The sequence below is a fragment of the Callithrix jacchus genome, chromosome 11 (genome assembly GCF_049354715.1).
Source record: "Callithrix jacchus isolate 240 chromosome 11, calJac240_pri, whole genome shotgun sequence".
Classification (NCBI taxonomy): Eukaryota; Metazoa; Chordata; class Mammalia; order Primates; family Cebidae; genus Callithrix; species Callithrix jacchus.
Window position 1 is genome coordinate 68,319,728 of NC_133512.1, and position 288,358 is coordinate 68,608,085.

Here is a 288,358-nt window from a genome sequence, read left to right on the forward strand (position 1 = left end):
CGAGCAATGTTCTCTAAATTAACCAAAGTTTATCTTTGGCTTCTTTAAGATGCCAAAGCCTTCCGATGTTATTCCTGGTGACTCATCTACAAAATCCTAGTGCTATATAGCACTGGAGAGCCAGATTCCAGTTAGTATCACTGTATTAGTCCATTCTCTCATTTCTCTAAGTAAATACCTGAGACTGGGTAATTTATAGATCAAGGAGGTTTAATTGGCTTATGCTTCTGCAGGTTGTACAGGAATATGGCAGCATATGTTTGGCTTCTGGGGAGGCCTCAGGAAACTTACAGTCACTGCAGAAGGTGAAGGGGAAGCAGGCGAGTCTTTTCTGGCCAAAGCAGGAGGAAGAGGAAGAGAGCAGGGGGGTGTCACAGAGTTCTTAGGAGATCTGGTTTTTAAGTAACCAGACTCATCTCCTAAGAACTCTATTATGACAATAGTACCGAAGGGAAAAATCAGCCCCCAAATGACCTCCCACCAGGCTCTATCTCCAACATTGGGGATTATAATTTGACATGAAATTTGGATAGGAACACAAATCCAAATTGTATCAATTACATTGTAGAAAATTCATCCTTTGTTAGCCAGGTCCTCCGAATAGGAATCCAGCTGTTTGTGCTGTGCCACAAGTTGTTTCATACATTGTCAGTACTGGTACTGGGACTTTTCTGCCCTTCTATTCTTGACACCAAATATAAGGGGTAAAAAATCTTGCTTGGAAGTGAGGAGAGGCCCAGAGGATTACTCAATCAAGTTTTAGTTCTTTTAATATAGCTGGAGGAAACTTAATAGGAGACATCATAATCAATAACCATTCAGTGGTTGAAGCTATTCTATCCCTCAAACTTTATCCAACATTACATTTTGAGATTGTTTCTTTTACTATTAAGAAGGGATATATAAACTGCACTTCAGTTTGGAAGAAATTTAGCATTGAGTTACTCATTTTGTTATGATCTGATTTTACTTGATTCTTACTTTGTAAGGTTGAAAAAGAAAGTCTACAAAAACGTATAAGAATTTATTTGTTCCAGTGATACTCACATTTTGTCTCTATTAAATACATTAGTTAAGACCAGTTAGTATATATATTCTTATAAAGTATTCCTATGGATAACAGTGGATTTCCCAAAATTAAGAATATTTTTATTCCTCTAATCAGTAGCTTTTGTGACTCAGGACTTTCTAAAAGAATCTCAATGATTACATTATTTTCTTCCCTAAATATTGATATAAGTTCATTAATGAATGCCCAGATTAAATGGACATCTTATGGCTAATAATAACAAAATTTTTAAAAAGTGTCTTAGCGTCTGTATTTTTTTCACCTATACCATACCGCCCTCTGACCCATGGTTTCACTTTCCTCATTTCAGTTACCCACAAACAATCACGTTGGTTATTTATTTATTTTTTTGAGACAGTATCTCACCCTGTCATCCAGACTGGAGTACAGTGGTATAATTTTTTATAGCTCACTGCAGCCTCAAACTCCTGGTTTCAGCAATCCTCCCTCCTCAGCCTCCCAAGTAGCTGGAACTATAGGCACACCCACTATGCCCAGCTAATTTTAAATTTTTCTTGTGTGGAGATAGAGTCACACTATATTACTCAGGCTGGTCTTGAACTCCTGGTCTCAAGCAATCCTTCCACCTCAGCCTTTCAAAATTTTGGTGGTACAGGCATGAGCCACTGTGCCTGGCCTATTTTTGTTAATATAAGGCATTTTCAGTAAGAGAGAGAACATTCTCATAATGTTGAGTAAATGGTTACAATTGTTCTATTTTATTGTTAGTTATTGTTGTTAATCCCTTACCATGCCTAATTTATAAATTAAACTTTATCATAGGTATGTATGTATGTATGTATGTATAGGAAAAAACATAGTATATACAAAATTCTGTACTCCTTGTGGTTTTACAAATCCACTGGGTGGTCTTGAATATATTCTCTATAGATAGTGGAGCACAACCTTACTTACTTTTATTATCATCAATGAAATCAGCTAATTATTTTACACCCAGATCTTAGGGTAGCCTAGTAGAAAATTGATTATTGTTGCAACAAGTAGCATATAAAAGTATCCCTGTTGAGGCAGTATATCACTTTTGACCATAGAGATTTATCAGTGATAAGGTTTATCTAGATGCCAGCAAAAAATAATGTCAGATCTGTTTTATGACTTTGGGATAAGCTCATAATGATTAATGAGATTGAGCAGCAACAAATGACAAAAAGTTTTCCTCTGTTAATAAAAACTAGGCATGTACTGTGATGATAATATGATCTCTTTCACTGATGGTCCCATAATCTTTGGAAATGATTTTCCATAAAAACGTTCAAGATAAAGACATGGTTTACTATTAATAGAAGTCTGAATCATGAAACATTTTGAAAGGAAAATAAGTCAATATTAATATTTTCTATCATTTATATGTTTTAAATCTTGTTCTTGTGAGGCAGTCAAAATATATTTAGAACTATTTCCCTTTTTTTTCCTTTCCTTCAGTTAAAGATTCAGATGATGCATGTTAATTGTGTGACTTTGGGTGGACAACATAATCTCCAATTTAAGTTCTTTTTAAAGGAGTTAAAATCTGTAATGCCAATTTTTTTTTAAGATATGAAAGGTATGTTTCTGTGTGCCTATGGTAATTATAATTTGTATCTCTTCCATAGGTTCTAGTGTAATCACTGCTACCAAAATTTTTAATTATGAAACAGATCCAATAAGGTTTCTTCTGATAGTTGATCCTGGGGGCCTCTATAGATGTGTTTTGACCATTAATATCATTGATGTTCCTGAACCTTTAAACTGTACTGCTGATCTCCAGTTTTCTTCAGGCACAGATATGATGCATTATCTTCCATAGTTTACTTCTAAAATCTATGTATAATGAAAGAGGTTAGGCAAACTCCTTCAGTTAGAGATGATTCAATGATTTGTAGATTATTCATATAATATGTTTATATAAATATCAAAAATATGTACAGACTTTCATGTTTATAGGAAAACAAACTCTCTAAGGAATAATTTTAAAAACATGTTTACCCTATAAAAATTTTCACACTACAATTATGAGGTAGGAGACCAAATATATTGAAAACAGCAATACAGAGACATGAAAAACCCTTCAAAAAAATCAATAAATCCAAGAGCTGATTTTTCGAAAAGATTAACAAAATAGCCAGATTAATAAAAAAGAAAAGAGAGAATAACCAAATAGATGCAATAAAAAACGATAAAGGGGAAATCACCACAGATCCCACAGAAATTCAAAACATCATCAGAGAATATTACAAACAACTCTATGTACATAAACTAGTAAACCTGGAAGAAACAGATAAATTCATGGACACTTGCATCCTCCCAAGCCTAAACCAGGAAGAAGTTGAAACCATGAATAGACCAATAACAAGATCTGAAGTTGAGGCAGCAATTAAGAGCCTACAACACAAAAAAAAGCCCAGGTCCAGATGGGTTCACAGCTGAATTCTACCAGGCGCAGAAAGAGAAACTGTTACCATTCCTTCTGAAACTATTCCAAATAATCCAAAAAGAGGGAATCCTTCCCAAATCATTTTATGAGACCAACATCATCCTGATACCAAAACCCGGCAGAGACTCAACAAGAAAAGAAAACTTCAGGCCAATATCCATGATGAACATAGATGCAAAAATCTTCAATAAAATACTGGCAAGCTGATTGCAGCAGCACATCAAAAAGCTTATCCACCATGATCAAGTAGGATTCATCCCGGGGATGCAAGGCTGGTTCAACAAACGCGAGTCTATAAACGTAATTTACCACATCAACAGAACCAAAAACAAAAACCACATGATTATCTCAATTGACACGGAGAGGGCCTTTGACAAAATTCAACAGCCCTTTATGCTAAAAACCCTCAATAAACTCAGTATTGATGGAATGTATCTCAAAATAATAAAAGCTATTTACAAAAAACCAACAGCCAATATCATACTGAATGGGCAAAAACTGGAAGCATTCCCTTTGAAATCTGGCACTAGAGAAGGATGCGCTGTCTCACCACTCCTATTCAATACAGTATTGGAGGTTCTTGCTAGAGCAATTAGGCAAGAAAAAGAAATAAAGGGTATTCAAATAAAAAAGGAGGAAGCCAAATTGTCTCTATTTGTAGATGACATGATAGTATACCTAGAAGACCCCATTGCCTCAGCCCAAAAACTCCTGAAACTGATAAGCAACTTCAGCAAAGTCTCAGGATACAAAATCAATGTGCAGAAATCACAAGCATTCCTATACACCAATAACAGACTGAAAGAGAGCCAAATCAAGAATTAACTGCCATTCACAATTGCTACAAAGAGAATAAAATACCTAGGAATACAACTAACAAGGAACGTAAAGGACCTCTTCAAGGAGAACTACAAAACACTGCTCAACGAAGTGAGGGAGGACACAAACAGATGAAGAAACATTCCATGTTCATGGTTAGGAAGAATCAATATCATGAAAATGGCCATACTGCCCAAAGTAATTTACATATTCAATACTATCTCCATTAAGCTACCAATGACCTTCTTCACAGAACTGGAGAAAACCACCTTAAACTTCATATGGAACCAAAAGAGAGCCTGCATAGCCAAGTCAATTCTAAGTAAAAAGAACACAGTGGGAGGTATCACACTACCAGACTTCAAACTATACTACAAGGCTGCAGTAATCAAAATAGCATGGTACTTGTACCAAAACAGAGATATAGACCAATGGAACAGAACAGAGGCCTCGGAGGCAACACAACATATCTACAACCATATGATCCTTGATAAACCTGACAAAAACAAGCAATGGGGGAAGGATTCCCTATTTAATAAATGGTGTTGGGAAAACTGGCTAGCTATGTGCAGAAAGTAGAAACTGGACCCCTTCCTGACACCTTACACTAAAATTAACTCCAGATGAATTAAAGACTTAAACATAAGACCTAACACCATAAAAACCTAGAAGAAAATCTAGGCAAAACCATTCAGGACATAGGAGTAGGCAAGGACTTCATGACCAAAACACCAAAAGCATTGGCAACAAAAGCCAAAATAGACAAATGGGACCTAACCAAACTCCACAGCTTCTTCACAGCAAAAGAAACAGTCATTAGAGTGAATTAGCAACCAACAGAATGGGAAAAAATTTTTGCAGTTTATCCATCAGACAAAGGGCTGATGTCCAGAATTTACAAAGGACTAAAACAGATTTATAAGAAAAAAACAAGCCCATTCAAAAGTGGGCAAATGATATGAACAGACACTTTCCAAAAGAAGACATACATGAGGTCAACAAACATATAAAAAAATGCTCATCATTACTGTTCATTAGAGAAATGCAAATCAAAACTACATTGAGATACCATCTCATGCCAGTTAGAATGGCAATGGCAATCATTAAAAAATCTGGAGACAACAGATGCTGGAGAGGATGTGGAGAAATAGGAACACTTTTACACTGTTGGTGGGAGTGTAAATTAGTTCAACCATTGTGGAAGACAGTGTGGTGATTCCTCAAGGACCTAGAAATAGAAATTCCATTTGACCCAGCAATCCCATTACTGGGTATATATCCAAAGGACTATAAATCGTTCTGCTATAAGGACACAAGCACATGAATGTTCATTGCAGCACTGTTTACAATAGCAAAGACCTGGAATCAATCCAAATGCCCATCGAAGATAGACTGAACAGGGAAAATGTGGCACATATACACCATGGAATATTATGCAGCAATCAAAACTGATGAGTTCACGTCCTTTGTAGGGACATAGATGAACCTGGAGAACATCATTCTCAGCATACTGACACAAGAGCAGAAAATGAAATACTGCATGTTCTCACTCATAGGTGGGTGATGAACAATGAGAACACATGGACACAGGGAGGGGAGCACTACACACTAGGGTCTGTTGGGGGGAATAGGGTAGGGACAGCAGGGGATGGGGAGTTGGGGAGAGATAGCATGGGGAGAAATGCCAGATATAGGTGAAGGGGAGGAAGGCAGCAAATCACACTGCCACGTGTGTACCTATGCAACTATCATGCATGTTCTCCACATGTACCCCAAAACCTAAAATGCAATTAAAAAAAAAGAAAACAACAATAAAAATTCTACAAAAGACTTGCTGTAAAAGAAAATGAGTGAAAAAAATATGAATAAAAGGTATTCATAACTTAATATAAATTTAAACTTTCACTTATAGAAATGCTACAGATAATAATTTAGTTTTTAATACCCTAAGGTTCAAATGGTATTTTAGTTTTCCAAAGTAAAGAAGATAGCCATCAATAAAAAATGTGCAAAAATAAATGTTTTAATTATAATATGATCATAGAAATAAAATACACTTGTATTATCAAATCATCTACTGTGTATGATTGTGGCACTGGGAGTTGACCAAGTCAGAGATATAAGAAAAGTTTTCTCTAAAGTATTGACAATTTACTTTAGTTCTGAACTGCGAGAATAGTAAATAAGCAAAAAAGGACAGAGAATAGCATTTCATGCAGAAGGAACTGTAGGTATAAATGCCCTGAGGCAGCATAGGACATGTTGATTAACAATAATTGGAAGTCTATTATAATTGAAATAGAGATAGCGCTAAGTTATATGGTACAAAATGATAATTGATAAATAATTAAGGGCATTTTAAGAATGCCAGTCTTAATTCTAAGGATAGTGGAAATCCTATAAAGTATTCTAAGCTGATAGGTATTTCAAATGTTAAGTATAGAAAAAGATTAGAAGGGAACAAAGTTTGTCTAGTTGTCAGAAAGAATTGTAAAAGGCCAGTTAATAAATAAATATTTTAGGCCTTGCAAGCCAAGAAAAATTGAGTCTATTGTTTAGATACTATTATAATCAAGGAAACAAATATCTACAATTTTTATTGATAATTTTTAAAAATATAGTAACAATTGGGTATAATTTTGTAATACAAAATTATGCTGTGCTAATTATACTGTGCTAATTTTTGTAGCACAAAATTATACCGTGCTAATGAGAAGAGTAAATTTTCATTTGGAAGGGGTTAGAGTTCCTCTTTATTGGGTGGGGCATTGAATAACATCAGTGAATCACTTTTCTTACTTAGCTAACAGATGAGTTGCTCAGAATCTTTTTTTAGGGTAGCTTCATTTTTAATTATTTTTGTGAATATAATCTGTCCTCACGAAATATTTTCAATTTTCTAATTTTTTTGATCATTGTTTTCCTGTCAAGTGGGAATACTGGAAGAGTACATAGTCATGTATTCTTTTATTAATATTGAAGCTATAGTATCATTATATAATAAAACAATCTTTGGCCATAATTTGAAAACAAAATAATCCACATTTCAACAGGCTTTCAAAGTGTGTCCTTCAGTTTGCTTTTCTCTTTTTTTCTTATTTTGCCATAATGGGTAGATATGATAATTGAAAAGAATATGGTACTCAAAATGCTTTTATAACTGGCTTACTGGAATTTATGGTATTTGAGGTAATGAGAACATCATATGTTTCCATCACTCAACTCAGTAGCAAGAATGCAGCAATATATAATCTACAAATATGAGTGTACATGTGTTGTTAAAACTTTATAAATTTTGAAATTTGAACCCTATAAATTTCAAGAATCACAAAATATTAAACTTCTTTTGATTGTTTATACTATTTTAAAATCATTTTTATTTGAAGTACAAAAACTATTCTTAGCTTACAGAACATACAAAACCAGGCAATAGTCTATATTTGGCTCAAGGGCAGTGGTTTGAAAACCTGTAGAGAAAAAAAAAGACATTCATTTCAGTAATCCAGGCAAGGAATGGTATAGTTGGCCTATGAAGGTGATAGAGATGAGATAAAGATAATCTGAGGATATTTAAATAAAATATCTGATGATGAATTTAATAGAATGAAAGAGAGAAAGGACTCTGGGTTTTCAAATTTGTATACTGGCATGGAAATCCTCCAGAAAGATAGAAAAACTTAGAAATATACCAAATTTGGAGGGAAAATCAAGAGTTCACTTTAGCAAAGTTCTTCTTTGATAGGCCTTTGTTATATCGAAGGACAGATTTATATAAGCAGTTGGGCTTGGAGATCTTGCCTAGGGCTATTAATGTTTTGTAATTGAAACCATGGACTTGGACGAGATTACTTAGCCTGAGAGTAGAGAATTAGAAGAAAGGAGGGCAGAGGGCCAACCCTGAGGAACTCCTACACTTAATGACGTGGGGAAGAAACTCAGACTGCCAAAGAGACGAAGAAGAAGCTGCTCAAGTGATGGTAAAAAAAGGAGAATTAAATTATGAATGGGAAAGGAGGAGAATGTTTCAAGAGTGCCAGTGGTTAGCAGTCTTGAATTCCACAACAAGTAAAATGCACTGAGTTAACAATATCGGGAAAGTGACAACTAATGAGTTTGAAAAGTATTTTATGGGTATTATAGGGATGGGAGCCAGAATGAAGCAGATTGATTAGTGAGATTGTAAAAACAGAAAACATTTGTTTTTTTAATGTGCACATAAAGTTGGAGAGAATGTAGTGGCAAAACTATATGGGATTGCAACAGCTGGGTTGGCTATATTTTTATTAAATGGAACTTGAGTAAATTTACAAATGTGGAGAATCCATTTGATGAGGAGGCTGAGGACACATAAATGAGAAAGTAAATGAGAAATGGGAACAAAACACAGGTCAGATCAGTCAGTTAGTCATCTATCAGTTTGATCTGCCCATCCATGTACCTCCTAAACACTTACATGTCTCTATAATTTTAATTTTTTTATATTTAATAAATTTGAAGTGCCTTGAAGCTTTAAGATTATTCAGATTTTTCTTGCAGCTGAATCTCTTGAAAAAGTACTAGTGAGTTGGAAGTCCCAATTTGAGCCTATGCTTTAAATAAATTTTCTTTTCTTTTTCTTTTTTTTTTTGAGACGGAGTTTCGCTCTTGTTACCCAGGCTGGAATGCAATGGCGCGATCTCGGCTCACCGCAACCTCCGCCTCCTGGGTTCAGGCAATTCTCCTGCCTCAGCCTCCTGAGTAGCTGGGATTACAGGCACGCACCACCATGCCCAGCTAATTTTTTGTATTTTTAGTAGAGACGGGGTTTCACCATGTTGACCAGGATGGTCTCAATCTCTTGACCTCCTGATCCACCCTCCTCGGCCTCCCAAAGTGCTGGGATTAAAGGCGTGAGCCCCCGCGCCCGGCCCAAATTTTCTTTATTATTGCAGTTAAAATAAACAATAACTCTGAAAACATGCTTTATTATCTCTTGCTTTGAAAGATTATGAATGTAAACTATCAATTTCTTTTGAAAATATAAATGAATAAAAACTTATCATTTTAAAGTTTGGACCATACTAGCAAAAACCAATTATTTATTTCAGTAAATGAGTCATATTAAGATCCTTTTAAGTTGATTATAAAATAAACTAGGATTCTTGTGAATATATCTCTATTCTGTTGTGCTCAAATATTACGTTTCTCTCCTAAGCTGCAGCAGGAACCTTGATTACATTCAGAAATATAATGTTTACTCCATTATGTTGATACAAAATCATTATGTATTAAATTTTCCCTACTAAAGGCAGTGTTGTCTGATAACCATGTGCAGTTATTTTTCAAAGCTAACATGGACACATACACAGCCACTTTCAATAATATTGTGTATGGATATGAGTAAGTAAATTAAATCTCTTTTATGTTTTTACTTACTCTCTTGGTCAAGAGACTAGACTCCAGGTCATCTCTTCTGAGCTGTCCTGGGTTCCTAGCCCCTTTCTCATGTCAAACCTCAAGGGTCACTGAAGGCCCTTGGGTCTTATAACCACCTGCTTCTACTTCCTGTATTCCATTCTTAATGCTAACTCTGTCCAGTCTATGAAAAGGTAAAAAGTACACTCAAGGATGAGAGAATAGGGCAGTAGCTCGAGGAGGCTGCAGATTATTAAGAAATTGTTGGTTAAGATTTGGAAAGCTGTAATAAGAACTTTGCATGATCTGGGAACTTAATGGCTGTTTGGGAAAATTGCCAACTTTGATTTTCACAGGCAATTTTTCCAAAGGTAGTCAGAAGTTTAGAATTGATTCCTATAGATGTGCAATGCTTTTTTTTTTCCTGCCAAGAGTAGAGGAAGAGTCACCTGTGTAAATGTTGAAGAGAAGTTAAGTAAGGTGGACACTGAGTGTCCACTGGGTCTGGCAGCATGGAGGCCTTTGATGACTTATTGAAAATAGTTTCTGTTTGTAGAAGCAGAACCTCTAATAGTGTGAACTAAAGACTGAACAGGGAGTAAAGAAATGTACAAACTCTGGCCGTGAAGTGTAGAAGAGAGACAGAGACATTGTTAGGGTAAGCTTAGGGTCAAGGGTGGTGCTTTTTAAAAAAATGAAAGAGAGTTGAGCATGTTTAAGTGCTAATGGAAAGTACCCAGAAGTGAGGGAGTGACTGAAGATGTTAGGTAAAGAGACAAGTCCTTGAGAAAGTATAAGGTGTGTCACCACCCAATGAACAGCAATTATCTTTAGTAACAAGTTCTTTCCTTTTACGGTAAAGAAGGTACAAACGTGAGTTAGTAGATCCTATGAGAAAAAGTGAGCTACCACTGATCCGATGGTTTCTGTTTTCTATGTAGTAAGATGAGAGATCCTCTATGAAGAGTGAGATAGAAGGGAAGGGTAAGTTTAAGAGGTTTTGGGCAGATTGAAAATTTTTTTAAAAAATTAAGTTCACTGTTCTGATTGAGTCAAAATCTTTTCTAGATGTCTTTATACCTCTAACACACATTTTAGCTTATTCATTATTTTGTTTTAAATAATTACTATCTTAAAATCAATTTTGTTTTTATTATTTTTCCTTAAGAAAAATATAAATTGGGGTATGAGAAACTTACTTTTATTCATTTATGTATCTCCCCACAGTACTAAGTATGAGTAAGACTTTTAACATAATATAATTTTCTGGTTCGGTTTATTTGTTTTGAGATGGACTTTCACTATTGTCACCTTGGTTTAATGCAATGGCGTGATCTCTGCTCACTGCAACCTCCGCCTCCTGAGTTCAAGTGATTCTCCTGCCTCAGCCTCCCAAGTAGCTGGGACTGTAGTCATGAGCCACCACACCCAGATAATTTTTGTATTTTTTAGTGTAGACAGGGTTTCGCCTTGTTGGCCAGTCTGGTCTTGAACGCCTGACCTGAGGTGATCCACCTGCTTGACCCTCCCAAAGTGCGTGGATTACAGGTGTGAGCCACTGCATCCGGCTTGGTTTTTTACACTTTGAGTAGTCTTACTCTTTCTGGAAAAAATTTTACATCACATAAATCTTAGAAGTGTTGTTAACTTTCTCTTTTTCTCATATCTAGTTTTCTGGGTCATTCTTGGCTTGCCATGGGGCCTCATGGTTGCATGGAAACATGTCACGTTTTAAAATTTACTTAAAGTCATGATGAAGTTTGGTCATATTCTGTCTTCAATTTATGCTGAGGGCATGGCTTTTGTTAATATTATTTCTTCTTTGTTCTGTATTTTTTTTGTTTTTGGAGAAAATTTTGGGAGAAATCATTCTAGGTAACCACAGATATCTTTAGCTACTCAAAAATCACCTAGTCATCAATTTTAAATATAACTACATGTGAAAAAATTAAATCTAGTTGGGAAAGTTGTTAAAATTTATGTTTATAATAACATAGATTTGGTCTACACATTTCTGTGTGTAAGAAATAAGAAATTTTAAAATATCTTATTACTCCATATGGAACAGTTTTACCCAATTCTTTCTTGAAGTCACTGCATCCATGTTATGTTGTAGATTGAGCTTTTCACCCATGGTCAAGGCTGTGGGAATATGGCTGGAGGTGGGTATTAATCAGCTGTTTATAAATGCACTTTTGTAAGAAACAGAGTTCCTCTCCCTTATGACCCAATCAGGTCTAGAAATTATAGTACAGAAAAATTTTATGAAGCCACCCCACTCACTTCCCATGGGACAGTTTGTCAGCACATGTGTCATGCCCTTTCTCATTAAGCTATAGTTGCCTCAAATAGTGCCAGGAAGTAAGTAAAGGGCACTCTGTAAGGGCAGGAAGGATGATAAGGAGCCAGAGGGAAAATCACAAAAGTGAGGAAAATAAAATTACTACCTTAAAATATTATCCCAGACTCACAATCCAATCCAAAACTAATATTGTTCTGTTTTTATTACATAAAGAGATAATGAATGCCTAGTATACTTTAACTTTCTGATACAACTTGTTGATTTCTGCTTCACAGCTATGTTAGAAATTGATGAAGACTATCCATTATTTCATTCCATTTACAGAGTGATGGCCACAGATGAGGACTTCGCAAATGGTGATAGGCTGAATGTAGGTGGCAATCATTGTGCCAGATGCTTTGATCAATTCAGTGTACAGTGCGATCTTTCCTAAAATGTTTCAAGCACAGTTAATATAATTTGATAAAGAGTGTATGATGAAGTTTACAACAACTACGATGCAATATTCATGTTAATGTTGGAAATGGCATTTTTAGAAGAAGCTATTTTCTTGAGGCATACAGGAAAATTACACGACTTCTAATTGAAGTCAGGGACTGGGAGGAAGATGTCAATGCTGAGGCAAAACTGGGGCTTTGCCTTTTGGAAGCTAATCAGAACTACTTCTCCTTCCTAGCTATTTCAATGATACATATGAATGTGATTATATATTTTTTTATGTTTCAGTGTCCTAATTACTAAGAATTTAACCCTAAGACACTTGCTTTTTCTCTTAATTGATTCATGGTTATAAAGTCTCTTAGAGATTTGGCAAAATGAAAAGAACCTATCAAGTTTGTTTTGGAGACGTCAGCAATGCAGTGGACTACAGAGTCAGCAGGCTTGCTCTGCAGCTGTTCTTTTTGAACAAGTATAGAAATAGTTTACTACATCAAATGTAACTCACAGTATAAAGTAATCGAGCAACAAATGGCAGTGGGGTTGTTAGGTGACTTGGCTAAGTTTGGCTTTACCACCAACTAGTGCTGTAATACTGGGGAAGTCACTTAATCCCCCTTGTGTTTGATTTTTGCAATTATAAGATTTTTTTTTTCCTTCCATTAACCTTCAGTGATAGATGTGCTGTTGTCAGTCAAAGTATTCAAAATCCCTGTGGGACACTCCAAAAACATTTTGTTGTGGACCAGTCAATATGAAATTGTTTAGAAACACAAGACCTTTCCCATTACATGATGTCTTTTCAATAAATTTTTAAAACACTGTGGTCCAGCTGAAAGTAATTATTACCACTTCTGTCATTTTCAGAAACATAATAGAAACCAAATAGGTGATTGTTTTTAAATTCAGTGTTTTTAGAAGTACTTCTATTTTTTGAGGCTAGAAATCATATCAGATTACAAAGAAGAACACAGAGGTAATTAAACTTTTCTTCAGTGAAATTTTACCTCCTTCCAAACTAAATGGTCTTCAGATACTTTTGAAGTTATATTTACCTACTTTTACCTGTTCTCAGAAGTGGTGGGAAATAAATAAAAAGGAAAATTAAGTACATAAATTATAAACCGCATTAAAATTTGAAATAATAACACTTGAAATGGGTTATAGCATTATAATTCTTTTGTTTCTTAAAACTGGTGAGTTTTGTATATTTTTAATGATAACGATAGTGAGTTTATTCTGTACATGTTTTCAGTGTTGTATGTGCAGAATTAAATTAATAATAAAACAAATAAAAATCATGCATTTAAAAATTGTTTTAGAAAACTGCAAAGTGTACAGTTCTGTTTAAAATATAGAAAATATTTTGGTTATGTTTGAGGATATACAACTGTATTGTTTTCCCTGTATCCTGAAAACAATGATGTCAGTGGTTCTAATACTAGTAAATCATAAAGAAAAACTGAAATTAATCAGTTTGAAAATAGGGAACTTTCTATATTTATGCCCCATTATTGTGTCTTAATGATCTTCCATGCCTTCTCATTTATTCCGTTTTGAATAATGCATATTTTATTTTTCTAGTACACCACTGAGACACAGTTATCTGGACCAAAGAAAGGAGCAAACTCCTTTGGAATGGATCCTATATGTGGTGTTGTTAGTGTAAGAGGTGCAGATCCTTTGGATTTTGATGCTGGATATCATGTAATTAAAATGTTTATTTATTTTTCCATGCAGAATGAAACAGAATTTTTATCATTTTGAGCTCTTCATGAAGACTCAAACACCTTGTTGTTTTGAAGGGAGATTAATATTTTGTGTGATTCATTTGTGAGGATTTGTGCATGTAACCAAAAGCCTACATCCAATCTTTATGTTACTACAACTGTAGAGATTATGTCTTTTTTTTTTTTGAGACAGAATCTTGCTGGGTCACCCAGGCTGGAGTGCAATGGCCCCAACTTGGCTCACTGCAATCTGTGACTCTTGAGTTCAAGTGATCCTCCTGCCTCAGCCTCCCAAGTAGCTGAGACTATAAGGCACCCACCACCCCACCTGGATAATTTTTGTATTTTTAGTAGAGATGGGGTTTCACTATGTTGGCCAGCCTGGTCTTGAACTCCTGACCTTTTGATCCACCCACCTCAGCCTTCCAAAGGGCCGGGATTATAGGCTCAACACTGCACTCAGCTGAGATTATGTCTTAACATTTTGATTTTACAAAAAAAAGTTTAAGAAAAAGAAATTTAAGTGTCATTTAAATCTGGGAAAACCAAATCAATAAATCATTAAAATGTAAATATTTCCGAACATCAAAGAAAAGAAAGAAACTTAAATCAGTCAAGTTTTCATATGGAAACTATTATACAATTCATACACCCTACCCCAGTAAGAGTGTTAACTCACTTAAATAGCCAAGGTAAGATAGGCCATAAACCTTATAGGTGAATCTGAAAATAACATGGTAAGAAAAAATAGTATATGGTATTTACATGAGAAATATAATTGAAGGAAAGCATTCAAGGATGATTGAGTGGAAAATGAAGAATATATAAATATGAATAACTGACTGGAAAGAAACCAGCTATTGGAGATAGTCTGTCCACATAGAAATGAGGTGTGTATTTTGAGAAATAAAGGCTATTATTACAGTCATAAAATAACATTTTGCAATATTGTAAAAAATTTCTATTTTCAGAAGTGTCTTCAAATTTGTTATTACAATAAGGTGATTAAGAAAATAGGAAGAAGGAGAAAATGCAAGGGATTAGAGTAAAAATAGAGAATTTGCTGCTAAGATAATTAGAGGGAAGAGTTAATAGCTGAAGATCTTAACTTTCTGGCCTGAAAGAACATAAATGGTGGAAGAATGTCAATGAATTCTATTTCAAGTTTAATTTGATGTGTTGCATGATAGAGGATGGTGAAGAAGCCAATGATAAATATTTTTAAAGCAACTTGAGTGTTAGGACTATAATATGAGATAGGTTATATGGAAGATCAATGGACATCACGCATGTAAGCGATTCAGCTCCATATCACTACTCTTCCCAGCCTCTTCACCTCCTGTCTTGACCAACAATCAAACCTAACTTCTACCAAGTCCTTTGAGATCACTTCCATCTTTCCACTGCAAAACTAACCAATTTATTATATGCCATCTGACATGTAGTTACCTATCCAAGGGACTGAAGTTTGATCATTGTCAGCCCTTTCCTCAGCGTGGAGTCTTACACGCTGTAAAGTTTTATTGGATATCTAAACATAGTGGATACCTTACTGCCTCGGTGGTGTTTTGTTTTGGTTTTCAAAAGGGGATTTCCTGATATGAGCAAATGGTTTCTAAGAGGTGAGATGTGTGGCAGGCTGAAGAGAAAAATATTTAATATTTGATTTCATTTTTAACTCTTCAGAAGAAATTACTTGTGTCATGGATCCCAAAGAGGAGCTTATCTTCCTATTTCTAGGGTTGATCATAAAACAGCCTGGTTTGTCAATAGTTTCAGTGCATTGTATTTTGGCTTAAGATTAAATCTAAAAATTGTTCATTTGGGAGGAGTTTCAATTTTATCTGTATTGAGGCATATATCCAGGCTATGCAGACTTTTGAATGAAATTTAATGGTATATGAAATGAAGCAACCTATAATGAATCTAGCTAAATAAGAAAGATAAGTAAATACAAGTAAGAAAGTACTTGGATTTCTTTTAACGAATGAGAAGAGAAATAAGAAGCTATATTTAGTTGGGGAAAACAAAACAAAAATCTAACAGGATGCATATTGTGAAAGTATATATGTATTATAAAACAGTAGTTTGTAAAGTTTTAAAAAACTCTTTTCCAGGTTTTCCAGCTTGCACTGAAAGCAACAGATACAACAGGTCTGATCTGTCAAGGGACACTAATTATCTTGATTAGAACAAATGATGAGAAGCCTCAATTTGAGTAAGCATATTTATTTTAAAGAGTATACATAGGAGAATGCGTAAAATAAAATTTTCACATATACAGCTGGCACTTGGTGTCTGTGGGGCATGTGTTCCCAGAGTCCCTGAATACCAAAAGTTATTGTTGTTCAAGAATCTTTTTTAATGGTGTAATGGTGTATTATTTTCTTTTTCTTTTCTTTTTGAGACTAAGTCTCCCTCTGTCGCCCATGCTGGAGTGCAGTGATGGGATCTCAGATCACTGCAACCTCTGCCTCCCAGAATTCAAGCAATTCTCCTGCCTCAGCCTCCCAAGTAGAGTAGCTGGTACTATAGGTTTGTGCCACCACATCCAGCTAATTTTTGTATTTTTAGTAGAGATGGGGTTTCACCATGTCAGCCAGGCTGGTCTCAAACTCCTGACCTCAAATAATCCTGACCTCAGATAATCCCAGGTCTCCCAAAGTGCTGGGATTATAGGCATGAGCCACTGTGCCCAACTGTATTATTTTCATATAACCTATGCATGTTCTCTTTTATACTTTAAATCATCTCTATATTCCTTATAATACCTAATACAATATAAATGCTATGTAAGTAGCTGTTATACTGTATTTGGGGAATATTTTTGTCCCCATGGTTGGTTGAATTTATGACTATGAAACCCATGGATACCAGGCAAGATTGTGTTACAAATAATGATACTAAAGATTATGTAGCTACACAGAATTGTTTTTGATGTTGCTAAAATATATGACTTTACATCAATTATTAATGTATATACTCATAAAAAATAAAATGTATTAGAAAACACTGGGAAGCAAATTTACAACATTCTAATATGGTAAAAAAGATTTTGGTGTATCTTTTTTTTTCTTTCCTGAAGAATATTCACAGTTGCTAATTGCTTTTTAATAATTGCATCAATTTTAAATAGGAGGAAAGGTAGACCTTAAACTTAGTTTATTTCATACTCTGGAGGTATAGTTGTAGCATTCAAAACTGTTTACAGATTATGAATGCAATCAATGTTAGATGTTTTTCTATACTTTAAAATGTAGTAGTGAAATGTATTACTACAATCTAAGAGGAATCAAATACTTCTTAGATTATGAAAAAGAAGAAGAAAAATAGTAGTCTTCAAGTTACGTTCCTTGTATCACTAAGTTATATCGCTACAGATGACTAAGGAAAGTAATTCATTTTTTGGATCTCCAAATTTATTTTAAGTTATATTATCTGAACAACTTAAGATAATTTGGAGCTTAGTTTATCCTTTATTTGTGGGAATCATTTTCCTAACTGTCCTCCTGTGTTTGTAGTAGAGTTGCCATCAACTTTTTGAAAAAATATTCTGCTGCCTTCATATCTTCCTTATTGATTTTAATATTTAGTAGAAATTAATGCAACATATTATAAGCAATGCAAAAATTATTGAAATATTCCCAACTACTTTTTTCATCTCTCAAGAGATATTGCATGTTAAGTAACAATTAAGAGAAAGATTTAATGTGGTCCAGAATATGAATATTATAGTTTATATTATATTATGGTACAAAGGAGAAAATTCTGTAGAGGAGAAACCACATTAGATTACTGTGATCAAGAGGGTTGCTCAAAGGATGGCATCACTCACTTTTCCTTTGAATTTACATTCCTTTGAGGACTTTCTTGAACCTCTCTTCTATCCCCAGAATTAGTCTTTTTTAAAAATTTGCAGCAAACTTAGAGCATCTATTACCTAGTATTTTAGCTGTTTATACTTGTGTTTCCCATTAGCACTGAGATCTGAACAAATGCTAAGACCCAGTCCTATGTGCATGCACTGGAGTGACACATGGTAGATTATGAATAAATGTCTGATGCCTGAATGAAAGGCTGAATAAGAACAAAATGTAACTTTCAGAAATGTTCTGGAGATTGATCAAGGACTTTTACGTGTGACTTGAAGACGTAAGTGATATATTTACAAGAACAGTCTTGAAACTTGCTCTAGTAAGTGATGACTTTGGAGGGAGTTTCATCATATCAGATAACAAGATGAAAACAAATATGTTTAGTCCTTTATGTTCAGTTGCCAATTATTCCATGCATCGAATATCTGGAATAATGGAGATTCACTGTTCCATTTTGTTTTTCATTTTCCATCTCTTTTATGTCATGTCTTTGATGTGCTTGGTGCTAGAGACTATATGATTAAAAATTAATGTTTTTGCAAAAAGTTAAATAACTTTATGCCACAAATGGATTTGCTCAATATCTGAATAGCTTTGGGACTTGTAAATTCTTGACAAGAGGAAGGTGATATTATAAATCCAAAATATTCTTTCCAGGTTATCATAACTTGGCCATTATGTATGTAAGAATTCTCAAATTTGCAGCCTCAAATTTTTTCATTGTCATTTTTTTCTTAAGGCCATTTCCTTTGGATGCTATTAATGTGACTGAGAAGAAATCTGTTGGAGAAGTTATAGCAAGAGTAAAAGCAACAGATCAAGATGAAGATAGCAGTATTATTTATTCATTTAAAACTCAGCAGAAAATGTTTGGTTTTAACCCTTGTAAGTTTTAAGTAAATACTTTTAGCCTACTTTGGCTAAACATTCACAATCTAATCTCTGCACTTCCATTAAATCTTAGGCTGGCAAAACTATCCTTTCAAAATTAAATTAAATATGAAAAAGGAAATATTCCCTAAACAAGTGGTATTTGACAGTTGCTATTTTCCTATTTCTGAAAATGACATTCTTGCGTAATAATGGATGATATAATACCTTGCTTTTATAACTGGCTATCATATTTCAGAGGCACTCAATACAAATGCTTCTGCACATCCTTATAAATTACAGGATGAAATGTCATATCTATCTCTTCAATTTGATTTGTGAAAAATTGGGAATTTTCCAAAATGACTTGATTTTGGGTATTTGTAATGGACAGATTTCTGCATGTGTGAACAGGATTGCTGTTTTGAAATATTTCTCTCTTATGGTTGCCATACTAGTTGGTGTTATCAACCAGGGTACAACCAGAGAAAAATAACCACTGAGAGTATGCTGTAGCAGTGTGTTAAGTAGTCTCTGTAACGCTTTGTGTCTGATGCTGAAGCTTGAACCCATAAGGCTGGAAGTCAGGGAGAGAAGATGCATACAAAGTGGGAGAGATTAAGGGTAGTCTGGAACACACAAGCATATGCTGGACCCCATAAGAATGAATTGAAACCCATTTTAGTTCTTTTTCCTTCTGACCTTGCTGGTGTGGGTGTTCTGCAAAAGCTAAGCCTTTCATTACAGGGCTGAGTATACAGGCCTGTTCTAGAAGTCAGAGAAGTTGAAAGAAGATCCAGCAGTAGGTCAAGCAGTTTCAAGTTCAGCTGCAGCTAGTTCACACCAACAATAACACAGCAGATCAACAAAAACATGCGTAAGAAACAAAATGGCTGCTGCTACCTTTCTACCTTCCAAGTTGGCTAAGAATCTCCCTTGTGTCTCATGAAACTGAAACACACACAAAATAGAATTCGGAAAAATATCGTTTGGCTTAGCAAATGTGGCATATTACAAAGCCATCACACTAATCATCCAATACTTGAGATAATTTATTTGAATCCTGAAAGTTGTTGACAACTTATGCATTTAACTTCAAGATGCAAATCACAGTGGGAAAAGAACTGCATTAATAAATAATAATGTACCAGCTAAATGAAATTTAGAAGAGATTAAGACCTTGTGGAAATTATGAAGACATTCAGGGTAGGGTCAAAGTAGAGGATTTTTGAACAAGAAAGGAGAGATTCTGGGAGAGAAGATAAGTGATAGCACCAGAAATAAAGAGCCACTTCTGTCATTGCCAGTTTTTATAAGTTTGGCATTTGGCTCATTTTTTGTTTTTGTACACAATAAGATTGAGTTAAGATAGAAGAAAAAAGCAATGAAATGAATGATTAAGATTTTAATATGGTTTGACTAATTTTTCAGGCTCAAAAACAGTAACATTTATTGTTGTAATTAAAGTAAAATATTCTGGTTTGTGTTTGTTATTTTTTAAGTAGGAATCCTATCTATGCTTAGTAAATGAATGCCAATTTAGAAACTTGAAGAAAAATATCATGAAACTATTTACTATTTATAATTTATCTTCTATTTATAATTTACTATTTAATTATATTTATGATGTAACCATAAAGCAAACAGCAGCTTTTAAAAAAATATTTTCCATTGATGTAGAATTGCTAAATATTGCTTTTCTCATGTATAAAAAAAAGTATATTGTTAAGTAACTTAAAACATCATTAATATAAATAAGTTAACATAGGCTTAATTATTTTAGTTTGATCATTTTTCTTCATTGTATTTCTTTTTATTAGTCACAGGAACAATCACTCTTCTTCAGACTTTGAGTCTTGACAACCCAGGTAACTCCAAAACCTACTCTTTGGAAACTGAGGCAACAGATAATGGAAATAATACCAGCAGCTATATGTTTACAGTTTTTGTGGAGAATGTAGATGATCCTATTTCCTGTGATCCAAGTTTTTCAACAGGAGCAGGTATAATACAAGTGAATCTTATTAATAAAATTTATGAGACAATAATAAAATTTCAAAATATAACTTGGAATTATAGTTTAAGCTTTCTGGTTTTATAAATCAGAAGTAAATAAAAGAAAAGCAAATAAAGTGAGAGACATAGCATGTTCCTAAAAAGAAAAAAAAGTTACTATAATTCAAATTTGAATTTAAATTATAATTATTTCTTGTGTGGTGGATGGGGATAGGAGTAATGACAAAATTATTCTGAGTGTATCTGTAACATATGGATTGATATGTAGCCTCACAAGTTATCAAATATATAAAAATCCAAATAAAATACAATATTCACCTACTAAATTGGTCAAAATATTAAAATTATAGGAAAAAATTCAGCATTGGTTAAAGGTATACAGAAATTATCACTTTCATAATGTGAGATTTTTAGAATAACTGCCTAGAATACTATTTCATAAATATTTATTTTAAAAATCATTGTAATCTCTACCTGAGTATTTCTGCCTGAATTCACCTTTACAGAAATATTGGAGATATAATCAAGATTTATGTTCAAAATTTGTAATAGTATAAGGTTTGAAATAACCAAAATGTCTAAGAACAGGAGATTGATTTGAAAGATACTATGTCCATTTGATGAATTGCTATGTAACCATTAAAAATTATCTTTAAAAAATAATAAGCATGAAATGATTCATGATACAAACTATAAACATGATTTCTTTAATTTGGTGTATACAATAACGTATATACCATATATATATAACTAATAGGTATAAATACCTATACCATTTATATATAATCATATTTATTTTTGTGTGATTATAATAAATTTTTTTTCCAAAATTTTAGTAAACATGCTTCACTATTCATTTTTAATGTTTCTTAAATTAAAAATTCTAGCTGTGCTTATAAAATTTCATTCTCTTTAGTGTCATCATTACTCTTAGTAGTATGTAGTTATTTAATCTGCTATTCTTGCCTCCAAAAATACTTGCTTAAAATAAGTTTTCAGTTGTACCAACTATAATAGATTTAAAGTAATATATAGCAGTAATTTTCAGTATGATTACAATAGACATAGTCCTGAAAAGTTTGATAAATTAAGTTTTGTAAATCAAATTTCATTCTTTTACTTAACTCATGAAAGAAAATATGCATTATATATTAGAATCAGTAGGTCTTTATGCATAAAATGATAAAATATGCTATTCTACTTTGTGTCAAACCCATCACAGCCTCATATACAGTTACCTAACCTCACTCTTATGTGAATTTGTGTTTTTCATGAGAACCTAAAAACACAGTCTTTAAAACATTTGAATACTTGAGAACTTGCACATGACTGAATCTCAGGATACATAGGTTGGCTTGACTTAGTTTTGTTAGGGTCAACTGGATCTCAACAATTATATCTGCTCTGTTGGTTAGTCTTTCTTTTTTTCTCTCCATTTATTTCTAACTTGCTCATCTACCATAAAGACTTTATCTACTCCTTCTACCTTCTTTGTTTTACTGCTTTTCTTTATTTCTATTAAAAGAAACTACCCAACTAACTGGGAGGCAATAAGATAAAAAAGAAGTTGAGGTCAAGTGGAACAAGGCAAACTTCCTTAAAATAGTCTCTCTTTTATTTTGTTTTTCCCAGATGCCTGTTCATTGCTGCTCTCTCTATTCATTTCTTACCACCGGCATTATCTCTTCTCAGTCTTCAGAAACATCACCCTTTTAGAAACTCAAAACTTCTAATACGCACAGCACACACATATCTTACTTTGAATCAAAACATATCTTCTGATATACATAATAATAAACTTATCTAAAAATATAAGTTTGTATTAAAGGAATTCCTTCACAGAAACTAAATTTAATCAAGAAAAGTCTCCTAGGTGAGCCTTAGCAATGTACCAATAAATGGGCTTGGTGTTTGTGAAGATATAATCTTTTGGACCACTTTGAAACAATTTAGTTGATGTTATTTGGAATTTCCTTGCAGTCTTCCAAAATTACAGTAAACTTTAAAAAGATACACATGGATCTCAAGAAGGTCATTTTGACCTGATTTCTACCACAAGCTTGGCTGAACCAGCATAAACTGCTAGGGTATCATCGAGATCAGGATGTCTTTCTCTTTTGTCATCTGGGCTATGGGCCTTGGGACATACATAGTAGAAGTGGGGACAAGAAGTCATCTTCTGTTAAAAATAGGGCAACTCTGTGGGTCTCTGTGACCAAGAATTGCCAGAGAAAAGATACTGGCATGATTTTCAAGCTGCTGATTTTACACACACATACTCAATTCATTTACTGGGTTTAATTATCTAGTTCCTGTAATTAACCAGAACAAATCACTAAATTAGAGAATCTGCCTACACATGTTCAGTTTGAAACAAAGATTCAAAATAAGCAAGTGCTAGTCACACAAAAGTGGTTCTATAACATCCTTAGAGTCAAACAATGTTAGACCTTTACAGCACTACCCAGTCTAGATTGTGATACAATACTCACTGGATTTGATACCTAAGATTCAGCTGCACAGTAAACATTAATCCTTTTGTCTTTAAAAAAAACTTTCCTTTGTGGAATAATGTAACAGGTAAAAAAAAAACTATTAGTAATCTAAATATGCATTTATGTCATTTGATTTTGGGATTATGCAGAATCATAGTTGGTAACTGAAAGGAGGATGAGGAGCTGTGGTTGGAAAAAGGCAAGTAGCATTTGGTGAGCATTTGTGAGATGCTATGTATGGTATTTTATTTAATCTCCAGAACTACTCTAGGATCAGAGATGTACTTTATCCTCATTGTGCAGGTGAGAATAGTGATAGAGCAGGAATTCAAGTGGATTTCTTCCTGTCTTCATAGGCTGTGCTCTATTTTTTGTACATGATTGTGAAAGGAAGCAAAAAGTTTTAATATTCAAATAGAATAGAAGTAGAAATCATATCTTAGTGACCATTGACTTCGAGCAATTATATCCCATTCCATACCTGTAGCCCAAAATGTAAATGTAGAAATATAAAACAAAATTATGATGGCTATTTATTTATTTATTATACTTTAAGTTCTGGGGTACATGTGCAGATCATGCAGGTTTGTTACATAGCTATACACGTGCCATGGTAGTGGTTTACTGCATCCATGGCCCCGTCATCTACATTAGATATTTCTCCTAATGCTATATCCCTCCCCAATTCCCCTAAGCCCTGCTATTTGTCCCCTAGTCCCCCACCCCCCAGGCCCCAGTGTGCGATATTCCTCTCCCTGTGTCCATGTGTTCTCATTGTTCAACACCCACTTATGAGTGAAAACATGCAGTGTTTGGTTTTCTGTTCTTGTATCAGTTTGCTGAGAATGATGGTTTCCAGTTTCATCCACGACCCTGCAAAGGACATGAACTCATCCTTTTTATGGCTGCATAGTATTCCATGGTGTATATGTGCCACATTTTCTTTATCTAGTCTATCACTGATGGGCATTTGGGTTGGTTCCAAGTCTTTGCTATTGGGAACAATGCCACAATAAGTGTACATGTGCATGTGTCTTTATAATATGATTTACAATCCTTTGGGTATATACCCGGTAATGGGATTGCTGGGTCAAATGGTATTTCTATTTCTAGATCCTTTAGGAATTGCCATACTGTCTTCCATAATGGTTGAATTAATTTACACTCCTTAAACTAATAAGCAACTTCAGCAAAGTCTCACAATACAAAATCAATGTGCAAAAATCACAAGGATTCCTATACACCAATAACAGACAAATAGTCAAATCATGAGTGACCTCCCAATCACAATTGCTACAAAGAGAATACCTAAGTATACAACTAACAAGGGATGTGATGGCTCTTTTTAAATGTTGATGTTAATGGAAATAAATATTTTTTAGGGATTTATTTTGTTTGTTGCTTTGAAATATAAAGAAGACTACTTTAAGGATAAATACAGTGTAGTAATTTATGGTATCAGCATGATGCAAGAAGTGAAAGAAAGATATTTGAATTTAAATTGTTGTTTGTGATTGTGTAATTGTATAGGTATTTCAGTGTCTGTTCCTGAAAACATTCCTGCATCTGCTTTTATATATAAGATTCTTTCAAGAGATCCAGATCTAGGACAGAAAGCTGAAGTAAGTTTTTTTTTTTATTATCATCCATTTAGTTTTGCCCAACTTGGATGAAAAAAAAAAAACCTCAAAAGAGTGCTCAATTGTTAATGCACAAAAATTATTTTACCAGGCTTTTAATTATTTTACCAGACTTTTAATTAAAGTGTTCTTTAAATGTATGGTAGTCACTGAAGTGAGAGAGGAGACTGAAACCTTTGAATTCTAGTAACATAAAATTAAAATGCTATGGCTTCAAAATGAAAGCAATAGACTTCAAATGGTCTGAAAGTACTGTGAAAAACTAGAGCTTACATCTACTGGCATTTATCTGATGACATTTACATGCATGAATAAAATGTTCTTTCATTGTTCACTGCCTTTTATTCATCCCACTCAGGCATATTTTCTTTATTATATATACAATGTGAATAAAGGATATTTTAGGTCTTCATATTATTTCTAGTTTTAGCAATAATTCATAAAGGGGAGAGAATAAATTTGAGATGTTAAAATGGTTACAGCTTAAGAGGTGGTAAAGAAGAAATCTAAGATAATTCATCACTGTATTTTTTCTCAGAAATTTTTATGGTATACATATGACCTATAATCTAATTCTATTTGTGAGAAAAAATTGTTTTCTTGATGATACAATATATCATAAATCTGATTAATACACTGGAATATTCTGCCCTAAATTTAGTGAGTCAAATTCTCCATAGAAGAGACTAAGTTTTTTTTCTATTTGTTCATGCTTGCTATAACAACACACTTATAAATCTCACTTGAGAATATGTTTGAAAGTAAAGTTTGGGAGAACAGCTCTCTGGAGAATTTAATCTATATTAATTTTTCTGGTGACTTGATTATAATGAGATATTGATTAATACACTTGATTACGTTTTTTGTTCATGTAAATTTCAGACTGAGGACAGAAGACAACACAGGAAAAATATAATTCCTGGTACACCAGGCTCAGCACATCTATTCGTGTGAATGTGTCAGTGTATGTGTGTTGGGAGGACAGAGTTGGAATGTTGGGGTATGTGGGTGTGTGCATTTAAACTAGAATATGTGCATATGTAGAGGATGGGTGTCTACAAAAGTGTCAATTATAATTATGTGTTTACATGCATAGTTTCTATTACTAAAAATTAATGTAATATCTGGATTTTATTGTAAAAGTCATTAGGAAAGAGAAAACAAAGCTTTGAAAAATGATAATTTTTAACAAATCTAAAACCATAGTAATGAGGATAAACAAAGAAATTATTTTCAAGAGGATTTTAATCTAATATAAGCCAACTTTGGTTATTCACTTACAGGCAAATGAAAGATGTTTAATATGATCATCAAATGGGCTATCATGTATTTTTGAGAAATAGCCTTGGGTATTAGATCCTCCCAGGTTTTATTGGGTTATTTTTTTTGAGCTAGGATCTGGATGTAAGTGTTTATAATTTCTTTATGAAATCCTTTTCAAAATCTTTAATATTTATCTTGATAACAATGGAGAGAAACATGCCGATGCCCATAAAATTAATAGTTTTGTCCAAGGCAATATTTTATTTGTGCCATACAGAAAATCAATTCAGAGATGAAATCAAATGGCTTCTTCCAGATAATTCAGTGCATGTGCCTCCTTTAGATACACTTCCTGAGTATCCAAGAGGGAATGACTTTTTTTTAAATATTGGAAAAATCCGTAAATGCAACACTGGAAAGTAAACTATGGAATTATTGAAAGCTATTCACCAAAAATGCTCTAATACTTTAGTATAAAATGCATTGAAAAAAATACAACTACAATGTGAAAGAATATATAATTTTTGAAGTCTGGAACTGAAAGTACATTTAGATTTTAGTTTATGGGCACTGTCTTCAGAAAATTTATTTTGGTTAACTTCTTGCCAAATCATTGCATCAAAGCTGTCAGTTCAGAATTCATGCTTACTCAATAATGTACTAACCAAGTTTATGTGTGTGTTGCAGTTTTTGATATTAAATTCTTCAATTAATGCCACTGCCTACTTCACTTTGGATTCACATAATGGTGTCATTTCTAAAACCACTGAACCTCTTTTGGACTATGAAACAAATCCTAAGGTGAGACAAAATATAAAAATGAATATAAAAGAATGAATACCATTAAATACCCTTCAACAAAATAATTTTTCAAATCTTATCTAAGTTGAAAGAAGTTACCAAATTTATATAATTGCATTTTCACATTCATCCAGATCAAGCAGAAATTCATTTGAAGAGAAAATAAATTTAGAAGCATATGTGATTCATTGTAGTTTTTTATTAGATCTTATTTAAATATTATCTCAATTTTTGTGTGTGTTTCTGTGGATGTATATAAAAGTTGGAGAAGGGATTGTCTCCATATTCAACAGCATGGAACAGAGGCAGTGTTCTGGGTAATTAACTAAAAGTGCACTTCTTTAGCTTAGAATTATCTGAAAAAGTGCCTCTGTCTTTGGCTTTATGTGCTTGTAGACACCTGGTGTGGCCTTTTTTCCCTGCAATGTTCTGGTCAAATTTGAAATTTGCAAATAATTGGAAAGAAGAGTGAGGTATAAGGAGATGAAAACACAAAACAAATCATTTTTTCCTACCAAATCATCCCGGAAAATGAGACCATTTACATTTCAAATGTTTTCCTGTTTCTTTAAGCAATTCTCAACGTTTCCAATAGTAGACTTATCAGGCATTTTTTTTTTTAACATCATCTTATCTAAAACATGACTTTCTAAACCGCAAATGTTTTGGCCAGAACTTTTCTCACTATGTGAGAGTTGAAGAAAAAAAAAACAACAACTATTTTTCCAGGATATTTGTCTAGTTGCTTATAATATTACTTTTCGCCCTCGTATTATAGGATCATTTCTTGTGTAGTCAACTTTGCTGTTTTCCATTAACTCCTAAACAAATTGCCTTTGTTCTTAATGTTTCTTTGTTCTCTCATATAATGTTCGGGATTAACTTTACTTAGAAAGTGGGTGTTAACATTTTTATTTATTTATTTTTATTTTATTTATTTGAGACAGAGTTTCTATTTATTTATTTGTTTGTTTGTTTGAGATGGAATTTCACTCTTGTTGCCCAGGCTGGAGTGCAATGGAACGATCTTGGCTCACTGTAACCTCCACTTCCCAGGTTCAAGTGATTCTCTTGCCTCAGCCTCCCGAGTAGTTGGGATTATAGGTGCCTACCACCATACCCGGCTAATTTTGTAGAAACAGGGTTTGCAATATTGGTGAGGCTTGTCTTGAACTCCTGACCTCAGGTGATCCACCCACTTTGACCTCCCAAAGTTCTGTGATTATAAGCATGTGTCATGGCACCCAGCTGACATTTTGATTTTAATTTCACTTAATTTATAAATTATACTAGAGAGAAATGGTATCTTTATCATCATGAATCCGGCAAATTCATGTATTTATTTAATGATTTCATTTAAATCCTTCAATAACATTTTGCATTTTCTCCATAAAGTTCTTACACATAATATATATAACATTCTTAAGTTTTATAGCTAAATATTTATTTTCTAATTGTTATTTGTGGTTTTATAGAAAATTGTCATCTCTTACTCTTAAAAACAGCACACCTGCTAAAATTTTACATCGATTATAATAATTTTGAAGTGATCTTTTATATTCTATGTGTTAACATTCATAAAGTACGTGTGGAAAAAGACAGCTGTTTCTCTCTAATCTTTACAGATTTTTATTTATAGTATCTACCTTATTTTTCTGCTGAGTACTTCCAGAACAATGTTTATTAGAAATGGTAATAGCAGGCATCCTTATCTTGTCATGATTTTAAAAGACATTGTTTAAATGTTTCAAACAACAATGCTTTTGCTGTAGAATTTTGGTGGGTAATCTTCCTTAAGTAGAGAAAATTTTTTTATTCCTAGTTTGTTTAGAATTTTTATCAAAAATTTGATGCTAACTTTTATAATTTTTTTCTTCATCTACTCAGATGATTATATTGTTTATTTTTCCCTTAATATCAGTGTTTTGATATATTTTTCATTTTGTAGCATCCTTGTATTCTGACCTATAACCAATCCTATATGAGGTTTTTTAAGCACTAAAAAACCCTTTCAATATGTAATACTGAATTCAATTTACTAATAATTTAATTTTGATATTTGAGTCCCATTTTTTTAACCCCTTTGCTGACGAAATTTCATGGTGCTTTTTAAAAATTTATTTGTTTCTTTACTCCTCACCCATGAACTCGCCTTTAGAAGGCATAAAAAAATCTATTTGGATAGTTGAGAAATTGTCTGTCAGGCCTCCCTTCAGCATCACTGGCCTCAGCAAGCTTACATCTTAATTTCATGTCTTGACAATTCTTGCACTGAATATGTATGTATTGATAGTATAATTAGTATAATCTTTAATATGAATTTCTTTCTGACCTCCCTGTGTGTGTGTGTGTGTGTGTGTGTGTGTGTGTGTGTCCATACTATAATTTTATTTCAGTGGTATCCTAGAAATACTGTTGCAAATTTACACTTCCAACAACTTCATCTAAAAGCAAACAAAAGCAAATGCTCACCTTGTAAAAGTTCACCCTTTTTTGGTTTACAGGTCAGTCTTCCCCACTAAAATGTTAACACTATTTCTAATTTAGGTCTTTTCTCTAGAGTCCTATACAGTGCATCAAAAGTGGTCAAGCTGTATTTCTTGAATGAAAGCATGTACTCTAGCTACCAATTTTATGTGTTTTATAAAATGTAAAACACAAGAACCAATAAACTAATTGGTTCAGCCATCTTATTTCATATCTTCTGTATGCCAAATGCTGTGTTTGTCTTCTTATTCCAACTTCTACGCCACCACACATTTTATTTTTCTCCCATAGTTTTTCAAAAGAAGCAATTTATACATTTTTTTCCTACCTTTTTTCTGAACAAATAGTTAATATGTTTTTTTCTGGACAACAGTTTAATTAAATGGTAATATGTCGCTGGTCGTGCCAGATTTTAGTTAAATACTTCTCGTGATCTTCAGGGGATTTTTTTAGCTATTTAAAATATACCCAAATTAGAAGATCTGATTAGGTATAATCTCATAGGATTACATATAATTTGAAGTGGTTTTTCTTTATAAATGTAATCTGCTTATTGACCACAGAATTACATTTAATAAAATAAAAAAATTAAAATCATATTTGACTTCATCAAACTTATTAGTCATTATCTCATTAGACCATATTTCTTCATTATTTGAGGCACTATAATATCAGTTTGTCAAATGAAGTGTTAGGTTTTTTTTTTTTTTTAATTTTTTATTGGATTTTAGGTTTTGGGGTACATGAGCAGAGCATGCAAGACAGTTGCGTAGGTACACACATGGCAGTGTGCTTTGCTTTTCTTCTCCCCTTCACCCACATTTGGCATTTCTCCCCAGGGTATCCCTCCCCACCTCCCCCTCCCACTGGCCCTCCCCTTTTCCCCCCAATAGACCCCAGTGTTTAGTACTCCCCTTTCTGTGTCCATGTGTTCTCATTTTTCATCACCCACCTATGAGTGAGAATATGCGGTGTTTCATTTTCTGTTCTTGTGTCAGTTTGCTGAGGATGATGTTCTCCAGATTCATCCATGTCCCTACAAACGACACGAACTCATCATTTCTGATTGCTGCATAATATTCCATGGTGTATATGTGCCACATTTTTCCAATCCAGTCTATTATCAATGGGCATTTGGGTTGATTCCAGGTCTTTGCTATTGTAAACAGTGCTGCAATGAACATTCGTGTATATGTGTCCTTATAGTAGAACGATTTATAGTCTTTTGGATATATACCCAGTAATGGGATTGCTGGGTCAAATGGAATTTCTATTTCTAAGGCCTTGAGGAATCGCCACACTGTCTTCCACAATGGTTGAACTAATTTACACTCCCACCAACAGTGTAAAAGTGTTCCTTTTTCTCCACATCCTCTCCAGCATCTGTTGTCTCCAGATTTTTTAATGATTGCCATTCTAACTGGCGTGAGATGGTATCTCAATGTGGTTTTGATTTGCATCTCTCTGATGACCAGTGACGATGAGCATCTTTTCATATGATTGTTGGCCTCATGTATGTCTTCTTTCTTAAAATATCTGTTCATATCCTTTGCCCACTTTTGAATGGGTTTGTTTTTTTCCTGTAAATCTGTTTGAGTTCTTTGTAAATTCTGGATATCAGCCCTTTGTCAGATGGGTAGACTGCGAAAATTTTTTCCCATTCTGTTGGTTGCCGATCCACTCTAGTGACTGTTTCTTTTGCCGTGCAGAAGCTGTGGAGTTTCATTAGGTCCCATTTGTCTATTTTGGCTTTTGTTGCCAATGCTTTTGGTGTTTTGTTCATGAAGTCCTTGCCTACTCCTATGTCCTGGATAGTTTTGCCTAGATTTCCTTCTAGGGTTTTTATGGTGCCAGGTCTTATGTTTAAGTCTTTAATCCATATGGAGTTAATTTTAGTGTAAGGTGTCAGGAAGGGGTCCAGTTTCTGCTTTCTGCACATGGCTAGCCAGTTTTCCCAACACCATTTGTTAAACATGGAATCCTTGCCCCATTGCTTGTTTTTGTCAGGTTTATCAAAGATTGTATAGTTGTATGTATGTTGTGTTGCCTCCGGTGCCTCTGTTTTGGTACCAGTACCATGCTGTTTTGATTACTGTAGCTTTGTAGTATAGTTTGAAATCCGGTAGTGTGATGCCCCCCGCTGTGTTCTTTTTGCTTAGAATTGACTTGGCTATGCGGGCTCTCTTTTGGTTCCATATGAAGTTCATGGTGGTTTTTTCCAGTTCTGTGAAGAAAGTCAATGGTAGCTTGATGGGGATAGCATTGATTCTGTAAATTACTTTGGGCAGTATAGCCATTTTCACGATATTAATTCTTCCTAACCATGAACATGGAATGTTTCTCCATCTGTTTGTGTCCTCTCTGATTTTGTTGAGCAGTGGTTTGTAGTTCTCCTTGAAGAGGTCCCTTACGTTCCTTGTGAGTTGTATTCCAAGGTATTTTATTCTTTTTGTAGCAATTGCGAATGGCAATTCGCTCTTGATTTGGCTTTCTTTAAGTCTGTTATTGGTGTAGACAAATGCTTGTGATTTTTGCACATTGATTTTATATCCTGAGACTTTGCTGAACTTGTTTATCAGTTTCAGGAGTTTTTAGGCTGAGGCGATGGGGTCTTCTAGGTATAATATCATGTCGTCTGCAAATAGAGACAATTTGGCTTCCACCGTTCCTATTTGAATACCCTTTATTTCTTTTTCTTGTCTGATTGCTGTGGCTAGAACTTCCAGTACTATATTGAATAGGAGTGGTGAGAGAGGGCATCCTTGTCTAGTGCCGGATTTCAAAGGGAATGCTTCCAGTTTTTGCCCATTCAGTATGATATTGGCTGTTGGTTTGTCATAAATAGCTTTTATTACTTTGAGATACGTTCCATCGATACCGAGTTTATTGAGGGGTTTTAGCATAAAGGGCTGTTGAATTTTGTCAAATGCCTTCTCTGCATCAATTGAGATAATCATGTGGTTTTTGTTTTTGGTTCTGTTTATGTGGTGAATTACGTTGATAGACTTGCGTATGTTGAACCAGCCTTGCATCCCCGGGATGAATCCTACTTGATCATGATGAATAAGTTTTTTGATTTGCTGTTGCAATCGGCTTGCCAATATTTTATTAAAGATTTTTGCATCTATGTTCATCATGGATATTGGCCTGAAGTTTTCTTTTCTCGTTGGGTCTCTGCCGGGTTTTGGTATCAGGATGATGTTGGTCTCATAAAATGATTTGGGAAGGATTCCCTCTTTTTGGATTGTTTGAAATAGTTTTAGAAGGAATGGTACCAGCTCCTCCTTGTGTGTCTGGTAGAATTCGGCTGTGAACCCATCTGGACCTGGGTTTTTTTTGTGAGGTAGGCTCTTAATTGCTGCCTCGACTTCACACCTTGTTATTGGTCTATTCATAGTTTCAGCTTCCTCCTGGTTTAGGCTTGGGAGAACACAGGAGTCCAGGAATTTATCCATTTCTTCCAGGTTTACTAGTTTATGCGCATATAGTTGTTTGTAATATTCCCTGATGATGGTTTGAATTTCTGCGGAATCTGTGGTGATTTCCCCTTTATCATTTTTTTGCATCTATTTGGTGGTTCTCTCTTTTCTTTTTAATCAATCTGGCTAGTGGTCTGTCTATTTTGTTGATCTTTTCAAAAAACCAGCTCTTGGATTTATTAATTTTTTGAAGGGTTTTTCGTGTCTCAATCTCCTTCAGCTCAGCTCTGATCTTAGTAATTTCTTGTCTTCTGCTGGGTTTTGAGTTTTTTTGATCTTGCTCCTCTAGCTCTTTCAATTTTGACAATAGGGTGTCAATTTTGGATCTCTCCATTCTCCTCATATGGGCACTTATTGCTATATACTTTCCTCTAGAGACTGCTTTAAATGTGTCCCAGAGGTTCTGGCACATTGTGTCTTCGTTCTCATTGGTTTCGAAGAACTTCTTTATTTCTGCCTTCATTTCGTTGTTTACCCAGTCAACATTCAAGAGCCAGTTGTTCAGTTTCCATGAAGCTGTGCGGTTCTGGGTGGGTTTCTGAATTCTGAGTTCTAACTTGATTGCACTATGGTCTGAGAGGCTGTTTGTTATGATTTCAGTTGTTTTGTATTTGTTGAGCGGTGCTTTAACTTCCAATTATGTGGTCAATTTTAGAGTAGGTGTGATGTGGTGCTGAGAAGAATGTGTATTCTGTGGATTTGGGGTGGAGAGTTCTGTAAATGTCCACCAGGTTTGCTTGCTCCAGGTCTGAGTTCAAGCCCTGGATATCCTTGTTGATTTTCTGTCTGGTTGATCTGTCTAGTATTGACAGTGGAGTGTTAAAGTCTCCCACTATTATTGTGTGGGAGTCTAAGTCCTTTTGTAAGTCATTAAGAACTTGCCTTATGTATCTGGGTGCTCCTGTGTTGGGTCCATATATGTTTAGGATCATTAGCTCTTCTTGTTGTATCGATCCTTTTACCATTATGTAATGGCCTTCTTTGTCTCTTTTGATCTTTGTTGCTTTAAAGTCTATTTTATCAGAGATGAGAATTGCAACTCCTGCTTTTTTTTGCTTTCCATTAGCTTGGTAAATCTTCCTCCATCCCTTTATTTTGAGCCTTTGTGTATCCTTGCATGTGAGATGGGTTTCCTGGATACAGCACACTGATGGGTTTTGGATTTTTATCCAATTTGCCAGTCTGTGTCTTTTGATTGGTGCATTTAGTCCATTTACATTTAGGGTTAATATTGTTATGTGTGAATTTGATACTGCCATTTTGATGCTAAGTGGCTGTTTTGCCTGTTAGTTGTTGTAGATTCTTCATTATGTTGAAGCTCTTTAGCATTCAGTGTGATTTTGGAATGGCTGGTACTGATTGATCCTTTCTATGTGCAGTGCCTCTTTTAGGAGCTCTTGTAAAGCAGGCCTGGTGGTGACAAAATCTCTGAGTACTTGCTTGTTCGCAAAGGATTTTATTCTTCCTTCACTTCTGAAGCTCAGTTTGGCTGGATATGAAATTCTGGGTTGAAAGTTCTTTTCTTTAAGAATGTTGAATATTGGCCCCCACTCTCTTCTGGCTTGTAGTGTTTCTGCCGAGAGATCTGCTGTGAGTCTGATGGGCTTCCCTTTGTGGATGACCCGACCTTTCTCTCTGGCTGCCCTTAGTATTCTCTCCTTTATTTCAACCCTGTGAATCTGACGATTATGTGCCTTGGAGTTGCTCTTCTTGCGGAATATCTTTGTGGTGTTCTCTGTATTTCCTGCGATTGAGTGTTGGCTTGTCTTGCTAGGTGGGGGAAATTTTCCTGGATGATGTCCTGAAGAGTATTTTCCAGCTTGGATTCATTCTCTTCGTCCCCTTCTGGTACACCTATCAAACGTAGGTTAGGTCTTTTCACATAGTCCCACATTTCTTGGAGACTTTGTTCATTCCTTTTTGCGCTTTTTTCTCTGATCTTGGTTTCTCATTTTATTTCATTGAGTTGGTCTTCGACTTCAGATATTCTTTCTTCTGCTTGGTCCATTCGGCTATTGAAACTTGTGTTTGCTTCGCGAAGTTCTCGTATTGTGTTTTTCAGCTCCTTTAATTCATTCATATTCCTCTCTAAGGTATCCATTCTTGTTATCATTTCCTCGAATCTTTTTTCAAATCTTTTCTCAAGGTTCTTAGTTTCTTTGCATTGATTTAATACATGATCTTTTAGCTCTCAAAAGTTTCTCATTATCCATCTTCTGAAGTCTAATTCCGTCATTTCGTCACAGTCATTCTCCATCCAGCTTTGCTCCCTTGCTGGTGAGGAGTTTTGGTCCTTTCTAGGAGGCGAGGTGTTCTGGTTTCGGGTGTTTTCCTCCTTTTTGCGCTGGTTTCTTCCCATCTTTGTGGATTTGTCCGCTGGTCGTCTGCGTAGTTGCTGACTTTTCGTTTGGGTCTCTGAGTGGACACCCAGAATGTTGATGATGAAGTATTTCTGTTGCTTTGTTTTCCTTCTACCAGTCTAGCCCCTTCACTGTATGACTGCTGAGGTCCGCTCCAGACCCTGCTTGTCTGGGGTGCACCTCTAGTAGCTGTGGCACAGCGAGGGATGCTACCAGTTTCTTTTTCTGCTCTCTTTGTCCCAGGATGATGCCTGCCTAATGTCAGTCTTTTGGATATAGAGGGGTCAGGGAGCTGCTTGAGGAGATAGTTTGTACTTTATAGGGGTTTAATTGGTGAGCTGTGCACTCTGTTGTTCATTCAGGGCTGTTAGGCTGCTATGTTTGATTCTGCTGCAACAGAGATCATTAAAAAACCCTTTTTTTTTTTTTCTCAAATGCTCTGTGTTGAGGGGTTTGGGCTTTATTTTTGGATGTCTGATCAGGTGTCCTGCCCAGCTAGAAGGCAGACTAGCCACTGTTTGTCTGCCGAGGCTCCGCCCTGCTGTTGTGTGATTCTCGCTGTTCCTGCCGGCTCTGCTGTGGTCTCCGCCACACCCTGCGGCGGAGTCTCTTCGTTGTAGCGTGTTGCCTCAGCAACGGCAGGCTGCATCAGCAGTGGGCGTGTATCTCAGTTGGGACGGGTTGCCTCGGCAACGGCTGGCTGCGTCAGCAATGGGCGTGTATCTCAGTTGGGGCGGGTTGCCTCGGCAACGGCTGGCTGCGTCAGCAGTGGGCGTGTATCTCAGTTGGGGCGGGTTGCCTCGATAGTGGTGGACGCCCCTCCCCCACAGAGCGTCTCGGACCGTCTGCTCGGGATAATTTGAAATCGCGGTTTTGTTCGTCCCACTGGGTATCCCAATCCCTGCAATCCCCTGGGCTGGCGTACTGTCCAAGTCTCGTTCAGTCTCAAGTCCAGCCCTCTCAAGTCTCAGGTTGCCGGTTCAACAGGGCACCCGGACAAGCGCGCCCTGTGGGGATTGCTGGGTAGGGCCGGCCGCCGCCGCCCCGGCTGCCGGCTTCGCCAGGCAGACCTACTGCCTGGCGTCCCGTGTCTTTTTTATACTTGGGAGTTTCCCTGTTCTGTGGGCAACAAAGATCAGTCTGGAAATGCCGCTCTGACTCACCGTTTGCGGATTCAACGAGAAGAGCTCTAATCCTGGGTTGTTCTCACAGTGCCATCTTGAGTCCTCTCGGTCGAAGTGTTAGGTTTTTTAAGAGTTCTAAAGTATTTATATTCTTTCAAATCTTTCCAAAAGTAAGATAGTTGTTTACCTTCAATGGTTAGTTTTTCCTGAACAATAAAACTTAACTTACTCTTTTATTTTGGTACTTCTACAAATTTAAATATGATATGTATGTCCAAAACCAACATTAGAAAATATGATCTAGGCCGGGCGCGGTGGCTCAAGCCTGTAATCCCAGCACTTTGGGAGGCCGAGGCGGGTGGATCACGTGGTCAAGAGATTGAGACCATCCTGGTCAACATGGTAAAACCCCGTCTCTACTAAAAAAAAAAAATACAAAAAATTAGCTGGGCATAGTGGTGCGTTCCTGTAATCCCAGCTACTCAGGAGGCTGAGGCAGGAGAATTGCCTGAACCCAGGAGGCGGAGGTTGGGGTGAGCCAAGATCACACCATTGCACTCCAGCCTGGGTAACAAGAGCGAAACTCCTTCTCAAAAGAAAAAAAAAAGAAAGAAAATATGATCTAAGTTCCATGAAAATGGGAAGCAATTGCAGAAATCTGTACAAAAGCACAAAAGATACTGTTTTTGACAAATGACCCTACAGTGTTTGGGTAGTGGTTCTACATTCTTATGCTTTCAGTTTTCTAAAGTGGTTTTTAATTTTATTTTTAAAGTATTTTTTATGTAAAGGGCAATTGTTTTTCTTATTTCTTTTTTGTTTTTTTTTTGTTTTTTGAGAGAGATTTTCATTCTTTGTTGCCCAGACTGGGGGGATGCAATGGCATGATCTCAGCTCACTGCAACTTCTGCCTCCCAGGTTCAAACAATTCTCCTGTCTCTGCCTCCCTAGTAGCTGGGATTAGGGGTGTGCGCCACCATGCCCGGCTAATTTTTTTTAATTTTTACTAGAGTTGGGGTTTCACCACATTGTCAAGGCTGGTCTTGAACTCCTGATCCTAGGTGATCTGCGAACCTCTCGGCCTCCCAAAGTGCTGGGATTATAGGTGCGAGCCACCATGCCTGGCCAAAATCGCATATTTTAAGCACTAAAAAAACCCTCACATTCTATCTTCTCTTATTTCAGCATTTCCATTTAGTGATTGCTGTGAGAAACAGACAAAACCTGTCTCTGGAGTTATGTGTTGGCACCATCAATATCAACATCCAGAATGTCAATGATGAGAGTCCTGTTCTTAAGTAAGCAATGAGTAATCTAAATATTTAAATGATAAGATTTAGCCACAGTAACTTTTCTCACAGCAAGATAAAGACCAGTGTTTGACTATTGTTTCCACTGTTAATTTTTAAAAATGTTTTAAGCAATCTAGAAAGAAAACCTCAATGAGCTGTATTTTATTGCTATTTTTACATGCACTGGGAGTAAACTCATTTATATTTTGTCCTTGAAACTACAGAAGAGAGCCAATATTTTTTGGTGGATTATGAATTGAAAGCTTCCTATTTTTCTGGTATTTATTTTTAATAATCAAAATATCATAAAAAATGTACATTGATATGTTCTACTATGAAGTCAATGTAGATATTCCAGAGAATTTTAGTAATAAGCACTTGCTGATATGGGCAAATTCCCAAACACAAAGATAATGAAAATAATTGCAGAAATATTTGTAGTATTTTGTAATCTGGAGTAAGGTACAATTTACCAATCAGTAGAAGGAATTGGAAAAGGATACAGTTAAAAGAAAAATTTTAAGTTTATTTTATAATATATAAACATTCTCTACTACATTTAATAATGTAAAACATAAAAACATTAAGAAGGCCAGACTTGAAACTGTTACACCGTTTGTGTACAAACTGTTACACAATATGTATTATATGAAATTTAAAATATTTGCTGTGTGACATAGATGAAAAGAGACATTTGTTTATACTGATTGATTAAAAAAACTCTTTGTCCCACAGATATATACCAGATGCACCTATAAATATTTATGAAAATCTGCCTGTTGGAACAAAGTTGATCAAGTTGACAGCAATTGATAGAGACATAGGGGACTTGGTACATTATGAAGTTATAGGGACACAAAAAGAATATTCTATAAATGAAGGTATAACAAAATTTTATGGTGAATCATTTTATAAAATATAATAAACAGTGTTTTTACTACTTAAATATAAGCCTGATTGTCATTCTATTAAGATGAAACAATCTTTAAAATATTTATTGGCATATTTAGTGTATTTTCATGAGGTAGAAATTATTATTCCTTTTCAGAAGTATGCAAATGGTCTATAATCTGGCTGCTCCAGGAAGCTCCCAAATAATTCCAATTCAGAATATTTTATTGTATGATATTTTTCTCTGAGAAGTAAATTTTCCTATGGAAACCAGAGCAGTAGTAAACATAAATTGAATATTTATTATATATCACATATTCTTTTGAGCATTTTGCATACGGTTTTTACCATCCTAATTCTAATGTAACATATGATGCCTGGAAAATAATTTTAATTTATCCAAGCTTGTGCAGCTGATTTCTGTGGCAGAACCTTCACTTGAATTCAATCTGCTTGATTTTGACACTTGTAACTCTACCTACCTTCCACATGGTCAAAAGTGTGGAGTTTCTAACCCTAATGACATAAATAGAAAACAAGAAGAGGAAGACAAGAAAGATGTGTTCTCTTTTTAAGAGGTGATATACATTTTTGCACATGAAAAGAGCTGGGTTAAATACACACCATCTATTACATCAGTTAAAAGAGCTCCTGGTAGAGAATCAAACTGAGAGAGGTAGGGAAGGTGACTTGTGAAGAGAAAGCTTGGTATGGCCAGTCAGAAGTTAAGGAGAGAGAGGGGAAGAGGGAGATCGGACAGAAAGAGAGTGAAAGGTGCCAGAGCTGGCAGTGAGGAGGGGATTGTAGCAGAGATGGGAGATTAGTTATATACTGGGAGATTGATAAAAAGCTAAAGATAAATGAAGGATGGTTTCTCCCGTCAGAGATGTGAGTAACAATTGTGGAAAATGAGAAACTGTAATGAACCATGTGAGGATAAATTAAAATTGAAGGTATCAGAATGAACATATATTTTTCCATATATATATGTGTGTGTGTGTGTATATACATATATATATTTGTACATGTATATTTATGTGTTTGTGCATGTCTATGCAGTTAACATAAACATTGAGGTAATTGTATGTGTACATATATAGAGAGACACAAACATAAAAACATACATTTTGTGTCTAACCCTACTTAAAGAGTGAAAGAGCTTAGGAGCATGATATCCAAATAGCCATGGGTACACCTATTTCTCAGATACTGAGTTCTAAATACCATTTTCCCTATAGAAGCTTTTTAGAGGAATGACTCTTCTTGAGACCACAGCAGTTAAAATGTAGAATGAGTGAGAAAGTAGGAACGAGCTGGAAGAATGATGAGGGTATGTCAATCACAAACAAAAATGCCAGAAATCAGCTTGAATTGTTCCCACTTGCCAATTCTAGAGCAATCTGAACATCAAAATAAATAATAGTTACAGATTATAAATTGTAAAATGAGACTGCATGAGTCCAGCAGATATAAATACCAAAATAAATGGACAGTTTGGTGAAAAACAAGATGTTTACATAGTTTCAAAGTTTCTCTTCACAAAATACTTTTTTTTTTGGAGACCATCTCGCTGTGTCACCCAGACTAGAGAGCAGTGGCGTGATCTCGGGTCATGCAACCTCCGCCTCTGGGTTCAAGCGATTCTCTTGCCTCAACCTCCCAAGTAGCTGTACTACAGGCATGTATCACCATGCCCAGCTACTTATTTGTATTTTTTAGTAGAGACAGAGTTTCACTATGTTGGCCAGGCTGGTCTTGAACTCTTAACATCATGCTAAGCCTGCTTTGGCCTCCTAAAGTGCTGAGATTACAGGCATGACCCCCCACGCCCAGCCCACAAAATATTTATAATTTGCAAAAGTCAAAATAGCCACTTTGGAGTAGAGAAAACTGACAGATACTCACTGAGTCAAATGATGAAAGTGGATTTCATCAGTAATGAGGCAAACTGATAACATTCAATAAGAATACAGTATAGTTTGTATGATATTTAATTAAAAGCTGCCTAACCTGAATCTTATCATGAGCTCAGATTAGGCAAACCCAACTTGAGAGACGTTCTCCAAAATTACTAGTCTGTAATCTTCAAAAAGTTCAAGGTCATAAAACTCAAGGGAAGATTGGAGACTTTTTCCAGATTTAAGGAGGCTAAAGAGACATGACAACATGCAATTCTTAACTGGATCTTTTGCTATAAAATACATTGAGACAATTACTGAAATTTAAGTGGAAGTCTCGGTGTTAGATGTATTGAGGCTAACTTTCTGATTTTGATGTGTCATGGCTGTTTGGAGAATACCCTTTCTCTTAGGAAATGTATATTGAGGCATCAGGTCAGTTACTTACTCTCAAATTGTTCTAAGAAAAAAAAAAGCTCTTTTATAAACTTGTAATTACTTTTAAAATTTAATAATTGTACTAAAATAGAAATAAGGAGAAAATAATGACAGCTATAGAACATAGAGAAAAGCCAACACTTTAAATCATATTCTAAAAATTCCTGAAGAAGTAAACAAAAAGCAATGAAATACAACAAATACTCAGAGGTATCATTCAAAAAATATTCATAAAATAAAGGATTTGAAAGGCAAACTAGGTTCTTGGAAAAACTAATCTATAATGGCTGAATCTGAGCCATATTTTAATAAAGTATTAGATGTTAATTTTTTACCAAAGTATTTGAGCCTCTAGGCAAAAAGAGTAGGTGACTTACAAGGGAGTAATATTAATGCATTGTTAGCAGACTTGTCTACAAATCTGTTCTGTAAGTTAATGGAGTAACATATTTAGGAAACCTGAAGGACACATAATGTGATTTCACAAATTTACATTTTGCAAAATGACCTCATATATTAAAAAAACAGCATATAAAAATTTGAGAACATAGGAAACAGTATTTCCTTTTAGTTCTTCCTGATGCATCCACCAGAGAATGCACTCTAGACAACCAAAATAACGAGAGATGTAAGAACATAAGAAATGAGAATGAGCACCAATTATATTTTTACCTGTAGATTAAAAATCAAGATTATAAAGGAGAGAACACATTTCACATAAGGGTTACAAGCTCTGCAAATATAGATGAAATAAAATTATTTAAAAAGCAATTCCCTATTAAAATATTATCAGTTTTTCTTTCTGTTGATTTCTGTTGTTGTTTTTCTGTTTGCCTACTGGCCCCCACTCCACCTACACTCTCTTTACCACCCCCACTCCACCTCAATCTTCTCTGCCTAGATTTCCCGTACTAATTTTTCAACACTCAGCCGAGCCTGTACTGTGTGCTCCTAACCCCAGCCACCATGACCCTCCCGTGAAATATTTTCTGAAATATGTGGTTACGGAGGCTTCTCTCTTTCCGTCACTTACCCAACCACCATTCCTTACAGATCCACAACTGTGACTAGCGTGTGAGTTTCATCAGAGCAGTAACTGACCTTTATTTATCCTTAGAACTATTTTATACATGCAACTATTTTTTAATTCATAACTTATTCATTTTATGAGTACTGAGCAAATTTGCATCTGCCTGCCTTTTAGATTCAGGAGAGGTCACACTTGCTTATCTTTTGGATTATGAAGACAAAGCCACCCCCAAGTCTTGGATATTATATTTTAGAGCTTATGACAATGAACGAATACATTCAACAACTGGGACAGTCACAGTGTTTCTACAAGATGTAAATGACAACCCACCTCAATGCTCACAGGATATTTACATGGAAGTTTTGATAGTAATTGTTTGGTCTTCAGATTTTGGCACAGAAAGAAGCAGGAGAAAATAAATGGGTAGGCATTGTACCACCCCTGGAATGAAGCTGAAGCCTTTTGTTCTTTCCTTTATTTTCAGGCAATATGCATTTCCGCCCTGGTACAAGTGGAACTGCTTTACTAATTCTTTAAAAAGTTTAAAAATTAAAGCTAGGATTATTTTGTTTAGCTTCATGCTTTCAGGGAGATAAAAGAACTATTATATTAGATATCATATATTTGTATAAATACAAAGTTATAATTCATTTTATATTTTACTAACATTAACTTAATGATAGCCCTAAAGCCGCATACAAATTTACCTTCTTTGTTCTGGCTTTTAAATTACACAGAAATTTAAAATGCAAGTATGATATGTTATTTCCATTATTAAAATGGAGTTCAGTTACCAAGTTTACACAGTTAATACATAGTAGGTTGGATCCTGAAACCTCGATTTTCTGATCCTTAGTGTATTTCTTTCTGCAGAATACTAGAGTGCTCAAAAAGACTTAACTTAGTCTAGGAGTAATCTGGTAACATATTCTTCTTTGATATTCTAGTAACATATCTCATTCCAACAGTGTGTGATTACATAATTAATAATAGATTACATGATAATCTGTTATTAATAATTAATGATCATCCATTATAAGTAATATTGTTGATATAACATAATATTATATATCATATAAAAAATCTGAGGAAAACCACAGTAATCCATGCTTTCTGCAACTAAAGACTATCTAGATGGACCTAAAATAAACTATATGCAGAATTTTGATAGTCCTGCAAGTTGAGCAATAAAAGCTCTTGCTTAATTAAAAATCTGACTCTCACAGCAGAAATGCTATTTTAAAATACACTATCAAAGGTTTTTGGTGGTCTGATCTTGAATAACTTTCTCCCACGAAAACAACGTTTTATGAATACAAATGCAGGGATATATTTGATCACTTTATAGTAAAAAAGTCCAAAATCCACATACAAAAATGGTGCCATTGCTGTTACATTCAAAAATCAACTTTCAGTTTGTGAACTTTTTGCCAGAGATGTTCTGCTAAAAACCAAAAGGCCAAAGAAGAATTCTGTAGCCACTCCAATAGTTGTTTGCTTCTCCTTTCTATTCCAGCTAGCAGTCTACAGATTCATTTTGGAGGGTATTAGAATTTTTTGTTTCTGAAACATTTTCCATGTTAACAAATTAGACAACTCACCTTTTATTCCTCGATTATTTTAATTGTGAGGTATTTTAAATGCTTGATGGTAGAAATATTCTTTTAAAACTGACAAAAATACAATTATAATTGTGTGTACTATTTAAGATACCACTGATTGCTGTTAAAAAAATAACATATGTATATATCACTGGCTAAACCAATAAGCATTTCTTTGCCCCTCATGCAAAGAGTGGTGCAGGTTGGTGGGCTCTACTGTGTGGCACTCCTCTATGCTGTGACTCAGGGGTCCTAGACTACTCAGTTGTTTGGCTTTTCTGTGTGTTGCCTTGTGCTCCCAACCACATGGAGAGAAGTGAGAAAGACAGCATGTGGAAGGCACCCCCAAGTAACCATCATTGATAGAACTGATATATAGCATTTCCACTTGCATTTCATTTGCCAGCACACCTCACATAGCCTACTACTGCAGTAGTTGTAGGAAAACTGGGATATAGAGAGGGACATATGAATATTGGTAAGAATAAACAGTCCCTGCTAACTAGCACAGTTAATAGTCAATAGCTCTCAGTTTTCTTGGTTTTAAGTGAGAGAGAAGTATATATTATCTGCCTGAAAAAATGGAACATTTAACTTCAAGAGATCACATAGACATCTAGGATTTAGAAATATAAAATTGTTAATCTGTAATACAAATTTCCATTTTGTTCAATGATCATATGTGTGCATAATACTAAAGTTGTTGCTTATTAATCCAGCATAATAGCAATTCAATTCCCTTAGTCTCAGCAAGGATGCCAAATAATTTCTTATCTTATACAATTTTTCATTAACACTGTAATTTTCTTATTGGCTAAAGTGGTTATTTAAAATATCAGCACATTTTAAAACTTTTTATTAAATATTATCATCTACATAAATCTAGATTAACATGTTACACTACATTTTTCTCATATTCTACTCATTACAGAATTAAACTTCCTGAAAACATCCCAGTTAAAACTCTTTTAGTCTCTCTAACTTGTACAGATAAGGATGGAACTGCTCCCAATAACAATATAACATATCATTTGATTATGGTTGCTTTTTCAAATGAAACATTTACCCTCACAAACAATGAACTAAGAGTAAGTATTTTTAAGTTGCTCTTTGATTGTGTCCCTGTGATTAACCTTAGATAGAAAAATATTTTATTTTCATTATTATAAAATTCTTAATGAACTACAGTAATTCAAATAGCTGATGGCAGAATTTGTTCCTGGATATTTAATTGAACCTTAAATTGCCAACAACATATCTTAGTTTGAGATGAATGCTGGAATGCAAATTTGATCTTTGGAACTGAACTAGGAAAGTTATAAATTTCCCAGGACACATGGCTTTATAATAAAATACTCTCTATTTCTTTGGAATGTGTCAAACTACAGAAACGGGATACACCAGCCTTGAGGGTATGGCCTTCACCAGGGACCACCTCTTCAACCCAGTATTTCCCTGTCTCCTGTCCATATCACTACCACAATTACTTTTAATAAATATATTCAATAACTATCAAACATAGTGTATGAAGAGAATTAATGTGGATACTTTACTACTGTATTCTGTGATGTGCCATAGCTCAAATATTTTATTAATTAAAGAAATCTAGAACTTTATTTCCAATAAATTTTGAGACCTAGGTCAGGCTAAGTGGTGTTATATTTGCATAGTTTTAAAAGAATAGGTGGGGTTAGATTAGATATTGTGTTCAACAAAGATTTCTGGGTAATGGCTGAACATTGCTATAATAAAAGTTGTTCAAACCCATAATGAGTTTATCATTAACTGATAAGAAACCGAACATGGGCTGGATGAGTAGACACAGGTAGCAAACACTTCTTTTTCACCTTATTTTAATACTGAATTCATTGCAATTGGACTTCTTTCCAAATTGCACTTCATATAAACCCCTGGTTTTATCATTTTCTGTCTTATATTTTGTGGCCGAGATGCACGGAACCACTTTCACAATCTTAAAACAATGGATGTCTTTCACCTCTGCCTTTTAGTCCTGGGGTTCATGCTACTCATACTGCTAGAAATTTCTCCTCAGTTATGTTGTGTCCCCAGTACCCACACACTTTTGCATAACCTTCATGGCTTTGTTTAGAGATTGTTTCTTTTAAGAGCTATCCCTGATATTTCTTCTCCCTCTTGTCTGGATTAGGCATGTCTCATTGGGTTCTTGCAGAATTTTGTATCTCTCTCACCATAGCAGTAATCACACATTCCATCTGTTTCAGCCATTAGATGGTTAAAAAAAAAATCTGTTGTAAACTAGTTTCTGACATATATTCAGTGTTTTTGGATATATATACTCATTAATGACCAGTTAATGGGTACAAATCTTGCACTTGCATTTGATAGAAGAAATAAGACCTAGTGTTTGATCAGCAGGGTGACAGTAGTTTACAGTAATCCATTGTATAATTCAAAATAGCTAGAAAAAAATAATATAGGTATTTTTAGCATAAAGAAAAGATAAATATTTAAGGTAGAGGATATCCCAATTACACTGATTTTGATCTTCACAAATTATACAAATGTGTTACATTGTTGCATGTACCCCAAAATATGTACATTATGTATCAATAAAAAATAAACTAAAAATAGTGAATAAATTAGTAAATAAAATGAACAGAATTAGACTGTAAAAATCATATTTGTAAGGCAGTGAGAGCAGTTAGAAACATATTATTGCCAGATGCATCAATGCCACATTTTCATAACTCCTTGCAACTGGAAGACATTGTTGATATGACTAGAATGTCAGAACAGATACTTGTAAACTATATATATGACATTTGTATCCTGATAATGCTGGAAAATAATACAATATCAAAAATATCCTCAAATAGGAATATGAAGAACATGGCACTGAGTAACATGCAATTCTAACAAAAATAAAACAAATAAAGCAAGCACACAAAATACATGAGCAAACAACAAAATTTTTAGTGAACCTGTCCTAATTTGACAAAAACCATAAAACCAGCCACATAAATTTCCTGGAAGCCAAACCATTGAACCAGAGTATTTTATGATCGCTTTTTCTAATTTTGCCTGAGAATTATGAAATACCAATTTTCATTAAATTCACTGGCATATGGTATACCTCTTTTTTTTCCAGTTATTATATTATTGGAATGAGAACAATAGTATTTTTCTCAAAGGGTGATTAAGTTCAGAAAGAATCATACTGTCACCATCCTTATCTTAATAAAGCAGCCAGAGAAAAGAAGCTAGTGTGTAGAAAAAGAAACTGACATAATTTTAAATGCTTAGGGAATAAAACATTTACTAGAAGAACATAGAAAAAATGTGTGTTTGGCTTTCAAATGATGTTTGAAATTTAAACTCATAAAAGGGCATAATTAAAATACCAATTTTTTAAATTAAAAATAAAACTGATTTGTTCTTAGATGCCATACATTGGCATGTGTATTATATTAATGAGATAAAAAGAATTTAGCAGTCACTCAAAACTATGATTTACAATAAGCACCAAGAGTTTTATGTTAAAATAATGATTACAGCTCTAGTAGACTAGTAGATATTAACTTTAAATTTACCTTTACTCATTGGGGAATGATATTCACCAGGGTACCAGTGATAGCCATGTAATTGTAACGTTTAAGAATGAATTACTATTTAATGAATCCAGATGATTTCATATGCAATATATTGAATTTATTAATAAAATAATAAAAAAGGAATATTTCTTTAAGTCAGTATTACTAATCATGTATTCTATGAGGTTATTTCTCATTAATGAGCACTGACCTGAAAAATCACCCCAATATATTTTTACTAGTCAATTCATTTTTTAATTATTATTTTATGATGTAATATTTGATATTAGATAATGTAAGTAACATATCTGCAAATAATAAAGCATAGCAATAAAATGAACCCCTGAACCCATCATCTCACCTCAGAATTAGAATATTACTAACAGCTATACTGCTACCCTTTTCCATCCCTCTGCTTCTCTTCTAGAAGCAACCAATATCCCGAATTTTGTGTTTGTCATTGACTTGGGGATTTTGCTATCAATGTACATATTACTAGATAACATTGTTATATTTGTTTAGTTCTTGAGCTTTAAAAAAAGTAGCATCATTTCTATGTAGTTTTCTGTGACTTGACATTTAATTCATCATGTGTTTAAGACTCATTATTGTTTAGGGAGTACTTGTTTATCATATCTGTGATCTATCTGTCTATCATCTATCTGTATCTATGTATCTATCTCTCTACCTCAGTCACTCAGTTGCTGTAATGTTTCATTGTATTCCTTAACAATCCATTGTGTGACTATAACCGTTCTCCCATTGGTAGAGATTTGAATTTCCTCCTGGTTTTTGCATGTTATGCATATCATTGTAGTGAACATTTTTGTGTATTTCTCTTAGTGCTCCCAGAACAGAACTGCCATCTTATAATGTATTTAAATGTTCAACTATATGCGTTAGTGCCACATTGCTTTCCAAAGAGGTTGTACCAGCTTGTACTTTCACGTGACATGTTTAAGCATTGCTCTTGAGCAATATTTTTATCATAAAAACTGTTACTGTCACATAGTTTAACATGCTTTTGCCCGATTGATAATGTGATTGTACATCTTTTCATATATTCACCAGTTCTGTGGATATTCTTGTTTCCTTTGTGTGAAATGCATAATCATCTATTTACTCATTCTTGTTTTGTTATTTTTATTGTTGGTGTGATACACTCTGATATTTTGGAAAATATCCTATATTTTCTTGTAAATATTTTAATAAGTGGCCTTTCATATTTAAGTTTTTCTAAATGTAAAAGAACTTATTTTGTGGTCGGCAGTAAAGTAGAAATTCAATTAATTATTTTTCAGTATTTGGAGCACCTACTCTCACAGTGATATTTCTGCAAAGACCTCTAATGCTATCTCTGACATTGATAGAATTTCCATAGATGCTGTGTCTGCCTCTGGCTATTTCCTTGTTGTAGTTGTAGTTCTTTTCATTGTTAAATTTATTTCTATATTTTCAGATTACCTTACTATCAATAGATAAGAAAAGGCATACAATAAATTTACAAAATCATTACTGACTTGAATTATCAACTTCCTGACTGATATCTGGTTCAATGCCATTTTTTTCTATGTTACTTTTCTTTATCCATTTGGAATATAGACTGCAAAAATCAAATATTGGAAAGTACCTTAGAGATCACTTAATATGCTACTTCATTCACGAAGAAAATATTTTCTCCCATTTAATTCATTTATAGTCTCTGATTTCTATTATTCTGGGAACATTGTAGAATTTTTAAGAAAACAATTTTATTCACCTATTTTTTTGCACCAACTCAGCATCTAGTTGTTATGCATAACTTCCCTCTCTAATAGGTATTGAAGAGAAAAATAGTTTGTTGAGAAAAATAGTTCATGTGAATGTGGGTGAGGCACAAAAAAGACTTCAGAAGAACTGAATACACAGCACGCAATCACATTCTTTCCACTCCTTCCCTTGAATGGCCTCAGACCTACTCTAGGCTACAACCACCCTGAGGATTGTGTGATTATGAATTAGTTGGAAAGCGGAAGACTCTTACCAATGCCTTTTGTATTTAACATTATTAAAGATCCTGAAAGCATCATGCCTGCCCTGCACATTCTTCCCAGGAGAATAAAGTAAAAGAGCAAAACTATGAGATGCTTTGACCTCTCCCAGCAGAATGGATCTCAAGTTTTGTTTTCGCATAAGTTTGAAGCTTGCAATTCAAAGCTTACTGCCAACAGATTATTTCCACTAATACTAACCCAGATCTAACTCATTTTGAAAGAACACAAATTCATGAAAGCTACTTTTTAAACATTATAGTAACTATTTACAAGGATAACCTATGGAATAAGAAAACAGCAATCGATGACAAATGAATCAGTGTGAACAAAGGAACATGCAATATGTCACCCTACTTTTGCTCTTACAGTGTATGGTAATAATTACAAGATGCCAGAATATACAGTAATATCATCTTAGGTGTATAATCAATTTATAGTTGTATACTATATAAAACTTTGCTCTGCAGAACAGTATGGAATACACTAGCTACATGTGCCTTTGAGCTTATGAGCTATGTTTTGTCCAAATTAAGATATGCTACAGTTTTCAATGAAACAATGAATTTCATAGAATTAGTATGAACAAACAAATGTAAATATCACATTAATATTTTTATATTGATTGTAGTTTAAAATGATAGTATTTTGGATATGTTTGATTAATAAAGTAATTCATTAAAATTAATTTTACCTGTTTGTATTTTTTAAAATATGGCTACTAGAAAAGTTAAATTTCATATATGGCACATATTTACAGCTCATGTTATATTCCTATTGGATAGTCCCATTATGGAATATCACTTTCACTAATTTGTTACCTATATAAGTTTCACATGTCTTCATTTTGGATTCAAGTAAATGACAAAATAGATGTTTAACCAAAGAAAACAAAATGAATCATTGATATACTGTTTTTAATCTGCAGATTGGACCTACATATCTGGATTTTGATAATGCTGTTTTTGCAGGAATGCATTTCAAATATACATTGTTTGTGAAAGTGTCTGATGAGGGAAGTCCTGCACTATCAAGTAGGAAGTAACTAATTTGAAATATTCAAATAGTTTGACATAGAAAACACACAGTGCATTTAAAAATTTGAGTTTATCATATTTATAAGTATTCTAATAATCTGTTAGAATAAACTATGCAATATATTATTCTTATAATAACTTATTCAGTACTTATGCACAGCTATTTAAAAACTGAAAGTCTACATAAAAACAAACTAGAGGAGAGAATGACACCCAAATGTTTAATATAGTACATTACAGTTATTTAGAGACAATGTCAAAAATAAACATTTCTAGAGTGCTTGTGTATTTAAAATATTTCTCAAGGAATTATTTGTTCTGCTTTAGGGAATATATTAATATTCAGATTCTCATAGTAAATTTCATTCTTTCATTATTATGCTGAAGTATTTTAATTATATTTCAATTGGTGAATACTGTGGTTAGCTTTTGGAAACTATGGTTTTTGATTCAGAATAGTAGCATTTATATATAAACACACCATAAAAGACAAATTGCTTTGACAGGTGTTCAAAAAACTCAATAGAATGTTCTAATCCTAAACTTATTTTCAAGTGCTCTGTAATTGAAAAGGTAATAATTTAATATTAAAACATATCAATATATATGTACTTATAAAATTTATGCCATGAGATTTTAGAATATAAAATAATATGATAATATGAGGTGTTAATTAAAAAGGAAAAGAAAAAGGAAGGATTATGAAGAAGACACATTACTGCCTTAGCCACATATTTTATGTGCTTTTTTCTCCTTAGCAATCATTACAGTCATTGTAAGTGTGAATCGCATAAATGAACTGAATCCAATTGGAACCGCGTCGGCATTTACTTTCAGTGTATTTGAAAATAGTTCAGTTGATACACTAGTTGGGAAAGTTACATTTACTGATGCAGACTGGCCATTTAATAATATGAAATATACCATTGTTGGAGGCAATTTGGGAACACCTCCCAAATTTTACATTGAACCAGATACAGGTATCATAAAATGCTGATATCAATTAATCATGAAAGTAGAGAGTTCATTCATATACACTCAGTGAAAATTTATTTAGAAACTGTGATCATGTGAATATCTTTCTCTTGAACTATTTAATGTTCATCTGGATTTCTTAGCTGTATCCATAATTTTTTTTTTATTGTACTTTAGGTTCTGCAGTACATGTGCAGATCGTGCAGGATTAGGTACACACATGGCAATGTGGTTTGCTGCCTCCATCCCTACTTCACCTACATCTGGCATTTCTCCCCATGTTATCCCTCCCCAACCTCCCCACTCCTCCTGCTGTCCCTCCCTTGCCCCACCCCAACAGACCCAGTGTGTGATGCTCCCCTCCTTGTGTCCATGTGTTCTCATTGTTCATCACCCGCCTATGAGTGAGAAAATGTGGTGTTTGATTTTCTGGTCTTGTGTCAGTTTGCTGAGAAATATGGTTTCCAGATTCATCCATGTCCCTACAAAGGACACAAACTCATCATTTTTTATGGCTACATAGTATTCCATGGTGTATATATGCCACATTTTCCTTGTCCAGTCTATTGTCAATGGGTATTTGGCTTGGTTCCAGGTCTTTGCTATGGTAAACAGTGCTGCTATGAACATCCGTGTGCATGTGTCCTTATAATAGAATGATTTATAATCCTTTGGGTATATGCCCAGTAATGGGATTGCTAGGTCAAATGGAATTTCTATTTTTAGGTCCTTAAAGAAGTGCCACACTGTCTTTCATAATGTTTGAACTAGTTTACACTCCCACCAACAGTGTAAAAGTATTCCTATTTCTCCACATCCTCTCCAGCATCTGTTGTCTCCAGATTTTTTAATGATCTTACCTAAGGCAAAGTGCTGAAGCTTTGATCTTTGCTATATTCAACTTCAGAAAGCCTATGCATATGTGCTCTTCCATGTATCCAAGAATATAACTAACAAGTGACTAAAATAGTGTATACGTTAATACCTGTTATAATTTTGCTGCTGAATTACACTTTAGGGGTATGAATATATAATGAATTCACTTGTATTAGTTAATTTCTATTAATTATTATAATGATTTCATTTATAGAATTAATAATATAGAATAAATTGAAAATATTTATTAATCCTGGGATAACTGGTCTCCCTTTATTTTTGTGTCAGGAGTGATAAAGCTATTAGATTCACTAGACAGAGAAATTGAACCACATTACAAAATATCTGTGAGAGTAACAGACTTGGACAACGATGCTATCCCTGACCCTCTCAGGCAGAGAAGTGGTATGGCTCACGTGACCGTCAACGTTCTGATAAGAATGAGTCACTGCTTGTGACATTGTTATCTCTTTGGAAGCACATTCTTGAGAAATATAAATGAGGAAAAGTTGTAAATCATTACATTTCAGAGCCCTCAGTATGGATCTAAATTCAGAGAGTAGTATGTTTGTCCAAAAATATTCTGACTGTAAAATACATTGACAGAATTGTCATTATATACAAATTAACCCGTGTGACTTCTAAATTAATTTGATTGTCTTACAAATCTGAACTTAGATGTAGAGTGAGGATACCTCGTTGTAATTCAGAACTTACTGGAAGGATTATTTTGTGGTTAAACATATTTCCATAAGCAAGCAAACATACGATCTAGAGTTCTAAGAAGTTACTTTGATATATTTTAATCTGTTTCTTGATTTGTCTGCTTTTTCTCACCCTCCCTAGTTTTCACAGAGGAAATATCTTAATATTTTTTACTAACAAAGATTCTAAGAGATCAGCCTCAGAGCCTCACAAACATGATGACATGAAGTATAGAGGCAAGAAATTCTAAGTTTTAAAAAAAAATTCATACAAGAATATATTTTACTTGGCTTGTCCAAGACTTACGTCAATAAAATTATGTACATTACTTTCATTGGCAGAAGTATATAGAAGGAAAAATTTGCCTTTATAGATAGTGCCAATTTTTTTTTATCTTATAATTTTGTTTACACTCTTTTTTTTGGTGCTTGAGAACAGTGAAAATTCTAACACTGGATATTATGGAAATATTTAAAACCAAAAACATTGTTTAGAGCCTGTGCATACTCTTGCATGGTGAACACTTTCATAGGTGTTCTTAGTGAGCTAAAATAGTTAGCGGTGGTCATGACTCAGTGTTACAATCCCTACTCTAGGCTTATTATGTCTGGAAAACACAATAAGCCAGGCCAAAAGTCTTTGCAGGGGGAAGTTTAACAAACTGACTTGAATGGCTTCAATCATGACTCAGAGGATGTCATAAGCTAATAAACTTACTCTCCTTATGCCAGCTTTCAATAATACATCCCAAGACACTCTAAGTTACAGTTTCTCAGTAGATGTTCTTCATATTTGCATTTCTGCAAAGTTGTGTCACTTTCATTTTGTGTGTGAATCCCTATGTTCCAATAGGTAAGAGAACAAACAATCTCTGTTCTTCATCTATAGAAGCATTCACATTTTTTCTCTAACGTGACTAGAAGGATTGGTTTAGGAAAGAATACTTGATTTCTCGAGACCAGGCAAAAGACTATATATTTCCCACTGTCAGATGGGTAAGCTTAACTTTGCCAAAGACACTGTTACTAGATTTAAATACCTTTTCTCTGAAAATACTTCCAACCAAACTGGGTGGAAGGTATCAAAATGCTTCACTTAGGAAAAAATAGGTGAAAGACAAAATTCTCTAGCACAATGGAATTTTTTATACTACATTTTGTTCAAAAAAAGATTGATGCTGACATATGAAAGTAAACACAATAGAGTAATATTACATAAAGCCAGGGCAATGGATAAATTTTATCTGTAAGAATAAACAAATAACAAAAATTTATGTTATTTATAAATAAAAGTTCAATACTGATGATTATCCTTCCTCTCTCAATTCACATATTGAAGCCATAACTCCCGGTGTGATTGCATTTAGAAACTATTCATATTTGTATTTGGAGGTAATTAGGATTAGATGAAGAAATGAAGGTGAGAACATGGTCTGATGGTATTAGTGTCCGTATAAGAAAAGATTCCAGAGAACTTGCTCTCCCTCTCTGCCATGTGAGGACCCAATGAGAAGGTGGCTGCTTGCAAACCAGAAAGAGAGCTTTCACCAGACACTGAACATTAGCTTGGACTTTCCAACCTCTAGAACCATGAGAAAGTAATTTCTCTTGTTTAAGCCATGCTGTATATGGTATTTTGTAATGGCTGTTCAAAGTATCCTAAGAGAAATAGCAATTTTGGTTCAGCAAACATAAAAATATTAGAAAGTTGTAGCATTAAAATATGTATTTCTAGTAAATAATAGATACACACACACACACACACACACACACATATATATATATATATAAAATAATAGTAAGTCTAGGATCCAATATATAAAATAGTAGGTTAATGATAAATGAGGTTAGAATAAGAACCCATTTTGGAAAACATTGAACATTATTTCCTACTTTTGGAAGATAAATAATTAATATGTAAAATAATAAACTTTAATATGAAGAAATGTACAAGAATAATTATAAAATGTTAATTTAGGGAGGGCCATTATCACAAGACAAGCATCAATTGTCATTATATGCAACTTAACCTGCTGTGGCACCTAAGTGAGGTCCACCTACAAAGATAGTTAACCTGTCTTCAGTCCAAAAATAGCATAAGGCAAATTAAAAAGGAAATAAAAAATTAGCAAAAATGTATTTGAAGCATTTATAAAAGAATTTCAAATATTAATATTTTTAGTCAATAAAGAACTTTTTAAAATCAGAAAAAATCTCAACAGGAATTGAAAGTTAATATATAAAAAAATCACTAATTTTACTAGCAAGTTAAGAAAGAAAAATGAAACAATCAAATTTATTTTTCTGTATTGAATTACAAAATAAAGCAGATGACATTTTTTGTTGGAATTGGTATGGGGAATCAACAACTCATTTCTCCAGGAATTCAAATTGAAGTGGTACAAGGTTTTTCTGAAGGTTTTTGGCAACACATGCACATTAGTATTCACGTTTTATGTGTGAAGAAGCACTTTGTTCAAAAGAAGATTGACACTGACATATGAAGGTAAACATAAGAGTGTAACATTACATAAAGCCAGGGCAATGGATGAATTTTATCTGTAAGAATAAACAAATAACAAAAATTTTTGTTATTTATAAATGAAAGTTCAATACTGTTATGGACTGAATGATTATCTCCCCCCTCTCAATTCACACGTGGAAGTCATAACTCCCAGTGTGACTGTATTTGGAAATATTTTTATTTGTATATGGAGGTAATTAGTATTAGATGAAGAAATGAAGATGAGAACATGGTCTGGGGAATTAGTTAAATAACTAACCTAGCATGGTTATTGAGAGTAGAGCCAATCCTTAGTCCTAGCCCTTTAGTCACAATACTCTTCTATTATTTGAAAACAACATAACCACAAAGACTACTCTCAATGATTCCTATGGTGGAAAATTATCTCAAATCATAGCAATCATTATTTTCTAAACATTTGAACATGTGTCATAGATGATTTTCCATGTGATTAAGTTTTTTTCTCCGCATGATCTCTATGTCTTTTGAATATTTTAATTGAAGCAATTCTGGTATAGAGTATCTACCTTTCATTTCTAAAATAACAAACAACAACAAAAGACTCCTAATATAGCACCCAAAAAAGTGTATACAAGATTCTGCTATATCCTCCCAGATAAACTAATTCCAAAATGTATGTTAGCATGTCTTAAGGAGATAAATTTTACAGATGCCATTAGCTATTGCCAACTTCAAATTTGTTATTACTAATTGATTTATTTATCTGAAGCTCATGTTTCTAAGAAAACTCTTAGGTCATGATAATAACTGCATCATGCTGATAAACTGATTGCTAGAAAATGCATACTCCACAGAAACAGGAATTGTGGGGGGATACGGCTTTGTTTTGACAAAATCAGGCACCACATTTTCAAGGAATATTTTAAAAGGAAGGGAAGTTCAGAACACATCCCACTTTCACCATATAGATAATTATCACCTTTTTTTTTTTTTTTGAGATGGAGTTTCACTCTTGTTACCAGGCTGGAGTGCAATGGCATGATCTCGGCTCACCACAACCTCTGCCTCCTGGGCTCAGGCAATTCTCCTGCCTCAGCCTCCCGAGTAGCTGGGATTACAGGCACGTGCCACCGTGCCCAGCTAATTTTTTGTATTTTTAGTAGAGACGGGGTTTCACCATGTTGACCAGGATGATCTCGATCTCTTGACCTCGTGATCCACCCACCTCGGCCTCCCAAAGTGCTGGAATTACAGGCGTGAGCCACCGCGCCCGGCCATTATCACCTGTTTTAAATAAAAAGGTGATTCCTAACCACTATGACTTCCAAGAATATTTGAAATCTCTCTTGGCTACTGTAATTTCCTAATGACATCTACTCATCTGCTGTCATCCTTGGATCATAGCATCAGCTTTAAGAACTCTGGATTTTTAATTCAATTTAATTCATCCTTACTCTATTCTGTACCTATTAGTATTCTACTTATGCGTCAAAGCCCAATACATTCCTTTTACATGAAGCCTTACCTTTTAAATCCAGTGTAAACATGGGGCCAAACTGTATCATAGTGCCTGTATTCATTCTGAAAACTAACATCTCTGCTTTCAAAAAGCTTGCAGCCTGGTATAGTCATTCTTATCCAGGGTACATGTCACCCACTAAGATACTGGAATGAAAGATGCTCCATATGGGGTTGTAGGATGTACAAATTTGTTTCAAATATAAATAATAGGTAACTCAAGTTACAAAAGAACAAATTTCTGCTGCCTCCTGCTGCTCCTGATCCTAGTGTTAACAGTGGGGAGGGTGTCCAGGTCCTTGGCATCTTGAACAAAGCACTGGACAAAAAACACACAAACAAAGCAAGGAAGGAATGATGGGTTATAGTAAAAATGAAAGTACATTCCACAGGGTGGGTCTGAGCGCAGGGGCTCAAAGACCCTGTTACAGAATTTCGGGAAGTTTAAATACCCTCTATGTAAATGAAGAGGATGAAGTAAAGCTACAAAGTCATTTACTTGGCCTACCGACCTATGAAAAGGATATTTCCTGTTATAACTGAAATGTGAATAGGCTTATGTTCCCTGCCTCCAGACCTTATTTTCCTGCCTTATCTCCCTGCGGAGAGATGTGAACCCATAAATCTTAATGGGAGGCAGAGGGACCAATAATCTTTTTTCTGTAACTGCTTCATGCTGGCTTGGGCCATAGTCCCTACATGTTGGGGATCACAGAACTCACCCTCCTCTGTCTAGTGGAGACAAGGTAGCTTCTTGATGGTGAGGTGTGGTGTCTTCACCTGGAACTTGCTGGAATCTTTGTTGCATGATCATCTGAAGGTGGATGGTCTCTAGGTGAGAGGAAATGAATTTGGTTAAACGATTTAATAGGCGCCGGGCACGGTGGCTCATGTCTGTAATCCCAGCATTTTGGAAGGCAGAGATGGGAAAATCACCTGAGGTCAGGAGTTCAAGACCAGCCAGGGCAACATGGTGAAACTCTGTCTCTACTAAAATACAAAAAAATTAGCCAGGTGTGGTGGCATGCGCTTATAGTTCCAGCTACCTAGGAGGCTGGGGTAGGGAAATTGCTTGAACCCAGGAAGCGGAGGTTGCAGTGAGTCGAGATCACACCACTACACTCCAGCATGGCTACAGAGCAAGACTCCGTCTAAAAAAAAAGAGAAGAATGGAAAGGAAAGCATAATAATGTAGCATAATAATGTGTTATGACATCAGCCCTCTTGCATGGGAAAATTTATACAACCAGAAAACATGCATTGAAGATAACAGTTGAATAAAATCTGTTTATAAAATGTTTAAATGGCCCACCAGGTGACCAAAGGTACATTAAGCTTTAATTATCTGCCCAGGAATAAGGGACCAAGCACTGGTTATAAACTAAACAATTTCAGTATTGGCTGGTTTAACATGAAAGTCTGACAAAGTATTCTCTTGGTATTTAATTAATTTTTGTTTTATTTGGGTTAGTAGCATTATACAAGGAAATTTGGTTATTTATGTAGTTTACAGTAACTTAACATAATAACCATAACTATAATCAATAGCATATACTATTTTAGAAATCCATACCATTTTGGAATATGTATTATTCACAAAAATATAACCTAAAGAAGGCTGAACATCATTTCAGAAATTCCATGTACCTAAACCTGTCAAATAATTCTGTTTACCTCTTTTCTGAATGTTTTTAGGTGCCCTCTGATCCATCCAGAAAACCAGGCATTAAGAAAAATAATTTTGAAACTGAAGTTTGATTTTGGAATTTCATATTATCATAAATTATTTATTTTGTCAAAATGATGACTCAGAAATTTTAAAAATTCTGAGTCAGAATTTTTAAAAACCTTTTATAACTTTTTACAAAAAAATAAACACATTCTAATGTGTTTACACACCTTGCATGTAAAACTGTTTCTAGTAGTATTAACTGTGTATTACAATGGTGACTCTTAGTAATTTTAACTTTAATGTAAAACCTAGTAAGTTGTGTTCTCAGGTTTGACTATTTCCAGCATAGCTTGGGGTGTGCCCAACTCCACATTTCTCCTGGCCTTACCTAGCTGGAAAGCAGGCAAGTTAAACAATTTTCAGAAGCCAAAGAAGCAGTTTATGGCCTTAAAACATTTAGCAAACCTAATATTTGAATATAATTTAAACCACATGCTTATATTCTGAAGACATTGTATTTTACCAATAATCTGTAAAATCATCTTTATTTCCGAAAGACTACTAAAGTCACGTGAACTAAGAGGCATTACGTTTTCTACTTTTCTGGCAAAATACTTGATTTAAGCTCTTGTTTTATTAAACCAATTAATTTGAAACTATACAGAGCAGATTAACCAATTTGCACAGAGAAGTAAGAGGCATTACGGTTTCAGCTTTTCTGGCAAGATATTTGACTTAAACTCTTATTATCATTAAACCAATTAATTTAAAACTTTACAGAGGAGATTAACCAGATTGCACAGAGAGAAAGAGGCCAGAGATTGGTAAGAAATTTTTACCCTTTTGCTGGCATGCCAGTTTCTGGGTTCTCTTTCCCCGAGCAGCTCCAGTGACCCTGCTTGACAGTATGCAAACAAACATATTGCCATGAATTAAGAATATTCACAAATAGTTTATAAATTTGGAGAAATTAGGCAGAGAAAGAAAAATATGACTCCAATTCTATTTATGAAAGTATATTCAACATGTTTAAAGTATTAGAAAGCCTAAAATCCAAAAAGTTAGCTTATAAGGATAAAAAGTTTGTGTGCTCCATTAATTCCTGTGGCCCAACAAAAGTAGCTTAGGAATGATGACTTGCTAGAAATGCATAGGAAACAAAATGACTATTCACAGAACCAAATAAAAGCCTTCCACTAGAAATTAAAAAGCATTATGCTTTTGTATATATGGATACACAACTAATGTCAGAGGAGAATAAACAGCAAATGAATGAAAACTAGAAGCAAAAACAAATAAACAGGAAACCAACCAACCCTAAATTTTCCTACTCAATTTACCCTTGAGGCTACAGTGTTACCTAGGGTCCCCCAAACCCACATAATGAATATTTCATTCCTGACACACAATTCATTCCTTAAGTTCCTCAATATCATTATACATTCTGTGCAATCAAGAAATTTACTTTAGGCACATGACCAGTAAGTACTCTAGCACTATCCATGCAAAACAGTAACATAGTGTGAAGCAAAGCAAGCATGTACATGAAATTTGGCTCCATGCTAAATCCAGCTTCATGCTTAACTATCTTAAAAAAAGAATTGCCAAACTGCTGATGAATTTTATTTACAATACTTCTTATTTGACTTTAATTAAGACTAAGAGCTTTTACTATGAAAATGTTAATTAGCAAAATGTCCCCAATTCTTTATCAGGTTTTTAAGAATATTTTATTATTCAAACTTTTTCCACATCTTTCTCCCCTACTTAATGATTCCTTACTATGTGGTTTCATAAATAACATTTTCAAATCTGTAATTTAAACTAACTTTTAGGTAACTTTTGAATTGACAAAATTATTCTTTTTCCACTGATAACATAACTCTTTCTGGTACATTTTGTATATAGAAGTAGGTGTTAACCAGAATTTTATCCTTAGTAAACTAAAACTTTAGTGAAACCCTAAAAAGCAAGTAATCCTGAACTATTAGATATGGGCATTTATAGATAAGAACAACTCCACAGTTTTAGTAGCATATTTCCCCATATTACAACACTTTTTTAATTGGAAATACCCACATATTAAATGACCATTAAAAATAACTTTGAGATTTTAATTTACATAAAAAGTTTACTGCAAACATTTATCCCATTCACTGCACTTCATTTTTTGCTTTTAACAAGGAATACATGATACATCAATCCAAATATGTAAAATGAACATTGATTCGGTCTGGTCAGGCCTGGAAAGGTGGGACAACTTGAAGTGGGGAAGGTGGTTGGGACATCCAGGTCACAGGTAGGTGTGAGAGGAATGGTTGCATTCTGCTGAGTTTCTGATTAGCCTTTCCAAAGGAAGCAATCAGATATGCATTTTTCTCAGTGAGACTTTGAATTTAATAGGAGGCAGGCTTGTCCCAAGCAGCTCCAAGCTTGAATTAATACTGACATTTAAAAATATCTAGCAAAAACAAACATAAAATTCAGACAAAATGTATGCTGACAATTCTGATGGCCTTTCTATTTTCATTCCAGCAATCATTTTAAAGCTAGCTTGTTTAGTAAAGTTACACTTTAAGTCATGTGAACTTGAAAATTGCTTAGACTTTACTTAATTTGTCCGTGTTCTTTTACTTATAAGCCAATTTTGGTACAACATGTAACAATAAGTTAACATACAAAAAAATACATCTAGACATGTATACACATACACACAAAGGTCCAATAGCGTGGAACCCTAGCCATGAGATAGCAACACAAGCTTGCTGGTTTTACTTTGCTCCAACAGATAATCCAATAAAGGCTATGAACCAAACTTTCAAGTAAAACCGTCTCCATGGCAGTTTGATTTTTAAAAGATAAACCTCCCCAGACTTCAAAGAGCTCTGATGCCAAACAGGACCAAAGGAGGGCATCACACATTAATCAGTCCCCTACTTAGAACCACAGAACAAAAGTCTGGATACATGCAATGCCATTTTTTTTTTCCCATTCAACAATGAACTCCAGATTCCAAACAATGTTGGGGCCAAACAGCATTGCAACTGTGAGAAAATTCAAAGGAGGGCTTAGTAGTATACCTCAGAACCTCTTCCGAGAGTAGAGAACATCTTCGTTTGGCAGGTTGAGGTCTGCAGGAACCCTGGCATGTCCTCCTGTGGGGTCCAATCTGACCTTAGGTGGGTACCAGTGGCACATGCAGTTTTCCCCTTCAGAACATGCAATGAACTTCATAAGAATAGCCATGAACTATAATGAGAACTGGATGCCAGGTGGCCCTTTTTCCCCTTAGCCAGTTGAGTATAATAAGGGAAGAATTTAGCATAAGAAAAGAAGGTTTAAGTCCCCTGCAACATGTGAGTTTGCTCTGAGCTGCACCACATGTAAGGACCAGGTAACATGCACAGAAAAGATTTTTTACAAAGCCCCTCCTCCTTTGTGGCAGAGAAATTATAAACAGCCACTGAAAGACTGAAAAAGAAAGAATGGAAACAAAAATAAAAAAGACCCAGGTTCCTTAAGCAAACCTGGTAGTGGCAGTTACGTGTCTCCGCATGGAAACACCTTAGTTTCACTGGCCATGGCCAGAAACCTGCAGTTGCTTCCATGTTTAGGTGCTGCCCACCAACGGTCCCAGGTTGTAAAGGAAACGAGAGAGAGAGAGAGAGAGAGAGAGAGAGAGAGAGAGAGAGAGAGAGAGAGGAGAGAGAGAGCCCAAACTTTGGGTTTTCCTCTTCTTCCTGGCTGGCTCACCAAAATATGTTAACAGTGGAGGGTGTCCAGGTTCTTGTGTCTTAAACAAAGAATTGCACAAAACACACAAACAGAGCAAGGAAGGAATAATGGGTTTTATTGAAAATGAAAGTACACTCCACAGTGGGGGAGTGGGGCTCAAAGGCCCCACTGCAGAATCTTGGGGAGTTTAAGTATTCACTACTTGAGTATGCCCTATGTAAATGAAAAGGATGAAGTAAAGTTACAAAGTCATTTACTTGGTCTATGACCTATGATGAGAATATTTCCTGTCCTAACTGAAGTGTGAATTGGCCTTATGTTCCCTGCCTCCAGACCCTATTTTCCTGCCTCACCAAGAGTACCCTAAACAGCAGAATTACAATTTACACAATTTACAATTCATTTTCATTTTCACCTAGAAGGTAAATATTCCAAAGAATTTTCTGGCCCAAAACACCTGGAAATATATGATAAAATACAACTAGTCTTTAAAGTGGAAAATTGACCTCAAAAAAAAAAAAAAAAAAAAAGGGGACATTTTAGTAGCCAAAAACAGAGGCTCCTCAAGGCCGCCAAGTGCCCTGAGATCATATTTTATTCTCTGTAAAGAAGAGGCTTGGGTTTTCACCGCCACTTGGAATCAGGAAGTGAAACTTTGGAAGCAATAAGGGCAGGAAGTTGGAGCCTCATAAGATAAGAGGGCCTTCAGGATGAAAACCTGGGAAGGATAGCTTCACAGGCTAACCTGGGAAGACAATAAGAAATTTTGCTCATCTAGGCCTAGGCTCTGAATTAAGGGGAAAGAGCATCCTCCAAAATGTAAAGGAAATATATTGGGTTTGAATTATACACAATGCAAACTATTGGAAAACCCAGATAAGACATTAGAAAAAAAAGGGGTCTTGGTGTTTTATTTTGAGGAATTCCCGGCAGAAACCAAAGCAAAACTTCCCTAGAGAGGCCTAACTTTTACCTAAGCTGCAGAAAATTCCTAAGGAAAAAAAATTGGCTGACTATGGATTCAGAATCTAAAATTATGAACTCTTAGAAAACAGCCATAACTTGCAGATGAACACATAACTCTATCATGCCCATTTCACTGACTATAAACTGAAATGACTGGGGAGAAGTGGCTTTGAACCTGGGTGCAATGCACAGGCTGGTCTATTTTTCTAAGTTGACTTGGTGAGCAGGAATTGTTGGCCTCCTCCTGTTGTCGGGTTTATTTCTGACTTCAGCATGGACAATAATAAGACAGTGTTGTGGCTTTGTTTTATATTAGTGAGATGTTATTTGTTATATCATTGAGGTGCTATTTATTAACATAAGCTATAGTGTTTACTTCACAATAAATCTGCACACAAGTCTAAGTAGTATTAGCATATTTGAGTATACCTTTTGTAAAATAAATATGGAAAAATAACTTTCTAACAGATCATTTTTGCAATGGCAATGGTTAGAAATTAGTGACTATCATTATTTTTGTAGTTATACCTAGATTCAAATCAAGGCATTCTAAATATTACAGCAAAGTGCTCATTAATGAAAATTAGATATGGTCCTGATATTTAGAAGGGCACTATTTTATTGTAATAAAATAAGCTGGAGGTCATGTAGTATTTTGTTGGTTGAGAAGTTGTTACTAGAAGCATCCAACCAAGTTGCATTGTTAAAAGACAAGGGGCCTCATTGGTAAAAAGTGAGAAAAACAATTCACTGGAAAACTGAAAAATATTTCTGAGACCAGATGAGCTAAAGAAGTTTCAACATATTTTATTATCAAATCATAATTTGTGAGTTGAGTCCTGATATCTGAAACGTGTTTTTAAAAAGTTCCAAAAATTTCCTTTTAAATGGGTAGGTCCTTGATGGCTCCTGTTGGCTACTATTGTTCTATTTTATGTAAATTAGGAAAAGGGCATAGAAGGAGGCCTTTCCTGTGAAACAGAGCAAATAAGTACAAGGAAATGTACATTTATCTAGTCAGAGACAAAATTTTTGTATCTGTAATGCACAAGGTAAGCAAATTAATATTCACCAATAATGCTCCTGCCTAGATCTGAAGAAAAATTAAGAATATCTCTACTGATATATAAAAAAATATGTAGCATGATTATATATTGTTTATTACCCCATCATGTACTTGCTGACAAGAATTTGCATTAAAAAATTGAAGGCTATTTTGTCTCCTACAAAGAGCATGATAAATTTCATTAGAGCATAGTTTCTAAATAATCACTGTCTCTTCGGTGATTCTTTTAAAGAAATTGTTACCAAATGTATGCCCTTTATTTGTAAACTGGAGTACCATGCTTTAAACTGGACATGTAACAATATGAGCTATTTCTTTTACCTCTAAAAATAGTAATAGAGTCAATGATATAAACTAATGTTTGTCTTTCTTTATGTTTATGAATAGTCAAACTCTTAAAACTTACTACTGTTTTAAGGAACTAGTCCAAAAGTTCATGGTAACATTTACATTAAATTTGTCTAGTTGGTAAGAAAATTGCCTCTTTGGAAAAGAAATTTTTAAAAGTTTGTTTTCTAACAGAGAGATGTTAGAGAATTTAGAAATGACCATATGAAGCATGAAGGTATTACAAAAAGCTGAACATCTGTCTGTGGCTATTTTCCTCTTGGAAATCTTTTTATGCCAAAAAAAATACTGAATCTATTTATCTTTAACCTGGATGCCTACTCACCACAAGAGCTATTAACTACATCCACATGTATTTAGTGACAATGACGTTGCCAAATTTATTTTATACCATTGCATGATGTTTAGTGTACAGATGCTTTAGCCAGAATGCTTGGCTAAGAATCCCAGGTTAAACACTTACTATTTTTGTGAAAATGGGCAAGTTATTGAACCTTTCTTGACTTGATTCCTTGTTGTAAAATGGTGATAATAATAGTGTCTACCCCTGAAGGTAGACATGAGGTTTTGAAAGCAAATTATTTGTAAAGTACCGAGTGGCTTATAGTAACAAGCACTATGTAAGTGTTCTATAAATGAATAAACTAGAAACATTTCCATAACTGGAGAAGAAAGTGATGAAAATTGTTGTTCTTTTGTGTGTACATAGTTGATTAAGATTAGATTTTCATCATTTTCTCATCAAAATAAACACTAGAAACCACTTAAGTGTGACTAATAAACACTTCAAAAATGTTCTAAGTTTTTGCAGATTATGGAATAAAACCTCAGCATAAAAATCACTAAGCTTGGATATTTTTAAACAGCATAATGTTTCTTGTTTATATTAATATAAAACTGAAACTATAAATCAATTTATTGCATGTACTAAATATGGCATAACTTAAAAATTTTTTAAATATAGCATAAAATACTAACGTACTGCAGATTTTATTTATAAGATGTGAGATCACACTTTGAGAAAAAGATTTTTGAAAAGGCAAGCTGAAGGAAACAAAAGAAGAAGAAGGAAAAAACCCTCACAGTTCTAGTAGATATTTAAATTGGAAATTAATTGTGCTTTTCCTAGTGTCCCAGTGATTTTTTTAATATTTTGTCACATAAATCTTTCTGGTTTACAATAAACATTCTTTTATGAGGTAGTTAAGCCCATTATTACCTTTTATCTCTATGTAATAAGCATAGAATTTCTTTTATATATACATATGTATATATTCAGCAAATAATTAAGTACATAATTACTGTCTGTATATCTATCTATCTAGCTAGCTAGCTATCATTTCTTAGGGACTCTGAGTAGAAAAAAAATGCATTATAGCCTAAGTACTTATTGTCAATGAGTATAAGAATTTTAGAGCTGGAGAAAACCTAAGAGAAACTTACATTTCTCTCTATATAATTTTACACAAAAGAAACTTAGACTCACCTCACTGATATTCAAAAGCAATGTGACTATTGATGGTTTTTCAAACGTGCAGTTTTGGACTCCTGTAGTTAAAGTCATGACAGATACATTATTTTGTGCAGGGCAGATCCTGTTTTATAAGTACAGAGGAATATTACATTTTCTAACTTATTTTCAGTGAGATTGAGGCCACATGACTGGGATATAGGCAGAAGCACTTTCCCAAGCCCGCCATAAGAACCAAGTGTAATGTCCACTTTGCCTTTGTAAGGTGATTTCAGAAGACTGTCCTTTAAAGACAGAAAAATTATAGATGAAAGGAACTTGGATCTCTAAGTCACTGCTTGAGAAAAATCTTCCAAGGAGAGCTTCTTAACAAGTCTGATTGTGATAGGGAAGAATTAACTTTGTTCCAAGTTTAGTGAATCAGATTTCATGTTTGATTTATTACTGTAACATGGTATAGTCTATTTTGCCTAATGCAGAATTTCCTGGATGATAGTCAGATTTTCCCTAACAGTTGGAACTTTCACAAGTTTCTTCCCATCTTTATGTTGCAAGCTTATATAGCAAACAGCAGTCTTTTCCTAGCATCAAGACACAATTCTTTTATGCTCTCTCATGGTTTTATTTAGCTCATAAGATTATCTAAAAAATTATATAAGCAACTGGTTTGGGAGGAAATTATAGGTTTTCATTTTACCAGCTAATAATCTTTGAAACTATGTGTCTTTCTAGTTGTTTGATATTTTTTGAAGTATTGGTAAATGATAAAATATAAGAAAACCCAGAGGCTTCTTGGCAAAGTTTAATACCTACTTAAACAAACATTTATTTCAGCTTCAACAATAATGCAAGATAATATTGTGTTTTGAAAAATCACAAAAGTATTGAAATATCTGTGCAATCTAAAATGTATCTGTATTGGCATTTTTATTCCAGTATTAAGTGATTCATTAAATCAACTACTATAGATGAACATTGTTTCTGATTTGTCCTCATCTTTTATTTTTTCTGGAATACATTGTCCTGGGGCTAATAACTAAATGCTATATACGACGATATTATATGTCATTACAAGAAACCAGTGTATATCTTGAAAAGCATATACTCATGTATAGATATATAAAATATATATGCACACATGCAGATATAAACACATATCTATACATGAGTATATATTTGTGTGTTTTCCATATATATACATGTGTGCATATATATATATAAAAAATATATATGGAGGACTCAAGATGGCGCTGTGAGAACAACCCAGGATTGGAGCTCTTCTCGTTGAATCTGCAAACGGTGAGTCAGAGCGGCATTTCCAGACTGATCTTTGTTGCCCACAGAACGGGGAAACTCCCAAGTATAAAAAAGACACGGGACGCCAGGCAGTAGGTCTGCCTGGCGAAGCCGGCAGCCGGGGCGGCGGCGGCCGGCCCTACCCAGCAATCCCCACAGGGTGCACTTGTCCGGGTGCCCTGTTGAACCGGCAACCTGAGACTTGAGAGGGCTGGACTTGAGACTGAATGAGACTTGGACAGTAGCCCAGACCAGGGGATTGCAGGAATTGGGATACCCAGTGGGACGAACAAAACCGCAATTTCAAACTATCCCGAGCAGACGGTCCGAGATGCTCTGTGGGGGAGGGGCGTCCACCACTACCGAGGCAACCCACCCCAACTAAGATACACGCCCACTGCTGACGCAGCCAGCCGTTGCCGAGGCAACCCGCCCCAACTGAGATACACGCCCATTGCTGACGCAGCCAGCCGTTGCCGAGGCAACCCTTCCCTACTGAGATACACGCCCACTGCTGACGCAGCCTGCCGTTGCTGAGGCAACACGCTACAACAAAGAGATTCCGCCGCAGGGCGTGGCGGAGACCACAGCAGAGCCGGCAGGAACAGCATGAATCACACAACAGCAGGGTGGAGCCTCGGCAGACAAACAGTGGCTAGTCTGCCTTCTAGCTGGGCAGGACACCTGATCGGACATCCAAAAATAAAGCCCAAACCCCTCAACACAGAGCATTTGAGAAAAAAAAAAAAAAAAAAGGGGGGTTTTTTAATGAGCTCTGTTGCAGCAGAATCAAACATAGCAGCCTAACAGCCCTGAATGAACAACAGAGTGCACAGCTCACCAATTAAACCCCTATAAAGTACAAACTGTCTCCTCAAGCAGCTCCCTGACCCCTCTATATCCAAAAGACTGACATTAGGCAGGCATCATCCTGGGACAAAGAGAGCAGAAAAAGAAACTGGTAGCATCCCTTGCTGTGCCACAGCTACTAGAGGTGCACCCCAGACAAGCAGGGTCTGGAGCGGACCTCAGCAGTCATACAGCGAAGGGGCTAGACTGGTAGAAGGAAAACAAAGCAACAGAAATACTTCATCATCAACATTCTGGGTGTCCACTCAGAGACCCAAACGAAAAGTCAGCAACTACGCAGACGACCAGCGGACAAATCCACAAAGATGGGAAGAAACCAGCGCAAAAAGGAGGAAAACACCCGAAACCAGAACACCTCGCCTCCTAGAAAGGACCAAAACTCCTCACCAGCAAGGGAGCAAAGCTGGACGGAGAATGACTGTGACAAAATGACGGAATTAGACTTCAGAAGATGGATAATGAGAAACTTTTGTGAGCTAAAAGATCATGTATTAAATCAATGCAAAGAAACTAAGAACCTTGAGAAAAGATTTGAAAAAAGATTCGAGGAAATGATAACAAGAATGGATACCTTAGAGAGGAATATGAATGAATTAAAGGAGCTGAAAAACACAATACGAGAACTTCGCGAAGCAAACACAAGTTTCAATAGCCGAATTGACCAAGCAGAAGAAAGAATATCTGAAGTCGAAGACCAACTCAATGAAATAAAATGAGAAACCAAGATCAGAGAAAAAAGCGCAAAAAGGAATGAACAAAGTCTCCAAGAAATGTGGGACTATGTGAAAAGACCTAACCTACGTTTGATAGGTGTACCAGAAGGGGACGAAGAGAATGAATCCAAGCTGGAAAATACTCTTCAGGACATCATCCAGGAAAATTTCCCCCACCTAGCAAGACAAGCCAACACTCAATCGCAGGAAATACAGAGAACACCACAAAGATATTCCGCAAGAAGAGCAACCCCAAGGCACATAATCGTCAGATTCAACAGGGTTGAAATAAAGGAGAGAATACTAAGGGCAGCCAGAGAGAAAGGTCGGGTCACCCACAAAGGGAAGCCCATCAGACTCACAGCAGATCTCTCGGCAGAAACACTACAAGCCAGAAGAGAGTGGGGGCCAATATTCAACATTCTTAAAGAAAAGAACTTTCAACCCAGAATTTCATATCCAGCCAAACTGAGCTTCAGAAGTGAAGGAAGAATAAAATCCTTTGCGAACAAGCAAGTACTCAGAGATTTTGTCACCACCAGGCCTGCTTTACAAGAGCTCCTAAAAGAGGCACTACACATAGAAAGGATCAACCAGTACCAGCCATTCCAAAATCACACTGAATGCTAAAGAGCTTCAAAATAATGAAGAATCTACAACAACTAACAGGCAAAACAGCCACTTAGCATCAAAATGGCAGTATCAAATTCACACATAACAATATTAACCCTAAATGTAAATGGACTAAATGCACCAATTAAAAGACACAGACTGGAAAATTGGATAAAAATCCAAAACCCATCAGTGTGCTGTATACAGGAAACCCATCTCACATGCAAGGATACACAAAGGCTCAAAATAAAGGGATGGAGGAAGATTTACCAAGCTAATGGAAAGCAAAAAAAAGCAGGAGTTGCAATTCTCATCTCTGATAAAATAGACTTTAAAGTAACAAAGATCAAAAGAGACAAAGAAGGCCATTACATAATGGTAAAAGGATCGATACAACAAGAAGAGCTAATGATCCTAAACATATATGGACCCAACACAGGAGCACCCAGATACATAAGGCAAGTTCTTAATGACTTACAAAAGGACTTAGACTCCCACACAATAATAGTGGGAGACTTTAACACTCCACTGTCAATACTAGACAGATCAACCAGACAGAAAATCAACAAGGATATCCAGGGCTTGAACTCAGACCTGGAGCAAGCAAACCTGGTGGACATTTACAGAACTCTCCACCCCAAATCCACAGAATACACATTCTTCTCAGCACCACATCACACCTACTCTAAAATTGACCACATAATTGGAAGTAAAGCACTGCTCAACAAATGCAAAACAACTGAAATCATAACAAACAGCTTCTCAGACCATAGTGCAATCAAGTTAGAACTCAGAATTCAGAAACTAACCCAGAAACACACAGCTTCATGGAAACTGAACAACTGGCTCTTGAATGTTGACTGGGTAAACAACGAAATGAAGGCAGAAATAAAGAAGTTCTTCGAAACCAATGAGAACGAAGACACAACGTGCCAGAACCTCTGGGACACATTGAAAGCAGTCTCTAGAGGAAAGTATATAGCAATAAGTGCTCATATGAGGAGAATGGAGAGATCCAAAATTGACACCCTATCATCAAAATTGAAAGAGCTAGAGGAGCAAGATCAAAAAAACTCAAAACCCAGCAGAAGACAAGAAATTACTAAGATCAGAACTGAGCTGAAGGAGATTGAGACACGAAAAACCCTTCAAAAAATCAATAAATCCAAGAGCTGGTTTTTTGAAAAGATCAACAAAATAGACAGACCACTAGCCAGATTGATTAAAAATAAAAGAGAGAACAACCAAATAGATGCAATAAAAAATGATAAAGGGGAAATCACCACAGATTCCACAGAAATTCAAACCATCATCAGAGAATATTACAAACAACTATATGCACATAAACTAGTAAACCTAGAATAAATGGATAAATTCCTGGACTCCTGTGTCCTCCCAAGCCTAAACCAGGAGGAAGCTGAAACTATGAATAGACCAATAACAAGGTCTGAAGTTGAGGCAGCAATTAAGAGCCTACCACACAAAAAAAGCCCAGGTCCAGATGGGTTCACAGCCGAATTCTACCAGACACACAAGGAGGAGCTGGTACTATTCCTTCTAAAACTATTTCAAACAATCCAAAAAGAGGGAATCCTTCCCAAATCATTTTATGAGACCAACATCATCCTGATACCAAAAGCCGGCAAAGACCCAACAAGAAAAGAAAACTTCAGGCCAATATCCATGATGAACATAGATGCAAAAATCTTCAATAAAATATTGGCAAGCCGATTGCAACAGCAAATCAAAAATCTTATTCATCATGATCAAGTAGGATTCATCCCGGGGATGCAAGGCTGGTTCAACATACGCAAGTCTATCAACGTAATTCACCACATAAACAGAACCAAAAACAAAAACCATATGATTCTCTCAATTGACGCAGAGAAGGCATTTGACAAAATTCAACAGCCCTTTATGCTAAAACCCCTCAATAAACTCGGTATCGATGGAACGTATCTCAAAGTAATAAAAGCTATTTATGACAAACCAACAGCCAATATCATACTGAATGGGCAAAAACTGGAAGCATTCCCTTTGAAATCTGGCACTAGACAAGGATGCCCTCTCTCACCACTCCTATTCAATATAGTACTGGAAGTTCTAGCCAGAGCAATCAGGCAAGAAAAAGAAATAAAGGGTATTCAAATAGGAAAGGTGGAAGCCAAATTGTCTCTATTTGCAGACGACATGATAGTATACCTAGAAGACCCCATCGCCTCAGCCCAAAAACTCCTGAAACTGATAAACAACTTCAGCAAAGTCTCAGGATATAAAATCAATGTGCAAAAATCACAAGCATTCGTCTACACCAATAACAGACTTAAAGAAAGCCAAATCAAGAGCGAACTGCCATTCGCAATTGCTACAAAAAGAATAAAATACCTTGGAATACAACTCACAAGGAACGTAAGGGACCTCTTCAAGGAGAACTACAAACCACTGCTCAACGAAATCAGAGAGGACACAAACAGATGGAGAAACATTCCATGTTAATGGTTAGGAAGAATTAATATCGTGAAAATGGCTATACTGCCCAAAGTAATTTACAGAATCAACGCTATCCCCATCAAGCTACCATTGACTTTCTTCACAGAACTGGAAAAAACCACCATGAACTTCATATGGAACCAAAAGAGAGCCCGCATAGCCAAGTCAATTCTAAGCAAAAAGAACACAGCGGGGGGCATCACACTACCGGATTTCAAACTATACTACAAGGCTACAGTAATCAAAACAGCATGGTACTGGTACCAAAACAGAGATATAGACCAATGGAACAAAACAGAGGCACCGGAGGCAACACAACATACATACAACTATACAATCTTTGATAAACCTGACAAAAACAAGCAAGGGGGCAAGGATTCCATGTTTAACAAATGGTGTTGTGAAAACTGGCTAGCCATGTGCAGAAAGCAGAAACTGGACCCCTTCCTGACACCTTACACTAAAATTAACTCTAGATGGATTAAAGACTTAAACATAAGACCTGGCACCATAAAAACCCTAGAAGGAAATCTAGGCAAAACTATTCAGGACATAGGAGTAGGCAAGGACTTCATGAACAAAACACCAAAAGCATTGGCAACAAAAGCCAAAATAGACAAATGGGACCTAATGAAACTCCACAGCTTCTGCACGGCAAAAGAAACAGTCACTAGAGTGGATTGGCAACCAACAGAATGGGAAACAATGTTCGCAGTCTACCCATCTGACAAAGGGCTGATACCCAGAATTTACAAAGAACTCAAACAGATTTACAGGAAAAAAACAAACAAGCCCATTCAAAAGTGGGCAAAGGATATGAACAGATACTTTACGAAAGAAGACATATATGAGGCCAACAATCATATGAAAAAATGCTCATCGTCACTGGTCATCAGAGAGATGCAAATCAAAACCACATTGAGATACCATCTCACGCCAGTTAGAATGGCGATCATTAAATGATGAGTTCGTGTCGTTTGTAGGGACATGGATGAATCTGGAAAACATCATCCTCAGCAAACTGACACAAGAACAGAAAATGAAACACCGCATATTCTCACTCATAGGTGGGTGATGAAAAATGAGAACACATGGACACAGAAAGGGGAGTACTAAACACTGGGGTCTATTGGGGGGAAAAGGGGAGGGCCAGTGGGAGGGGGAGGTGGGGAGGGATAGCCTGGGGAGAAATGCCAAATGTGGGTGAAGGGGAGAAGAAAAGCAAAGCACACTGCCATGTGTGTACCTACGCAACTGTCTTGCATGCTCTGCTCATGTAACCCAAAACCTATAATCCAATAAAAAATTAAAAAAAAAAAAAAAAAAAAAAAAAGAATGGCGATCATTAAAAAATCTGGAGACAACAGATGCTGGAGAGGATGTGGAGAAAAAGGAACACTTTTACACTGTTGGTGGGAGTGTAAATTAGTTCAACCATTGTGGAAGACAGTGTGGCGATTCCTCAAGGCCTTAGAAATAGAAATTCCATTTGACCCAGCAATCCCATTACTGGGTATATATCCAAAAGACTATAAATCGTTCTACTATAAGGACACATGTACACGAATGTTCATTGCAGCACTGTTTACAATAGCAAAGACCTGGAATCAACCCAAATGCCCATTGATAATAGACTGGATTGGAAAAATGTGGCACATATACACCATGGAATATTATGCAGCAATCAGAAATGATGAGTTCGTGTCATTTGTAGGGACATGGATGAATCTGGAGAACATCATCCTCAGCAAACTGACACAAGAACAGAAAATGAAACACCGCATATTCTCACTCATAGGTGGGTGATGAAAAATGAGAACACATGGACACAGAAAGGGGAGTACTAAACACTGGGGTCTATTGGGGGGAAAAGGGGAGGGCCAGTGGGAGGGGGAGGTGGGGAGGGATAGCCTGGGGAGAAATGCCAAATGTGGGTGAAGGGGAGAAGAAAAGCAAAGCACACTGCCATGTGTGTACCTACGCAACTGTCTTGCATGCTCTGCTCATGTACCCCAAAACCTATAATCCAATAAAAAATAAAAAAAAATAAAAAAAAAAATATATATATATACACACACACACACAGAGAATTTGATAATCAAAAACGAAAAGACAAAAATGAATATAAAATGACATTTCTTTGTCTTGACAATTTCAAATTCTCCCATAAATTAGTCCATTGTTAAGTGGGGGAAAAATAAATCACAAGACTTATTCCCCATAATACATTATTAACCGGAAATATAGAATCTTTTATTTAATTTAAATTTTAGCAAGATTAATAAAAAGTAAGTATATTTAACACATCTTTCAATAAAACCATGTATATTTAATTCCTAGACAATAATTCACATAGTATTATTATTTTAGATGCATGAACTTGAAAATAATTTTAATTATTTACATGGCATTATAATCTTGGGGATGGACTTATATTCCATAACAATACTTTCCTAATGATCTGTAAACATTTCTGAAAATATGAGAAATATGTACATCTTATTAGTTTTAAGTGCTGAGTATAATTGATCATTGTTATTTGTTTTCTAGGGTTGCCGTAACAAAGTAACAAACTGGGGGTGGCTTACAACAGCAGAAATGTATTTCCTTCTAGTTCTGGAGGCTAGAAGTCAAAATCAAGGTGTCAGCAGAGCTATGTTCTCTTTGAACACACAGCCATGTTCTCTCTGAACACTCTTGGGAGTAATCTGTTCCATGCCTCTCTCTTAGCATCTGCTGTTGCTAGAAGCCCTTGGCATTCCTTAGCTTGCAGATGTATTGCTCCAATCTCTGCCTTTGTTGTCATATGATGCCCTCCCTGTGTGTCTCTGTCTCTGTGTTTATTCTCCCCTTCTTATAAGGATACTATGTTGGGTTAAGAACATACACCACTCTAATGTGATTCATCTTAACTTGATTACATACACAAAGAATCTATTTCCAAAAAATATTAAATTCATAGGCATCAGGGGATAAAACTCAAACATATATTTTTGAAGGGTTCAATTCAAATTATAGCAGTCACATATGTCACCTTAATCAATTTCTGTTTTGGAAATCGAGTTTAAAATAATGGTTAGAAGCATGGATTCTGGCATTAGGTAAACCTGGCCGACATTACCATTTTTCCTTTATGCACTGGATATCTTAAGAAAATTATTTAACTCTGTGGGCCTCAGTTTACTCACAGGTGACATCTGCTAACAATACTTACTCAAAAAGTTTGAAGATGATTAAATAAAAATGTGAATCCCTCCAAGTGCCAGGGACATAGTGAACATATTTTCATGTGATTATTGTTTTAGCTGTTACTATCACTACTTTTTATTCGACTTTAAACGGTTTCATACAGGGACTGAAATCTAATTTATACACCATCATGTGCATTTACCTACTTAATATGAAAAGTATACATTTTTGTAAAGTTTATTTGGGAAATTTGGCCAGAATTCAATAACATTAATCAAAGTAGAACTAGATTATAATGTAGACAGGCAGACAGGTAGGCAGGTAGATAGGTAAGTGGGTGTGTGGGTCGGGAGGTAGACAGAGAGACAGACAGACAGACAGATACAGCAAAGTATTGAGGGAATGTATTCTCTTCTTGGGTCCACAAGGGGGCATAGTTTCAAAGGCAAGAACTTCTCAGTGCCATACCTTCACCCATGTTTCCATCTGGGATCTTAGAGGTCTTTAACTTTTGCAAGCACGGGAAAATAATCAAGTCAATCACTCCAGCGGAAGTTTAAAGGAATTCCTATCATTGGCCAGGAAAATTGAATGGGGCGAGAATTACTCCCAGGTTAAAAGTCCCCACCCCCACATCAGTTTGGACTCCATTATCTGGATTCCCCTCTCGCAACACGTGAGAGCTGCTCTCTCTCTATTTTCTTTCTCGTTTTACTCTTTCTCTGCCTAAATAAATCACTCTCTGCAAAACTCTTTGGGGAAATAATATACAAAATAATATACAAAACTCTTTGGAGAAATAATATACAAAAATTAGATAATTGAGATTAAAAATAAAAGCAAGAACTGTCAGCATAATAACATGGCTTAAATTATCCAAGTATTAATGTGCAATCTAACCACTTAGACATATACTTTTACAGATAAAACATTTTGAAAAAATTATATGTTGCAGTGTTCTGGATGGCAGCTATAGGAATTAGTTTTAGGGATTTTTTTACATTGACATTAACTCCCAATTAGTCTTTTTCAAGACAAAAATTATTTACTTTCAAAAGAACATGTATCTGTTTTATATGTCATATTTTAGTTCAACAATTAAAGAGGAAAAATACAATGGCTAGAATTTAATAGATACAACATCCCCAAATTATGTGCTCTCAAAGTACAATCTATCAGAGAAATTAATATTCACATACATATAACTGTAATACAGAGAAAATGGGTCATAAAGGAGTGACAAGCAAAATGCTCTGGATGATAGAAACATTTATTTTAAAGAGGCAAGGTTTATAGAACTTGTAACTATATAAATGCTGACATCAAAAAAAAAGAACAGTTAAAATTGATATGAGGTTTTGAACTTGATTATGTAAATATAGAATAGGACCTAGGTGAAATTATGAATCAGGCTTCAAGTGCTGAAAGGGAACCCATTTGAAGATAGATAAAAGAAAATAGAAATAGGTTGGATCTTCATGAATTAGGTACCAAAATCAGGATGAATGTCTTGTTAATACAGGACTAGCATTAAGATCCTTTAAAGTAAGGAACACGGTCTTTTAAGACCCTAAATTTTAATTCCCCCCAAAAAAGAAAAAAGAAAACAGACAAATGATTGCATTTCTTTGTTTTCTACCCAAAACATTATTATGAAGCATTTGGAATTTATGTATTGATAAAATAAATGAAAAAGATTTTTTTCTTTCTTTTTATTTATTATACTTTAAGTTCTGGGGTACATGTGCAGAACATGTAGGATTGTTACATAGGTATACATGTGTGATGGTGGAGGTTTGCTGCATCGATTGCCTCATCATCTACATTAGGTATTTCTCCTAATGCTATCCCTCCCCAATCCCCTTACCTCCTGCTATTCTTTCCCTAGCCCCCTGCCCCCAGGCCCTGGTGTGTGATGTTCCCCTCCCTGTGTCCATGTGTTCTCATTGTTCAACACCCACTTATGAGTGAGAACATGCAGTGTTTGGTGTTCTGTTCTTCTGTCAGTTTGCTGAGAATGATGGTTTCCAGTTTCATCCATGTCCTTGCAAAATACATGAACTCATCCTTTTTATGGCTCCATAGTATTCCATGGTGTATGTGTGCCACATTTTCTTTATCCAGTCTGTCATTGATTAGCATTTAGGTTGGTTCCAAGTCTTTGCTATTGTGAACAGTGGTGCTTTAAACATATGTTTGCATGTGCCTTTATAACAGAATGATTTATAATCCTTGGGGTATATAACCAGTAATGGGATTGCTAGGTCAAATGGTGTTTCTAGTTCTAGATCCTTGAGGAATCACCACACTGTCTTCCACAATGGTTGAACTAATTTACACTCCCACCAACAGTGTAAAAACATTCCTACTTTTCCACATTCTCTCCAGCACCTGTTGTCTCCTGATTTTTTAATGATTGCCATTCTCACTGGCATGAGATGGTATCTCAATGTGGTTTTAGTTTGCATTTCTCTAATGACCAGTGATGATGAGCTTTTTTTTCATATGTTTGTTGGCTGCATAAATGTCTTCTTTTGAAAAGTGTCTGTTCATATCCTTTGCCCACGTTTTGATAGGGTTGTTTTCTTGCAAATTTGTTTAAGTTCTCTGTAGATTCTGGATATTAGCCTTTTGTCAAATGCGTAGATTGCAAAATTTGTTCCCATTCTGTTGGTTGCCAGTTCACTCTAATGATAGTTTCTTTTGCTGTGCAGAAGCTCTTTAGTTTAATTAGATCCCATTTGTCTATTTTGGCTTTTGTTACCATTGCTTTTGTGCTTTAGTCATGAAGTCCTTGCCCATGCCTATGTCCTGAATGGTATTGCCTAGGTTTTCTTCTAGAGTTTTTATGGTGTTAGACTTCATGTTTAAATCTTTAATCCATCTAGAGTTCATTTTTGTATAAGGTGTCAGGAAGTGGTCCAGGTTCAGCTTTCTGCACATGGCTAGCCAGTTTTCCCAGCACCATGTATTAAACAGGGAATTCTTTCCCCATTGCTTGTTTTTGTCAGGTTTGTCAAAGATCAGATGGTTGTAGTTGTGTGGTGGTCATTCTGAGGCCTCTGTTCTGTTCCATTGGTCCATATCTCTTGTTGGTACTGGTACCAACAAGCTTCAGCTTTTTTTTTTTTCTCTTAGGATTGTCTTGGCTTTGCAAACTCTTTTTTGGTTCCATATGAAGTTTAAGATGATTTCTTCTCCAATTCTGTGAAGAAAGTCATTGGTAGCTTGATGGGAATAGCATTGAACTATAAATTACTTTGGGCAATATGGCAATATTCATAATATTGATTCTTCCTAACCATGAACATGGAATGTTTTTCCATCTGGTTGTGTCCTCTTGGTAAGAACCAAATTTTGTCAAATTTTGAAGATATAGCCCCAAAGTATTGTACCCACAATGATATGTCTTCTTGTAAATAAAAGACTTTTGACCCTTGATGTAACCTTACTGGAGCAAAAATAATTGGCAGTAATTCCATAAAACCATAAACTTATTGCTTGAGTCAAGTTAATATGCAGGCCCCTCTCTTGTTTTTAACTAAAAAGAGTGCAACTGATTCCATTTCTGGACAAAGCTATCAGAAGTGCTTTGTAAGGATTTTGTGTTGTATTTGTGAAAAGGTACAACTTATCTTTTTATTTTAAAAGGGTGTCATGTGGTCAGAATTCGTTTTGTATCAAAATTAGACTAAGACATTATAAGAAAACTATAGACCAATGTGTCTCATGAACATAGATGCAAATATCCTCAACAAAATATTCACAAATTAAATCCAAAAATCTATAGAAATAATTATGTATCATGACCTGGGATTTATCCAAAGTATCCAAGGCTTGTTCAAAATATATAAATCAATGAATGTAATCCATCATATCCACAAGCTGAAGTAGAAATATACCAGGAGAATATCAATAAATGCAGTAAAAGTGTTTGATAAAATCTACCTCATTCATGATAAAATCTTTAAACCAAGAATAGATAAGTGCTTCTTTGATTTGATTTTTAAGATCTACAAAAAACTACAAATAACATAATGTTTAATGGTGGAAAACTGGGATGTCCTGCTAAGATTAGGAATAAAGCAAGGATTTCTTTTTATACTACTGCTTTCAACATCATTGATAATGCAAGAGGACAAGAAAGGGAATTAAAAACTATACTAATTGGAAAATGAGAAATAAAACTTTGTAGATGACATATTTTTCTATGTAAAAAACGTAAAAGAATAGACAAAAAACTGGAACTAATAAAGCATTATAGCAATATTGCAGGATGCTAGTTTAATATATCGAAGTCAATTCTTTTCTTATGTATAAGCAATGAACAGGTAGAAATTTACATTAAAACCACAATACCATTTACATTAGCACCATAAAAAATGAAATACTTAGATATAAATCTAACAAAATATGTATAAGGCGTATATGAGGAAAACTACAACATCGACTCTAAAAATCAAAGAAAAACTAAATAAATGGAGAGTTACTCTATGTTCATTGATAGTAGTCCCAATATTTTTAAGATACCAGTTCATCTCAACTTGTTCCACAGATTCAATGCTATCTCAGTCAAAAGCCCAGAAATTTGTCTTGTAGATATTGACAAGCTGATTCTGAAGTTTAGAGGAAAGGAGAGGAAAAAGGCCCAGAATTGTCAGCATACTATTGGAGGAGAAAAAGAAAGAAGACTGACACTACTATGGGACTTCAAAATTTACTGTAAATCTGCATTAATCAAGACAGTGTGGTACTGCTGAAACAATATAAAATAAATAACAGAACATAATAGAGAGTCCAGAAATAGACCCACAAAATATAGTCAACTGATATTTGACAAAAGCAATACAAAGATAGTCTTTTTTAACAAATGATGCTGGAAGAACCAGAAATTCACATGCAAAGGAATGAACCTAGACAATGATCTTATGTCTTTCTTCAAAAAATTAATTCATAATGGGTCATAGATCTAAATATATAATGCAAAACTACAAAGCTCCTAGAAGATAACATAGAAGTAAACCTAGAGGACTTTGGGATGGGAATGACTTTTTAGATATTATACAACATGACAGGCATGATACATGAAAATAAAGAATAGATCATCTGGACTTCATTGAAATAAAATTTTCCTTTACTGTGAATGAAAATATCAAGAGTATGCAAAGAAAAGTCACACTGAGAGAAAATATTTGTAAAAGGCATATTGCTATTCAAAATACATAAAGAACTTTAAAAACTCAACAATAAGAAAACAAGCAACCAGATTGAAAAATGAGGAAAGGACTGAACAGATAATTCACCGAAGAAGATAGACAGATGGCAAGTAACCATGTGCAAAGATGTTCAACATTATACATCTTTAGGGAATTACAAATTGAAGCAACAATAAAATATCATTACAAACATATTAGAATGATGAAAAGTATTCTAACACACGGACAACACCAAATGCTGGTGAGTATGTGGAACAGCAGGAACCCTTATTTATTGCTCTGGGAATGCAAAATGATGCAGCCACTTTAGAAGAGTGCAGTAGTTTCTCACATACTCTTACTGTCTAATCTAGCAATCATGCTCCTTGGTATTTATCCAAATGACTTAAAAATATATGTCAGTATAATACCTGTATACAAATGTTTGCTGCAGCTTTATTCATAACTGCCAACATGAGGAATCAACCAAGATGTCATTCAGTAGGTGATTATATAAATATACTGTGGTACATCTAGACACTGGAATTTTGTTCAGAGCTGAAAGGAAATGAGTTGTCAAGCCCTGAAAAGACAAGAGGAAACCTAAAAGCATATTATTAAGTGAAAAGAGCCCATCTGAAAAGGCCACACACTATATGATTCCAATTATATAATGTTCTGAAAAAGTCAAAACTAGAAAGATAGTAAAAATATCAGTGGTTCCTGGGGTTTGAAAGAAGGAACGATTTAGCTTGCGCGAACACAAGAGTTTTAGGCAGTGGAATCAGGATGATACTACGATGGTAGATACATGTAGTCATAATTTTGCCCAAAACCATACAACATACAACACCAAGAGTAAAGCCTAATGTAAATTGTAAACTTTAGTTGGTAATGATGTGTCAATATAGTTCACTGGTAACAACAAATGTACTATTGTGGTGGAGTATATCCATAGTGGGGAGTTTGTGCATGTATGGGAAGAGGAAGTAAATGGTAACTCTCTACTTTCTGCTCAATGAACCCAAAATTGCTCTAAAGAATAAAGTTTAATAAATTTTTAAAGGTGCACTCAGATCAAAGAATAGCTTCTTTTCAATAACATCTGTAGTAACACTATTAGTTTTTTTTTCTGCAAAGGGAAAAAACAAATGAATGTTGTGAGGATTTGGAGGTCTGTAATGGGAAAATTAACCTAGATCCTTTGCAAATACTTGTGACAGAAGTTAAAGTTAGACACAGCATTTATGAAGTTTATATGTTTATTTGGATTTTTACATTTAATATTCACGGGTTCACTTGCATATTGGAATGAGCTTATGCTGGATTGCAAGTGTTTATTATTAGTGTCTCTTCCCAACTTTTCATTTAGTAACAATATTTAATAGCTTAAATATCTTTAAAATATTTACATCATGGAATTGGGGAAACTCTATAAATTAGAGATTTCATTTTCTGTGGAGAAGGGTTTGAGTCAGTTGTTAAGTATCAGCACACCAGTGAATCAGTCCCATTAGTGTGTAAAGTTTCTGTTGTGACATAGGGTCTCACAGTTGGAGTTCAAAACATATATGTTACATTGATCAATCCGTTTTATAAAATGATTTACAGTGATGTTATGATTGAAGCCAAATGAGAGAACTCAATTACCAGAGGTGGAAGTGCAGTTGAGAAAAGAAGGTGAAATGAGAGTTTGTTAGAGCATTTCTAGTACATAAGATAAGAATTTAAAAATTGGTATATTTTAACAGAAGAACTGAAATCAGAGAGTTCCCTAATGCCTCACAGGACTCGTGACAGTGGTGTGGCTTATTTGTTCTCTTGCTTCAAGCTCAATCCCCTTATGGGTGGGAGAACACACAGGTAAGCAGGTGCAGGAGCCTGGGCAAGCACTTTAGGGCTCCAGCCCCATGGCAGTGTCTAGGGGTGATACAATGCTCTTTTAGCAGTTGCGATCCATGTGTAGCAAAGTGTTAACCAGCTCAGTGGAGAGTCAGGAAGACAACCTTTTTCACACTACCCTCTTGGTACCTAGGTCCTTTTCCAGGTTCCAGGAAAAATCAGGTCACTCGGACTTGAAGGTAGTGAATGCTGAGGTTTTATTGAGTGATGAAAGTGGCTCTCAGTGGGATGGGGAGCTGGAGAGGGGACAGAGTGGGAAGATACTCCTACCCTGAAGCCTGGTTGCCTCCACCAGGCTCCTCTCCAAAATTTTGCTGTCTGAAGTTAAACCACATCTATCTGTAGTCTCTGATGCTCAGTTGCCTCATCTCCTCTCGATCTTCAGTTGTCTTTTCTTTCCTTCTCTGCTGTACTGCTCTGCTGCTCTGCCAGTGGAGCCTGGGGTTTATTTGGATACAGAATAGGGGTGTGATTGGCCAGAGTGGTCTTGGAAAAGGCAACATTTAGACATGAAAACAGGGATGCCTATTCTTATTTAGGGCCATGGGTTTCCAAGCTTGAGGATGGAGCCCTCACCAGGGACCCCACCCTCCTGTTTCCTGTGCATATCAGAACTAAAATGTAAATTCAATTTTCTGCATTCTATTGCAAACTGGAATTGTAAAAGGAGGTCAAGAGTTTTATATTCTGAAGTGAGTGAGCCAAAGTTATTATTTTTTTTAGAAGAGTAGTGGAGCTAAAATCCAAAAGGCAAAAATTGATGGATAATTGGGTTGTTTAAGTGGAGGCAGAATGAGTGTGAGAGTATGAAAGAGCACACTCTTCCATCCCATCAGGGGACCCAAGTAGGTTTCAAGGCTTCATTCTACTTCTTAGGTGGTGCCATTTATCTTGTACAAAGAAAAGAGGTAACTTCTTTGAGGTCTGTGTGCCTAATTAGTGAAACAATGGTAATGAATTGGGTCATTTCCAGCTGGAAAGTTAAATGATTCATGCATAGTGCTTTCAGAGAAAACACTGAGTAAGTGGGAGATGAAAAAAGATGATACTTAGAGTAACAATGATCATTTTTGCACATATAATTAAGGATCCTGAAAATGTTGGTAGACAGAACAGATCTGAAGTAGAGAATGAGATAGAATATTTAAAGGAGGGAGGATATTTATGTACTATAATGAGAAAAAGAATACAAGTAGGGGTACTAAGTTTACAAAGGGGTGAAAAATATTTCTTAGAAAAAAATGAAAACAATTACATTTATTAACAATACACCATATAGTTGCTATTCTAAAAAGTTTGTTTACAACATATCCTTTAATTCTTACAAAAATATAAAAGATAAAAAGGTTTTATTTCTATTTTGCAAGAAAGTAACTGGGAGGTTCACTGTCTAGGAACCTGCCCTAGAGACAAAATTTGAACCCAAAATTCTGTTTTAAGAATGTGTAGGCTGGTAGGCAGAAGCCTGGGGCTGGCACCTGTTTGCTCGTTCACCAGGCTGGTGACTTAGACAAGCTATTTACTACTCAGTGCCTTTGTTTTCTTACTCATCAAATAGGAACAATGTTCTGTTTTCCATCTAACTTCTAGAGCTGTTGTGAGGCTTACTTGAGAAATTGTGCCTTGTAAAAGGTAAAGTATGATAGATATGTGTTGTATTTTTGTTAAAAATGGAAAAATAGTCATTGAATTTTTATTTTAGGGAATAAAAATTAAGGGATTTAATCTTGAATGCCCTGTATTAATTCATTAAAGTAGACAAGGCCATGTGCTGAATATAAAGAAATAGTATTGGATGCTTAAGGGACATGGAAAAGATTTGGACAAATTAATACTGCATAATCCCCAGTAGTATTATATTTTTACTCCAGTTTGATAATGGAAAATTTGCCAGACCATAACAAAGGAAATTCCAGATTATGATTTAGCAGAGACTTTTATGTTGGCTTCAGTGCCATTTGCTTTCTGTCAACATTCATACCATCTTAATACATTAGTGCTGTGTGTGAGACATACAATTGCACTTGCAATGGAAATATATTTCTCATGAGATTCTGAACATTAGGATGACAACAACATTGGATACATGTACACACGGGAGTTTTCTTTCTAAGTTTTCTCTTTTTCTTTTTTTGGCCCAAACAAGAAAATGCAGAAATAAAGCCAGAGGGATGTTAGATTTATTTTGTTATTTGCTTGAACCTGAATATGAATTTGCTTCAATTTTTAAGAATATTGTTTAATCCTTACTACTTTGTCTTATTCCAAAGCAGTAAATCTTAGAAGCCAGGATGAAAGCAATGGTGGGAAGCATTATTATTACTTTTTTTGTTATTTTGTTTAAGAAGAAGAGTCTGTAAGAAGGGAAAAGAAAGACAAAGGGAAGTTATGTCTATGCCCACCCACAACTCCTCAACTGGAAAGCCCTCCTAAGTTAAAGTAATTAAAGTCCAGCCTCTGGCTGGAGGCTGTGTATGTATAAACCCTAGAGATAGTGTAACAACAGCCTTTGGGCATCCTCTGAGACAGAGGATGTTCAATCAGATTCCAAGAACTCAAGAACATGTGTTTTACAGGAGAGAAAGCCAAATTACAAACTTTCCTGTAAGTACTTCAAATACCATATGGAAAATTTATCCCATAAACTAAGAAGAAAAACATAATAAAGGAATGATTTTTGAATCCCATTATGCCAGTTAAGGGATGTATTCCAGTCTTTTATCCTAGTTTCCAAAAAGTATAACCGAATTAAAGGGGAGGATTTGACTTTTAATTTAAGTTCCCCTTTCTGTTTTTTTTAGCAAACCTTTGTAACAATGGCTACCTTGACTTGTTACTTGCAAACTAAATCAGTTTTTAAAAGAGAGGGAAAGAAATCATTACCTTCATTGGTTTCCTGTATTACATGGTAGTTCAGATTAGTGTTTGTTTTCCTTGAAATAAAGTTGTTGAATGGTAGCAAGTTTATCTTGCCTAAGTTGTAAAGAGCCTCCCACTATGTAGGGATACTTGAGAGACCATATTGTCTGTATTTGGGAAACTACTTATAGCATTTGTTTATAATTATTAAGACAGAGTAGAGTTCAATAGTGAGGTCATAAACTATAATTAACATAAATTTTGTGCTTATATACAAATATTTGTTACATGGCTTTTACTATAATTTATAAGTTATGAGGCAGGAATAATGACATTTGATCAAATCTCATATTTTTCATATGACCTTATGCTTTGCTTGTGGTTTAGAATATTTAAAAATTTTATTTAATATAAAATAAGTATAATTGAAATGTACTTATTTGTTTCAGGTTTAATCCTTACTACTTTACTTGTCTTTTTCCAATGCAGTAAATCTTAGAAGCCAGGATGAAAGCAAGGGTGGGAAGCATTATTATTACTTCGTTGTTATTTGTTTAAAAAGAAGAATCTGCATGGCGGGGGGAAAGACAATGGGAAATTATGTCTATGTCTTATTTTTATTGTCTATTTTAGATAGTCCTATTATTTACTGGAAGACTATTTGTGTTTTACCATTTTGTGCACCTACCTTTGCAGGGATTTTAAAAAATAAAAAGCCCATTGTTTAGCTCATAAAATTATCCATCTAGAACAAATCTGCCTTTATTTCTGTCTTGCACTCTGTGAATACCAGGTACTCTGAATCCAATTTTATTTTAATCTTTTCATCAGGAATCCCACAGTATGAAAACAAGGTAAATTTGAACTGTGTACCAGAACAAAAACAGAGTTGTGGTTTTAGTTTATTTAAATAAACTTTTAATTTTTCTTACCAGATCCCTGGGCTGAGAAATCCTTCTTGTTGTGGAATATATGTAGTTCTAGTCCCAGTGAGAGTACCAATTTTCATGAGTTCTGACTCTGCACAGACTTTGCAGTTTTAACTCCTTTTCACACAGTCTCAATGCCTAGTGTCCCATGATCCCTGAGCAAATCACTAATGCCAAGCCTTTGCCCTGTTTGGGCCATGTGCAAAGCTCCCCAGATTGAGCCTCCAATGTCCACGCAAAGTGAGTTTGCACTCTTGTTGTTCTGGCTTTCAGTTTCTTCTCCACTGGTGACATCTACAAACTTCCCCTTCTATCCTGTAAATTCCATTCCATATGCTCAGATTTATCATTTCAGGTATTTTGTAATAGAAGATTGTGATAATTAATTTTATCTGTCAACTTGACTGGTCTAAGAGATGCCCAGAAAGCTGGTAAAACATTATTTCTGGGTATGTTTGTGAAGGTGTTTCTAGAATAGACTAGCATTTGAATCCATAGGTTGATGTGGGTGAGTGTCATCTAATTAATTGAGGGCCTGAGCAGAAAAAAAGGTAGGGAAAAGCCAAATCTTGCTCTGTTCTTGAGCTGGGACATCCATCTTCTCCTGATCTTGGACATCAGATCTCCTGTTTCTCAGACTCTGAGACTTAAACCAGCAGATTTTCACCCCACTGCCCTCAACCCTGCTTCTCCTGCCATTGGTCGGGGACTGACTTATACCACTAGTTTTCCTAGTTCTCCAGCTTACTGGCAGCAGACGGTGGAACTTCTCAGCCTCTCATAATTATGTAAGCCAATTCTCATCCTATCTATCTACCTACCTATCTTCTATTGGTTCTTTTTCTCTGTAAAATTCTGAATAATACAAAGAGGCTTCCATCAGTTTTTTGGAAAGGAAAGCCTGAAAGGACATTTTCATTTAATTCATGAAGTTGACTTCAAATACACAAAATTGGACATTCGTGATCACTGTCATCATTGTTCCTTTATGGCCTGCTTTCACTAGGTAAGTCATTTTAAACAATATAATTAGCAGCTACCACAAAAAATAACACCCAAGATCTTGAACCTGAGTTAAAACAATGGTAAACAGCAATGCACTTGTCAAAATGAAGAAATTACAGTGAAATGACCGATAGTAACACCCAGAAATATGCATGGGATCCAGCAACATGCTATTCAGTGTTGTTAATGTCTGTTTTTCTTTTTCTTTTTTTTTTTTTAAGACGGAGTGTCCCTCACCTGCCCAGGCTGGAGTGCAGTGGCACCATCTTGGCTCACTGCAACCACCACCTCCTGGGTTCATGCGATTCTCTCGTCTCAGCCTCCCTGAGTAGCTGGGATTACATGCACCCACCATCATGCTGGACTAATTTTTGTATTTTTAGTAGAGACAGGGTTTTACCATGTTGGTGAGGCTGGTCTTAAACTCCTGGCCTCCCAAAGTGCTAGGATTACAGGCATGAACTACTGTGCCTGGTTTCAGTGTTATTTTTTTTTAATGACTTAATTAAAGGGGAAGATTAGGCTAATAATTTGAGTACCAAAAGATCACAAACATCATTATATCCACTTTGTAAAGTTATGAAAATAAAACAAAGCAAGAGAATATTGAATACTAGTTTCAGGATGGTTATCTTGAATGATGGCATCATCGTTAAATTTGTACAAATGTATGCAGTATATGTGCAATTTTGTTACATGCACACATTGCATACTAGTCAAGTCAAGGATTTTAGGGAATAATAATGATATCTTGGAGGCAGGTGAAGAATGGAACAATGGGGGCAGGGAAAACCTCATAATTAGGCATACATTATTTTTAAACTTCTTTCTTTTTTTGTTTTTTACCTTTTAGGTTCAGGGTGTATGAGCAAATTTGTTACAATAGGTAAACTGTGTCATGGGGGTTTGGTGTGCAGATAATTTTGTCACCTAGGTATATAAGCAGAGTACCTGTTAGCTATTTTTTGTCTGACCTTCTCCCTCCTCCTACACTCCATCCTGAAATAAGCCCCAGTGTCTGTTCTTCTAGTATTCTTGTATACTCATTGTTCAGTTTCCACTCATAAGTGATGACATGTATTACTTGGTTTTCTGTTCCTGTGTTAGTTTGCTTAGCATGATGGTCTCCAGCTCTATCTATGGTGCTGCAAAGGATATAATCTCATTCTTTTTATAGCTGCATAGTATTCTATGGTATATATGTACCACATTTATTTATCCAGTCTGCCACTGAAGGTCATTTAGGTTGATTCCATTGTCTTTGTTATTGTGATTAGTGCAGCAATTAACCTATGTGTGTATGTGTCTTTATGGTGGAATAATTTATATTATTTTGGATATTTACCTAGTAATGGGATTGCTGGGTCAAATGGTAATTCTATTTTAACTTCTTGGAGAAATTGTACCACTTCTTTCTGTAATGGCTGAACTAATTTACACTCCTACCAGCAGTATATGTGTTCCCTTTTCTCAGCAACCTCCTCAGCATCTGTTTTTATTTGACTTTTAATAAGAGCCATTCTGACTGGTGTGATATGATATCTCATTGTGGTTTTCATTTGCATTCCTCTAATAATCAGTGATGTTGAGCATTTTTTCAGTGTTTGTTGGCTGCTTGTATGTCTTCTTTTGAGAAGTGTTTATCCATGTCCTTTGTGCACGTTGTTATTTTTTTTATTGCATTTTAGGTTTTGGGGTACATGTGCAGAACATGCAAGATAGTTGCATAGGTACACACATGGCAGTGTGATTTGCTGCCTTCCTCCCCTTCACACTCATCTGGCATTTCTCCCCATGCTATCCCTCCCCAGCTCCCTCCTCCGCTGTCTCTCCCCTATTCCCCCCGATAGACCCCAGTGTGTGGTGCTCCCCTCCCTGTGTCCATGTGTTCTCATTGCTCATCACCCACCTATGAGTGAGAACATGCAGTATTTCATTTTCTGTTCTTGTGTCAGTTTGCTGAGAATGATGTTCTCCAGGTTCATCCATGTCCCTACAAATGACACAAACTCATCGTTTTTGATTGCTGCATAATATTCCATGGTGTATATGTGCCACATTTTCCCAATCCAGTCTATCATTGATGGGCATTTGGGTTGGTTTCAGGTCTTTGCTATTGTAAGGAGTGCTGCAATGAACATTCGTTTGCATGTGTCCTTACAGTAGAATGATTTATAGTCCTTTGGATATATACCCAGTAATGGGATTGCTGGGTCAAATGGAATTTCTATTTCTAGGTCCTTGAGGAATCGCCACACTGTCTTCCACAGTGGTTGAACTAATTTATACTCCCACCAGCAGTATAAAAGTGTTCCTATTTCTCCACATCCTCTGCAGCAACTGTTGTCTCCAGATCTTTTAATGATCGCCATTCTAACTGGTGTGAGATGGTATCTCAATGTGGTTTTGATTTGCATTTCTCTAATGGCCAGTGATGATGAGCCATTTTTCATATGTTTGTTGGCCTCATGTATGTCTTCTTTTGTAAAGTGTCTGTTCATATCCTTTGCCCATTTTTGAATGGGCTTGTTTTTTTCTTGTAAATCTGTTTTAGTCCTTTGTAAATTCTGGATATCAGCCCTTCGTCAGATGGGTAAACTGCAAAAATTTTTTCCCATTCTGTTGGTTGCCGATTCTCTCTAGTGACTGTTTCTTTTGCTGTGCAGAAGCTGTGGAGTTTGATTAGGTCCCATTTGTCTATTTTGGCTTTTGTTGCCAATGCTTTTGGTGTTTTGGTCATGAAGTCCTTGCCTACTCCTATGTCCTGAATGGTTTTGCCTAGATTTTCTTCTAGGGTTTTTATGGTGCCAGGTCTTATGTTTAAGTCTTTAATTCATCTCGAGTCAATCTTAGTGTAAGAAGTGTCAGGAAGGGGTCTAGTGTCTGCTTTCTGCACATGGCTAGCCAGTTTTCCCAACACCATTTATTAAACAGGGAATCCTTTCCCCATTGCTTTTGTCAGGTTTATCAAAGATTGTATGGTAGTAGATATGTTGTGTTGCCTCCAGTGCCTCTGTTCTGTTCCATTGGTCTATAGCTCTGTTTTGGTACCAGTACCATGCTGTTTTGATTACTGTAGCCTTGTAGTATAGTTTGAAGTCTGGTAGTGTGATGCCTCCTGCTGTGTTCTTTTTGCTTAGAATTGACTTGGCTATGCGGACTCTCTTTTAGATCCATATAAAGTTTAAGGTAGTTTTTTCCAGTTCTGTGAAGAAGGTCATTCATTACTTGATGGGGATAGTGTTGAGTCTTTAAATTACTTTGGGCAGTATGGCCATTTTCACAATATTGATTCTTCCTAACCATGAACATGGAATGTTTCTCCATCTGTTTGTGTCCTCTCTTATTTCATTGAGCAGTGGTTTGTAGTTCTCATTGAAGAGGTCCTTTACATTCCTTGTTAGTTGTATTCCTAGGTATTTTATTCTCTTTGTAGCAGTTGTGAATGGCAGTTCATTCTTGATTTGGTTCTCTTTAAGTCTGTTATTGGTGTATAGGAATGCTTGTGATTTTTGCACATTGATTTTTGTATCCTAAGATTTTGCTGAAGTTGCTTACCAGTTTCAGGAGTTTTTGGGCTGAGACGATGGGGGTCTTCTAGATATACTATCATGTCATCTGCAAATAGAGACAATTTGGCTTCCTCCTTTCCTATTTGAATACCCTTTATTTCTTTTTCTTGCCTGATTGCTCTGGCTAGAACTCCCAGTACTATATTGAATAGGAGTGGTGAGAGAGGGCATTCTTGTCTAGTGCCAGATTTCAAAGGGAATGTTTCCAGTTTTTGCCCATTCAGTATGATATTGGCTGTTGGTTTTGATAAATAGCTTTTATTATTTTGTGATACGTTCCATCAATACCGAGTTTATTGAGGGTTTTTAGCATAAAGGTCTGTAGAATTTTGTCAAATGCTTTCTCTGCGTCAATTGAGATAATCATGTGGTTTTTGTTTTTGGTTCTGTTTATGTGGTGAATTATGTTTATAGACTTGTGTATGTTGAACCAGCCTTGCATCCCCAGGATGAATCCTACTTGATCATGGTGGATAAGCTTTTTGATGTGCTGTTGCAATCGGCTTGCCAGTATTTTATTGAAGATTTTTGCATCTATGTTCATCATGGATATTGGCCTGAAGTTTTCTTGTTGGGTCTCTGCCGGGTTTTGGTATCAGGATGATATTGGTCTCATAAAATGATTTGGGAAGGATTTCCTCTTTTTGGATTATTTGGAATAGTTTCAGAAGGAATGATAACAGTTCCTCTTTGTGTGTCTGGTAGAATTTGGCTGTGAACCCATCTGGACCAGGGCTTTTTTTGTGTTGTAGGCTCTTAATTGCTTCCTCAACTTCAGACCTTGTTATTGGTCTATTCGTAGTTTCAGCTTCCTCTTGGTTTAGGCTTGAGAGGACACAAGTGTCCAGGAATTTATCCATTTCTTCCAGGTTTACTAGTTTATGTGCATAGAGTTGTTTGTAATATTCTCTGATGGTGGTTTGAATTTCTGTGGAATCTGTGGTGATTTCCCCTTTATTGTTTTTTAATTGCATCTATTTGGTTATTCACTCTTTTCTTTTTTATCAGTCTGGCTAGGGATCTGTCTATTTTGTTGATTTTTTCAAAAAACCAGCTCTTGGATTCATTGATTTTTTTGAAGGTTTTTTGTGTCTCTATCTCCTTCAGTTCTGCTCTGATCTTAGTTATTTCCTGTCTTCTGCTAGGTTTTGAGTTTTGTTGATCTCGCTCCTCTAGCTCTTACAATTTTGACAATAGGGTGTCAATTTTGGATCTCTCCACTCTTCTCATGTTGGTGCTTATTGCTATATATTTTCCTCTAGAGACTGCTTTAAATGTGTCCCAGAGATTTGGTATGTTGTGTCTTCATTCTCATTGGTTTCAAAGAACTTCTTTATTTCTGCCTTCATTTCATTGTTTATCCAGTCAACATTCAAGAGCCAGTTGTTGAGTTTCCATGAAGCGGTGCGGTTCTGAGTTAGTTTCTGAATTCTGAGTTCTAACTTGATTGTACTATGGTCTGGAGACTGTTTATTATGATTTCCTTTCTTTCACATTTGCTGAGGAGTGCTTTACTTCCAATTATGTGGTCAATTTTAGAGTAGGTGTGATGTGGTGCTCAGAAGAATGTATATTCTGTGGATTTGGGTTGGAGAGTTCTGTAAATGTCTATCAGGTGTGCTTGTTCCAGGTTTGAGTTCAAGCCCTGGACATCCTTGTTAATTTTCTGTCTGGTTGATCTGTCTAATATTGACAGTGGAGTGTTAAAGTCTCCCACTATTATTGTGTGGGAGTCTTAAGTCTCTTTGTAATTCAATAAGAACTTGCCTTATATATCTGGGTGCTCCTGTATTGGGTCCATATATATTTAAGATCATGAGCTCTTTTTGTTGTATCGATCCTTTTACCATTATGTAATGTCCTTCTTTGTCTCTTTTGATCTGTGTTGCTTTTAAGTCTATTTTATCAGAGATGACAATTGCAACTCCATTTTTTTACTCTCCATTTGCTTGGAAAATCTTCCTCCATCTGTTTATTTTGAGCCTTTGTGTATCCTTGCATGTGAGATGGATTTCCTGGATACAGCACACCGATGGGTTTTGGCTTTTCATCCAATTTGCCAGTCTGTGTCTTTTGATTGGTTCATTTAGCCCATTTACATTTAGGGTTAATATTGTTATGTGTGAATTTGATCCTGCCATTTTGATGCTAGATGGCTGTTTTGCCCATTAGTTGATGCAGATTCTTCATTTTGTTGATGCTCTCTAGCATTTTGGTTTTTTTTTTTTTGGAATGGCTGGTACTGGTTGTTCCTTTCTATGTGTAGTGTCTCTTTCAGGAGCTCTTGTAAAGCAGGCCTAGTGGTGACAAAATCTCTGAGTCCTTGAGTGTTCATAAAGTATTTTATTTTTCCTTCACTTATGAAGCTCAGTTTGGCTGGATATGAAATTCTGGGTTGAAAGTTCTGTTCTTTAAGGATGTTTAATACTGGTCCCCACTCTCTTCTGGCTTGTAGGGTTTCTGCTGTGCGTCCGATGGGCTTCCCTTTGTGGGTGACCCGACTTTTCTCTCTGGCTGCCCTTAGCATTTTCTCCTTCATTTCAACTCTGGCGAATCTGACGATTATGTGCCTTGGTGTTGCTCTTCTTGTGGAATATCTTTGTGGTGTTCTCAGTATTTCCTGGACTTGAATATTGGCCTGCCTTGCTAGGTTGGGGAAATTTTCCTGGATAATATCCTGAAGAGTATTTCCCAGCTTGGATTCATTCTCTTCGTCACATTCAGGTACACCTATCAAATATAGATTAGGTCCCTTCACATAGTCCCACATTTCTTGGAGACTTTGTTCATTTCTTTTTGTGTTTTTCTCTAATCTTGCCTTCTCATTTTATTTCATTGAGTTGATCTTCGACCTCTGATATCCTTTCTTCTGCTTGGTCAATTCGGCTGTTGAGACTTGTGCATGCTTCGTGAAGTTCTCGTGTTGTGTTTTTCAACTCCATCAATTCACTCATATTCCTCTCTAAGTTGTCCATTCTTGTTATCATTTCCTCAAATCTTTTTTCAAGGTTCATAGTTTCTTTGCATTGAGTTAGAATGTGTTCTTTTGGCTCATGGAAGTTTCTCATTACCCACCTTCTGAAATCTGATTCTGTCATTTCATCACACTCATTGTCCGTCCAGCTTTGTACCCTTGCTGGTGAGGGGTTATGGTCTCTTGTAGGAGGCGAGGTGTTCCAGTTTTGGGTGTTTTCCTCCTTTTTGTGCTGGTTTCTTCCCATCTTTGCGGATTTATCTACCTGTCGTTTGAGTAGTTGCTGATTTTTCGATTGTGTCTCTGAGTGGGCATCCAGATTGTTGATGATGAAGTATTTCTGTTTCTTAGTTTTCCTTCTAACAGTCTAGCCTCTCTGCTGTAGGACTGCTGAGGTCCACTCCAGGCCCTGCTTGCTTGGGGAACACCTGTAGCAGCTGCAGAACAGTGAGGGTTGCTACTAGTTTCTTCTTCTGCTATCTTTGTCCCAGAATGATGCCTGCCAAATGTCAGTCTGATCAGTCCTTTGTGAGGTGACTCTTTGGATATACAGGGGTCAGGGGGCTGCTTGAGGAGGCAGTCTGTAATTTATAGGAGCTCAAGTGCTGAGCTGTGAGCTCCGTTGTTCATTCAGGGCTGCTAGGCAGGTACGTTTAAGTCTGCTGCAGCAGAACTCATAAAGCCCCATTTTTTCCTCAGGTGCTCTGTCCTGGGGAGTTAGGGCTTTATTTATGAGTGTCCATTGCACTGTCCCGCCCAGCAAGGAGGCAGTCTAGTCACTGACTGCTTGCAGAGGCTATGCTGAGCTGCTCTGGGCTCTGCCCTACTGCTGTGGGTTCCGCGCTGTTGCCATGGGCTCTGCCCTGCTGCCGTGGGCTCTGCCCTGCTGCCATGTATAATTCCCTGTAGTCCTGTGTATATGGGTGTGGTTAGAACTGCTGTGGCAATGGTGGCCCACCTCTGTAATGGCAGACTGTCTCTGTTATGGTGGGTTGCCTCGGCAATGGTGGGTTGCCTCAGCAATGGCAGGCTGCATCAGCAATGGCAGAGTACCTCTGTAGGGGTGGAGTGTCTCAGTAATGGCGGACAACCCTCCCCCACTGAGCTGCACTGTCCTGGGTTCAGCTGTGCTTGCCATGAAACTCTCAACCCCGAGCATTTCCAATTGCTGTTTTGTTTGTTTTTTGTGGGGGTGGGACCCACCAAGCCTGACACCTGGTTCCCTGCCTCAGAGCCCTTCTTTTTTTTTTTAAGTTGAAGGGTTGACTCTCTCCCCAGTGTTCCAGTTGCCTGCTGAAAGGGCACCGGTATCTGTGTGATTTCCCGTTAGGCAACCCACTGTGCCGGCTGCAACATTGTTACCCAGGACTCTCCTGGCCTGGCTTACTGTTTAAGTCCCATTTAATCAGATGAATGTGCTAATCTGCCCTCCCAAATCTCAAATTGCCAGTTTAACAGGGCAACTAGACCAGTGTATTTTGTACTAAGTGCTGCTGTGGTGCAGCACCGGCCCAAACAGCCATGCCAGCCCAAACAGCCATGCTGGCAGCCCATAGGGCTCCTACACCTGGGAATCTCCTGGTCTGTGGGCAATAAAGATTCATCTGGAAATGTGGCGTCCACTCACCCTCTGCGCTTTCACTGGGAGCTGCAGTCCTGAGTTGCTCCTATAGTGCCATCTTCTCCTCTCTCTCCCGTTAATTTTTTTTGAGACAGAGTCTTGCACTCTTGACCAGGCTTGAGTGCAATGGCACGATCTTGGCTCATGGCAACCTCCACCTCCTGATTTCAAGGGATTCCCCTGCTTCAGCCTCCCAAGTACCTGGGATTATAGGCATCTGCCACCAAGCCCAGCTAATTTTTTATATTTTTAGTAGAGACATAGTTTTGCCATGTTGGCCAGGCTGAGTCACCTGCCTGGCCCCCCAAAGTGCTGGGATTATAGGCATGAACCACTGTGCCCAGCCCTTTGTGTACTTCTTAATAGAGTTGTTTGTCTTTTGCTTATAAATTGATTTAAGTTCCTTACAGGGGCTGGATATTAGACTTTTGTCAGATGCATATTTTGCAAATCTTTTCTCCCATTCTTCAGGCTGCTGTTTACTCTGTTGATAGTTTACTTTGCTATATAGATGATTTTTGGTCTAATTAGATCCCATTAGTCAATTTTTGCTTTTGTTGCAATTGCTTTTGGTGTCTTTGTCGTGAAATATTTGTTCTTTCCTATGTTTACAATAGTATTGCTTAGGTTGTCTTCCAGGGTTTTTATAATAACAGCTTTTACATTTAAGTCTTTAATCCTTCTTGTGTTGATTTTTGATTCAGTCTTCTGCATACGGCTGGCTAGCCAGTTATCCCAGCACCATTTATTCATTACATTAGGGAATCCCCCTGCTTGTTTTTGCTTTCCCAATTGCTTGTTTTTGCCACCTTTATGGAAGCTCAGATGGTTATATGTGTATGTCTTTATTTATGAGCTCTCTATTTTGTTCCATTTGTCTGTGTGTCTATTTTTATATCAGTATCATGCTGTTTTTGTTACTATAGCCCTACAGTATAGTTTCAAGTCAGGTAGTGTGATGCCTCCAACTTTTTTCTTTTGCTTGCAATTGCCTTAGCTATTTGGGCTCTTTTTGGTCCCATATGAATTTTAAAATAGTTATTTTCTAGTTTTGTGAATAATGTCATTGGTAGTTTAATAGGAATGGCACTGAATCTTTAAATATCCTTGGGCAGTATGGACATTTTAATAATATTGATTTTTCCTATCCACGAGCATGGAATGTTTTTTCATTTTTATATCATCTCTGATTTCTTTGAGCAGTGTTTTGTAACCTCTTTATTTTCAACTCAAACAACATTATCTAAAATTTAAATATTACCACACTGCATTCAGCCCTCTGTGGAATTTCTTTTTACTTCGCAGCTCCAAGCAGTTCGGGAGTATAGACATACCATTTATGGGACTGCACACAAAAGTGTCTGCTTCAAACTAGGGAGGTATTAATGTCCCTTTTATAGCCTCTTGATGACAGAAATAACCAGTAATGATGAGATTAATTCATAGCTCCATTATTTCATTTGAGACAGATTGACTGGTTAGAGCAGACATTTTACGGTACCATAGAAGAGTAAACTGCCAATATTTAGATAAAGATTCTCACAAAAATTTGGTAAGCACAGCATATGCCATTTGCCACAATAATATGTAATTAAACTTTCTGAAGGAAAATCTTATTGTGACTTTAAAGAAAAATATAATTAACAAAGATTTTTTTATTCCCACCTTTTCTTTCCAGAGAAAGAAAAGATTATTGAATATTTGATGGATGTCTGTAAAAGTTAAGATTGTTAAATGGATAAGAAGAACCCTGGAACTGATTGCAAATTAATATTCTCTCCCTAAGGTCCAGAATGTTCTATGATCTCTTCCCTCTCCTTGATCTTGGAGTTTTTAGGATTAGACTAATTATTAAATGTCTTTTCAATAAAGCAGGTTAACATTCAGTCAAGATCACATAGTCTGTTTTCTACCTGTTCTTTCCTGCTAAACGAAACCGTGAACCCTGGAAATAACACAGGAAGCAAGCTAGAAAGAGCTATGAAAGATAGTAGAATACATTCTTGTTTGGAACCCCAGGATCTGAGGAACAATATATTGGTATGGCACCTTAATGTCTTCCCACCCAACAGGAGAAGGTAAACCAGACTTTATTTCCTGATCCCCAACCTAGGAACAGAAGGCAGCCCACCTACTCATTTCTCCTCAGGAGAGAACAGGAATCCTGACAATGTCAAGGAAGCCCAACAAAATGGAGGATGAATCAGGATTCTCACCAACAATAAGTAGCTGTTAGAAGTGTTCTCTGAGACTAGATCTTTTACAGGGCGACACCAAGGCAGGTAAAGCTGAACCAGCAAAAGACACCCAACCACTGTAAGTGGCCAGGCCTGGGATAACTTTCAACCTTATAGATCTGAGACTCTCCTCCCCTGCCGAGAGACATTCAGACAGCAGAAGACACTGCAAGGGGAAATTCTCAGTACAACAAGGACATGGCCCAGAAAGTGGTCTATGTCCCCTAAAGGCAAAAGCAATGCTTTTCAACATAAAAAGTGCCTAGTCGAAGAAGCATCTGTATCTATGAAGGCTTGTGACTCTTCTCTTCCACCAGCAAACACTGGGGCAAGTGTGAGTAAGTGGAAAGTCAGATGCAAACAGAGGCATTAGGTTTGGGAGACACTTTGTCCCTGTGGGCTTTAGATCTGCCTCTTTGGGGGCGACACCCAGTGGACTGGTTTGGGAAAATCCTTTTTACCAGGTCAGACAGGATCAAAAGTGAACAGCTGAACTCCCAGTGGCACCAAATATACAAACTAGACTGAAATAACACTGCAAAGCCTCTGGTAATGTAACTAGTCACTAAGAACACAGCTCACAAAAGTGAGCAAAACCCTGTGTTTTAAACCTAAACATGATAGCTGTTGCTGTCAATTTAACTAGGACCCAGAATCTTTTTTTTTTGAAATATAGTCTTGCTCTGTCACCCAGGATGCAGTACAGTGGCACAAGCTCAGCTCACTGCAACCTTTGTCTCCCATGTTCAAATGATTCTCCTGTTTCAGCCTTCTGAGTAGCTAGGACTACAGGTGCCCACACCATGCCCAGCTAATTTTTGTAGTTTTAGTAGAGACAGAGTTTCACCATATTGGTCAGGCTAGACTTGAACTCCTAACCTCAGGTGAGCCCGCCTCATCCTCCCAACGTTCTGGGATTATACGTGTGAGCCATTGTGCCCAGCCCAGAATCTTTTAATATAAGAGACAAAATATTCAAGATACAATAGAAAATCACTGATAATACAAAGAAGTAAGAAAATCACAAATGGAATGAGAAAAAGCAATTAATTGACTTCAGCAATGTGTTGACTCAGATGTTGGAATTGTTTCAGGAGCACTTGAAAACATATCATTAATATACTTCAATGTGTAAATATACATTAAACATCAGAGTATGGGATGCAACTAAAACAGTACATAAAAATAAATTTACATCAGTAAAAGCTATAAATGAGAAAAAGTTTCAAATTAAGAATCTAAATTACTATCTTAAGAAACTAGAAAAACAAAAACAAAATAAAGTAAAAAAAGAAGACTGTCAAGGTTGGTCCCATAGCTAGACCATGTTATGTGCTCATCAACAAAGTATGAGTGATTCAGTTTCACCACATCCTCACCTGCATTTTGTATTTTTATTCTAGCCATTCTGATAAATATGTAGTGATATCTCATTACGGTTTTAATTGGCATCTCCTTAGTGACTAATAAAATGTTGAACATTTCTTCCTATGCTTATTTGCTTAAATGACCACATTTCTTTTATTCTTTAATATATAAATGCTATTTATAGCTAATACTGGCCTGCCATTTGTATTTATCAACCTATTTATCCTTCTTCATTTTACTTTCAACCTGTGTCCTCACATTTTTGCTAGGTAAACAACTTTTTATGTAACTCTTTAGTCTAATTTTTAAACTCAACATTGTGGTCTGTATTTTTTTCATTGGCAGCTGTGTACATTTACATTTATTGTAGTTGTTGATATATCTGAATTTGACTGTTACGATCTTAGCTGTACTTTGTTGATATATCTGAATTTGACTGTTACGATCTTAGCTGTACTTTCTAAAAACATTGTCTATCGTTCCTTTTCTTATTATTTTTTCTTTTTTTGGTACACTAAATTCTTTTCTGCTTTTTGCCTCCACTGGTTTGAAAAAAATGCATTGCATTATTTTCAGTTAGTGGCTACCCTGAAAATTTTTCTTGAACCAGTCAAAATGAATCCATTAAACAGATGAAAACCTTACTCATTTGAACAGGCAAAATTTAATATAAATAATTATACTAAAAAGTACAAGTTAAGATTATATAAGTCAATTCAAATATATCGACAATCACAATGAATGTAAATGAATGCCACTTCCTTAAAAATGCAGACCATAAAATAATATACAGTTAAAAATTCAATATAAAGATGTTTTAACTAATAAATGGTAGTTAATTAAAAAGGTGCTAAAAGAAAACACTAAGTGTTCCAAAAATAGCAATTATAAAAGAATGGCTACTAACTCTAGGATCAGGAAGAAAGGATAATGAAAGTACTAAGGTATTAAAAGAGGACCTCCCTTTCTAAGGCTGAGAATATTACCTCTGGAGGAGGGTGTGGCTACTACAAGAACATGTAGCCTGTATATGGTAAAGAAAACTACCAGCAGGCTCTGGCCCAAACTGGTCTTTAGAAACAGAGAGAGTATCCTGAAGGTACAGCTGGCATTGCCAGGAAAGTAGTTCCCTGATGGGAAAGCAGTCCACCAATGCTGCCCTGAGAATAGGCCCAAGGTGTAGGTGGAATTACCAGTGGAAGTCATTTCCTAGAGTTACTTGGAAGCTGCTAGGTGGGGAATGTGAACTGATAGTGGGTAGAACACCGTCTGAGGTTTACTGGAATCCCATAACAAAAAATATATCTATATTATAATTATAATAAATGGAGGATTGAAACTTGGAAGACAGGCATTCTTCTGAGGGTATTGCTTGGCACTGTAACTCCAGAACTCGCTATTCACAAAGCCTAGAACTATATCAGTTAGCAAAGGGAAATGTTCAAAAGTTAGAGTGCTCCAACTTCACAAGCAGGACAAAAAGAGTGGTTTGAAGCTGAAAGACAATAATTGGAAAACTGGCATAAAAGGTAACAAACACTACTATTAACTATTGAACGCTTTTCCCAGTCAACTTCAAAATCTTATTAATACTTAAATTACCTTTGTCTCTTTGATATACATATGATTAATATGTATTTCAGTGTTTGTATTTTTAATAACACTATTTACTTATTTTTATTATCATTGATTTTAAATAGAAATGGAAAATTGTATGTTTAGGTGTACCAACACATTGCCCCATTTCTTTGCTTTTCAGTCTTTCTTCAAGTTCAGACATTCCTTCTGTCATGATTTTTTCTTTTCTTCAAATAAATATTTATAAATGTCTTTAGAATGTAGGAATAGTAATGATAAACTCTTTCTTCATTTAATATTTTATTTTAAATATTCTTGGAAGATAATTAATGAAAATTAATAGCAGTGATCATTGAGAAGTCTGTAAATACTACTTCTGTTAATATCTTTTATTCTTTAGTTTTAGTTGTATGATGTGTCCTGATATAGATTCCATGTTAGATATACTGCTTAAACTACATTCTGCTTTCTATATCTATGGATTTATCTGTTCTTGAAACTATATGGTCACCATGCTCTCAAATGGTGCATATTTCCCTTCCTTTTTATTCTCAAGAACTTGGATACCAGTTAGATATGAGACACTCTCATTTTATTCTCCATTTCTCTTCATCATCCCTCTTTTTAGTTGTATTTCCTTTGTACTGCATTCTGTACAGTTTCTTTACATTTACATCCAATGTCCTGATTATTTCATTGACTATGTTTTGTTTACTGTTAACTTATTCATTGTTTTAAACCATATTTTTAATTTCTATAAGTTACATTTAATTCTTTTTATATATGCTTGGATCATTTTTTATAGTCTCTCCTTTTTCCTGATAGTCTGTTTTGTTTTTTAATCATTTTATATTTGTCTCCTAATAATTTAAATATATGGGCCGGGCATGGTGGCTGACGCCTGTAATCCCAGCACTTTGGGAGCCTGAGGCGGGCGGATCACTAGGTCAGGAGATGGAGACGACCCTGGCCAACATGATGTCTCTACAAAAATACAAAAAAAAAAAAAAAAAAAAAAATTATCGGGCTTGGTGGCATGTGCCTGTAGTTCCAGCTACTCAGGAGGCTGCGGCAAGGGATTCGCTTGAACCCAGCAGGCAGAGGTTGCAGCGAGCCGAAATTCCACCACTACACTCCAGCCTGGTGACAGAGACTCCGTCTCCAAAAAAAAAAAAAAAAAAAAGAAAGAAAGAAAGAAAGAAACCGGGTGAGTTGGCTCACTACTATAATCCCAACACTTTGGGAGGCCAAGGAAAGTGGACCACGAGGTCAGGGTATCGACACCATCCTGGCCTACATGATGAAACTCCGTCTGTAATAAAATACAAAAATTAGCCAGGTTGGTGGCACATGCCTATAATTTCAGATACTCGGGAGGCTGAGGCAGGAGAATCCTTTGAACCAGGGAGTCAGAGGTTGCATGAGCTGAGATCATGCCACTGCACTCCAGCCTGGTGACAGAGGGAGATTCCAGAGGAGGAGGAGGGAGAAGAGGAAAAGGAGGAGGAGGAGGAAGAGGTGGAGGAGGAGGAGGAGGAAGAGGTGGAGGAGGAGGAGGAGGAAGAGGTGGAGGAGGAGGAGGAGGAAGAGGTGGAGGAGGAGGAGGAGGAGGAGGAGGAGGAGGAGGAGGAGGAGGAGGAGGAAAAAATTCAAACATATGAAGCACCAGAGGCCTAAATTCCTATTGATTGTATTAGCAAATGCTCATTTAATGGGTCAGTTTCCTCTATGAGATCTCTGGTTTTGTTTCATATATGAGAGATCTAAATTTAATTAATCCTGGAGTGAAAGTTGAGGATGGCTTCTTCCAAAAAGAATTTACTTTTTGCTTGTGTTTTGAGACAGGGCTAGCTACCCATTAAAAACTACTGTAATCTTGAAGCAGCCTTCTGTACCTCGATTTCAGCTCCCTTATCTCCTGCTATTTCAAATATGAACCTCAGGATCAAAGTGCTGATAAAGGCACTGACCAGCTTTATCATTTGCTTTCAAATTTTAGTTGCAATTTCTCTCTCTCTCTTTTTTTAAAAAATTTCTCCTGACCATCAAATATCAATTCTATAGATCAGATGGTATGCATTAATCCATAATATTGTATCTAAACCTCTTTATGTATATCAGTATAGCCCTTCAGAGCTACTGATCTGATTACTATTAAAGCCAAATTTTCAGACTTTTTGATTACTTTAACTCGGTATATGCTGTTGATAGTACTACAGCCTGCTGTTTGGAAATCACTGGTGCACACAGTTAATGCACCTAAGAATATTTTAGAGTAAAAGTTATGTAATTTGATCACAAATTTTAAGGAATTATCCCTCGCTTTTCTTAACATTTTATCTGATGAACATCATCATTTTTTTCTGATTTTCCATTTGAGATTTTATAAGATTGTTTAAAAATATTGATATATAAAATTTAAGGAGATGTTTCAGTGCATGTTCCAGATGATTTGTTTTAATTGCTACCTAAACATTTTCTCCATGTAGATAAAAAATTTAGTTCTCATTAACTTAGTAAAAATGAGAACCTGAGTCCAAGAGCTACATTTATGGGGACAATAAATCATTGACATTAGAGCTCTACTGAAATTTCATGTAAACTAAATGAAATGTATCATATGAATAGTAGTACTGCTAGTATAGCTCTTGTTGATTTAGATTAGTCCAAAAAATTGAATCATGAATTGTATCATATAATGTATCATAAATAATCCATCATAATCATGTTAGAAAAATTAAGCCATTAAGCACTCACAAAATATAGTTTACACCGAAAAATCTGTCACTTTACACAAGGCAAATACAAAGTTTATATAAAAAATAGAAATACCTGAACCTAAACCTAATTGGGGAATTGGAACATTTTAGGAATCTATAACTATCATTTTGCATCTTGAACTCTACAGCAAAGACTTGGAATTTTCCATCAAATCCTCAAACATATTTTCTAGTATGTATCCAACAATTCATTGAAGCAGTGATCTTACACATCCTGCACATCACAGTCAGATGAGTGGCTTGCTCAAAATAGAAATTCTTGGAACCCATCATAGGCCTACAAAATTAGAATCCTTGGAAAACTGGGTACTTTTAATTTTTAAGACTTTAAGATAATTCCAGAACAAACAATTCAAAAACAGTAGGCTAGATAATCTCTGACTTAATTCCTATACTCAAATTATGTGAAAAAAAATTGAATCTTACATTAACCAACAAATGGACACACATTTATTTAGTAAAATTAAAATGGAAACCTAATTACTGAAAGGATTTGAGAGTTTCTCATCTGGCCATTTATAATGGCAAAAGAGAAAAGAATGATCAATCATAATTTTTTTCTGGCTTAAGATGAATTTCCATACTGTATTTATCCCCTACTTCCTGTAAGAATTCTTTTTTAACTGCTATCTCTTTCTGTGTTCTAAAAACCTGTAACAGTCTCAGGTGATTGATTTAGCATACAGAATTTTTAAAAGATTTAATATATAAATGTTTTATCTCACAACAATAACGTTCGTTTTTTTGGAGTTAGGCATATTGCCATATGGTATAGTTTTCCCACAATTTCTAGAACAGTATTTAAAAAGTACACAAACTCATTATTAATGTACAATAGTTTTATATTATGGATTATATGTACAATTACTTCCAAATGTAATACTGAAAATATATTTAAATACGATTCTTTTTTTTAGCAGACAGCATGCTGCATTTACAAACAAAAACTATCACACTACTATTGGCCCAGTTTAGGAACTTGGGAATCCACTGGTTTGATTGATTGTGCACCACTGTACCAGAAATGCCTTCTGGGATCTCCTTTCTTTCCAAGTCACAGCTTGTGTTCTTTTCCAGAAATCATAGCTATTCTCATTTATAGGTATAAAAAATGTACTATATTGTTCCCCATTTGTTTTGAAAAAAGAAAAGGTACTTTTCTTACCTTTACACAAAGGCATCTCCCTCACTCATCTGTCCATGTCTTAAAAATACATAATTAGGTTTTTTAAATTAGCATTTTATGTACTTGAATCCTTAAGTATCCCCCCATGTGCATGTGTGTCTATACCCACAAACACACACAAGTATAAATATATACATTTATATGTGTGCAAATATATATTTGTATAGGTATAAATGAGCATATAAATATAGCTATACAAATATATATCTAAATATAACAGGTATAATATATATACATAAATATATATATAAATATAAATGTTTATACAAACCAAAAAATAGAGACATCTACAGGTACAAGAGCATAGATGCCAGTGGAAAAAGAAACACCTTTTAGTGTTTAACACATTTACTTGAATTGTGTTTTGAAGTGATGAGGCTTTAGTTCCATATATAGTTCCATATAAATTTAATAGGGAAGGAGACATGAGTAGTTAGAAAAGATAGCTACATTTTAGAAGCCCTGCAAATTTTGTTGTGCAGACCAGTTGATGACTTCTAATCTAGATAATCCCTAATTTTTTTCCAACTTTCAAAGTCAATAAAATAATTTGAGTTTACATTAATGAATAATTTCATATGCACTTATATTTAAATATGACATATAATAAAATCCTAAATTTGAGAATTTTTGTCTGATTATTCAAAATGTCATCAAGCTAAAAATATTTCTAAGAGATTATAGTAAATTTCTCAACTTTACTGCCTGCTATTCTTCTATAAACTGTTTCCTTTTTTTTTCAGTTTCAAATTTTATTTCATTAACTTAAAAGGCGGACAAAATGTTTATTTCAAATCTAATTGAAATTCATCTGAAACAAGTAACTTATTGTACAGTCCATTGTTGGTTTAAAAATATTCTTTCTTCCATAAAAAACTGCATTGAAAGACACAAAAAATGTTTTATACTTCCTAAAAGTGAGATGCAAACTTCTGATGTGAATTTTTTTCACTGTCAATTCCGATGATAAAGATGAGAGGCACAAGGGTTCACAGTTGAGTTAAATGATGCAAACAAAAAGCTTCTGTTTCCTCTGATACAAATTAGAAGCCACCATGTCTCTTACAGTAGTACCACATACTTGATGTTGATACTAGGTTACTTCTTTTTCTTTCCTTTCCCTTTTTTACTTCCCTCTTTTTGTTGAAGACTTTGGTCACCACCTCCTGTTCTTTTGTGTCCTTGTTTTTAATTTAGTTATCATTTCTGCTGCATACAACATTACTGACTTACATGATGGGAACTGTACAAGGCAGAGGCTGCCATCTTCCTGTTTGAGCTGTATCTGGAATCTGCCTCTGTATTGAACATCACGATTCCATTCTCTAGAGTACATTTTACTTTTCTCAAGAAATAGGATAAGTCCAACTGCTGAACATACATCTTGAATCTCCATAGCTGTAGAATTTTCAAAAGCCTTACTTATGGGGATTCGCCTTCCCTCTGTGATGGTCTTCTTATTGTTTAAATCAGTAGGATAGATACACATAAACCTGTCCTTGTTGGCTGGGGACCACGTGGCAACGCAAGCCGTCTTCATGAGACTCCAAACTGTGACAGCCCAGGAGCCGCAGGCAGAAACCTGGGAGGAACGCATCTCTGAGTTTTTATATGAACTGTTTCTTAATTGCTATCACTATGTCTTCTGGACTTTAACAGTAACATTGGGGTTAGCACATCTTTTTTTTTGTTTGTTTTCCATGTTTCCAGTTCTATCTTATTAAATAGAGACAAGATCCTTGAGTTTAACCACTCTGGCATACACTAATGTTGGTTATTAAAGTTCTAGTTAAAACTAAAACATTGTATCACTGTAAATAATAGAAGTTGCCGGGTTTAAGTACTAATCTCAACCAGATTGTAAGCAAACTAGCTTACATTAACCAAAATGTAAAGAATCATTTTATCTTAAATTAGTAGTGTATAAATTTAAAAGTGATGGTGTTTATAATTTTAATAATGTATAATAAATATACTTTACATTTGAAGATGTGTTTGTTCTTGAGAGATTTTTTGTCAAACATAGCTAAAAATACCATAAAATAACATGGGATTCATTGAGTTATTTTATGAACTGAAAAATTTACTGATCATTTTGCCCGATTTGGGAAATTTAGAATTCCATTTTGTTTTTTATAGTTGGTAAATATATAGGTAGAGACCAAAATAAAAACTTCAGGAACTTGTCACAAACTTACATGTGATATAATTTTAGAATATTACATTTGAAGAGTTTTGCCAAAAAATTTCACAAGTTAGTCTATTGATCTATGAGAACCAAGATTTTTAAAACACTAAGGGTAATATAAACCTGTTTGTCTGTCCATGAATTCCCAGTATGCAATGAATATTCATGCAAACAATTGGCCATCATTTTAAAAAAGATATTAAAATTTCACACATTCTCTAAATACTTATACAGGAGAATGCCTTCTTTACAGGTACTCAAGCTCCTAATTTCCTCTTATAGAGTGAGTTCTCAGCTTTAATAATTTTATAAATGTAACTCCTCTAGGTAATAGGAAACAATATATAGTGCCCATGTTTGCATAGCATGTTATTATTTAAAAATTTGTTTGAATTAAGTGTTCATATAAAATAATTCATTTAACTGAAATTTATATTAAGAAAATGGCTCTTAGCTGTCCAACTTGTCCAGAAGTTTATGTTATTTGTGTTCTACTAACTGACACACATTTTACACTTTAAAAATGTATCCAATCTTCAGAATACAAGAAGAAAATTAAAAATAATATTAAAATTTTTAATTTCTATATTGATATTTTAAAATAAGAAAATATAGATAGCTTTGGTTTCTTTAATATATTAAAAGTTATAAATATACTAGCTAAGTATATAACAATACAGAAATGAAAATGTCTTTTTCTTAAAGATAATTCCAACTTAATTTATTTCTCTTTAATTGGGAACAGGTTCAAAGAACTTCCCAGATAAATTGGCTGTTTTAGTTATTGAAATTTATTTAATAAATATATGTAACAAAATTTTAGAATATGAGCATGCAGAAGTTTTATAATTCCAATTATTTGAAGCTTATGAATAGCTAAAAACTTAGTTTTTCTCTCTCTTGTAGATTATGTATCAAACAATTTTCCATAGACCAATAGTTCTAATTTTTTAATTGTGAACATTTAGAAATGTGGATGTGCTATATTGTGTTGTAACTGAAGAATCAGTTAGAGAAATCATGGTCTCTTGCCAAGATTAATTCTGGCAAGAACATTGGCATAATATATTAAAGCCCATGTCATAGAAACAGCACCTCAGAAATGGGAACTGGTGATTCAAGATTGGCAGAGTCCCCTAGTGCTTAATGTTAAGAACTAGCTTAAAGGCTGGTCATAATGATACTGGAGAAGGAATAATTCCTCCTTCCAACATGTTCTTAGAGTCCAAAAATATAGTGGAGATGGCAAAAAATTGTTGAAATATTACAGCTCTAGAAAGTTAGGTCAAGAGATGAACTTGGAAGCCGCCAATAAATAAAAGCCATAAATAATCATATAAATATTTTTGAAAGCTTTTGACAATTTCTATATAACATATATTATCACACTCCCTAAGGATATTGTTCTTATTTTTTATTCTTTTCAGTAATGCTTTTCCTCTCTTTAAACTTGTTAATTCCTCATTAATGATATGGATTCCTTTTTTTTTTTCTTTTACTTTAAGTTCATGTGCAGAATGTGCAGGTTAGTTACACATGTATACACATGCCATGGTGGTTTGCTGCGCCTACCAACTCATCATCTAGGTTTTAGGCCCTGCATGCATTAGGTTTCTGACCTAATGCTCTCCCTCCTCTTGCCTACCAACCCTTGATAGACCTGGGTGTGTGATGTTCCCCTCCCTGTGTCTATGTGTTCTCATTGTCCAACTCCCACTTGTGAGTGAGAAGATGCAGTGTTTGGTTTTCTGTTCCTGTATTAGTTTGCTGAGAATGACAGCTTTCAGGTTCATCCAGTCCCTGCAAAGGTCATGAACTCATTCTTTTTTATGGCTGCATAGTATTGATATGGATTCATTTTTAAAGGTAACACATTTCATAGGAAAATCTGTGAATAATTTCAGTTCAATTAACTAACTCATGCTCTTACCATTTAAAAATTTTTGTTCTTATAACCATAAAGTGCTTGTTCTTAAATAATTCTCATTGCTTTTTTATAAATTGACACTGCTTACAGTGATGGTACTATGCTAGAACCTCCATAATAAAGCCGTTAGAGGTAATAAGTGCTATTCTACGTCTTTTTAGAGTGAGACAATTGAAATTTAAATAATATATTATATATTGTTTACAGAAGACCTGTTGCATATTTTAATCAGTAATATTACTAGTTCAGTATATCTGCTTTATTTCACAAATGAATACTTAAGGAGAGAGGAAAAGGTGAAGGAATGAATAAGTTCAGTGGGCAAATAAGTGGTAAGATGAATTTTCTGTGAAGAGACGCATTATGCGAAGTTGTAGAGGCAAGGAACCCTCCCAATGTCCAGTTTTGAAGATTTAAAACAGTTTGATTATTCTGTAATCATAGGATCTGAGCCATTGGATATAGGGTGTGTGTGTGTGTGTGTGTGTGTGTAATATATCTGTGGTTTGTATGAACATATCTATAGCATAAAACTCTACAACTTAGCACTCTAACTCTCTAAAGCAAGAGAGCCATGTAGATCAGATCAATAGGTCTAGAAAATATAGTTCCCTGAATAACTCTCTCAGATTACTTCTAAAAAGGTGACTAAGCATTCCTTACATGGAAGAAATATCATTTTTATAAAGGGGCGGGGCATCTTAAGGATAATATAAAATTAATAACAGTATTATAAGAAATTAGAGTTATTTGAGTAATGGAGTGGATTTCAGTGTGTGTTCATATTAATATTATATTCTCTGTAACTCAAAGGAAAGCAGTTTTTCTGAAATTTTTATTTTACTCCAGGGAAAATCAGAATATAAGAGCATACTATAAACAAATGTATTTTAACAATAACTTCCACCTCCATCTTATTATAGCCATTGGTTATTGATTTCTGCAATGTTTTCCTGTTTGTACGTTCAATATCTCTTCTATATCTGGTTTTATACAGGCATTTTCTTGAAATATATATGTACATATTTTTTATTTCATATAAAATGGAAAGAAACAATAGGAAGAAATGAAAGTTTAGTTTAAGTACTGGGCAATGATTTTTCTTTTCATAGACAAATCTAGATACCTGTGTTTGATTTGAAAGTGTTTTATAACCAGTATTTCAGTTTAAAACATTATAAGTATGCCAGGTTAATTTAAGAAATATTTAATCAGCAAGGGGAAAGTGCTTAGAATTTTATTTAAAATTTAAGCTTATGGCCTGGCATGACGACTTACACCTGTAATCCTAGGACTTTGGAAGATCGAGGCAGGAGGATCACTTGAGCCTAGGAGTTCAAGACCAGCCTGGGCAATATAGACCTCATCTCTACAAATTTTATTTTTTTTAATTGATTGGGTATACTGCATGCTGCCAGCTACTTGAGAGGCTGAGGTGGGAGGATGGCTTGAGCCCAGAAGGTCCAGATTGCAATAAGCCTGGTTCACACCACTGCACTCCAGCCTGGATGAGAGAGTGAGACCCTGTGTCAAAAAACAACAAAACCAAAAACTAAAAATAAAGAAATTATAAAACAGAAAAACCATAGTTTGTTAGATGTGAAACAGTTTTGAGGACATGGGAACTGAACTACCATTCTGAAAAATGCCCTCTTTCAATGAATTGACACTATTCAGAATATTCAGAATATCGTCTTTTAAGGAGTAAGGAGTAAAAGAGACTTTTTCTGAGGACACATACAGAAGCAGGACATTTAGCAACAGTGTAAACTCTGATAATGGTGAAGTAGAAAGCAGTATTAAGTAGAGAGGCAGTATAGCATACCAGCTAAAATTTGGACTTACAGTTATGTGTTTTGAGTTCAGGTTCTCTCACTTTATTTATGTTTGAGCTTAAACATTCTATTTTGTCTGTTTTCACTTTCTATTACAGGATATTGTTCACAGGGTTATTGTGTGGTATATGTATTAATGTAAGTGAATATTCCATAAATATTAGTTGTTTTTATTATTATGTACTATTAATAAAGCAGCTATGAAAAATACTGTGAACAAACAAACAGATGCTATCTTTCCTTTTTCTAAGCTATACTTGGAGGGAGAGAGGGAGACTAATGACGTGTCATTTTCTGGGAAATATGGTTAAGAATGCTTTAATTTGAAAAGAATCCGTACTTAAATAGTGAAATTGAGTTTAAATATTAGCAAGTGTCCTTTATGGCCTCCAGCAGACAATCCATCAAACCAAGCTGCATCTGCAATAGACAGAAAGGGATAGTGGAATTTGCTCTGCACTCTCAGGTGGGCTTCTAAGAAACTGTTCAAAGAGGAGGGGCCTAAGGATGCTCAAGTATTATTAAGGAAAGTAAGGAAAATATAAGGTGAAGTAGGCATTTTGTTTTCTTAAATCAAGGACATAAAGTGGATTCCTTTTATGTTTCATTCTGAAAAATTAGTAGTGTTTTCATTGAGTATTACTTTGAAAATAACTCTGAGATGGTGTATATTCTTCAGGAGCTAACTACAGCAAGAACTTAGGAATGAAACATAATTCTAGATAGTCTGAATTAGTTGTAAACATAAAAAATGCTTGGGAACTCTCACAGTTATCCATATGTTTGGGCAATGACAGATACCAATGAAACAGTTATTTTAATAGACAAGCAATGTTCATTACTGGGAAGAAGAAAGATGATTGCAAGTCACTTATTAGACAGTTTGTATCAAAGTAAAAGCTTAGGTTATAATCTAGAGTCAAAGAATTTAAACATTCTCAAAGATAATATAGTCGCCTTGTCAATCTAATTGCTGAAATCATCAGCATATTTGAAACAAGTCACACAGTCTAATAGATTAAGAATTTCTTTAGAACAAAATCTAGGCTGAGTTTACACGCAAAAAAAAATACTTAAAATTATTAAAAGTGAATGTTTCTAACAAACAAGATTGTCTAATAGTGAAATATGCTTTCCTTTAGGTGGTAAGTGCTCCTCAAGTATTTTTTAAGAGACTTGATGTTATATATCTTCTGAAATAAAGGAAAAATTATTAACATTTCCTATAATAATTAAAAGATTAACAATGTCTGTACCATTGAGCTTCCAAACTAACTTTAAAATTAAATAATTTCATATATGTCATGATTATCTGTCTTAGCCTTATTACATAGGAAATAGGCATCTATTAAATAAAAATTAATTCCTCATTAATAAAATTAAAAATAAGATGTGTACTTTACTTCTGAATAACCTCAGACTAGAAAGTATCTGTGATGAAACACTAAAATATATTCTTCAAGATGAATGGTAAGTGATGATCAGTAATGATAAGCAGTTACTAAAGCTGAAAATAATGCATCTAAAAATTAGACAAATAATGTATGAAATACAGCAAGATCTTTAAGACACAACCTGAAATAAAAAATATTCATGTTTTACAGAATATGAATGATGAGCCTCCTGTATGCAATCCACCACGTTTGGAAACTCAGATTTATTCCATTGTGAAGTGTCCTTTCATTCAGCTCAACTGTTCAGACATAGATCCTCCACAGGAACATCTGAGCTATTCAATTGTAGGAGGTAAGGCATACAATTTCAAAAACATTATTTCTCTGCTATTTTACAAGATTCATGTGAGATATTTTGTAACTGCTGGAAATATATCATCATGAAACATTTTAAAATAAAAATGTAAGACAATAGAAATCACAATACATAATGTAATTTTATTTCCTTTTTGTTACCTAATCATTCTCAGGAAATACAAATAATCAATTCACACTTCAGAGACTAGGTGTTGATCCTCCTTCTCTGGCCATCATGCAGAATTTCCAGTATGATGTATTTCAAGGGCTTCAGAGCCCTATGACTTTCCAGCTACTTACTGAAGTCACTGATGAATTAGGTGGGAATAAGGCTAGTCAGCTGTCAGCCACTACCACAGTCATAATTCATATACTTTCCTGGACCACAACACAGCCAACTTCTTCCACAAAAACAACTACAACTATAGTAAGTACTTAGTGATGAAATATAATTCTAAAGTCATCTGAATTAGTCATAAACATAGAAAGTGCCTGGAACATCTCACGGGAGTTATCCTTGTGTTTTGGCAATGAAAGACATCAATAAAACAGTTATTTTAATACATTTGGATTCTCATCCTCAATGTAAGGAGAAATTATTGTAGCCATTAAAAATTAATTTTGAATCAAAGTAAATATAGCAATGTTAATCATTTTTATAGGCCCTTTTAACATTTAATTTAGAATTCTCAGTACATCTGTCAATTATCATTACAGTATACTTGTCTCTATTTACATTAGAACTTATAAAGGTTTATTATGTAAATAGCACTATATTGAGCTCATAAAATATTTAACAAGCTTGTTTTTTTGAAAAATATTCAGTCTTACTGGAAGACAAAATATACACTTTGAGTCAATTCAAGCTGCTTTAAGAAAATGCCACAGACTACATGATGTAAACAACAGACGCTTATTTCTCATAGTTCTGGAAGCTGGGAATTCCAATGTTAAGGTATCAGCACATGTAGAGTGTGGTAAATACCCTTTTCTCTGGTTCCTAGATGGCTATCTTCTCACTATGTTCCCACATGGTGAAAAGAGGGATAGACAACTCTCTGGGGTCTTTTTTATAAGGACTCTAATATCAATCATGAGGGCCCCACCCTCATGATCTAATTACCTCAGAAATGTCCCAGTTCCTAATACCATCACACTGAGGGGTTAGGATTTTAACACGTGAATTTTGAGGGAATGCAAACATTTAGTCCATAAGACATTTATTTAAAAAGTTAAAGAAAGCTCCTCCCATTGCTTGATTTAATAGTCAAGAAGTTTTGTGTTAGTTATACAAAATCAGTATAATACAAATTTGAATATTCCTGATCCAAGGGAAAAGAGTTGATTGGGGTTGTATAGGACTGGTCATTCTCCCAAGTGTCTCAAATAAGCAAATTAAAATTTTCTCTGTAACACAGTAACAGTATTCTAGGCTTCCAATTAGTCTGATAATTTTTCAATCCAATTAACATACCACATGATTAAATATAGCCAGGCACGTGAGAAGATAAGATACTATGACCAACTGAGAAGCAGCAGAACCACAAAAAGTAGAAACAGAAACACAGTGGCTGTAAGTAATGGATTATCAAACATAAACTCAATTATTATTAAGTACATGAAATGTAAATCAAGTATGAAACTTGGTTAGGGTGTTGAAGACTATAAAGGTAATAAAATATGTTAAACTATTTTAAATATATCTAGAAATTGAAAATAATAAAGAACTGAAGATATGTCAGAAGAAACTATCTAGAATAAGATATGGAAAGATAAAAATGATGGGAATTACTAAGGGAAAGGGAGGACATAAAAATGAGAAAGAGAAGAGCTCATTTATTTTAATTTGAGAGATGAGACAGCAAGAGGAAAAGAAGCAGTGTCTGAATATTTTCAAAATTGATTAAAGATATCAAAGCGTAAATTGAAGAAGTCTCAATATTTCCTAGAGGAAAAAATGAAAAGAAATTTATAATTAAACACAACACAGAAAATCTACATAAAATCCAACTATAACAAGTATTAAAATCAATTGTTAAAAAAAGAGAAAGATTTCCTTCAAATGAGTGTTCACAAGACAGCTGACTTTATAATGAAAAGAATGGAAGCTAGAAAAATTGAAATGTTCCAGTAACTGAAAGAAAACTCCACCTAGAATTCTATACTCCGCAAAAAATACATTTAGGGGCAAATATATAAGCTTTCAATTCTGCTTTAACTGCATCTCACAGTATTTTTATTCATCCATTCCAAAATATTCTCTATTCCCTTAACTTCTAAAGATATGGAGAATGTTTTAGTTATCTGTTTTAATTTTTAGTCTAATTATTTAGGATCAGAGATCATAACCTTTGTGACTTCAGTCAACTGAAATAGGTGGGGAATTGGTCTGATATATGAACCAATTTTGTAAATGTTTAAGTGGACATATGATGTCTGTCAAAATGACGCTACAAAACAGTGGTAAAAGGATAAGAGTCAATAAATTATACTGGGCAATTGATATGCATATAGACATAGTAGAAACATACCCCTATAAATCATGTCTAAATGAATTATTAACATAAAATTGCAATAATAAAAAATAAAATTATTTTAGAAAGAATATGAGACTACCTAATTAATTTTGTAATAGGGAAAGCCTTCATAAATAAGAAAAAATACAACTAGCCATAAGAAAAAAATCTGAGGAAACTAAACACTTTAGAATTAAGAACTTCTTATGGATGAAAGGACAGGATGTCTAACTTTTGTTTTAAAATAATTTGGGCTAGAGAGGAGTAAGAAAGAATAAAGATTAAATAAAACAGTATACATTGACAGTTATTGGTATTGTATGATGGGTATCTGGTGGACTATTGTAATATTTTTACACCTTTGTAAAAAAAGTGTTAGGTTTCATAAGAAAAAAGTTGTAAAATAATTGAAAGGAAAATAAGCTGAGATTTCCATGAATTTTGTTAAACTATTAGTATTTAATATGGTAAATTGCTCCTCAACCCTCACAGATGAAATACTCTCACTTATTTAGTGCTTCACTAAAACTTTGTTATCTGCTTTAGAGCTTTTAGTCATATATTTTATATAGTTAAACTCTGTAATTTATAATTTAAATTGTGAATATTCTCCTGGTCATCAGCAAATTGCTTCTGAGTCCCTCTCCTTACTCCACAGCATAGGACAATAGAACTTTTTTTTTATATTCCCCAAATACGTAATAAAATCATTTTATAAGTCAGGTAAATATTGCTTAAGACTAAGTTACATTGTCAGTAATATTGTAAGATATTATGGTAGAATTTCAAACAGTTAAAAAGTGTCATTTTTCATTTCTGGCTCAACATGAACCTCACCTCCGTAATTCTGAGTCAGTTTTCTCTGCTATAATTGATCTTGCTCCTTTGCGAGTGGTATTTAGCCTGAATCATCAAGGGAAAAAAAACTCCTAATTTATGTTAACGCATGGATTTTCTTCATTCAATTTCCCTATTATTAAAGCAAAATCTAGCAAAGCAGAAGACATTGTAATAAAATATAATAGACAATCAAATTTTGAAGCAAGATGTGAAAAGGACTTTAAAATTTGTAGTTGAGCTAAGGGGTATTCAAATCTATATACTTCCTTTGGTAATCTACATTAGGCTTGCTAAGAGAGGCAGACCAATTAATACTGTCTTGAGATGATTAACCACCTGTGACTTACGAATTTATTCCTTAAGACTGTAGCAAATGATCCATCTTTTCTCCATAAGCAATATCAGTTTTTATAATTATACAAGTACTAATATAATATACGCATCTCTGCAGGGAGACATATGTGTAAAAAGTATAACCAAACCAGAAGTAACCTTAGAAATTTTGTGTTTTAACCCATTCATTGCGTAAGAAGGGAAAATAATATACAGATAGGTTATCACTTATATTTACTTGAGAGTGAGTACATAAACATACAAATACACCTATATATTTTATGATTTCCTTTTAAGAACTATTATTTCTAAATGTTTATCGAACATGCCACTGACTAGCCATTATTTATATTTGGGTATATGTATTAGTCCATTTGTCACACTGCTGATAAAGACATATCCAAGACTGGGAAGAAAAAGAGGTTTAAGTGGACTTAAGAGTTCCACAGGGCCGTGGAAGTCTCAGAATCATGGCGAGAGGTGAAAGGCACACGTAGTGGCAGCGAGAGAAAATGAGGAAGAAGCAAAAGCAGAAGCCCCTGATAAACCCATCAGAAATTGTGAGACTTATTCACTATCATAAGAATAGCACTGGATGAGAATAGCATGAGAGAAGCCCCCATGATTCAATTATCTCCCCCTGGGTCCCTCCCACAACACGTGGAAAGTCTGAGAAATACAAAACATATTAAGTTGAGATTTTAGTGGGGACACAGCCAAACCATATCAGTACGTTTTAAAGGTCTTTTGTATTTCTAGCTATCTGTCTATTTCCTGACTGTATGGTCAAACCTTGTGCTAGGTATTGGTGAACAAAGTTAAGAAAGAGAAAATCTTTTTATTATAAATGGTGGAATATCCAACTGTACCTGGTTTAAAGAATAAACATTCATATTCAGAAAGTGGAGGATTATTACAGCATAGATTTAACGATACCTGTACAACATTCTAAGGAAGATGGACTTTGTCTTCCAATCAGAGAGGATCTAAAGAAAGATCACAAGAGAGGGTGACAGTATCAGATATTTCTAAGTATGAATGATTTTAGAATAATGATGTAACAATATGAAGGGAAGATTGGTGGATGAAAATAAAGTGCTTACAAAACCAGTTAGGAGCTTGTATTAATAATCCAGATGAAAGACATAGGCTCTAAACCAAAGCAATAGTACTTTATGTGAAGATGAACTGCTATAGCTAAAATATACATAATTAATAGAATTTAACATCTATTTTATTTAAAATTTGTCCATTATTATACATATATATAATATGTCATAAGAAAGAGAATTTCTGTTAGGACCTAGCCATTATTATTATAGACTGTACATTTTATTATTAATACAAAGCAGATCTTTCTATTTAGAAAATTGAATGTGATATGAAAAATTAAAAACATTTCTAAATGGTTAGAATATACTGCCAGAATTTTATCTGCTTCTAAAATAGAACTATAAAAGCCTATTTCAGAAATAGAACATTCTTAAAGCCAGATTGCTAACAATGTCTATAAGTTTTAGAGGAAAAAAGGCCTAATGATAAAAAGTTCAAAGTAATTAAAAACAAATTCAATTACATTACAAATATTGCAGGAGATATCTTTAACATGAAATTCACTATAAATGCAGATTTTTTAAGGAAAATTTCATTCTAGTTTCTTGAGAAAAAAATTAGAGCATCCCATAAACTGTAATCTACTGAAGACATTCAATAAAGATCTTTGCATCTTTTACAATGCCATATATGGTACTTGCTAAATCAAAGACCAAATGCCAGACATTATAAGAAATGTATGTGATCGTTCATAATTGGGAGGAGGGGAGGTTCATGAACTATATCAGGATCTGATGTGAGCTATGGCTCCTCTCTTCAGAACCATGCATACATATATGCACATGTGTATATAATTTTATATTCAATTTTAGAGCCCGTAAAACCCATCCATGGAATCCAGGTTACAAAATATGAACTAAAAATAAGAGTTTATCAGTGTTTTTCAATTTGTAAAAAAAAGTTTTCATGAGCAAAATATGTTTCTATTAGTATACAGATAAAGTCACTAACACATAGCTACAGGGAAAATCTTACATAATATATGCCTTAAACATGTCATGCCTTTGGCATGCACTTATAGACATTAGAATAAGTAAAATAATACCTTGAAACTTAGGAAGAAGAATAGAAAAAAAATTCTTTTATCTTAAGTGTAATAACTTAGTTAAGCTAATAATAAATAAGCCCAACCCTAAAGTAAATAAAATAAGATAAACAAAACTGTTATAAATTATCTGCTGATTAACCTGAGTCTTTGAACCCATACCTGATTATTTGGAGGTCTCTTTCAGGGCAGGTAGAGAAGACATTAAACCATGTTTCATGAACTGAATTAAACCCTTCCAATTTGAGTCCAGATTGGCTAAAGAGACAATGAGGTAACTGGCTAGACACCATTTCCTGCAAATGTGATCCCCAAGGAATTATGAATCAAAATTCCTGAAACTATCTGTATGTAGCAAATTGAGCCCATAATAAAAATTCCAGAACTAATGTCCACTTTGACAAAATGAGAGAAAGGTAGATTTAAATCATCAAAATTTATAACTGTTTTTTACTCTGATTTCAACATAAACAGTATGTGAGAAGAAGACTAGGAAGGAGAAAATCTATAAATAACTTTGCCCAATTTTTTCATCATTTCAACCATCTACATTTCGTGATGCAAATCACTAATGAAAAGGTTTTAAACCATCAGCAAAGAGCTAAAAAAAATTGTAAGAGCTGCATAGAGTGACAAAGCTGGAATTTTCAGTGCTTTTCACTTAATTTGGACATTAAAGATGAATCTGAGGATTTTATGGCTGCTGCTTAGACACACCAGAGGCTTATATCTTTGTAACCTGATGTGTTTTTTCTACTATTGTGCTCATTTCACAGGCACGTTACTTTTCCAAGGCTGATTTGACTTATCAAAGACCAAATCCTTGCTACATATACCTCATGAGATAATTTACAACTGAATACTCTTGGAACTTTGTTTTCAGCTGATAATTTGAAACAGTGGTATGTTGGAGCTGGCTTATCCCAGCTGAGAGAGCCTATTGTTAAGCATGCAGACATTTTGTAGTCTTGCTGCTAAGCATTTGGTAGCTTGAAATAGGTCATGATGGAAATATTTATACCACAAAAATTGGCAAATACTCACTCTTGTTGCCCAGGCTGGAGTGCAGTGGCACAATCTGGGCTCACTGCAACATCTGCCTCCCAGGTTCAAGCAACTCTCCTGCCTCAGCTTCCCAAGTAGCTGGGATTATAGGCATGAGCCACCATGCCGGTCTAATTATTTGTATTTTTAGTAAAGATGGGGTTTCTCCATGAGGGTCAGGCTGGTCTTGAACTCCCAACCTCAGGTGATCCACCTGCCTTGGCCTCCCAAAGTGCTGGAATTACAAGCGTGAGCCACCATGCCTGGCTTGTTTTACCTTCTAAGAGTTGGTTTACCAGCACATTATTGTGCTGGTAAAGTATAGAAAATATTTATATTTTATTCTCTAATAGACATAGAAAGGTAAAAAAAATATATAGTGAATTGGAAGAAAATTTAAGAGAAATTAGCAAATGTTTATGTATGATATTGATATTTTTTTGAAGTCAGAGTCCCCATGGAAGCCAACAGCACTGCCTGCTAACCTGAGTCTAATATTCACTAGATTCTATCCAAAACACCAGCAGAGATTAGAGAAATATATTACTTGCTGTCAACTATGCTTTAATATCCACCCTACCTTGTCAACCTAGGAAGTGGAGCTAATAGAGACATTTCAATGATCACCTGACGTCTCAAACCCAGGAACTAAGTTTCTCTTGATTTTTGTCTTCCCCTAATATGAAGACTGAATTTGCAAAGTAATAGTAGTGGTAATAGTGTTCACAAATTGTTTGTCTACTGAATGCTATAAACTTCCATAAGATATTTTCTTCCTCATGGAAACCCTAGAAATCAGGCAATATTGCCCCATATAAAAAAATTAATTTGCTCAAATTAAGTGAAAGTCATAATTTTAACCCAGATACGTCTAGTTCCAGAGAACATTTGTTTTATTATACTAGTATATATTTCTCAAACTTGATTAACTCATGCATGCATTTTTAAAGAAAAATGAATCCCCCAGACATCCAATATTGATTTATATTATTTTTGTAAGAGGAACACAAATATATGTATTAAATTGTATCTCTTTAAATGTAGTAGCATAATTATAAAAAATCTACCTCTCTTACCTCAAATTGCTTCTAAGAATAAATTAATAAAGAATCATTGATGTAATTGGTTGATGATGATGACCATCATCATTATGGTATGCCAGCAATTGGAAACGCTGTGACAAAACACATTAAAAGAAAGCATGCCCATTTTTATCTGGTCTGGCCAAGCACACAGGACAGATGCATGAAGACATATGATGTATGTGTTTACCCCTGTGTGAAACAACAATAAAAGATCCCTTAGACCTATTGGGGGACAATGGAAATTTTTGCTGCTTATCTTGGGACATTCTGATACTCAACCTCTACTTATAAACTATGTAATTATTCTTCTTAAGTTGTAAATATGGGAACTAAGGGGCTAAGTCACCCTTCTATTTGTGGATTGGGAGCAAAGTCTCTTGGTGACCCTCAAAACATTTCACTTTCTACTATTTGATAAGGGACATAAGGTATGCAACTGTTTGACTACTTCTATGTGTATTACTTCACATTTAACCATGCTATTTAAAAAAGCTACATAAATAAATAGTGAGAATAACATTTTACATTATTTATTGGTCTTTGTGCCCATTTGACTCCTAGAAGGAAACAGACACAGAAAAAATGAGAAAAGTTGTGGAAGGAGCTATTTAAAAGTGTGTAGACAAAGTTAAGGAAAACCAGCATGATATACATCTGCCTGTCATTTCACAAGCAAATTATATCCTATACAATTGATATAAATTTCCATTTCTGATTCCACTTTATTACTCTGCTGCCTAAAATGCATGGTGAAGTCTTCCTAGGCCATTCAATATAAGAGCTAGAGTTTATTTTTAAGGAAAATAATGTCTTACTTTATTAAAAAGAGAACACTAGTTACACTAGTTTTTATTAGCATAGTTGACTTATTTTTAAAGATTACCTATAAGCTAGAAACTAACAGTGTACTTAATATTTTATACAATATAAAGGAAGCCCCATTGCATTCCAGTTTAGTGATATAGATAGTCAAAGTGAGATAAATCACTGATTTAAAAGATTTAAGCAGTTTTTAACTTTGGATCATTTTGTTTTGATCTCCTAAATAGTGATCTACCTTTCATTCAATAAAAATAATTGTTTTATAATTAATATCTTTAAGTTTCTGTACTTATATTTATAATTTTTTTCATTTTTTTCTTTTCATGCATTTATTATAATTTGTATGACATATATTAATTGAATTAGTACCTAAGATTAAGAATGAATAAGAAACTCTAAGAATAATATTATAGTAAAAGAAAAAAGCAGTTAACTTTTTTATATTAACAATGTTCAGAAATAATTTTGACATTGGTTTTTAAATTTTAATAATATTCAGTCATTTATAATATGACAAGGCCTTGTAATCAAAGGGAAGTAAAGTTTTCAAGTAAAATTTTGAAATGAAAGAAATGTAAACAACATAATTTCACATAGATTGTGTCAAAACAGATTTTACATGTATAGTAAGCAATCTTAAGGTCCAAGTAGTGCAATAAAAAGAGTGTGGCCGTAGGAATAAGACAGGTCTTGGTTTGAATATCAGCTCTTTCAGTAGCTCATCCTGTAAATCTGGGTTGACTTATTTACCACCTTTGAACCTTAGTTTCCAATTTTCAATAGGAATTATTAAAAGCCATTTTAGAAGCTTCTCCTGGTGCAGTGCCCAGAATATAGAAAGTGATTAATAGCTAGTAGCATTATATTAATGTTTATTAATTGCTATTTTATTTTATGCTTATTAATTGATTACAAACCCAGAAAGACTGTTTGGAAACATCAAGTATAAGAGATTGCTGATATAGTTACCAAACTTCCAGTTCTCATTTATAGTTCTCTTTAAGGAAAAAAATGTTATGTTTTATTTGTAATACTGATATTTTACAAAGTATTTTCTAATATTCATTCATTTTTAGAATAATCTTCTTAGCAAATGGGCAAGAGCAGCATTTCTTCTTAAATTAGAAGTTTTACCACTATTTGAAACAGAGCATGAGAAGCATCCATTAGACAAACTTAACAAGAATTTCTTAATTGCAACCTTTTAAATAATCTTCTTTTAGTAAGAATTAAATAAAATAATTTGAAAGCCAGTAGAAACAGTATAAATTGTACTCTTCTAGGTCATAGCCTTACACATCTGCTGAGACTATAATACCTACTGACGAAAGATTTCATGACAGGGAAGATTATTATTATTGTCTTTTCTGTAAAATATAACAAGTTAAGTAATTAAGGTTATGAATCAAACCAAATTAACTGTGCACAGCTGTAAGAAGCTTAGTGCACGACCACATGACAGATGAGAAATTCTTTTGTTTTCACTCGTGATTTACCTAATGGTGAGATAAATGTCTGATGACATACAAAAACCAGGGTCCTGTCAATCCTTAGCCATTTATTTCATCACTCCTCATGTTCCTGACAGGGAGGAGTAACTGCTCAATTGTCCAAGTATAAGTATCTTCATATTTTCTGCTTAGTCAAACTTGTAAGCTATGGAAAAAAAGTTTTAAGTTACATTTTAAAAGTAAATTTAAATGGTACACTTTGCACAATTACATTTATCTAAAATAATTTTCAGAAACTTTAAGATGCAATAATCAATTAAATTTTAGTATTTTAATATCTGACAAAAACTTCCTAGTCATGGAAATGATCTTTAGAAATCTATTTACATGTAAAATTTCCATTAAAAATTGATTAAATCAGATTTAATGTCAACTGTTTTTGTTCATGTTAAAAAGGGGAAAATGAAAACATGAGAAGTTTAGATAACTTTATCAAGGTAACAGACATGATAAGTGATAGAATCAGAAAGACCGGCAGAGACAGGGAAATTGTTGAGATCTGAGGAATCTCCTAACTTGTATGGCAAGTGAGTTGGAAAAAAGATAATGAAATAAGGTGAACAAATTGGCAGGGGTCATATTATGCAAAGACTTAGAAGCTGTAGTAAGTAAGAAATTGGTTTCCAGTGAAACAAATTACAAGTCGTTTTGACAAGTGCTGTAAATAAAGTATAAATAAATGTAGGAGAGATAACATGGCAAATTCTGAGTTGAAGAATATTGAGAAACTCCCAGAAGAGATATTTGAATTTTATGTGGGCCTCTGATGGATAGAACAAGAAGCAAAGGCATTTCAAAATGGCAGAATTGAGGAACGTGGATATGGGAGTGCATAGTTTATTCTCGAAGGGAGAGAAAGCAAGCATGTCTAGAGCATGTGAGGAGGACTGGCCAGAGGCACAGCCAGAAAGGTAGATAACAGGTAGACTGTCAAAGGCCTAGAGTCAATGCTATGGGTTTTAGACTTTGTTCTGTAGTCTATACAAAGCCATGTTAGATTCCTAGTGTAAATGAATAGTTGAAACTAAACCAGTCGAGTGAAAGAATGCAGAGGAGAAGACTGGAGGTAACAGGTTCAGGAAGGAGACAATTGAAAGAGATAAGGCCAGGCATTTGCCTTTACTCTTACAGTTACTAGCTACTGGGGCCTCCAAAGAGTTTACAAACAATTAAAACATAATGGGATAATGGAATAAGCTATGACAGCGCTGAGAGGATCAAATGCTAATCCCCAAATTTGGGTCTTTAAAAATATTTTGACTCACCAATTGGAAAAAGATATTGCTGACAGAGTCCAGCTTGCACTTAATGTGCACTTCAATATTTACTCTGCATACATGGATTACTAAGGAGATTAGATTAGAGTGGCTATATGTATTGTACAAAGAATGTTGTAAGGATTAAATGAAACAAGAGATATGAAAGCTCTTGTAATAAATGTTAGGTAAATATAAACCTTTAATACTATATTTAATCCCTATAGAAAGATTTTGCTTTTACATTAATAGTGAAAAAAGTAATATTCCTACTTATCTTAGATTTTGAAATATGAAAAAATGTGAATTATTTAAGATAAAAGCTTTAGTTGTTTCTTTGTGTGTGTATATGAGAGAGAGAGAGAGGGAAATAAATGAGAAAACAGAAATAAGGAAATCTACCCTTTTTGTCGGGCAAGGAAAGTACAGGAAATTAGGATGATACCTTCAACTAGCCTCTAAGCAATTTTCAAATGCCTCAAATTGGCTCTATAAAGTTAAATTCTCATGGATGAAAATTGATAATTACTTTTATATGAATATAATAGTGATTTACAAAATGAGGGCTACATGCCTTGATATAGGAATTAAATTTTTTTCTCAAAACTCGGGAGAGCTTGTATAGTCCCCTGAAAAGAAAATGGTATTGGAGATACATGAATTTTTAACTGAATACCAATTCTGCCACTTAGTGGCTGTGAAACTTTTGTTAATATACAGAGCTTCAGTTCCTCCTTCATAAATTGGTGGTATCGAACACATCTCTTTTGGAATGGGCAAGTAATAGAGCTAAAAGTCTATGTTAATAATATAGCTAAATAATATAGCTAAAAGGGTCAGCACTAATCATGACAAACAGTTGCTTTAATAAAAGCAACCTACCCTTTTGGTTTTAACCTGTCATGCTGTCACCAAATGTGTTCAATGAAGAAAGAAACATGTTCTAAGAATATGTTCTTAGTGTTTTCTAACAAACAAATGTATTTGTCTATATTTCCTTCATATGGTGGTTATTGAAATGTAGTAACAACTCAATAAATATTTGTTGAAAAAAAGAGAAAGAAAAAAGAAGGAAGGAAGAAAGGAGGGAGATAAGGAAGGATGGATGAATGAATGAGAAAGCAAGTTTAACAGGTGTAGGCTGTGGTCTCTTTCCTTACATTAATAGTGACATTCTTCCCCACGCCTGTGCTTAGTGCAAGTATTATTTCTTAATGAGCTCTAAATAGAGCTAGGTGATTAAGTGTGGTAACCAAATTGTCTGTCATTCTTTTAGTCTATGATCTGGAAATACAGCATAGTATTTGTTTAAGAAAACAAAGCCACAGTACTTCAACTGACACTGCTGGAGCCTTTCTTGATTTTTCTTTGTCCAGACATGCCCCTATTGTTGTAGTGTAAAATAGAATGTTCAGTCCTTTAATATTTGGTCTCTGCAACTATTGAAATTCAACAAAGTAATCAGGAGTCCTCTCACTCAATTGTATAAGTAGTGTTATTTTTGTTACCACCATTGTTGACTGATCCTTTTTGTAGAGGTCTGTGTTCTCCTTTTATTATTTCTATGACATCAGCTTCATGAATTATGTTGCCTTAAGAAATGACACATCCTTTGGGAGGCTGAGGGAGGTGAATCACCTGAGGTCAGGAGTTCCAATCCAGCCTGACCAACATGTGAAACCCCGTATCTGCTAAAAATGCAAAAAAATTAGCCAGGCATGGTAGCATAATCCTGTAATCCAAGAGACTTGGGAGACTGAGGCAGGAGAATGGCCTGGACCTGGAAGTGGAGAGATTGCACTACTGCACTCCATCCTGGGAGACAGAGCAAGACTCTGGCTCAAAAAAAAAAAAAAGACACCTAATACTTGAGTGTTCACAAAACTTATCCTATCGTATGCTGCCATCTGCTGGGATGGTAAAGTTGCTTGGTCATGGGTTTTACATTAAAATCTATGTTGAACTTCATATTGCTAGCTTCTTAAATGGGCACACTTTAGATAGTAATGGAAAATTCTCTGGGTAAAAAACTTTTTTGTGCGTTTATGATAGGAAGCAGGAAAGGGCAACAGTGTTCTGACCTATTTTTGAAATAAAGCTTTGCTCTATAAAAAAAAACTTGCTGATTCATTCTATCTGTCACTTAGCCAAGACTAATTATTGTCTTCTGTGTGCCAAGAACTACAGAGAATCCACAGAGATGAGCAAGAAATGGTTCTTCTTTAATAGGAGTTTATTTCCTAGTAAGAAGAATCACAAAGGAAGTAAATGTGACAAAGTATTCTAGATGTTACAGTAGAAATATAAACTAAGAAGGTATGGGTATGGTTAATTTCTACCCCAAAGTCAAGCTTCTTGCAAAAGCAATGGTAGTGGATAACTATGATAATGAACACATTTTCACCAAGAAGGTAAGATAGGAGAAGGAATTCTGGCCATAAGAAATATTATAAACTAAGACATTTGTTTCTTAAAAAAAAAATGCTTGTTTTTGGTGGCATTAAGAGATGTTAGTTATTATGCCTTGTAACTTGCTGTATTTGTTTTTAATCATTCAGAAAGAAGAAATAAAGTGAAATGTGCAAGATATTCTACACAGCACATACACCTTTATAGTTCTGTTCATTGTACTGCTATTAATACATCATATTTATTATATTTCTCAGATTACTACTTCTGTCTTAATAAAGATGTCATATTATTGGATCCCTGATAACTGGATTCCTGCATTATCAACTCTAACAGGAGCTCTTTTTGTGCTGTGCCTCTATGCCGTTGCATGGTGCCTCTTCAAAGAGTAAGTTTTAATTGTTTCTCCTTAAATTTGTTCATTGCTCATAAAGTCCATCAATAATGCCTTAAAAAGAGCAGGATGAAAGTAGAAAGAAGAGATTGGAGAAAATGTTATTGAAAATCTATGACTTTAAGTGCTTTGCTGATGTTATCCTTGCTGATAATCACAGTAATGATGAGAGATAGGTAATAGCATCCGTGTTTCAATTTAGATAAATAATTTTAACCAAGATCTTCTAGTTCTAAAGCTAATGTTCTTTTGTTAAGTGATCAAGTGATTCAAGCTAAAAACCATTTGTTTGATTTAAAAATATGAAAGAAATGAGATTTTTAAATTTCCCATAGAAAAGGAAGAGATGAAATTTAGTTGGTACATATTTAAATAATATCAAGACCTCTGCATATATTTTCTGTAAAAGGATAGACAGAAGTTTCAAAAAGGCAAGATGAAAGAATTTCAACAGTAATTATAGAAGGATTGAATTAATTCCGTAAATATCTCCCTCCTGAGCTTCCACAGCTCAGATTGTGCCAGGTGATTACAGAATACAGAGATGAAAACAACCAGTACCCACCCTCCAAGAGCAAGGCCTTCAGTAGAAAGGGCTCAGGAGAATGAATTGTTATAATAGATTAGAAGAGAAAGTAAAAAGAGGCAGTAATTGAAATTTAAATATCTTTCTATGGCACATTTAACTCATGCTCAGAGATTTTGGGCAGGGAATGTTTCACAGAGAACATGCCACTAAAACTGGCAGAAGAATGAATGGAAGAAAATACAAAGGAAAGACAAAATATTACCTGGTTTATATTTAAGGGTGTTTTTATTTTAGAGGCATAAAAATGGAAACAGAATCATATGAATCCTACTAAATTTACTTACTAACCAAAGGTTGGCTTTTATTCTGGAATATGGAGTATAGATTCTCCAAGATAAAGTAATAAAACCAAAAGATAATAGTTGTATTAGCATGAAAGTAAAAATTTATTAAGGACAACTGAGAAGCTCCCACATTAATGTAAAATGTAGATAGTATAGTAAATTTGAATTTTTGCTTTAAAGGTGATGTATATACCTTAGCACAATATTTGGGTTTGTAATGGTGATATCAAATACCTGAATAAGTAAGCAATGTATTATTTAATTAAAAAAAAATCTGTCCAAAAACTATAGTGAATTAAGAAAGTGTAATAAGTAGTTTTAAAAGTCAATGTTGCACCCATTTCCTACTCTACCCTATAACTAACTCCTATAAGAACCTAGTTCAGATGTGTTCTGGAAGGAGATCTGTGGCTGTGCAATAGACAAGAGGAATATAACAGAATTATAGCGCTACAATAAGCACTAGAAACCTCTCCTCAGATATTCCAGTATCATCTACCATGTTTGTATTTTTTTTCTGAATGGAGAAATGGTAGAATTGGCTGGGTGCAGTGGCTCACATCTGTAATCCTAGCACTTTGGGAAGTTAAGGCGGGTGGATCATGAGGTCAGGAGTTCAAGACTAGCCTGACCAACATGGTGAAACCTCGTCTCTCCTAAAAAATACAAAAATTAGCCAGGCGTGGTGGCACGCACCTGTAATCGCAGTTACTCAGGAGGCTGAGGCAGGAGAATCACTTGAACCCAGGAGCGGAGGTTGCAGTGAGCCGAGATTGCCAATTTACTCCAGCCTGGGTAACAAAGCCAGATTCCATCTCAAAAAAAAGAAACGGCAGAGTAATCTGAAATATTTTTATATCTAAGGAGCTAATGTTTCCTTATTGAATTTTATTAAAGTAGTTTAAGGACATTGTTTTTAGTTTTATATTCAAAAGAAATAATTACTAATTGGCATTATGTACAATTGTTTTATTTTTTGCATGTGGAGGGTTAACTAGATGTGTAAGGCTATTTGATTAAGATCAAAGCAGGGAGTTGATTTTGATACATTTTGACAATTTTGATTAAAAATAATAAGCATTCAGTTTCTTTTTTCAAACATACTGTACTCCTGTTTTTTATGCCTTTACCTATAGTTCTCCTGTTTGTTCAAGATTATTTCCCCACTGCCACAAACATCACCAGAGCCAACCAAGTCTCACAACCAAAGGACCTGGTGTAGTACCAAGGTAAAAGCAGAGCTGATGCTTTAAAGAAAGGAATTTTAGGCAATAAGATTTGTTCCTAATGCTTTATTAATTTTCAAATATAGAGCCATAAAATAGTGATTGGTATCTTAGTCCATTCTGGCTGCCATAACAAAAATACCATAAAATGGGTGGTTTATAAGCAGCAAATATTTTTGTATAGTTCCATAGGCTGGGAAGTCCAACATCAAGGCAGGAGCAGATCTGGTGTCTGGTGAGGGCCTGCTTCCTCATAGACAGAGCCTTCTCACAACATCCTCACATGCTGAAGGGGTGAGAGGTTTCTCAGGCACCTCTTTTATAAGGGACACTAATTCCATTAATAAGGCCTCTGTCCTCAGGACATTTCATCTCTCAGAAAGCCCCAGTTCCTAATGCCATCACCTAAGGGGTCGACTTAAACATATCAATTTTGGAAGACACAGACATTCAGATCACAGCAAATAGCATTTTAAAAGTTTAAATTTTGCTCCTAAATTCTTTATCAGAAGAATTTTCAAAAGTGATTCTTTGTTCATTCAACAATATCTATTGACTACATGGTATTCTTCTAGGCATGGGGAAATAGCAGAGAGCAAAATCAGATTTATTGATGAACACTGGGATCTGCTACTGGTATTCTGCTGCCAATTCTACAGGGTTGTTACTATTTTCAAGTAAAGTTATATATTTAATTATTAGGGATCACAAATGCCACAGGAGAACAAATACAACTTGTTTTTCCAGAATCTAAGATAAAATATATAAGTTTGTTACTTGGAGCAGCATCAAGATACATTATCTCTATCTGGAAGAGATATTAACTGGAATTATTGATATTAATAGAAAAATTTGAACCTAAGAACACAAATGATTGATTTATTATATAGAGGAGTTTATCAACAGTTAATGTAAGGGCTATTTAAATATAGCATTATGTAGCATTTGTTTACCTATTTATAAAATACTAAACGAATTATTTAGTACTTATGCAGAAAATCACTAAAATATATTATTTTCATTAAAAGATAAAATAAATACTGCCATTATACCTTTAATTTTTTTATGGAATGGAAACTTATTGAATAGTGATTCCAAACAACACATGAGACTAAACTTGTTGCCTGGAAACCGTCAGGTAAGGACAAAGAGAAAAAACACGTCATAGCTAGTACAATCGCTATTCTTATTTTTCACAGTGTCAGCCAATAAAAAGCACTTGTAAATATGTCATACTGAATGATAACCCATAAATAAAAATGAGAGAATTTAGACATTTCAGTTGAGGTGGAAATTAAAAGAGAAAGAGCTAATTCAATTTTAAGTGATTGACACTGGTGACATCAGTGATGAGGAAAATAATATAGTAATGTTGATATATCTGCAGGAGACTAAATTGATGGTGTGTATTAGTGAGATGGCATTCAATTTTCTATCGTTTCATGTTTTCTCCCTGCCCTGTCTGAAAAATATTAGGTGAAATTAAATTATATAGATAATCTAGTGGAGGATAGCTAAGGATACCTATGATGCCCATTCATCCTTATAAGACTCAGATGTTTAACAAATATTTACAGTATGCCAAATTGTCTTATAGTTCTTTCACTGAACCATCCATTTAATTTCTTTTCAATTAACTCCAAACCACACAGTTTTGCTCAATTACAGAATTTTTACATAAAATTGTATTTGACTCAGTGTCTGTATGAGTAAAATATTTTCCAGTTAATATCAAAATAATTTGTACCCAGTTTGATCTATAAGATTAATTCAACAGATATTTACATAACACTTAATGGTAGAGCTCTGCAGAGTTATCTATGAATTACTTAAGAAATTTAGAGAAGTATAAAATATGGTTTTTACTCATTAAGAACCCATGTTTTAGTTAGTAAAAGATATGAAAAATATTGTAGGAAATGATGTGTGATAGTTTATTAATTCCTGACAACTGTGCATGCCAGCATATAATACACTCCCCCATAGGAATTCAGAGAACAAGTAAGCTAGGCCAGTAAGAGGAAACTTTGTACAAGAATCAGTATGGAGGGTCACATGAAGAATATATGTCTTTTTCTAGATGGAGAACAGTGGGAAAGAGGTTGCACAGTACTGTCATTAAGCACATTGTATAAACTTCCAGACATTTTACAAGCAAGCTGCCCTTCCACCTGACCCAGCTTTCTCTTCTCACCACTGTCATACTTTGGAACTGAACTCAGGTATCTATACTGCCACCCTCTCCAATCCCACACCTGTCCCAAGTTAGATATATCTATAGAAACCTACACATGCTTCATAATTGCATTTATCATACCATGTTAATATATGTTATGCACATGCATATTATATGTACATACAGATGTGTGTATATGTGTTTTCCACCATACTATTCCTTTCACATCTTGTACTAATAATTTTTTTTAACCTTGAAGAACACTGCTGTGGAGGTGTTCACACTTTCTCACACATCCCAGTATCATAGAGTCTAAAGATGGAATAAGTGACTTGCTGGTTTCCCATTTCATCTTCTTCCGAAATGCCTCTTTCTTCCTTCACAAATTGCTGCCTTTTGAAGTATCTATTATCAGACTTTAACAGTCATTAATTGCTGTTACTGTTATCCTCAAAATCATCAATGGCTTTAATTTCTGGCCCACAAGGTTTCTTCCCTACCACTTTTCCTGGCATGGTTTTGGCACGTTGAACCTCCACAAAAGTGACCAGCCAGTATCATGGCTGATCAGATCTTTTAACTCCTTTGTTCCTACTCTTTGGTCCTTCTCCCTGTTCCAAACATCCATTTCCATGGTCTCACTCAAGACTTTGTCATCATCAGTAATTGCAACACCTTCAAAAAATCTAGATTAGAAATAGTCCATTCCCTGATGATTACCCAACTTAATCCAACATATTTATATGCTTAGTTAAGGCTCCAAGCTGATGACCCTATTAGTTTTTCTTTATCCATTACTTACTTCTTTCACGTTTCATGTATGGTTGGGATTACATTGTTTAGCACTATTACACTCTTTGCAAACACTTAACTCCTTTGTCCCACAGCCTCCTTAAAACTTAGGAAAAAATATTAATTCTGATGAAATCCAACTAGGTGCAGTCGACTCTACGACTGCACCTAAGCAGTAGTGTGTTCCTGTTGAAAATAACACAGTTATGCACTCTGAACTCATTTCAGATTGATGACTCTGCTCTCAAATGGTAGCTCACATTAATGTGTATCAAATTAATACAGATACACCTGACTACAGGTCCTAAATAAACTCACTTTCCCCTTATAGTAAAAACAGTTTCACAGCTCTCTAGCACTTCCACCTTTTCTCACTCTAATCTGTGGTATCTCCTCACATTTCCTAAACAAAAAAGACACAGTTGGCTTCACAAACTCCTGGACTCCTAAAACCAACTCTACAGACATATCTGCATCAGTACTACAAAGCCTGACCTTTCTCATTCCAGAAGATTCCTTGCTCCTTTCTAAGGTTGTTCTTTCCATTTATGCTTTGGGCATCCATCTCTCTGGTCTTCTCATGGAAAATTCTACTCTCTGTACTGGATTATTCACATTGCCTGCCATAACTTACAATATTCTACTTTCAAAATACCTTCTCTATTCTGTTCCTTCCTTCAGTAACCAACCCATTTCTGTTATTTTCATAGTAAGTACACTTTAAAAAGAGTTGTCTAGACTAGCTATATACAATGTGTTTTGCCTTCTATATATCTATTCCACTTACTCCGAAGAAGGTTATGTGGCAACACTTCATTGAAATGACCTTATCCATGTTTGCAATGACCTACAATTTAGAGGAAATGTGGCCCAAGCCCAATTTTTCTAAACGTATTGTTACGGAGCCAATAAAATGTAACAGTGCACACATTTCTTACCTGCCCTGGAGACACAGTGTAATAGTGACGAGTGTCTTGGATATGACTTGGGTGAAGCTTTAATATCAACAAGTAAATTGCTATGAAACTGTAAGGAAGCATCCTATATGTTGTAAATGTATTTACTTAAAACATGGTGAATAGTAAGAAAAAGATAATCATTTGAATCAGTTATAGATTTCTTGTTATCTAAATGATTCTAGTATAGCAGGCCTATGAATATCAAAATGGTAATCCTATTAGGAATTATAAGGTCATTGATAATGTCAGCCTCTATATACAGGAATACAAATATAAAATGGAATAATAATTGTAAAGTATTTCCTCTAGCCATCCATAGTTCCTGATGCATGCCCAACTGACCCTGGTAAGAAGGGCACTACAATGTCAATGTTCTTATGTCTAAAAAAGTATCCCAAAAACATGGAACAAATTTTACCATATTGAGAGAAGAATTATGGTGTAACTAATTAATGTACTGTTCAGTTTTAGTTACCTAAAAGATGATTAAAGAAATTATAAATACTTTTGTTTAAAGGTCTAATAAGTTGTTCTATTCAAAAATTTATTATTTGATTTTTTAAAATCACGATAATTAATAGATTCTTGAAATACTTTTTCTTGAAACTGTATTCTGCAAGTTCACAAACCCCTCCTAAGTAGGTTGAAATGCCTTCTGTTATCTCCCATTAACCTCCATTACCACCTGCATAACCTTAATTAATCACTTCTCCTTCGAAGGCAGTAGGCTCTTAATTGACCTTAGGGTTTCTGTTCTACATTTTCTTAAAAATCTTCAAATAGTGCCTATGCTGCTGCTATATAATGACACAAAATATTTATAAGCCACACTGTGTGAGTAGGTACTAAGTGCCAGTGAGGAAAAAGCACCCTAACATGTAATACTCATGAAACCATGAAGAGGAAGGTAATATTATTCCTGTTTTTACCTATAAGAAAATAGATAGTTGAGCCAACCTCATATTGCCAAAATTCCAAATTCATAGCTGATGAAAACGAGCATGTTCTTTATTAGCCCTAAGACCTATATAATCACAGATATATTAATCCTGAGAATATAGCATCATTTGTAGCTTACAAAGTTTGTCACAATGCCATGCCTTTATTCTTTTGCATAGGACTTTATTGCATATATTCTTTTTATATTGTTTCTGACCTCTTTCACTCTTCCTCAAATAGATAACTTCTACTTGTAAAGCAAGGTAGTTCAGACATCACATCCTTGCTAACTTGAATGGGTATGTCTCCACTGTACTCCTAAAACACTTATCACCATATATAATATTGTTGGCCTCTTTGTTGTTCTTACTGTAAACTTCTTGGAAGACAGTAAGAGGTATTAATTGAATGTTTATCTCCAGTGCAAAGACAATACTAGACACTCAAAGCATGTTTATTTAAGAGAGGATTTTCTGTTTAAGAGCTTGCTGGTAACCTTTAAAAAGGTAAATATCATGGTTCAAGGGATTAAAGACTTAATGGAAATAAGTAATCAGGTGTAAGCTGCCTTTCCAGGGGGTTTATAGCAGAAGGGAAGGAAGAAATAGGAGAGTAAGATGACATAATATAATTTTAAGCAATAGTTATAAAAATATGTTTTGGTCTAGAGTAGAGGAGAGATGTGGTATCTTTCTGTCATACATACATGTGTGAGTGTGCACAATGTGTATAATAAGCTAAGGGGAAAATTTTACTGGAACCACAGATGAAGTAAACAATAGATAAGTTTTGTTTTAGGTGTTAAACATGTAGAGGTAATAATTAGGGTTTGAGAATAAGATAGACCTCAACCGGAGTCACAGCTCATTCTTCAATTTCTACATAACCACAGGCAATCCATTTAGTCTGTCTGAACCTCTGTTTACTAATATGTAAATAGGATGTATGAATGTTATTAAGAAATACTGATGCCTGTGTGGTACTAACAGAAGTATTTATTGACTAGGACTGGGATGTGTTAAAAAGACCATTTTCCCCTCAGGTGATTCTACTATGCAAGCTGGCCTGAGAAACACTGCACTATGCAGATGGATTGACTCTCTTAATGTCCTTTCTTTTCAAGTGCTGATGATAGGCTTATGATTGGCATAGGTAGAACCCATCAGAAGATACAAGTATGGGGAGCTCTAAAAGGTACAGATAAAATAAATGAAGCAGGAGCTAATAGATAAGGATGAGGGCGAAAGAGCCAATAGGAAGAGTGAGTTGTTTGTTCCTTGAGTGGGAAGTATAGCTGAGGTAAAACATCAAAAAGTTGGTTATGTAGATGAAGAGAAGTGTTACATTGGCTGAGTTTAGAAATAAAATGTAAATAAAACAAAGCACATAAACTATATCTGTTCTTTATTATTCATGGTATACTTTGAATATAAATATGTATAATTAAAAATATCATCTTACTGTTATTATATGCTACCAAACAAACCTAGAGAGACATCATGTATGCCACAGAAAATTTATCAAAATGACAATTCCATTCCTACATTAATATTTTTTTCATATTACATGATACACAAGAGGTATTATACACAAGCTCTCTGCTTCTCTTCTATCAGCAGTTGACAAACATTTCTAGACTATTGAGCAAATTTAATGTGCCAGGCATATGAACAAACTCATTTAATGATCACATCCATTCTAGCAGATCAGTAATTTATTTACCAGCACCATTTTGTATGTAAGGATATGAGAGAGAAGGAAGTCTAGTAACTTGAATGAGGTTACCTGGATGGTAAATATGGAGACAGAATTGAAATTCTGGTAGTTTGGCTCCAGAGCTTTGAAATTTCAGCTACTCAGAGATTGTTGTATATGTTGAATGTCTTCAATAATTATATGTTGAATGAATGAGTGAATAGGGATTAGGCTATTTTTAATGATTCATCATATTGTTTGGGTATACATATGTGTTTACCTACTATGTGTATGCTTTGCATTATCTTGAAGATTTCACTTCTTTCCTGATCTTTGAATGATAAAAATCCTTTAAGGTCATGGGAGATGGAGTCAGCAGATGCTAATGACAGTAGAGAGGAGAGTTTCTAAAAAAAAATAAGCTATGCCTTCAAGAGCACAGGGTAACTTTGTCAGATTTCTTGAAGGAGAGTCAAGAAAATTCATAACTAGAGTAGAGTGATAAGCACCCTCTCTTTTTGTTCATGTGTTATGAATAATTTGTGATATTGTTAATTATTGATGAAAGTGCTGCCAAAGATTGATTCTGGTTTTTATCATAATCAGGTTTGTTTGAAGCATATATATAGCTTTTATACTTAATGACTAAGTATGAAAGTTATCTGCCCAAAATATTAGCATTATGAAATATTTTAATTTCAGTTACTTTTTATTGGTGAACTTTAAACTTTTAATATTTAACAGACGTTCAAGTTGTTATATTTTATAACATTTTATTAATTTAATATTAATTGTGTTAATTTATAAATATTTAATATTTATAAAAATATTTAACCTTAGATATTTAAAGTTTTAAGAAATAGTTTTAAAATATTTTAAGTATTTTACCTTTCTATGAATATTTACTTTATATGTTTTAATAAATTTTATAACTTAGAAACAATTATTTTTTTCTTCAGTGACAGGAATACAGTAACTATTTGACAATAAGACAGGAGAAGTCAAGATGTTGAACAATTAAGAGAAGAATATGATGCCAATGGAAGACATTTGACTTTAACCAGCATAAAGGTCACCATATCTTCATGTCACTTGCTTTATTTGAAAAGGCCTTTTAAAATCACAGCTTTTAACAATAAAACTATATCAGTTTTTTTTTTTTACATAGCTGAATATTTTTGTGTAATATGTCACATATTTTGATAGGTTTGAATTTTACTACTGCAATTATGTGAAGGTTTATATGCCAGAGATGTGCTTGTTTTGGTTAAAACATTTACAGTGCTAGACAATCACCAATAGAAAATAAGTTGCAGATTCCAATTGTGTTTTGATTGTGATTGTATTTCAATGACTAATATTAAATTAAGGTATTTAAAATACATATTTACATAAAATCATTTATAAAATAAAAGTATCATATAAAATGATTGAATTTTTTATCAGACTACTCAGAACCTGGATTTGATTTTCATTTTTTAAAGGCACAGTCAGTGAGAAACAATTTTGTACCACTTTAATGATGCCCTTTGATAAATTTAAAAAATATCCCACATGCTTACTTAATTCCAATTTCCCAACATACCTCAGAAACGTAAGAGTTCAGCTGCAGAATTGGTGCTACTTTATGAGCAGCAATACTGTAAAAAAAAAAAACAAACAACAACTTGCTCAGGTTTTTCCTAAGTATACGTCTCAAATCAGATAGTATCTTGAGTCAGCTTTCTCTGAAAATCCAGTGCTTAGGCAGATACTTGCTTGCAGGAGGTTTACTAAAAGCCTGTTTTGGGTAATAACATCTAGGCTGTGAGAGAAGCAGGACTGGTCAGGAATAGAACTGTGGTATAGTGACAAAAGAGGACTGATCAGAGGTTATAGCCTAGAGTATAAGTAATGTAAAACAGGCTAATGGAGGGAAATAATGCTATCTAGTTGTTGTGATTTTTCAGTCCATCTATAGCAGCAAAAAGTCTTTTTTATTTTTGCAACCATATACTGAACTAGCTCACCCATTAAGCAGACTCAGCCTTTTCTCTCCTCTAACAGCTGGGACACCCAATGTAACTTTTTTTTTTTTTTTTGAGACTGAGTCTTGCTCTGTCACCAGGCTGGAGTGCAGCAGCATGATCTCTGTTCACTGTAACCTCTGCCACCCAGGTTCAAGCGATTCTCCTGCCTCATTCTCCTAAGTAGCTGGGACTACAGGCATGGGCTACCATGGCCAGATAATTTTTGTATAAGTAAAGATGGGGTTTCACCATATTGGCCAGGATGGTCTCTATCTCTTGACCTCATGATCCTCCCACCTCAGCCTCCCAAAATGCTGGTATTACAGGTGTGAGCCACTACACCTGGCCCCAATGTAACCTTAGGTTGAGGGAGAGGTATTAGTGCAAACTTGGAGATGTGTGCCACCAGGGTATGCAGCTAATGTGTGTCCTCTGGCTCTGCTCAGGCCTGATCCCACATGTGCTTTCGTTTTACTCTGAGTCGTTGGTTTCCCCCAACTTTTGACTTAGTTGTGCTAATACAATGCAGTTCATGATGGGTAGCTGCGGCCACAGGGTCACTGAATATTCTATGATAAAGATTATATTCTTTATTTTTAGCACACTGGGATTTATTCTTTAAATTTATTTTCAATGGCAGAGGGCTTTCTGCTGCAGATTGCATGGATTCGCCATTATCCTTAAGCTTTATAAGTTTACATGGTCATTCTTTTATTAAGGTTTTCCATAAACCTCACAATTCAATTTTTTTGCCACAGATTTTTATAGTGTATAGAATCCTGCTGGGTCACAAGGTCCAGGAGGTAGGAATGCTTACTCTACAGTCTAGACCTAGTGCAGAGCCCTTTCCTGCTCTAAGCCCCAATCAAAGTTGTCACCTGGTAAACAGATGGGTGTATGATATGGTTTGGCTTTGTGTCCCCACCCAGATCTCACTTGCATTGTAATCCCCACCACGTGTTGAGGGAGGAACCTGGTGGGAGATGATTGGATCATGGGGACCGGTTCCCCCATGCTGTTCTTGTGCTAAGTGAGTGAGTTCTCAGGAGATCTGATGGTTTTATAGTGTTTGGCAAGTTCCTCCTTCGTGCACTTTTCTCTTGCCTGCCATCATATAAGCAGTGTCTGCTTCCCCTTCCACCATGATTATAAGTTTCCTGAGGCCTTCCCAGCCATGGGGAACTGTGAGCCAATTAAAATTCTTTTCCATTATAAATTACACAGTTTCACTATCTTTATAGCAGTGTAAGAATGGGAAAATAACAGTGTAAGATTATGAGGTATCATTTTCCATATTAGTGGGTAGGAAGTACAAAGTAAAACAAATTTCCTTTACTTCAGAGGGAATGTCACACAGCATATTCCAAACCATGGGAACGATAATAAGAAATATCCTAAGGTGGCAGACCCCTGAATTTTTGTAGGATTCATCTCCTACCCTCTGATGTGCGTGTGTCTTACCAAAGCCTTCAACTTTCTTATTACCTGTTGCTCATCTGAACAATTAAGTTGATGGCATAGATATAAAGGAACAATGTGAAGTTATGTCCAATCATGGTCCCTTTGGATTACATTGTGATGGAAGGTGAGAATTAACCCCAAACCTGAGCAAGATCATAAATATATGTTATTGTTTATTCTACGAATGTGAATGCATTTCTCACGTGAATAAAAATAATGTACTCACGAAATCAATGTCCATAATCATACCATTTACCTGAGGCAGTATTGATATGATAGCAACTTTATCAATATTGATATTGATGCTAAGTCTAGCAGAGTTCCTATACTCAATCCAGCAGCTAAAATTTGGGCTACTTATTGGTTGAGTGTGAGGTAGCACCCTCTCATCCACTGGGAGTCATTTAGTTTTTGTAGAGGAAAGACTTGCAGTTTAAACAGGGCTTGAGTGGGCATCACCACCATTCTTTATGTTTAAATGGGGCTCGTATAGGCACCATCACCATTCTTTATGGTTTACAGGTAGCACAATTCCCTGCCATGCAGCGCCTACCCCAAGATTGTGATATTGTATCAGATTTATTATTTCTTCTATGGAGGGGGCAGTTTTGAAGATGTACATTTGACCTTTGCCACAGGCCAAGGAGTTAACATGATTTTGCTAACAATCAAGTATAGCCACATGCATGTATGTAATTATACATCTGGGCACTATGCAGATAGTAATCACATGGGGAATGAGCTTAGCAGTCCAACAGTGAGCTATACTTGGGCTGGGATTCCTTTTATCTTACTTGGCTTCCATGAGTCTGAAATCTGAGGCCACGGTGATGCTTCAGATCATGGGAATCAATGTCAATTTGAGCACTGTGTCCAATGGTTCTTAAATTGATTGGTATTCCCCTTTTACACTGATCACTTACAGAATTAAATGGCCTATCATTCCTTTGGAGAAAGAAAGAAACACTGGGGTAATTACTGCCACATACACATGCCGTGATGTTGAAGGGTATTTTTCTTCCTCACGAGGAAATTGCTCCTTCAGTTAATGGGCTCTTGGTCTGCAAATTTTCTCAGCTCTGGGTACTGGGCATGGGATTATGGCTTTTTATTGGAGTGGCTGCCCTAAAACTGTAGAGCATGAATCTTTGAGTTATTGTTTGGTTGCATAAATTATGAAATATCCTAACTGGCTGTCCATCAATCTTGTGCATGGAACAACATGTCCTAGTAACAATCTCCATAACTCTGGGTCAGGCACTTCCAGCCACTACTCTGACCATGTTTCTCATTGGGATGTTTCTGATTTATGACTCTTAAGTGTATGGCTTCTCTCATTTTAGTGTCTTAATATCCCCATTGCCATCATTGTGCCCAGCTTCTATAATGACCCCTCCTACTATCAGCCGTGGCCTCCAGAAAACAGCTACCACTGAGGTTCTCAATGGTGATGCCACTCTCACCAATGCATTTCTTATTGATTTAGTAAGTGCAGTGCTCCCTGGGTCCTCCTGTGGAACATTGCTTGAAGGCGGGTGTTTTACCTTTATATGGTGTATTAAGAATCTCATTTTTTGTGAGTGGTTTGATCCCTCCGTGACCACCTACTATGAAAATTCCATAATTCTTCATTTAGTGTGTGCCTTTCATTTTTCCAGAATTCCAGGAACATATTAACACTGTTTCTTGTGGTTGTGCTAGGGTATTAATCAACATTTATATTGATAAATTCTTCTTATTAATTTTATGTTCCAGAACTCTAGATCCCTTGACCTCAACACCTTCAGGATTTAGTGCCATGTATACTCTCCCAGCTCCTGCTGGTACACACTAGCTAGGTTTTTCAGCTTCTTTGGTGCACAGCCTTCCTTTCCCCATAGAATCAGCTCTTCATCAGTTGGGCTGTGTTTTGACATAATCCTAGTTATTGGTCTGGTATTCAGGAGAGGAGTTGGAGGTTCATCCTGAATTACGTGAAAGTAAAATTGCAAGGTACTGTCTTCAAGCCATTGGGTAGCACTAGTTCTTAACGGGGAGGAATAGGCCACTTCTGTAGGTCCAGAAGGTTCAGAGAAGTCTGCATTTCAAGTTGATAAACTTGAAAGTGTGTCATTTAAGATGTATTGATTCCAAGACTCACTTTTTTCTAATGAAGGTCCTGATCATGGTGGAGCTGACCTGCCAGGGTTGAGAATTAAATTTTCAAGGAGCTCCACTATACTTAAAATTTTGTCCTGGGCTTGAGTGTAGCTTTTTCTGCCCTCTGGCCGTTGGAGTTTTATTAGTTTCTTTAGAGATGTCATGATTTCTTGATTCTTTATAATACTTGTGTCCTTGCATTTTCTGTGCATTTGAAGAAATGGTCCACTCTTTTGGCATTTACAGGTGTTCTTTGCCAGAAATAGACTTTCACTAATAGTGTAGCCTGTGATTCTGAAAAGACTGACAACTCCAGGCAGAACTTGCTGTGGTTTCTCTAGTTGCTGGGCCACTGCCTTTGCTTTGATGGCTGGGCTCTGCTGTCCAGAGAGACCACTGGCTGGACTCTGCTATTAGAGGAAGCTACTGGTTGGGCTCTGCTTTTAGGAAGAGTTTCTTGGTACTGTGATATTCTCTGGTCAGGCTAGTCATGAGATGTATTCCCTGGCTGGGCAATTTTGCTCTTTGGAATCTGCACTTGGGTGGTGCTTCGAGCTGGGCTCTGAGGGTAGGCAAAGTTGCTGCTTGCAATGGGCAGGACCAGAGTCTATGCTTCTTAGAAATGTGTGATTATGGGTTGCCTCCATTAGACCAGAACTGTAGGGTAGATTTTTGCCTGAGTCAAGATGCTACTTGACCTCCTGGGTCAAGCAGATTTAGTCTCTACACTTCTGCAAAATGCACATTGGGAGGCTGTTGGGCAGGACTTTTGGCTGAGCTAAGGTAGTTAGTCTTTGGACTGCTAGGTCTTACAAGTCTAGCCCTTATGGCTCTCAGAAACATTTGCAGGTAGATCTTTCCCTGCCTCAACAGGATTATAAGGCAAGCTTTTTGGCTGAGTGGAGTGACTGCTTGACGCAAGAGATCTAGCCCCTGTGATTCTCAAAATGGGCAGAGGTGGACATCTCCCTATCTGGACAGGGTTGCTAGAGTAGGCCGTGTGCCTGGGCATGGTGACTAGACATCTAGGCTTAAGCAAGGTTGAACTTCCCCCTGTGCTTGTGAAAAAGACCAGAAGCTTTGTGGGTAGGCTATGAAGTTGGCTGGTAACTCTGATTGGGCACCGCAGCTGGTGTGAACACACAGGTGCCACACAGATCCATATACTAGTCACTGTGGGCTCTGCCTTCTTTCTTTGTTTCTACTTGACCCAAGGTGGTCTAGCCAAGCCTTTACCCTTTTCTTTCCCCATGAGGTGAGACAGGTGGGCTTCCTGGATAGAAAGCATCTCAAAATGCTAGAGAATCTGAATGACTGCCTCCAGTTCTCTTTCTCCATTGCAGAAACTGTGGGTCCTGGGTAATGCTCTTCAACTAGTGTTGTGCCAACTGGGGGTGGGGGAGAACATGCTCTGACCCTTCTCACTCAATTTTCACTCAGGTGAAAATTTCACAGGGTGTCTCAGGCTCGTTTCCAACATTGGGCTTTTGAAGATGTTCTGGTTTATGGATAGTTGCTAGATAAACTTTCAAGGGGTGGGGGGCCGGAGTGTGTGTAGCCTGAGAGTTTTTACTTCATCAAATCTTGCAGCCATCCTCACTATGATAAAAACTCTGAACAGACTAGGTATAGAAGAAATTTGCCTCAACATAATAAAGGCTATATGAGACAAACCCACAACTAACATCATACTCAGTGGTTAAAAATTGAAAGCTTTTCCTCTACCATCAGAAACAAAACAGGAATGCTTCTTCTCACCTCTTCTATTCAGCACAGTACTGGAAATCCTAGCCAGAACCATTAGGCAAGAAAAAGAACTAAAATACATTCAAATTAGAAAGGAAGCAAAAAAATGTTTGCAGATGAAATAATTCTTATTTTAACTTGATATAAAAAATAATCATGTGATATTTTTACAATTATTTATAATTGTATTGAGTGTAATATATTGAAAAAACATAAAAATCCATTAATATTTAAAACAAAATGTGTTGGATGCTCTGGGGTAACAAATCTCGTTGTCTTAAACTTTGTTCAAGTGGGATTTACAGCTAACATATGCCATCTAGTGGCATTAAAAGAACCTTCACTTACAAATTCTTCATAACAGTTTCCATTTCTTAGTGTGCTATACTTCTATTTATTCTTATGGATCTTTATATATATGTCACTCTAAGGGGAAAATTCAATTGAATTGAAATTCCATAGTTTTTTATAGACTTCTTACAATGCATATTTTTATGTACAAAATGTCATCAGAAAAGTAATATTAAGTTGTCATGAAATCATAGTGTAATCTATTCGTCTGAATTCCACTCCCAACCACCAACATAACTGTTAACTATAAGATTATCAAACCTGATCCCCTTTTTCTCCTTTTCTACATGTTAATGTAAATATGCCCTTACACAGATGCACTAAATACATTATCTTGGAAATGTTATATTAACAGATATCTAAAACTACTTCAGTTTACATAGTTTAAACATTATTCAGGTTTCTGTTTTTATAAAGTACAATGTTAAAAAAACTTTTGAGGATCATTACATAGAACTTCTTGCCACATCTTTTTTTTTAAACCTGTAAATTGTTGATTGTCTAATATGTATCACACCTTTGAATTAAGGCATTGATCATTGCCATTCTTTGTGCCTCACGTTAGTGACTGAAAAATGCTGTGCTCTGTTGGCAGAATAAAAGCCTCCAGAAGCCTGGTCCTGCACTCTGACACAAGAGCCTAGTGCTAGGTAACTTGAGGATTCTAGGCCTTCCCTTGCTGTGATGAGGTGCCTCCCATCAGTGACTAACTACAACTAGAAAATTACCTCTGCATAGAAATAACTAAGGTAAAAGTAGTTACAACACCAGAAAAAGCAAGAGGAAAACATTATTTCTAAATAAATTGTGCTATACCCATAATCATATCTAAAGACTAAAGACTGTGCTAAGGAAATTGTGAATTCCTTTCTTTTTTTTTGAGACAGAGTCTCGCTCTGCTGCCCAGGCTGCAGAAGGGTGGTGCAATCTCGGCTCACTACAACCACTGCCTCCCCAGTTCAAGTGATTCTCCTGTTTCAGCCTCTCGAGTAGCTGGGATTACAGGTGCCCGCCACCATGCCCGGCTGGTTTTTTTCTATTTTTGCAGAGATGGGGTTTCGCCATGTTGCCCAGGCTGGTCTCTAACTTCTGTGCTCAAGTAATCGGCCTGCCTCTCCCTCCCAAAGTGTTGGGATTAAAGGTGTGAGCCGCTGCACTTGGCCTCTGAATTACTTTTTAATGGGTAGTTAGAGTTATGCTTATTTTGTGACACTCACTTCGAAATTGGAATTGCAGTTGAAATTCTGTTGTCCATTTACCCTACATTTATCTCATGGAGCTGTCGTCAGAAGACGTGTTTTGTGGGTAGCAGACACTCAAGCAATGGTTGCTGATTATAACCAGATTCAAATGATGGTGTCAGAGAGGACAGCATTTAGGAAAAGCCAAAACAATGTTTTCTCCATAACTGTAATGAGCCTGTGCAAATATTTCTTTTATTGTTGCTAACAATAAAAGAAATAAATTTGGACTTGGATGTTATGGATTATTATTTTATTATACCGCATATTCTCACTCATAGGTGGGTGATGAACAATGAGAACACATGGACACAGGGAGGGGAGCACTACACACTGGGGTCTATTGGGGGGAGTAGGGGAGGGACAGCGGTGGGGGGGAGCTGGGGAGGGATAGCATGGGGAGAAATGCTAGATGTGGGTGAAGGGGAGGAAGACAGCAAATCACACTGCCATGTGTGTACCTATGCAACTATCTTGCATGTTCTGCACATGTACCCCAAAACCTAAAATGCAATTTAAAAAATATACAATTGTAAAACACAGAATATAGAAACTGATGAAAATGTCCTGTTTGCCACTTGGATATTTAAGAATCATAACTGAAAACATAAATATTCAAAGATTTTGGTAAATGTAAGCACATTGTTTGAAGTTTTTTTTCTTTCTTTCTTTCTTTCTTTCTTTCTTTCTTTCTTTCTTTCTTTCTTTCTTTCTTTTTTTTTTGAGATGGAGTCTTACTCTGTCATCAGGCTGGAGTGCCATGGCGGGATCTTGACTCACTGCAACCTCCACCTCCGGGGTTCAAATGATTCCCCTGCCTCAGCCTCCTGAATAGCTGGGACTATAGGTTCATGCCACCACATCCAGCTAATTTTTGTATTTTTAGTAGAGAGGGGGTTTCACCTTGTTGCCAAGATGATCTCAAATACTTTATCTTGTGATCCACCAGCCTTGGCCTCCCAAAGTTCTGGGATTACAGGTGTGAGCCACCATGCCTGACTGAAGTTTATTTTCATTAGAAATTATGACGGTGGATAAGGATTGGTGGCTCACACCTGTAATCCCAGCACTTTGGGAGGCCGAGGTGGGCGGATCACAAGATCAGGAGAAGAAACCATCTGGGCTAACATGGTGAAACCTGATCTCTACTAAAAATACAAAAAAAAAAAAAAATTAGCTTGGCATGGTGGCATGCCTTTGTGGTCCCAGCTGCTCAGGAGGCTGAAGCAGGAGAATTGCTTGAACTCAGGAGGCAGAGACTGCAGTGTGCTGAGATCGTGCCATGGCACTTCAGCCTGGGCAGCAGAGTGAGACTGTCTGGAAAGAAAGATAGAAAGAAAGACAGAAAGAAAGACAAAAGAAAGAAACAAAGAAAGAATGGGAAAAAGGAAGGAAGGAGAAAGAAAGAAAAGAAAGGAAAGAACGAATGGAAGGAAGGAAGGAGAAAGAAAAGAAAGGTAAGAAAGAAAGAAATTATGACAATGCATATTCACGTATCAATTTGGTTCTAATATCACTTAACATTTTCCAAGTTACAAGTAGCATTTCATGTTGTATATTGAATTTGTTAAAATCTTGTTCCTGAGAGCTTAAATTGACACCATATAAAAAGTAATTTGATCAAGAATATGGGTAACCATTAAGCAGTTATATATAAAAATGATTTATATAAGCATCATTGACAATGGCAAACATCTTAGAAACAACCTTAACCTCTGACATTACATCTATTAGTGGAATATTTTCTCACTATCTAGAAGCATTCAGGGACACTTTAAAAAAGATATTAAGATTTTTGTTGACTAGAAAAAGTAGTTTATAATGTAACATATCACATAATCTCTACTCGATAAAAAGAAAAAGTCTCAAAAGATATACTTAAATATTTTTAGTGATTATAAAAGACAAAATTACTGAAAAATATTTTTGTCCACATGTCCTTTTTTCTCAGTTTTATACAATGGACATGTGGTATTAAATTGAAATCTATAAAATTTCTTGTTAGGTCAAAAAGTGTCACTTACTGGAAACTTCATAAGGTTTAATCTAATGTTTTATACCTAAATTTTTAGCTAAAAAAAATCACCTCCATGGAAATTTTCTTTTTCATAGATGAACAAAGAAGTGATATGTCAGAAATAAAAAATTAACATGTGAGAGATATTTTATCTAAAGCAGCAGGATTCATGTTTCAGGAGCTAGAGTATATTTTATTTCTGTTACGGACTGAATATTTGTGTCTCCCCAGAATTCATATGTTGAAACTCTCCGCTTAATGTGTTGATGTCAGGAGGTAGGGCCTTTGGATGATAATTAGAATTAGATGAGATCTTGAGGGCAGACACCTCATAAATGGTGTTATGCCCACATTAGAGTCAAGAAAGAGCTTGATGTGCTCTGCTCTCCATCACATGAGGAACAACAAGGAGCTGGTAGTCTGCAACCCAGAAAAGGGTCCTTACCCTTAACCGTGTCGGCACCAAGACTGTCTTGTGAAGACTGTAGCATTTTCTGTTTTCTAAGCAGAAAACATTCTGTATGAACAAGTCACTGTTCCATTTTGCCTGAACACCAAAAAACGAGTCAGTTTCTAAGCCCTTATTACTGACAAACTCTATCCTTGACCAAACTTGGGTCGGGTTTCTCTGAGCCTTCTTCTCCACTAGGTCTCAACTTTGGGCTCTGTCTTTGGTACACTTAGTCCAGTTTTAGCAAGAATTTTGCTGGGTCAGTTTAATCAATACTCCCCATTCTCCATATCTAATAAAACTGATCATCCCTAACATCTTAAATTTAATAATTTAATTTTTAGAGTTTTTATATATCTTTCACTATATTTCCATTAAAACAACTTTTCCAAAATCAGTGTTAACATCGAGGAAATGAGAGACATAATAAGAGTTATAGTACAAGAACTTAAAGAAAGTAATGTAACAAATTTGAATTACTATTTAAATTTGTTATTTGCTCTATTAAAATCTAAAAATGATATTAAAATGTAGTAATTTTCACTGTTTTTAATCAAATCAGATGACTCATATTTCTTCATGAAATGCTAACACATTAAAACAGAATTATTATAATATTCAAATGTAACTTTCCTTACATAATTCTTTGCTCTTTAATAAGTAGTACTAAGTTGTGTTTCACTTTTAGCACAAATCAAAGAATAACTGCTTTCACCTGCCATCATTTTTTTTGGTGAAATAATATAGAAGACATCAAAAGGTAACATTTATATATAGCAGAAGCATTATAAATAATCCAAAGAGTATTAAATTCAATAATTACAAAGGTTCTTTTAATAAAATATAAAATGGAAATGATTTTTTACATAGATTCTTGTGCCAAATTAAATATTACTAAAGCAAATATATAAGAAATTGCTTTCTTCAAGAGGAGACCAGAGCCTCATCTACTTAGCCTCTAAGGCATCTTTAAAAATATTCCAGAACTCACTGTAACAGAACTTGCCCCTTAAAGAGCATTGCTTTTGTCAGCTTTGAGGGAGTTATATGCTTGAAAACACTAAAAATTTTCCTCCTGGCCAGGTGTGGTGGCTCATGCCTGTCCAGGAAGAAATTTTTAGTGTTTTCAAGCATATAACTTTGGGAATGAGAAGCACTTTGGGAATGAGAAGCAGGTGAGTCACCTGAGGTCAGGAGTTTGAAAGCAGTCTGGACAACATGGTGAAACCCCGTGTCTACTAAAACTACAAAAGTTAGCCAGGCATAGTGGCATATGCCTGTAATCCCATCTACTTGGGAAGCTAAGGCAGGAGAATTGCTTGAACCCGGAAGGTGGAGGTGCAGTGAGCTGAGATCATGCCACTGTGCTTCAGCCTGGGCAACAGAGCGAGACTCCGTCTCAAAAACAGAAAAAAAAAAAAAAGACTTTCTCCTTTAGTTCGCTTTAGTATCTCAAAGTCCCCAAATTATTTGGTCATTTGAATTAACTCACTGAATGCTTCTGTTATCATATCTCTTAGAAATTTAAAAATTTTGGAGAGGCTTTTGGTGGAGACCTTACCACTACCCATATTTGGGTCTCAAGTAGAGTTGACTTTAGTTCACAACTCATTGGTTCATAAAAACCTATTATCATTGGTCTGTACTGGGCCTTTTTCTTATTTCATATTTCATTTCCTCCCATTGCTCATGCTTTCTCTTCTTCCTGCAATAGGGGCTCATTATAATGTTATTGATATAGGTACTTACATTGAAAAATAAACAGTGATGTTTTGTGTGTGTATTTCAATTTCCATAAATGAAATTATGCTATTTTCAGCAACAGAATACTCTTCAGAGCCATCCCTATTGCTTTATGTATATGCACATTGATGCTTTTAATATTGCAGCTATATAATAATCTTTCTTATGGATTTACCAAATTGTATTACATAATTGCCTAGTAATCGCAACAGATCCTGTAGTTAACACACACCATACTGAATAAAGTGTCTATAAATATCTTTGAATGCATATATCCAAGAATTTCTCTAGTGAAAGCTTTTTTTAGAAGAGCCAGTATACACCCATGGGATATATACAACTTTGGTTCAAGACTCAACTCTAGAATGTTCCCAAGTTTACACTTCTATGACACACCCTCATAAACATTGGTTTAACCAGTATGGTATTCTTTTCAAGTGATATTTCATTATTTCCTTACTTGCATTTTTCTCATTACCAGTGAAGTTGAGCATCTCTAAGCATATTTCTTGGCAATTCTTATTTTCTCTTCCATGAAAAACAGATTTATATATTTATCCATATTTTTCCAATTCGGTTTTTAAATGTTTATATTGATTTTCAGTATGTCACCTTATATTCTAGATACCCATGTCGAATTAACTCGATTCTGGCAAATCCTTTCACAGTCTTTGCACATCTGCACTTTTCTTTTCCTTTTCTTTTCTTTTCTTTCTTTTTTTTCTTTTTGAGACAGAGTGGCACTCTGTTGCCCAGGCTGGAGTGCAGTGACACAGTCTTGGCTCACTGCAACCTCTGCCTCCCAGGTTCAAGCGATTCTCGTGGCTCGGCCTCCCAGGTAGCAGACCACCACACCCTACTAATTTTTTTTCTCTTTAGTGGAAACAAGGCCATGTTGGCCATGCTGGTCTCAAAATCCTGGCCTCAAGCAATCTACCCACCTCGGCCTCCCAAAGTGCTGGGATTATAGACGTGAGCCACTGCGCTTGACCTGGTTCGTGGTTTCTGACATGTTTAAAAAGTACTTCCTCTTTTATTTATTTTACTTATAGTTTTGCTCTCATTTGATTTTGAACAATTTTGGAATAACTTTCTCAAAGGTAAGAGGTAAAGAAGCAACTTTATTTGTCATCATATTGTAAATCTGTTTTCCCAAAGTCATTTTACCTACTGAATTTGATTTTTTATGCCACACTTACTGTACACTAAGCTTCCATTTTTACTGCTGGTGCAGAATCCAGGACCCCAGCACAACTTGATGGTTGTGCTTCTGGGCACATAGACACTCGGTGTTATCCTATCACCCAGTCACCCCATCCCTACTCTTATCTCCCCTAATCCTTTTAATGGGTTGCTTGAAGACAGCAGTGGCTCAAAAAGCCTGTCTTAGTTGTTCTGAAGGAGAGGTTCCCTCGGAAAATCTTATCAACAATACTGACAGAAGAGAGAAAACTCACGCCTTTTAAAAAATCTCGGTAAATCAGTTTGCCCTGCAGTGCTCCATCAATACTTAATTTTCCAGGACAAGGAATACTATGGTAGAACAAAAAAGCAAGTGTTCAACTATGGTTTTCAAGATAGATTTCTAAAAACAGTAGATTTAAACTTGTATCTTTTTTTTTTAAGATACAAGTGTTACACCTGGAAACAATAAGGTTCATACTGTAATGCCTTAGAAGAAGGGATACAGAATATGATATAAATCTCAGCACATGGAGAGCTGTGCAAGAGACTTAAGACTGACTTGTTGATCTTTGCTGTCATTATCAATAATTACAGCAAGCAATAGATGGGCCAAAGAGCCACCCCCCTCCCGGAGACATTCCACTGCGAATCTCCCCAGTATACAAAGATTACCTTAAGGGGCACTGGCTATTGCAGTTCAGGATTTGTTGTTAAACTTGACTTGTATCAGATACCATTGACTTAGGTAAGTAAATAGGCAGAATCACTGAGAAGCTTCAGTCTTGATGATCTTACATGGTGTTATTCAAGGCCAATTGGGCCTCAGGAGAAACATATGGATTTCTGGCATTCAGATTAAGACAAGTTTGCATAGATCCATATGTTTGTGTATATATAATGAGGTTCTATGTTCCAGAGCTGCTTTTAGGGCATCAAGAACAGCAGAGTGATAAAGGACAGACCATATGCACATGAGTTTTTCTGTTTTAATAGCATAGGATGGCCTGGACAAACACAGCAGTGAGTCAGATTCTCAAGTGTAGTTGCCTCTTGATTAAAGTAGATCATATGATTGTTTCACCAGACTGTGGTGCTAGACCTGTGGGGAAAAGGGACCATTAATTATTCTGCTCTTTCCTGAATCTCCTGGAGCTGAGGTGTTCTCTATGTGCCAGGGTTTTTCTTCATTCACTACTAAAAAATCTACATGTCCCATTTCGATGACTATATGTTCAGCTTTTCTCTGATCATCCCCTATCCTCACCCAGATCTTCATCTAGAAGGGTGAGGCACATATAGGACAAGGTATTGTATCTATTATATTTCCCACCTTGGCCTGCATGGGTCACTGAAGGGAAACTCATAAGGAAGACGAGGTTGCTCAAGAAAGTGGTTATAATATTTATCTTGTTCTGATAATGGAAATAGCTCAATTAGAATTAAGTTTGAGTGTTCAAACCCCTTTTTGGCTCAGCTGCCACCCAGAGATGTACCCATCCTAAGTGGTTGTCAAGGGAATAAAGAAGGCATCAAATCCAAGTACTGTCTGGGCAGAACCTGAGTCTTTAAAATAGGTCTATGTAACCATCCACCCCATTTGTCTTGATCATCACTCAGGAAATGGCTGAAGAGATGACCCATTTAAAATGATGACTGTATCTTATGTTCAAACTGACTAAGTATATGGACTAGTAGGGGAAGAGGGAGATAGAATCAGAAACTTGAACTGAATTTTGAGGAGGCTGTTTCCACACTTGGTAATACCAGATGTCTATGGAAAATAGAGACTGTGGACAATCTATGACATTTCTTCACTACTAGTCCATTGTTAAATGGCTTTTGTGATAAGACACTATTTTCTGACTGCAAATGGCCCAGAAACCTGAAAAGGTGGCTCATATTAGTTCCAAGGGCCAGAATAGTGTGGCTAGAGTTGGCCAGTTGGACTAGAAGAGCAATAATATAACTTAATAAAGTGTCAAAAGCAATGAGTGAGGCATCATTGATAACCCTGAGAGGAGGTGAAAAGTCCAATGTAGTCAATCTGTCAGGAGCAGGTGGGATCACTGTAGGCTCTACAACCTGTGGCCTTCTTTACTGCTGGACAGATGGCTATCTTTCAGCAGGAGTCAAAAGTCTGATAAGACACAAGTAGTCTTTATATTAGAAACATAGTCTTTTTGTCCCCAGTGTCTATTGTTGGATGAAATGTCGTGTGTAGTTCAATGCTGCAGCTAGTTGGCACTCATAGTAATGTAGGCAGTGAAGGTTTGATTAGGAGCTGGATTTCAGCTGGTCTTATCAGAGAGCAGGTGATTAGCATGGGTATTTATCTAAGCAACTCGAACATCTGATAGGCAGCTGTGGTTCATTGCCACAGTTCACCTGTTTTCAAAGTGGCAGTGGAGATGGGTATGCTATTGTCAGTTTTGAAGAGACAGTCAAAATCAAACATATCTAGTCTTTAAAAGTATTATCTAGGGCAAGGGTGAGGTGACGGCTTTCAATTCAGCCCATCGTTCTGACACTTACTGCAGTTTGTCTTCCAGAGTTACTATTGGGGAGTTATTATTATTAAGACTGGGGCTGCCACCCAGTGGACACCATCAGCTTTTAACTCAGCTGAATCATCAAGGAATCAGGTCTAAGCCTTTAGAGGAACCTCTGTATATCAAGGGCTCCCTTGAGCTTGCAGCTTTGATTCAGACAGCAGAATGAGAAATGAAATTTCCCCTAAAAGGACAGGTGCGACCACTTCATGTAAAACCGAGATGCCACCAGGGCCAGGCCAGCTATATCATTTCCATTTGATTAGCAAGGCTTGCTGGTCTCTTTTCTTGTCAGTCATAGAGTGTGATTGATCCACCCTAATATGTCAAAACCTCCAGCAGGACAAAACTCTCTTCCATCTAGAAGGAATTTCCCTTCTTCCAGCAGGTGGCGCCCTTGTACTGGAAAATTGCCACTCCTAGTATTCCCACAGCAACTGTCAGCTAAAAGATCACTAAAGCTGTGATTTTCCTCTTGTCTTCTCCCTCTTGGATTCTGTATTGGTTTTGCTGGACCACAGAGGGGGAGACAGGATTGACCACTCTACGTTGCACATTACCTGCATAGAAAAATTAACTCTAGACTTGGTGAGCACTTGCAGTACAAGCCCACAGCACATTAATTCCAATTATCCAACTAACAGTGGAAATGACAAGAGTACACTGAATAGTCCCAAAGACTGTCCCTCCCTTCAATGAGGTGGCTTTAATTATCCTTTTCCACTGCAATTTGCTCAAATCTATTAGCTGAGTCCAAGTACATTTTTCTTCCTCAAGCACATAAAGCAAAGTGTTTAATTATACTGGTCAAACGAAGTATTTAACTAATACAGAGCAAGTGTTTAACTATGCTTGTCAGGGGCGATAGCCACAGCCACCGGGAGATCATACTATTCTCTAACACAAAAGTACAGGAATCAGGGAAGTAAAGCCATGAGGGACTAAGGTGTGGGAAGAGGTCATTGAGGAAATTATTTTTCTCTCTCTGTCCTGAAGGAAATACAAATGTTTTCCCCTGAAATATTGACGATTGTCAAGTTAAAAACATCAAGGACACAAGAAAGCACTGTTCCTCGACCTCTGCTTGCCAGACGGCCAGACATCAATCCTTCCTTCCTGGAGACAGCACTTGGTTATCAGGCCAGTGAAGGCACCAGCAGGCACCAGAAAAACCTGAAAACAGATTTACTATCTTCCCACATTTTTTCATTTTCTGAAAGACAACTGCTTTTTTTTTTTTTTTTTTTGTCTTGTCACTCTAGAGGATTTATGCCTCTTTGTTGAAATACTATTTAATCAAGGCCCAAGCCAGTGCTTTAAGACAGAAATACTTTTGAACTGAGGCTTCTCCACAGGATAAGTACAGCATTTGTTAATAATCTGCTTGCTTTTCATTTGTTAATTTGATGTTTGTTTTCAGGAGGGTGTCTCAACTAAGAATCTAAAAAGGGGAAAAAAAGAGATGAGGTTTTCTTCTCTACTGTCCTTAGCTTCACTTTAGGCATTTTCTCAACTGCATCTCCAGACTTGAGTCTGGGGACCCTTTTCTGTCACTCCACCTTCCTCCCTTTATGGTTTCTCCCTAAGTTCTTGGTGCTATGGCCACCTCTGTGTTTAGCACACCCTCTCAAGGAACCCAACTAGAATAGTGACTTGTGTGTGTGTGTTCAACACAGCTATAAAATTGTGAGTGCTTCTCCTTCCCAATGTTCCTTAGCATACTCAGCTTTTTTTCCCGAAGCAGGAGAGGTCAGTATGAAGGAGAGAGAGGGACAGGTAAAGATGCATGGAAGGAGAAAGCACCTTTGCTCCAGACTGGACTAGACTTTGCATTTATTACAGTTTCAGGAACTGAACCCTTAGTCTCCAGGCTCAACAGTCTTTAATATTTTCTATGCATTTGGAGTTCTAAGTTCAACTTGCTGAAACAGTTTCTTTAGCTATACTGGTCCACTTACTTCCTGTTGTCCTGAAAACATCCTTCTTCCTCCTGCCTGGAAAGCATGAGCCATTTAAGTGACATTTCAATCCCATCTGTTGCTTTTCAGATTCATTCACAGATATAAGAGCAGGGGGCCTTACTAGTTTTCCTCACCCACCTCTTAGGCGAAAGCATTTGCTGACTGATTCTAGGGAGTCTCACAGCTTCAAACCTAGTCCAGGTCAGCTCTTGTCTTTCCCCTGCCAGAAAGTTCTGTCTGTGCCAACATTTTGTCCTTGTCAAAAAGATTTATAATGATTATGTTACTTAGTAACATAAGGTAGATTTCAGGTAATCTACCTTAACACTTTATTATAGAATATGTTACTAAATGGAGTAATTTAGTTCAGGTAATCTACCTTAACACTATTATAGAATAAGTATTAAATGTATTATATGTGTTTTTGGTGCACTTGCAAATTCTGTTTGAAAAGTGACAGATGATAAATAAATGCATAGCTCCCAAAGAAATTTGAAAATAAGATCAATATCTATTGTCAAAAAATATGGTTAGAAATTACATATAAAGAGAAAAATTTGAAACAGACTTAAATTACCAGTAGGGAAATGAATTTTAAGATAAAGGCTTATATAGCGTAGAATGGTTTTTATCACAGAGAAGGTGCTTTACGGAAATAGTCTACATTTTAAGTAGGAAAAAGCAGAATAAGAACTGCATACACAAAATGATTTGTATTTAAAAAAAAAATAGATACCTAGATAAAAGCAAAACAAGAACTACACCAAAATTTTTTAAATTATTACCTCTTGGCAGTGGGAGTTTACAGAGATTTCTTGGGTTGCCTTATGCTTTCCAAATATTCTAACAACATGATGTGATCCATATCATATTTAATTATATATCATCCTATAATTGTTTTTATAAATTTTAGTGTGATTTAAAAAAATTAACTTAAAATATAAAATTATTTTTAAAGTACCACTTAAATGTTAAAATAATTAAAACTATATTTTGGAATGTTATTCTGAAAGATCATATACTTTATTTTAATAGATATTGAAAAAGTTGAAAAATAAGAGTTGAAATATGCTTCCAAGAACATGACAACTAAATTGAATATTGTGTGCTGGATGGAGTTCTGGGACAGAAAATAGGTATTAGGTAGAAAGAAAGGAAATCTGAATGAAGTGTGGACTTCATTTATTACAATGTTTTAATATGGGTTTATTAGTTGTGGCCAATATAGTTGTGACTAATGATTTTAAAAGTTGCTAAAGACAGGAAAAATTGGGCATGGAGTATTCGGGAAGTCTTGGCACTGTCTTCACAACTTTTCTTTTTTTATTTTAAGTTCCAGGGTACATGTGCGGGATGTGCAGGTTTGTTACACAGGTAAACATGTGCCTTGGTGGTTTACTGCATCTGTCAACCCATCACCTAGAAGTCAAAAACTATTATAAAATGCTCATTCATTTAAAAAAATGCTTCCAAGGGGTCTTAGAACACCTTGTACACCATTTTGTGCTGCTATAACAGGGTACAAAAGACTGTGTAAACTGTAAAACAAACAACAACCAAAAAAATAGGCATTTATTCTCTAACAATCTGAAGTCTGGGAAGTTCAAGATCAAGGCAGCAGCATGTGATGAGGTCCTTCTAGCTGCGTTCTCACATAGTTGAAGATAGAAGAGCGAGAAAAGAACTTCGTGTCCTCCCCATGGCAGAAAAACAGAAGAGAGAAAACTCACTTTCACAAGCTCTTTTTCAGATAGGAATAGCATTGGATAGTCTCAGGAGGATTGAAAAACCCACACAGCAGCATAAACAAGAACAAGGCAGAGAAACCACAGGATAACAGAAAACCCTAGTAGGAGAGAGAAAACAGCTAAAATCCCAGTCAGGGGGACATGACCACGACTCTTCCAAGCAAACCCAAGTAAGGGAGAAAGGAGTTAGTAACCAGGGGTCCTTGAAATCACCTCTTTTTCCAAAATACCTTATGACTATTCTGCCCCCTAATTGAAGAGACACCCATAAGGCAGGAATGCTGGGTGGTCACAGGAGAAGCAGGAAAATACCAGGCAGCAATTTCACATAGCAGCAAGATAGGAGCTATTGAAAATAGCTATAAGGACAAGGATGGGCCTGGGCTGAAAACACCCTAACAAACAGGATAGGAGCCAAGCAGCTGAGACTGGCTGGGTCCAATATGGCACTGGATTTGACCCATGCCCTACCCCAAACCTAACTGTACAGTCATTACCATACTAAATCACACACCCACCAGTACCATGACAGATCTGAGCATGCCCATATTTAGTATAAAAATGGTGGCACCTAAATTCTAAAAAGTCTCTACCCTTTTTCCTAGAAAAGCTCGTGATTGTTCCATCCCCTAATTTAAAGAGCCCATAAAATTAGAAACTCAAACTACACTGTACACAACTCGTTCTCACGAACATGTTCACACTTCTCTCTTAACTCTACACTTTCACTTGGCAATAAAAGCTTCTTGCCTTTTGCTTCCTTCTGACTGGTCCCTGAATTCTTTCTTGTGATGGTGTTAAGAATCTGGACATTGGATGGGGTTAGGGTCTCCTCTGCATCTGGAGACCCACCTAAGCCCTCCAGCCGCATCTCTATCATGACATTCATGAGAGTGGAGCCCTCATGACCTAAACACCTCCCATTAGTCCCCACCTCTCAAAACTGTTATATTGGGGATTAAATTTCCAACATATGAATCTTGAAGTACACAAGGTAAGTCTCAACATTCATAAGTATTGTAAATGGATTATTTAATTTTGAAAAAAGTAATGGATGCATGTGGCATATAATTACAAAAGTATAAATAAGAAATATCTCTGTCACCTATTCAAATACAACCCTAATTTTCTTCTTATTTATGTGTAGCTACCTGACTTGCACTAAAGCTCTGAGAATCATGAATCATTTCAAAAAAGAAAAAAGCTAAATTCTTGTGCCTACTCACCAGAGAGTCTTCTGAACAATAAGAAGCAGTTAAATTAAAAACTCAAAAGTGTGGGTATGAGCAGATTCATCTAAGCTGTAGTTGTGGAATCTTAAACGAATCTTACTACTAAGCCTCTCCAGAAGACAGAAATTAACTAGCGTGTTGCTAACCCAGGATACTACAATGAAACACTGATGTTTTAAATGTGCTAAATATCTTAGCAAGCAATTCTTTGCTCGATCTCTAAATTTGCTGGTGTAGAGGACTTGTGGGCTCTGTATAATCATATCTACTATTGAGTTTTTTGATGCTTTCCTGTGACTACTCACTTTTTAAAGATTATATTGGCCAATGTGGACAGACAAGAAAAACAAATGTGAAGCATGGTTAATTATATGGAATTAACAGCAGCAATAGTGATCTGGCCTCCTTAAACTAAATACTGTGACTGTCTGTAGATGTTTCATTTGGTGACTGCAGAGCTCATGCCTATGGAAAGTGTTGAAGTAAGCTCTGAAGTGGATAAGGTAGCAAGCATTTTGGAAGACTGAATGTGAGAACAAAGATGCCATTATACAGGGAGGGAGCATGTACAAGAAAAGATTAGTACTCACTCAAAGTAATGATAAGGTAGCAAGCATTTTGGAAGACTGAATGTGAGAACAAAGATGCCATTATACAGGGAGGGAGCATGTACAAGAAAAGATTAGTACTCACTCAAAGTAATGATCAGTTATCAGCACCAAGCAGATTCAGCTAATGAGCATCTTCAACCACTAAAATGAGATTCATTGTTTAAAAATTCTCCTGGGTAATCACAGGAGACTATCAACAATTGAGATTTGGGAGCTAAACATAAGCTTATTCAGAAGCAGTGTGGACTATATTAAAATTTGATTCTATCTAATAATGCTATGATATGTGAAAAGTCTCATTTGACTTCCTTTTTTGTTTTGAGCTGTGTCGTGTGTGTGTGTGTGTGTGTGTGTGTGTGTCTTAAGTATCTACAATATAAATAAAAGAATCATAATATACATAATCCTCAGAATCTGTTGTTCCTAGCATACTCTGCAGTAGTTTAGTAGAATTACTGATACAGAATAGTTTATCCATAATACTCAGAATGTAATTTCTGTTTCTCTGCTTGGCAGCAAAAAATCAGTCGAATGCCCAAAATATATGGTTGTTTATTTTGCTTGTTTAAAAGAGAATGATGTATACCATTTTCTGAAATTTCCTCACTTTTGTTTCACTCAATTTCTAATTATTTCTAGTGATTTTCTTCCCCATGTTTTGTTTTTGCTTTTGTTTTCTCTCACCTAACATTGGTGAAGGATTAGGAATATGACAAAAAGGTAAAATAAATACACATTTTTGTGCCCCCTCCTGCACACACACAAAAATTGCACACGGCCTGCCATTTTGTATGTCTGCTATTCTGCTGAGTTATCTGTGATAAATAAGTAGATCCACAGACAAATAAAAAGTAACCTTATTGATTTACTTAGATTGTAAGCATTAAAATAAATGTGAAACCTGCCACAAGGGAATAACAAAACACTATTATATTTTTTAGAAGAAACCATCACATCCTCATGAAATGATCTGTGGTTTCAAAAGGTTATTTGAGTCAATTGCATAGTCTTAAATATTATTTTAGCGTTTTGATTTTTCTCATGTTTTTATTTAAATTTCTAAAACAATGCTTCTGTAAAGCAACCATGTGAATGGGGCTTGCAGACCTCCAGCACCAGGAGCATGACTAACCCAGGGCATAGCATCTTCTCTGAAAATCATTGTGAGTATGGATGCAGTGTTCTCAGCCAATGACTGAAGGCAGCAAGATCCTAAGAGAGGTCCAGTCTTGGGAAACGAGGAACTCCATGGACCAGCGAGATGCCTCGTGGCCTCCCCAAGGCCTTGCTGAACTTGCCTACAACTGCACAACTTTTTACTTTATGGTCCAGTGAAAGACAAGATTATTTTTTTCTTCAATTTCTGCTTGGAGTCAATTAATATTTACTGATATGATTAACATACTTGGTTTAGGTTCTGGCGTCAGACTTTATGTAATGCTTCCTGTTTTTACTTTTTCCCTGAAAGTTTTGTATATTCATTTCTGTAGTGACTTTTATAGCTACTCTCATTTCTCATCCTACATTTTAAATTCAGGTTTGTGACTTGTTTCTACCATTTACTAGCTCTGCAATCTTTTGTCAGTTAGATTATTTAATCCATTTAGATGTTAATTTTCTCAATGAAACATGGAAATGAAGATATCTTCACTTATTGGTTAATAAGAAAACTAAGTAGCAACAGATATGACATACATGATAAATTAAAGGACACTTGTTAATTGTTTTTTCCTTCTGCTCATGTAAGATTTAGAGGACAATTAAAGTATTCTATATCAAATATAAGTTTGAAAAGTGAACTAAACATAATTTGAATCTGTTACAAATTCCAAGCAGGTATAAGAAAGCAAAATATTTTTATCTTAGGTTTCTTATTACCTGAATATCTTTGAGCTGTATTGAGCACATCTTTATCTTATTAATTATAACATTTAAAGAATCTTGGAATTGGAAAAATGTGCAAAATGAATTAAATATGACTAAGATCTCAGGCATTAATTTTTCTAAATGATCTCACAAATGCTTTGTAAGGCAGGTCTGCATGGTTCACGTCTACCTGAGCCCTTTTTCTGCTGAGGTCTTTTCTTCTGCCCAAATGAGGATGTCTCACTGTGTGCAGCTAGTGAAGTTATATTTAAGCAGCTTTTCATCCACTCAGTGTGTTGAGGAAACTTCCTTACATGATCTAACTTTAAACAATCTTCTGCTCTATAACAGAAGGCTGTTAATGTTGATGAAATGGCTTATTAACACAGTGCAGCCACATCTGGCCATCAGGTGCTCGAACTCTACTTCCTATTTCTGTCCTTATCTGCCAGGGCCACACTGTCTACACTACCAGAAAAGACAATCTCTATCATTGCAGCTGTCAGATTAGAGCCCTTCAATAAAACATTATATTAAGAAGAGGAAGGAAATTAAATGTTAAGTCTAATTTAAATGCTTTGGCATTAGCAAACATATCATTACATTACATTCTAATAAAACTTCTGCATTAGTTTGATGAGCTTGAAGGACTCCTCCACTGAGCATGATGTTCTGTGTTGAAATAGTCTCAAAAAAGGGTGTTTAGCTCTGCCTTTTTCTGCCTGCTCTCTCCTCTCTGTTTCCCTGCCCTGTAATTTCTAGCCACATTGACCTCCACGCTGGGTGTCTCTTCAACCCAGATCACCAGGTTTTGTTTAGGTTCCACTTGTCTATACTATGGACAGAAGTTCCAGACAGTGAGCTGTGGCAGTCATAGAGCTGACCTTGTTCCCCTTCCCTGAGGGTCACTGTTCTGTGCTGTCTGTTTTCCAGTGAGTCAGACAACAATTAGATTGTATATTTCATCTCATTTTTTTAGTTTTTTCAAGATAGGTGTGAAACATCAGTCCTGGCCACTCCTTCATGGAGAGAAGTGAATTGAGAATTGACATCTTTTTAACTAGCAATTTTCTAACATGAGGATTATACATACAGAACAGACTGTAAATGTTACAAACCCAGATTATGTACAAATTACATAAATAAGAAAAAAATGAAAGAAGGTAGAAGTGGAATGACGTAATTTCTCTTAAATTTTATCGCAAGGGTTAAACATCAATTAAGTCATATGTAAGACAACTGAATTTATAAAGGTGACCAAGAAATCAATTGAGTAAAATTGGAACGTTCAGAGAGGGAAGAGGTGGAAAGGAAAGACCATATATTAGTTTCATCATTGTTTATGGTGAAGATGCAATCAATAGTTTATAAATAAATAGAAAAAATAATAAAAACCAAGTACTTATATATTGGGAAACATAACATGCTGACCTAGACATAAATTCCAAAATATCTGTGTAAGAACAAAGTATACAAAAGAGATTATAAGAGAAAGAAGACATGGATGGCACAGGTGGAGGGAGGGATTGAATGGCGGGACACATTCTGAAGAGTGAGGTAGCCTACGTGGGAAGGACAGAGCCCATCCTGGCTACCATGCCTGCTTGTGGAGGGGCTGGTGATAACAAGGAAGGTCTGGAAGCCCTGAATTGGAGATGTATATAGGGACATGGTAAATAGTTAAACCCTCCCTGGACAAGAGACTGAGCCTCAGAAAAGTCAAGAAACATGCCCAACTGATATCGAAGATTCAAATTCAGGTCTACTTCCTCCAATAAACTTGTTCTTTTGACCGTAGCCTTACACATATGTAATATTCTGGGTATAACAATGCATTATTTCATTCCCCCCCCCACCCCGACCATCACTCTGAAAATCGATGTCAGACAATCCCTGAGGGAAGGAGAGGTGTCACAGAGGAACAAAAAAATAGCAGAAACAGACCTTAAATTCCCAACATCTAGGCCTTTTTATCATTTTCATGGCCATTGCTACCCCAGTCAATTTAGATATTATAATTTCTCTATTTGCCCTTTCAATAACCTACAAATTGGACTAGCTGCCTCCAGAAATCCTACTCCCAATAATATTACACACACATAATCCGTTACAGCACCTAAAAGTTTTGAGTGTACTTTTTTCAAATAAACATGAACTAACTCTTTGGTTACATATGTAGGACTCATCTGATACACATTGGCACTTCATTTCTCTCTTTTTCTCCCTACTTTTTTACACGAACACAATGCTTCAGATGCTCTAAATTACTTAATCAAATTATACTTTGTATGTTCATTTTCCATCTCTTCCTTAATCAATTCTCTTTGCCTGGCCTGTTTTCTCCTATTTTTGTCTCTGAGGCTATTGCTGATTCTCAAGATACAAAGAATTCCTGGCAGGGCACAGTGGCTCATGCTTGTAGTCCCAGCACTTCGGGAGGCTGAGGCAGGCAGATCTCTTGAGAACATGAGTTGGAGATCAGTCTAGTCAACATGGTGAAGCCCTGTCTCTACAAAAAATACAGACATTAGCCAGGCGTGGTGGTGCATGTCTGTGGTCCCAGCTACTCCAAAAGCTGAGGCTGCAGTGAGCCATGATCATACCACTGTACTCCAGCCTGGGTGACAGAAAAAGACCCTGTCTTAAAAAAAAATCCTTCTTAATTCTTGGAGCTACTCTTCTCATTTGGAAACCATAGCATAATATAGAATTCAAAAGGAACAATATGCAGTGACTTAGAAAAGAATGTGTACATATACTTATGTATGCATATATATTTGTGAAATACATAGATTTCATCTATATCTATGTAAATCTATAATATATAATGAAATCTATAAATATTTTATCAATGACAATATATAATAGATATCATCTTAATTTATTTTAAAATATTATATTTTACATTTGAGAAGCCTCTGATGACTACCAATTTCCTTGATTTACCTTATTTTTTGAGAATATTTAACCATACATTACTACATTGGTATTAAACATTCTATGAAATATTTAGTAGAGTTAGGACTTTTATTCACCCCACCCCAAATGGGAATTTTATTAAATCATAGTGTTTATAACAAGTATTAATAATATGCAATAATAAGACGAAGCAGCAGATGGAGCTATACAACTTATTAGTATTCATCACTCTTTCTTCTCCAGGCACTTTCTACTGCTGCCTTCGAAGTAATTAAGGATTCCAGATACACAAACACATATTTTTCCCATTCTCTGAAACTTCAACTTATATAAGTGTATTATGCATGCAACATAGGAGTCTATCATTTCCAAATTAATGGATAGATTATATTCAATTATTTTAAAAAAACTATATTATTTATTAGTAAACAGAGATCATTAGTAATTACATATATTTTATTAAAAATGACACTTGTCACAGCACAGTAAGGACAGCTTTATTCAGGACCTATGCTATAGGTATAGGGATCATTCCAACAGGATTTTGTAGTGGGGGAGAAGAGATTGGGCTCAACTCTAGATACAGTATGGGCAAGTTGGAATATATGGCCAAAGAGCTGCATGGGAGCCAGTGAAAGGAAAATTTCTAAGAGGAAATATCAGGGGTATGGGGGATTCTTGATAAACTGACCTAACAGGATTTTTGCTGATGGCAAGCCAAGGTGATTGAAGCTTACCTGGAGAATGGTGGAGGATGAGGAATCTGATTAAACATTGAGGATGATCAGATATTAAAGGCAGGGGATTCTTGATAAAATGACTTAACAGAGTTCTTGCTAAAACTGGATTTTACAAGGAAGCAAGTGCACATATGGAGCTAAGAAAAGTTTTAGAAGCCTGACTAAAGTTTGGTCAAGCAAAGAATCTTTATCAATTTCAACAACATTGATGTCTTAATGATGTTAGTATACTATATTGTACCTTTTTAAAATGAAACACATTAGAAAATATCCAATGGTTGTTTTACAATTCATTTTTAAAGCCACACCTAGTATTTAACTGACTAGGTATCACTAAAGAGAAAGTCAATCCATATATTATGAATATCACATACTCAGCTCATAACCCAATTTATCTCCAACAATTCATTCTTGAAGCCTTCTTTGACTTACCGCAGTTTCTTTATCCATTCATTCATTGATGGCATTTGGGTTGGTTACATGATTTTGCAACTGTGAATTGTGCTGCTATAAACATGCATGTGCAAGTATCTTTTTTGCATGATGACTTTTTTTTTTCCTCTGGGCAGATACCCAGTAGTGAGATTGCTGGATCAAATAGTAGCTCTACTTTTAGTTATTTAAACAATCACCACACTGTTTTCCATAGTGGTTGTTCTAGTTTGCATTCCCACCAGCAGTGTAGAAGTGTTCTCTGTTCACCACATCCATGCCAACATCTACTGTGTTATGATTTTTTGATTATTGCTATTCTTGCAGGAGTAAGGTGGTATTGCACTGTGGTTTTGATTTGCATTTCCCTGATCACAAGTGATATTGAGCATTTTTTCATGTTTGTTGGCCTTTTGTATATGTTCTTATGAGAATCGTCTATTCATGACCTTAGCCCACTTTTTGATGGGATTGTTTGTTTTTGTTCTTACTGATTTATTTGAGTTCATTGTATATTCTGGATATTAGTCTTTTGTCAGATACATAGATTGAGAAGATTTTCTGCCATTCTGTGGGTTGTTTGTTTACTCTGTTGACTGTTCCTTTTGCCATTCAAAAGCTCTTTAGTTTAATTAGGTCCTAGCTATTTATCATTGCTTTTCTTGCATTTGCTTTTGGGTTCTTGGTCATGAAATGCATGCCTAAGCAATGTCTAGAAGGGTTTTTTCCAATGTTATTATCTAGAATTTTTATAGTTTCAGGTCTTAGGTCTACAAGTCCTTAATCCGTCTTGAGTTGATTTTTGTATAAGGTGAGAGATGAGGATCCCGTTTCATTCTCCTCCATGTGGCTAGCCTCTTATCCCAGCACCATTTGTTGAAAAGGGTGTCCTTGACCCACTTTATGTTTTTGTTTACTGTGTCAAAGATTAGTTGGCTGTAAGTATTTGGGTTTATTTCTGTGTTCTGTATTCTGTTCCATTGGTCTATGTGCCTACTTTTATACCGGTACCATGCTGTTTTGGTGACTATAGTAAAAAAACTTGCATAGTTTGAAATCAGGTAGCGTGATGCCTCCAGATTAGTTCATTTTGCTTAGTCTTGCTTGGGCTATGAGGGATATTTTTTGGTTCTATATGAATTTTAGAATTGTTTTTTTTCTAATTCTGTGAAGAATGATGGTGGTATTTTGATGGGGATTGCACTGAATTTGTAGATTGCTTTTGGAAGTATGGTCATTTTCACAATATTGATTTTACCCATTCACAAGCATGGGATGTGTTTCCATTTGTTCATGCCATCTGTGATGTCTTTCAGCAGTGTTTTGCAATTTTCCTTGTAGAGGTCTTTCAACTTTTTGGTTAGGTATGCTCCTAAGTATTTTATATTTTTATGCAGCTATTTAAAAAGGGGTGGAGTTCTTGATTTGATTCTCTGCTTGGTTGCTTTTGATGTATAGAAGAGCTACTGATTTGTGTGCATTAATTCTATATCTGGAAACCTTGATGATTTCTTTTATTAGTTCTAGGAGCTTTCTGGAGAAGTCCTTAGGGTTTTCAAGGTAAACAATCATATTGTCAGCAAACAGTAACAGTTTGACTTTCTCTTTACTGATTTGGATGCCCTTTATTTCATTCTCTTGTCTGATTGCTCTGACTAGGACTTCCAGTACTATGCTGAAGAGGAGTGGTGACAGTGAGAATCCTTGTCTTGTTCCAGTTCTCAGAGGAAATGCTTTCAACCTTTCCCATTCAGTATTATGTTGGCTGTGGGTTTGTCATAGATAGCTTGATTACATTAAAATATGTCTCTTGCATGCCAATTTTACTGAGAGTTTCAATCATAAAGGAATGCTGAGTTTTGTCAAATGCTTTTTTATGCATCTATTGAGATGACCATGTGATTTTTGCTTTTAAATCTGTTTATGTGGTATATCACATTTATTAAACTATCCCTGCATCCCTGGTATGAAACCCACTTGATCATGGTGGATTATCTTTTTGATATGTTGTTGAATTCAGTTAGCTGGTATTTTGTTAAGGATTTTAGCATCCATGTTCAGACCAAGGATATTGGTCTGCAGTTTTCTTTTTTTGATTATGTCCTTTCCTGGCTTTCATATTAAGGTGATGCTGGCTTCATAGAATGAATTAGGGAGGGTTCCTTCTTTCTCTGTCTTGTGAAATAGTGTCAAAAGGATTGGGGCCAATTCTTTGAATGTCTGGTAGAATTCTGCTGTGAACCCATCTGGTCCTGGACTTTTTTTTTTTGTTGTTGGTAGTTTTTAAATTACCATTTCAATCTTGCTACTTGTTATTGGTCTTTTCAGGGTATATAATTCTTCCTGATTTAAGCTAGCTAGGAGGGTTGTATTTTTTCCAGGAATTTATTCATCTCTTCTAGGTTTTCTAGTTTATGTGCACAAAGGTGTTCACATTAGCCTTGAATATCTTTTGTATTTCAGTGGTGTCAATTGTAATAGCTTCTGTTTAGTTTCTTAATGAGGTTATTTAGATTTTCTCTCTTCTTTTCTTGGCTAATCTTGATAATGGTATACCAATATTCTTTATTTTTTCAATGAACCAGGTTTTTGTTTCACTTACCTTTTGTAGTTTTTGTTTATTTCAATTTCAGTTAATTCTGATTTGATCTTGGTTATTTCCTTTCTTCTGGTAGGTTTGGGTTTGGTTTACTCTTGTTTCTCTAGCTCCTTGAGGCGTGACCTTAGAATGTCAATTTGCACTCTTTCAGTCTTTTTTGTGTGGGCATTTAGGGCTATGAACTTTCCTCTTAGCACTACCTTTGCTGTATCTCAGAGGTTTGATAGGTTGTGTTATTATTGTTGTTCAATTCAAAAAATATTTAAATTTCCATTTTGATTTCATTTTTGACCCAGTGCTCATTCAGGAGCAGGTTATTTAATTTCCATGTATTTACATGGTTTTGAAGGTTCCTTTTGGAGTTGATTTCCAATTTTATTCCACTGTGGTCTGAGAGAGTGTTTGATATAATTTCAATTTTCTTAAATTTATTGAGGCTCATTTTATGGCCTATCATATGGTCTATCTTGGAGAAAGTTTCATGCGCTGTTGAATAGAATGTGTATTCTGTGGCTGTTGCATGAAACATTCTGGATATACCTGTTAAGTCCCTTTGTTTCCAAGTAGAGTTTAAATCCATTGTTTCTTTGTTGCCTTTCTGTGTTAATGATGTGTCTACTGCTGTCGCTGGAGTATTGAAGTCCCCCACAATTATTGTGTTGGTCTCTATCTCATTTCTTAATTCTATTAGTAATTGTTTTATAAATTTGCAACTCTGGTGATAGGCACGTATATGCTTAGGATTGTGATATTTTTCTGTTGGACAAGGAAAATATTACCATTATATAATGTCCCTCTTTGTCTCTTTTCACTGCTATTGCTCTGAAGTTTGTTTTGTCTGATATAAGAATAGTAACCCCAACTCACTTTTGATATCCATTTGTTTGAAATGCCTTTTTCCACCCCTTTACTTTAAGTTTATGTGACAACTTATGTGTTAGGTGAGTCTCCTGAAGGCAGCAGATGGTTGGTGAGTTCTAATCCATTCTGCAGTTCTACATCTTTTAAGTAAGCATTTAGGCCACTTACACTAAATGTTAGTATTGAAATGTGATGTGCCATTGCATCCATTGTGTTCTTTGTTGCCTGTGCACTTCAGCTTTTTTGTTTTTGCTTTTTAACTTGTATTTTTGTTTTATAGGTCCTGTGTGATTTAGGCTTTAAAGAGGTTTTATTTTGTTGTGTTTCCAGGATTTGTTTCAAGATTTGGAGTTCCTTTTAGCAGTTCTTGTAGTAGTGGCTTGGTAACAGCAAATTATTTCAGTATTTGTTTGTCTGAAAAAGACTGTATCTTTCCTTCATATATTATGCTTGGTTTCACTGGATACAAAATTCTTGGCTTATACTTGTGTTGTTTGAGGAGGCTAAAGATAGGGCCTCAGTCCCTTCTAGTTTATTGAGTTTCTGCTGAGAAATCTGCAGCTAATCTGATAGGTTTTCCTTTATAGGTTACCTGGTGCTACTGTCTCACAGCTCTTAAGATTCTTTCCTTCAGTTTAACTTTGGTTAACCTGATGGCAATGTGCCCAGGTGAATAACTTTTTGTGATGAATTTCCCAGGTGTTCTTTGTGCTTGTTATTTGTGGATGTCTAGGTCTCTAGCAAGGCTGGGGAAGTTTTCCTTTATTATTTCCCCAAATATATTTTCCAAGCTTTTAGAATTCTCTTCTTCCTTAAGAACACCGATTATTCTTAGGTTTTGTCGTTTAACATAATCCCAGACTTCTTGGAGGCTTTGTTCATATTTTCTTATTCTTTATTCTTTGTCTTTGTTGGATTGGGTTAATTTGAAGACATTGTCTTCAAGCTCTGAATTTCTTTCTTTCTACTTTTTCCGTTCTATTGCTGAGACTTTCCAGAGCATTTTGCATTTCTAAAAGTGTGTCCAAAGTTTTCTGAATCTTTGATTGTTTTTTTCTTTAAGCTACCTATTTCCTTGAATATTTCTCCCTTCACTTCTTGTATTATTTTTTGGATTTCCTTGTATTGGGCTTCACCTTTCTCTGGTCCCTTCCTGATGAGCTCAATAACTAACCTACTTCAGATAAATCAGGATTTCTTCTTGGTTTGGATCCATTGGTGGCAAACTAATGTGATTTTTGGGGGGTGAAGGGCCTTGTTTTGTCATATTACCATAGTTGGTTTTCTGGTTTCTTCTTATTTGGGTAGGCTCTGTTAGAGGGAACATCTAGGGCTAAGGGCTGTTGTTTAGATTCTTTTGTCCCATGGGGTGTTCCACTGATATAGTACTCTCACCCTTTTACTATGGATGTGGCTTCCTGTGAGCTGAACTGCAGTGATTGTTATCTTCTTCTGCGTCTAGCCACCCAGGGAGTATGCACAGCTCTGGGCTGGTACTGGGGGCTGTCTGCACAGAGTCCTGTGATGTGAACCATTTATGGTTGCTTCATAAACACCAGTGGTGGCAGGTCAAGGTGGCAGGGAAGGGGGTGTAATAGACTCTCTGAGGGTTCTTAGCTTTGGTGGTTTAATGCTCTATTTTTGTGCTAGTTGGCCTCCTGCTAGGAGGTGGTACTTTCCAGAGAGCATCAGCTGTGGTAGTATGGGAAGGAGCCAGTGGTGTGTAGGGCCCTAGAACTCCCAAGACTATATGTGCTTCGTCTTCACTGCCAGTATTTTTTAAATAGCATATTATAATATGGTTCTGCAATTTTTTTTCAACGATCCCCCTCCACTATACAGGCATTTAACTTTTGAAAGTGAAATATACATAACTTGGAAGAACAAAAGTTAGGAAAATATGGAAACAATTCAGGCATTTCTGCTCAATTAGCAGAATGTTTCTGACTCAGAGTAGACAAGAAATGCCTTTCCATTCTCTTTGTTTCCTCTGTTGGTCTCAGTTCATAAGAGGACTCCATGCCATTTTCAGTGAGTTCTTCCAACACTAAGTTTGGTCTAGTAGTTTGGTCTAAGTTGGTCTAGTAATGTATGTTTTATAAAAACACTGCCCTTTTATAGAAATTAACTAATTTAATCAAGGCTGCTGTTTCCAACATAACACATTCCTGAGAGATTTTTAAAGATAAGGTTCATTATAAGTAAATTTAGATGTACACACTGGCTTTAGAACCTAACTCTCTGCTAAGATACAACTATATTATACATTTCCACCTAAATTTTTATCAGCAAAATATTACTCTATTTCTTATATTTGAAGATGCATTCACTGATTCTTTATGTACATATATTTATTGGGAAGGACAAGTTTCTTCCATATTCATTATTATGAAAGAATATCTTACCTATTCTAAGTACTTATTCTTCTAGATAAATTCTACTATTAATTTACAAGAAAACAAATCAGCTTTATTTGAATTCTAAATGCAAATAAATTAAAATTAATGATTATTTTTCTACTGATTATTGAGTTTCTTTTTTGTGCCAAGTATTCCCAGCATTCAATTAAATCTCATAATTCTCCAAAGTAAATGTTATATTGTTATTTTCAATATTATAGAAACAAGAATATTGTGACTTAGAACTGTTAAGTAATATTTCCAGAGTCATATAGTAAGTGGGCATTAAAGCTAAGACTTCAAGCCAGACTTTAAAGTCTCCAAGCTAAACCTAAGCTTTGCCTCCTATTTGATTTTTATTTGACATATATTATCTTTTGATTTTAATTTGGGGATAATAATATCTTTATAATATGAATCTTTCAACCAGGAGTAGATCTATGTGTCTCTGCTTGTGTTCAAGTAATTATATTTATAATAAAAATGTAATAAATGTTTTAAGGTATTGTGGCTTTCTATAATATGGACATGCATTTAATCATCATTTAGATATTTTTGTTTTTAAAGACAGGATCTTACTCTGTCACCCAGGGCAGAGAGTAGTGGTGCGATCATAACTCACTGCAGCCTGGAACAGAAGATAGATGCAACAGTAATCTTCCTGCCACAGCCTCCTGAGTAGCTAAGACTCAGGTGACATGCCCAGCAAACATTTTAATTTTATTGGTATTTTTTGTAGAGACAGGGCCTCACTCTGTTGCCCAGGCTGGTCTAGAACTCCTGGCCTCAAGCCATCTTCCAGCCTCAACCCTCCAAAAGTTCTGGGATTACCAGTGTGAACCACCATGACCAGCCTACATATCTTTTTATATACCAACACTTCACGGCTCTTTTCATCATTTATTGACAATGTTTTAGCCTCAAATATAGATTGGCTTCAAAAATAAAGTACTTTAAATAGCACTGAATTTAGTTTGTGTAGCAAAAAAGCTAAGTCATCCTCAAAACAAAGATGTGTCAAAATGTAAGCAGACAAAATACAGAAGTTAGGACAATTTCAAATGTTACCAAATATTTATATATAAATGGATTGATCGAATTTAAAATTTTTCCCAAGGAGAGGGACGAATAAAATGCTCCAAACATCTTATTTCCTAGTTAGAAAACATGGCCAGTTTAACTGGGTCTTGTGATGCCCAGTTCTTTCCCACCACCATCATAGAGCAGATAAAGGTAAATAGAAATCCCTTACAGGGAGTAGATGCAACAGAGAACTTTAACAACACAGTGGCCACTAGGGAGCATATTCAGCTTTCTTATCAGAGATACTGCACTTAGTTCTGCTCTCAGTTTCAAATTTAAGTGGCCCTTCTGAAATCAGTAACAATTACAAAAATAGTTAAAAAGTTTATATTTATTATTAGAAGAACACTGCATGTTTTTATAGAAAAGTTGATGTACAGGAAAAGATGAAGCAAAATCCAAAAGCAACTTTTACTGATATTTGACGAATTTTGTCAGTCTCATACAAAACTATGTTCATAGTGCACATAGATTTTTGAGTTTGTTTTAATATGTTTAATTTGATGTCCTAAGAATTTTCATAGAATTAAAATACTTGATTAAATATATTTTATCTTTTTAAAAAAATATTGCAACTTATAGCTACAGTTATGTGGTGCCTAAACCTCCCATTAATATTGGATATTCCTGCTGCTTCTGATTTTTTAAATATAAACCATACTCTGAAAAGTGCACTGTAAGAGCAAAAGGGCAGGTGGACCTGCACTTTGACAATTAGCATTTGAAATGTGGGGCTAGTTATTAACAACTGTGTGAGGTTTTTTTTCTTAAAATAGTAGGTGATAGTATCTCTGTGGCAATTGCTACTAAGATTAAGTGGCTAAAACACATAGAGAAGAAAGAACTTAGCACACAGGAAATAATAAATACATACTCTCTGATATATAATGTACTATTGTGATTTTTGTACACGAATCTGTATTTAAGATTATTTTTCTCAAACACGTTTCTGAGAGCAGACAAGCTCATTCAAAAGTTATTGATACTTGCAAATTGTTTTCCAAAATAGTTGATGAATTTTTAAATGTAAAATGTTTTTCCAATTTTTAAAAATGTTTCTTCATTAATATAAAACAGTAAATGTTTAGCAAATAACCTGAGTTTAACACTGAAATTAACATTGTCTTTAGTTGTACAAACAGAGCATGTGCATGTGCATGAGAACGCATTATGGGCATCTGATTCTGATTGCATATTTTTTTTAAACCAGATAATCTGAGTTTCACGAAGCTATCAAGGAATTTATGTATATATACATACGTCTCATTTGCCTGAGTAGGGAGAATAGTGCCCCTTGTAAATTTCAGGAAGCTCTGTGTCTCAAGAGAGAGAAAGAGCCCCAAGCCAAAACCCAACCTTCCTAAAATCTCGGGCCTGCTGATCTGCTTTAAGAACTTCAAATTGCCTTGTTTCTCTGGGACAGGAATACTAACCTTTCCAGTGTAAACATATAATGTTAGCTATTTTTCTATTTCCTTTGGCTGATATTTTCTGTAACCTTTTCTAAAAGAAGTGTTGTAACATCTATTAGGTAATATGTTGTATAATGACAATATTACTATTTTAAAGTTTACTTCAAATATGGCTAGCAATTTTAAAATAAGTTCTGTCTATTTTTACTACACATGCATTCAATTCATAAATGTACTCAAAATGTTTTATTCATTCATGTTGGAGACATGTCTGAGACTTCTTGGCCTTTTGACTAATTACATCTAATTAGAAGATACACTGAAATATATAGCAAAACAGTTTTCATTTCTCTTCTTTTTGGGAGGTTGCGAACTACATATTTACAAAGAGCTAATGAAGAGGCAATTTCTTGTAGGTGCAATATACTTACTATTTGATTTCTCTATACATATCTATGTCCAGAAAACAGCAAACCTTGAGAGGTGAATATTTTGGGCACTTAGAAAATAATATATAAACAAGTAAATGAAAATAAACAAACCATATGAAGTTAATCTCATATTTGTGTCTTGGAAAAAAACCCTTCAAATAGCCAAAGTTTTGAGTTATTTATATAAAACTCTTAAGAAGTACAATCACTTTCAAGAGAAAGAGGTGGTTTCCCTTAAATCATTTTCCTTAACCTTCATTCTCCCAGGGGCTTTCTGGACTTTTAGTTAAGAATTTCAGCAATGTTGATATGAAAGCTGCTTAGGAAAGAGCCAGAGTAAAGGTCTGACATACAAATAACTATTGAAAAATAAATGACTGGACACTTACCCTATTTAACTGTTTCTACTGAGTTGGGCACCAACATTATTGGTATGACAAAGCAGACTCTTATCTATTCAGTATGAAATTCCCGATGTATTTGATACCTTGTTTCTAATCTCATTTAGTTGATATTGTAAAGATACCTTCCAAAGAAAAAGTTTGTAAGTAGAAAGCAGAGCGTGTGTATTAGGAAAGTCTTGCATCTTATAGAAAGTTAGATGGAGAAAACATACACATGTCCCAAGTCCCTGTTCTCTACCAATGCGAAAAAAATATGAAATACTAAAACCAAAGGTATTTTCATGAAGTCAGTGAGTTGCTCGTCTTTGTGGATCTCTTTCACCAAATCAATAATTTGGAACAAATACTCTTGACTCCTAGGCAGTGTTTCAGCAATAAAATCTTGAATAGAAATTTAATATAATTTGGAGTCTTAAAAATGAAAACTATCTACCATCCTAACTTCTCTGTTAGGACATTTTAATATAAATTAAAATGGGGCCCCATAAAACTAGGGAATCACAGAGTGAGAGATTTGCTAGTGTTCTGGGTCCCTTCTTCTCCTTCTATTGATAGCTAGAGAAGAGTTTATTGTGAAAGGTGCTCAGGAAGTTAAGTTTTCTGCCCTTTTAACGATATTAGGGTATGTTCTTGAAGACGAACCCAAGTGGAGGCAGAAGAGGCTTCTACTCAGGATTTCCCCATAATGTCTTCTGTTTAAAAAAAAATCCAAAGAAATGTTCCTTTACTAAAAAGTATTGCCACAGAGTCTTGGAGATAAACCACCTGAATGTAAACTGTAATATGATCAAAATGATGTTATTAGCCTAGCTGTATATTACAGTTCTAGAGTTAAAGCTCCCAGGTATCAGAACCTCAACTTTCTTCTTCATTGTATTTTCATCTCAAACATATTTGTGAAATGAATAAGTAAATGTTCACAAATACAAAATACATAGACCCTGACCAAGTGAGTAATTTCATTTATTTCTTAATTCTAATTGGTTAAAAAAATGACCATATGCCCTTATTAAATGATTCCTATCAAGTTTATGTGCTTTCACAATTTCATATCTTTATATCATCATGATTGTCATGTAAATTTGCCCTCCCTGCTTGGTTTTGGAAAAATACTCTTAAGACTACTTGGGTGACCATACTTAACAATAACTTATTATATATTTTAAAATAACTAAAGGGGTGAATTAGAATTTTCCTAACACAAAAAAATGGTAAATGCTTGAGGTGATGGGTACTCCCAACTACTCTGATTTGATCATTACACTTTGTATACCCGTATCAAAAAATCACATGTACCGCATTAATATATGAACTTATTATGTATCCATAATAATTTAAAAATAAAAATAAATAAACTTGGAGTGAATCAGAAAAGTAATATCTGGAAATTTTCAAGTATTTACTTTTCTGGGTGGCACTTACAGAGAATATACATTTTTAACACAATTCAATAAATAAATTGTTTTTCTTTTTACTCTTCATTAGAATGATGCCTTAACACACCCTTCCTCCACACACTCACACTCTCACACACAATTTTTAAAGAAATACACCTCATATTTGGGGAAATTTTTAAGACAATGTTTACTCTGCCTTCAATGACAGAGAAACCATAGATTTGAATATTTGCATACACATTGATCTAAGGGTTTCTAATCAAACTTGAACTTTTAGGATACTGATAGTAATCCAGAAAAAGAGCTGGAGAGCTAATATTGATTAAAGAGAACGCTTCATGAGCTTTACTACTCGCTACCAAGCCTTCTAATCCTATTTGCCCACATGTTACCATCCCACAAAACTCCAAAGGTAAGAATTGTCTTAAGTATAAATATTGCCTTATGATTTACAGGGATGAAATTGGGCAAAGGCTGGAAAATAGATACTAATCTACATTTACTTAAAGTCAAAGAATGCAAAATATGGGCAGCCATTATGCTTATTATAACTTGAATAATTTACAGTGTTTCATTTTTTAGTGGGGAAAAATTAAATATAAAACAGAAATTTTTCAATTGTTAAAAGATTTGTAAGTCCCTTCAGAATGATTATTCAGTATTAGAATCATAACAGAGGGTAAGTATTGGATATTAATAAACCTTTAAAAAATTAATAGGCTAAACACACATGAGGCATTCTAATTCAGACATGAATTTCAAGAATTCAAAAACATTACCCATATCAGCAAAAAAACACTGTGTCTACAGTTTATCTTATCAGTCCCGGTTGTATGTCAGGGTCTAATTCTATGCTTTTTAAAAAACGGCTTTCTAGTTGTAGATGCCTGAGATATTTATTTTCTGTACAGAGGCCAGACTCACTGTGTGTTTTATTGGAAAAATCTTGCATTTCATTTGATTATTCTATCTTATTGTCACAAAATCACCATGAAGTCCTTATAATGTTCTTCCATACATTTCAAAAAGAATTAGCTCTAGCAAACAGGTTTCTTTTCTTTGTGGATTTAATCATTGTGTAGGTTGAGAAGAATGCACATCTTTGTAGAAATTATTCTAAAAGACATTAAATTCTGAGTTTTCTCCACATTATAAAAAGTTATATTCAAACTTAAAGAATTTCTCAAATATCCTATGAGCTCCTTTTAAAGGTATTCTTTGTTTCTGTTAAGTTTTAATTTTTTAGAGCAGTTTTAAGTTCACAGCAAAATTGATAGGTATAGAAATTTCTCATATACCCCTGCCCCAAGTCATTCATAGCCTTTTGCATTTTTGACTCCTTTCACCGGACTGGTACATTAGTTACCATCAGTGGAGCTGCATCAACACATCACATCACTCAAACCCCAGAGTTTATATTAAGGTTCGCAGTTGTGTACATTCTGTGGATTTGGACAAGCGTATAATGACATGTATGCATCATTATAGTATCATACAGATTATTTTCACTGCTTTAAAGATCATCTGTGTTCTTATTTCATACCTCCTTTCCCACAAGCCCTTTCAACTACTGTCTCCACTGTCTGCAAAGTTTTGCCCTTTCAAGAATGTCACACAGTTGTAGTTATACAGTATGCTGCCTTTCTAGATGTCTTATTTCACTTAATAATGTACCCTTAACTTTCCTCCATGTTTCTTCATGGCTTGATAGCTCATTTCTTCCCATGATCTGGATGTATTACAGTTTAATTATCCACTCACCACCGAAGGTCATCTAGGATGCTTCCAAGTTTGGGCAATTATAAATAAAGCTGCAATAAACATCTGCAGGCAGATTCTGTTTCTTAGTTCTTTATAGCAAGATTTTTACTTGTCCTTGAAAATATAACATTTTAATACATACTTAATAAATAATAGTAATAAATTTAATCAATCTAGAATATAAAGGCTAAAATATGAGAGCTTCTCCTTGTCCAACTCTCTCCACCCTTAAATCTCCCTCTACCTTTCCCAAGCCCTAAGGGTAACTACTGCTAAAATTTGCTTCATATATGGGCTAAATATAAGTTTCAATATTTTTAGTGGGCTGGGTAATTTAAGAACAGATGAGACAATGATATTCAAAAACAAATGAGAAAATGATACTGGGATATAAAAAATTACTTTTAATGTGAAAAAAATGCATTTAAACTGTTCAAAATAAGGATTCATAAATTATCCAGGTTTATTATGTAGATATAGTTTGTCTTGCTGTATCCTAATTTATATGACTATATCTTAGACAAATATATGACTTGTTGAGATATATTTCTAGACATATATGGTATGTCTATTTTATTTTTAAAGACATGTTCTAAAATATTTTCATAAAAAGAAATAGACTCAAAATCTACCACACGTAGATTTTTTAACAAAAACTGAACTGTCAGCTTTATTTTTTGAAGAACTAAACTACAGATATAAAATAGCTAGACAGTTACTTTTTTAAAAAGGTCTCATTTCTCTTGTCCTTTTTAATAAAAATAAGTGTTTTATAACCCGAGATAATGTTTCTGGAAAATAAAGGATCATCAACAAAATAATCTTTAAATACTGTGATCGTCTTGTATAATTTAATAATATTGAGAGCTAAAGCTCAATTTTAAAATTGTTTTTAAATTAATTTTGAATTATACTTTTAAAAAACAAAAAACAAAAAGCATGTATGTTTTTGATTATTCAGTGATTGGATAGATTCACAATTTTCATTTTCTCCATGAATCTATTTATTTTACTTTCATTGAAATATTCCCACTCTGACTTTATCAGTTCATGGGTTCTTAATTCCAACAAATTTCCAGGTCTGAAGAGAATTCTTAGTTCTTTTTCTACAGTCTGCCTCTTCATTTGCTAACCATATTTCAACAAGCAACTGTGTTTACTTTTCATCTCCTGCTTCAAAATTTTCTGTGGTTTCCCTTCCTTCCTTGTAGAAGTTTTACAAATAAATCTTTAGAGTATAAGAGAATAATGTCTTCTTTTGAAACCTCAGAAAAGTGTTATATGCAGTAAAGGGTTGGCTCTCTTACTACATTTAGGCAGAAAATATCAAATAAGGAGAACATTTTAGCCCCAGAAAGGTAAATTTAACTTAAGAAAAAAATATTCAAAGTTGAGTGAATCCATTTTATTTCAGCAGTAAAAAAAAAATGTCAAAAATAAAAGTCTAACAAGAAAATATTAATTATACCTAAACTTCATAGTGGCTGCAAGTGTGTTACTAAACATATATAGTTGTTTAAATAAAATGTTTTTAGTTTTTTTTGCATAGATGCAATAAAGTAATAAGACACCTCCAGTGACCTCCACAGCCCCAGCCTTGCTCTCCCTCAACCCCTGGCCATGTCCCTCACTCTTGCCACAAGTGCTCTCTTTGTACCCCAAATAGGCCATGCTACTCTCAGGACCTTTCTGTACCTACTGTCCTTCTCCTGTGGCTCTTCCTCAGTATTTGCTCTGGTGACCTCTTCTCCACATTCAGGATTTAGCTCAAGTATTATTTTCTCACCAGACTATCTAGTTAGCTTCATTACTGTTGGTTTGCCTTCCATCATCTTACCTGTTTTACTGTTTTAATAGCAATTAAAACTACCTGAATTATCATTTAATTTAATGCTTTTATTGATTAAATGCTCATTTGTCTAATTACTTTATTCAGTGAATGCTTTTCCCATCTTCACAACCTCAATGCTCTTTGATTATACTTCAAGGATCACAAAATTGACAAGTGGGAAGACTTCACAGTCATTGAACCCAATTATCTTTTCAATATTAGTATCTCCCAAAACTGTCCAATTTGAATAACCTGGCCGGGTTGAATTTTTCTGTCATGGGAATTCAATACCTCCCAAAGACTTTCTTTTAAATATCATTGTAAAGTTATTTCACAGAGTAAGCCTAAGTTAATTTATTAATTCAACAAACATTTATTAATTCAAGACCTAATCCAAGACCCATTACATTTAGGGAATGCTTTAAATATTTGGTGTACAACTGAACAGTAAAACAACAAAATCCTCATTTTAATGAGACTTACATTCTAGAATAAAAGGTCAATTGTTAAATATAATAATTTTTAAAGCATTCCACTATAATAAAAAGTGATACATAGAAAAGAGTGAAGGTGATCAGTAGCTATAGATTTGGAGCAGGTTGAAATGTTAAAAGTGTTCAAAGGAGATCTTGTACAGTAAAGGAGACGTGTCACAACATGTGGGGGGATCATTGCAGGCAAAGAGAACTGCCTTGCAGTGGAGAGAAGGCCTATTCTGTGCAGAAGCAGCAAGGAGGCTTGTGTGACTAGAGAGTGTCAGTGTGGTGGAGAGAAGAGGAGGAGGTGAGTGGTAAGTTGTTGTGTATAGTAGGGGGTGGTGGTGGTTAAACCATTGTAGGATGTTTTGGCTATTTTAGAAACTTTAACTTTCCCTATGAATGCAAAGGGGCCTTCTGTGCTGTGTAAAGTAATGGTATCATCTCACTTATGGTTTAAACAGTCCTTCTGGCTGTTGTTTGAGAATCGACTTTGAGGATGAAAGGTTAAAGCAGGGAGTTCTATTAGCAGCACATCACAGTAATCCTAGAAAAAGAAGTCCATAGTACAGATGACAGTGATTGTGGCTCAAATGGTGAGAGACAGCATAATTCCAGATATATTTTGGAAGTAGAACCAGAAGAAATTTTATGTGTATAGGATGTAGAGTGGGCAAGAAAAAGAGAAATGAAGAAGGACACCAAGTTCTTGGCCTTGGCCTCTTGTGTGGAGGATAGGCTGAAAGGGCAAGACGAGGCTTAGAAGAACTAGTAGGCTGGCTGGTGCCACCAGTCCCTCTAAAAAGTGACAAGAACCAAAACCAATACCTTGGTAGTAGAAATAGGGAAGAGGATACTTTTAAGCTTTATTTTTGGGAGTAGAACAATTAAAAAAAACTAACAAATGTTAATAGTAATAAATATTACTGAGCAATTGTTACATGCCAGGCATTATGGAAAAACATTCATATATTAATTCATTCAATTCTAACATAATTAACATAAGCAAGGTACTGCCTGATGTAGTTTGTTCATAAGAAGAAATGCCAAGGATTGGTAACTAATTTGTCGTGTGCATGTGTGTGTGTGTGTGTGTGTGTGTATGTGTGTAGGAGATGAGAGTGGTGATACTATCTGATTCACAGGATTCCCGATGAAGAAAAATTTTGGAGTAGGAGCATGTTGTATGTAAAAACAGCCCCTCTCTTTTGGATAATTTATCTTACTCATCACTACAAGATAAATTTTCCTGAAGTACAACTCTGGTGCTATCTACCCTCTATTTTAGAAACACCTAAGAACTGTTACTACCTGTAAGATTAAGGCCAACCTTGTTAAACTAGAACCCACATATTTTGATTTAAAGAATATTTCTAAATTAATTTATCTATTCTTTTTCTCATACCTTATGATTTAGTGAAAATAATCTCTTTCATTTTATAAGCCTCTTAGCTTTCTATTTCACTGTTTGTTTGTTTGTTTGTTTCTAACTGAAAAGCTCTTTTCCTGTGATCTTTGACAGTGAGGAGAAAAGAAAGAACCTCTTTTCAGGCCCAGCCTGCCTGACAACTCTTTCCTGAAGCCTTCTCTGATCACCCTCATACCTCTGAACAACCACTTTATTTTAGGAAAAATTGTTGCATGACTCCTTATTTATCACGTTGTATTATTAGTGTTCATTCAATAAGCCTACTTGATGCATACGTAGGAATTTTTAAAAAGTAAAAGGAGGCAATGTGTATTCTAACTGGAGGACATGTGATCAGATTAAACAAGCATAACATAATAATAAGGAGATAACATAAAATTAAGGCAAAAGAAGCTTAGGTTACATGTTCAAGGTCACACAGCTTGTACGTGATGGAGTTGGGACTTAATCATTATGCTACCATCTCACTATACTATTTCACAGCATTCTTTGGTGATCTGAAAATAGTTCTTCATGAATGGAACTGTTTTTGTATGTAGGAGTGGTGGCAGATGAGGCTATGGCTATATGTAGGGACCGAACTTCCAAGTGAGTTAAATGTTAGATGGGGAGAAATTAAAGATAACAGAAGGGCCTTGTCTTTGCATGTTTAGATTGTGCCTTGCACAAGGATATCATCACTCTCTGGATGACTGTAACAGAGTGAATTCATACCTTAGGTACATACTACCTGTGTGAGAGCTTAAGAGTCAGTGTGGATAGTTTCAGCCCTCACAAATGAGTCACTAAAGGAGAATCCTGCCCTATACTGCTCCATAGCAAATATATGGCCATGCACAGGCTCAGGAAGACTTGGAGCCACAGATTCACTGGCACACTCTAGTGAACTCAGCTGTTGCCTGTTGACTATGCTCTGAGCAACCCACTGGTAGTTGTTACCTCTGCCTGTTGCAAGTCTGATATAGTCCCAGAGGTGGGAGTAGGATGCAGTGTGCTTGTGACTGTCAGCATGTGTGCTTCCTGCAGGGGTGGGGCATTGTGATGGGGCAAATCTGTGCACATGTAGATCAAGGGGCTCTGGAAACTCCCCAGCAGCAAGACATTATGTTGTGCAATAATATTCTAAATTTATATATTTCATTTTAAAAAAATATGGTCAGAAAGGCTGGTTCAACATACACGAGTCTGTAGACAAAATTCACCACATAAACAGAACCAAAGACAAAAACCACGTGATTATCTCAATTGATGCAGAGAAGGCCTTTGACAAAATTCCACAGCCCTTTATGCTAAAAACCCTCAATAAACTCGGTATTGACGGAACATATCTCAAAATAATAAAAGCTATTTATGACAAACCAACAGCCAATATCATACTGAATAGGCAAAAACTGAAAGCATTCCCTTTGAAATCTGGCACTAGACAAGGATGCCCTCTCTCACCACTCCTATTCAATATAGTACTGGAAGTTCTAGCCACAGCAGTCAGGCAAGAAAAAGAAACAAAGGATATTCAAATAGGAAAAGAGAAAGTCAAATTGTCTCTATTTGCAGATAACATGATAGTATATCTAGAAGACCCCATTGTCTCAGCCCAAAATCTCCTGAAACTGATAAGCAACTTCAGCAAAGTCTCAGGATACAAAATCAAAGTGCAAAAATCACAGGCATTCCTATACACCAATAACAGACTTAAAGAGAGCCAAATCAAGAATGAATTGCCATTCACAATTGCTACAAAGAGAATAAAATACCTAGGAATACAACTAACAAAGAATGTAAAGGACCTCTTCAAGGAGAACTATAAACCACTGCTCAACGAAATAAGAGAGGACACAAACAGATGGAGAAACATTCCATGTTCATGGTTAGGAAGAATCAATATCGTGAAAATGGCCATACTGCCCAAAGTAATTTACAGATTCAATGCTATTCCCATCAAGCTACTAATGCTACCTTCTTCACAGAACTTGAAAAAACCACCTTAAACTTCATATGGAACCAAAAGAGAGCCCGCATAGCCAAGTCAATTCTAAGCAAAAAGAACACAGCGGGAGGCATCACTCTGCTGGACTTCAAACTATACTACAAGGCTACAGTAATCAAAACAGCATGGTACTGGTACCAAAACAGAGATATAGACCAATGGAACAGAACAGAGGCCTTGGGGGCAACACAACACATCTACCATCATCTGATCTTTGACAGACCTGACAAAAACAAGCAATGGGGAAAAGAGTCACTGTTTAATGAATGGTGTTGGTAAAACTGGATAGCCATGTGCAGAAAGCAGAAACTGGACTCCTTCCTGACACCGTACACTAAAATTAACTCCAGATGGATTAAAGACTTAAACATAAGACCTAACACCATAAAAACCCTAGAAGAAAATCTAGGCAAAACCATTCAGGACATAGGCATAGGAAAGGACTTCATGACCAAAACACAAAAAGCATTGGCCACAAAAGCCAAAATAGACAAATGGGACCTAATCAAACTCCACAGCTTCTGCACGGCAAAAGAAACAGTCATTAGAGTGAATCAGCAACCAACGGAATGGGAAAACATTTTTGCAGTCTACCCATCTGACAAAGGGCTGATATCCGGAATCTACAAAGAACCAAAACAGATTTACAAGAAAAACCAAACAAGCCCATTCAAAAGTGGGCGAAGGATATGAACAGATACTTTACAAAAGAAGACATACATGAGGCCAACAAACATATGAAAAAATGCTCATCATCACTGGTCATTAGAGAAATGCAAATCAAAACTACATTGAGATACCATCTCACGCCAGTTAGAATGGCAATCATTAAAAATATGGAGACAACAGATGCTGGATAGGATGTTGAGAAATAGGAACACTTTTACACTGTTGGTGGGAGTGTAAATTATTTGAACCATTGTGGAAGACAGTGTGGCAATTCCTCAAGGACCTGGAAATAGAAATTCCATGACCCAGCAATCCCATTACTGGGTATATATCCAAAGGACAATAAATCATTCTACTATAAGGACACATGCACATGAATGTTCACTGCAGCACAGTTTACAATAGCAAAGACCTGGCACCGACCCAAATGTCCATCGATGATAGACCGGACAGGGAAAATGTGGCACATATACACCATGGAATATTATACAGCCATCAAAAACAATGAGTTTGTGTCCTTTGTAGGGATATGAATGAATCTGGTAACCATCATTCTCAGCAAACTGACACAAGAACAGAAAATCAAACACTGCATGTTCTCACTCATAGGCAGGTGTTGAACAATGAGAACACATGGACACAGGGAAGGAAGCATCACACACTGGGGTCTTTCGTGGGGAAATAGGGGTGGGGTAGCGGGGGGGGAGTTAGCATGGGGAGAAATGCCAGATATAGGTGAAGGGGAGGAAGGCAGCAAATCACACTGCCATGTGTGTACCTATGCAACAATCTTGCTCATTCTTCACGTGTACCCCAAAACCTAAAATGCAATAAAAAAAATAAAATAAATATGTTCATTTGTATTTATTTACCTCTTCTTGAAGGAGGGAAGCTTTTTCTAATTTTCATCAAAGCACCAAATGGACTAGAGGTATTTTGGGTGCTGTAATTAATTAGCTTTATTCACATTTTTCGTTCCTTTTACAAATACGTATTGAGGGTCTTTTATGAGTCCAAACAATAAATTTGGAAGTGGTGTGAAAGATGGAGTAGGTGGAGCTTACAACATAGGCAAGAAGAGAAGTTAAAAGTTATCACAGAGTCTAAGTGGATGGGAGGAGAGACACAATGAGAATAAAGAGAGGATGATATTCCCCAGACAGCTGAGAGCTAGATTTGACAGCCCTTGATGATTATTTGAATGGACATATGGTTAGGAAGATGTACAGGGAAGGCAAGGGATGAAAGAGAAAAATGTCAGGGATGACTGAGATTCCAATTTACTGTTTGGGGTCTCTGGGGAGATGAATGCAAATCAAGGAAAACCAGATTTAATGGGTAAAGGAATAACATAATTTCATTTTTATACATATTGTGCTTGTATATGTATTGCATACATATTTATATTGGCACGTGTGTGTGTTTTAGTATAATTAAGGTACGTGCTTTCTGTACATTTAACACTATAATTGGGATATAAAAACTATTTGATAAATACTGATGAATTTATTAAATGTCATGAATTTTTACATTACATGTTGTTATGAGTAATTTCTGAATACCTGTTCTTTTTATTTTCACAGATTTTTTTGTGCAGAGAAGTTATGTGTATCATCTCTGGGGTCTCTATGTAAATAATATACAAAACCCTGTAACTCAAGGCCTTACATTAACAAAAAATACTAAAAACTCATTAAAAATGAAACCTGAGGGAAGTTCCCCAATCACTCCTGGTGCTGGCCTGAAAAGGGGATTGGGAATAAAGAGGAATGAAAAGGAAAGGCCACATCTGTGTCACAATTCCCTAACTCCGGGACCAGGAATGGGGTGGGGGAGAAGCTGCCTTTTGCTGCCATTGCTGCCAGTGCTGCTGCTGCCACCAGACATGGTCCTGTTGCTGCTGTTTCTGCTGCTGCTTTTGCTCAGGTGAGATGAAAATTGATTGAATGCCTGAAGGAGAATCCTGCACTATATAGCTCCATAGTATACACATGGCCATGAACAGGCTGAGGAGAACACAGACCCATAGATTCATTGGCTCACTCTAGTGAACTCAGCTGTTCCCTGTCAACCATCCTCTGAGCATCCCCACGGTCACTTTTTGTTTTTTGAAACGAAGTCTTGCTATGTCACCCAGGCTGGAGTGCAGTGGCGTTACCTTGGCTCACTGCAACCTCTGCCTCCTGGGTTCAAGCAATTCTCCTGCCTCAGCCTCCGAGTAGCTGGGACTACTACCAGTGGTGTGGGCCACCACACCCGGCTATTGTTTTGTATTTTTAGTAGAGGTGGGGTTTTACCATGTTAGCCAGGATGGTCTCAGACTCCTGACCTTGTTATCTGCCTGCCTCTGCCTCCCAAAGTGCTGGAATTACAGGCGTGAATCACTATGCTCAGCCCCATGGTCACTTTTATCTCTGCCTGTTGCAAGGCTGATGGTCCCAGAGGTGGGGATAGGACACCCTGAGTATTCAGTGGAGTCACAGTTCCGATGAATGTTCACCACAGTGTCTTGTAAAATCTTTGAGGGGACCTCAGACTGTACTTACAGGTTAAGACCTGCTGGTACATATAGCCACTGAGCCACTGCTGCAGGTGGCACATGGATCTACAATAGTAGGGGTATTAGCCTGTTTTCATATTGCTATAAAGAACTGCCCAAAACTGGGTAATTTATAAAGGAAAGAGGTTTGACTGACTTAGCATCAGCATGGCTGGGGAGGCCTTAGGAAACTTCCTATCATGGTGGAAAGTGATGAGGAAGCAGGGCACCTTCTGCACAAGGTGGCAGGAAGGAGAAGTGCTGAGTGAAGGGCAGAAGAGCCCTTTATAAAACCATCAAATATAGGGAAGACCAGCATGGGAGAAACCGCACCAATGATACAATTACCTCCATCGGGTCTCTCCCTTGACATGTGGGGATTATGGGGATTGCAATTCAAGATGAGATTTGGGTGTGGACACCAAGACTAATCATGTTGGTAGAGTTGGTAGAAGGGTGAAGGATCTGATAAGGCTGGCTGGAGTAGCCAGGAGGCACCATGGTACCTATGAGGCCTGTGTGTTTCTGCAATCCCACGTGAGAAAATAAGTATCACCCTGGGAAGTACGGAAACTGTACAAAGAGTTGAGAGTCCTCCGTGAACAGATAGCTTTTCCAACATACCCTGACTCTGTATCTTTGCCTGGATACTGGGCTCTGTGAGGCTACAGAAAATCATTACATTTTATTTGAGAAGAAAATGGAATTTACTTTTATATATTTATTTTTTAGAGATAGGGTCTTGCTTTGTTAGCCAGGCTGGAAGTGCAGTGGTATGATGATAGCTCACTGCAGCTTCAAACTTCTGGGCTTAAGCAATCCTCCTGTCTTAGCCTCCTCAGTAACTGGGACCATTGGTGCATGTTACCACGTCTAGCTACTTTTAAAGTTTTAATTTTTTTTGTTTTAATGACCGGGTCTCACTATGTTGCCCAGGCTGGTCTCCAACTCCTAGCCTCAGCAATCCTTTTGCCCTGGCCTTCCAAAGTGCTGCGATTACAGGTTTAATTTAAAATAACTACACCAGGCTTGAGTCATTTTAAATTTAGGAAATTCACTTCTGAGCTCTGGCTCTTAAACTTTAACATATAATATTAAACATATAACAAAAAGTTATAATATTGCCAAACCAATGATAAATAGCACAAATAATACGACTCAAGTGTTGGAGGAAGGAGATGGATAGAAGACAGTCTAGGCAGAGTTCTCAGCATATAAGTACTTGAAAGGCCAGATTTTTATATAATTGGTCAGTACTGAGGCTAATTTCCAAACTGAGAAAAAGTATGACAAAAACAGTGAAATGCAAATACACAAATGAGATTTGGATAGAAAGAATACATTTTTTGTTGTTGAAATCACCAATCTGCTTGGCATTAGTTGGACATAAATTGTTACAAGTAGTCTGAGGCCATTAATAGTTTTGTATTTCACAATAAGAAATTGGATTTTATCCTATCAGCACAGGGGAAACAATGACAGTTTTAGCAAAGGAAATGACAAGTTGATGCAGTGTTTTAGCAGTCTGCCCACAATGCAGGGGATGATGGGAAATGAAGGGGATCTGCTAAGACCAAGAAGAAAGCTTTTCAATGACACAGGAATTTTTATTGATTACGAATGTAATGTTAAAACAAAGGAAATGAACAGTGACTGCAAGGCAGAGGGAAAGAAGAGTCCTTGAGACTGGGATCTTTCTGGATGATGTGGGCAGTGAGGAGGGAGAGTAGACTCAAAGTGAGAGAAAGGAGTGTAAAAAAGCTGGAAAATCAGAAGAATTAAAATACCATTGGCAGAAAGAATAAAGGAAAAAAAGAGACGCTGTTCAAAATAAACGATGTTTTTGAGAAAAATGAATATTTAGATGACAGAAAAACATTTGAGGATATACGTAGAGCTCAGACTTTTCAATTAACTAATTCCTCACCTCATTCTAAGCAAAGAGCCATATCTCTTCATTCATAGAGTTAAAAATCATCAGAGGAGGCCTGCTAACATCCGACAACAATCTTGCAAAGTGATCTGCCTCTGTACTCCTTGACTCCTCAGTGCGAGGAGCCTTCCCTGCTTTATCTAAGACCTGTGTTCTGGATCTGTTTTCCCCAGAGACTATTATACAGATATTCTTTTATTTCTAAGATTCTCAGTTTCCACCCATTCTCTGGCTATTGTCTATCATGAAAAGCATGAAATAATTCCCAAAACCTAAATTTTAACTACCCCTGATGAAACCCTTCCCTTTCCAGCCACTGGTCTGTCATATTCTCTTATTAGAAATCTAAACACTTCCTGTCCAATATGAACACCTTTCATGCACTCAGTCCTCTGCCATCGGTATTGCCTTCCTTCCACTCTACCCAGACTACTCTCAAAAGGCTTCACAAGATTGCCTTTCTTTAAATTCTATGGGAGACTTTCAGTCCACATCTTGCTTAATATCTCTTCAGCATTTGATACCATTGACCTGATTCTTTCTTAAAGGACTTTCTCTTCATTGTAAAACTACCATTTTCTACATTCCATTCTTTTTTTTTTTTTCCATGGCCCATTGGTCTCCTACTCTTGTACCTTAAGCATTTGTAATATTCAGGACAAAGTCTTTTGCATCCTTTTTCTTCTAACTCTGCGTATTCTCTCTTTCATTATCTTGACTACTCTTTTGGTTTCAGTTACCATTCTATGTTGATGAATTCACTATTATCATTATCACATATCCTTTATCTAAGTTCCATAACCATATATGTCAAGTGATTTTATGGAAATGAGTCCTGGATTATTTTGCAGGCAGCACATTCCAACCAGTTGGCTGTCAGAAACTTTTAACCCCACCACAGTATATCTCACACTCAATTGAACATCAGCTCTTGCTGTAAAACATTTCCAGGCAGTTTAGAATCTATATACAAAAATTTTTTGAAGCTCCAAGTTGTAATTTTTAAATTACCAGCAATTGTTATGTCTAGATGAATACAGGAATTAAACTTTAGAAGAAATCAATTTGTTTAGGAAAAAAAAAGCTAGTATTATTCTTTATGTTACATAAATGTAAAGCAATTGCTCACCTATTATCCTTGAAGTAAACTGTGATATCTCTATTAATTTCAAACCTAAAACTAATTGAAATATTGATTATTTCTTAACTTTTTTTTAATAGCACAACTACTTCCTTGCAGAGTGAGATAAATGTTTATTGTTTTTGTTTTTTGGGGATTTATTTTCTTTCTTAGTTCTAAATATATATTTTGATGGTGCTGTCTCTGAAAAATGTGATTAGTGGAGGACATGAACGGTGTCTATGTATGTATGGGTGTTTGCACACATGCCTGGGTGCTGCTGATTCATGCGCACGTGAGTGCACAGGGGCATATGTATCATAGTGAAGAATTACCTAGAGGAGATAGGAAGCAGAAATGTGATGGCAGCAGTGAGCGAAGTATCTCCACCCCACGTAGGTGGTGTAACTTTGTATGAGTGAACCAGAGCCATATTCCCTCCTCGACTTAAACTCCTCATTCTCCTTATTTCACATGAAGTAAAGCTAAAGCTCTTTATGTAAGAGTCCCTGCACACTTGTAATTTTTCCAATAAACTTACTCCTCCCCTGTTTTACTCAGTTTGGGCTGCTAAAACAGAACACCATAGACAGAATGATTTAGACAACAAGCATCTATTTCTCACAGTTCCAGAGGCCAGAAGTCTAAGATCAGAGCACCAGCATGGTTGGGGTCTTGGTGACCGCCTTCCTCTTTGTTCACAGATGACTACCTCCTCACTGCATTCTCACATAGTGGAGAGAAAAAACTTTGGTCCCTTCATCTTCATAACAAGATACTAATCCCATCATGGGGGATCTACTTTTATGCCTTAATCTGACTCTAATTACTTTCCAAAGGTCTTACATCAAAATATCATTATAGTGGAGATTAGAGTTTCAACATTTGAATTTTAGGGGTATAAAAACAGTCTATAGCACTTCGCATTTTTAATGGTTGTCCTATAGGTAGGCAAAAAAGCCTTTCAAAATTAAAATACCCTCTTTGTAAGCATTCTATCTTTGGTGAAGTTGTAATGATATTTCCACTCAGCAGTTTTGGAAATTCAATCAATGTACTTTGCATTTATAGATAGGAGGTCTAAGTTCCAATCTTCATTCCAGGTTCTGTCAATATGTAAATAGGAGCCATGGAGCAAGTCTTCAGTTTTTTAATGCTTTAGCTTCCTCTTCTACAAAATGAGGATACTTAGCTGGATGATTTCTAAGAAATTCCTCACCTTTGAAGCTCTGTTTATATGAAAAAAAACATAGAGTATATTATAAACAGGCAAGTAAAATAATTGCTTTATCAGTGAAGTTACTTCACTTTGAAGTCTTATGAGAATAGTTTTAGCAGTACATATTTTTTTAAAACTACATTTTTGAGACAATATTTGTAAAGGAATTTTGAAAAAGACCTTAAAGAGTAGAGATAAAGATAAAGGTTTTTCCCTTGTACTAATTACTCTTGAAAATACTGGAAACTCTCCTCTTGCCAAAGAGCCAGGAATCCTGCAGACTATAACACAGCCCAGTCTGCACACAGTGAAATAATCCCAATATGCACAGTGCTGGTAGGAGGTTTGGATTTCTCTTTGTAATGTGGCGCTGGAAATCTTATAGGATTCTAAGACTGAGAAATAATTGCCTTTAATGCCAGTGCAATCTTTGGCAGGAATTCCAAGCAGAGAAAACACAAGGCAATTTGATAAGTATGAATATTCACTCAGACAGGTGCATATGATCACTTGAGCTCTCCTTCCCCCCCAAATAACTTCTAGTCAAAGCATTAAAAACTCCCCAAATATTACTGAATCTTGGTAAGTCATACCAGAAATAAATGAAATCTAAGTTTTCTACAATGCTTTTCTACTGCATATATTCTCAAACTACATCAGAGAAATAAAAATATTCCTGATAGGAAGTCCCTCAGAGATACAAGCAGCAAATCCAGATACTTTGTGCACATAAGCCACCATTTCCCCCCAAGATGTCATGCTTTCCAAAGCATATCTTATAAACATTTATTTCATAATCAAAACTGACAAAGATATTAAGATGCCTTGGTGGCTTTGCTAAAGGCTTTCACATGAATAGGGAGAGTACACAAAAATCAAGTGAAATATGAGATGCCAGCATTAATCTAAACTGTCCACTTTGTCAGTAAATGTGTAATTTACTTTGTGCCTTGTTGGGATATAGCAGTTCATAGCAAGGAAAATTTTTAAAATTACAAACTTTATGGTTGAACATGCAAAATTAAAATATAAACACTTGACTTTAAACTAGCAAACCCTCAATGTTACACAAAATATATAGGGAAAAGGGTATTTAAGATGCAATTGGGCATGGCGGCATGCACCTTTGGTCTCAGCCACTCAGGAGGCTGAAGTGAGAGGATCACTTGAGTCCAGGAGTTTGAGAATACAGTGAGCTATGATTGCAAAAAAAAAAAGCACTCCAAACTAACGGTAAGTTAGTAAGATGAGTCTAATCAAGCATTGGAGTGAGCATTCACCCAAGTCCTTGGGAACAAAATTTATGAGGGTCCAAAAAAACCTCGATAATATTTTTAAAAGTCAAAATTAATGCCATGATAAAATCTTAAAAATTTAAATAAAGGGAGTATCAGTGTTACTAATTTTCCTTTAGCTTCAGGTTCCAGTATGGCTTGGCTTAAAAATACTGGATATTATACTATAAATACTATAAATGCCCAGGTTTTAGGGACACATAATCATGTTACAGCATAAAAGTAGTCTTTTGGCACCATTTGGTATAAACAGATACACATCTGTGTATTGTGATTTCAATAGGCAGGTAGAGGGAGTGATTTCAGAAGCAAGAAATTAACTATCATGCTTAAGGTATGACAATATAGGTTCATTTGCATTCAAATACATTTTCCTTAATCTTGCAACAGACATTATCAGTAATCATAAAGTTCAGAAGGATAGTTTTACAAAGAAAATCTTTCCTTAAGAGAAACATTTTATATTAAAGTTTTTATTATATGTACAATTTATTTCAATAAAAATTGTGACTAGGTAACTACATGTGAAGTACTGTGATGGGAAATTCATCCAAACATAAAATATACTTACCCCGATTTAAATAACCTCCTTTCTAGTGAGAGAAGTGGCTGAATTTTTAAAAATATGTAATTGCAGTATAGTAAGCGTATTAAAATTATGCTCAAGCAGAAGATTAGGCATATAGGAAAGAGTGATTGATTATATTTATTGTGAGATCCTGAGATTAAAGGCTTAAATTAGGATGAAAACTTAGTATTCTTTGGGTGGACAACAGTGAAATTTGCAATTTGGACAGAGTAACATGTACAAAAAGAGGCAAGAAACTTTTTAATCTGTTTAAAGGACTTGAAGTAATTTATTAAGGCCATAGCATAAAATACGTTCAGTGAATGGGATGGTCTAATCAATAGGTGATGGTGAGAATTACCTTGTAGAAAGAGTCATTGAGAGAAGTAAGTATATTAGGGGAGATAAGAATCCAGATTTCCACTTAAAAGAATAAACTCTAGTGGAGGATTAAAGGCTTGTTGGGGAATGGATAAATCAGGGTAAAGGCACAGGCAATGACTTCAGCGATTATGGTCACTGTGTGTATTTGCCTGGGTTGCACCTGTATAGCTTATAAGGGCATCACACTCATGGATTGCAATATGCACTGCTGAAGCCCTGGAGGAAGTATTTATGGAAAGAGACACTGAGGCCAGAAACCAATAGTAAGGATGCACTGAGAGACAATAGGAAGTAAAATCAAAATAAAATAGAGAGCTGTTGAACATTGGGGTTGAGGTAGAGTAGGAGTCTAAATGATATTTGGTATTTTATCTTTGATGAATAGGAAGATCCTCACCAAGGCAGGTAATACAGTTAATTTAAAAAGTGGCTTTGGTGGAGCCTTCAGAAAACAAATATATTTGCTTTTAGTTGTTTTTTTTCCCCTAGTACCCAGAGGTGGTTAATATTTAAATGGTTGTAAAAAAAAAAAAAACACCCCCCTTCCTCCCGACACAGGCTGTGTTTAAGCTAATTTTGAATCTGAATACTGTTCCATTTGTGAAAGAATCATGGCATATGGCACACAACTGTCAGCTCTAAAATGTTTGCACCATTGGCCCTTTTCTCTTCCCCAAATTTTAGAATGTTTAACTGGTTAGAACAAAAGAAAATAGAATTTAGTAGTCGACTCAAACAATTTCTGGTTTTGGATTTTGCTTAAATCAAAATTAATGCATATTTCACTATGAGGGTCCAATCCAACCAACTTATGATCATCTGCAGTAAAAATTTAGTTGCTGACATAATTTTTTATTTTTAATATTTTCTTAACATTGTCTATGCCATTTGTCCTTTTATTAAAAGGATAAAAGAATAAATAAAAGGGATACTTGGATATATGGCAACACCACAGTTATAAATAAATACAAGTAGAATGAAGAAGAGCTTTGCAAAAAGAAGTTTTTATATATTAAGTCTGTGAAACTAGAATGTCTGACCATATTTTCACAAGGACATTATTTTAAAGAATTGAGATTCAAACAGTTTCTGGTGTATGAAGCATCTGAATAATTTTGTGGAGCTGAAAAAAGAAGCAAACAGGCAGGTAGTGAGAAGTAGGTTTAACATAAAATAAGAACATGATGTTGTCTGGATTGCCAAAAGATTGACAAAAATTCTGGTTCTTCTCTCATTCACTAGAACCTACTTGGAAAGCATGGTTTTCTGAAAAGTTTGTAGGCCAGTGCGATTGAGTGCTACACTTGGAACAGTTTTCTGACTATGGTGCCAGATGAGAAAATGGCCCCAGGTTTTAGGAACCTATCCAGCTTGGTGGTAATATTTTCTAAAGTTAACATGAAATACTTTACTCAGTCTTGTTTTGACTGGATCAAACCTGAATGAGTTTACTTTTTTGTTTCATTCAGTTGGTTTGAGTCTTGCTGATACGGCACATAAACAAAATACCTTGTCCTTGTATTGAAAAACAGGTTATAAGCATAGTCTTTAATTTGAAAAACAGCCCAGCTGCTCTTACTACTTATTTCTTTCACCTTCATGGCAGATTTCATTGTAAATATACACATACCTTTTCCCAGAGTTGGACTTTAGCCGAAGACTATCATTATTTATGTGAAGAAACATGCATAAATGCCACCTGGACTCTGTGTTACAATATACTTTCAGTTTATGCTGTTAGAGAAAACTCATTTAGATCCATATTGGGCTTTTGCATTTAAATTGCGTTTGACAGAAACAACATAAATGTTTTACTATAAAGATCTAGTTTGAATATAATTTATCATTTTTAAACTCTTTAAAGTTGATCTTTAATATTCTTGTCATATGGAATATTTTTATAGCTGCTTGATAAATACACAATCGAGAATTTAAAGGCTTACATAAGTGAAAGGTAGTATTTCACATATCTATAGGTTTCTACCTTTACTCTTGCTTCTTAACAACTCTGGCTTAGGAAAAAGCTTATATGAAGTTGATTCAGTTGAAATATCTAAGCACTATCTGTATTGCCCTCCTCACTACCATGCGTAAGTGGGATCTGATTGGACATTATTTTCACCCATGTAACAACTCATGACAAACCATATGAAAGAAGCCTCACCTCTCCCTTTAAGGTCATACCACAATTTGCTAATTCTAGTAAGTTTTTTCAGTAATTTAAAACTTATGATATAATGAAAAATATTTGATCAATAATTACTTTTGTCATTGCTAAATCTGGGAAGTTTACTTTTCTTCTGCAAGTTCCACAAATCAGATATATATATATATAATATATATATCTGATTTATAGATTTTATATATATATATATATAAAATTACTAAATTTGGAGTTTCACAGATATCATATCAGCTCTAGTACTCTTTGGCCTAAAGACATATTGCAACTTGAAGAGCATGTGGTTGACAATGTTGTATAGCAGCTGGCGCAAAAGGAAGCTGGCAGAGCATAGCTTGGAATGAGAATAAAATAAGACTTTGCTAGTTGCCACGGCAAGCTTTTCTGTCTTGAATACAAATTGCTACTAGAGTTATCTTATTAGCAACTGTCTGTATTATAATATTATGAACATCTATATTTTTGAAATAAAAAAGCCAAGTTTCTATAAATATTTACATATTCCTATATAATTATTTATTTTATTGACAGACAAAAATTATATATATTTATGACAAACAACTTATATTTTCATATACACATACAATGTGAAATAGCTAAATTAAACTAATTAATATATCTATTATATCACATATCATTTTTTGTGATGAGATGACCAGTCTATAGTCTTAGCAGTTTTCAAGTGTATAGTATCATTGTTATTAACTACAGTCACCATGTCACACAATAGATTCCTTGAGTTTATTCCTCCAGTTTTAACTGAAATTTCATATCCCTAGACCAATATCTCCCCAATCTCACCCCACCCAACCTGCCAGACCCTAGTAACCACAATTCTACTCTGCTTCTATGAGCTCAACTGTTATAGATTCCACGTGTAAGTGAAATCATGCTCTATTTTTGTGCCTGACTTATTTTACTTAGGTTAATGTCCTCCAAGTTCATCCATGTTGTCACAAATAATGGCATTTCCTTCAAATTTAAGGCTGAATAGTATACTATCGTGTTTTTGTGTCAGCTGTTTTCACACTGCTATAAAGACACTACCTAAAGTTGAATAATTTACAAACAGCAGACGTTTAATCGGTTCACAGTTCCACATGGCTGGGGAGGCCTCAGGAAGCTTATAATCACGGCAAAAGGCAAAGGGGAAGCAGGTATATTCTTTGCAAGGTGACAGGAAAGAGAGAGAGCTCAGGGGAAACTGCCACTTTTAAAACCATCAGCTCTTATGAGAACTTCATGCCTTCCCAACAATTCCCCAGAGTCTTAAGTCATTCCAGCAGTAGCCCAAAGTTTAAGTACAAAGTCTGAGACAAGGCAAGTCCTTTCCACCTATAAGCCTATAAAATCAAAGCAAGTTATTTACTTCCAAGATACAATGGGTTAGAGGCCTATTTCTTCACAAGGAAAGGCAAAGGGGACTTTCTCCCATGGAGAAATTGGCCAAAACAAAGGGGCCACAAAGCCCCATGCAAGCCTCAAACCCAGCTGAGCAGTCACTAAATCTTAAAAATTCAAAATCTCCTTTGACTCTATGGTCTCACATTGAGGACACACTGATGCAAGTGGGCTACAAAGGCCTTTGTCAGCTCCTCCCCTATGATTGCTTTTACAACCTGGCTTTAAGTACCTGCAGCTTTTTCAGGTGCACAGTGCAAGCTGTGGGTGGATCTACCATTTTTACATCTAAATGATAGTTGTCCTTTTCTTATAGCTTCACTAGGCAGTACCTCAGTGGGGACTCTGTGTGGTGATTCTGTTTGGGGGCTCCAACCCCACATTTCCCTTCCACACTGCCCTAGCAGAGGTTCTCCATGAGGGCTCTACCCCTGCAGCAGACTTCTGCCCGGACATCCATACATTTTCTGAAATCTAGGTAGAGGCTCCCAAAACTCACCTCTTGTCTTCTGTGTACCTGTAGGCCCAACACCATGTGGAAACCACCAAGGCTTGGGGCTCACACCTTCTCAAGCAATGACCTGTAAGTTGGCACCATTTAGCCATAGCTGGAGCTGAAGGATTTGGGACTCAAGGCACCTAGTCCCCAGGCTTCACTGAGCTGCTGGGCCCTGGGCCTGACCCAGGAAAGCATCTTCTCCTTCTAGGCCTCTGGCCCTGTGATGGGAGGGGCTACCTTGAAGATCTCTGACATGCCCTGAAGTCTGCCCTGGAGACATTTTTTCTGTTGTATTGGTGATAAACATTTGATAGCACATCACTTATGCAAATTTCTGCAGCTGGTTTGATTTCCTCCCCAGCTAATAGATTTTTCTTTTCTATCACATGGGCAGGCTATAAAACTTTCAAACCTTTGTGCTCTGCTTCCTGTTTAAACACAAGTTCCAATTTTAAACCACTCTTTGTGAATGCATATAACTGAATGCTTTCAGAATAAGCCAGGCCACCTTTTTCTTTGTTCTTTATTCTTTACTCTTATTTTTATGAATGTGTTACTGCTTACTATTTATTCTTATTTTTTATGAATGCTTTGCTGCTTAGAAATTTCTTCTGAGTGATAGTCTAACTAATTTCTTTTATATTCAAAGTTCAGATCTCTACAGCAGGGACAAAATGCCACCAGTCTCTTTGCTAAACCATAGCATGAGTGGCCTTTACTCCAGTTCCCAATAAGTTTCTCATCTCCATGAGACCACCTCAGCCTGGACTTCATTGTCCATATCACTATTGGCATTTTGGTCAAAACCATTCAGCAAGTCTCTAGGATGTTCCAAACTTTCCCACATCTTCCTGTCTTCTTCTGAGCCCTCCACACTTTTCCAACCTCTGTCAGTAACCCAGTTGCAAAGTGGCTTCCACATTTTCAGCTTATCTTTATAGCAGTACTTCACTTTCAGTACCAATTCTCTGTATTAGTCTTGTTTCACTTGCTATAAAGATACTATCAAACTGGATAATCTATAAAGGAAATAGGTTTAGTTGACTCACAGTTCTTCATAGTTGGGAGGGCTCAGGAAACTTAAAATCATGGTGGAAATTAAAGGGGAAGCATGAACCTTCTTCACAAGGTGGCAGGAGAGAGAGAGAGAGAGCGCACATGCAGGGAAACTGCCACTTTTAAACCAACAGATCAAGGAAATGAGAGGACACAAACAGATGAAAGAACATTCCATGCTCATGGTTAGGAAGAATCAATATCATGAAAGTGGCCATACTACCCAAAGTAATTAATAGATTCAATGCTATCCCCATCAAGTTACCATTGACTTTCTTCACAGAATTGGAAAAAACCACCTTAAACTTCATATGGAACCAAAAAAGAGTCTGCATAGCCAAGAAAATCCTAAGCAAAAAAAAAGCTGGAGGCATCACACTACCTGACTTCAAACTATCTTACAAGTTTTTTCATTACCGAAATGAAAAAAGCATGGTACTAGTACCAACACAGAGATATACATTGATGGAACAAAACAGAGACCTCAGAAATAATGCCACACATCTACAATCATCTGATCTCTGACAAACCTGACCAAAACAGCACCAGGGAAAGGATTCCCTATTTAATAAATGGTGTTGGGAAAACTGGCTAGCCATATGCAGAAAGCTGAACCTGGATCCCTTCCTTGTACCTTATACAAAAACTAACTCCAGATGGATTAAAGATTTAAACATAAGACCTAACACCATAAAAACCCTAGAACAAAACCTAGACAATATTATTCAGGACAGAGGCATGGGCAAGGATTTCATGATGAAAACACCAAAAGCAATGGCGACAAAAGCCAAAATAGACATATGGGATCTAATTTAAAATAAGAGCTTCTGCACAGCAGAAATAAAAAGCAAAAACCTATCAGCAGAGTGAATAGGCAACCAACAGAATTGGAAAAATATTTTTCAACCTACCCATCTGACAAAGGACTAGTATCCAGAATCTACAAAGAACTTAAACAAATTTAGAAGAAAAACAAACAAACAACAACATCAAAAAGTGGGCAAAGGATATGAACAGATACTTTTCAAAAGAAGACATTTATACGGCCAACAAACATATTAAAAAAAGCTCATCATCACTGGTCATTAGAGAAATGAAAATCAAAACCACACTGAAATACCATCTCATGCCAGTTAGAATGACGATCATTAAAAAATCAGGAGACAAGAGATGCTGGAGAGGATGTGGAGAAATAGGAACACTTTTACACTGTAGGTGGGAGTGTAAGTTAGTTCAACCATTGTTGAAGACAGTGTGGTGATTCCTCAAGGATCTAGAAATAGAAATACCATTTGACTTGGAAATCCCATTGCTGGATAGATATCCAAAGGATTATAAATTATTGTATTATAAAGACACATGCACACATATGTTTATTGCAGCACTGTTCACAATAGCAAAGACTTGGAAGCAACCCAAATGCCCATCAGTGATAGGCTGGATAAAGAAAATGCAGCACATATACATCATGGAATACTATGCAGCCATAAAAAGGATGAGTTCATGTTCTTTGCAAAGACAGGGATAAAGATGGAAATCATAATTCTCAGTAAACTGATACAAGAACAGAAAACCAAGCACCCCATGTTCTCACTCATAAATGGGTGTTGAACAATGAGAACACATGGACACAGTGAGGGGCACATCACACACCAGGGCCTGTCTGGGGGTGGAGGGCTAGGGGAGGGATATCAGCAGGTGGAGGGATAGGGAGGGGTAGGATTAGGAGAAATACCCAATGCAGATGATGCAGGGATGGATGCAGCAAACTGCCATGGCATGTGTATACCAATGTAACAAACCTGGATATTCTGCACATGTACCCCAGAACTTAAAATATAATAAATAAATAAATAGTGAGAGGTGATTTAGGAAGAGCTTACGTCTTACTAAAGAGAGGAAATGAAAGTTCATCATGGAGGAAGAGTGACATGATCTGACTTGGGTTACAAAAAGACAACCCTGTCTACTGTGTTGAGAAAATAATGAAGGGAACAAGGGCAGATGCAAAGAACAAGGCTCAGCAGCTATTGCAGCCATGCATGTAAAAACAGTGGTTTGGATTGGGAGAGAAATGGTGGCTGCAGAGAGACATTGCTGAGATATGAATATAGAGACACAACTGCTGTTAATGTGGGGTATAATGGGAGAAGCATTCAAGGATAACCCCAAGATTTCTAACATATAGTGTTCCCACTTACTGTGGGAGAAACTGTATCAGGAGTAGGTTTGGAAAGAGGTTTTTTTTTTTTTGTCTTGGCTTGTTAATTATTAAATGCCTATACAATGTCCAAGTGAAATCAGATACACAAGATATGACCCTGGAGTTCACAGGAGTGTTCTGACATCCAAATACAGTGTGTAAAAGGAGCCTAATATTTGCATATTAAATTGTGTAAGTAGGTAGTCTTTCCAGAGGAATTGATTTTTAAATTTTTTAAAAAATTTTTAATTTTTGTGGGTGCATAATAGATGTATATATTATGTGGTACATGAGATGTTTTGATACAGGCATATGATGTGAAATAATCATATATGAACCATGCAGTTTCCATCCACTCAAGCATTTATCCTTTGTGTTACAAACAATCTGATTATACTCTTTTAATTATTTTTAAATGTACAATTAAGTTATTATTTACTATAATTATCTCAATGTGTTATCCAATGGTCTCTTTCATTATTTCCAACTATTTTATTTGTACTTGTTAACCATTCCCACCTCCCCACCAAGCTCCCTGCTATACTTCCCAGCCTCTGGTATTCATCCTTCTACTCTCTATGTCTATGAGTTCAATGGTTTTGATTTTTAGATCTCACAAATAAGTGAGAACATGCAATTTTTGTCATTCTCTGACTGGCTTATTTCATTTAACGTAATGATCTCTAGTTCATCCATGTTGTTGAAAATGTCTGGATCTCAGTATGTTTTATGGTTGAATAGTACTTCATTGTGTTTATATACTTCATTTCTTTATTCATTCATCTGTTGATGGACACTTAGGTTGCTTCCAAATCTTGGCTATTGTGAGCAGTGCTGCAACAAACATGGTGGTACAAGTATATACTGTATATACTTTTTGATATACTAATTTCCTTTCTTTGGGTATATACCCAGCAGTGGGACTGCTGAATCATATGGTACCTCTATTTTTCCATTTTTTGAAGCACCTCCAAAGTGTTTTCCATAATGGTTGTACTAATTTAAATTCTCCACCAACAATGGATGAGGGTTCTCTGTCTTTTGTATATAAGCCATTCTAACTAGGGTGAGATGACATCTCATTATAGTTTCAGTTTGCATTATCTGATGATCAGTGATGTTACACACCTGTTCATATGCCTGTTTGTCATTTATAAGTCTTATTTTGAAAAATGTCTATTCAAATATTTTGCTAATTTCAAAAATCAGATTATTAGGTTTTTTTTTTTCCTATAGAGTTGTTTGAGCCATTTATACATTCTGGTTATTAATCCCTTGTCAAACTGGTAGTTTGCAAGTATTTTCTCCCATTTTGTGGGTTGGATCTTCACTTTGTTGATTGTTTCCTTTGTTGTGCAGAAGCTTTTTAGCTTGATATTATTCCATTTGTTCATTTATGCTTTGATTGCCTGTGGGATATTGCTCAAATTTTTGCCTAGACCAACATCCTGGAGAATTTTCCCAATGTTTTCTTGTAGCAGTTTCATATTTTGAGGTCTTAGATTTAAAACTTTAATATGTTTTGGTTTGATTTTTGTATGTGGTAAGAAATAGGTATCTAGTTTCAATCTTCTGCATATGGGTATCCAATTTTCCCAGCATCATTTATTGAAGAAATTGTCCTTTCTCCAGTGTATCTGATCATCAAAAATCAGTTCATTGAAGGTCTTTGGATTTATTTCTGGGTTCTCTATTCTGTTCCATTAGTTTATATGTCTGTTTTTATGCCAGCAGCATTCTGTTTTAGTTACTACGGCTCTGTAGTATAATTTGAAGTAAGGTAGTATGATTCCTCTACTTTTGAGGGTTTTCTTGCTTAGGATAACTTTAGCTATTCTGGGTCTTCTGGGTTTCATTTACAGTTAACTTTTTTTTTTTTTTCTGTCTGGAAGATCTCTCTAATGCTGAAAGTAGGGTGTTGAAATTTCTCACTCTTATTGTATTGGGGCCTATCTCTCTCCTTAGCTCAAATAATATTTGCTTGATATATTTAGGTGCTCTATTGTTGGGTTTTTGCATATTTAAAATTGTTATATACTCTTGCTGAATTGACCTTTTTATCTTTATAGAGTAACCTTCTTTGTTTCTTCTTCTAGTTTTTGTTTGGAAATCTATTTTGATTGATATAATTACAGTGAGTCCTGTCATTTTTGCTTTCTATTAGCATGGAATATCTTTTTCCATCTTTTTATGTTCAGTCTATGTTTGTCTTTATAGATGAGGTATGTTTCTTTTAGGTAACAGATCAATTAGTCTGTTTTTTTTAAATTCATTTAGGTATTCATGTCTTTTGATTGAGAATTTAGTTCATTTAGATTAAATGTTATTATTATTGATAAGTATAGACTTATTTCTGCGATTTTTAACTTTGTTTTCTGGTTGTTTTGTGGCCTTCTTTTCCTTTCTTCTTTTCTTCATGTCTTCCTTTAGTGATATGATATAATTTTCTTGGTGATATGATTTAGTTTATTGCCTTTTATTGTTTGTGCTTCCATTGCATGCTTTTGTTGTGGTATTACCATGAGGCTTGCAAATACTATCTTATAACTCATTTTTTTAAACCTGATAACAACTTAACTCTTTTTGCATAAACAAAAAGCAAGCAAAAAGAAAACTAATAAAAACACTATATCTTAACTTCATCTCCCTGCTTATTAAATGTTTCTTGTTTCTATTTATATCTTATGCTATATTTGGAAAAGTTGCTGTAGTTGTTATTTTTAATTGTTTCATTGTTTAGTCTTTCTACTTAGGATAAGAATAGTTTATACACCACAGTTACAGTGTTATAACACTGTGTTTCTCTGTGTACTTACGATTGCCAGTGAGTTTTTTACCTTCATGTGATTACTTATGGCTCATTAACATGCTTTTCTTTCTTATTGAAGTACCATCTTTAGCATTTTTATAGGACAAGTCTGTTGGTGATAAATCCACTCAGCTTTTGTTTGTCTGTGAAAGTCTTTATTTCGCCTTAATATTTAAAGGATATTTTTGCCAGATATACTATTAAATCTGCCGGGTGTTCTATAACCTTCTTGTACTTGATATTAATAGCTTTCTCTAGGTTTGGGAAGTTCTCTGTTGTTATCCCGTTGAATATATTTTTACCCCTATTTCTTTTTCTGTCTCCTCTTGAATGCCAATAACCTTTAGATTTGCCCTTTTGAGGTTCTTTTCTAGATTCTGTAGGCATGAATCATTGTCTTTTAGTCTTTGTTCTTTTATCTCCCCTGATTGTATATTTCCAAATAGCCTGTCTTTAAGCTGATGAATTCTTTCTTCTGCTTGATCAATTTGGCTATTAAAAAATTCTGATGCATTTTTCAGTGGGCCACTTGCATTTTTCAACTCCAGAATTTCTGCTTGATTCTTTTTAATTCTCTGTTAAATTCATCTGATAGAAGTCTGAACTCCTTCTCTGTGTTGTTTTGAATTTCTTTGCATTTCTGCAACACAGCTATTTTGAATTTTCTGTCTGAAAGGTCACATATTTCTGTTTCTTTAGGATTAGTACCTGGTGGCTTGTTTAGTTCATTTGTTGTACTCATGTTCTCCTGGGTGATGTTGATATTATTACATGTTCTTTGGTGTCTTGGCATTAAAGAGTTAGGTATTTATTGTAGTCTTCACTATCTGGGCTTGTTTGTATATATCCTTCTTGGAAAGGCTTTCCAGATATTTGAAAGGACTTAGGCGCTGTGATCTAAGTTGTATCTGCTTCAGGGGACACCTCAAGCCCAGTAACACAGTGGTTCTTGCAGAGTCATAGAGGTACCACCTTGATGGTCTTGGACTAGGCAGAATTCTCTGGCTTACCAAGAAGAGACACTTGTTCTCATCCCTTCTTTTCTCCCAAATAAACAAAGTCTCTCTCTGTTCTAAGCCATTTAAAGCTGGGGGTGGAGAGACACAAGTACCCTGTAGCCACTATCTCTATGACTGCACTGGTCTAGGTCTTGCCTAAGTCCTCCTGTAACTGCAGCAAAGCCAGTCAGGCCTGTGTTCTTTACATCAGGCCTCTGGTAGGTTCACAAGTGCTACCCCGGAATCAGGGACAAGAGTCAAAAACCTTAGAAGTCTCCTGGTGTTCTAGTGTTCTGTGGCTGAGCTGACACTCAAACTACACTCACTCTTCTTCCTGCTTTCCAAAAGCAGAGAATCCCCACTCAGTAGCTACTGCTACCATAGGCCATGTGGAGTACTGCCAGACTATGGCTGATATTCCCTTAATGCTCAAGGTCTCTTAAGTCAGCTTGTGGAGTATGCTGCCTGGCCTGGAACTTATTCTTCAGGGCAGTGGGCTCCTCTGTGGCCCATGGCAGGTCCAGAAATGCCATCCAAGAGTCAAGTTCTGGAATCGTGAACCCCAAGAGCCCGCTTGGTGCTCTACCCCCATGGCCATGCTAGTACCTGAAGTCAGCAAGTCTCAGAGAATCACCCAAGCCCTCAACATTGTATCTGGTATTGCTGCTTGTTATTCAGGGTTCTTCAGCTTGCAGGTAGTAAATGCTGCCAGGACTGGATCCTTCCCTTCAAGACGTTGGGTTTCCTGCTGGTCCAGGGTGTACCTACAAATGTCATCTGGGATCTAGGACCTGGAATGGAGGCCTCACGACTCTGAACAGTGTCCTATCCTGCTGTGTCTGAGCTGCTATCCAAGATGCAAGACAAAGTCCTCCTCATTCTTCCCTCTCCTCTCTTCAAGTTAAAGGAAGAGGTCTTCCTTGAGCAACAAGTTGTACAGCCTCATTTTTGGTACTTATGAAGATATTTTTTCTGTGCAGATAGTTGTTAAATTGGTGTCCTTGTGAGGGGTGGTTGAAGGTGGGACAAGCACTGGAGCCTTCTATTCCACACCTTATTCTGCCTCTTGACTTCCCAGAGGAATTAATCTTGAAGCTAAAACCTAAATAATGTATAAGAATTAATTAAATGATGAACAAATTGGGGATTGTTTCCTGTTCTAGAGGGAAATAATTCATGGGAACATGTGATAACCTGACATATAAGAATAAATTAAATGATGAACAAATTGGGGATGGTTTCCTGTTCTAGAGGGAAATAATTCATGGGAACATGTGATAACCTGACATAAAAAAGAGATTGGTGCAAATGAGGAATTAAATTTTGGCTGAAGAATCAAGAACTCGCTTTAGAGAGTTATGATATGAGCTGGGAAGTATTAATTTATAGTCTGTAATAGTAATTTTGTTTTTCATCTTAAGGCTAGTAAGAAGCTTTGAAGTGTTATACAGGCTCACATATACTTCAGATTTGCATGTTATAAAACTAGGCCCATTTGCATTTTTGCAAGTGGGTTGAAGAGAATAAATCTAGAAGTAAGGGCAGTACAGACATAGAGAAATTGATGCATTATAGAAAGTTTTATAGCCCTGTTTTAAAAAATATAGAATTAGTAGATGTAGAATCCATTTGGTGGGAAAGGATAGGAAAGAACAAAGGATGATGCCAAGATATTCAAACAGGATAACTGGTTAAGAATGGTTCTATTTATTCAGCCGGCACATACTTTGTTTGGTGGGAAAGATGAGGTCAGTGCTGGATAGATGCCATGTAACAACATTGTATTAGTACCTATCTGCCTAGTCCAGAGTTCAGAAGGGCCATCTAGGTAGTGATTAACATAAAATTTATAAACAGGTCCATAAGTGACATTCAAAAACATGAGAAGAAAATATAAAGTGAGAAAAGAAGAGTGTCTAAAATAGAAGTAGAAGGAAATCCCATATTTAATGACATGTAGAGGAAGCAGAGTGTGCAAAAGAGACCAAGAAGAAAGATCCCAAAAATCGAAAAGCAAAGCAAGGAACCACACCGGTAGAGAAGCCAGAAGAATAGACCAGCTCAGTGGAAAAGGAGGGATTATAAGTGCTTGATGCTGCTGAGAGAGAGCTCAGGTAACATAAACAGTGAAAAGGCCCTCGACACTTGGGTACAAGGAAGCAATGAGTAATTTTGGCAAGCACAGTTCTCAGTGGAGTGGTGAACAGGCAAGATAGTCTTAGGTTGAAAATGACAAGTAGGTGTGAAGATAAAGAAAATGAGTAGAGTCAAATCTCTCAAGAACTTTGTGTTGTGGACAAGAGAGAGTGAATCAGTAATTTTTAGTATAGAAGATAATTAACAATAATTAAATGCTGATGACAAGATTGTAGAGGCAGAGAAGCAAAGATATAGAAGAAAAAGATCATCTTTGGTTGCTGAAAGTTTCTGAGAAGAAGGAAAGAGAAAGATGGACCAATGGGCCCTTAGTTGGGAAGAGAAACCACTAGATTTTAGATTTTGTTATGGAAAGCTGATGGCACCCCTCCAAAAGAACTCTAATTTCTCTGTAAGGGAGAAGGTGAAATCAACAGCAAGAAAGGAGAAATTATTGGAAGTTGTTAGGCTTAAGGAGAATGGAGAAATACTTAAAATAGTAACTGGGGAATGTTATAGACTAAATGGTTTTTGTCCTTCAAATTTATATATTAGGCTCCTAAATCTGACTGTCATGGTATTTGGAGGCTAGACCTTTCAGAGAGGTCATTAGGTTTAGATGAGGCCATGAGGCTGTGTCCCCATGATGGGATTAGTGTCCTTATAAGAAAAGGTAGAGACCAGAGCTCTCTCTTCCTGTGCCGTGTGAGGACACAGCTAGAAGGTGGCCATCTACAAGCCAGAAAGTGGGTCTTCACCAAGAACCTGACTGTTGTCACCCTGATCTTGGGCATCTCAGCCTCTAGAAGTCTGAGAAATAAATGTATGTTACGTAAGTCACTCAGTCTATGATATTTTGTTATAACAACCTGAACAGACCAAGACAAGGAGAAAGAGAGAGAGAGAGAGAGAGAGAGAGAGAGAGGGAATTTACAGATTTAAGAATTTTAAAAATTAAAAAAAAAAAGACCCACCTGAGGCTGATAAGCATTGATTTATCAATCTGTCTGCAAGTTGGTTTGGATATTTAAATGCAGTATTATACTATTATGGTATCTTCAAAAAATACAAATGCAGATGAAAATTTTGGATGAAAAATTTTTAAAGTACTATTTTATTATTATTTTTGTTTGAGATCATTGGTATCCTTTTTAATTTTTGCCCAGTTGGACTTTCATAGTTCAGGAAGAAAATAATTTTTATAAAATATATATCTTGAATTAAGATAATGGTCAATTGTTTTACAATAAAACTTTCTATAACTGTTTTTATGAGTTATATTCAGATAAGTAATGCTAGTGGAAAACATGATCATGTTCTTGATTGCTCCATTCTTACCTTTGTATTTGAAATAAATAAGGCTGTTTGACATGATTTTATCCATAGAAATTTTACAAAGGTTTTATACTCACACATACCCACAGAAAACACACACACACATATGCACACACACACACACACACTATATGAAAGCCTTTATTCTTATAAATTAAAAATGCCATGAGAGTAGAAAGGCATGTTAGTTGGGAAATAAACTGAAATCTAACAATGAAAATTGGCAAAGATAGAAATGGCATACTGAAAGAAATAATGACTATGCTGAGACCTGAAATCTCTGTGGCATTTGCAGTGAAAAGTGAATTGTAGAGAGAACAGTTTGTCAGACTTGTGTGAAGACAGCATTGAACAGTTAGGAAATTAAAAGTAATTTAAAATAAATTTTTAGATAAACTGAATGGGGCTTTATAAATCCTAACACTTTTTCTTTCCTCTAGGGATTCTTTTGAGAATTAAATTAGACATGTCTGATATTAATGATATTCCAAATGTACTAATAACTGGGATAGTCCTGTGATGCTGAGCTAGAACAAACTAATATGAACATAGCATAACCTGGACAAAGTATTTATTATGCCCTTCCCAATTAACCCAAAATGACAAAACTCACAGATCGAATTCCATCTGATTTGCCCCATAGAATCCAGCAGAAAACTTAAGCAGATCAATCAGAGTAACAGGCGGATGTGGCACAAATATGCTCACGACATGGAAGACATGAAGCACAAAACATACCAACGTATCTGTTGATGTAGCAGGAGCCTAGCGGGGTTCCGTGTATATTCTGTGCAAGAGGTTTATAAGTACTTTTTCTAGGAATAGAGTGGCACAAATACCCACAAATGATCTGGAAGTGCCCAGGAATGACAATGACTTTGGGATGTGGCAAGGGGAGGAAGTGACTAAAGTAGACTGGATAGAAGTAGTTTGTCTGGAGGTTATCAAAGATCATCCACAGGAATGTTGAAGTCCTCCAAAATAAGAGGATTTAAGAGATTTAGGAAATAAAGTGATTCAGGTTCTAGAGTTTTGTTGAACAAGGAAAGATAACCATGACTTTGACAAGACAAAGATAATTAGAAGGTGATACAGACAGAGAGCAGGAGCCTCAAAACATGAATGTCATTTTATGATAGAGTGAAAAAGAAATATTCTAAAAATATGGATATTCTTCTAAATCTTTTAAAAATGTAGATTCCTGGGTTTGTGGTAGAAATTTTTAGAAGAGATAGAAGTAGGAATTTATAACAGTAACAGAGAGAGGAAGCAAAAATTAACACAAAAATGAGATTATAAAAGAGTTTACATGATTAAAGGAGAGTTGATAAGGCAAAAAGAGAAATGCAGGTGGTAGAGGTGGTAGCAATGCTGGTTGTGAATAGCAAAGTTCCGTTATTTGGATTCAACTGTTTTCTACATTAAGAGGTTCAGATTTGTTGTGTGGCTACAGAAGAACAACTCAGTCTTTCTTTAGAGCCCCTGATGTATGGGTCTTAGGGAGTGATAGAATATGTGCCTCTTAAGGCTGGCAAAGGAAAAAGTCCCATTAATCACGGCTATTTTCTCAGATCTGAGACTGTGTGCAGTGAGTGGGATGTTCAATAAGTGCCAAATAAGTGTCTATATTGGTTTTATATAGATCTGATACATGCTCCTTTAAGTTAAACATTCAAACAAGCATAGTTTCTCAAGATGGTAAGTTACAAATAATAGAAAACAAAAAACAAGAATTTTACAGCCCTTAGATTTAAATTAGATTAATTCACTATTTTTCTTCTAGATTTTCTACGTGTTCTTTCAGATGAAGGAAACAGCAAAATTTGATAATGTAATATTGGAAATGTTATAAGCAGATTTTTCAACAGAGGCATGTGTCCATTCACTAGTACCCGTGGATCACTGGAGGTGAATGAATGTCCCAGTCTTCTTTTCAAATCACTAACACTAATGGTTTCACCCTGAATGTATCTTGCCCACTCATGAAGTGAGCACATGCAAACTGATTATAGGCAAGTTGTGTGTGTGTGTGTATGTGTGTGTGCATGTGTGTGTGAGAGAGAGAGAGAGAGACAGACAGAGACACAGAGATAGTGATTTGGGCTGTAATAGCTTAAGAGTCTGCTTGAAATCAGCTTCCATCTTCTTTCCACCATGAAACAGCTACTACTAAACTGGATATTATATCTTGGTTTATTGGTTTATTCTGTTGGGGTCAATGAAAGAATGTTAACACAGAGATTTTGAACAGGTAGCAAAAGCTATTCTAAAAAGAATATCTGGGGAAAATTCCCAAACTGATGGCTTTGAGGAGAAAAAGAGCAAAATTAAATACTTGTGAATAATTTTCAGAAATCCATATTAGAAACTTAGTGACAACTAACATCAACATTATCAAACATAGCTCTGCTGACCAAAAAGTACAATAGTTTATGAAGTATTTGTATCAACATTAGTTGATGATAATAAACTTGCAAGATTAGAGAGTATATCTTACAACTTTAAAAAAAGTATTGTGACATTATATATATATATGACCTTGCAGAATAATGTAGAAAGTGATAGTAGCAATCACTAAGTGCAGATTATATACCATGCAAAAATAGACAAATATTATTTTAAGACATCACGGAAAGCCATATTATTGGAATTTAATAACTGAATGTAAGGACACAAAAAACAAATATTTATATTTCTAGTAAATTACAAAGTTTCATATCCTGTAATAAGTCCCACATAATAGAATATGATGTGTATTTTACAAGGGCTCAAGTATTATAACTCAATGTAAACTCCATTATCCTCTGTTCTTCTTTATGCTTAATATTCCTTTACGGTTTTGGGGTGATATAATTGATATACAAAAATTCACATACTGAATGTGCACAATTTGATGAGTTTGGATTTATCCAAACACCAAACACCACAATCAAGATAACAGACATATCCATTACCTCACAAAGTTTCCTTATATCTCTTGGGGTAGGGTGCTGATAAGAATATTTAACATAAGATCAAGACTCAACAAATTTTGAGGTGTATAATCCTACAATACTAAATTATTACATTTAGGCACTATGTTGTACAGCAGAGCTCTAGACTTTATTCACCTACCGATATGATTTGGCTCTACATTCCTGCCCAAATCTCATGTCAAATTGAAGCAATTATAAGTTTGAGTATTACAAGTACTTTATATAAGTAGAACCATGCAGTATTTAACCTTTCGTGACTGGCTTATTTCATGTCCTAATATCCTAGGTGTTCACCCATGTTGTTGCAAACGGCAGAATTTCCTTTTTGAAGGCTGAATTGTACTTTATTGTATGTATATTGTACATTTTCTTTATCCATTCATCTGTTGATTGCCACTTGGATTCTTCCCATATATTGGCTTCCATGAATGCTTCACTGAACATGGAAGTGCAAATATCTCTTTGCAACACTGATTTCAATACTTTTGGGTATATACCCAGAAGTGGGATGGGTATTCTAATTTTTTTTGAAGAACTGTTTTCCATAGCTACTACACCATTTTATGTTTCCACTAAGAATGTACCAGGGTTGCAATTTCTTTACATCCTCCCCAACACTTACCTTTTTTAAAAAAATCATAGCCAACACAATGGGTTACAGGTGATATATCTTTGTAATTTTAATTTGAATTTTTCTGATAACACTGTGGTGAACATCTTTTCATATATTTATTTGTTGTATGTATATATGAATATATATAAATATTTATATATGAATATAAATATAAACAATGAATTAAAGACAACGACTTGAAACAATAATAAAATTTCTAGAAGAAAACATAGGAATAAATCTTCTTTACGTTAATCTTCATAATGATTTCTTGGATATAACACCAAAAGTGTTATATCCAAGAAATCATTATGAAGCCTCTACAAGCCAAAGTAGACAAGTGGTACTAGATAAAACAAAACAGCTTCTCCACAGCAAAGGAAGCAATCAACAGAATGAAAAGGCAATGTATGGAATGAGAGAAAATATTTGCAAACCTTATATTTGATTAATATGTATATTATATTTGAGTAATATGTAATGTATTAATATGTATATTAATATATATACATATGACAAGTATATGAAAAGATGTTCAACACAGTGTTATCAGAAATATATATATTAATATATATAATGTCTTACTTGGTTCCTATATGTAGCAAATCCTAAAGACTCCATACACACACGTGCACACACAAACACAAGCATGCATTACCTATTAGAAGTGATAAATTTAGTAAAGTTTCAGGATACAAAACCAACATATAAAAGTCAGTTCTAATTCAATGCACTAATAACTATCCAAAAAAGTTTTTAAAAAAAACGTTATTCTTTTAAAATAATAACATTTTTACAATAGTGTTGAAAATAATAAATTACTTAGGAATAAATTTAAGCAAGAAGGTAAAAAATCTGCATACCGAAAATAATAAAACACTGATGAAAGAAATTAGAGGAGACAAAAATAAATCCTACGTTCATGAAAAAATCCTATGTTCATGAATTGGAAGAACTAATATTGTTAAAATGTCCATACTACCCAAAGTGATCTACACAGGCAATGCTATCCCCCAAAAAATCCCAATTGCATTTTTTACAAACATAGAAAATAACAATCTTAAAAATTATTTGTAAACCCAAAAGAGCCAAAAAGTCAAAGTGACCTTGAACAAGAACAAAGCTAGGGGTACCACACTTTCTGATTTCAAAATGTAATATCAAACTACAGTAATTACAAGAGTATGATACTAATATAAAGATAAACAATGGAACAGTATAGAGAACACAGAAATAACCCCACTCATAGGGTCAACTGATCTTTAACAAACATGCCAGGAATACACAATGGAGAAAATATGCTGTCTTCTACAACTGGTTCTGGAAAAAGTGATTATCCACATGCAAAAAAAGAAATTCGATCTCTACCTCACCCATACACAAAAGCTCAACTCAATGAATTAAATACAAAGACTTGAAACAATAATAAAATTTCTAGAAGAAAACATAGGAATAAATCTTCTTTACATTAATCTTCATAATGATTTCTTGGATATAACACCAAAAGTGCAACCTCTACAAGCCAAAGTAGACAAGTGGTACTAGATAAAACAAAACAGCTTCTACACAGCAAAGGAAGCAATCAACAGAATGAAAAGGCAATGTATGGAATGAGAGAAAATATTTGCAAACCTTATATTTGATAAGGGATTTACTTCCAAAATATTTAAAGAACTCCTACAACTGACTACCAAAAACAAATGAAAACCCCAAAACAAAATATCATGTGCTGTGATGTGTGCCTGTACAACCAGCAACTCAGGAGTTTGAAACAGGAAGATTGCTTGAGTCCAGGAGTTCAAGTCTAGCCTGGGCAACATAGAAAGACCCCATTGGTAAGACAAGAACCCAAACAACAACAACAACAAATAACCCAATTAAAAATGGACAAAGAGCTTAATATTTTGATATCAAAATTCTATTTTCTTAAGTTTCAGATTGAGTTATAGTAAGTCTGTGCCTTTAGAATATAAATGCTCTTGCGGTTGTTTTTTTAAATCTAAAATAATAACCATAAAGTTTCTTTGTTCCTATCCTTATATCTTTCATTATCATGAACAAATCCAATCAAGTAATAAACACATGTTAATAAGTACCAACCCATTCTCCATTACTCTATTTGTCCCATGATCTGTGGTTTGGAAAAGCAAAAACACAAACTAACAAGAATGAAAAAAATAATTAACAACATCAAATTCTGTGACATTGACTTTATGGCCAGCATTCAGTGATAGAGAGATCTGTGTTTGCTGGCAGACAGTGAAAGTTTCATGAAATAGATGGGTGTAAATGACAGAAACAAAGATATAGATAGGATAATTCCATGACCCACGGGGAAGGAAAAACATAAAAAAGGTTAAAATAGATTTAAATTACACCAAATCAAAGAAACCTAAACGCAACATTTACATACATATCTTCTTGAGAGATTTAGTGTGGAGGTTTTCATGTTTCAAAAAGATAGACTTTATATATATACATATATATAAACATATATATTCCTTTGTATATATTATATATGCTATATAGTATATATAATATATATGCATATGTAGTACATATATGCATATACATACGGATATACTATATAGAGCGTACACACACACACACACACAGATTCAAAATGTCTTGAAAATATAATTGGCTCTCTTTAGACCAAAAAGTCTGAAACTCTCAATCCAGGAAACTGCAGACTTCCTTTAGAGATGATATTGCTCCCACCCCTCCCCCAGCCTCTCATTTGCAGCCCTGCAGCACCCTCCAAGTCTCTCTTGAAAAACAGCAAAAAAGTGTAATGCCAGTATTGTATTATAGAACCGTCTTGTTGCTATATTGAAACTGACAAAGAAAGAAATTATTTCAAAGGATAATGAAAAGTTACAACAAGCGTCATTCACTAGCATCTGTATGTCCACATTGTGTGAATGAGTATCACTGTGAATTAGTAAGCATTTCTGAAGCTTATAATGAAATAATTACATATATGTTAGTGTTTCATGATGGTGGTTACAGATCTCCTTTGGTTTGTTTTTATTTTGTTGGCTTCATATTAATGATTGCAATGCTAAAAATCAAATAAAAGCAGGTTTAAACTTGAGGCTGCCCATCTGATGTTAAGTGGATGGATAAAATTTGAGTTTTCAAAGACTAATATACATTGAATATCAAAGATAATGTTATAATGTCTAAGGTAAATTAAAAAGGTAGTATCTCATGTCTCAGAAAGTGGGGAGGGATTTCCTGAAGACAACAGTTTGAATTGTTTTTTGAATATACAAATGTACTACAATAATTGCAAGTAATGTGAAACTCCCTCATCAGCAGACTAGTGTTCTGTGTTTCCTGAAACAATGGAACCACAGCCATAAACATATTTCACATCTTGTCTGGCTTGTCTCCATTTGGAGACACAGACAGGTATTCATAAGCTCTGAGATCTGGAAAAGCCGAATAGCAAACCTGCTTGGCAGAATCTCAAGTTCTCTTTTTATTTGTTTTTGAAGAACTTAATCTTGATTTTAAAGTCATATTTGTGGCAAAGAGAGTTTAATCTGTACCATACAGAATTGTTTATTGTAATCTTAATCAAATATCATTTTATAATAATTTTTTGTCAAAATGTTAAACATTTCATGTTCATAAGGCTATTATGGTTTCTTTTGAATAGCACAATTATTTCTTTAAATTTTTGCAAGAATTCCTGACATCTGATTATTTTAAAAAACAAATATTTTCTGAAATAAAAAGTTTGGATACTCATCCTAGCCATACTTTTTAACATATTTGGTGAAAGCCATGGAACATGTAAATAAGAAGATGTAAATATCATCCAGTGATTATTAATGTGGTAAAATAAATGACATTTAACAATGTAAAAAAACCACCAAAGTTATTTGTATATCTGCAGGAATAAAAAAACTTTGCAATTAAATTTGAAATAAATGGGAGTAGAAGCTTTTCAATAATATTTTTCTTCCATTTTTGTCAACAGTTATAAGGGGAAATTATATTGAGCATTTTGGGGAAAAAATGTAAGAAACCTCATTCAGAAATGAAGCATCTTTAAAATTTCCTGTGGTTTTCTTGGATTTTTTTTGGGGGGGAGCAGCATAATATATATTCTGCCCTTGAATATTAAAAATAGAATTTATATCAATTTAATTTTAATTTAAAATTTAAGTTCTATATCACTTTTCTCAGTTCAGGATTTTGAATATACTAAAACAATTAGTTTTTGATTTAATATTGCCACTTTCTTTGCTCAAGTTTCTTAGCACTCACTTTTGAGGCTCCCTTAAACTTTCTTGCCATTTGACTTTTCCATTTTCCTTTAATTCTTATTTTATTTTATTAGTTTTGTCTGGCTTTTCTACCCAGTAAGGAACTAGTAAAATTCAGCAAAGTTTTTTAGCCAAGTTCATCTCAGTCATTAATTAGCACTTGGAATTGTTTAGGCATAAAACTATCAAATTAATTGGAAAATGTTTCTAATGTTAAAGGTTTTACATACTTCCTCATAAATAAATAATGGCTAATTTTGGAATCAGATTACAAAAAAGAAAATATGAAATTATTCTAATGAACACATGGTATGATGAATTTTTGCATTGCATGGCTATTCAATTAAGGTTTAAGTGATAATTTGGGGGCTCCTTGTCTTGCTGATTTCTTTATAGTGAAATATGTGGATTGGCTCCAGATTTTGATTAGGAAAATGTCTTTGTAGGTCATTTTCTCTTTAACACCATCTTTAGAATACTCTTTTCACAGCCAACCTTCAAATAATGGGGTTTAATGAATTTCACTATTTTCTTATTGTGATGTGTATTTATTCTCTCCACTTTTTCTGCCCATTTGTTTCTCAATTCTTTGACCTCCCTTAGTCTCATCCTATACTTGTAACAAAAGACTGGCTTTAAACTGTGTTACAAAATACATTTAGGTACACTGAAATTTTAGAGAGTTTATTTGACCAGATGGTGATTCATAAATGGAGCATTACCAAAATCCAGTGGTTTGAGCTCCACCAAAGGGCCATATGGGAAAAACTTTTATAAGGTGTTTGAGGAAGCAAGACACAGAAAATATTTGATTGGTTAAAGTGGAACAGCAGTCTTAAAGTCTCTATTTAGCAGTAACTTGGCAGTTTCTGATTGGTTGAGCTTAAGTTTCATTTCCTAGCATATGACCATTAACTATGAATTGGGTTTGTTTACTTAGGTAGGAACCTAGGATGCTGGAGCAGCCTCAGTCTATAATGGCTGCCTAATTCATTATTTTAACACCTGTTTTAGCCTGCTTTTTAAACATTTTTCCTGAGACCACATTTGCTGCACATTTGGCTTTCTCAACTACCCCTAGGCTCTAAACTTCCAAACTCCAACTTCCAGCATAAACTGGAAATCTTCTAAAATACATCATTATCATCTTCAAGCATCACAGTCATTTCTAACTAAACTCGTTTTTCATTTTCCCTTCTAAGTTCACCCCCTCCACTACATCCTTTTGGTCCAGAAAATTGTTCTGGTGCTTGCTCAACTCTGGGAGAAAAACGTTCCCCCACCAAAAACAGTACATGTGTAACACCACATTTCCATCATAACTTTATACATACCAGAGCAGAAATGTAGGTTTATTGACTCCTCAATAGAATTAAACTTGAGGAGTAGTGGCTCATTTCTGCATTTGTAACTCCTAACTCGGAACAGACATTAAAGGCAAAGTCAGTATTTGTCAAAGAAATGGATAAATGTATATCTTTACTTATCATAATTTGGACTGTTCAGAGCCATACTGATTCCATGCTCAGTTAATATGATGTATCATTTATTTCCAAGTATGTGGAATGCTAACCAAAATTTTTAAAACCTAGAGATGAATATTTTAGTTTAATAATTTTTTTCATGATTGTAATTGTTGATGGGGCAGCAATTTATTAAATTATCACGGAAAATATTTTAACAACTTTACTGAAATATAATTGTAATATCTTAATTTGTTTTGGCTGCTACAAAAAAATGCCATAGACTGGGTAGTTTATAAATGAAACAAATTCATTTCTCAATAGTTCTAGAGGATGAGAAGCTCAAGATCAAGGTGTTGGCAGATTCCATGTGTCATAGGGATCTGCTTTCTCATGGAAGGTGCCTTCTAACTGTGTCTTCACATGGTAGAAGGAGCAAGGGATCTCTCTGAGCTTCTCCTGTAAGGACACTAATGTCTTTCATGTGAGCTTTGCTCATACATTTGACAAAAGCCCCACTTCGTAATACTATGGTATTAGGGATTAGGTTTCAATATATGAATTGATTATACAAATCACACACAATTAAAATATTCATTTGATAATGTTCAATTCATAAGCTTTGACACATTTACATACCTGTAGAGTTGTCACATCAAAATTTTGAATATATCTACTACCCTAAAGAATGTCCTCATGCTTTTTTACAATCTCTTACTGCTTCTCTGATTTCCAGTCTCACTATATATGAGTTCACATTTTCTAGAATTTAATATAAATAAAATTACACAGTACATATTCCTCCTAAAGTCTGTTTTTTTTCATTCAATACAATTATGTCAAAATCCAATGTCAATGTCAAATTCAATGTCACTGCATAAAATACTAGTACATTCCTTTTTATTGCTTCAGAATACACTATTGTAGGGGTATACCACAATTTGCTAATGGACATTTGGGTTGTCTCTACTTTGGGGATATTATAAATAAATCTGCTAAGACCAATTTTTGTGTAAAACTTTTTATAGGTATATGCTTTCCTAGGCTTTAGGAAATTCCTAGGATTGGAACGGCTGGATCCTATGGTCATTGTGTGTTTAACCTTTAAAAAAAGTGTCGAAATGTCTTCCAAAATCGCTGTACCATTTTGAAAATTAAAAGTGTATAAGGCTTCCATTTGCTTCACATCCTTATCAACACTTGGGATGGTCAATCTTGATAATTTTAACACTCTACTAGGTACCTTACTGTGCTTTTAGTTTCTGTCTAATGACTAAGAATTTTTGTATCTTTTTATGTGCTTGTTTGCCATACATATATCTTCTTTGATGAAGTTTCTGTATGCCATAAATAAATTGAGTGAATTCTGGGTACATATGGCAACAAAAATGAATCTCAGAAGCTTTAACAGTATAAACCAGATAAAAGAGGAACCTCCTACAGAATTCCATTCATTTCAATTCCAAAAAGCCAGAAAGTTTGCCTAACATATAAAAAAACCAGGATCATAGTTACCTTTAAGGCCGTTTTTACTAAAAGGAAGCTAGAGTGTGTTGTTTTTTTTTTCTTTTAAGATGAAGTCTCACTCTGTAGCCCAGGCTGGAGTGCAGTGGCATGATTTCAGCTCACTTCAGCCTCCACCTCCTGGGTTCAAGCGATGCTCCTGCCTGAGCCTCCTGAGTAGCTGGGATTGTAGGCATGTGCCACCCTGCCCAGATAATTTTTGTATTTTTAGTAAAGATGGGCTTTTACCATGTTGGCCAGCTTGGTCTTGAACTCCTGACCTTGTGATCTGCCTGCCTTGGCCTCCCAAAGTGCTGGCATTAGAGGCGTGAGCACTGCACCTGGCGTTACAATATGTTCTATTTCTTGATCTGGTTGAGATCTCAAGGATCCTTTCTCTTTTTAACTTTTGAACATTTATCAAATTTTTACTTGTGATTGCTAATTTTACATATGTATGCTATATTCAATACAAAATTTAATTTTACAAAATAAAAAAAATAACTTAGCTTATGTTAACAACAAGAAGAGTACACAGCAACTTTATTAAGTGCTTCTTATTTGCCAGGTACTACACCAAATGAAAAGCTAAGAAAAAAACAGGCAGAGTGGGAAGTGGCAGAGCCAATAATAATCTTATAGACAGAAAATATTTAGATCTGGTGTTTATAACTCAGAATAAAACCACCTCTATTTAATATTGGATGTCATAAAGTTACTTGCATTGGAACCACTGTTTTCAAATCTACTATGCCGTGTGATAAGGAGACTCAATAGTTAACTTTATTATGGTATAAAGGCAGGAATATACATAAAAATAGGAAAATAAACCATAGATACTAATATTTTTGTTTGTGGGAAATTATTTGGCTCTTGCTGAAAGGGTTTTTGTTGTTTCATTTTATTTTTTTCTTTGAATGTTGTTAGATGTTTTACATTACAGTGATAGCCAGAACATAAAGAATATGTTCACAATCATTCACTCTGCTCTGTCTAGTCTTCTTTTAAAAAGGTAGCAAACAAGTTTTCAGTAAGTAAATGATGAAAGAGCACATAAATTCCATACTTTGTTTTGAAAACTGATTTCAGAGAGAAAATTTCACTGAAATAATTGATCACATGTAAAATTTTGTTAAAACTGAATATTCAAAATAAATACCTTCCAAATTTCTTGAGTTTTCAATATTAAAAGAACTGAAAGAAGAAAATAAACTTACCTATGATTTATCATTAGAGACTGATATGGTTTGGCTGTGTGTCCCCACCTGAAACTCATGTTGAATTGTAATCCTCAATGTTGAGGGAGGGACCTTGTGGGAGGTGGTTAGATCATGGGGCAGATCTCTCCCTTGCTGTTCTCATGATAGTGGATTCTCTTGAGATATGGTTGTGTGAAAGTGCATAGCACTTTCCCCTTCACCCCCCACCATGATTGCAATTGTCTTGAGGCCTCCCCAGCCATGCCTCCTGTACACCCTGTGGAACCATAAGCCAAATAAACCTCTTTTGTCCATAAATTACCCAGTCTGAGGTATGTCTTTATATTAGTGTGTAAACTGACTAATACAGAAAATTGGTACCAGAGAAGTAGGGCCTTACAGTAAAGATACCTGACAATGTGGAAGTGCTTTGGAACTGGTAATAGGCAAAGGCTGGAATAGTTTTGTGGATTCAGAAGAAGACAGGAAGATGAGGGAAAGTTTGGAACTTCTAGAGATTTATTGAATGGTTTTGAGCAAACTGCATATGGTGATATGGACAGAGATAGCCAGGCTGATGAGGTCCCAAATGGAGATAAGGAACTTATTGGGAATTGTAGTAAAGGTCACTCTTGCTATGCATTGTGCCCCTGCTTTAGGGATCTGTTGAACTTTAAAATTGAGAGAGATGATTTTAGGGTATCTGTCAGAAGAAATTTCTAAGCACTACAGCATTCAAGATGTGACCTGGTTGCTTTTAACAATGTATGCTCATATGCATTCACAAACAGATGGTCTGAAATTGCAACTTATATTTAAAAGGGGAGCAGAGCATAAAGGTTTGGAAAATTTGTACCCTGACCATTTATTAAAAAAGAAAAGCTCATTTTCTGGAAGAAATTCAAGCCAGCTGCAGAAATTTGTGTAAGTGAAGAGGAGCCAAAACAAAAAGAAAATGCCTCTAAGACATTTCAAGGACCTTTGTGGCAGTCCCTCCCATCACAGTCCTGCAGGCCTGTGAGGAAATAATGGTTTCAGGGACCATGTCCAGGGCTCCACTGCTCTGTGCAGCTTCAGGCCATGGTACCCTGCATAAGATTGGTGACTTCTATGTGGTGTTGGGCCTGCAGGTGTGCAGAGGGGAAAAATTGAGGCTTGGGAACCTCCACCTAGATTTCAGAGGATGTATGAAAGTGCCTGGATGTCCAGGCAGAAGTCCACTGCAGGAGTGGATTCCTCATGGAAAACCTCTACTTGGGCAATGCCAATGGGAAATGTGGGATTGGAACCCTGAAACAGAATTCCCACTGGGTGACTGCCTAGGGGAGCTGTGAGAAGAGGGCCATCATCCTCCAGACCTCAGAATAGTAGATCCACCAACACATTGCACTGTGTGCCTGGAAATGCCATGGGCACTCATTGCCAGCCTGTGAAATGCATTGACTATACCCTGCAAAGCCACAGGGGTAGAGCTGTCAAAGAGCATGGGAGCCCACTTCTTGATTCAGTGTGACCTGGATGTGACACATGGAGTTAAAGAAGATCATTTTGGAGCTTTAAAGTTTAATGACAGCCCAACTGGATTTTGAACTTTCACAAGGCCTGCAGCCCCTTTATTTTGGCTAATTTCTCTCATTTGGAATGGGAGCATTTACCAAATTCCTGCACCCTCCATTGTATCTTGGATGTAACTAACTTGTTTTTTATTTTACAGGCTCATAAGTGGAAGGGACTTACCTTGTCTCAGATAAGATTTTGGAATTGGACTTTTCAGTTAATGCTGGAATGAGTTAAGACTTTAGGAGGCTATTGGGAAGGTGTAATTGTGTTTTGAAATGTGAGAAGGACATGAAATTTGGAATGGTTCAGGGTCCAAATGATACCATTAGGCTCTGTGTCCTCACCCAAATCTCATGTTGATTGTAATCCCCAGTGTTGGGGGATGTACCTGGTGGGAGGTGACTGGATCAAGGGCTGATTTCTCCCTTGTTATTCTCATAATAGTGAGTGAGTTCTCAGGAGATCTGGTTGTTTGAAAGTGTGTAGCACTTCCCCCTCTGCTCTCCCTTTCCCACCACCTTGAGAAGAAGGTCCCTGCTTCCCCTTTGCTTTCCGCAATGATTGTAAGTTTCCTAAGTCCTCCCCAGCCATGCCTCCTGTAAGATCTGTGGAACTGTGAGTGAAGTAAATCTCTTTTCTTTATAAATTACCCAGTTTCAGGTAGTTCTTTATAGCAATGTAAGAGTGGACTAATATACAGACAGACAAAATCATTTGGTGATACATCATAAGATTTCAGGAGAATAGTCATAATATCTATATTTAAATTTTTGTTAGCACATTATTCTGAATAAAATATATCAATTCATTAGATCATACTAAAAATATTTCTTGCATCATCTAGTCAAGAACATTCTTGTGGAGGTCTATTGATGCAATTACACACATATGCAATTATGTTGGATGTCTACCTAGGGGTAAAATTTCTGAGTTAGAGTATATGTATATTGAACTTTAGTAGGTGCTGCCAGACAATTTTATTGAATTGGTTATACTGGTGATAAAATGTTGAACAACTACAGTCCCTGTCTATACTTAAGAAGCCTAGAATCCAGGGGAGAAGCAGAAAAGTAAACAAAAATTTCAAAATATGTTAATAAGCACCACTATAAAGGTTTATAAAAGAGCACTAAGTACTACTATACACACACACACACACACACACACACACACACACATAAATGTATGCTGAAATTTCTAAAAGAATGTTATTATTACTATCATTGTAGCATATTACTGCTTCTGTATTATAAAATAACTAAAATCTGAACCTCATTTCAAACGATCAAGCCCCATGGGAAAAATAAGTTTGGTTTTATTAACAATTTTCCAAACAATGCCTAAATGCTTGAAGTCTAGAATGGTGAATTTCAGTTGAAGTTGATTCCAGCTGTTTAGCTTTATCAAATTATTTTCAGTTTTCTTAAAGTGGTAAATTCTTTCTTGCACTTCTGACTTAGACACTAATTCTCTGGGCATCTTCAATCATAGAAATTATCACACTCTTTGGAAGAACAAACTGGAACAGGAATCAGCATGGGTTGATTGGAGAAAATTTCTGCTGATTCACCCATCTGTCTGTCACTGACACACCTCAGGAAAAATTGCCTTGGGTATGAGTATTGAAAGGTAGATTGCTGAAACTATAATTCTTGAGGCAGTGGCAATTTTTGCTGTGTGATATCTACTAACAAAAGTTATATTTGAAAAATCAACCCCGGTTGTATTGTAACAAGTCATCAAGACTTGAAAAATCAGCAAGACACAGAGGTGATAAGTAGGTCATTCTGGACAGCAGGCAACAGTGAAAGTGGTTATAAACCATATTTCTTTTAACTGACTTGTGACTTTCTGGATTCTAGCCAGGAACATCAAACCTTTGTTTTAGCACAGACTACATGCATCCCAGTCTAAGAAGAGGGGTTGATCAGAGGTCAGCAGTTACTGAGAATCACTGTGAGGGACAAAACTGAGAATTGCCAGGAAAAAGTCATATGCAAACATGAAAATTACAAGGAACAATGTAAGCAGCCTTGGTCATAAAGACAGGGGCAACGTTTTGCTCTCTATTGTATTTCAACACCTTTCAATACAAGGTGCATGTTAGTTACTTGACAGATATCTGATAAATAACAAGAGTAAAATGAATTACCTACTGAAAGAAAAAAATCTCTGATAGAGTAAATAATCAAGTTGAATGAACTAAGGTGTGGGGAGTGGGAAATACATTCGAGTTACACATGTATATCAAAGAGTGTGTTCTTGGATGTGTGTATATATAAAATCACTTTGTAAATAAACAATGTTTATAGCTAGAAGCTTCTTTTGAAATTATGCCACATTTATTATTTATTCATGTAAAATATTAAAAATATAATTTGTATTCTTTATACAAAAGAATACAATAGTGATTCTTTTTTAAGTTCGGAATTTACTACATTGCAAATATTTTTCTAAGTACTAGTCTTCATATTAGCTCTGTTTAGATACGTCTTAGTCTAAGTTCTTTAGAAAACAGAGTCTGAAATTTTATGTGCTAAGGCCTTACTGGAGGTGCAACCCCAGCGTGGCAAAAGTGAAGTCAAAAGTAAAATCAATTGCAAGGGAGGGGCAGCAAATGTGGCTGGCAGTTATTACTGAGCTGGTCATGGTTTCACAAGAAAATCAGCTGATTGTTCCATCATGGGGGATATCTTCCAGCATTCATGATGGAATACTTCAAAACTGTCCTTGGATAGATTAAGGGAAAGGAATTTATCTGTGGGCTCCTTCTGCCTCTTCTCTGTCACTAGACTAATTTCTCCCCACAGGGCATTAAAGACTCTGTTCTTCAAGATGAACCACATACCTGAAAGCACTCTTTGTCTGAGTCTGAAAGTACTGGAGGAACCTGAATCTCCTCCACAGCTCTTGCAAAGATAAATCTTAGTGTCTGGTAACCTGTGGCTTCTAACACAACTGGAATAATGAGGCAGTTTTGTAGCCTTTGTAGTTATTCCAGGGGCTGAACAAACAGCCAGCAGTGTTAGGAGATGAGAGGATGCTTGGATAGTAGAAGGAAAAATAAATGGGGAAAAGGGAAATACTAGTATGGTCAGAGTAGGAACCATTTTATGCAAATGAAGAAACAGTGACACCTGCAAGTAACATGCCCAAGGTCATATAGCTAGAAAATGGCAAAGCCAGGATCTGAATCCAGATGCTTCTGACACCAAAGCCAGTGCTCTTAAATGTACAGTAAACTGCCTCTAGTTCAGTTTAAATGGCATGCAGGAAAAAAATGTTTACCAAGCACTTTCTGTACATCTAACATATTATGAGAAATCATAAAGAAAGTAATGAAATAAATACATATGAAAATAAATCTAAAATAAATATTGTCTAGAAAGTAAATTTGTAGGAGGTCTAACACATTAAAATAATCTTACATCAATTTGTGTTAGGGATATGGTCATGGTTAAGGTGGATTGAATTTTAAAGTATTTGAGTCATTAAATAAATGGGTAAAGGCACATGACTGCATGTGAAATACAGGATCTCCATTCTTTCAAAACGAAAAATGCAAGCTGTAGAATAGTATTTTTAGTAATATCATCTACTAAAGAAAGACATTGTGAGGCACAGAAGCCAGTCAGACTGGATCACTTGAAAGAGTTAGAAGCATTTATTTCTTCTACCTTAGGCAGGGTGAGGGTAGAGCATTTTACTTTTTATATTTTATACTTTGTATTGTTCATTTTTTAAATAACAAATATTTCAAATAGTTTTAAATAATATTTTATATATTACATTTTAATGTCCAAAGTTAATATGCATTACTTAAAATTAAAAAGCAATTTTCAGTTTGGAAAAAAAAGTCATTGGCTTGTGGGTTTGTTTATTAGGTGGTTTATAAAAAATGTATGGTATCTCATTTCTTTCTTATGGCTCTATAATAGATTTTACAAAAGGATGAGCAATGACCTAAATGTCTTCTTATCTTCCTTCAATTTAACCCTTTTCAACTTCATTCTGTAAGTCTATCATTAAATATTTATCCTTCCTAAATCTGCAAAGTCTAAAAGACGTTTAAAGTCAGGCAAACATTTAGGATACACCCAAGAGGCATTAAAGCAATTATTTACAGCCTTTCCTTTACAAGACCTCAGATGCAGCAAAGCAAGTCAGCTTTTTGCAACATCTACATTTGTCTTTCTTAGCCTAAACCAAATTTAGAACAATGACGACATACTATCTCTAAGAAGACAAAAGCTCTCTAAGCCCATTGGCCAAGTTTGCAAAATCTCAGATTCGTCAAATCTCTCTAGGCTCACTGAGGAAGCTCACAGTTTCCTAGGATTTCTCAAACAACCTTGCACACTGTGTTCCTGGAAATTGTGAGTATGCCCTTCTTTCACTGTAAGAAAAAATTGCTCAGTTCCTAGCTGGTTATGATGAGAGATGTGGCTCAAGCAACTGTGTCAGCAACGGTTCAGAATTGCTATTGACGAAATAACTCCTGTATGCCTCTCATATTTCATCTTTCTGATCAGGACTATTTTGTGCAGTTTTGCTATGCCTGCCCCACCACTGCAGATTGAGTATATAGGGACCAGATAATCAGTTCCTTTTGACCTATTCATCAGTTCATAGCTCAAAAGGAACTGGATACAAAACACAATTGACACTATTCTAGAAGGTAAGACCCTTGAATTTGAGCTGACGCTTTAGAGGGAGGAGACTATAGGGCCTTCGGATGGATGAGCTTATTTTTGTTTGTGTGAGGATATATCATTATTTGAAGACAAAGGACAGACTCTGATGGTCAGCCTCATGGTTGGAAGTTTCTGACTCCAGCCAAGCCTTCCCAGAACTGTATTCTCTACCAACATCTCACTGTAACCCCATGAGAGACCCAAGGCAGAACTATCCAACTGAGATGTTCTTGAATTTCTGACAAAATCCATGAGAGATAATAAATAATTATCATTGTTTTAGGATAAGAATTGGCAAAACTTCATGTAACAGCCAGATAGTAAAAATTTTAAGCTTTTCAGGACATATAGTCTCTATAGCAAATATTCAACTTTGCTATTTTAGCATGATAGTAGCCTTAATAGATAATAGTTAAGTGAGCATAGATTTGTTATAATAAAAACTTCCATTTTGTATACATTTTACATGTTAGGAAATATTGTACTTATTTTGATTGTTTTCAACTACTGAAAAATGTAGGTAGCCTTTTTCGCTCACATGCTGCAAAAATAAATAAATAAATAAACTGGATTAGGCATGTAGGACACAGTTTGCTGATCTTTTAAGCTATGAAGTTTTGAGATGATTCACTGTATAGCAATACATACCGTGTACAAGAGCCATTGGCAGGGTGCAGTGGCGTATGCCTATAATTTCAGTACTTTGGAAGGCTGAGGTGGAAAGGTTTCTTAAGGCCAGAAGTTTGAAAACGGCTTGGGGAACATAGCGAGACCCTATCTCTGCCAAAATAACAATAATAATAATACTAATAATTTAAATTAGGTGGGCTCCAGTAATTCTAGCAACTCAGGTAGCTGAGGTGGGAGGATTGCTTGAGCCCAGGAGACATGTAATCACTGCACTCCAGCCTGGACAAAAGAGTGAGACCTTTTCTTTTCTTTCCTTTATTTTTCTAATTAAAAAAAAAAAAAAAAAGGAAGAAGAGCCATCGAATATCCTAAATAAGAAAAACCCCAAGCAGCAAAAAGAGCAAAAACTAAGTCCCTGAAATAAGATAGGTATCTGTGAGGGCCTGATTAGAAGAGTGCAGAGCAAAACAAAAGATGCCTCTCCTCCAGAAAGTTCCTCCCGTCATTAGATCCAGCTTTACCCCTGCGGTTCTTACACAACCTCATGCCAGTTCCTGTCCCTGTTCCCTCCCTTAGTCATGCTCTGAACTGAAAAGATTATTCAGTTTCTCTCAGTCTAAGAAACCCAATATTCTTTCCTTAATAATGTGGCTTTCAAAATGTGAATTTGAATGATTAATTTCATAATTGGTATTTTCAATTTATCAGTTTCGAATACAAAACTTAACATTCTGGTGTCTCATTCTGTCTCCAGTAGGAAGCACTAGGGTAATGAAGCTACCTTAAGATCAGTACGGTCGGGCCTCGCCTCGCCTCGCCTCGCCATGCCACGCCTCGCCACGCCTCGCCTCGCCTCGCCTCGCCTCGTCTCACTTTTTTTTTTGAGGCGGAGTTTCAGTCTGTTGCCAGGCTGTAGTCTGTTGCCAGGCTGGAGTCTGTGACGCAGCCTCAGCTCAGTGTAACCTCCACCTCCCGGGTTCAAGCAGTCTGCTACCTCAGCCTGGCGAGAAGCTGGGATTACAGGTGCCCGCCACCACGCCTGGCTAACTTTTTGTATTCGTAGTGGAGACGGGGTTTCACCATGTTAGCCATGATGGTCTGTCTCCTGACCTCGTGATCCGCCCGCCTCGGCCTCCCAAAGTGCTGGAAATACAGGCGTGGGCCGCCGCGCCGGGCCTTCTCGTCTCATACTTCTGCTGCTGAATCCTGCTTCCAAAAGTCCTGAGGTAAAGTGGTCCACTCACTTCCATAAGACAACTACTGAAGGCTTCTCTAAGAGAGGTGGTAGTACCGCAGATTTTCTCCCCTCAGTCCGACCAGTCCAGAGTTGTTCCTGTGGACTTGAAAGGCGTAAGGGGGTGCTGTGTTTGAATGGGATTCCTCCAAAATGAATGTGATTGTCGTGGGTAGAGGGTACTTGATTTAGATTAAGGCCTTTAGAAAAGAGACTTCACAGTGTTCGGTCCTGTTGCCCTTCTGTCTCTGCCGTGTAAAGATGTAGAATTTCCCCTTTCCACAGCGTGCAGCAACAAGGCATTATCTTAAAAAGACCGAAGAGGCCTTACCAGAAAGCCACACCTGCAGGTACTTTGCTTCTGGGCTTCCAAGCCTCCAGAACTGTGTGGGGGGCGGGGAAAAAATTCTGATTCTTACAGTCTCAGATGTTTTGTTTTAATAGTACAAATGCTGTAAGACTTTGAGACGGGAGGGCAGTTTTTTTGTTCTTTTTTTTTTTTTTTTTAACCAGTGTTACAATCAGCTACACTTGTGCAGACAGCTTTACCTTTACAGCACAACCACAGGGCCAAGGAGTATGATCAGAAAATATTCCAGTCGCTGTGCTTTGGGATGATCAGAACTAGCCCACCATTACAGCCATCTAGGTTCGAATCTTGAAAGACCCGGCAAGGATTTCAACTCCTTCCCTTAAAGTGAGGCTCTTTTGGGATCTTACTTGCCTTCCAGGGTGATCAGCGGGGACCAATCTATTTACAATAGAAATTAAGTAATGAATTAGAAATTTAAAGGGAAAAGGTGGAAATCCTCAGCCTCTTTTTCCTGCGGTCTTCTTAGCATCTGTAAGAATTTCTCACTACTTTTCTAGTATTCTTACAAAACGTTCCAAACCAATGGATGTGGGAAATAGGTATCAAGACTACATGTGTGTACATACTTTGAGACCCAGATGTTGGCCTTGCTAAAAATAAAATCCAGTAACATTAAAATTTGTCCTATTACCTGATTCTTCCAGGTTAACACAACTTTTTTTTTTTTTTTTTTTTTAACATTTTCATTTTAGGACAATTTTTTACCGAGGTTTGAAATCTTGACTGGTTTCAGCATATTATTAAATTTAAGTGTGTAATTATGTCCTTTTATCCTAGCCATGGGCAGATTCACTAGGTTGGGCAAATGAGAAAACATAGTTTAATTAAAATATGTCAAAAAATAAGCAGGACTAAAAATTCCATTTTAAATTTGCATTGCTATATTTAAGTGGTGTTTAAATTATTCTGTTTACTTTTTCAGTTCAAAACATTTTTGATAATGTTCCTCAGGAGAAGAGGATTTACTTCAAACAGAACCTTTCTTACCTTAAAATTGCATAATTCAAAGAGCCACTAAAGCTTTTCTTCTTCAAATAAATTAAGTTCTGTGCTAACATAACTTCTAGAAAATCCTCTGGAAATAGTTTCAGCTAGGGGCTACTAATTGCTCATCTGCTTACCCACAATACATTCTAGAAACCAAGTAGTAATTCATTTGTTAAATTCATTAACAAATATCTGTGGAGCACTTAATATTTGACAGACACTGCATACAGTAGTTACAAAACACAACACAAGTTAAAAGTTGGCCACACGTGGTGGCTCACGCCTGTAATCCCAGCACTTTGGGAGGCCGAGGCAGGGGGATCACGAGGTCAAGAGCTCGAGACCATCCTGGTCAACATGGTAAAACCCCATCTCTACTAAAAATACAAAAAATTAGCTGGGCACGGTGGCGCGTACCTGTAATCCCAGCTACTCAGGAGGCTGAGGCAGGAGAATTGCCTGAACCCAGGAGGCAGAGGTTGCGGTGAGCCGAGATCGTGCCATTGCACTCCAGCCTGGGTAACAAGAGCGAAACTCCGTCTCAAAAAAAAAAAAAGTCAGACAAAGGTAATATTATTTTTTTCTGATACCAAGATAGTATGATTAGCTTGTTCGCCTAAACGTATGTAATTCAAACAAGGAAGCAAAGTTCATCTTACAACTCTGCATTTAGAATAAAAGACTAATTAGGTTAGAGGAATTACAAAGTACTATAAAATAGGAAGCTGTCTGCACTGGTCAAAATTTGTTTCTGCCTCAGTGACTTTATAACTTATTTCTAGAAAGAAAAATAAAAGCAGTGTTGCCAAGTTAATTCACATTCACCTACTTTCTCTCTCACTCACTCACTTATTGCTTATGTAACTAACTAGATACTTTTGAAATAGCAACCCACTGATGAACAACTAAAGAATATACTTAAAAATATCTCTTTATGTACAAATATTTTTAATAATGACTTAATCATTATATATTGGAAGATTTACTGTCCATATAAGCAAGCATTCAAATCAAGAATTAAAAATGTTTTACCATTGAAATAAATGATTCCACAATGACTATATAAATAAGTGGCTGAGTTTACTGAGTTATAAATTTATTCATGTGGTTTTAGAAATTTTTAGTAGTAATGTGATCACTCCTGTTACATAGGTCAATTTTAAATTATTCCTGGTGGTGGTGTTTGTTTGTTTGTTTGTTTTGTCTTTTAGCAATGAGATCTCTCCGTGTCCAGGCTGCAGTACAGTGACATAATCATAGCTCACTGCAGCCTCAACCTCCTGGGCTCAAGCAGTCCTCCCTAATAAGCCTCTCTAGTATCTGGAATAAGTTCCCAGTCACTGTGGCCAACTTTGATGCTTTCAATTTCCATCTCTCTATATTTTGGCATGACCTTATAAGTAATAGTGGATTACAATTCAAAAAGATATCAACAAAAATGCTTTAGGGAGCCACCAATTGTATAATTCAGATAAATCTTAATCATTCTTTATTGGTGAAGTTAAAAAAAAAAAACCTGAAACATTAGAATGAGAATACTTTTCTGATACTAAAGAAGTGGCCTTGAGCAAATCACACACTCTTGGCGTATATTGTCATTAGTGAAATGTATTATATGTATTCACCAGAACTCACCACGATCACCTTTCTCACTCTTGGATTCTTTCTCTTTAGCATGAAAGAAAAAGCTCCATCATAATTTTGGTCAGGAAGTTGGTTGCTGTTATGTGGTTTCATGAGATATTTTTTAAACTTTGCAAAAGTGACAGCCCGTATGGTGTAGCAGGGTCAAAAATATGGAAACAAAAGTTTTTCCTTATTCATCACTAAAACCATTTGAAAATTCCAAAGTTTTTACAAGGTATTTTTGAAAATCTGAACAAACTACAGAAATAAGTTGACAGCGTGCCTGTGATCTTAATGTAAGACAAAAGTTAAGCTCTCACCTGTAGGGTAGTGACTGGGAGTGCCAGAGAAATGACTGATTTTATGTTTTGGGTATTCAACATTCTTGTGAGAAGTGAATATCTATTTTTAGGGGATAATGATTCAGATGCTATGTGTCTAGAACAGCATGTAGAGTTTGGAAAAGGAACTTGCCAGCAATATTGTAATAGAAAATGAAAGACTGCCTGCTAGCTGCATTGTTTTCAAAACTTGGTTTAGTGAGTGATGAAAAGTAGCTCCCCAGTTGCACTGTGAAAAAATAATAAGAAATTAACATTATGATAGGAATGCAAATTAGAACTTGTCCCAAAGCCCAGGATATGAACACTCTTAGGCCAAAGGCAATAGAAATACCATTCATTAATTTCCTCACTTTTCTCAAGTCTTGGCTCAGATGTCATCCCTGAATGAGTCTTCCTCTTTCTCTTTTGAAAATAACCCTTTCCTATATCCCTTTCTTTCACTTTATGTACCATTGCCAAACTTTATTTATTTGCTTATTTGATTATGATTGCTCTGCTCCACCAGAAAAAAATTTATATGAAAAGAAGGACTAGTCTGTCTAGTTTACTGCACTATTATGAACATCTGGACCATTCTTGGCACACAGCAGATGCTTGATAAATACCTAAAAAATAAAAAGCACTAATCCTTTTAATTTCAAAATCAAAAACATGTGAGTTGTTTCAGACTTCTCAACTTCTCTTTTGCCAATGTGCACATCAAATCTATCATTGTTTATTCTCTCAACTGAACAATGCCTCCCTTATCTTTGTCACGCTCTCAATTCCTACTTTTACAATCTTGGTTCAAAATTCTCATCTGAAATAACACAATTTTGCTGCTAATTTGCTGTAGCCATTTACCGGTCAACGTGGTAATACCAAAATATGAGGACATTGATTTGTTATTGTATTAAAATCACCAAATAAGCTCTGCAGCAGAACCCCTAGACCTTATTCTTTCTGGGGCCCCTAGCTTTCTCATCTCTCTCTCCCCACTCTTGGTGCCCTTTTATATTTCATATTAAAGCAAATGCAAAATCCATGAAATGAAATCAGTACTAATCAAATGTATGTAAATTTACCATTCTCTTTAAAACCAATATTTATTTTTCTCACCTCCAAACCTTGATATTTTGTTATCATCCAGAATGAATTCACAGGGCCCAATCATGAAATTTTTAAATCCTTCAATAGTCAGAATTCAGTACTCTGTTTTTAATGACTAAATCATATGTTTTTTATTTTCTTTCTTTTTTTATTCTGGTCAGTGTAAATCATTGTTTTTTTTTTAACTTGTCAAGTGGAAGATGGAAACAAAAGGCTTTGACTATGATCTTGTGATCTCAATTATTTGTTTGAGCTAAGTATATTTCTATGTGTTTCAGTTGTTCAGAATTATATTTTAGAAAACCTAAAACATGCAAGTGATTTGGTAACAAAGAACAAGTTTTAGTATGTTTTATTTTGATATGGAAATGTAGTTATTAAATAAACGGGGTGAGTTTGAGGGTTGTCAGATGTGTACAAACTGTGATCATAAAAACTATTACTAACAAATGAGCAGATAGGAAAGGGGCTTGAGTTAAGGTTTTTGTCTATGCATATGTATAAGTCTATGTCTAGAAAGCATGATATAAAATCTAACTCATATCCACATATGTGTAATCCAAATGCCCCAGAATCAAATATACTGTGTCAAGAATGCCCTCATCAAAATGTCACTTATCAACCTCTTCTCAAGCAGAAAGCTTTAGAGTAACTTCTGATTTACCTCTATTTTTGTAAATATCACTTCCAAGAAACCAATCCCTTCCCTACACAAGTGATATGGCTATAATGAAAATCTGAAAATGTTGCTTTCTGTTGAAAACCTTTTAGTAGCTCTGCACGGTCTATTGTAAACAGCAGAAATATTTAGCACATGTCAGAGTCTACCATTACTAAGCCTATATTTTTCCCTCTAGCTTTGTCTCCTACTGTTTCTCTAGTCAGTTGGTCTAGCCATTAATAAAAGTTTCCTCTGTTTCCTGAATTGACCATGCTGTTTTATGCTTTCAAGCCTGCGATTGAGTCAGCTTACTGTTTGTAGATGTAGAAGGTTGAACAATAAAAAATCCAAGCTTCTGCAGAAAGAGGGACTATTTAATAGGCAATACAGTGGCATCCATATTTCTTTGCATTTGGGGATCTGTTTTCAGCTCAGTACCTGGAAATTGATGTTTTTATCTCAGAAGCCAGAAATAGTAGTCCTCTTCCAACTCTAGCCAAGAATAAAGCAGACAGAAAAAGGGAGTCAGCTAGCAGACAATGTTCAAGGAGACATAAAGTTACAGGTCCATATAAAAAAAAGACAGAAACCATTTCTAGGATAATGAATAGTGTGTGACAGCATTTAACAGAATGCACTGGTGGAAAACATGTTTAAACGCATTAGATAATGTCTCTGTACCTAAAATCCACGTATTTATTAGCACTCCACAAAAAGAACAAGAGGTTTCTAAACCTAGGGATAAAGTTTCTAATATGACAAATGGACCAGTCCAGGACAGACCTAACTGGACCAAGAAAGGACTGAGAATCTATTAAATGGCACAGGAGCATGGGAAGAAAGCAGAATGAGAAATTAGTAGTAGAAAATAAAATGGAAGGTCTTATAGTTTGGACTTAGCAATTGGTTTTCATTAATTTTAGTAGAGAAAAAAAATTGAAGGCCATTATATACTATTTCTAGATTTTGAATATAATCGTTTTAGTGAGCTATTTTATAGCTATATATAATTCATATTCTTCATTAGTGGGATATTATTTTTCCATTAGTTTTATTGTTGCTAGTCTTCAAACTTTCTTAAAGAATTAACTCCTTGTCTGCTTCAGATGTTGTTCCATTAATTATTCTAGTACTCCCAGTCATAAATGTAGACATGAAAATACCTGTTATAAAATGTGGCTTTAGCAAACATGAACACATTCTTATTTATTCATGTTACTTGGCGCTTCTACATGTGGTATTTACTGGAAATGGACTCTTGTTCTTTGTTTGCTGGATTGGTATTCCTTCTTTTAAACAATATCAAGCAGCATTTCCTCTTTGAAGTTTTATCTGACCGTTACCCCTCAAACCTCTTTTCCAGAGTGTGCTACAACTATACATTCAGATCACAGTACTTAATTCAAAGGACTGCTGACTTGTGCTTTATGTAATTTCTTTCATTAGGTGAAGCACATTGAAGTCAAGGATGATATAGTTATTTCCTCGCCTCCATCTCTCAAAGCACAGTGATTTACTTGCAGCAAGCATACAAAATACAAATATATAAAAGATGGGTGGAAGGAAGAAAGAAAGGGAAAAGAAGAAGGAAAACTGAAAAAGAGAAGAGAGGAGAAAGATGAAAGGGTATTAAATATTTCAAGTTATAACCCACCTCAAAAGTTTTCTTTTTAATTGCCATAGACAAAAATTACTACAATAGTGAAAATAAAAGTTAAAAATGCAGATCCAATAATTTCTAATTCAAGCCAAATTCTTTTTCTCCAAATCAAACAATATACAGTGGAATTATTTTCTTGTTTAATTTTATTTTATTAGTCTGCAAATTCTATGACCTGTGTATATAAAGTATCTGCAAACTTTAAGTGATTAGTTTAGTTTGCCTTGATATATATTATACCATGTCAAATGCTTTTTAAAACACCTGGTAACTAAGAGTAAAAACAAGCCATAGTCTTCATAATATCTTTGTAGGTCCTATTAACTTACATAATATCTTTGTAAGTTAAATTAACTTTGTGTAAGTCCTATTAACCAAAAAAGTAGATAATATATGCATCAGTGTTCTTTATGGTTCCTTTTTAAGTTTTACTGTATTCACTTATAAAACAGATTAATATAAAGAAATTGTTAACACTAATAAGAATCATGTGTTTATTGCTGTCTATGGAGCCTCTTTAAAATGTAATTCTCTCCATTCTGTTACTCTAAAGATGTGTTGTCACTGGTATAAATTCGTTTTGCTTTCCTATAAATTTAAAATGTAGAAAATCATATTTGACCATTTAAATTATTAATAGAAGGCATGAAGTTCACTCCTTTCAGAGTGTATGTCACTTAAGTGATTTATTAGAACCATGATAAGGCTAATCATTGTATTTTCAGTCCAAAGTTAAAATTACAGAAAGCATTTTGGAAGGAGAGAATACACTTAAGAGCAACATACATTTTACCAAGACTGTTTCTTCTAATGCATAGATTTGAGAATCAAAAGCCATGTCTAGAAGCATTTAACCAGAAACCTGCATATTCCTTTTATAGTTTGCCAATTGCTGTATTAATTATTTTTGTGTTTTTGCTTAAAAAATCTATTGGATGGACTGTAGTATAAATATTCATTAATTTTTATACCCAATCTTTGATTATTTATAATGTAAGCTCTTTTGTCCAATGCATCCACTGGGGCCATTAATGTGGCCCAGTGATTTCCCAAAATAAATTGCAGCATCATTTGTATCTAGCACACATAGTATTGTAAAACCTGGGGAAAAAAATCTTCAAAAAATCAGTTTAAAAGTACATTAATTAAAAATTAATTTAGTATGGGAAAGTTTTATCAAAGTAACAGTAAGAACTACACTGTAAAAATTTAAAGAACCCTGCTATCATGTTAGTGAGAGGCAGAGGATAAAAATATATTAAAAGACCTGGAAGTTTGCAGTATTTTGTACACATGACATTTAAATACTTTTTTCCTCATTTTTAAAAGGAGGAAAGAAACTGTTTAAAGTAACTAAGTACTAACCCAAAGATATCAATTCTATCTTTCTATGGGAAAGATAGAATTCATTTTCAGACACAATTGACTTTAAAAATGCCATTGTTTTATTATTATACTTTAAGATCTGGGATTCATATGTGGAACATGCAGGTTTGTTACACAGGCCATTGTGGTTTGCCTCACCCATCAAACTATCATCTACATTAGGTATTTTTCTTGATGCTATCCCTCCCCTAGCTCCCCACCCCTGGACAGGCCCTGGTGTGTGATGTTCCCCTCCCTGTGTCCATGTGTTCTCATTGTTCAGTTCCTGCTTATGAGTGACAACATGTGGTGTTTGGTTTTCTGTTCCTGTGTTAGTTTGCTGAGAATGATGATTTCCAGATTCATCCATGTCCCTGCAAAGGACATGAACTCATCCTTTTTTATAGCTGTATAGTATTCCATGGTGTATATATGCCACATTTTCTTTATCCAGTCTATCACTGATGGGCATTTGAATTGGTTCCAAATCTTTGGTATTGTGAATAGTGCTGCAGTGAACATATGTGTGCATAATGCCTTTATAGTAGAATAACTTATAATCCTTTGGGTATATACCCAGTAATGGGATTGCTGGGTCAAATGGTATTTCTATTTTTAGATCCTTGAAGAATCACCACACTGACTTCTACAGTGATTGAACTAGTTTGCACTCCCACCAACAGTGTAAAGGGTTTCTATTTCTCCACATCCTCTCCAGCATCTATTGTTTCCTTTTTTTGAGATGAGATGATTATCTTCAATTATTATTGCATCCCCAATGCAATAAAAAAGGTAATCTTATAAGAGGAAGGCAGCAAGGTCAGAGTCAGAGAAAGAGGTGTCATGATGGAAGCAGAGGTCAGAGAGGAGAAAATTTTTAAGATGGTACGTGTGTGGTTTTTAAAATGGAGGGAGGGGTCACAAGCCAAGAAATGTAGGCAGACTCTAGAAGCTAGAAAAGGCAAGGAACCGATTCCCCTCTAAAGGATTCAGAAAGAATGCTACTCTTCCAGCAACCTGATTTTAGCTGGATTTTCAGAATTCTGGACTCCATAACTATAAGAAAACACATTTATGTTGCAAAAATGTGATAAATCTTTTAATTTTAGTTCACCAAGTTGGTGGTAATGTTTACAGTAACAGTAAGAAACTGGCAGAAAGCATTTGAAATTCACACAAAGGCCTGATTCTATTACGTATATAAGCACTGAAGTTATTAAAACAATAAATTAATATGTAAACAGCATTGCTTGATTACTATAGCTTTAGAAAATGTTTATAAAGGACATACAATATATGTCAGGATTTACTAAGGTTATAGAAGTCAGTGTCTGGTCTTTATTCTAATTGTTGTAATATGTAAGCTCTTGCAATGGTATTATGTGTTGACTTGGTAAGGTTATGGGACTTAGTTATTTAATCAAATACTAATCTGGATGTTCCTGAGAGGGTATTTTGTAGATGTGGCTAGGATCTACAGTTGACTTAAGTAAAAGAGGTTACTCTTAATAATGTGGGTGGAGCCTCATCTAAGCAGTTGAAGGTTTTAAGAGCAAAAACTGAGGTTTTCTAGAGAAGAAATTTTCCCTCAAAACTGCGGTGCTAATTCCTGCCTGAGTGTTCAGGCTCATCCCTTTTTTTCTAAATTTCAGACTTTTCAGGCCTTGTAATGTTAAAATAAAGATAATTATCCTGACTCCTATATGAGTATGCTTTCCTTATCTCTCCCTGCCACATATCTCTCACTGAAATATTTCAAAAAGTTTCCATGTAAAATCAAACTCTTTCAGATAATACTGAAAGAATAGATAGTCAAATTAAAAACTCAGCACAATTCTCATTAAAATACCTTGCTAGTATTTTATATCCTGCCTGATTTTTCTTCTTATACTCTCTAATTTCATAAAAGATAATCAGCTTCCACTTGACATTTGATGAAACACCTGATACAAACCTGACATTGATTTAGGAATTGAATTGTGTGAGATGACTAGCCACTTACTTAACTAATAAAATATATTGCTATGTGCATCAGAGACTTAATAAAGTGTTAACATTTTATCATTTCTAGATAGTTGGCTAAATAAAACAATTCTATATGAAAATTACCCAGGCATGGTGGCATCATGAGCATATAGTCCCAGCTACTCAGGAGGCATAGGTGGAAGAATAGTTTGAACCTGGAAGGTGGAGGCTACAGTGAGCCGAGATCTTGCAATTGTACTCCAGTATGAGTGCCACAGCCAGACCCTTTCTCAAAAAAGAATAAAAAAAAGAAAAAAACCAAAACAGCAACAAAAAAGCAAACAATTATATTTTTGTGTAAGTATTTATCTAGAGGATTGTTTATCAAATTATTATACACACGTCTTAATATCCAACAACAGGGGATTCATTAAATAAACAAAGGTACAGCTATAAAACAAGTTTAGAGTAAAATATCTTATAATGTGGGTATATGTTTATAATATAGTGCTAAGGAGCAAAAGTATATAAGTAAATATATGTTTTGTCAAAAAAAATTTAAGAAAATGCATTTTATATACAATTAAAAATAATAGTGAAAGAATTACATCCAAAATGTTAACCTTATACATCTCTAAATGGTAGCATAATAGGAGTGTGGTGTTGTACTTTTAACTAGGAATGAGCTTTTTAAATAAAATACATAACAATTTTAAACTAAAAACAATTATCTAACTATGATAATGAATTAATGTTATTTTGAGACATGAATTTTTATACTTCCTAATTATTTTCAGAGAAGACCGTAGAAATCTCTTTAATATCTTATAATAGTTACAAATTTTTCTGGGAAAATGCCTTCGTAAACTAACCAATAGTACTTAAAATAATTTGAATAACTAAATGCTCCTTAAGCTAGGTGTGGTAGTTTTGTTTTTCTTGGATACTCCCTCGCACTCTCCATATCTTGGCCCCCTATTGGCTTGCTTATAGCAGATGGTTCAGGGATGCACCTGACACAGACTGGATCAATCCCTGGATAACATTCTTTGTAGAGCTAATATTTAATATGAGCACAGCTGTGTATTTTTTTCACTCACTATTAATCTTGAACAGTGTTAAACACTGCGGACAGAGTATTTTAGGATGATGAAGGTCTGTGTAAATTACAAGACAAGGAGGACAGCAAGATGGCAAAAGTGGAGATGAGAGACAGAGAACAGAAAACACAGAAAAATCCAAGCCTACAGTTCCACTCTCTGTGGCTCCTGTTGACCTATGTGAATTTGGACATTATCTATCCAGTAAATCTCTTTCTAAAAGTTGTAAGGGTTATAGCAGATTAAAATATACATAAAAATATTTAAATAAGATCTAGCTTGTAATACTTATTAACCAAAATAACATGTAATCATTGAAAACTATTAGAGAAAAGAACATAACTTCTTGATTATATAGCAGATACAAACTTATCCCTTTTTTCTACTAAATCGGAAACTGAGAACTGGCAAAGAAAATACATATAAACGATATGTAGGGAACATAGCAAATTCAACATTAACCTGATTCCTCTTTATGAGGGTTCAGAAAATGCTACCCCAAAGTACTTTGAACTTAGGTGACTGGGAGGGCTTCAGCAGCAAGAAGTTCACTTTAAGCTTCTCTTGCCTTTCACTGTCCTGGCTCAAAAAGAATGATCTGTCCCACCTCATCTGAAAGTAGCTTATAAGAACTATCTCAAAGGGGTACTGCCTTATACTCAGAGGCCATGTAAAGTTAACACAGAGGCCTTGCTCGAGTCCCTCTCCCCCAATTTATTACCATTAGATCATACCCCTTTTGTCCCATCATATTTCTATGTGATTTCACTGAACCTAAGCACACACACAAAAAAAACCCTCAGTTTTCCCTGGGTGTTGGTCTTCATTTCTAATGGCTTTTGTCCTCCATAAAACTTTGATTAATAAATTTATATTTTTTTTCTTGTTAATCTGTCTTTTGTTATATGGGTGCCAGCCACAGACTTTAGGATGCATGAGGTAAAAACATTATTTTTTTCTCTCATACATCATTCCAATGGCTAATCAAATAACTGCAATTTCTTTTGTGGCCCAAAATTTCAGTCATTGGTTCTAGCAAGATACTGAAATCCAGTAAAAAATCCTGAATTCAAATGTAAAATATTACAGTTGAAATACACCATTTAAAATTTTGAATGTACAACAAAGGTCAAAAATAAAATTATTTTCTAGGATTTAAAAATTAACTTGGAAGTAATATACATTGGCTGACATAATTTGCTAATGAACAAGCAAAAATGAGAGTACTTTTTGGGTTTAATTAACAACAGCTGCTGTAAATCTATTTTTTCACTAAAACTCAGTTTCTAACGTGGTAAAAGAAAAAAGGCATAAACTAGTTCCAAATTATGTACAATAAGATTATATTCTATCGTGCTAAGTCCTCACAGGAATATTATCAATAAATGATAAAATACATATCCTGGGGTTTTACTGAGCATTTCCAGAGAAGAATATTGTTAAAATCACAAATTATCAAGATAGATGTTCTGGAAAGGCATTGCTTTATTCTGAAAAACCAAAGTCTCAAACCTCAAAACTCAAGAAGAAAGTAAGAAATAAGAAATGGAGAACAAACCAAGTCAAATTAGTGTGGTGTGAAGACAATGTCCAAAGACATCATAATGCAAATCGATCTAATCTCATTATAATGATTATAATGGCTTTTTTTGGGTAGTCTGAGATCCATGGCCACTTTGTAATGAGACACTGTATTAATTTCAAGAACTATCAGCATACACAGACACCTTTCTTTTTTGGTTTAATTTAGAAATTGTAGCTCATTAATATGTCAGTCATATTTCTGAAGCTTCATAAATATATTTATAAGCAAAATTTACCATTAAATGCATGAAAATATAGCCACCCAAGTACATATATCTACAAAACATTTCATTATAGCACTAGATCAGGGTCTGCGTAATAAATAACAGGTCGACTGAGTTAAGAGTGAGCTCCATTTAATTCAGCATCAGGTCTAGGGGCTGAAATGTAAGAGGTCTTTGTTTAAATAGAGTTTGGCAATGTTAAGAAGTGTATATGGGGCAAGATGATACACGTCTGCACAATGATCTGCTTAGCATTAAGTGTTAATATGAAACTGAGACAAATCTGTTATCATGGATCTCCATTTTCTGGGAAAAATAACATCCCATGTAGCTTTCCTGAAGTAATTACCTTTGACTGCCACGTTACCTGTAGTCACCTTTACCAACTGTACCTCATACTTTACTCTCAAATTCAACCGCACTCTAAAATTTTCTATTTGGGTCTTAAATTTCCTTTCTTGAGGCTTTTGTAAATAGTTTCAGTAAGCAGTCTTGGAAATGATAAGCCCTATGTATTTTTATCTTTTCTGATGCTATCAAATATAATATATATTTTCCAATATTTATTATTCTTAAGAATAAATTTGAGTTTTGTATATCGACTCTGTGTCCTGTGAACGTTCTAAATTTTATTATTAACAAGTTTTTTAAAAAAATTCCTTAGGTTTTGCATTGTTATAATTGTTGAATATTTGCACTATCACCTACCGTAAAATGATGAATATAAGTGGTCAAAGTGACACCTTTTACTTGTTCCAATCTTTAGGGGAAAGTTTTCAGTTCTCTGTCATGTATGATACTAGTTGTGAATTATCTTCGAATGGTCTTAAACATGTTGAGAAAATTTCCTTCTGTTCCTGGCTTTTAAGAGTTTTTAACATAAATGGGTGTTAACTTTTTAAACACCTTTTCTATTATTGCTAATAAGATCATATAATTTTTCTGTTATTATTTTAATGTGTTAAATTGCATTTATTAAATTTCAAACATTCAACCACTCTTGCATTTTTAAGATGAATACTACTTGGTAATGTTGCATTTCCCCCTTTTCTTTCTATTTCTAGAATCAATTTCCTAACAGTCTAGGAATTTTTGTGTCTTAATTCCTGGAAAAAATTTTTTTATAATTTTCTTATAATTACTTTTTCCAATTTTGGTATTAAAATTACCTGAACCCATACAAAAAGTTGGAATATGTTGACTGTTTCTCTAGTTTATTAAAACAACTTAATGAAACTGATATTACTTCTTCACTATAGAAATCTGATAGACTTCAAAAGTAGAGTCACCTGAGTGTGGGTTTCTTTTTGTGTATGTGTGTGGATAGGTTTTTAATTACAATTTCGAATTCTTTTTCAGATATGACTTTAAATTGTCCATTTGTCCATTTATTCTTTGTATGTATGTGTGTATTTTAGTAGAGATTGGGTTTTGGCCAGATTGGGTTTTAGCCGTGTTGGCCAGGCTGTTCTCAAACTCCTGACATCAAGTGAGCTTCCTGCCTCAGCCTCCCAAAATGCTGGGATTACAGGTGTGAGCCACTGCACCCTGCCTATTTGTCTATTTATTATTATATTAGTTTAGTAAATTGTGTTTTCAAGGAAGCATCCACTAGCTGTCAAACATATTGACATAAAATTGTTCAATAATTTCCTTATTATAATTTTAATTTCTATATTATCTATGGTGATGCTTTTCTTTATTTACTGATGTCGACAATTTTTAATTTCACTCTTTTCTTTTTCATCAGTGGAGCTAAATGTTTATCAGTTTTATTAATATTTTCAATTAATTGCTATTTGATATATTTGTTGTTTTTATGTTTTCTAATTTATTGACTTTTGCTCATATCTTTACTTAATAACAGTTAATAACAAACTTCTTAAAATAAGTTATTCCCAGTAGTTGTTTTTCACAAGGCTTTGTAAAGTCTCCTCCTGTAAATATATAATCTTCTCTGAAGCAGAATGTTTAAGGGGAACTTTATGTATAATTTTGGAGCTCTATATTTCCACTGACAGGACTAGACAGGTCAAGACCTTCCCTTCATCTAATTTGAAATTATTTTTTGTGGCATTTAGTGCTATTTATACTCACTATACATAGCTATCAGTACAGCCTACACATTTGGATATATAATATTCTCATTTACATTTAAAGTATTTAAAAATATTTCCTACTTAATTTTGGTTGACCCCTATGTTATTTGAAATGTTTTTCCTAATTTTCAAATATTTGTAGATATTCCAAATATCCTTTTTGTTAATAATTTCTAAATGAGTCCCATTGTGTTCAGAGGCTGTACTCAAAATGGGATGAGCTAGATGATCTCAAAATATTTAATTTGTTTTGATATTTTTGCTATGGCCCAGCACATGGTCTATCTTAGGGAATCTTCAATATACACTTGAAAGAATGAATATTTTCCTGTTTAGGGATGCAGTATCCTGTTAATTTCTACAAGTTCAAACAGGCTGACAATATTATATAATTCTTCCATTTCCTTACTAATTTTATGCTTAGTTTCTTCATGTATTACTAAGAAAATAGTATTCCACTCTCCAGTGACAGTTGTAGATTTCTCTGTTTACCTTTGTAGTTCTGTCAGCTTTTTCTTTATATGTTGAAACTCTTATTTCATGACATATATATTTAGGAGCATTAGGTATTATTGATAAATTTACTCTAGTGTCATTAGTGTAAAATATCTATTTCTAAAAGTATTTCTTGTATAGAGTCTGCTTTGATATTACTATGCTATGCCAGCTTTCTTATGATCAACATTTGCGTGACATTTATTGTTTCGCCTTTTTATTTTTAAAATGAATTTCTTGAAAACATTACATAATTGTGTTTTGGTTTTTTGTCCAGTCTAAGAGTTGAAAATTCTAATCAATTTACATACAATGTAATTATTAAGATGCTTAAATATATTGATATCTTTAAAATTGTTATTTCATATTTCATCATCTATTATATCTGGTTCTGTTTTTATTGATTGATTTTTTCTCCTGTAATAGTAGCTTTTACTCTAGGACAGATTAGCCCTACTCTTAAGGTAGCAACTTTTGGAGACAAAAAGTTAATGATCCTGTTAGGCAGTGCTAACAGGATGATCTGGGTTTTCAATGAGGTTTCTTCACTTTCGAAGGTCAGTATTCAACATTACCAGCCTGAGGAAAGCTTAGGTAGTTGTTCGGTTTTCAGTTCTATACCTGTTATTTGTTTCAGTTAATAACAAACTTCTTAAAATAAGTTATTCCCAGTAGCTTTATTTCACAAGGCTTTATGAAGTCTCATCCTGTAAATATGTAATCTACCCTGAAACAGAATGTTTAAGGGGAACTTTAGTACAATTTTGGAGCTCTGTATTTCCACTGACAGGACTAGACAGGTCAAGACAGAAAGTCAACAAAGAAACAATGGACTTAAATTATACCCTTCAACAAATGGACTTAACAGATATTTACTGAACATTCTATCCAACAACTGTAGAATATACATTCTGTTCATCAGCACATAGAACATTCTCCAAGATAGAATATATGACAGGCCACAAAACAATATCAGTAAATTTAAGAAAATTGAAGTTACATGAATTACTGTCTCAGATCATAGTGGAATAACATTGGAAATCAACTCCAAAAGGAACCCTCAAAATCATGCAAATACATGGAAATTAATAACCTGCTCCTGAATGATCATTGGGTCAAGAATGAAATCAAGGTGGAAAATTAAACTGAATAATAATAGTGACATAACCTATCAAAATATCTGGGATACAGTAAAGGCATTCCTAACAGGAAAATTCATAGCATTAAACACCTACATCAGAAAGTCTGGAAAGAGCACAAATAGACCATCTAAGGTCACATCTCAAAGAGCTAGAGAAACAAGAACAAACCAAACCAAAACCCAGCAAAATAAAAGAAATAACCAAGATCACAGCAGAACTAAATGAAATTGAAACAAAGAAATGAAAATACAAAAGATAAATGAAATTAAAAAACTGGTTATTTGAAAAGCTAAAATAGACCATTAGCAAGATTAACCAAGTAAAGAAGAGAGAAGATTCAAATAAGATCCATTAGAAATAAAACAGGAGATGTTACAACTGATACCACAAAAATACAAAAGATCATTCGAGGCTACTATGAACACCTTTACATGCATAATCTAGAAAACTTCTAAGATATGAAAAAGTTCCTGGAAATATACAACATTCATAGATTAAACCTGGAAGAAATAGAATCTCTGAACAGACCAATAACAAGCAGTGAGATTGAAATGGTAATTAAAAAGTTAGCAACAACAAAAGTCCAGGACCAGAGGAATTCCTAGCTGAATTCTATCCGGCATTCAAAGAATGGTACCAATCCTACTGACACTATTCCAAAAGTTAGAAAAAGAGAGAATCATCCCTAAATCATTCTATGAAGCCAATATTACCCCAATATGTAAACCAGGAAAGGACATAACAAAAAAAAGAAAACTGCAAACCAATATTCCTGATGAACATAGATGAAAAAATCCTCAACAAAATACCAGTGAATTAAATCCAACAGCATATCAAAAAGATAATTTTCCATGATCAAGTAGGTTTCATAACAGGGATGCAGGGATGGTTTAACATACACAAGTCAATAAATGTGATACAGTACAAAAACAGAATTAAAAACAAAAATCACATAATCATCTCAGAGGGCACAGAAAAAGCATTTGACAAAATCCAGCATCCTGGCCAGCTGCAGTGGTTCATGCCTGTAATCCTACCATTTTGGAGGCCAAGGCAAGCGGATCACGAGGTCAGGAAATTGAGACCATCCTGGTTAACATGATGAAACCCCAGCTCTACTAAAAATACAAAAAATTAGCTGAGCATGGTGGCACACACCTGTAGTCCCAGCTATTCAGGAGGCTGAGGGAGGAGAATTGCTTGAATTTGGGAGATGGAGGTTGCAGTGTGCTGAGATTGTGCCACTGTACTCCAGCCTGAGTAACAGAGCAAGACTCTATCTCAAAAAAAAAAAAAAAAATCCAGCATACTTTTATGATTAAAACCCTCAGCAAAATCAGCATAGAAGGAACATGCCATAAGGTAATAAAAGCGTCTAGGACAAACCCACAGCCAATACACTGAATGGGAAAAAATTAAAAGTATTCCCTCAATAATTGGAACACAACAAGGATGCCCCACTTTTACCACTTCTGTTCAACATAATGCTGGAAGTTCTAGCCAGAGCAAACAGACAAGAGAAAGAAATAAGGGGCATCCAGACTAAAGAGGAAGTCAAACTATCATTGTTTGCTGATGACGTGATCATATACCTAGAAAACTCTGAAGACTCATCTGAAAAGCTCCTAAAACTGGTAAATGAATTCACCACAGTATCAGGATACAAAATTAATGTACACAAATCGGTAGCTCTGCTATACACCAACAGTGATCAAGCTGAGATTCAAATCAAGACCTCACCCCCTTTTACAATAGCTACAAAAAAAAAATAAAAATAAAAAGCACATAGGAATATACCTAACCAAGGACATGAAAGACCTCTATAAGAAAAACTACAAAACACTGCTGAAAGAAATAATGGACAACACAAACGAATGGAAACACATCCCATGCTCATGGGTGGGTATAATCAATATGAAAATGACATACTCTCAAAAGCAATCTACAAATTCAGTGCAGTTCCCATCAAAATACCACCATCCTTCATCACAGAACTGGTAAAAAAAATCATAAAATTCATCTGAAACAACAACAAAAAAGCCCACATAGCCAAAGCAAGACTATGCAAAAAGAACAAATCTAGAGGCATTACATTACCCAACTTCAAACTATACTATAAGGCCTTGGTCACCAAAACAGCATGATTGGTACTGGTATAAAAATAGGCATATAGACCAATGAAATATAGTAGAGAACCTAGAAATAAAGCCAAATACTTACAGCCAACTGATCTTTGATAAAGCAAACAAAAACCTACAGTGGGGAAAGGATAACCTATTCAACAAAGGACAAATCAGCAAAAAAAAAATACCCCAAACAATTCCTTCAAAAAGTGGGCTAAGGACATGAATAGACAATTCTTCAAAGAAGATATACAAATAATCTTCTTTTGTATATAAAAAAATTAAATAATGTTCAATATCACTATTATCAGGGAAATTCAAATCAAAATCACAATGTGATGCCACCTTACTCCTGCAAGAATTTCCATAATCAAAAATAATAGATGTTGGCATGGATATGGTGAAAAGGGAACACTTTTAAAGTGTTGGTGGGACCGTATACTAGTACAACCACTATGGAAAACAGGTTGGAGATTCCTTAAAGGAATCCCACACCTGGGTGTCTACCCAGACAAAAAAAGTCATTATACAAAAAAGATACTTGCACATGCATGGTTATAGTAGCACAATTTGCATTTGCGGAAATATGGAACCAGCCTAAATGCTCATCAGTCAACGAATGGATAAAATAAATGTGATACATACACACTCACACACACACACCATGAGAATGCAAAATGCAAAACTGCTATACACACACACGACACACATACACCATGGAGTACTACTCAGCCACAAAAAGTGATGAAATAATGGCATTCGCAGCAATGTGGATGTAAGTGGAGCCGATTATTCTAAGTGAAGTACCTCCACAATGGAAAGCCAAACATTGTATGTTGTTACCCATAAGTGGAAGCTAAGCTCTGAGGACATAATGGCATAAGAATAATACAGTCAACTTTGGGGACTTGAGGAAAAAAGTGGGAGGTGGGTGAGGGATAAACGACTAACATTGGGTACAGTGTACACTGCTCAGGTGATAGGCACACCAAGATCTCAGAAATCACCACTAAAAAACTTATTTATGTAACCAAACACCATCTGTTCTCTAAAAACTTACTGAAATTACAAAAAGAAGATTGCTGAAAAGAAACACATGTACATCCAAGTACACTTATCTTATTGCCTTCTTAAAATACCTATGTAAAGAGAATATTTGTTTTCTCTATCATTGTCATTTATTGTGGATATTAGGAAGCTTGAATTGGTGGCAATCCTGAAGCAGAAGAATGAAGCCTACCCAGGGAAGACTGAGAGATGGTAGAGTATCAATGGAAAAATTAATACTTGAGTCATCTGCAGAAGTAGAGTACTGTGACCTTTATGCCCAGCTGGGGGGAAATCCAAATTCCTCAGAATTTAAGCAGCTCCTACACCCAAGGTTGATAGCGACAAATTTGGGCAGGTAACCATGAGATGTGGCTTAATCTAAGGGGAGGCAGTCATCTGGGCCCTGAAATTCAACCTGAAAGCTCCATTCAGTTACCAGCCTTCTTACTCATATGTCTTTGAGTATATTTATTTACTTAAATCTAGGACAATACTTTGTCAAAAGAATTGCACTGTGAATTAAGACAGTTGAGGACTAGGGTATATGATATCAGCCTTTCTCTATTCTAGTTGAAGAGGAGCCTTTGTGAGTTGTTAAGACTGATGTAACCTAAATAGAGTAAAATTTCAACAGGGTCAGGTATTTATAACTCAAGTCATAAGTGTTGGTCAAATAACTATTAGTAACTTTCTGTCTAATTGTAAAAATCCTATTTTCTCAGAATCATGTTCTTTGGTAAATTGTATCCCAGTGTTTCACATGATTAATTATGTTTCCTTTAAGTATCCTCCAAAAGAATCTGTTTACTGAAGTTTCCTTTATCCCAGGACTTTCCTGATTTTTCCACAAAGTCGTTTTATCTTTGGACTCATCATTCTAATACCTGTTCTCTCAAGCCTTCATCATTTCATGTGTTTCCTATTATACATTACCTCATGTAGCCGCTTGGAAATGAAAACCATGTGGGCTTTATTTTCTATTTGACATCATCAAGCCACAGTATTGAGATGGAAAGCATACACCGTGCACACACACACACACACACACACACACACACACGGAGATTAAATATCACCAGATCAATGGGACATGGATTCATGTTTGATTTAATAATATATTGAAATAATATGTAAGCATGTGATGAAATATTAATAGAAAAACCTATTTGACTCACTGCATGATAAAAGTAGAATATTCATGTTATTTTAGTGGAACACTTTATGTGTGATCAGCATTTTATACACTATCTTGGTATTTTACCTTCATACCCAAATATTCATAATAGCCATGTATATGCCTACAGGTTTATACTCTTAACCATATTTGAATGTCCCATTAACTAACAGAGTTACCTTCATCCTATCTTCCCTTCAGTATATGCTACAATCACTGAATTAGGCCTTTTCTTTACATAAAGAATATTTTAGATTTTTGTTTTCAAAATCAGTTTACATTCTGTTCTATATGCCAGAGGGCACTGGCTTTCAATATCAGTGTTTCTGTTTTGATAGCTTGTTAGAATTTAATTACTCATGGCTTTATGTAGAACTCTGCTGATTTTTTTTTCTTTCATGATGAGAATATTGAGTGAATTTATAGCAATAAAACATTATCAGTTGATGGCTTATGACTTGTCAGCTTACTGCTGCTAGCCAATAAGAAGTACTTTCATGTAGAGAGTGTGTTTCTGTTTAAGAATTTGAAAGAATTCTGTATAACTCTTTGTAAATTACTTCTAGTGAGCTACTGAAATATTGTTTACCCAAAACATAAAGAGGCTCCATGATTAATATAAATACTTGGGAGCATATTCAAATGTTTTAGGTAAACTTATTTTTTAACATTCATATACTAAGAGGCGTTTTTTATATTGTTAAATAAACTAAATTGAGAGCCTTGATATAGGCTCAAAAATGTATAATCTCTCAGGTTTTTCCTACTTTCTGACATCAAATACCCCCTTTGGTATAAAAACAAGCAAAATATTACATCAGAAAATTAAAAATTACATTTTAGACCATAGAGGTAATACTATTGATATTTGCCTTGTCTAACAACTAAAACTTAATTCTAATGTAGTATTCCAGGACTTGTAACATATTTCTTTCACAGTGAATGTACTGAATTTCTGAGCTATCACTACTGATTGAGTGACTGAGTGTTCTTTTGTTTGTGGACTTGGCAGTAGAGGGGCACCTTTGCAATCCAAAATGTTCAACTTCTGAGTCTCCCTGATGACTGCAATGTCCATTATGTCTAACTAACAGTACGCATGTTAGTTTGAGAGCTAGTCCTGCCAACAGATATCAAATATTATTTTGGTAAAAACTGTGGATTGATTTGTCCAATCTCTGTAATAACCTTCTTTTGAATGCCTGCCTGTTCTAAGGATGCTGAGAAACTGAAAACATTACCTTCCATAATCTTTTACAATTAGGATTCCGGAGAAATAGATTACTCCAATTAGATGTGTTTTTACAAGATCTGGAAGTAAGATAAAAGTGTCTCCTGGCCTCCTGCATACATTCTGTGTTTCAGCAGTTCCTTGATTACATAATAGTGTGTGGAAATTGCCTGGTACTCAGCCATGATTGTAGCAATGTAGGATTGCAATTAAATTAAAAGTGCATTTTTCACAAGTAATCATATTCTTAATTTTGGTAAAAATAATAATTTCCTCAATGTGTAGGTAATACTCTTCTGTGGATCCTATTTTTTCCAAGTAGCATGATAGGAATTCATCAAAGCCATGGTTTTCAATTTTAACTGAGGTTATGGAGTCTGTGCCATACAGGACCAGGCATGAAGCTGGGCCAGAATGCAATAATCATGCTAGTCATATTTAACCTTATTCCTCTGAGATGCTTTCCCAACCCCAAAGCCATTAGAAGATATATTTCCTGAAGATTATAAGATGTATTGGTCAGGGTTCTCCAGAGAAACAGAACTAACAGGATACATGTATATATGAAAAGGCGTTATTAGGGATAATTGGCTCACATGATCACCGAGCGAAGTCCCGGGATAGGCCATCTGCAAGCAGAGAAAGAAATAAGCTGGTAATGGCTCAGTCCAAGTCCAAAAGTCTCAATAGCAGGGAAGCCAACAGTGCAACTTTCAGTTTGTGGCCAAAGGCCTAAGATCCCCTATCAACCACTGGTGCAAGTCCAAGAGTCCAAAGACCAAAGAACCTGGAGTCCAATGTCCAAGGCCAGGAAGAATGGAAGGAAGAATCCAACACTGGAGAAAGGTGAAAGCCAGAAGACTCAGCAAGCCAACTTATCCTACCTTCTTCTGCCTGCTTTGTTCTAGCCATGCTGGCAGCCGATTGGGTAGTGCCCACCCATATTGAGGGTAGGTCTTCCTTTCCTGGTCCGCTGACTCAAATGTCAATCTCCTTTGGCATTACCCTCAGAGACACACCCAGAAACAATACTTAACCAGCTATCTAGGCATCTTTCAACCCATGAAGTTGACACCTATTATTAACCATCACATAAGGTATCAGAGTTGGGACAGTACCTGCCAAGGAATCATCAGAATCAACATGCAATATTCAAATATTTGGTCCTCTTCAATTTTTTGGATAAAGCTAGAATAGGAAAGATAAAAATTTTAAGAGAAGCTGCCTTACTTTATATGCTAGTTATAGATATGAGGAAGGTTATATATATTGGGATGGTGCTTAGGGCAAAGGTGAGAGAAGGAAACCGTGGTGTCCCACTAGTCTCTGTATCCTTTACACTCCCTACAGATGTATGCTGATGTAATTTTAGGAGACTTTTAATTTCTCTCTAACTTTGCAGTGATATCAAAAACAAGCTCTTCTACGTTACTGCTACTAGAAAATTCTCTCAGGAGTCTCTAGAGGGACAGAACTAATAGGATGTATATTAAGAATTAACTCACAGGATCACATGGTAGATTCCTACAATAGGCCATATGCAAACTGAGGAGCAAGGAAGCCAGTAGTGGCTCAGTCCAAATCCCAAAAGTTCAAAAGTAGGGCCGCCAACAGTGCAGCCTTTACTCTGGCCAAAGGTCTGAGAGCCCCTGGTAAACCACACCGGTGTAAGTCCAAGTGTCTAAAACCTAAAGAACTTGGAGTCTAATGTTTGACAGCAGGAAACATCCAGCATGGGAGAAATATGAAGGCCGGAAGACTCAGCAAGTCAGCTTCTTCCACCTTCTGCCTGCTTTAGCCATGATGGCAACCAATTGGATGGTGCCCACCCATATTATGGGTGGGTCTTCCTGAGGGTGAGTCTTTCTTTCCTAGTCCACTGACTCAAATGTTAATTTCTTCTGGCAACACCCAGAAATACAGGAAACAATACTTTCCATCCTTCAATCCCATTGACAATATTAACCGTCACACAGATAATAACCTGGTTATAGCTATAATGGGATCAGGTTGATTTGGCAGATTATTTGGCCACTAAGAAAACAGTAATTTTGCTCTTTATGGAAATTTGATCCAGGGAAAGAAAGAGTACCATCGAGCATAGAAAGGTAACCTGGTATAATCATGCCTCTTAGCAAGAGTGAATGGATATTCATGGAAAACATGATTATATTTTATATGCAAAAAAACTTGCCAGTCTTTTTAGATCACATTCATAGTTAAGGGTTAATCACATCTTTTCAATTGGAGAAACAGTCATGTATACTGTTCTTTATGTAAAAAACAGTATATAAATGTTTTTTAAATGTCATACCCTCCAATATATAACAGAAAATACACAGATTTCAACTTTTGTGAAAAAGAGTCTTGGTGACCAAAGAGAGAAAATAATAATCACTGCAAGTAGGCACTGGCTTAGAGAAACCAGTTCCCAAAGGAAGGGGATTCCTCATCTAGAAACCTAAGTCGTTTATTGAGTTAAATCAAATTAGAATTGGGAGTTTGGTCTGTGACAGGCTTTACATTTAATAATAATTGAATAATTCTGTGGGTTATCCCACCATTTGACTGACTACATATGAAATCAGTTACTTCATATCCTGCTGGTTTTCAGGTAAAATGCTGTCAGTAAGTATTACCTGTCTATATTTAGCTAAGGAAGCTACAGTTAAAGCAGCCTTTAGTGGGTGAGGACACATAAAGACAGATATTCCTGTAAGAAACTGTAATCTGTAGGAAAGGTTTCTGCTGGCCACAGCTCTCATCATAATGTAACTCAATCTAGACTGTACTTCTGAGCAATCCTACTGGCATTTATTGCTGAGGTATCTTCCCAAGTTCCTAAAGTATTTAAGTAGGACTGGTTGCCCAAACATCTTTAGTGGACTCTTTGGTTTGGGATTTGAGATGAACTCAACAGAATTCATTCTATTTTAAGCAGAAAGAGATTTTCTAGAGGATATTTTGTGGCTTATAGAATCCTTGGAGGAGTTGGAGGTGGTGGGGTGGTTAAATACAGCCCAGAAGGCAGCCAAAGGAAATATTCATCTGCAAGACTCTCTTGGTGGAAACCTCATGGGATCTGGCTCATGCCACTTGGCACCTACGATAGTAGGAACCAGATGCTAGAATCCCTGCCAGGGCTGTCTCAGAAGAACACACCTACTTTTATGTGTTTATGCAATGTACCTATCCCCTTCTGCAGCCTCAAATTGTTTCCTTTCCTCCTAATTATCAGAGTTTTTCTGCCTGGAGGACTATAGGACTCTGGCTGCAAAGGAGCCTTTTAACCTTTTTAGTTTTTAGACATAGCCATTTCGGAAGGCATGCTGGAAGGGGGTTAGATAGATATTAAGCAATCCAGTTCATAGTATCTTTCAGAGAAATTTAATCTGTGTCAGCTTTTCTGCTTACATAAAGTAGTCTCAGGAGGGAAAAAAAAAAAGATGGTCCAAACATCTGAATTTTGTAAATATTTCCATTGGGTATTAGAACATAGCAACACACACACTGATAAATTATCAAAGCCTAAAGAAGCTTATTTGTGAATATGAAAGCTTAATAATTGTTTTTTGGATTACAAGGTACAGTTGAATAGTCAAGCTATGTTGCAATGTAGGTACTTTTTAAATCGGACTGTTAAAAATTCCAGGCTAGTAGATATAAAAATGGCTGAAAACATTAACAAGCCATATCTTAAAACATGAGAAGTAGGGATTACTTTTAATTGCTTTCTTTAAAATTATAAATCATGAAAGGGATTATTTAAATGTATTACATTAATATTTCTTCTTTTTGCCTATTGGCAGTGTACCATTTTCTTAATTTTACAATTTTAATCTTTCCTCTTTTTGCCTTTTTACTTGTAAGTTTTGAAAGTTTTATTAAATAAAGTAATTGAAAGATAAGTATCTATAAAATCCAAGTGGAACATTTCATAACCTGTGAAGGAATGCTGAAAAATACAAGGAATGTAACTCCACCCTAGAAAAGTACTTAATACTGTACAGAAATACCCTTTAGTTTATATAAAGAAAATTTCATGAGGATGAATAATATGCTTTTTCTCACTTGGTAGTGATTATCTTTTCCCTTGCTGGATAATTCCAGTATGAAGCTACTAAATAAATAATTTATTAAGTGTTTATAGTATGCAATACACTGTGCTATATTAATCCAACCTTTTGAAATTGAATTCATTTATAAACCTCCCATTTATAATCTAATGTCCTTTTCTTACATTAAAAAAATTATTTGAATTCAATCTCAGAAGTGCTAGAAGAATTTTAGAAGAATTCATATACAGTTTTCATAAAACATTAACAGTTTTCTTAAGTATTGGATCATAATTCTGGAATATATGTTTAATGTACAATAACTAAAATATGACTTGGAAAATATATAGGTTTAGTATTTATTACAATATTTTTTCTTTTTCTTTTTTAACTTTTTCAACTTTTAGATTCAGAGGGTATGTGTGCAGGTTTGTTACATGGGTATATTGTGTGATGCTGAGGTCTGGAGTGCAATTGAATCCATCATCATAGTATTCCAGATAGTTAGCATAGTATTCAATAGGTAGTTTTTTAACCCCTGCCTCCTCCCATTTTTAGCAGATTATATTCTATTAATGACATATAAATACTTTTTCTTAAATCTCCAAGGTTATTAAGAAAAGTTTCTCCCAAAGGACAATGCCTTTTGTCAAAAAATGCATAAATTAGTCCATGCAAAATAAGAATTTTAATCTATAAAATTAATGCCAAGCCAAGCCTACTTTGTGGTTGTGAAAGACTGTTTAACCTCCCATTTATAATCGGATTTGTCCTTTTCTTACATTAAAAAAATTATTTGTTACTATTAGATAATCAGATGATTTTTTTTCCTTTCCAAATGAATTTGGAAATATGTAAATCAAATTTTCAGTGTGATATAAATCACAGTTAAACATTTCCTAGTAAAATGTACTAGCGAAATTTCCTAGTGAAAATTATCATAAAGATTCTATATAGAATCTATTTTTAATAATTATAATAAATAGTATTCTAAGTCAGACCCATGGGTTCAACAGTTTCAAATTTTTATTGAATAAAGTTGTGTTTTCAGAAGGACTGGTTTTCATGCTAAGCTACATTCAAAATGAATGCGCATTACATTCACCATGGCATATTTGGGCATCCAGAAATTTTTACTGGATTGGTCTAGGAAGTAGTTTGGACATCAGTATTGTTTCCAGAGTTCCTTAGGTGAGTATACTACTGGGCAGCAAGAGTAAAGATATGCTGTGGTGGACATTAATCTCAAAAGGTTATGATCACAAAACCTAAAACATCTTGTTTCTGTTAATAAACTGTATCCTTTACCTATGACTGTGTCTACGGAGTTATCGCAGCTTTAGATTTCCAATAGGCATTTATTGTCAGCATTTGTCACATCAAATTAAAAGAAATACTCTTACAATTTACATGACTCAAGAACATTTTATTTAATGTCAGCATTTTGCAATCAGGTGGCTGATGTATTTGATATAAACATAGGATTTTAGGTTTTTATAAAGCATTATGGTATCCTCTATGGATATGGCATATTGGTACCCAATAAATATTCTATTCCCCTCCTAATACCTCTTAAATTTAGGTATAGGCAATCCTATGCTGTACTTCTGAGATCGCTTTGGAAATGGGGTTCTAGAAATAGATTTTGCATATTTGGAAGGTAGGATGAGCAGATACTAAACTTCTGATGTAACTGCCATTTCTACAGCTAAGTACAGATATAATTAGTTTTCTGAAGTAAGTGAACAGTGGCTTAAGCCTTAAGTGTTGGAGTGCTTAAGAGGCAGGTCCTGAGACATCCATTTGGCCAGTGCAATTTGTAAGTGAGGTATAGGTGTATCAGTGGCAGCAGTAGCAGATACAGCTTCCCTATTATGGAACATGCCTGACTGTGTGGCGTTCCTGATTTTGGTAATAAGGTTGTGATTCTGGATGTGGTAGCTTTCTGATAGTAGCAGTGGGACTGTCTCTGTTGGTAGCCTGATGGAGTTGTATGTCTTTGGAATTCATTCCTGGAAGGTATGTGATATATTTAAACCTGTTCTTCGATGTTCTACCCAGGGAAAAAGTGTCTTGGTTTCTTTAATCTGAAACTTCCTTAAGTTCCATTATTTTTAGTGAGGTGCTGTAACCAAATATTAATGCAATAATCCTGTTTTTCTTATACCAAATAACTTTATTAGATTATAATATAATGCCTCTCACTCCAGTGACCTTGAGCCAGGAGAAGTAAGTCATAAAGGCAGAATTAAACCAAATTCATGTCTTCAGATAATAAGTTATAGTGAATCTAAATGACCTTACCTTGACCATAATTTATCTTTAACATAAATTGCACAAACAACCTTTTTTTTTTATTTGGGAGGTTTATCACCAATTGCCCATGCTGGAAAGACCATAATAGCCACCTGCAATCCAGAAGCACTTTTGATATGATGTCTGGCTTTTAACTAGATTTTTTAATTAGGAATATGGTAAGATACGTAAACAAAAATCCCACAAGAAGCTTTAGATATATTGTACAATGATGCTGATGACAAAATTCAGGGAAAGTTAAATGACACTACCTGGCCCAGTAATTGAACTCCAGATAATAAGCTGAGGAGTTAGCTGGCAGTTGGTGGCAGGAAGGCCTGATGATAGAGATGCTAGATGCAGCAAATAAAAATACAGAATTCCCACTTAAACTTGCTTTTCTAATGAACAAATAATCTTCAGTATAAACAACATTTGCATTGGAACATTTGGGACACACACTACAAAAATAAAATCCATTGTCTGGATTTAAGTTTAACTGGATGTATATAGTAAGTGTTATCTGGCCATCCTACCTTGTAGTTGGTAACCACAAACAAACCATACATGGATTAGGTTTGAATTCAATGTCTCACCTCTAAAGAAAACAAAGCAGGCTATGGTTCTATAGAAAATTCAAGTACTCATGAGAATTTCACTGAGGCTAAATTTCTTAAAGCAAGTCTTGAAATTTTGTAATCTCATGCAAGACAGTGAGAACCTAAGTACTGAAGCCGGGGTTTGCATTATGGGAGGAACAGAGGACATCAGCATGATGTTATGCCACTGGGCTTCTGACTCCTTAATTACCCTTGACTGCAAGTAGAATTAATTTTAAAGTCTAGGATTGGAATAAAACTTAAGAGAATCAAGGTGTGTTCAGTGGCACAGTTTAGACACTAGTAAAAGCAGGGAACAAGGCTGCTCATTGCATTTGAAAATGGCTGTATCTTAACTATTTACCTTGCTTTTATCTGTTGCCCCTTATTGGGCTCTGGTTTCTTAGTGTACTCCGGATACCTACTGTTCTATTGAATATTTCTTATTTGTTGTTTTCACACTTTGACAAGCTAAGTCTCATTGTAAATTTTAACCTTTCCTACTTACATTACCAACCACCTGGTGTGACATAGAGGATGTAGTTGATAAATCAAAGCCATTATTTTATAAGTATAGAATTTGTACTTCCCTTCTAATTGCACTGTTTCTGCCATCATCTATCCAAAAGCTCATTCATCAAGTTACCATCTCCCTTAATCTCATGTACAAGAGCTTTAAAAGATCCTGTGTAATACATCATTCTGAACTACATTTAAGAACATGTAACAGCATTGAGGTTTCATTTTTCACATTATCTTATGCATCATTTATAAGGCTTCTGAATAAAACTCTGACAAATAGTACTGTTATTAACTGAAGACCTTAGAGTATTCTCTACCCTGACACTGCTCTGTGCATATTGTTGGTTTGATTTTGGCCATTACCCTCCATTCCTTTCTGATTCGGTTTAAAATAGTTTTAATACGGAGATGTGTCAAATTCTTTGAAAGTCTTAAGTTTTTCTCTTTTTACACAACTCTTTTTTAAATAAAAATTAAGTCTATTATTTAAATTTGGATAAAAAGCTAATTTCCATGTAATATCCATGAAGGCAGACATGTTTTGCCTATGTCATAGTAAGCAGAGATTATGTGCCTTTGAGTGAATAAGTGTATATGGAAAATGAATGTGACATTAAAAAATCTAAGTCGTTTTTAGATTATTAAATTTCTCTCCAATGTATTTTCAGTTGTATATCTTCAGGTTACCTTTCTCACCTCACTTCTAGATTTATATATAAAACTATTTAGACATCTTCTTTTGGATTATAACAGAAATCACAAATTCAACATGTCTAATACTGAGTTATTGGTATTCCTTTCACATTTTGTCTTCAGTTGCTCAAGGCCAAAACATAAGAAACATTTTCCCTTCCTCCAAATCTCATCTATAATCAAGTCCTTTTACTAGTTCCTTTCCCAAATAATTTATTATTACTGCCTACATTGCTCTGTCTCTTCTCTGACCTCAGCTTGGATCATGCTCCACGCCCAGGTCTCCCAATTCGTTCTGTATTTATCATCCACATGAATCTTTAAAAAAAAAATTCAATAAGTTTATGACAACCCACCCCCACTTCCCACAGACTTCAGAGACTTTCCATTGCACTTGAACTTCTTACCAAAGCTGCATGAACTGCCTTTGGTCTCCTTTGCTGAATGTGAATTGTCAGCACATTCTATTTCACCTCTGTTTACACATACTGTTTCAGCCACACTGACCTCTTTCTGATCTTTAAACATGCGGATCCTTTTACCCAGTTTTCAAACTTATTGTCCCTTAAGCATAGGATGCTCTATTCTCATATCTGACTTGCTGGTTGTTTTTTGGTTTTTGGTTCTTTTTTTAAAAATTATTATGCTTTAAGTTCTGGTGTATATGTACAGATCGTGCAGGATTGTTACATAGGTATACATGCCATGGTGGTTTGCTGTATCCATCCCCCCATCAACTATATTAAGTTTTTCTCCTAATGTTATCCCTCCCCAAACCCGCTACCCCATGATATTCCTCCCCTAGTCCCTCCACCCCACAACAGACCCCAGTGTGTGATATTCACCTCCCTATATCCATGTGTTCTCATTGTTCAACACCCACATATGAGTGAGAACATGCGGTATCTGGTCTTCTGTTCTTGTATCAGTTTGTTGAGAATGATGGTTTCCAGCTTCATCCATGTTCCTGCAAAGGACATGAACTCATCCTTTTTTATAGCTGCCTAGTATTCCATGGTATATATGTGCCACATTTTCTTTATCCAGTCTATCATTAATGAGTATTTGGGTTGGTTCCAAGTCTTTGCTACTGTAAACAGTGCTGCAGTGAACATACACATGCATGTGTTTGTATAACAGAAAAATTCATAATCCTTTGGGTATATACCCAGTGATGGGATTGCTGGGTCAAATGATATTTCTAATTCTAGATCCTTGAGGAATCGCCACACTGTCTTCCACAATGGTCGAACTAATTTACACTCCCACCAACAGTGTAAAAGTGTTCTGATTTCTCCACATCCTCTCCAGCATCTGTTATCTCCTGATTTTTTAATGATTGCCATTCTAACTGGCTTGAGATGGTATGTCAATGTGGTTTTGATTTGCATTTCTCTAATAACCAGTGGTGATGAGCATTTTTTAATGTTTGTTGGCTGCATAAATGTCTTCTTTTGAGACATGTCTGTTCATGTCCTTTGCCCACTTTTTGATAGGGTTGTTTTTCTCTTGTAAATTTGTTTAAGTTTTTTGTCGATTTTGGATATTAGCCTTTTATCATATGGGTAGATTGCAAAATTTTTTTCCATTCTATTGATTGCCAGTTCACTCTAATGATTGTTTCTTTTGCTGCGCAGAAACTCTTAATTTTAATGAGATCCCATTTGTCTATTTTGGCTTTTGTTGCCATTGCTTTTGGTGTTTTAGTCATGAGGTCCTTGCCTGTGCCTATGTCCTGAATGGTATTGCCTAGGTTTTCTTCTAGGGTTTTTATGGTGTTAGGTCTTATGTTTAAATTTTTAATCCCTCTGGCCTTAATTTTTGTATAAGGTGTATGGAAGGGGTCCAGTTTCAGCTTTCTGCACATGCTAGCCAGTTTTCCCAAAACCATTTATTAAACAGGGTTTACTTGTTTTTGTCAGGTTTGTCAAAGATAAGATGGTTGTAGATGTTGTACTTCTGAGGCCTCTGTTCTGTTTCATTGGTCTATATCTCTGTTTCAGTACCAGTACCATGCTGTTTTGAATACTGTAGCCTTGTAGTATAGTTTGAAGTCAGGTAGTGTGATGTCTCCAGCTTTGTTCTTTTTGCTTAGGATTTTATTGGCTATGCCAGCTCTTTTGGTTCCATATGAAGTTTAAGGTGGTTTTTCTTCCAGTTCTGTGAAGAAGGTCAGTGGTAGCTTGATGTATCAGGATAGCATTGAATCTATAAATTACTTTGGGCAGTATGGCCATTTTCACGATATTGATTCTTCCTAACCATAAGCATAGAATGTTTTTCCATCTATTTGTGTCCCCTCTTACTTTGTTGAGCAGTGGTTTTTAGTTCTCCTTGAAGAGGTCCTTTACGTCCCTTGTAAGATGTATTCCTAGGTATTTTATTCTCTTTGTAGCAATTTTGAATGGAAGTTTGCTTATGATTTGGCTCTCTGTTATTGGTGTATAGGAATGCTTGTGATTTCTGCACATTGATTTTGTATCCTGAGACTTTGCTGAAGTTGCTTATCACCTTAAGGAGATTTGGGGCTGAGATGATGGGGTCTTCTTAATATACAATATGCTTATCACCTTAAGGAGATTTGGGGCTGAGATGATGCGGTCTTCTTATATTCGTTGTCTGCAAATAAAGACTATTTGACTTCCTCTTTTCCTAATTGAATACCCTTTATTTCTTTTTATTGCTTAATTGCTCTGGCCAGAATTTCCAATATTTTGCTGAACAGGAGTTGTGAGAGAGGGCACCCTTGTCTAGTGCCAGTTTTCAAAGGGAGTGCTTTCAGTTTTTGCCCATTCAGTATGATATTGGCTGTGGGTTTGTCATAAATAGCTTTTATTATTTTGAGACATGTTCTGTCCATACCTAGTTCATTGAGAGTTTTTAGCATAAAGCGTTGTTGAATTTTGTCGAAGGCCTTCTCTGCATCTACTGAGATGATCATGTGATTTTTGTCTTTGATTCTGTTTATGTGATGGATTATGTTTATAGATTTCCGTATGTTGAACCAGCCTTGCATCCCCAGCATGAAGCTGACTTGATCTTGATGGATAAGCTTTCTGATGTGCTCTTGGATTCAGTTTGCCAGTATTTTATTGAAGATTTTCACAGCAATGTTTATCACCGATATTGGCCTGAAATTTTCTTTTTAGTTGTGTCTCTGCCAGGTTTTGGTATCAGGATGATGATGGTCTCATAAAATGAATTAGGGTGCATTCCCTCTTTTTGTATTGTTTGGAATAGTTTCAGAAGGAATGGTACCGGCTCCTCTTTGTACGTCTGGTAGAATTCCACTGTGAACCCATCTTGTCCTGGACTTTTTTTGGTTGGTAGGCTGTTAATCGCTGCCTCAACTTCAGACCTTGTTATTAGTCTATTCAGGGATTCAACTTCTTCCTGGTTCTGTCTTGGGAGGGTGTAAGTGTCCAGGAATTTGCTGATTCTTTATCTTTTAGATTGTAACACAAATGTCACTTTATAAAATATAGCCTCTGATTAAAGTGTATCTCATCGCCCTGTTTATTTCCTTCATTGCCTATGTTATGACCTGTAATTATCGTTTATCTACTTGGTTGGTGATATTCTCTGTTTCCAAAGAGAACATATGCTCTATGTGGACAGGAACTCATATCTGTTTTATTTACATAGTCTGATGCTCAGCCTCTAGAATCCTGCCTGGAACAATATTAGAAATTTACAAATACTTATTCAGAAAATGAGTGAATCCATTTCTAAAAATTAAACTACTCCAATGAGCTCAGCCCTCAAATTGTTTTTACATTTTCTTGAAAATACATACTGTCACACAAAATATTGCAACATTAGTAGATTCATAATCAATAGATTACCAACCATTTAATTGAAAATATATTACATAAAACAGTTTTTAATGTGACTTTTTTGAGAAAAAATTTTTTAAATAAATAATAATTGTAGATAAATTTATTTTGATATTTGACACATTAAATTTGATATTGTATTTTTTAAAGCATGTTATGCTTTTCTAAAAGTGCCACACTAAATGATGTGTCTACTCCATTCTTGAAAGGGAACAATTTACATTTACCGTAATATTTTAAATAACCTAATACCTGCAGTGTATTAGACAAGGTCAATTCAAATTTTGTATGCTTTCCTTTGGGATTGCCTATGAAATTTTGTAAACATCGGAGCCTGGGCATCTGTGTTTTTGTGTCATTTTGGTGAGGCTCAATGCATCATGTATAACTACTTTCTTTTTCTTTTCTTTTGACGTGGAGTCTTGCTCTGTCACCCAGGCTGGAGTGCAGTGGTGTGATCTCAGCTCATTGCAACCTCTACCTCCCAGGTTCAAGGAATTCAGTCTCAGCCTCCCGTGTAGCTGGGACTACAGATGCATGCAATCACGCCTGGCTAATTTTTGTGTTTTTAGTAGAGACGGGGTTTCATCATATTGATCTGGCTGGACTGGAACTCCTGACCTCAGGTATTATACCCGGCTTGGCCTCCCAAAGGGCTGGGATTATAGGTGTGAGCCACTGCACCCAACCATGTAAAGTGTTTTCAACATTTTTTCTTTAGTTTTAAAATAAAATAATTCATCTTTAATAATACGAATGTTTCAGTACCTTAAACTCATTTCTTAATTTTAACAAAATATGTATCAAGTGTCCCAAAGAGCCATAATCTTATCCTTTAAAATACAGTTTTCTTTGTATAAACTGAAGGCAAATATAGTTATTATTAAATTATTCACTCTGAAGAATTATGTTGTATTAGCCATATTTAAACATCTGTAACTATCTGATTTTTGCACAAAAAATACTTCTATGCAATGAATTATACCAGTTAGATAATTTTAAAGGTTTTTATATTAAACTTCTGAAGTAACAAGTGTGTATGTGATATACATAATACACATAAATACATTTTTCATCATACATTTTGTATACCACTGGCTTAAAAGACAAGTAGGAATTTTGACATCTGTTTCCTTTTAATGGTAGGCAAAATCATAAACATAGTTATGATGACACAAGAAAAAAAAATCACTTGTGACTAAAATTTAACCCTACTTAAAATCTCAAAATAATTTTTATAATTGCTAGTACTGACTCAGCATCAAAATGAAAGTTATAAATGCAAAACACCATATTTTGCTAGGATACTATAGATAATAATATTGGTAAAAAACTGGATTATCTAAGTTATAAGCTAAGAGTTCATAATTTTGAACAAAGAAAATAATGTATAGACATCATTCAACAATCAACTACCTGCTTTTCTGTCTTTTAAAAACCTCAATAGAACACATCTGCATTGATAGCAGTCACTCATCAAGAGAATAATTCTTTATGGGACGGGATAGAAACAAGTTACCTTACTTAGAATTGTAGCCAATTCTCCAGGACAAAGAGTAAAATGAGAGAAACTAACCAAGTAATTGTAAACTCTCCAAGTATGAACCCTCAAGTTCCTTCCCTCTATTGAGTATGACTGCGTAAATAGTGAATGTCACTATTGTGTCAAAATTGAGGCTATGATACGCCTAAGAAGTGGATTCAGATACAATAATTCATATAAATGGTTGGATCTTTGTAAAAATAAATTCAGTTTTCAGGCAGGTATAAAAGTACTTAGTGTGTTCATAGGGATGGGAGGCACTAAAAAGCAAAATTTAAGATAGGGCCTTTTTGGGGTGAGGAATATGGAATAACAGTAAAAACTTTTTGGAAGATCTTCTTGGGAAAATAAGGAATCCTGTCTGATTTGCTGCTGCACGTGACAAGATTCTGAGATACAGGGAGAAAATACTTCCAGTTTCAGTATGGTTGCATACTTTGTTACTCTTTGAAAGAAAAAATACTTCTGTAAAAAATAAAATATTAAAAGATAAAAAATAATGTATATTTCTTAAAAATAATGGGCCAGAGCAATTATTTTTGTAAATTATCATTAAAAAAATGAAGTGAAAGGGTGGTGTACTATTGATGTAAGGCAATGCTGGTAACCTCGAACAATGGAATAAATCACAGTGCTATGAACCATGATCCCAAGAAAGATCAGGGAAACGGTAGCTGCTGGCTTCCAAGGAGCCCTAGAAGGGTGCCATGCTGCAGGGGACTGTAGTGGGGAATAAGGTTGAAAGCCTGGAGAAAAGTGACAGAGAATGCCCAGCAGTCACTCAGACTGAAGTAAAAGAATATATGAAATAATGACAAGGTGCATCCTGAGAGTGAATAAGGAGATCTGACATAGAATGTTCAATTAGAGGTCTTTGGATCTACCTGATTAAGTAACATCATTGTTTCCCTAAGCAAGGGCTTCATGGGGGAATGTTCAGTTCATATTTGGCTTTTTGAATAATACTGAATGAAATGTTCAGCCTGTGGTTTATTCTAGGTGATGACAAAATTGGGTTCACATGCTTGAGTAGTTATATTTGTGAAATAGGCTATAAAGAGATTTATATTCAAAGAACTTCTGGAAAATCTTATCTTTAATCTATAACTTTCTTCTATTAAATTTGTGCCTTAATATTTGGTCTCCAATCCAAGTGAAATTTTCAACTCTTTATTTCTTAACTACTCTAACTTGATAAGTTTACCATTCTTTAATCACAATATCCAAATCCAAAACATTGTGAAGATCTATTTCTAAAAATAATATATTGGTAGGAAAAAGTGAAGTGATGTAGCTTGTTTGTTAGATAAAAGAAGAAAATTAAGAAAGAGAGGGAGGCACTATGCACAGAAATCCCATGAGATACTGCAGTTAATATCCCTATTTTATAGAGACGTTATGGCATGAAAAATAAGAGAGAAGGCAGGAGAGAAAGAGAAGGAAGATAAAAGAAAGGAAGGAAGAGAAAAAGTAAAAGAGAAAGGGCAGAAGGAAGGAAGGTAGAGTGGATCTGGTTTAGATGGACACAAGGGTATTTACAATTTTTTACTTGCATAGCTGGGTGTAAATATTTATTTCATTGTTTTAATGTTTTGACTAAAAAGTGATGCTTATACCCCTGTATGGAGGTGTTATATAACATATAGCAGATATAACTTTCCAAAATCTAAATAAATTAATAAATTGAATTTTGAAATATATAAGGCCTCAAGTGATGAGCAAGGGTCTTTCAACCTGTAGATGAAGTAGATTACAGAAAATCAGAATTAAATAAATAAGCAGTACTTAACAAGTGAATTAATAACTGGAATAGTCTTACCTGCTTTTCTTTCTCTCTTTTCTACCCAAATATTTACTTAAGAATATATCAGTGATAGCTACTTTAGTTACAACTATAGCCAAGATAGTCATATTTTATATCTTAGTGGGTCTTTCAGTCTATTACTAAGACAGTTTCAGCAGAGTGTAAGTGTTATATTGGAAGATACAGAGTATATTATGGGGACATATAAGAGACATACGAGGAGACATAAACATGAGACATACATGGGAGTCTGGGGAGTTCAAATGCTTTGTATAATAGAATGAGTAAAATTTGAAGTTCCTAGGAATGATCAGAGGGAAAAAAATGGAGAAATAGGCCAATAACAACAGTAGTTAGTATGTACACAGCACCTACTTAGGAAGCAGGTACTTTTCATAGAAACCCTGTGAGATAGTGGGGTTAATATTCCTATTTTATAGAGACTTTATGGCATAAAAAATAAGTAAGATAGAATTCATATAGTAGTGCACATGCAAATCTATTCTGGCATAGCTCTTTCACATTGTCTGTGTTCTCTGCAAACTAAGAAGGGCTCTCACATTAAATTTGATCCACTTAAACAGGATTACAGGCTGAATGTCTGAAATGCTAAAGAAAGACTGTTACCGTGATTTCTTCCATTTGATATTATCATATCTGTTTATACAATCATATAATTAATTGCCAGCAACTCAGAACCATCTGTCTTCAATTGTAATCCTGTATAGAATGATTAAAGCTGATTTAATGATATGAAAGTTATAGCAATTCTATCACAAATGTGAAAGCTAAATAAACTATTTGCTTGTTTCCAGATATTGTGATTAGTGAAAGACATCACTTATTATATTTCTTAGAAATTAATTTTGAGTGTATAACAGTACATTTCTTTACTTATTTGTATTGATAAACCTAAGTAGAATAAATACTTGAAATTCCTTTTTTTCTTTACAGGCTATTTATTTGAAATGCCAATTATATAGAGAATAAACATGTTTAAACTCTTTTTAGATTTTTAGAAAAATATAAGAGGGCCTTATAAGGAACATTAACAAATATTTTTGTTAAACAATCTAAGCACACATTTAAAATAAAATAGTTCAAATAATATTTAAGCAGATAATAATTGCTTTCTTTTAAGGAAAGTACATTTAGACTTACATTTGAAATATATAATACCTCTAATATATATCATAATATGTTGCATTTTGGTTTTATTCTACATAAAACCTATAACATAAGAATGATGCCTCTTTTGGTTATAATAGATGATTGTACTGAGAATCAAACTGAAGACATAGTATATCCAAATTCGGTATTTGATAGTTCTTTTATAGATATAAGACAGAGATTAGCTTATTGGATTCTATGGAACAAAAAAGAGTATTTTAAAAAGTTATTTACATATGCTTCCAGGAAAACTATTTTGTAATTAATGATTCAATTGCTAACATTTATACCCACTTTCTAAGTTATTTTAGGTTTCCATAGGAAAGAATGTTTATACGTAAAAAATGAAATAGAGTCCTTCTTTGGAATAAAAGGATTTTCTTTTAAAATATTTATTATGAAAACCTTGGCTGCTTTCTCCTTAAATCTCATTCTATTATATCATAGTTAGGTGTGGTTCTGAGAAATCATTTACTCTAGCCAAGTTTTTTAAACTTTTATAATAATATCCCAAGTGAACCATTATCCTTGAGATGAGAGAAATGCCATATGGTTATAATGTATATTGTCGGTATTCTTTTAGTGAGGGAAGGGAATCCTGACAAAATTTAACCTGGCATTTAAAAAAGAAATAAGAAATGTCTTTTAGTAAATGTATTTCTCATGATCTAGAGCAAAATTATAAGGAAGAACATTCTATAAAGGTAATGATTAAGCTTCACTTTTCCTAGTGGTTTGTCAACGACCTATGACAAATTTAGAGGACATATCTTTTTTTTTTCTGAGACAAAGTCTCAGTCTGTCATTCAGGCTGGAGTGCAGTGGCATGATCTTGGCTTACTGTAACCTCCACCTCCCAGGTTCAGGCAATTCTCCTGCCTCAGCCTCCTGAGTAGCTGGGATTACAGGCATGTGCCACCACACCCAGCTAATTTTTGTATTTTCAGTAGAGACTAGGTTTCACCATGTTGGTCAGGCTGGTCTCAAACTCCTGACATCGTGATCCACCCACCTCGGCCTCCCAAAGTGCTGGGATTACAGGCGTGAGCCACTGTGCCCGGCCTAGAGGACATTTCTAATAATTATATTTTTTCTCTAATTTAATTTATTTAATATTTAAATAAAATTAGAATTGCATGAAAACATTTGAAGCATAATGAGTCAATTCCATTTTAAACTAAATTCTATCTGTAAATAGAGTTGATTGGTGCTTCTCTGGTGCTTCACCTGGATAACTTAGATATTTCTGTTTTTTTTTTTTTTTTTTTTGCATGGATAAGCCTAAGTAGCAATTCAGTAGTCTACTTGCAAATCTTCATTTTAAACTGCATACTCTTTAAGCAGCGATAATGTATATTTTTGTTTCTACCATTATGCCTAGCACAAAGACAATATTTTAAAAATGTTTGTTGAGTTGTCCTAAATTTAAATATTAGTTTAATAATAAAAATTTAGTTGTGATGATAGCAAAATAGAATTTTCCTTTTATTTCTTGCAGTCGTGTTCTTTTTCCAGGCAGAGATTTGCATCTGTAGTCTAGAATGAGTAAGTGTCTTTAGGCAGAATTATTGGAGTTTTGAAAAGTTAAAAAAAGATCCAGAGTTGAACCAAGTAAATAGCGTGGTCTGAAATTAGTATAATAATCAGGAACAGAAAAACAATGGCAGTCTTGAAGCCTTGAGAATAGATTCAGTCACCTGTGTATGGTGCAGAGTATGTGAGAACAGAAGACAGGTAAGAAATCCTCGAAAATCGAGACAGGATTAGCTTGCAGCTTCTGCTACAATGAACAAAACAGAATGTGGAGACCCACATTGTGAACTTTTGCTCCAAGAACTGCCGCAGGAATGTTACCAGGAAAGCCAAGAGAATTCACGTTTTGAAGAAACTGGAGTGCTACTGCAGGCTCCCTGAGATGCTGAAATACTGCAAATCTGCTTGCTTTCTCAATGGGTAGGCTCATGGTCTGAGACAAGTTCTTGGCCCTGGTCACTGGATGACTGGAAATAGACTCAGTGCTGCTGTAGGGGCATGGTGGGAGTGAGAACCACCTTTAGGACTGTGGGTTGGGTGGAAGTGGGGTTGGGTCTGTGACTGCTGGCTTTCCTCCACTTTTCTGTTGACCTGTATGACTCAGCAGAGGCAATCATAATCCCCCTGGGAATATAACTCCATTGAATTGGGAACCACACTCCCAACCCCAATGGCAGCAGCAGCAAGCCCTGTCCAACAAGAGACTGGGCTCAGACACACCTATCCCTGACCCCACCTGGTGGTCTTTCTCAACTTATCCTGGTAGCTAAAACAAAGGTCATAAACTCTTGGGTGCCCTATGGCCTTGTCTATCGCCTGACAATCTGAATACTAAACTAGGTGTCCATAGAGCAAGTTTGAATCCTCTATATAGGACCACAGCTGATGAGCTCTTGAAAGTGTCACTTCCTGGCTGGAGGCCAACCAACACAAAACCAGCACTCTAAACAAGAATATAACCAAGGACTCTCACAGAGTCCACTTCACTCCCATGCTAACTCCTCTGGAGCAGGTGCTGATATCCACAGCTGCAAGACCTGAAGATGGATCATATCAAATGACTCACTGCAGACACTCCCCAGTATCAGCCTGGAGTCCAATAGCTCTGCTAGGTGGAAAGACCCAGAATAGCAAAAATGATAACTACAGTTTGTCTCTCAGGAAGCCCCATTTTGAGTGGAAATAAGAGAGCACCACATCAAGGGAGCACCCCATGGGACAAAGGAATATGATCAGCAGCCTTGAATCCCAGCTCGCACCTCTGACATAGTCTACTCCAATTAGAAGGAATCAGGAAAACAATTCTGGTAATATGACAAAACGAGGTTCTTTCACAGCCCCAAAAGATCATACCAGCTTACCAGCAATGGATCCAAACGAAGATAAAATCTCTGAACAGTCAGAAACAGAATTCAGAAGTTTGATTATAAATGTAATCAAAGAGTCATCAGAGAAGGATGGAGTCTAACTTAAAGAAATAAAAAGCATGATACAAGATATGAAAGGAAAATTCTTCAGTGAAATAGCATAAACAAAAATAATCACAACTTCTGGAAATCAAGGATACAATTAGAGAAATACAAAATACACTGAAAAAGTCTCAGCAATAGAATAGAACAATCAGAAGAAAGAACCTCAGAACTCAAAGACAAGGCTTTCAAATTAACCCAGTCCATCAAAGACAAAGAAAAAATAATTTTAAAAATCCTCCAGGAAATTGGGACCATGTTGAACATCCAAATCTAAGAATAATTGGTATTCCTAAGGAAGAAGATAAATCTAAAAGTATGGGAATTTTATTTGGGAGAATAATCAAAGAAAATTTCCCTGACCTTGCTAGAGATCTAGGCATCCAAATATAAGACGAGCAAGGAACACCTGGGAAATTCATCCCAAAAAGCTCATTGCCTAGCCACATAGTCATCAGTTTATCTGAAGTCAAGATGAAAGAAAGGATCTTAACAGCTATGAGGCAAAAGCATCAGGTAACCTCTAAAGGAAAACCTATCAGGTTAACAACAGATTTCTCAGAAGAAACTTTACAAGCTAGAAGGGATTGGTGTCCTATCTTTAGCCTCTTTAAACAAAGCAATTATCAGCCAAGAAATTTTTTATCCAGCAAAACTAAGCTTCAGCAATGAAGAAAAGATACAGTTTTTTCAGATAAACAAATGTTGAGTTTGTCACTACCAAGCCAACACTATAAGCACTGCTAAAAGGTGCTTGCTCTATATCTTAAAACAAATTTTTGAAATACACAAAAATAGAACCTCCTTAAAGCATAGCTCTCATAGGACCTTTATAACAATAACATGATTAAAAACAACAACAAGGGAGTCAGGCAACAAATGCTACCATGTATAGAATAGTACCTCACATCTCAATACTAACATTGGATGTATACGGCCTAAATGTTTCCCTTAAAATATACAGAATGGCAGAATGTACTCGAATTCACAGAACAAGTTTCTGCTATCTTCAGGAGACTCAACTAACACGTAAAGACTTGCATAAACTTAAAGGGGTGGAAAAGATAGTCCATGCAAATGAACACCAAAAGCAGGCAGGATAGCTATTCTTACACCAGACAAAACAAACTTTAAAGCAACAGCAGTTAAAAAAGGCAAAAAGGGACATTATATAATAATAAAAAGACTAGTCCAACAGAAAAATACCATAATTCTAAATATATATGTACCTGACACTGGAGCTCCCAAAAATTATTACCAGACCTAAAAAATGAAGTAGATGGCAATGCAATACTAGTGGGAGACTTCAATACTCTACTGATGGCACTAGCCATGTCATCAAGATAGAAAGAAACAATGGACTTAATACCCTAGAACAAATGAACTTAACAGATATTTACGGAATATTCTACTCAACAACTGCAGAATATACATACTATTCATCAGCACATGGAACATTCTTGAAGATAGACCATATAATAGGTGGTCTAGAATATAATTGGTTCTGTCTTTTCCTTACTTTTTTTTTTAATTGAGACAGAGTCTCTCTGTGTTTTCCAGGCTGGAGTGCAGTGGTGCAGTCTCAGCTCACTATAGCCTTCGTCTCACAAATTTAAAAAGATTCTCCTGCCTCAGTGTCTCAGGTAGCTGGGATACAGGCACATAGCACCATGCCTAGCTCATTTTTTTTTTTTTAGTAGTAGAGGCAGGGTTTCACCCTGTTGACAGTTTGGTCTCAAACTCCTGACCTCAAATGATCCACCTGCCTTGGCCTCCTGAAGTGCTGGGATTAGAGGCATAAGCCACTGCACCTAACCTCTTCTCCCTATTTTGGATCTCACATTATTTAAGGTGATCCTTAAAACCAATTTGCCTACAAAAAACCTTTCCAGTTTACTCTTGATGTCCAGAAGTATTTATTATCTGTCACTTCTATTCTGAAATTGGTTCAAGTTTACATAAAAATAATTTGGTAACACAACAATAAATGCTCATTTCACTGTTATGTATTATGCATGCTTATTTTAAATATGCACATCTGTAAAATACGAGAAGAAATAATTTGTTTCTTGGAATGAAGCAACCTGCAAATAGCAAAATGAAGCAACCTGCAAATAGCAAAATAGGAAAAAGTCAGAGAAGAAATGAGTATTAAATGGACTGAGCTAAGCACAGTAATTATGAATATTATTATTTTTTAATTTAGAGTAACTTACTTTTGTAAAATAATTTAGAAATGTAGAAGTGCTAAAAGGAAAACTCCTAATGGTGATGAATCTCAAATCTTGATAATTTATCTCTTTTCAATGGCTAAATAGAAATCTATAATAATAGGCAAACACCTAATTTTTTAACTAAAATTACCTGTATTTAAGCTAAAGATTGTAATACACTAGTATTACAGTAGTAGTACAGAATACACTAGTAGTACAGAATAATGGTCTTGCATAAAGAAAATTAAGACTCAGAAAGTGATCTTTTTTATATTATATTTAAACTGGTAAGCATCCATTTACCACTTCTGAATCTTACCTTCCTTTCCTTATTATATAAGTTTTCACATTAAAACTTTGTAATGAAGAACACAGTTTCTAATAACATTGTGCAAAAGCAAATGATCAAATTATGTAATAATACATTTTATGAAAGGTATAGAGGATACAGTATATGATAGTTATTTTCTCTCTTTGGTTTCCATGTTGCTAAGAAAATATTTTAGACTTGTAAAAATGAATAACTCTATAGATGAGAGCATCATACAAAACCAGAATGAGCTGATTCATCAGAAAAATCTGTTAACCACAGGACGGATATTTGTTTTTAAATAAACTATTTTCTAGGGATCTAAGCCATAACATGAAGCAAAATTGTGGCTCAAAAGGTAATTCTCTTTTAGTATAGCCCAGTATCATGGATTCAGTAAAAATATTTTACCTTCTTAGTGGTTTTCTGAATGTTTTTCAGTCAAACTTTCTTCTAACTTAAGAAAGCCACAAATGTATGGAACTGTACTTTTTAAAAAATATAATTTTGTCTTGACATAGGCTTGAGTACCTTCATCATTTATTACCCTTTTCTCACTGAAGTTTCTCAGTATAAGATTTTGTCATAAATCTTGTCATTTTACATTGAATCTAATTAATGGTTATATTAAGCATGACTTCCATTCACTCTATAAATGAAAAAGACCTTCACTATTTTTCAAACTGAGAAATCTCACAAAAGCTAACAAAGTATGTAATAGTTTATTAATTTAATTTTATTGCACAGCATGCCTATTGTCTTCTAGCGACTACACAGGAATCATATAAAAATAAACAGATATGACCCTGTCCTCAAGTTGCTTACAATAGAATATGTTGATATCTATCTAGAATATAACCTTTAATAGTAAACATTCTAACAAAAAAGTTCACTGTGAGTAAAAATTGTTTATCAAGAGAGTAGCTGTTATTTATTCCTTGACATTAAATTACATACTATCACTGTACCAGCTGCATATCTACATTGTCTTATCAAACAGTCATAGCAATTTGTCAGTTCTATTAGCAAAGAAAGAACTGAGTCTCCAAGAAGTTGAAAATCTGGCCTAGGATCCTACAAATACTTGTGGCAGATTCAAGGTTATAGATCTATCTAGCTTGAAAGACTAAGATTTCTTCACAATAGTATACATCCCTCTTTCTGAGAAATAAAATTGAAGATTGGTTATTGAATATGAAACCTTTGACTTATTTGATAAACATAAGAATCAACCCCAAATCAAGTCTTGTCCACTTTAATTAGCTTGGTTTCTAATGTAGTTAGTTTCTACCTGGTATATAAATCATGACCCTTAAGAAGTATATGTGTGTACAGTATTTGTGGTAAATATTAAGACATGAAACAATGTGACTTTTTCTTCTATGATACCTTATGGATTTATGAGCCAATCAGGCATCCTGTAGACATAGCCATGCCCTTTCTTTTTCATAAGTACTAGAATGGCCATGACAACTACAATACAAATAGAGATTAATATTTGTGCCAAGTTTTAATCCATTTTTACAATCTTCAGTGTGTAACATTAATTATATGAGATTAGAAAGGGGAGCATGAAGCTTATAAAACATCAAAACTTTATATGCCAGTAATACATTTCATCACATTTGCAATGAAAATAGGCAGTTCTTAAAACATGTACCCCTCTAGGTGGAGTCTTGATGACAGTGTCTCCCTAAGGCATTATTAGGCAGAAGGCAATGCCAAAATTCTCTTCTCTTAATTAATTCACCCTTTATGGTTTCAGTTTGTTATAATGAAATATCCATCCAAAGAAAAAGAAACATGACTTTGCTGTGCTAGAGTAAGACTGAGATCAGTGCAGAATGCATGAGTCAGCCTGTATATTGGGTAAGATTAATTTTGTTTTCTTGGTGCTTTGTAGCCAAATGGAATACTACTTCCACGTGAGCTTTTGGCCTGTCTCCACAAACTATAATTGTAAGAATTAAGAGAAACATTCAGAGTCCTCAAGTATATATTACCCTTTAACCAAATACACTAAATATCTTTACCAGGAGTTTTCTGTCATTGTTTGTTAGAACACATGCAAACACATACACATTTCACATGTACAAAAAAAAAAGAAAAATAATAGCTCACTACGTAAGTATTTCTAGAGTTCTTTTACACCAAATAAGGTTGATGTTAAGAATTGGAATTTAATTATTTTAATTAAATGCAGTGATTTATTGAAGACTGGTAAAATTTTAAATAACTATAACTAAACATTAAATTTACATACTCTAGAGAATTATGGATTAAACCCCCTTTAAATAACTAAGCTGAATTTTGAAAGTGGACATTAGTGAAAAGCTGTTAGTGTTGCCTGATACTTTGCAAAGGAAGATTGTCAACTATAGAATTTTTAGTGTAATATAAGAATAACATATTCCACATTGCATACATAAAGGGCACATATACAAATTTGGCAGCCATTTAAAGAATGTGTTCATATTTCTATTCTAGGAATTAGATTACATGTCTATAAATATAAAATTGGCATCTATGTGAATTATTTCCAAACAGCAGTCTGGAAGAAAATATCACAGCGGTTGCTGCATGATATTTTTGTGTACATATTACTGTGAATGGTGTGTGTACCTGTGAGTGTGCATAAGTGTGAGAAGAGAATTTTAATACTCTTTACAAATTACCTAGAAATCATGCACATGCTGAAGACCAGGAGTTGAAACCAGGTTTCAGATTCCAACCTTGCGGTTTTATGTATTCTGGCAGTCACTGTATCTCTCTGAAACTATTCTCCAATTTGTAAAACAGGAAAAAGAATAAATTGTTCCAAAAAATAAAAAGAATAAATTGTTCCCAAGATTCTCTTTTGCCTTTGAAAATCCCAACTATGTAAATTTTATACTCTCTTTTTTTTTTTTCTAGTTATTTTCAAAGGCAGTACTGAATAGTAAAGAAAAATGCAATGAGAATTTCCAGTAGGGGTTAAAAGACAAAAAGAACAAAAAGAAATAAATAAATCAAACTAAGAATTATCCAAATATTACAGGATGGATAGAAAGTAGTTTCAAACACATATTCCAATAATGTTACATTATCACTTAACAATGCCAATACTGTTCTAAAATAAAATTAAATGTTCCCTTCATGACTACTAGAGATCTGTTTTGATTGACTGGGTCTCAATCATGAAGAGTTGGAAGCAAAAGTTTTGGTCATTATTAATAGTAAATATACTAAAAGATTAGAAATTTAGAGTACAGATAATTTCATAGAACAATGTTAATTCAAATCAATGTGCTTATCAGAAAGAATGTATATGATTTTCACTCATTTAGTGGTATGATATTCTTCTATTTAACACATTCTACACAGAGTTTTCCACATGGCTGGTTGATACTGCTCTGTTAACTGGATCTATGAAATGGAGCAGAAGGAGTGTTGAACTGTGAATCAAGAAAGACTGAATTGTAGAATTAGTTCAGCTTATCTAAATAATAGTATTTGATCAGAGTTACATACTGTTGCTCCCAATTTTTGCATCTTCATAATATTAATTGGAGAAGTTAATCCCTTACGTCTCTACAAGTTAAAGTTCTGTAATTATACTGCTTGGAAGAACTTGACATTAGGATTTGCAAATACTGTACAACTATGACATATGTATATTCACTCATATATGACATAAACATCACACAAGGTAAGTACTCTACTCAGTACTTAATGACTTAGCATTTTTTTAAAAAGTACTTAACATTTTTTCAAATTATAAAATTGTTTAACGTTTGAGGAAGACTTTAAATTCTGTAATATTTGGAAGAAATAACTAAAACAACTTAGAAATATCCTTGCATAGTTTAAATTTTTAAAAATTGTCTTTTTAATAAACAAAGAATCCACTTTCGAATTATTTATTGCAAGAATTAATAATCATAGTATTACAGAGATTCCCAGTTGTACCTAAACTATTGTCAAAAATCCAAGGAGTTATCAGACACCACACATCTGTTCATTGCTAAAAAACTATATTCATTTAATTTATAGTTTAATTATAAAATTTTTTCTAAAAACCTTGGCAAAAGCTATGCTATTATTTTATGTAATGTTTTAAATAAAATATTAAAATATAAAGAAGTAATTCTAAAGTTCTTGATCTTTTTAAAATAAACATGATGTGCATGATGTTTTCAAACTTTAATAGTATGTATTATGGAAACATATTTCAATATGTGTATCATCACTCAAAAGTATTTTTAATAAACTTTTAACTTTATAATGATTTTAGATTTGCTGTATTAATATAAAGATAGTGCAGAGAGTTCCCACACAACCCACACTCAGTTTCCCCTATTATTAATACCTTATGTTGATATGGTACATTTGGCACAATTAAGAAACTAATATTGAGTCATTAACTAAAGTCTCTACTTCCAATTTCCTTTTTTTCCTACAGTTTCTTTTGGGGTTCCAGAATCCTATCCAGTATGCTTCATTAGGTTTACTAGTCATGTCTTTTTAGGCTGTGATATATTCTTGGACTTTCCCTGTTTTTAATGACCTTAAGAGTTTGGAGGATTACTGGTCAGGTACTTTGTGGAATGTCCTTTAATTTGGATCTCTCTGATGGTTTCTCATTATTACACAGAAATAATTTGTTTCAAAGAGAAAGATCACAGAGGCAAAGTACCATTCTCTTATCATAACAAAGATACATACTATGAGAATGACTTTCCACTTTTCAGTATTATACCTTGATGATTTAGCTTGATGTACTGTTCATGCAACTTCTCTACTTAAAGCTACTCTTTGATTTTCTCATTTTTTATACTGTACTATTTGGTAGAAAGTCATCATATGTAGCCCTTATCTAAGGAGCGGGTAATTACATTTCCCCTCCTTAAGAGTAGAGCAACTAGATAAGTTATTTGGAATTCTTTTGCGTGGGAGATTTATCTGTTCTCCTCTATTTATTTAATTAATGTATTTACTTGCATCAGTAAGGATTTGGCTATTTATTTTATACTTTGGATTATAATTCAATACTACTTTACTTATCTTCCTTTCATTTGCTGTCTTTGGCCGTTGGGAGCTCTCTTGGTTGGCTATCATAGGTCTTCAATATAACCTATCATTATGGGTTTTTTAATGTTATTTTTGTGAGCACTTTCTTAGTTCTTGGGACTATAAGATGCTCCAGACTTATATATTTCCTGTACCAGTTCTAGAATCAGTCATTTTTCAAAAAAGCCATGGTTCCTTTTATTGAAGAATGATAATAAAAACCAAGACCTAGGACTTTGAGGAGTTGCCAAACTGTTTCCACAATGGTTGAACTAACTTACATTTTCACAAACTGTGTATAAGTGTTCCCTTTCTCTGCAACCTCACCAGTGCCTGTTATTTTTTGACTTTGAATAATTGCTATTCTGACTAGTGTGAGATGATGTATTATTGTGGTTTGGATTTGCATTTATCTACCAATCAGTGATACTGAGTGTTTTTTCATATGCTTGGTGGCGGCATGTATGTCTTCCTTTAAGTGTCTGTTCATGTCCTTTGCCCATTTTTTAATGAGGTTGTTTGTTTTTTTCTTGTGGATTTAAGTTCCTTGTGGATGCTGGATATTGGACCTTTGTCAGATGCATAGTTTGCAAAAATTTTCTCTCATTCTTTAGGTTGTCTGTTTACTCTGTTGATTGTTTCTTTTGCTGTGCAGAAGCTCTTTAGCTTGATTAGATTCAATTTGTCCATTTTTGCTTCTATTGCAATTGATTTTGGCATCTTTCTCGGGAAATCTTTGCTTGTTTCTATGTCCAGAATGCTATTGCCTAGGTTGTCTTCTATGGTTTCTTTGGTTTTTTTTTTTTTTTTTTTTTGAGATGGAGTTTCACCCTTGTTACCCAGGCTGGAGTGCAATGGCGCAATCTCGGCTCACCGCAATCTCCGCCTCCTGGGTTCAGGCAATTCTCCTGCCTCAGCCTCCCGAGTAGCTAGGATAACAGGCACGTTTCTATAGTTTTACATTTTATATTTAAGTCTTTGATCCATCTTGAGTTGATTTTTCTATATAGTGTAAGGAAGGGGTCCGCTTTTAATATTCTACATGGCTAGCCAGTTATCCCAAAACAGAACTACCATTCAACCCAGCAATCTCATTACTGGGTATTTCTGCAAAGAAATATAAATCATTATATCATGAAGACATGTGCACACATATGTTCACTGAAGCATATTCACATTAACAAAGACACAGAATCAACATAAATGCCCAGCAATTCTAGACTGGATAAAGAAATGTGAAACATATACATCATGCAGTCCTATGCAGCCATAAAGAGAACCATATCATGTCCTTTGTGAGAACATGGATGGAATTTGTCACTCTTATCCTTAGCAAACTAACACAGGACCAGGAAACAAGATAATGCGTGTTCTCACTTTTAAGTGGGAGCTAAATTATGAGAACACATGGACATATGGAGGGGAACAACAGACATGGAGGCCTTTCAGAGGGTGGAGGGTGGAAGGAGGGAGACAATCAGGAAAAATAACGAATGGGGACTATGCTTAATACCTAGGTGACAAATATTCTGTACTACAAACCCTCATGACATGACTTTACCTGTATAGCAAACTTGCATGTGTACCCCTGAATTTAAAATGAAAGTTAAACCAAGACGTAGGTGCTAGGTGCCTATAAAAATTAAATATGCAGCTTTAAACACTTTTTTTCAGATGTTTGAATCACAGTATTAAAAGTAAAGTTTCAGTTTCTGTTAATAAGCCGCACTTATATAAATAATATAATTGTCGAACAATTTTGGAAAACTATAATTTTCACCCACTTGCAGCTTGCATAAAACAAATGCCATAGCAGAGTGAACAATATCAATGACCTCTATTAGAGAGACCCTTGTCAGTTACTCAAGGGCCCAAGTCCACTTGGATAGTCCCCTGGGGGTAATTATTTTAGATTGTATTCCAGAGGATAGGTGTTTTCACATTACAGATTTTGGGAAACTGTCCACGACCTCTCTGGGACTTGTATCCTATTGCCCTGAATTAGATAAAAGAACAGACCAACAATTCTGCAGAACCAGTTCTACTTATTAAACCTAGTTAGAATTTATGCTTAATCCTCTTATTTAGTTATTTTATAAATCTACTCAATAAGCCAGGATATATAGCATAATCCATAAAGTATAAAGCATAAAGTATACCAGGGCCAAATTTAAATTAATATTCTCATAATATAATGGAATTCAGAAACAAATGTTTGCTGAAATGTTTTATCAGAAAAGACATAAGAGATTTTTCTGTACACATTTGTATGTACTAAGTTAAGACATATATATGTAAAATATGTATAAAAACATACATATATAGGGCATATATATGTACATATATATATATATCTTTTTCCAATCTTGATAATTCCACTTGGTTGTTGTTTTCCTGTTTTCTTTTCTTTTCTTTTTTTTTTTTTTTAGAAATAGGGTCTCTGTCACTGTCACTGAGGCTGCTGTACAGTGGTGCAATCATGGTTCACTGAAGCCTTGAACTTGTACACTCAGGTGATCTTTACTCTTCAACCTCCCCTGTAGCTGGGACTACATGGGCTGAATTGATTTTTGTTTGATTGATGACAGCACTTAGTATTTAGGCTTCTACCTTTTCCTTTCCCACCACTATACATCTGGTACTTTTTTTATTAAAGGAAAACCAGTGCTGCTCCTGAGCTCTTAGCACTGATGGTAAATTTGGTCCGGTGGCCTTAATGCTGCATGAATCCTTTCTCCAGCTCCAACCTCTAGCTACCATAAAGGCCCAGCCTATTCTCTACTGTTTGTTCTTGCCATTCTACATTGGTGTGCACTTAACCTGCTCTCCCCAGAAGTCTCTTGTGTGAGTAATAAACCTTTCAAATTCTCTTGTTGTATGGTACAACATCAGTATTTGCATTGGATTTGTTAACTGGGAGGTGGTCCATTCCTTCTCTGCGGAGAGATCACAAAGCACTTGTTCATAAAATCTTATTTCATTTATGATACTAGAACAATTAAACTAATCCAATTATACATTTACACATGCACATGGTGACTTTGTATCAGCAACATGAAACATAGAAGCTGTGACTACAGGCCTGAGCCATCACACCTGGCTAATTTTTAATGATATGCTTAGGGGAAATAAAACAAAAGCTTCTGAGAGAAATAACAGTGAGAACTGGTAGGTGACATAAATAAGAAGGCTAAGAGCTTAAGAGGGGAACATATCAATCTTAATCTGATGGAAATGGTTTGAGATGGAACATATGTAATATTGTGAAGGACTCCTCCTAGTTAAGCGGTCAAGTGTTCATCTTAGAGAAACAAAATCCAGGATAGGGTGGTGGCAAACTTGGTAGCAGTCTTGGTGGGCAGGTAGGAACACCTCTGAACTAGTCAGAGACCTAGAATGACAGAGCCATCGCTCATGAATGGAACAGAGTCTAGTGCCTTCTGACATTGCGTTTCAACAGTTAATAAGCATGACAATGAGAATTAAGTTTGTGATAGACTGGTGAGACCACCTGTGGATGGGCAAAGCCGTGGAAATATTTGGGAAACCACATAGAAACACAATTTTCTTTTCATTTTTTTTCTTTTTATTTTCCTTCTTTTTTATTTTAATTTAATTTTATTTTGACAATGTCTGACTCTTTCACCTAGGCTGAAGGCAGTACACAATCTTGGTTTACTGTAACCTGTGCCTCCCGGGCTAAAGCCATCCTTCTGCCTCAGCCCACCAAGAAGCTGAGACTACAGGCAGTCACCACTATGCCTGCTAGTATTTTTATTTTTTGTAGTTGGGGTTTTGCCATGTTGCCCAAGCTGGTCTCAAACTCCTAGGCTCAAGTGATCCACCAACTTTGGCCTATCAAAATGTTGAGATTGCAAGCATGAACCCCTGCCACTGGCCTCTGATCCTAGATTGTTATTCCTTACTGGACAAGAGAGTGACCGCCAACTAGTTAATTTTTAATTTCTTAGAACCAAAAGGAGATAATATGCTAAATTTTAAGCAATATGGTGAGTTGGTCAGTACACAACAATTTGTACCTTCATAATTCAGGTAAAACTCTAATATCCAACTCTCAAGTCAGAACCAGAAAAGAGAAACTGCAGAAGGCTTATAGAAATTCTGATTAAATTACACAAAGAAGAAAGCGTGATAAAATAAATTCAAGGCAGTGTAAAAGATGTTCTGTATTTCCTGGACTGGAAAGCCAGGACAAATTGAAAGTCAATGTTGTCAAATAATGAGTAGATAAAATATGACATCTTATGAGTCTTTCTTTCAGCTCCTCATCTGTAAAAACACAGGGTGGAACTAAGAATTCATGTAAGCCTTAAAATGCTAAAAGTGCATATATGCACATATATATATATATATATATAAAATTTTATTGTATAATCATGATTATTATGATAGTAAATTTATTATAGTAATTATAAAGTGAATATTTTAATATAATATGACTGTATCGTATTAATACATTTTTTTTACCAGTTCAATATTATTTTTGTTCAATTATTTAGCCAAAGCACAAATGCTGTATGGTGACAGCTTCCCAAATTGCAAGTTTCAGGCCTAAGAAGGGTAATCCATCTGAGTCTCTTAAGTAGTGGATTTAAAACAGATTCTTTTTAGCAGACTCTTCTTTTGTATACCTATAATCAAAGTCCAGAGTTTATGATTTTTCTTTTTATCTCACATTCTGTTTTAATTTATTCCTTAGACTCTCTTCTGTCATATATGTGTAAAACATTGCAATTAGTTTGTTGTCACTTATAAACACCAACTTTTACCTGTGGTTATATTATCTGATTTCCTTTTTTGAAGATCCGAAAACTTACGGTTTTCTGTTCTTGCACACCTCATAGTATTTACTCTGACATTTCATTTTTATTAGAATTTAATGTTTCCAAGGAATGGAGGAAGAAAAATTTGAGTAAATTGAGTTTTATATTGGAATCATGGCAAATATGCATTTGGCCTGTGTCTACTGTGACCAGTTTTATGCAGAAGAATAATGGCTTTAATTAAATCTCTTGTTCTCTCCCTCATACTCAGTTAAATCATTCTTTTCTGGCTCTTTATGTTCATGCCTTTGAACAACATTGATGGGCTTACAGACCAGCACTTAGTGCCCTAAGGCTTGGTTCTTAACCAAACTGTAGGGTGACTTACATCATATCCAAAATTTCCCATGGCTGGGTTCCAAAATAAAATATTTAAAAGCACATTTGAGTACTGACTAGAAATGTTGTTCTTTATGGATAGGAATGAATTATCTCCTCCTCACACGTTGACAAGTGAAAAGATATAAACAAGTAACAAAAGCTGGGAAATTAGATACAACCAAATGTGCATATTTGGGGTGCGAGTAAGTACGGTACAAAGGAAAGACTATATTGCATTAGTATTCTCTGGAATCAGTATCTTCTGACATCAGCTTAAAAATACTTAATTCAACAAATATCCTAGCAATAATTTAGTGAATTTTTAAGACTTAAAAAAACACTTAGAAAAAATAAAGCTCTTCTTTAAAACATACAGAACACAATTTAAAAAGATAAGGAAAAAGTCAACGGAAATAAAACATCACATTAAAAACAGAAACAAAAACCATTCCTTGTCAATAGAGAGTGGTAACTGTATTATGGCTTCTCTTCTTTGGTATGCCCTAACCAAACAGACTTGCATCAATAAATGGTAATCAAACATTTTACTAATGTGGTTTATTGTGTTTCAGTGTCCATAGGCAAATTCAGTGAGGATTAGGCAAAATTCCTAGAGTTTGTACAGGCCATTGGAGCCACCTGGTTGAAATCCAGGGAAAAGAAAAAACAAATTGAATAAAAAGCTTTAATTTTGAAATTTAGGGTTATTTCCTATCATATTAATTGTTCTCAAAATTGTTTTAATTGTTTGAACACACGCTTATCTTTAGCCTCCTAGAGAAAAATATATTCTACTAGACTTGCATGGAATTTATGCTTCACAAGTACATGAAGGTTAATCCAATAGATAGCAATATCTCTGGATTTAGTAGAACTCTCAGAGTCTAGAGGTATGATATTAAATAGGAAACAATTTAATTTATGCAAACTGTTTAGTATTGTAAAGTGCTATAAAAACTTAGGATACTGTTATAAAGATTGATCATAGATTATTTTTCATATTATGAAGGATCCCATTATATCATCATCCTTCAAAAATGTGCTCTATAAATTTTAGTGAGATGTTCAGATAATTTAGTGTAGTACATTTCAGTTAGAGCAGGAGTCACTTTTTTCTGCTCAAGGTCAATATTCACTGTATTAGTCCATTCTTACACTGCTTTATTATAAAGATATTACCCGAAACTGGGTAATTAATAAAGAAAAGAGGTGTACTTGACTCACATCTCTGCATAACTAGGTAGGCCTCAGAAACTTACAGTCGTGGTAGAAGGGGAAGCAGGCATATCTTACATGGCAGCAGGTGAGAAAGCATGTGTAGTAAGCAAAGAGAAAAGAGCCCTTTATAAAATCATCAGATCTAGCATGAACTCACTCATGATCACAAAAACAGCATGGTAGAAACTGTGCCCATGATCCACTCAACTCCCACCAGGTCTCTTCCTCAACACCTGAGGATTACAGTTCAAGATGAAAGTTTGGAGTCTAACTATATCATTTATAAAAACATGTAATTTATGTTTATGAAAGTAGTTTTAATATGTGAATAACAAATAGCATGTCTTCAATAAATTGGACATTCATTATGAATTTGTTTTTCCAAAGCAGTAATCAATTTAATTGATTTATTGTTACTATCTTATAATTCCTTCTTTACTGTGAGATCAATCATTTCCTCCTAACCTATGCCTCATCTTGGAGAACTTACCTCACAAACAGTCTGGAACTAGTAAGCCTGTATAATGTACTTTTTCATCCTCTTTCTATCAGCATCCCCCATTCCCTCTAGATCCAGATGATTAGTTTATGGTAAACAAGCCACCCAAACAGATTTTCCAACCTAAGTATTTGGATATGAGACAAAAGGGTTAGTTGTTGTGATGACTTGACTTTGAGAAGGATCAGGAGCCAAGGCTGCCACTTTTGAGCAGCAATAATGAGCTGGTCTGCAGAAAAGAAGACAATAAACAGAATGGGCAGTAAGGAACATTTTGAGATCCAAGAGAACATGAAGCCTAGAAGAGAATCAATGAGAAAGAAAATTGTTTCATGGTATTCTAGTTTCCATTAGGATCAGCTACCCACTCAATAATTCTAATGCATTACATTCTTTGTATCCTTAAAATGAAATCACCTTAATAGATGTTCATTTAATGAGCTTTTATTTTCTGTAACCAAACTAAGGCTAATATTTCTACATGGCTTAATAGTAACAGTGAGCTGTTTGGCTTTTCTGAGGCTCATTTTTATATTAACTGCCTGTAGTCTAATGTAAGTTTTACAATCCATAAAAAATGGAAGTTGATCCTTTATTTGACTGTTTGAAAAATGCTGCCTACAACTTTTTTTCTATTGATTAGATGTTTGTAAGAATTAGGCTGGGTATGGTGGTTCATGCCTGTAATTCAAGCACTTTGAGAGGCCAAAGCGGGAGGAATGAGCCCTTGGGTTGAAGACCAGCCTGGGCAACATAGTGAGACCCTATCTCTAAAAGGAAAAAATACAAAAATTAGCCAGGTGTGGTGGCATGCCTCTGCAGTCCAAGTTCCCAGCTACTTGAGAGGCTGAGGCAGGGAAATCACCTGAGCCCAGGAGTTCAAGGTTACAATGAGCAATGATTACCACTGCACTCCAGCCTGGGCAATGGAGCGAGACCCTATCCCCCCATGCCCAGAAAGAAAGCAATACATAAGAATTATAAATCTAATTTAATGAGGGGTTTCTGTAAAATTTCTGTGGGAAATAAAATTAAAGAGAAAAATTAGAATATAGATCAATCTATATACTGACACTTATACTTTTATTAATAATTCATTATAATTTTAATGGTTCTATGTAGATGCTCATGTTCTCAGTCCTGCCTTCCTGCCACAAGCTGACTTCTGCCATTGAAATTTAACTGAAGTAGAGACCCTCAGAGCCTGCAATTCTCCTGAAAACCCACTAATTGTTGATCTTTATATCAATAATTATTTCCTATCTTAATCAGCCCTATACATGTCCTTGATGATTTCTATGTATATGGAAGTGATTTTTTCATCCCTGTTCTATCAATGTTTCCCAACTCCTCTCTGCCAATGACCTTCCCGTATCTACTCCCATGGTCACAACATAGATTTTGCTAACTATTGCCTTGACTCTTCCAGACCTAGAGATTTTTCACTGTTCCTCACCCATGTTTTGTTCTTAAGCACTTAAGACATGGCTTAGTTTGCATGGCTTAGTCCATTTTTAAAAATTACATCTTTGTATGCCTTTTTAACTCCCTTGCCAATCTCTTTCTCCATACTGTCATATTGACTTTAAAGTCATGATTGTCTAACTTGAATTTAGTTCTTACAGCCACTAGCAATTCAACTAAATTTTCTTATTCACTTTATTCTCTGACTCTCTAAAGTTTAATTTCATAAACTTATATTTCTTCTCAAACGTATGCAAATCCTTTTCCTCTCCTTGCTCTCAGCCCATGAAATAGCCTCAGAAACAATCAGAATAGATCGATACCTACTCCCCGTTAGCTTCCTATTATATTAATGATTCTTCCATTCTATCCAAAGCCAATCTCTTCAATCATACTACTTAAAGATATGTCTTGCAGGTATCTCTTCTGTCCTAAAACTTCAGTTTTACTCCATACTCAAATCTGTTTCATCACCATTCGAAGAGGCTCTAATATTTTCCATCTTACATTTAAAAACAAAAATTTAAAATGATCCCTAAACAGTTGAACATGAAATACACTGAAGTCAATTTAACATTGTGTTTCTAAAGAGTAAGTTGAACTGACCTCTTCAAATAATAAAAATGCATTAGAAATCAAAATTATCAGGCTGCAAAAATTATTGATAACCCATCTCATCCCATGAACACATGTTTTCCATTTTATTCATATATCAGTAAAATTTTTACCAAAACTAGCAGAGTAACTTCAAAATCAGCATTATGTAAAAATATAAGGAAAACATAAAGTGAGGTACTAAGGTGATACATACTTAAAAGCACCATGTTCTATGCCAGTGCCTCTCTTATTACCTTGTGGCATAGTGAAATTAATATAGTTTATTATTTTTATTTAGAACATTTATATACACTTAGAGTTATTCGTGGTTTTGATCCAGTCCAACTACAGTTTTGGTAAAGCAGAAAAGCAACTTATTTCTTTAAGGGCTGGTGACTAGTGTAAATAGCATATTTTCATATGTCCTGACAAAGTTTTGACAAAGCTTTTTGATAACTGATTATAAAAATAAAAGGAACATGAATATGGAACACAATTCAGGTTCTAGAATCTGAATCTAAAACTAACACCTTGTCTTTAATATTTTTCTTACTTAGTTTGTTCACATTTGTAATTTTTCTATGCCAAGTATAGTTAAGAGGGAAGATAGATACGCTCGGAAATTTTGAGCTGGAATCTTGTTAAAACACTAATCAAATCTTGTTAGGACAAATCAAATTTTCTCCAAGAATATTTTAGCTTTTAAGAAAGAATGTCAGCAATTCTCATTAATTTATAAGGGCTGTCAATCCTAACCTTGACTTCAACATTCTATTTAGTGAAAAGAGCATGTCAAAAATGTGACATTTTGCCACTTTCTTTGAGAAACAGATTACTATCAAATATAAAACAAAACAAGCAAACAAAAAGATACCTATTTGTAAAACATCAGTTTATACATTTGTAAAGTTATCCTAACACCACAGTGTTTCAGATAAAAAGCTGTCATTTTAAACTATGTGAATTCATTTTCTCATGAAAAATTAAATAAAATTATTTTTCTTAGCATCTTGTCATTTTTTCCCCAGAACAGGCTAAGAGAGTGCACAGCTTAACACATCAGGAGGTAAAAACAGTTTATATAAAACTAAATACTAATATTTTAAAAGCTTAAACATATAAATCTTAGCATGCACAACTAATGAAGATACTTAATCAGCATTTTTAAAAATCAGTAATTATTAAATATATAATATAAACTTTAAATATCTTTTTGAGGAACAAGCTTAGAACAACTGTATTTACTATAGCATTTTTAAAAAGCTTGTATTCTATCCTAGTGGAAAATGAAAGATTTAGTAGCTAGGATAGTGAAAGTTTTCAAATAATGGAACAGTGGGAAATTACAATGCTTTAGAGGTTTCTGCTTGTTTTCATCATTACAGCTTGTGTTGTCTGTCTCCTTAAAATGACTTAAAAATTCCATTTATTTTTCTTTTACTCAAACTTATTTTACCATTTACTTTTATTTTATTCAAACTTCTTTTGAGAAAAAAGGTGCTTTAATAAGCAAAGTAAAGTATATCTTTATTATATAAATGACATGGTTTGGCTCTGTCCTCACCCAAATTTCATCTTGTATTGTAACTCCCACAATTCCCATGTGTCATGGGAGGAACTTGGTGGGAAGTGATCAAATTACGGGGGCAGGTCTTTTCTGTGCTGTTCCTATGATAATGAATGAGTCTTTTGAGATCTGATGGTTTTAAATAGGGGGAATTTTTCTGCACAAGCTCTTTTTGCCTGCTGCCATGTAAGATGTGACTTGCTTCTTCTTGGCTTCCACCATGATTGTGAGGCCTCCTCAGGCATATGGAACTTTAAGTCCTATAAACTTCTTTCTTTTGTAAATTTCTCAGTCTCAGGTATGTCTTTATCAGCAGCGTGAAAAAAGACTAATACAGAAAATCTAATAAAATAAATCATCATGCTATGTCAATCTAAAAATTATATGACATTATAAAAAGTTTTTAATATAAAATCTGAACATATTTAAAATATTGTTATAATTCTTTTAAAGGAAGCACACCTTAAAATAAGAAAATATTAAAGATAAAGACAGTAATCTATGTTAAAGACAAATATCTACTGCTTTTTAAGAAATCCATCATTACATAGACTAGTGATTTGCTACCTTCTAATAAATTAGATATAACATCATCTGCATAATTTTTCTTCAAGCATATATATTTTTCTGAGATATGGTTTTGCTGCATTGCCCAGGCTGGCCTCAAACTCCTGGCCTCAGCAATCCTTCTCTCAAGTGTCTGGGACTTGTATCACATGCCACTGTATGCAGTTACTTTCAAGCATTTTTATTTTGAATTAGCCAGTAACTTGAAAAGACAAAATAAAAGACACATTTGGATGTAATTTTAGTATCTGTTTTTTCTGAATTTACTTGAAAGATATTACCTTTTACTTAAGAACAATATATTTATAAAATTATTTCTAACTACTTTAAGTTAATTTTCAATATTCATAAGGATTTACACATACTATTTTAGGGTTAAATAGTTTAAAAACATTTTTGAATATTAAAAATTATAGTACTGCTCTGCTACACAGGTCTTATTCACTTCATTTATTGATTTGTAAATACTGTTAATCATGATAATTGGATTGTTTAGATTTTCAAACTATAATTCAAATCTTCCCTGTATTAAGGGTACTCAACCAATTCCTATATTTAGTTGTTATCACCACTTCTAAATTCATCCTATTTGCTTATTCATATAGTCTAAATTCATGAAAAAATACAATCAATTAAAGAATAATTTGTTGTAGTTTCCTGATCAATTACTGGCTCTCTATTTTCTATAAAATTAAGTTTAATCTCGGTTTGTCATTTCAGGTTCCAAAGCCTCTCTGTTTCTAATTAAATCAAACTTCAGAAGGAAACCAGTTTTGCTGTCACTTACATGCCATATTGCTTCCACAACTTTACCTTTTGCTCCTAACATTTCCCTATTTTAAGTATTCCTCTGCTGTCTTAACTGGACCCATTCTTGAAACAAACTCAGTTCCTTGCTTCTTCATGAAATGTCTTCTCTTTACCACAATATGCAGAGCTTTCTCTTCTAAGTTGTCAGAAACTTTATAAAGGTCTTGGATTATGCATTATCATTTTATTAATTATTTTAAAATTTTTCCCTTCTTACCTCAACCTAATAGAAAAAACATTGAGATCAGAAAATATGTCATATCTCTTCCCATCAGTATTGTCACGCACTTACTGGACTCTCATAACTGTTAAGTAATCTTGGGAGACTAACTCATTATTTAATCAAACTGTATTTTGATGAATTTACTTGACAATACACAGCATTCCATGCAATTTGATTTGTAATGTCATTAATTATATCTCCTTCTCAAGATTTTAATTTGATGATGAAGAAAAAAGTATTTTAGGTAATAAAATATAATTCTAAAATTGAGACTCTTTAGCCTGTGATGATATAAAACTTAGTTGTTACCAGATAGAGACAATTATTTGTATCAATCATTCATTACAACTGAAAACAATAAACAAATCTTAATTATAAGCATGATGTATAGCTTCAATGATTGTTAAAGTCAGGCAAGTTTAACTAAAGCAAACTGGATCTAAATTTATCCCATATGTCTTGATTCTAACACCAAGTGAAAGGAAATCTCAAAAAAAAAAAAAAAACCATGTTTTACAGATGGCTTCATGGTATAGTATTGTTACCTGTTGAAAGTCTACTGTGATACTGAATAATGGTTTGGCATGGAGT

At 35.2% G+C, this 288,358-nt stretch overlaps 1 protein-coding gene, 1 long non-coding RNA gene and 1 pseudogene across 3 annotated transcripts; 1 reads left to right on the plus strand and 2 right to left on the minus strand.

Annotated features, from left to right (window-relative positions):
• Window positions 1–55,250: 55,250 nt before the first annotated feature.
• Window positions 55,251–225,941, minus strand: LOC128928423 (uncharacterized). 2 transcript variants are annotated; one of them, XR_008473394.2, is made up of 5 exons: window positions 225,822–225,941; window positions 136,892–136,946; window positions 116,904–116,953; window positions 57,666–57,774; window positions 55,251–55,499 (listed from the first exon to the last, which is right to left on the minus strand). It is a non-coding gene; the product is annotated as an uncharacterized LOC128928423 (long non-coding RNA). The 2 variants fall into 2 exon arrangements; XR_008473393.2 differs by lacking the exon at window positions 116,904–116,953.
• LOC100386319 (signal recognition particle 19 kDa protein pseudogene) lies at window positions 105,221–106,754 on the minus strand (annotated as a pseudogene).
• On the plus strand, window positions 126,029–142,902 carry LOC144578272 (uncharacterized). The gene is made up of 4 exons (XM_078342092.1): window positions 126,029–126,254; window positions 126,510–126,640; window positions 128,656–128,748; window positions 136,266–142,902. Exons 1-4 carry the CDS (start codon window positions 126,162–126,164, stop codon window positions 136,288–136,290), a joined length of 342 nt encoding a protein of 113 aa, XP_078198218.1. The 5' UTR covers window positions 126,029–126,161; the 3' UTR covers window positions 136,291–142,902.
• Window positions 225,942–288,358: the final 62,417 nt, after the last annotated feature.

What these genes read in the sequence shown, in the direction of transcription:
- LOC144578272 (XM_078342092.1), top strand. Translation starts at nt 126,162, where the DNA reads ATGGGTATGGTTAATTTCTACCCCAAAGTCAAGCTTCTTGCAAAAGCA. An exon ending in AACACATTTTCACCAAGAAG is followed by an intron (nt 126,255 to 126,509) that starts GTAAGATAGGAG and finishes TATATTTCTCAG; the next exon opens with ATTACTACTTCTGTCTTAAT. An exon ending in GGACCTGGTGTAGTACCAAG is followed by an intron (nt 128,749 to 136,265) that starts GTAAAAGCAGAG and finishes TTTTTTCTTCAG; the next exon opens with TGACAGGAATACAGTAACTA.